This window comes from Tetrahymena thermophila, assembly GCF_000189635.1.
Source record: "Tetrahymena thermophila SB210 genomic scaffold scf_8254637, whole genome shotgun sequence".
NCBI classification, from domain to species: Eukaryota; Ciliophora; class Oligohymenophorea; order Hymenostomatida; family Tetrahymenidae; genus Tetrahymena; species Tetrahymena thermophila.
Genome location: NW_002476406.1, coordinates 1 through 226,025, shown reverse-complemented (window position 1 = coordinate 226,025; position 226,025 = coordinate 1). Strand labels below are relative to the sequence as shown.

The 226,025-nt window shown below is 22.3% G+C and overlaps 57 protein-coding genes across 57 annotated transcripts; 28 read left to right on the top strand and 29 right to left on the bottom strand. All coding sequences in view use genetic code 6, as the record gives it.

Moving 5' to 3' along the window:
• Positions 1–242: 242 nt before the first annotated feature.
• TTHERM_00827280 (hypothetical protein) lies at positions 243–3,276 on the bottom strand (the record flags this gene model as incomplete). Its single annotated transcript, XM_001031374.3, has 2 exons — positions 243–380; positions 505–3,276. The coding sequence occupies 2 exons, from the start codon at positions 3,274–3,276 to the stop codon at positions 243–245; spliced, it is 2,910 nt and encodes a 969-aa protein (XP_001031374.3).
• Positions 3,277–5,204: 1,928 nt separating this feature from the next.
• TTHERM_000827279 (WD domain, G-beta repeat protein) lies at positions 5,205–14,484 on the bottom strand (the record flags this gene model as incomplete). Its single annotated transcript, XM_012797797.1, has 5 exons — positions 5,205–5,443; positions 5,508–5,597; positions 5,661–6,944; positions 7,067–11,119; positions 11,184–14,484. The coding sequence occupies 5 exons, from the start codon at positions 14,482–14,484 to the stop codon at positions 5,205–5,207; spliced, it is 8,967 nt and encodes a 2,988-aa protein (XP_012653251.1).
• A 2,174-nt stretch (positions 14,485–16,658) lies between these two features.
• TTHERM_00827240 (hypothetical protein) lies at positions 16,659–17,203 on the top strand (the record flags this gene model as incomplete). The annotated part of the gene is made up of 3 exons (XM_001031370.1): positions 16,659–16,799; positions 16,969–17,035; positions 17,133–17,203. The coding sequence occupies 3 exons, from the start codon at positions 16,659–16,661 to the stop codon at positions 17,201–17,203; spliced, it is 279 nt and encodes a 92-aa protein (XP_001031370.1).
• Positions 17,204–17,633: 430 nt separating this feature from the next.
• TTHERM_000827239 (transmembrane protein, putative) lies at positions 17,634–18,927 on the bottom strand (the record flags this gene model as incomplete). The annotated part of the gene is made up of 3 exons (XM_012797796.1): positions 17,634–17,872; positions 17,933–18,022; positions 18,087–18,927. 3 exons carry the CDS (start codon positions 18,925–18,927, stop codon positions 17,634–17,636), a joined length of 1,170 nt encoding a protein of 389 aa, XP_012653250.1.
• A 350-nt stretch (positions 18,928–19,277) lies between these two features.
• Positions 19,278–26,889, bottom strand: TTHERM_00827230 (WD domain, G-beta repeat protein; the record flags this gene model as incomplete). Its single annotated transcript, XM_001031369.2, has 5 exons — positions 19,278–19,312; positions 19,519–23,529; positions 23,589–24,021; positions 24,118–25,409; positions 26,511–26,889. 5 exons carry the CDS (start codon positions 26,887–26,889, stop codon positions 19,278–19,280), a joined length of 6,150 nt encoding a protein of 2,049 aa, XP_001031369.2.
• Positions 26,890–28,275: 1,386 nt separating this feature from the next.
• Positions 28,276–29,045, bottom strand: TTHERM_00827220 (hypothetical protein; the record flags this gene model as incomplete). The annotated part of the gene is made up of 3 exons (XM_001031368.1): positions 28,276–28,314; positions 28,624–28,691; positions 28,829–29,045. 3 exons carry the CDS (start codon positions 29,043–29,045, stop codon positions 28,276–28,278), a joined length of 324 nt encoding a protein of 107 aa, XP_001031368.1.
• A 3,927-nt stretch (positions 29,046–32,972) lies between these two features.
• Positions 32,973–40,758, top strand: TTHERM_00827200 (hypothetical protein; the record flags this gene model as incomplete). The annotated part of the gene is made up of 15 exons (XM_001031366.3): positions 32,973–33,009; positions 33,069–33,179; positions 33,231–33,288; positions 33,335–33,549; positions 33,605–34,435; positions 34,535–34,740; positions 34,796–35,513; positions 35,565–35,881; positions 36,014–36,165; positions 36,220–37,860; positions 37,996–38,224; positions 38,277–39,341; positions 39,424–39,648; positions 39,844–40,329; positions 40,459–40,758. 15 exons carry the CDS (start codon positions 32,973–32,975, stop codon positions 40,756–40,758), a joined length of 6,591 nt encoding a protein of 2,196 aa, XP_001031366.3.
• A 2,226-nt stretch (positions 40,759–42,984) lies between these two features.
• On the top strand, positions 42,985–47,193 carry TTHERM_00827190 (hypothetical protein; the record flags this gene model as incomplete). The annotated part of the gene is made up of 10 exons (XM_001031365.2): positions 42,985–43,051; positions 43,103–43,160; positions 43,207–43,421; positions 43,477–44,307; positions 44,412–44,617; positions 44,679–45,396; positions 45,447–45,763; positions 45,972–46,123; positions 46,178–47,101; positions 47,154–47,193. The coding sequence occupies 10 exons, from the start codon at positions 42,985–42,987 to the stop codon at positions 47,191–47,193; spliced, it is 3,528 nt and encodes a 1,175-aa protein (XP_001031365.2).
• A 473-nt stretch (positions 47,194–47,666) lies between these two features.
• Positions 47,667–50,675, top strand: TTHERM_000827189 (hypothetical protein; the record flags this gene model as incomplete). Its single annotated transcript, XM_012797795.1, has 4 exons — positions 47,667–47,809; positions 47,930–48,158; positions 48,210–49,280; positions 49,365–50,675. The coding sequence occupies 4 exons, from the start codon at positions 47,667–47,669 to the stop codon at positions 50,673–50,675; spliced, it is 2,754 nt and encodes a 917-aa protein (XP_012653249.1).
• A 1,595-nt stretch (positions 50,676–52,270) lies between these two features.
• TTHERM_00827180 (hypothetical protein) lies at positions 52,271–59,894 on the top strand (the record flags this gene model as incomplete). The annotated part of the gene is made up of 12 exons (XM_001031364.2): positions 52,271–52,442; positions 52,494–53,306; positions 53,787–53,992; positions 54,045–54,753; positions 54,806–55,047; positions 55,103–55,251; positions 55,303–57,108; positions 57,175–57,400; positions 57,457–57,951; positions 58,017–58,134; positions 58,191–58,657; positions 58,716–59,894. The coding sequence occupies 12 exons, from the start codon at positions 52,271–52,273 to the stop codon at positions 59,892–59,894; spliced, it is 6,582 nt and encodes a 2,193-aa protein (XP_001031364.2).
• A 173-nt stretch (positions 59,895–60,067) lies between these two features.
• On the bottom strand, positions 60,068–64,015 carry TTHERM_00827170 (hypothetical protein; the record flags this gene model as incomplete). Its single annotated transcript, XM_001031363.3, has 4 exons — positions 60,068–60,539; positions 60,626–61,802; positions 61,855–62,311; positions 62,570–64,015. 4 exons carry the CDS (start codon positions 64,013–64,015, stop codon positions 60,068–60,070), a joined length of 3,552 nt encoding a protein of 1,183 aa, XP_001031363.2.
• Positions 64,016–64,713: 698 nt separating this feature from the next.
• On the bottom strand, positions 64,714–67,523 carry TTHERM_00827160 (hypothetical protein; the record flags this gene model as incomplete). The annotated part of the gene is made up of 6 exons (XM_001031362.2): positions 64,714–65,578; positions 65,711–66,819; positions 66,881–66,955; positions 67,032–67,145; positions 67,256–67,360; positions 67,410–67,523. 6 exons carry the CDS (start codon positions 67,521–67,523, stop codon positions 64,714–64,716), a joined length of 2,382 nt encoding a protein of 793 aa, XP_001031362.2.
• A 1,582-nt stretch (positions 67,524–69,105) lies between these two features.
• Positions 69,106–73,336, bottom strand: TTHERM_00827150 (hypothetical protein; the record flags this gene model as incomplete). Its single annotated transcript, XM_001031361.1, has 5 exons — positions 69,106–71,614; positions 71,787–72,511; positions 72,712–72,806; positions 72,945–73,142; positions 73,210–73,336. The coding sequence occupies 5 exons, from the start codon at positions 73,334–73,336 to the stop codon at positions 69,106–69,108; spliced, it is 3,654 nt and encodes a 1,217-aa protein (XP_001031361.1).
• An 853-nt stretch (positions 73,337–74,189) lies between these two features.
• TTHERM_00827140 (hypothetical protein) lies at positions 74,190–77,377 on the bottom strand (the record flags this gene model as incomplete). The annotated part of the gene is made up of 8 exons (XM_001031360.2): positions 74,190–74,334; positions 74,418–74,506; positions 74,583–74,818; positions 75,024–75,083; positions 75,145–75,229; positions 75,529–75,996; positions 76,134–76,963; positions 77,065–77,377. The coding sequence occupies 8 exons, from the start codon at positions 77,375–77,377 to the stop codon at positions 74,190–74,192; spliced, it is 2,226 nt and encodes a 741-aa protein (XP_001031360.2).
• Positions 77,378–78,418: 1,041 nt separating this feature from the next.
• TTHERM_00827130 (VTA1-like protein) lies at positions 78,419–79,492 on the bottom strand (the record flags this gene model as incomplete). The annotated part of the gene is made up of 3 exons (XM_001031359.3): positions 78,419–78,861; positions 78,918–79,025; positions 79,084–79,492. 3 exons carry the CDS (start codon positions 79,490–79,492, stop codon positions 78,419–78,421), a joined length of 960 nt encoding a protein of 319 aa, XP_001031359.2.
• A 1,418-nt stretch (positions 79,493–80,910) lies between these two features.
• TTHERM_000827129 (C2 domain protein) lies at positions 80,911–83,107 on the bottom strand (the record flags this gene model as incomplete). The annotated part of the gene is made up of 7 exons (XM_012797794.1): positions 80,911–81,207; positions 81,267–81,368; positions 81,424–81,555; positions 81,616–81,894; positions 81,948–82,158; positions 82,323–82,735; positions 82,889–83,107. 7 exons carry the CDS (start codon positions 83,105–83,107, stop codon positions 80,911–80,913), a joined length of 1,653 nt encoding a protein of 550 aa, XP_012653248.1.
• A 1,418-nt stretch (positions 83,108–84,525) lies between these two features.
• TTHERM_00827120 (C2 domain protein) lies at positions 84,526–88,710 on the bottom strand (the record flags this gene model as incomplete). Its single annotated transcript, XM_001031358.2, has 3 exons — positions 84,526–86,482; positions 86,831–86,919; positions 87,787–88,710. The coding sequence occupies 3 exons, from the start codon at positions 88,708–88,710 to the stop codon at positions 84,526–84,528; spliced, it is 2,970 nt and encodes a 989-aa protein (XP_001031358.2).
• Positions 88,711–91,173: 2,463 nt separating this feature from the next.
• TTHERM_00827110 (hypothetical protein) lies at positions 91,174–92,505 on the top strand (the record flags this gene model as incomplete). The annotated part of the gene is made up of 4 exons (XM_001031357.2): positions 91,174–91,291; positions 91,356–91,593; positions 91,675–92,395; positions 92,449–92,505. 4 exons carry the CDS (start codon positions 91,174–91,176, stop codon positions 92,503–92,505), a joined length of 1,134 nt encoding a protein of 377 aa, XP_001031357.2.
• A 712-nt stretch (positions 92,506–93,217) lies between these two features.
• TTHERM_00827100 (hypothetical protein) lies at positions 93,218–97,175 on the bottom strand (the record flags this gene model as incomplete). Its single annotated transcript, XM_001031356.1, has 2 exons — positions 93,218–94,326; positions 94,784–97,175. 2 exons carry the CDS (start codon positions 97,173–97,175, stop codon positions 93,218–93,220), a joined length of 3,501 nt encoding a protein of 1,166 aa, XP_001031356.1.
• A 2,451-nt stretch (positions 97,176–99,626) lies between these two features.
• Positions 99,627–100,190, top strand: TTHERM_00827090 (lipocalin/cytosolic fatty-acid-binding family protein; the record flags this gene model as incomplete). The annotated part of the gene is made up of 1 exon (XM_001031355.1): positions 99,627–100,190. One exon carries the CDS (start codon positions 99,627–99,629, stop codon positions 100,188–100,190), a length of 564 nt encoding a protein of 187 aa, XP_001031355.1.
• Positions 100,191–102,011: 1,821 nt separating this feature from the next.
• Positions 102,012–105,274, top strand: TTHERM_00827080 (amine-terminal domain cyclin; the record flags this gene model as incomplete). The annotated part of the gene is made up of 4 exons (XM_001031354.1): positions 102,012–102,038; positions 102,098–102,316; positions 102,444–103,100; positions 103,778–105,274. The coding sequence occupies 4 exons, from the start codon at positions 102,012–102,014 to the stop codon at positions 105,272–105,274; spliced, it is 2,400 nt and encodes a 799-aa protein (XP_001031354.1).
• A 762-nt stretch (positions 105,275–106,036) lies between these two features.
• Positions 106,037–107,716, bottom strand: TTHERM_00827070 (hypothetical protein; the record flags this gene model as incomplete). Its single annotated transcript, XM_001031353.1, has 1 exon — positions 106,037–107,716. One exon carries the CDS (start codon positions 107,714–107,716, stop codon positions 106,037–106,039), a length of 1,680 nt encoding a protein of 559 aa, XP_001031353.1.
• Positions 107,717–108,207: 491 nt separating this feature from the next.
• Positions 108,208–110,930, bottom strand: TTHERM_00827060 (hypothetical protein; the record flags this gene model as incomplete). The annotated part of the gene is made up of 3 exons (XM_001031352.1): positions 108,208–109,356; positions 109,402–109,695; positions 109,770–110,930. The coding sequence occupies 3 exons, from the start codon at positions 110,928–110,930 to the stop codon at positions 108,208–108,210; spliced, it is 2,604 nt and encodes an 867-aa protein (XP_001031352.1).
• A 454-nt stretch (positions 110,931–111,384) lies between these two features.
• On the bottom strand, positions 111,385–114,678 carry TTHERM_00827050 (hypothetical protein; the record flags this gene model as incomplete). The annotated part of the gene is made up of 8 exons (XM_001031351.2): positions 111,385–111,881; positions 111,938–112,475; positions 112,529–113,149; positions 113,217–113,309; positions 113,366–113,525; positions 113,582–113,908; positions 114,050–114,389; positions 114,492–114,678. The coding sequence occupies 8 exons, from the start codon at positions 114,676–114,678 to the stop codon at positions 111,385–111,387; spliced, it is 2,763 nt and encodes a 920-aa protein (XP_001031351.2).
• A 721-nt stretch (positions 114,679–115,399) lies between these two features.
• On the top strand, positions 115,400–115,943 carry TTHERM_00827040 (hypothetical protein; the record flags this gene model as incomplete). Its single annotated transcript, XM_001031350.1, has 2 exons — positions 115,400–115,771; positions 115,824–115,943. 2 exons carry the CDS (start codon positions 115,400–115,402, stop codon positions 115,941–115,943), a joined length of 492 nt encoding a protein of 163 aa, XP_001031350.1.
• A 229-nt stretch (positions 115,944–116,172) lies between these two features.
• TTHERM_000827039 (transmembrane protein, putative) lies at positions 116,173–116,742 on the bottom strand (the record flags this gene model as incomplete). The annotated part of the gene is made up of 2 exons (XM_012797793.1): positions 116,173–116,558; positions 116,616–116,742. The coding sequence occupies 2 exons, from the start codon at positions 116,740–116,742 to the stop codon at positions 116,173–116,175; spliced, it is 513 nt and encodes a 170-aa protein (XP_012653247.1).
• Positions 116,743–118,464: 1,722 nt separating this feature from the next.
• TTHERM_00827020 (phospholipase d1) lies at positions 118,465–123,549 on the bottom strand (the record flags this gene model as incomplete). The annotated part of the gene is made up of 8 exons (XM_001031348.1): positions 118,465–118,698; positions 118,749–118,928; positions 118,981–119,292; positions 119,352–121,210; positions 121,352–121,790; positions 122,073–122,353; positions 122,567–122,915; positions 123,076–123,549. 8 exons carry the CDS (start codon positions 123,547–123,549, stop codon positions 118,465–118,467), a joined length of 4,128 nt encoding a protein of 1,375 aa, XP_001031348.1.
• Positions 123,550–125,013: 1,464 nt separating this feature from the next.
• On the bottom strand, positions 125,014–125,493 carry TTHERM_000827019 (hypothetical protein; the record flags this gene model as incomplete). The annotated part of the gene is made up of 1 exon (XM_012797792.1): positions 125,014–125,493. The coding sequence occupies one exon, from the start codon at positions 125,491–125,493 to the stop codon at positions 125,014–125,016; it is 480 nt and encodes a 159-aa protein (XP_012653246.1).
• Positions 125,494–126,457: 964 nt separating this feature from the next.
• TTHERM_00827000 (oxidoreductase htatip protein, putative) lies at positions 126,458–127,132 on the bottom strand (the record flags this gene model as incomplete). The annotated part of the gene is made up of 1 exon (XM_001031346.1): positions 126,458–127,132. One exon carries the CDS (start codon positions 127,130–127,132, stop codon positions 126,458–126,460), a length of 675 nt encoding a protein of 224 aa, XP_001031346.1.
• Positions 127,133–127,234: 102 nt separating this feature from the next.
• TTHERM_00826990 (hypothetical protein) lies at positions 127,235–127,732 on the top strand (the record flags this gene model as incomplete). Its single annotated transcript, XM_001031345.1, has 2 exons — positions 127,235–127,308; positions 127,633–127,732. 2 exons carry the CDS (start codon positions 127,235–127,237, stop codon positions 127,730–127,732), a joined length of 174 nt encoding a protein of 57 aa, XP_001031345.1.
• A 595-nt stretch (positions 127,733–128,327) lies between these two features.
• On the bottom strand, positions 128,328–130,043 carry TTHERM_00826980 (MFS transporter; the record flags this gene model as incomplete). Its single annotated transcript, XM_001031344.3, has 1 exon — positions 128,328–130,043. One exon carries the CDS (start codon positions 130,041–130,043, stop codon positions 128,328–128,330), a length of 1,716 nt encoding a protein of 571 aa, XP_001031344.1.
• A 1,231-nt stretch (positions 130,044–131,274) lies between these two features.
• Positions 131,275–134,059, top strand: TTHERM_00826970 (hypothetical protein; the record flags this gene model as incomplete). Its single annotated transcript, XM_001031343.1, has 2 exons — positions 131,275–133,400; positions 133,486–134,059. 2 exons carry the CDS (start codon positions 131,275–131,277, stop codon positions 134,057–134,059), a joined length of 2,700 nt encoding a protein of 899 aa, XP_001031343.1.
• Positions 134,060–134,910: 851 nt separating this feature from the next.
• Positions 134,911–136,657, top strand: TTHERM_00826960 (transmembrane protein, putative; the record flags this gene model as incomplete). The annotated part of the gene is made up of 7 exons (XM_001031342.2): positions 134,911–134,963; positions 135,009–135,191; positions 135,250–135,339; positions 135,399–135,488; positions 135,548–135,631; positions 135,854–135,918; positions 135,969–136,657. 7 exons carry the CDS (start codon positions 134,911–134,913, stop codon positions 136,655–136,657), a joined length of 1,254 nt encoding a protein of 417 aa, XP_001031342.2.
• An 899-nt stretch (positions 136,658–137,556) lies between these two features.
• Positions 137,557–141,058, top strand: TTHERM_00826950 (hypothetical protein). Its single transcript, XM_001031341.3, has 6 exons — positions 137,557–137,990; positions 138,125–138,249; positions 138,425–138,579; positions 138,797–138,844; positions 138,925–139,006; positions 139,102–141,058. Exons 1-6 carry the CDS (start codon positions 137,563–137,565, stop codon positions 140,484–140,486), a joined length of 2,223 nt encoding a protein of 740 aa, XP_001031341.2. The 5' UTR covers positions 137,557–137,562; the 3' UTR covers positions 140,487–141,058.
• Positions 141,059–142,487: 1,429 nt separating this feature from the next.
• Positions 142,488–143,753, top strand: TTHERM_00826940 (melanocyte proliferating protein, putative; the record flags this gene model as incomplete). Its single annotated transcript, XM_001031340.1, has 4 exons — positions 142,488–142,655; positions 142,752–143,209; positions 143,274–143,497; positions 143,548–143,753. The coding sequence occupies 4 exons, from the start codon at positions 142,488–142,490 to the stop codon at positions 143,751–143,753; spliced, it is 1,056 nt and encodes a 351-aa protein (XP_001031340.1).
• Positions 143,754–144,346: 593 nt separating this feature from the next.
• On the bottom strand, positions 144,347–144,731 carry TTHERM_00826920 (hypothetical protein; the record flags this gene model as incomplete). The annotated part of the gene is made up of 2 exons (XM_001031339.1): positions 144,347–144,439; positions 144,513–144,731. 2 exons carry the CDS (start codon positions 144,729–144,731, stop codon positions 144,347–144,349), a joined length of 312 nt encoding a protein of 103 aa, XP_001031339.1.
• A 441-nt stretch (positions 144,732–145,172) lies between these two features.
• On the bottom strand, positions 145,173–146,164 carry TTHERM_00826910 (BSD domain protein; the record flags this gene model as incomplete). The annotated part of the gene is made up of 4 exons (XM_001031338.3): positions 145,173–145,572; positions 145,642–145,784; positions 145,856–145,962; positions 146,020–146,164. The coding sequence occupies 4 exons, from the start codon at positions 146,162–146,164 to the stop codon at positions 145,173–145,175; spliced, it is 795 nt and encodes a 264-aa protein (XP_001031338.2).
• A 544-nt stretch (positions 146,165–146,708) lies between these two features.
• TTHERM_00826900 (WD domain, G-beta repeat protein) lies at positions 146,709–149,299 on the bottom strand (the record flags this gene model as incomplete). The annotated part of the gene is made up of 9 exons (XM_001031337.2): positions 146,709–146,936; positions 146,995–147,144; positions 147,201–147,548; positions 147,803–148,365; positions 148,484–148,562; positions 148,618–148,783; positions 148,914–148,999; positions 149,077–149,212; positions 149,274–149,299. 9 exons carry the CDS (start codon positions 149,297–149,299, stop codon positions 146,709–146,711), a joined length of 1,782 nt encoding a protein of 593 aa, XP_001031337.2.
• Positions 149,300–150,502: 1,203 nt separating this feature from the next.
• On the bottom strand, positions 150,503–151,640 carry TTHERM_00826890 (hypothetical protein; the record flags this gene model as incomplete). The annotated part of the gene is made up of 2 exons (XM_001031336.2): positions 150,503–150,700; positions 150,783–151,640. The coding sequence occupies 2 exons, from the start codon at positions 151,638–151,640 to the stop codon at positions 150,503–150,505; spliced, it is 1,056 nt and encodes a 351-aa protein (XP_001031336.2).
• Positions 151,641–152,033: 393 nt separating this feature from the next.
• On the bottom strand, positions 152,034–152,732 carry TTHERM_000826889 (transmembrane protein, putative; the record flags this gene model as incomplete). The annotated part of the gene is made up of 1 exon (XM_012797791.1): positions 152,034–152,732. One exon carries the CDS (start codon positions 152,730–152,732, stop codon positions 152,034–152,036), a length of 699 nt encoding a protein of 232 aa, XP_012653245.1.
• Positions 152,733–152,735: 3 nt separating this feature from the next.
• TTHERM_00826880 (secreted protein) lies at positions 152,736–154,061 on the bottom strand (the record flags this gene model as incomplete). The annotated part of the gene is made up of 2 exons (XM_001031335.1): positions 152,736–153,256; positions 153,404–154,061. The coding sequence occupies 2 exons, from the start codon at positions 154,059–154,061 to the stop codon at positions 152,736–152,738; spliced, it is 1,179 nt and encodes a 392-aa protein (XP_001031335.1).
• Positions 154,062–156,053: 1,992 nt separating this feature from the next.
• On the top strand, positions 156,054–156,713 carry TTHERM_00826870 (SelT/selW/selH selenoprotein domain protein; the record flags this gene model as incomplete). The annotated part of the gene is made up of 1 exon (XM_001031334.3): positions 156,054–156,713. The coding sequence occupies one exon, from the start codon at positions 156,054–156,056 to the stop codon at positions 156,711–156,713; it is 660 nt and encodes a 219-aa protein (XP_001031334.1).
• Positions 156,714–160,783: 4,070 nt separating this feature from the next.
• Positions 160,784–165,985, top strand: TTHERM_00826860 (transmembrane protein, putative; the record flags this gene model as incomplete). The annotated part of the gene is made up of 3 exons (XM_001031333.2): positions 160,784–161,295; positions 161,731–162,074; positions 162,342–165,985. The coding sequence occupies 3 exons, from the start codon at positions 160,784–160,786 to the stop codon at positions 165,983–165,985; spliced, it is 4,500 nt and encodes a 1,499-aa protein (XP_001031333.2).
• Positions 165,986–168,504: 2,519 nt separating this feature from the next.
• TTHERM_00826850 (cyclic nucleotide-binding domain protein) lies at positions 168,505–172,329 on the top strand (the record flags this gene model as incomplete). Its single annotated transcript, XM_001031332.3, has 5 exons — positions 168,505–168,844; positions 168,917–169,317; positions 169,375–170,325; positions 170,545–170,887; positions 171,023–172,329. 5 exons carry the CDS (start codon positions 168,505–168,507, stop codon positions 172,327–172,329), a joined length of 3,342 nt encoding a protein of 1,113 aa, XP_001031332.3.
• A 691-nt stretch (positions 172,330–173,020) lies between these two features.
• On the top strand, positions 173,021–176,768 carry TTHERM_00826840 (peptidase M16 inactive domain protein; the record flags this gene model as incomplete). Its single annotated transcript, XM_001031331.2, has 10 exons — positions 173,021–173,366; positions 173,444–174,283; positions 174,343–174,426; positions 174,522–175,328; positions 175,437–175,594; positions 175,648–176,029; positions 176,095–176,275; positions 176,328–176,422; positions 176,484–176,542; positions 176,586–176,768. The coding sequence occupies 10 exons, from the start codon at positions 173,021–173,023 to the stop codon at positions 176,766–176,768; spliced, it is 3,135 nt and encodes a 1,044-aa protein (XP_001031331.2).
• Positions 176,769–177,715: 947 nt separating this feature from the next.
• Positions 177,716–178,069, bottom strand: TTHERM_00826830 (hypothetical protein; the record flags this gene model as incomplete). The annotated part of the gene is made up of 1 exon (XM_001031330.2): positions 177,716–178,069. The coding sequence occupies one exon, from the start codon at positions 178,067–178,069 to the stop codon at positions 177,716–177,718; it is 354 nt and encodes a 117-aa protein (XP_001031330.2).
• Positions 178,070–178,229: 160 nt separating this feature from the next.
• On the top strand, positions 178,230–183,511 carry TTHERM_00826820 (transmembrane protein, putative; the record flags this gene model as incomplete). The annotated part of the gene is made up of 6 exons (XM_001031329.2): positions 178,230–178,528; positions 178,592–179,296; positions 179,579–179,922; positions 179,975–180,716; positions 180,777–180,935; positions 181,255–183,511. The coding sequence occupies 6 exons, from the start codon at positions 178,230–178,232 to the stop codon at positions 183,509–183,511; spliced, it is 4,506 nt and encodes a 1,501-aa protein (XP_001031329.2).
• Positions 183,512–184,153: 642 nt separating this feature from the next.
• TTHERM_00826810 (cyclic nucleotide-binding domain protein) lies at positions 184,154–187,637 on the top strand. Its single transcript, XM_001031328.2, has 3 exons — positions 184,154–185,698; positions 185,865–186,204; positions 186,258–187,637. The coding sequence occupies exons 1-3, from the start codon at positions 184,256–184,258 to the stop codon at positions 187,619–187,621; spliced, it is 3,147 nt and encodes a 1,048-aa protein (XP_001031328.2). The 5' UTR covers positions 184,154–184,255; the 3' UTR covers positions 187,622–187,637.
• Positions 187,638–187,998: 361 nt separating this feature from the next.
• On the bottom strand, positions 187,999–196,019 carry TTHERM_00826790 (leishmanolysin family protein; the record flags this gene model as incomplete). Its single annotated transcript, XM_001031326.2, has 5 exons — positions 187,999–189,749; positions 189,806–193,934; positions 194,159–194,290; positions 194,344–195,428; positions 195,563–196,019. The coding sequence occupies 5 exons, from the start codon at positions 196,017–196,019 to the stop codon at positions 187,999–188,001; spliced, it is 7,554 nt and encodes a 2,517-aa protein (XP_001031326.2).
• Positions 196,020–196,721: 702 nt separating this feature from the next.
• Positions 196,722–199,571, top strand: TTHERM_00826780 (WD domain, G-beta repeat protein; the record flags this gene model as incomplete). Its single annotated transcript, XM_001031325.2, has 6 exons — positions 196,722–197,378; positions 197,444–197,984; positions 198,073–198,293; positions 198,350–198,743; positions 198,794–199,039; positions 199,099–199,571. The coding sequence occupies 6 exons, from the start codon at positions 196,722–196,724 to the stop codon at positions 199,569–199,571; spliced, it is 2,532 nt and encodes an 843-aa protein (XP_001031325.2).
• An 823-nt stretch (positions 199,572–200,394) lies between these two features.
• TTHERM_000826775 (hypothetical protein) lies at positions 200,395–201,009 on the top strand (the record flags this gene model as incomplete). The annotated part of the gene is made up of 1 exon (XM_012797790.1): positions 200,395–201,009. One exon carries the CDS (start codon positions 200,395–200,397, stop codon positions 201,007–201,009), a length of 615 nt encoding a protein of 204 aa, XP_012653244.1.
• Positions 201,010–201,138: 129 nt separating this feature from the next.
• TTHERM_000826773 (hypothetical protein) lies at positions 201,139–202,070 on the top strand (the record flags this gene model as incomplete). Its single annotated transcript, XM_012797789.1, has 4 exons — positions 201,139–201,159; positions 201,249–201,254; positions 201,319–201,902; positions 201,968–202,070. The coding sequence occupies 4 exons, from the start codon at positions 201,139–201,141 to the stop codon at positions 202,068–202,070; spliced, it is 714 nt and encodes a 237-aa protein (XP_012653243.1).
• A 2,079-nt stretch (positions 202,071–204,149) lies between these two features.
• On the top strand, positions 204,150–206,176 carry TTHERM_000826771 (hypothetical protein; the record flags this gene model as incomplete). The annotated part of the gene is made up of 2 exons (XM_012797788.1): positions 204,150–206,104; positions 206,152–206,176. 2 exons carry the CDS (start codon positions 204,150–204,152, stop codon positions 206,174–206,176), a joined length of 1,980 nt encoding a protein of 659 aa, XP_012653242.1.
• Positions 206,177–206,761: 585 nt separating this feature from the next.
• Positions 206,762–210,692, top strand: TTHERM_00826770 (transmembrane protein, putative; the record flags this gene model as incomplete). Its single annotated transcript, XM_001031324.2, has 4 exons — positions 206,762–208,550; positions 208,755–209,028; positions 209,092–209,795; positions 209,874–210,692. Exons 1-4 carry the CDS (start codon positions 207,123–207,125, stop codon positions 210,690–210,692), a joined length of 3,225 nt encoding a protein of 1,074 aa, XP_001031324.2. The 5' UTR covers positions 206,762–207,122.
• Positions 210,693–211,525: 833 nt separating this feature from the next.
• Positions 211,526–213,088, top strand: TTHERM_00826750 (zinc finger protein; the record flags this gene model as incomplete). The annotated part of the gene is made up of 3 exons (XM_001031322.1): positions 211,526–212,001; positions 212,056–212,527; positions 213,029–213,088. 3 exons carry the CDS (start codon positions 211,526–211,528, stop codon positions 213,086–213,088), a joined length of 1,008 nt encoding a protein of 335 aa, XP_001031322.1.
• Positions 213,089–216,443: 3,355 nt separating this feature from the next.
• Positions 216,444–222,068, top strand: TTHERM_00826740 (transmembrane protein, putative; the record flags this gene model as incomplete). The annotated part of the gene is made up of 6 exons (XM_001031321.2): positions 216,444–218,378; positions 218,439–219,842; positions 220,129–220,402; positions 220,464–221,167; positions 221,244–221,889; positions 221,947–222,068. The coding sequence occupies 6 exons, from the start codon at positions 216,444–216,446 to the stop codon at positions 222,066–222,068; spliced, it is 5,085 nt and encodes a 1,694-aa protein (XP_001031321.2).
• Positions 222,069–223,089: 1,021 nt separating this feature from the next.
• On the top strand, positions 223,090–225,945 carry TTHERM_00826730 (zinc finger, C3HC4 type (RING finger) protein; the record flags this gene model as incomplete). The annotated part of the gene is made up of 9 exons (XM_001031320.2): positions 223,090–223,431; positions 223,492–223,669; positions 223,721–223,790; positions 223,842–223,915; positions 223,961–224,407; positions 224,541–224,630; positions 224,676–224,731; positions 224,781–225,014; positions 225,064–225,945. Coding segments are annotated over 9 exons (2,373 nt in total), but the record flags the coding sequence as incomplete, so codon positions are not given.
• Positions 225,946–226,025: the final 80 nt, after the last annotated feature.

Below are 226,025 nucleotides of genomic sequence, written 5' to 3'. Positions count from 1 at the left end.
ATTTCCCCAAAATTACAAATCAATTATATTATAATTAATCGATTATATTTGACTAATTTGATTGCCTATAAAGTTAAATATTTGCACAAATGTTGTACATAAAAATATTAAACTATTTGCTTCATCAACAAATATTTTAAAAGAAACATCTTAATTTATTATTAATATGTTAGCTATTTATGAGTATGTTTTTTTATTGTAAATAGACAGACTGTTAAAGTTACTTTTACAAATAATCAAATTCATTGTAATTATGCACTGCTAATAACTTTTGGAGCCTTCCTTTGTAACCTCTACTATTTAAGATAAATCAAAATTGTAAATTCTTAGAGTACTTCCATAGAGATAGAAGATTTTATCATTCTCATCAATATAGACTCCTGAAATTTGTTAAATTTAATTCAAACTCTATGATTATTTAGTTTGTAAATTCTTTAATATCAATTGTTTGCTTTTATAGGCTATAACTATTTTATTTTTGTCTGAATAAAGTAACTAGATTACCTTTTCTGTGTCATATTAGCTACTAAATTTTATTTGACTTTCATACTAATAGGTATAAATACTGTGAAGATCTACTTGATAATGAACAACAAATATTAATTCTAATGAAGGACTGGACTAAACTGAGCTAACAGATCCGGGAATAACCGATGGATTGAATTTCAATTAGTTATAAATTTTATAGTCAACTGAGTCATAGCTTAGGTTCCCATCTTAGTTACCATAATATTGAATATTCCCATTATCTTTAGTTTAATAGCTTGAAATAGGTTTTCCAAATGCATAAGTAAAATAATAATAGCTTAAAGATAAAGATTAAGGGAGAAACATACCTCTTATAATTATTGTAAGTGTTGAAACTGGTAAAGTACATAGATATTGAACATTTGTATTTTTTTAATAATCAATAAATTCGTGAAGCCCTAGATTAAAAAGCAGATTAAAACTCGCACCATACAAAATACCTTTATTTGAGGATCTAAAAACTGCGTAGTGAAAATATTTAGAAGCTCCATTAACATTAAATCCAAATATTATATATATGTTATTGTCAGAAAATTTTTTTATTTCAAAAGGATAACCATTTTACATTATATGAATTAGTTATGGCTAAAATTAACTATTAAGTATAATGAATGCGCTGTTTAAACAACCAACTATTATTTCAAAATCATTAGTTGATATCATATCTATTTAAACATATGTGAAGCTACCATATGTACTCTAGAAATACATATTTTAAACTTATTAAAATAGGTATTATTAACTTTCATCAAATTGGTATAATTAAAGCTGGTTATTAATATTTTGAATTATTAATTTTGTGTCAGAAACTGAAAAAATTTAAACTATTTAACTGTCTAAATAATTTGCAATAGTAATTTGATTAATATTATTCCCATCTATTAATACAAATTTGCTATCGTAAAATAAAAAAATATAAATAGAAGATTGAGTAATAAATTGAGATAAGTCTGTGGATGGATTATTAAACGGGTAAGTGTAGCGGATATATTAATTTTTAATTTAGAAAATGATAATAGAACGAGAGAATAGAGCAACTACCCAATTATTCTAATGGATTAAGATTTTTCTGCAGTATTCATTATTTTATTTCATCATATAGAGGAAGGTTGGATTTAAACTTGTTAATGTGTACCATGCCATTATATAGCCATCTTCAGAACAAGTTAAAAGGTAAAGAGAGTCTTCAGAATAAGCCATACTGCTCATTTTATTTGTATGAGATATATTTTTCTAATTAAATGGGATGACAATATATTAAATTTCATCTATCTCAATATTTATAGCTTATAGGTTATTGTTTACCAAAAATAATGAACTTTTATCTAAAATAGTATTTGTTTCATCAGAAAATAAAGTTTTGCTTTGTTAGGTCAAAAATTAGCTAGCTTATCCTACAAGAATGGGAAGTGTTTAGATTGATCCAGTAAACTAAGTTGCTAAGTTTATCTTATAAATTTACACTTATTAAATTAAATCTAGTATTACATATAATTTGTAATAAGTCATAAATTAACTGTTTTAGTCCTTAGTAAACGCTATATCAGTAACTTAATTTAAAGGAAAACTAATAGCGTGTATTTATTTCATGTTTTAATCAAAGAAGATTAATTATGAATTCAAATTAATAGCCAAAATATAATTTTTATTTTGTAAATCAACTAATCTAATTTTATTAGGTTGATCAATCAAGTTAGTAAATTTACAATCGAACGATTAGCTTATCTTGTTATAAGAAAGTTGAATCAGCTATTAAACTTGTTACTATATGATTATTATTTCAGAAGATTCAGTGAAATCTAAAAAGATAGATTGAAGTATTGTGTTTTATACAAAAATAAAGTTTTTACAGTTAACATTCTAAGGAATGTCTTATATTGCTAATTATTATTAAATAACAGTTAATCTTTTAGTAATTAATTTATTTTCTTATCCAAAACATAAAATTAAAGAATTCACCAATTTTAAAGAGCAATTCGTATATGTAAAAGCGGTGAATGATTAATCTGATCCAATCAATTAATTTACCAAAGAAATTTTAGTAAAATAAATAATTTTAGAAATATCATCATAGCTTGAAATTGCAAAAACATCATTGCTCAAATCAAATAGCTATGATTTTTTAGATAGATTTCCTTATTAAATTTAAGCAATCGTTGTCTTGAAATTAAAGTCAAAATCCCATCTTATTACTTTATTAGAATTTGAAAGTATGAAAAGAAGATTCTGAAAGTAAAGAGCATTAATGGTAGAAGCTTCTTATATATCAGATAAATATTATCCAGAAATTGCATTTATTAACCTTAAAAAATTAGGGTAAACAATCATAGTTAACTTTTCATTTATTTGATAGATTGATTGAATATTACCTAGACTTATGATACTTTAATTACTTAAGTATGAAACAGAGCATTTTTGTAGTTAATCGCAAGTATTTTATGCTGTATTTTCATTATATGAAAAATCGCAAATCGCTTAGCAAAAATCTAAATTCTAGTATTGGCCATTTTACTGTAAAGAATACCTTTATAAATATGTATTAGAAGGACAGTTCTAAAATTAGCATTTGTTATTATTTATAGTGAATCCATCATCACATAAAGTACATTATGGCTATAGAGGCGTAATAGGAGAAGTTTAACACTAAATACAACCAAATGAGCAGCTATTAGATTACTATGCTATTGAGGTATTCAATAAAATAGATATTAAATTAATTTAAGTAATGATTAGAAGTAAATTTGGCATTTTTATTTTCTTTTGGATTTTATTTTTAATAATTTATTATTTAAATATTAACCATAATTTTGCTAATTTAAACATGTACTAAAGTTTTTGCTTTGATTTTTCTTTTATTGATGCGCAAAAGTGCACTGAAATTTATGAATACAATACAAATAGAAATGAGTCTTTATTAATTACAATAAACATAAATTTTATTCATAAACTATTAACAGTAATAAAAAAGTTAGTTTTGAAAAATAAAATAAAAATAAGTAAGTACATTTAAATAAGATTAACTAGTTTAATTAATTTATTTTTGTTAATTTAATCTCCACAAATAATAATAAGTGTGATTTGAGCGTATTATTTATTATTATTTTAAAATTGATATTATTAGACCTTATTTGTTTATTAAATACAATTATTTTGATGATTTATAATTCTTAGTATTCTCCTGCATCACTGATCGTTTTTGGAGGAAATACTGTAAATTTAGCACACTTAATAATTAAACTGTTAAAGAAACTTTATAAATCTTATTAAATAAGATGTATAAAACATAATATGGAATCTTAAAATAAAAATATTTTTGCATTTTAATTTTATTAAATTTACTAAAATAATATTTTATTTTAATTCATCTTAATATATTTCTTTTCTATGCAATATTTAATTTAAAAAATAAATTATTTTGAAGTAGTTTTTAAATATTCTCAGATTAAATTTATCAACTAAAATATCAAATTTTATACATTTATTTTAATTAACTATTCTAAATTGAAATATATTTTCTTATATAATAAAGCAGGAAATCTTTTTAAAAAATAAAATTTTATTTGTTTCTCAGTTTTATTATTTGATTGTTATGATTGTAAACTAAAATTCATCTCATTTTTTGTGATTGTTAATTTAATTAGAGTTTATCAATAAAATCATAAAAATTAATTAGTTATTAAAATGTAAAATAATTTAATTCAAAAAAGTACTGTATCAGTATAAGAAGTTAAGTAACAAGTTTATTGAAACATTTTTATAGCTTATCTTGATAATATTTATAAATATTTAGCATGTATAACTTATTAAAATTAAAATTAAAATTCATCAATTAAAAAGATATTATAAAAATACTATTAATAGTAAGAGAGCTTCTTTAGATAGATAATTTTGTAACTTGACGAAATAGAATATAATAATAAAAAATACATAAATACCACATATATAGTTACCTCTAAATTTATTTCATACTAAGTTTAATAAATTTTTTGAAAGATGATAAAAAATGTTAATAGTCCATAACTAGAGTCCTTTGGTTTTAGTTATGTTAAATTAATTTTAATAAAATTCTAAAATATGTTTTAATTGAGCTACTTTATATAATAAATTTCATAATATAGTACCGCTATCAAATATAACTTCAATGTGAATGACTATGAAATTAATTTATGTTTATTCATATAGCATAACTTGTTCTTTTTTGAATGGTAAATCATTCTTAAAATAAGATGAGACCTTCAAATAATATTCCTAAAAATATTGATATTTTTAAAAGGGCTTATTAATTTTTTAAGTCAAATAAAACACAATCTTCAATTATTTAAATATAATTTTTAAAATATCTTCTATTTATTAGATTTTAAATCTGTCTAATTTTTTATATAATTCTTAACGTTTATGATTAGATATTTTAGTTTATCTAAAATTTTAAAATTTGCTTTACACCTTAATTTATTTTTTCTTTTCTTTTAACATGATAAAATACTTAAATTTATTTATTAATAAAGGAAATAATAATTTACTTTCAAATAAGAATTAAAAATATTTAGTTTTATTTATAAAAAATAATTTAAAGAAAGAAAGTTATTGTTTCATAAAAAATCAGGAATTCAATACAGTTAATTGTTTTCAATAAATCACAAATAAAGTCCAAAATAAAAATAATAATTATTATGAAATCATTTTTTGATAAAGTTATTTTATTTCATACCATCCATATTTATTATTTAATTTTTTTATTTTTAGTCCTTTGGCTATTCATTATATTACCAGCTATTTTAAATATCTTAACTGCTCAGTTAAGATTATAAATCCTAATCATATTATTTATTGTTTTATTATTCAGACTCTTTTTTCTCTATATTCAAGTTAAAAAACTTGCTTCTGTTAGTGTTTGAAATATAAGAAGCTCTAGGACCTATTTTAAAATTAAAAAATAGTTGACTTAATTTATTTATTATTTATAAAAGGAATTTATTTACTTGAAAATTAAATTAGCTAGAGTTAATTTAAAGAAGTAAAATCTTCAGTCTATTGCTTATTAAAAATCTGCTTCATATCCGATGGACTTTCTATTTATAAGTAAATAAATAAATAAATAAATAATTTATAGTTAAGTAATTTTTTATTTTTACTTTATATTTTAGATACTTATTTACTAATTATAAGATCACAGTTATATTTAATTGATTCAGCTTTTTATTTTGTTAAAAAAGTGATATTCTTTTTTAAATTAATCCATCTTTTTAAGGCTCTTTAATGGTCTTATTCTTTGATAAATATAATGTTAAATATTCCTTTTGGTAAATACTTTTAAAAGAAATTTTTTATTTATACTATTTTTTTTGAGCGTTAATTATTAATTTTTAGACGAACAATAATTAGTATAACAAAAAAAATAAAAAAGAAATGTATCATCTGTGTAAAGACTAATATCTCATAAGCATTGCTTATTGATCTCATTTGTTAAAGAATAATGTTAATTATTAGTATTAGAATTGAAGTACAGTCTAATTTAAGAACTTTCTTTTAAAGATAAGGCTAATAAATATAATTCAGTATTAATTATAATGACAAAATAAAACTAACTATTAAATATGTCAAGCTATTGCTATACTATATAGTTAAGATGAAGAAAATGGCTATGAAAGTTTTAAAGTAAATACGTATAAATTCCCAAAAGTAGAAATTAGGTTTATAATCTAGATAGAAATACCCAAATTTATATTTAGCAGTACAATAATCTAAGTTTCTTCTATGATTATAAAGTTTCTTCATAGCAAAAAGAGGAAGTAATAATATCATTAGTAAGTACGGTATGATATAAACGTAAGTAAATAATTTATATTAAGTATCAGAGCAGTTTAATAATAAATTAATAGACACATATTCAATCTGACCTATTTTACGACAAGATAAAGAGCTTGCTAATACAGTTATCAATTCAGGCTAAAACAAAAAGAAAATTACTGTAAGAATAGCATAATTGTGATGTAACTTTATCTAAAATTTCTTTAGTTTTCTTAAAACATAAAAAATTAAAATAATGAAAGCTAGTAAAATTATTGGATATATAGATTTTATTAGAATTTTTATCTAAGTCACTCCATATTTGCTAAAATAATAGTCAGGATATAGGCAGTGAATTTCAGAAAATATTTGAGTTGAGGGAATTCCAAAATAACTCAATACATTTGTTAAAGTAGTAAAATTTGAAGATTCTTCACTTTAAAATATTATAGATGATATTTAAATATAGTTTGTTAAGGATTTTATATAGTAGGTTGATTGATCATTTACACAACTCGCAGAAAGTGGTAGAAATTTCATGTAACGCAAATAAGTACTAGTAGAGTGAAAACTAAAATTTTACACAAACATTGTAATGCTGATTACTAAATACATTATTAACAATATTGCTATTTTTTATAAAATAAAATATCAATTAAAATTGAAGTTATTATTTACCATAAAAAATAATTATTTTTAATTTGGAAAAAATTTTAAATTAATTAAAACTAATGCTAATAAAAAAAATTACTGAATAAGATCAATAAAAAGTAGATAAGCTAGGCTTTAGCACATTCTTAGCAAGATTAATTTAATGAAGATTAACTATATCTAGTATTCCATATTTTACCTTCATAATCACATTCTTAGCATAAAGGACCTATATACCCTTTAATGCAACCTTATTTACTATAAGCGTTATTTTCTCTGCAAGTTACAGTTGAAGTAAATTCATCACATTGCAATATTTCATCAGAGTTATCGTTCAATCTCCAATAACCATCTTTAAGAACTATTTTATCAGCTAAACAAGAAGTAGCTTGAGCTGGGCATTTTATACAAGAAAACATTTAGTTTTAAGTTTACTAAGGGTCTATTAAAGAATAAAATCCACTTTGACATACTTCACATATTTAAATATTTTAATTTATTTCTTTAAAAATCTCACCTTTCTAACATTAACGGAATTGGATATTTAGTTTTAAATTAATTTAAGCTGATTGGAAAAACGAATTAGTTATAGCCTTAATTAAAAATGATTAAATAGATAAAGGATGTGCATTTATTTAGAGAGAAGTAAATTTAAATATTTTTTAGTCTTCATTATACTAATTGTAATTGACAAAAGTTTAACCGATAGCCTGTGAATGAATTAAATCATCGGCTGTAATTTCAATCTGAAAAGAATTTAATTCCTGTTATACACTAGAAGGATAAAGCTCATCTTTTAACTTTTAAACAGAAAATTAAACTAACTAATCATATTAGTCAACGAATTGTATATTTAATGGTAAAAAGTTGCCACTTCTGAATGACTCAATAAATAGATTTTCTTAACCTAAAATTCTATTTGAAATATTTTTTTAAAAGTATTTATTGCTAAATACGAAGTTTTTTCTTTCAATTCCATTTTCATCTTTTTTTAATTATCTCAATTTCTGATGTTATGAATTTAAAGTAATTTTATATGGGAATATTCCTATATCCTTTCCATAAATGAGAGCAGTATTTTAAATAACTCTATCTTCATTTATAATGGTTTATTTAGGGTCAAATTATTAGGATAAGACTCTTACTCCTCCACCTATTTCAGCAAAATTTAAAGAAACATTTGATTTATTATCAAAAATCAGTTTTTTAGCTTCTTTTAAGAATATAGCTCCACCTGAACCTTTTGCTATATTGTAATTGAAAGAGCAATTACTAATTGCTATTTAATTTGCATTATTAAATTAAAGAGCTCCTCCATCAAGAGATGTATTATTTTAAAAGACTGAATTTTATATATTGATTTCATCTGAATTTTATATTAGGATATTTCCTTAATTATATTTATAATTTAAATTAGTAAAACTAATTTATGTAGATTAAATACTAATTAAAGCTTGGTTTATTTATTTTGAAGTGGTTATTGAATTATCCAAAGAAGTATTAGTTTACAACATAATAAAATTTTAAATTTAAATTGTATCATCAAATAATGTAATTTATTCTCTTTCACTTTTGAAGCTATTAGTATATTTCAGAAATAGAATATTTTAATTTTATATGAATTTTATTCCTTAAAGCAGAGTACTTTAGTATCCAACAATACTAAGAGCAAATTTTTCACTTCCATCCTATAAATAATCATAGCTTTTTTGAGCTTCAGCTCCATAAGGTAATCTTTGAGAATTTGTATTATTTATCATGTTAATTGAATTAATTTTAATATTTTATCCATTTAAAAATGCCATGATTTAATAGAAATTGCTATTTATGATTGTCAAATTATTTATTTATATTTAGTTTACTCTCAAAAATCCAAATAAGAGAGATCTCTACCATAATTGTGTATTTTAAATTGTTAAGTTATTAAGATAGATATTATTACAGTCAGTAAATAGAAGTAATGTTTCATTCCAATTACTTAACTAATCACTCTCATTATGATTTTAGTTAATTAAAACATTTTCTACTCTTAAATTAGTTATAGATACATCAGAAAGATTTCTAAATAAAATCTGATTATTTTAAAGGTTTTAGTCTTTTATTACAATATTTTACCATTTTACTGATTTTGTAGAATTTGAAAAAAGATATTGCTAATTGTTACTATTAAAGATAAAAGAGAAATTTTGGATATAAACTTAAGCTCTTTGAATAGTTTAAAAAGTATTTTAGTAAAGTTTTAAAGTTTAATTTAAATTTTAAATATCTGGAGCAACTACAACTTTTATTTTTGGATCTTAGATAAATTCTATTTATTTAATCTCATCCCCAAAAGTAGTAATTATCCGGTAGTCCACATTTTAAGTATTTTGATTATAAGATAAATAAAACTATTTTAAGCCATCAATTCTATTAATCATACTAATTTATGAATAACAAGAGTACCTTTGTTAGTTAGATGCAGTAGTATATGAATTTTATTAGCTTATAACCATGATGTTTATTCTCTTTTCAAAAATTCCATTTTTGGAAACTCCAATAATTTTTAAAATATTACTCTCTTTTGGCTACATGTAAGCACTCATTATTTCAGAATTTAGATAAAGGGATGAGTCTATTATATTGATGTCACTTTACTTGTCTATTAAATAAATTTCTATTTAAGTATTCATAGGTAATATTATTTTATTTTCATCTACTATTAAAAAATTCAGAATCTAGTTAAGTTGGTTATTTTTTTTAATAAAATTTATATACTGTAAGCTTACTCTTTCGTGAATATTAACTTGAGAATTTGAATAGAGAAAAATTAAGTTATTATTGTTAGCGATCCTATTGTATTAATTATTAGGGAAATTTAAGTATTTTAAGAAAGACAGCGATTATAGATCCAGCACATATATTAACTTTTAATACATGTAAGAAGCAAATACTCTATTGTTTTATTCATCTACATATAAAACGCTCAATTCACTTAGAATTTATTAGGTTAAAGCACTAACATCTTACTGCTTAATGATAGAAAAGTCTGATCGAGAAATTATTGTTATAAAATTTTTTTAATATCCTAAGACAATAGAATTGCTGGTTAATGAAAAGTATTTCACATAATTTGTTTCAACATTTTGTTAAGACTACCAAGCTGGTAAAGCTTATTTTAAGGTTTAAGTAGACTCATCATATAACATTAATCTTCCTGAACCTAAGGAGTATATTGTTTTTTATTAAGTGATTAAACCATAAGTAATATAGTTTCTAAAATATTCTTAATTTTAACTATAATCTGTTGCGTATTTTATCCAATTATTAGTTCCGTCTAAGTAAAATAGATAATTTATATGTATTATTCGATAATCGTAAGTAAGTATGAGGGAATTAGTTAAAAATCTTCTAATTTTATGATCATTTATGACTGCAATGTAGTTTGAAGAAGAGATCTATTGCTTTGAAATTTATTCTTATGAATAAATTAATATTTTTTGGTCAAAAATTAGAGCAACTATTTGATACTCATTTATCTACTTAACATCCCTTACCGGTTCAGTAAAATATGTTAGATAGACTTGATTAAAATCTTTGTATAAGTATAGAATGTTGTTGCTATCGAAAACGTAATACAAAATTAGAGACGAATCGTTTTAAGAAGGAGCTTAGTATTTAAAGAAAAACTAAACTGATTTTGCGCTTTGAGAAACAGTTGATTTTTAATTATCATTGAAATTAAAGTAAAGAATTACATTCGAATTGTAGATAAATAAATTATTATTAGCATGTTCAATTACAATTTTTGCAGGAACCCCTAAAGATGAAAATTCTAAAAACTTCATTACATTATTATACCTTCTTTGACCTACGAAAGTAACACTATAAAACAAACCCACACTATCTAAATAATTTAAACGGGAGTTATAGCTATCATAAAACAAATCCACAACATAACCCAAACCTAGCTCAGTGTAAGAGCTGATACTAAAGCCATCATCTTAGTAGGTGTTTAAATTATAATAAAATAGTTGACCATATCTTATTTCATCTGTATAAAAAACAGCTGTATTAAAATCAGATATGTAATAATATCCAAGTATATTTCCTCCTCCAAAGGGCCTAACAGTCGACATTAGTGAGAGAGTCTACCTTTGATAAAAGAAGATAACTATTTGTAAAATAAATTTAGAATTATTAATATTAAATTAAATTTAATTTAAATAAAAACTTACGATATTATGTTAAGATTGCAATATTATTTCCCCAAAATTACAAATCAATAATATTATAATTAATCGATTATATTTGACTAATTTGATTGCCTATAAAGTTAAATATTTACACAAATGTTGTGCATAAAAATATTAAACTATTTGCTTCATCAACAAATATTTTGAATGTAAGATCTTAATTTATTATTAATATGTTTGCTATTTATGAGTATGTTTTTTTATTGTAAATAGACAGACTGTTAAAGTTACTTTTACAAATAATCAAATTCATTGTAATTATGCACTGCTAATAACTTTTGGAGCCTTCCTTTGTAACCTCTACTATTTAAGATAAATCAAAATTGTAAATTCTTAGAGTACTTCCATATAGATAGAAGATTTTATCATTCTCATCAATATAGACTCCTGAAATTTGTTAAATTTAATTCAAACTCTATGATTATTTAGTTTGTAAATTCTTTAATATCAATTGTTTGCTTTTATAGGCTATAACTATTTTATTTTTGTCTGAATAAAGTAACTAGATTACCTTTTCTGTGCTATATTAGCTATTGAACGTTATTTGACTTTCATACTAATAGGTATAAATACTGTGAAGATCTACTTGATAGTGAACAACAAATATTAATTCTAATGAAGGACTGGACTAAACTGAGCTAACAGATCCTGGAATAACCGATGGATTGAATTTCAATTAGTTATATATTTTATAGTTAACTGAGTCATAGCTTAGGTTTCCATCTTGATTACCATAATATTGAATATTACCATTATCTTTAATTTAATAGCTTGAAATAGGTTTTCCAAATGCATAAGTAAAATAATAATAGCTTAAAGATAAAGATTAAGGGAGAAACATACCTCTTATTATTATTGTAAGTGTTGAAACTGGTAAAGTACATAGATATTGAATATTTGTGTTTTTTTAATAATCAATAAATTCGTGAAGCCCTAGATTATAAAGTAGATTAAAACTTGCACCATACAAAATACCTTTGTTTGAGGATCTAAAAACTGCGTAGTGAAAATATTTAGAAGCTGCAATAGCATTAAATCCAAATATTATATATATGTTATTGTCAGTAAATTTTTTTATTTCAAAAGGATAACCATTTTACATTATATGAATTAGTTATGGCTAAAATTAACTATTAAGTATAATGAATGCGCTGTTTAAACAACCAATCATTATTTCAAAATCATTAGCAGATATCATATCTATTTAAATATATGTGAAGCTACCATATGTACTCTAGTAATACATATTTTAAACTTATTAAAATAGGTATTATTAACTTTCATCAAATTGGTATAATTAAAGCTGGTTATTAATATTTTAAATTATTAATTTTGTGTCAGAAACTGGAAAAATTTGAACTATTTAACTGTCTAAATAACTTGCGATAGTAATTTAACTAATAGTATTCCCATCTATTAGTACAAATTTGCTGTTATAAAATAAAAAAATATGATTAGAAGATTGAGCAATAAATTGAGATAAGTCTGTGGGTGGATTAGTAAATGGGTAAGTGTAGCGGATATTATAATTTCTAATTTAGAAAATGATAATAGAACGAGAGAATAGAGCAACTGCCCAATTATTCTAATGGATTAAGATTTTTCTGCAGTATTCATTATTTTATTTAATCATATAGAGGAAGGAAGGATTTAAACTTGTTAATGTGTACCATGCCATTATATAGCCATCTTCAGAACAAGTTAATAGGTAAAGAGAGTCTTCAGAATAGGCCATACTACTTATTTTATTTGTATGAGATATATTTTTTTAGTTAAATGGGATAACAGTATATTAAATTTCATCTATGTTAATATTTATAGTTTAAAGGTTACTATTTATTACAAATAATTAACTTTGATCTAAAATAGTATTTATTTCATCAGAAAATAAAGTTTTGCTTTATTAGGTCAAAAATTAAGTAGTTTATCCTATTAGTATAGGAAGTGTTTTGATTGATCCAGTATATTAGGTGGAAATGTTTATCTAATAAATTTATACTTATTAAATTAAATCTTGTATTACATATAATTTGTAATTTTTCATAAATTGACTGTTTTAGTCCTTAGTAAACGCTATATCAGTAACTTAATTTAAAGGAAAACTAATAGCGTGAATTTATTTCATGTTTTAATTTAAGAAGATTAATTATGAATCTAAATTAATAGCCAAAATATAATTTTAATTTTGTAAATCTACTAATCTAATTTTATTAGGTTGATCAATCAAGCTATTAAATTTACAATAGAACGATTAGCTTATCTTGTTATAAGAAAGTTGAATCAGCTATTAAACTTGTTACTATATGATTATTATTTCAGAAGATTCTGTAAAATCTAAAAAGATAGATTGAAGAATTGTGTTTTATACAAAAATAAAGCTTTTACAGTTATCATTCTAAGGAATGTCTTATATTACTAGTTATTATTAAATAGCAGTTAATCTTTTAGTAATTAATTTATTTTCCTATCCAAAACACAAAATTAAAGAACTCACCAATTTTAAAGAGCAATTAGTATACGTAAAAGCGGGGATTGAATCATCTGATGCAATCATTTAATTTACCAATGAAATTTTGGTAAAGTAAATAATTTTAGAAATATCATCATAACTTGAAATTGCAAATAATCCATTACTTAAATCAAATAGCTATGATTTTTTAGATAGATTTCCTTATTAAATTTAAGCAATCGTTGTTTTGAAATTAAAGTCAAAATCCCATCTTATTACTTGATTAGAATTTGAAAGTATGAAAAGAAGATTCTGAAAGTAAAGAGCATTAATGATAGAAGTTTCTTATATATCCGATAAATATTATCCAGAATTAGCATTTATTAGCCTTAAAAAATTAGGGTAAACAATCATAGTTAACTTTTCATTTATCTGATAGATCGATTGAATATTACCTAGACTTATGATACTTTAATTACTTAAGTATGAAACAGAGCATTTTTGTAATTAGTCGCAAGTATTTTATGCTATATTTTCATTATATGAAAAATCGCAAATCGCTTAGCAAGAATCTAAATTCTATTATTGACCATTTTACTGTACAGAATACCTTTATAAATATGTATTAGAAGAACATTTCTAAAACTAGCATTGGTTATTATTTATAATGAATCCATCGTCACATAAAGTACATTATGGCTATTGAGGTGTAAAAGGAGAATTTTAACACTAAATACAACCAAATGAACAGCTATTAGATTACTATGCTATTGATGAATTCAATAGAAGTGATATTAAATAAATTTAAGTAATCACAAGAAGCAGTTTTGACATTTTTATTTTCTTTAAATTTGATTTTTATTAATTTATTATAAAAGCAGGTACCTTAATTTTGCTAATTTAAGTATATAAATGAGTAGAGAGTATTAATTCTTTAGAATATTTAGTAAATTCATCTAATAATTCCTAAGAATTGTTATATTAACGATAATTGAAATTATAAGGTAATTAAATTGGGGATATTATGAGCATTTTAAGTTTCATTCTGTAAATAAGCTGACACTAATTTAATAAACATTGCTAATTTAAAAAGATACTTATTGGTTAGTACTTAATTAAAGCCATATCTTCATTCATGAAAAGTTTAATCATAGTTTTTAAATTGCCACTAACAAATTATTAAAATATTTTATATTGAGATAAAATTATTTAAATTTTTACATTTTTTTCAAATATCATATTTATTAGTAATTTAAACTTTATATCTTTGATTGTCATTTTTATATTAAAATGTTAGTGTATCATTTTAAATATCTTGATTTATAAAAGTAAATGAAAAAAACTTTAGGGAAGTATTAATAGCTAAATCTTAGTTCGCAGCTGCTCTAATCAAAAAATAAATAAATAAGTTTATATTTTTATAATTTTCATAAGAATTTAATGAATCTTAATTAGTAAAAACTTATTTTGTCACAATATCTTAGCATGGGAATAGAATTAATTTATGTAATAGTTATATTTTTATTTAAAAGAAAGGAGGTGCTATTCTAAATAAATAATAAAGACTTATTAAAGTATCTAAGAGCTAGTTAAAAAGTTATTTATCTATTAGTATTGGTATAGTTTTAATAAAAGATAATATACTTGCTTTTCAAGCTTTTATTAAGAAAACTAGTGGCAATATCTTTTTTGTTTTTTTAATTATGATAATCATAAATTTTATCCATACGTTATTTATTTATAGCATTTAAAAAGCTTATTTTGAAAAATGTAATCAAAAGCAGTAAATAAATTTAAATTACATTAATTATGTTTATTAACTTAATCGCCACAAATAATCATTAAGAAAAGTGGTGATAAGAATGTATTATTATAACTAATTTCTTCTTAAAGATGATATATTAGACTTATTTAGCTATTCTAAAATTTATTTTTTATAAATTCTTATTTTGAGAGAGAAAACGTTTTTAATACCAACAAATAAATTAAATTAACAAAATATATTAAAAATAATACTCTATTACAAAATTTGGCATTAATATATATTTTTTATATTTTACAAACTCTACTTTCATTTTGAGTGATTGGCATTTTACTAAAAAATAAAATTATTTTTCAACTTTTCTATTTATGATTATGATTTTTTTAAAAATATTTTAATTTGTCATTTTACTTTAAAAATAGGGTTTCAACATAAAGTATAGTTAATCCTGAAATTAAAATATTGTCAAATGTGTAGATAAAGATGACTATATTTCATTTAATTTTTATGTCATTAATCTAATTTTGTTCACTCTATATTTTCATTGTTTTTACCATTCAATTTTTAATAAATTTTTGATAATATTTAATACCTTTTTGGAAAAAATAATAATCTAAGAAATTATATCATTATACTTAGAGATTCAAAAATTTACATTAATTTAATATAATTTATGAGTTAATCAATTCTTATTATAATAATATTAAAATAATTATAAAATTTATTTCAATAAATCAAAAATGAGAAGGATTATATCAATTAATTTAGATAAAAAATAATAAAGAATTTTAGATAAAGAAAAGTAAAATATTTAAGAATTCCAATTATTAAAGTAACATTAGAAATAATATCTATTCTACTATTGTATAAATATTGGCGTTGAAGTTAAATTAAAAAATATATCTTCTTAAGCAAATAGGATAAAAGGTATGAAGAGTGAGGAAAATATTATAGCTAAGATTAGTTTGTAGGAATAATCTTAAAAATATCAAAAACATTCTAATTTATCAAAATAAATATAATTTTAAAAAGAATCTATCTAATTTTGTATAAATTTAGCTAAAAAATAAATTAGTAACTATCAGCAGTAACAAAGAAAAAGAATTTTTTCTGATTATAATACTACTAAATCAAATATCAGAAAATAGAAGAAAAATTACATCTAATGAGCATTTAAAATCTAAAAGTAAATCTTAGAATGATGAGAAAAATGTAAAATATTATGCTTAAGAACTTTAAATAAAAAATGTTGAAAAAATAGATAGAAGAAGGATAGTTTATTAACGCTTTCATTAATAGAAATAATAAATTATTCTTCTTTGTTTGTTTGATGAATTCAAAACATTTTATGTATTATCACAGAGGTAACTAAAAAAGGGAAGAATATGTAAGTAGAAAATATAAAATGCTCTAAAGGGATAAATCACATTTATGAGTTAGTTAGAATAGAGAAAAGATATTCCATAATATTTTTTTTTAAATAAATAGAAGCATGTTAAAATTTGTTTGAAAGTAAAAAATATTACTGTTTTTTAAAGAATAAATATCTACTATAGTAATAGGTTAATTTTTTATAAGAACAAATTAAAATAGTAGGATAAACAAATCTTTAGTAGAATAATGGTTATAAAAAATTATTGAATTTATTTTCAGATATGCATATTCAAATTTAAAAATTTTTTTAAGTTTACTAATTTATAAATTTAGTTTTTTCATTAAGAGTGGTGGTGGAAATCTATTTAAATTTCATCTTTTCAAGTTAATTTTGGTGATCAATTTCAAATGTTTTGATGATTAAAGTAAAAAAAAATGTTAGAATCCTTTTTTTAATAATTTTTATAGAAAAATAGTAAAATTGTGTAAAGAAAGTATTTGATGCGAAGGTTTTAAAAATAATCATTTTTTTCATCAAAGTCTTCTAATCTAATCTAATCTAATCTAATCTAATCTAATTCAAATTACTTTTCTTTAGATTTTCCAACTACAATTAAGACTATCTTAAACAAATACCCAAAATATTTAAAAAATAAGTGTAATGTAATTTATACTATATTTTTGTGAAAAATTATTTTTGAAAAAGAGTATTGATTAAATAAAAACATTATATTCAAAAACAAAATTTTTTAAATAAAGAAGGTTATTGTTTCATAAAAAAGCTGGTATTCAACAAAATTAATAGTTTTTAAATAAATTACATATTAAATTAATAATTATAACGAAATCATTTTTTGATACAGTTATTTTATTTAATGTCATCCATACTTATTATTTAATTTTTTTATATTTAGTCATTTGGCTATTCTTTATATTACTAACTATTTTAAATATCTTAACTGCTTAATTAAGATTATAAATCATTATCCTATTATTCATTGTTTTATTATTCAGACTCTTTTTTCTCTATATTTAAGTTAAAAAACTTGTTTCTGTAAGTATTTGAAATATAAGAAGCTCTAGGACCTATTTTAAAATTAAAAATAGTTGGTTTAATTTATTTTTTTATAAAGGTAATTTATTTACTTGAAAATTAAATTAGCTAGAGTTAATTTAAAGGAGTAAAATCTTCAGTCTATTGTTTATTAAAAATTTGCTTCATATCAGATGGACTTTCTATTTATAAATAAAATAATAAATAAATAATTTAATATATATTTATGGAATTTTTTATTTTTACTTTATATTTTAGATACTTATTTGCTAATTATAAGGTCGCAATTAAGTTAAATTTATTTAGCTTATTATTTTATTAAAAAAGTTATGTTCTTTTTTATATTAATCCATCGTTTTAAGGCTCTTTAATGGTCTTATTCTTTGATAAATATAATGTCAAATACTCTTTTTGGTAAATACTTTTAAAAGAAATTTTTTACTATTATTATTTTTTTTGAGCGCTAATTATTTATTTTTAGACGAACAATAATAATTATAACAAAAAAAGTAAAAAAGAAATGTATCATTTGTGTAAGGACTAATATCCCTTAAGCATCATTTATATATCTGATTTGTTAAAGAACAATATTAATTATTAGTATTAGAATTGATATGCAATCTAATTTAAGAACTTTCTTTTGAATATAAGGCTAATAAATATAATTCAGTATTAATTATAATGACAAAATTAGACAAACTATTAAATATGTCAAGCTATTACTATACTATATAGTTAAGATGAAGAAAATGGCTATGAAAGTTTTAAAGTAAATACGTATAAATTCCCAAAAGTAGAAATTAGGTTTATAGTCTAGATAGAAATACCCAAATTTATATTTAGTAGTGCAATATTCTAAGTTAGTTCTATGGTTGTAAAGTTTCTTCATAGCAAAAAGAGGAAGTAATAATATCATTAGTAAGTACGGTATGATATAAACGTAAGTAAATAATTTATATTAAGTATCAGAGCACTGTAATAATAAATTGATAGATACATATTCAATCTGACCTATTTTACGACAAGATAAAGAGCTTGATAATACAGTTATCAGTTCAGGCTAAAACAAAAAGAAAATTACTGTCATAATAGCATAATTGTGATGTAACTTTATCTGAAATTTGTTTAGTTTTCTTAAAACATAAAAAATTAAAATAAAGAAAGCTAGTAAAATTATTGGATATATAGATTTTATCAGAATTTTTATCTAAGTTACTCCGAATTTACTAAAATAATAGTCAGGATATAGGCAGTGAATTTCAGAAAATATTTGAGTTGAGGGAATTCCAAAATAATTCAATACATTGGTTAAAGTAGTAAAATTTGAAGATTCTTCACTTTAAAAAATTATAGATGATATTTAAATATAGTTTGTTATGGATTTTATATAGTAGGTTGATTGATCATTTACACAGCTCGCAGAAAGTGGTAGAAATTTCATGTAACGCAAATAAGTACTAGTAGAGTGAAAGCTAAAATTTTACACAAACATTGTAATGCTGATTACTAAATACATTATTAACAATATTGCTATTTTTTATAAAATAAAATATCAATTAAAATTGAAGTTATTATTTACCATAAAAAATAATTATTTTTAATTTGGAAAAAATTTAATAATAAAAAAAAAAATTACTGAATAAGATTAATAAAAAGTAGATAAGTTAGACTTTAGTACATTCTTTGCAAGACTAATTTAATGAAGATTAACTATATCTAGTATTCCATACTTTACCTTCATAATCACATTCTTAGCATAAAGGACCTATATACCCTTTAATACAACCTTAAATACTCTCAGAGTTATTTTCTCTACATGTTATAGTTGAAGTAAAATCATCACATTCCAATATTTCATCAGAGTTATCGTTCAATCTCCAATAACCATCTTTAAGAATTATTGCATCAGCTTAACAAGAAGTAGCTTAAGATGGACATTTTATACAAGAAAAAGTTTAATTTTAACTTTACTAAGGATCTATTAAAGAATAAAATCCACTTTAACATACTTCACATATTTAAATATTTTCATTTATTACTTTAAAAATCTCACCTCTCTAACATTAACGAAATTTGATGTTTAGCTTTAAATTAATTTAAGCTGATTGTAAAAACGAATTAGTTATAACCTTAATTAAAAATGATTAAGTAGATAAAGGATGTGCATTTAATTATAGAGAAGTAAATTTAAATATTTTTTCGTCTTCATTATACTAATTGTAATTGACAAAAGTTTAACCAATAGCCTGTGAATGAATTAAATCATCGGCAGTAATTTCAATCTGAAAAGAGTTTAATTCCTGTTATACACTAGAAGGATAAAGCTCATCTTTTAACTTTTAAACAGAAAATTAAACTAATTAGTCATATTAGTCTACGAATTGAATACTTAATGGTAAAAAATTACCACTTCTGAATGACTCAATAAATAGATTTTCTTAACCTAAAATTCTATCTGAAAATTTTTTTTCAAAATATTTATTGTTAAACACGAAGTTTTTTCTTTCTTTTTGATTTTCTTCTTATTGCAATTATCTCAATTTCTGATATTATGAATTTAAAGTAATTTTAAATGGGAATAATCCTATATCCTTTCCATAAATGAGTGCAGTATTTTAGCTAACTCTAGATTAATTTATAATGGTTTATTTTGGGTCAAATTATTAGGATATGACTCTTATTCCTCCACCTATTTCAGCAAAATTTAAAGAAACATTTGATTTATTATCGAAATTCAGTTTTTTGACTTCTCTTAAGAATATAGCTCCGCCTGAACCTTTCGCAATATTGTAATTAAATAAGCAATTATTAATTGCTATTTAATTTGCATAATTAAATTATAGAGCTCCTCCGTCAAGAGATGTATTATTTTAAAAGACAGAATTTTATATATTTATTACATCTGAATTTTATATAAGGATGTTTCCTTAATTTTAGCTATAGTTTAAATTAGTAAAGCTAATTTATGTAGATTAAATACTAATTAAAGCTTGGTTTATTTATTTTGAGGTGGTTATTGAATTATCCAAAGAAGTATTAGTTTACAACATTACAAAATTTTAGATTTAAATTTAATCATCAAACAAAGTAATTTATTCTCTTTCGCTTTTGAAGGTATTAGTATATTTTAGAAATAGAATATTTTAATTTTATATGAATTTTATTCCTTATAGTAGCGTACTTTAGTATCCAACAATACTTACAGCAAAATGTTCACTTCCATCCTATATTTAGTCATAGCTATTTTGAGCTTCAGCTCCATAAGGTAATCTTTGAGAATTTGTATTATTTACCATTTTAATTGAATTAATTTTAATGTTTTATCCATTTAAAAATGCCATGATTTAATAGAAATTGCTATTTATGATTGTCAAATTATTTATTTATATTTAGTTTACTCTCAAAAATCCAAATAAGAGAGATCTCTGCCATAAATTTATATTTTAAATTGTTAAATTATTAAGATAGATATTATTACAGTCAGAAAATAGAAGTAATGTTTCATTCCATGTACTCAACTAATCACTTTCATTATAATTTTAGTTAAATATTACATTTTCTACTGTTAAATTAGTTATAGATACATCAGAAAGATTTCTAAATAAAATCTGATTATTTTAAAGGTTTTAGTCTTTTATTACAATATTTTACCATTTTACTGATTTTGTAGAATTTGAAAACAGATATTGCTAATTGTTACTATTAAAGATAAAAGAGAAATTTTGGATATAAACTTAAGCTCTTTGAATAGTTTAAAAAGTGTTTAAGTTAAGGTTTAAAGTTTAATTTAAATTTTAAATATCTGGAGCAATTACCACTTCAATGTTGGGATCTTAGATAAATTCTATTTATTTAATATCATTCCCAAAAGTTGTAATTATTCTGTAATCCATATTTTAAATATTTTGATTATAAGATAAATAAAACTATTTTAAGCCATCAATTCTATTAATCATACTAATTTATGAATAGCAAGAGTACCTTTGTTAGTTAGATGTAGTGGAATATGAACTTTACTAGCTTGTAATCATGATATTAATTCTCTTTTCGAAAATTCCATTTTTCGAAACTCCAATAATTTTTAAAATATTACTTTCATTTGGCTACATATAAGCACTCATTATTTCAGAATTTAAATAAAGAGAAGAGTCTATTATACTAGTACTACTTTATTTGTCTATTAAATATATTTCAATTTAAGTATTCATAGGTAATATTATTTTGTTTTCATCAACTATTAAAAAATTCAAAATCTAGTTAAGTTGGTTATTTTTTTTAATAAAATTTAAATACTGTAGACTTACTCTTTCGTGAATATTAACTTGAGAATTTGAATAGAGAAAAATTAAGTTATTATTGTTAGCGATCCTATTGTATTAATTATTAGGGAAATTTAAGTATTTTAAGAAAGACAGCGATTATAGATCCAGCACATATATTAACTTTTAATACATGTAAGAAGCAAATACTCTATTGTTTTATTCATCTACAAATAAAACGCTCAATTCGCTTAGAATTTATTAGGTTAAAGCACTAACATCTTACTGCTTAATGATAGAAAAGCCTGATCTAGAAATTATTGTTATAAAATTTTTTTAATATCCTAAGACAATATAATTGCTGGTTAATGAAAAGTATTTCACATAATTTGTTTCAACATTTTGTTAAGACTACCAAGCAGGTAAAGCTTATTTTAAGGTTTAATTAGACTCATCATATATCATTAATCTTCCTGAACCTAAGGAGTATATTGTTTTTTATTAAGTGATTAAACCATAAGTAATATAGTTTCTAAAATATTCTTAATTTTAACTATACTCTGTTGCGTATTTTATCCAATTGTTAGTTCCATCTAAGTAGAATAGATAATTTATATGTATTATTCGATAATCGTAAGTAAGTATGAGGGAATTAGTTAAAAATCTCCTAATTTTATGATCATTTATGACTGCAATGTAGTTTGAAGAAGAGATCTATTACTTTGAAATTTATTCTTGAGAATAAATTAATATTTTTTGATCAAAAATTAAAGTAACTATCTGATACTCGTCTATCTACTTAACATCTCTTACTGGTTCAGTAAAATATGTTATATAGACTTGATTATAATCTTTATATAAGTATAGAATGTTGTTGCTATCGAAAACATAATACAACATTTGAGACAAATCGTTTGAGGAAGGAGTTTAGTATTTAAAGAAGAACTAAACTGATTTTGCTCTTTAAGAAATTGTTGATTTTTAATTATCATTGAAATTAAAGTAAAGAATTACATTCGAATTGTAGATAAATAAATTATTATTAGCATGTACAATTAATATTTTTGAAGGAACCCCTAAAGATGAAAATTCTAAAAATTTCATTGCATTATAATACCTTCTTTGACCTATTAAAAGAATACTATAAAACAAACCCACACTATCTAAATAATTTAAACGGGAGTTATAGCTATCGTAAAACAAATCTACTACATAACCCAAACCTAGCTCAGTGTAAGAGCTGATACTAAAACCATCATCTTAGTATGTGTTTAAATTATAATAAAATAATTGGCCATACCTTATTTCATCTGCATAATAAACAACTGTATTAAAGTCAGGTATGTAATAATATCCAAGTATATTCCCTCCTCCAATAGGTTAAGCAGTAGAAATTAAGGAGAGAGTCTACCTTTGATAAAAGAATATAACTATTTTTAAAATATATTTAGAATTATTAATATTAAAATTAATTTAATTAAAAACTTACTCTATTTAGTTAAGATCGCAATAGTATTTCCCCAAAATTATAAATCAATAATATTATAGTTAATCGATTATATTTGACTAATTTGATTGCCTATAAAGTTAAACACTTGCACAAATGTTGTACATAAAAATATTAAACTATTTGTTTCATCTACAAATACTTTGAAAGTTTAATCTTAATTGATTATTAATGTGTTAGCTATTTATGAGTATGTCTTTTTATTGTAAATAGACAGACTGTTAAAGTTGCTTTTACAAATAATCAAATTAATTGTAATTATGCACTGCTAATAACTTTTGGAGCCTTCCTTTGTAACCTCTACTATTTAAGATAAATCAAAATTGTAAATTCTTAGAGTACTTCCATAGAGATAGAAGATTTTATCATTCTCATCAATGTAGACTCCTGAAATTTGTTAAATTTAATTCAAGCTCTATGATTATTTGGTTTGTAAATTTTTTAATATCAATTGTTTGCTTTTATAGGCAATAACTATTTTATTTTTGTCTGAGTAAAGTAGCTAGATTACCTTTTCTTTGTCATATTAACTACTAAATGTTATTTGACTTTCGTACTAATAGGTATAAATACTGTGAAGATCGACTTGATAATGAACAACAAATATTAATTCTAATGAAGGACTGGACTAAACAGAGCTAACAGATCCTAGAATAACTTATGGATTAAGTTTCAATTAGTTATAAACAAGATAATTAACTGAGTCATAGCTTAGGTTTCCATCTTGGCTACCATAATATTGAATATTCCCATTATCTTTAATTTAATAGCTTGAAATAGGTTTTCCAAATGCATAAGTAAAATAATAATAGCTTAAAGATAAAGATTAAGGGAGAAACATACCTCTTATAATTATTGTAAATGTTGAAACTGGTAGAGTACATAGATATTGAATATTTGTGTTTTTTTAATAATCAATAAATTCGTGAAGTCCTAGATTATAAAGCAGATTAAAACTCGTACTATACAAAATACCTTTATTTGAGGATCTAAAAACAGCGTAGTGAAAATATTTAGTAGTTGCAATAGCATTAAATCCAAATATTATATATATGTTATTGTCAGAAAATTTTTTTATTTCAAAAGGATATCCATTTTATAATATGTGAATTAGTTATGGCTAAAATTAACTATTGAGTATAATAAATGCATTGTTGAAACAACCAACCATTATTTCAAAGTCATTATTAGATATCATATCTATTTCAACATAAGTGAAGCTACCATATGTACTCTAATAATACATATTTTAAACTTACTAAAATAAGTATTATTAACTTTCATCAAATTGGTATAATTAAAGCTGGTTATTAATATTTTAAATTATTAATTTTGTGTCAGAAACTGGAAAAATTTGAACTATTTAACTGTCTAAATAATTTGCGATAGTAATTTAACTAATATCATTTGCATTTATTAATACAAATTTGCTGTCATAAAATAAAAAAATATGATTATAGGATTGAGCAATAAATTGAGATAAGTCTGTGGGTGGATTAGTAAATGGGTAAGTGTAGCGGATATTATAATTTCTAATTTAGAAAATGATAATAGAACGAGAGAATAGAGCAACTGCCCAATTATTCTAATGGATTAAGATTTTTCTGCAGTATTCATTATTTTATTTAATCATATAGAGGAAGGAAGGATTTAAACTTGTTAATGTGTACCATGCCATTATATAGCCATCTTAAGAACAAGTTAATAGGTAAAGAGAGTCTTCAGAATAGGCCATACTGCTTATTTTATTTGTATGAGATATATTTTTCTAGTTAAATGGGATAACAGTATATTAAATTTCATCTATGTTAATATTTATAGTTTAAAGGTTACTATTTATTACAAATAATTAACTTTGATCTAAAATAGTATTTATTTCATCAGAAAATATAGTTTTGCTTTATTAGGTCAAAAATTAAGTAGTTTATCCTATTAGTATAGGAAGTGTTTTGATTGATCCAGTATATTAGGTGGAAATGTTTATCTAATAAATTTACACTTATTAAATTAAATCTTGTATTACATATAATTTGTAATATGTCATAAATTGATTGTTTTAGTCCTTAGTAAAAGCTATATCAGTAACTAAATTTAAAGGAAAAATAATAGAGTGTATTTGATTCATGTTTTAATCAAAAAAAATTAATTAAGAACTCAAATTAATAGCCAAAATATAATTTTAATTTTGTAAATCAACTAATCTAATTTTATTAGGTTGGTCAATCAAGCTAGTAAATTTACAATTAAATGATTAGCTTATCTTATTATAAGAAAGTTGAATCAGCTATTAAGTCTGTTACTATATGATTATTATTTCAGAAGATTCTGTAAAATCTAAAAAGATAGATTGAAGAATTGTGTTTTATACAAAAATAAAGCTTTTACAGTTATCATTCTAAGGAATGTCTTATATTACTATTTATTATTAAATAGCAGTTAATCTTTTAGTAATTAATTTATTTTCTTATCCAAAACATAAAATTAAAGAATTCACCAATTTTAAAGAACAATTAGTATACATAAAAGCGGGGATTGAATCATCTGATGCAATCAATTAATTTACCAAAGAGATTTTGGTAAAGTAAATAATTTTGGAAATATCATCATAGCTTGAAATTGCAAAGATGTGATTGCCCAAATCAAATAGCTATGATTTTTTAGATAGATTTCCTTATTAAATTTAAGCAATCGTTGTTTTGAAATTAAAGTCAAAATCCCATCTTATTACTTGATTAGAATTTGAAAGTATCAAAAGAAGATTCTGAAAGTAAAGGGCATTAAGAATAGAAATATCTTATATATCCGATAAATATTATCCTGATATTGCATTTATTAACCTTAAAAAATTAGGGTAAACAATCATAGTTAACTTTTCATTTATTTGATAGATTGATTGAATATTACCTAGACTTATGACACTTTAATTACTTTAGTATGAAACAGTACATTTTTGTAATTAATCACAAGTATTTTATGCTGTATTTTCATTATATGAAAAATCGCAAATAGCTTAGCAAGAATCTAAATTTTAGTATTGGCCATTTTTCTGTACAGAATACCTTTACAAATATGTATTGGAAGGGCATTTCTAAAACTAGCATTGATTATTATTTTGAGTGAATCCATCATCACATAAAGTACATTATGACTATAAAGGTGTAAAAGGAGAAGCTTAGCACTAAATACAGCCAAGTGAGCAGTTATTAGATTACTATGCTATTGATGAATTCAATAAAAGAGATATTAAATAAAATTAAGTAATGATAAGAAGTAATTTTGACATTTTTATCTTCTTTTAAATTTGATTTTTAATAATTTATTATAAAAGCAGGTACCATAATTTTGTTAATTTAAGATATCAATGATCTGAGAGTAAAAATTCTCTGGAATATTTAATATATTCGCCAAAAGATTAATTAGAAATGTTATATTAACCATTATTGAGATAATAAGGTATTTTAAATTTCATTCAGTTAAATTAATAAATCAACAGTAATTAATTAAATATTATAAATTTAAAAGGTTTTTTAATGGTAAGAGCCTAATTAAAGCCGCATCTTAATTCATGAAAATTGTAAGTATAATTTTTAAATTATACTAAAATATTATTGAAATATTTTATTTTGAGATAAAATTATTAATTTATTTTTACATTTATTTTGGTCAAATAAATATCATATTTAATAGTAATTTAAGCTTTATATCATCGCCATTTTTTATATTCTTTTCAATATATTTCTTTTATAAAGTAAATGAAAGGGATTTTGAGGGAAATTATAGTAAACTAAATATTACTTCCCTGCTGTTTTAATCAAAAAAATAAATAACAAAGCATATATATTTTTAATAATGTTCATAAGAATTTAAAGAATTTTAATTAGTAAAAAGTTATTTTGTTTAAATATCTTAGTACGAAAATAGAATTAATTTATTTGTTATTTATATTTTTATTTAAAAGAAAAGAAGTGTTATTCTAAATAAATAATAAAGATTTATTATATTATCAAAGAGCTAATTAAAAAGTTGTTTTTGTTCTTTTGATTTAGTTTTTATAAAAGGGAATATACTTGCTTTTCAAGCTTTAATTAAGATAACTAATAGTAATATCTTTTTTGTATTTTTTGATTATGATAATCATAAATTTTATCCTTACATTATTTAGTAAGCTAATCTTGAAAAATAAATTATGTTGATTAATTTTATTAATTTAGATTTGTTTATTTAATATCCACAAATTACCATAATAAAAACAGTGGTAAGAATGAATTATTAACTTTTTTTCTTCTTAAAAATGATAATTGATAGAGCTTATTTAGTTATTCTAAATATCATATTGATTTTTATAAAATCTTATTTTTAAAAAGAAAACAAACATTTTGAATACCAACCAATAAATTAAATTAACAAAATATATTAAAGATAATATTTTTTTACAAAATTTGATATTAAAGAATTTTTTTATATTTTACATACTTTTCTTTTACTTTGAATTATTCATTTACGCATTTTACTAAAAAAGAAAGTTATTTTACAGCTTTTATATTTACTAGTATGATTTTAAAATTATATTTTAATTTGTCAATTTAATTAAAGATAGGGTTTCAACATAGAGTATAGCTAATCCTAAAATTAAAATATTATTAACTGAGTAAGTTCAGATGTTGATATTTCATTCAATTTTGATGTTATTTATCTAATTTTGTTCAGTCTATATTTTAATTATTTCTTTCATTCTGTTTTTAATATGTTTTTGATAATATTTAATACTTTTTCTCGAATTTTGAACCTAAAAAAATTTATTTTACACATTTTGGATAATATTCTAGAAAAAAATATAAGAAAAAAATGCCTTAATTAAAATATGCCTAAATTAACGAGCATTTATAGTATATAAAATAAAAGAGCGTATGTTCAATTCATATTAATTACTAAAGAAATAATCTTTCTCATTTAATATCTTTTAGTTATTTAATTTTTTCATTTTTAGTAGAAAAATTTTTTTTATGATTTTTATTACTTTTTCGCTGAAGAAAAACTCTGGTGGAGATTTCAAATTTCTTCCTTAGTTGTTTAATAGGTACCTCTCTTATAGTAAAGTATATTCTTTATTTATACCTAAATCTTCTTGACTAAGTTGAGGTCAGCTCCTTTGGTTGGTCAACCAATTAAAGTGACTTTATTTTCCACTAAAAATATTTAGGTAGATTTGCAATTATGTATACTTGCATAACCTTGTATCAACCTATCTTCTTAGTTGTTAAAATTGGTATTTTTGATATATATAATTGCTTAATCTATAAAAGATTAATATTTTTCTGCATTTAAAAGTTGTTCATACCACTCAATTTATCCAAGGACGATGAAGTGAAATTGCTCCAAATACCTATACTTCTAATCCATTAATCCATTTAAATTCTTCTTTAAGATATTTTTTTTCATTTTTCTTAGAATGTTTATGAATCCAACCAAATAGTATCTTTTCCTTTACTCTTTACGCGAAATTTAATTTCATCTCTTAACCATACAGTTTCAAAATTTTATATTTTTAGTTCTCTCTTTAGCATATATAGTGATATCTTTTTTGAATTTACTCTTCAGTGACTTTAAATGTTCTAAGTTTAGGCTTATTTTCAATTTCTTCTCTTTTCAATAAGTTGTCTATAGTAGTAATATGGAGATTATGTGGATTGAATCTTTATTTTCAGAAATCATCCTTAAGGAAACCTCATGATTTAATTCTACATATTTCATTATTTATCTATCTATCTATTCCTCTGTGTAATATAAAGGTTTTTCTCACAAATGAACTAAGAAAGTTCTTTAAAATGATATAGGTTAATTTAAAAAATAAACACAAAAATAAAAAAAATGGATATCTTTTCTAATTTTCTAAAATCTTTACTTTGATAGATTAAGCTATTATTAAATAGAATTTATTTGCGAAAAATTAGAAGTTTAAAATTAAAAATTTTATTTATTAAATAATGGAAATTATAAAAATTATAAGAAGAAAAAATTGCTCAGAAATATTTTGTGAAAAAGATAAAATTTAAAACAAGCGACATACGTTTTAATATATTTTTAAAAAATAAATAAAAAGATCAAAAATTTGACGAAAAATATGAAAAATATTTTGTTAATTAAAAAATATTTGTAAAAAAATAATAATCTAAGAAATTACATCACTATACTTATTGATTCAAAAATCTACTCTAATTTTAAATAATTTATGAGTTAGTTTCTATTCTTATAAAATGAATGTTAAAATGATAACACAATTTACTTCAATAAATCAAAAATGGAAGGATTATATCAATTAATTTAGAAAAAAAATAAGAAAGAGTATTAGATTAAGAAAAGAAAAATATTTAAGAATTCTAATTATTAAAGTAACATTAGAAATAATATCTATTCTACTATTTGTGTGTAAATATTGATGTTGAAGTTAAATTAAAAAATATGTCTTCTTAAGTAAATAGGATAGAAATTATGAAGAGTGAAGAAAATTTTAGTTTAGGTTAGTTTGTTGGAATAATTTTAAAATTAAGAAAATCATTCTAATTTATCCAAAATAAATATAATTTTTAAAAAAAATCTATTTAATATTGTATAAATTTAGATAAAAAGTAAATTTGTAACTATTAAGCAGTAAAAGAGAAAAAGAATATATATTCTGATTATAATATTACTAAAACATCAGATAATAGAAGAAAAATTACATCTAATGAATATTTAAAATCTAAAAGTAAACCTGAGAATATTGAGAAAAATGTAAAATATTATGCTTAAGGACTATAAAAATATGTTGATAAAATAGATTGAAGAAGGACAGCTTATTAATATTAATACTTTCGATTAATAGAAATAATAAAAATAAATTATTCTTCCTTTTTATTTGCTGAATTCAAAACAAATCTTGTGTATTATCTATCACAAAGGTTACTAAAAAATGGAAGAATATATAATAAGAAAATTTAAATTAAAATGTTAATGATTTAGAAGAAAAAATAAGTAAATAAAAAATAGATAAACAGTCTATAATTCAAATCAAATTCGTTTTTATTCTCAAATGTACTATATTGTAATACTTAAATTTTTAAATTAGAAAAAAAGAATTTAATAAAATGCTCTAATGGGGTAAAACACATTTATGAGATAGTAAGAATAGAGAAAAGATATTCCATAATCTATTTTTTTTAAAAGAAATAGAAGCAAGTTAAAAATTTATTTCAAGGTAAAAAATATTACTCTTTTTTAAAGATAAATATCTACTGTAATAATAGGTTAACTTTTTATAAGAACTAATAAAATAGTAGGATAAACATACCGATTAAAAGTAGAAAGTTTTGGAAATACTTGTTTTGTGGGTTATTAATTAAGGAGAAAATAGATGACTTATTTTTCGAATTTTCTCTCTTTAATTATCATATTAAAAATATTTTAATTAAATAAGAGTGACATAATAATTATAAATTTGTTAATTATTAATTTTTACTTCAATATTAATCACTATTTTAATTTTGAGTTTTATGATTAATCAACTTTTAATTTTCACTTAAAAATCAATTATAAATAATACTATTAAAATAATCAATTTTTAATTAAATTTACTTCATAAATCTTGTATATTAAATTTACGTATTATTGTTTTGGTACATCTATACATAAATATTATTAAAAGAATATAATTTTATTTTTATATTATTTGTCTTGTTTATGATCTGTTAGTTGGTTAGTTAACTTACTTACCTTAATAGTGTAAATACATACTAATTTTAATTTTTTTATCTTAAATGTGATTGATTAATTTTTTATTACTTTCCAAAATACAATTGATAAATCTTTTATAGTAAGTACAAAATGTAAAAATGAAGAGTTATTTTTTAACAAATTATCAACAAAAATGCTACAAATAAAATATATTTATTAAAATTTAAAATAAATTTAATCATCTAAATATTTAACTAAAAGTAGTAAAATAGAAAGTAAATGTAATTCAGACAGCATTTTAATAATCTATTATTTGGATATAAATCATAGCTTTCTGATGTTTTTAAAAATCTAATCTGAACATAATATTTGCAGTATTATTTATATCTCATTATGGATTGATTAAATATCAAATACAAATTAAAAATTTGATAAAAAAAGTGAAAAATATTTATTTATTTATTAAAAAATATTTGTAAAAAATTAATGATCTAATAAATTATATCATTATATTAATTGGTTCAAAAATTTACCTTAATTTTATATAATTTATGAGATTATAATGGGGTAAAACATATAGCTATTATCGGATAATTATTGTGAAAAATATTTTTTCAAAAAGAGTTTTAATTAAATAAAAATGTAAATATAAATGAATATATATAAAATAATAGATTGTCTCTGAACTAATATTATTAAAGATTATACCTTAATAATCAATATCATATTCATTATTATGTTAAGAAAACTAATTTAGTTGTTTGTACTTAAAATTCAAAATATTTTTATTTAAATGCATATATTATAATTTATAAAATAAATAAAAAATTTACAATTTATTGTTGTATTTCTTTTATATTAATATTAATACTCAAACATTTTTTAAAATATTTGAGTCAAATTAATAATAAAAAGTGGAAAAATTTGTTAGGTGGGTTATTAATTAAGGAGAAATAAGATTATTTATTTTTCTAATTTTCTCTCTTTGCTTTTGACTAAACTAATTTTTTCAAAAGATTACTATTACCTGTGTAAACAGCTCTTAACAATTCTACTTTGTGATTAGTTAATTATTAAATTTTACCCAAATATGAAATTTAATGTTTTATATTTACTATAAATTTGTTGTCTTCTTTATGATTTATTAATTAACACTTTACCTAAATAGTGACCATAAATACTAATCGAAATTTTATTGTCTGATAGGTGATCAATTAATTTTTTTCTTATTTACATAAATAAGATTCATAAATCTTTTATACTAAAAAAATGTAAAAATGAAGAATGATTTTTTAACAATACATTAACAAAAATACTACAAATAAAATATAGTTACTAAGATTTCAAAGATATTTTATTTTTAAAATATTTAACTTAAAGTAGAAAAAATAAGTAGTTTATGAAATTCAGACAGTATTTTAATAAAACTTTTTTTGGGATATAAATGTGTAGCTTTCTGATTTAGTTAGCTAGATAATCTAATCTGAAGATAATATTTACAGTATTATTTATATCACATCATGGATTGATTATATATTGAAATACAAATATAGCTCATAGATACTCGAAATCATTTTATAAGCACAGTAGTTAATATTTTTAAATAAAATAAATTTTGTTGATATCTTTTATCTTTATATTTTAAGGAAAAGAAATATGACGTAATTCATAAATAAAATACTTTTATTTTGTAGTATTTGTTGATTTTATTTAATTATCAGAAATTAATCAACTTTTTATTTAAGAATACAGACATAATAAGGAAAGATATAATTAATTTAATTAAAAAAGCAATTTATAAAATGGAAAATACAATGTAAAATTAAAGAAAGGTTTAATAACAAAGTAAATCATAAAAAGAAAGTAGATTTATTTTTATCTTATTAAATTTTATAAATTTCGAATTATTATTAGAAAAGCGAGATTAGTAGCAAGACAAAAGCACAACAATTAAATTTGAAAACCTCTAAGAGTAAAATTTTAAACTCTTGATGATATTAAAAATATTTTATTAAAAGATATATTATCAACTCTGGAAAAAGATATGAAAATGAAGAATTTAAGCAAAATATTTAAGAAAATATGATGTTTGGTCAAGATGACTAGAACCACTTACAGGAAGAAACTTTAAAATATTTAATGTATGCAAAAATATAAGAAGATAGACAGAAAAAAAAGGATTGCAATAAGAAATATGTTATTGAGTAAAAAGTTATACTTTCTAAAAAAATTGGTAAAATATTTTATAATTTAATGCTTTTGTAAAGTATTAATTAATTTACTTTTAGGAAAAAAGCTAGAAGCCAATCAAGAAGTAAAAAAACAATAAAAATAATAAATTACTGAGAAATAGAGGTTTTTTGAAAAGAGAAAAGAATAATTTCAAAAAAATGAAAGTCTATTATCAAAATTAGAAGATTCTTTTTAGAATAATAAAAGTAACTTTAATACTCTCTGGGAAAATTCTGAAAATAATTTAAAGGCTCAAGTAGATATGATATCTGAAAACATTTTGAAGCCAATTTAAGTAAACTTGAGTTAAAAAGAAATTAGTATTACCTTGTGTAACTAAAATCAGCTTATCATCGGGCGTTCAGGTACTGGTAAAACAACAACAGCAGTTGTAAAGCTAACTTCTATGCAAATGGGCTATGACAAGGCATAGTAAAGTAATAAAAATTCATAAAAATCAGAAGAGCTCAGAATTTGCTTTACAACAATATCTAATTTCCTAACTCTAGATGTAGAAAATTTTTTTCTAAGGATAATGAACAAATCTAAGCTCATAAGCTTCTCAAAACCAAATACGCTTTCTCAAATTAAGAAATGGCCTCATTTTACAAACTTAAAAGAACTAATTCTATAAATAGATGGAAATTTAGCAGTACCATTTATATAGAGAGACGATATTGGAAAAATAATTTAAGCATAAAATATGGAGATTAATTTAGAAAATCGTTTAATTGTAAAATTGAAAGATGAGATAGATAATAATTTATATTCAGAAATTGGTGTTAGATAGTTTGTTGATGAGTTTTGGTAATCAAATAAAAAAAGTTTTGATTAAGGAAAAGTAGATCCTTATGTAGCTTTTTCATAAATCAACTCATATATAACTGGTAATTTATTGATTTAATAATTTTATATTTACTTAAGAATAAGATGAATTGTTTATTAGTTCAAATATTGAAATTTATTTTAATTTTTATTTAAAAAAGGAAATTAGGCAAGCCATTAAAATGAGGACAACATGATATCTGAAGAGAAGTACTTAAACTTAGTAGGAAAAAGCAAAACCGATTTAGAATAAGAATAAAAAATGATCATATATCAGATCTGCAAAGAATATTAATAATGGAAGTATTCAAAAAAATATTTCGATTTTAATGATGTGATAAATTACATTATCAAAAATATTATTGGAGTAAATTTTAACTTGATAAAATATTCATCTTTTATTTTAATGTATTTTATAATAGGGTAATTATGATTCAGTAAACGGATATTTCCATTATTTGTTTGTTGATGAAGTTCAAGATCTCAACTGCGCCAGCTTGTATTTGCTCTGTTTATTGACTGAATAAAACGTTTATCTTGGCGGCGATACAGCATAAACTATTAGTTAAGAAAATTGTTTTAAATTTGCAGATTTAAAGGCCATATTTTCTGAGAATAATAAGGATGATCATTATTAAGCAAACTAAGTTTTAACTTCAGAATTAAATGAAACTTAATTAATACAAAATTTTAGATCACATGGATAGATAATAGAGTTAAACAATGCGATTGTGGAGCTTTTGAGGATATTTTTCCCTACATCTTTGGATATTCTTAACCCCGAAATTTCATTTAATAAGGGCCCAAAGCCAATTTTACTAAATAAAAGAGAGCATCTATATAATTTTTTATCATAAGATTCTGATATAAATGAAAATGTTGATTATTTTGGTAGACTATAAGTTTATATAGTGAAGAACTAAGAAGAAAAAGCTAGTTTAAAGTAATTATTGCAAAAAGAAGGTAAAAAAGGATAGATATTCACTGTGCTTGAATCGAAGGGATTAGAATTTTAGGATGTAATAGCTTATAAACTATTATCTTCTTCCTTCTACTTTTGCAAATGTTGGAATGTCTTAAATTTACTGAAAATAAGTGAAGAAGAAATACCTATTGAAGATTTTAAATTGAAATATCATTGTAAATTACATTGATTTTCTATTAAATTTAAACAATTTCCATAATAAAAAGGCTAAATGTAAGAGGAATTTGAAGGTTCAACTTTTAGTAGAACTAAAGGATCTAATTTTGTCAAGATGAAAATTATTTCTAAATAAGAAAATACTGAAGCCTAAATCAAGAAAAAATATGCCTAAGATTTTAGCAAACTAATAAATGAGCTAAAAAATATCTATGTCACATTTAGTAGAGCAAGATCCAGAATATTTATATATGAAGAAAATATTTTTGTTGGAAAGTAAATCAAAAATCCTATAATTAAATTCTTAGAAGATCTAAGCGTTATAAAAGTAGAAGAATTAAATGAACAATTAATAGAAAAAATTATGGTAATTAACTTATTCAATTTTAAATAAAAGTTTAACTATTTATTTGATTTTTGATCAGAAATATAAAATTTAAATTTTAGAAACTAAAAACTACTGATCACTATCTAACTGAATTTTAATTATAAAAAATAGAAAGACCATTTAGATTACATAAAAAAACATGAGCCAATAAAAAACAATAAATAATAATTTATTTCTATGGCTGAGATGCTTATAGAAAGAAAACAATTCTTAGATGCTGCTTATTATTATGATACAGTAGGAGACGAATTAAATAAAAGAATGTAAATTGATAAAATATTTTTTTTATTTTAAAAAAATTTATTTTTAAATTACAGCTGTATTGGAAAGAATAAAATTTTTGAAGTTTAAAAAAAAATTGAAGACAAAAAGGATTAATTTGAAAAGGAAAAAAAACTAATGCTTCAAGGATAAGCAGATATCAAAAACTCAGTGTTTTATCAAAGCATAAAAAATGATCTTCTTGAAGCTATTGAAAATTTAAAGGGGTTATAAGAATTCGAACTAAAAGCTTAAGTTTATTTTAAACTTGGAATGTATAATGAAGCGCTTTAAAATTATAAAGAGTTTAAAATTTTGTTGTTGGAGTCTTCTAATTAGAATTAAGATCATAGCAAAATTAAAGAAGTTGATGATAACATTAAGCACATTTATTTCCTAAAGGCAGATCTTCTAGAAGCTTACATTAATAATTAAAATGCTTTAGAATAGAATTATAAAGAACTAGAGAATTTTTTAGAAAAAGATGGTATTTAAGATACTAAAGTTCAACTCTATTTATCATTTAGACTAAATGATTACGAAAAGCTATTTAATAACTTAATTAAATTCAAAGAAAATAATCTTATAGAAAAGGAAGACCTAATTCACATATTGCACTATTATTACCCTAAAATATTAGATATTAAGCTGCTGTAGATTATGCAAATAGATACAGACGGAAAATAAAAAAAGGATATATATAACTCTAAAACAATTTTAGGAAAAGTATTAATTAAATTAATTCAGTAATTAATTATTCCTTTTAAAGAAGAGTTTGTTAGAATAGCTAAAAGCAGATAAAACATGGAATTCTTTTAGGAATAATTGAAGCTTTTTAATTAGTTGTCTTAAACTGAATAACTCATAAATTTAGATAAAGATAAGTTTTACATCAATGGTGAGAATCTTATGTTATTCTACATAATGCTAATTTAATTCGATTGCTTAGAGTAATAGAAGAAATTTAATGACATATTGTAGTAATAAGAACTTTCACATTAAATTTTTGTTGATTAAATTCTTCAAAATAAGGATTAATAAAAAATAATATAAAATAAATTCGATGAAATGAAATAATTAACCTGGCTTTTATCTGGAAAATAAAAAGAAATTAGTATATCTTACTAATATTATTATGCATATCTAGGTTTGTATGACGAATTAAAAAATAGAAATCTAGTTACCTGCTCCTCAAACTTTCATTAATATTAAAACTTTACGTTCTAACTAATTTAACTAAGAAGGTAGGATTAGTATAAAAAATTCAATAACTTATATGATTAAATTTTCTATGTTTAGTCAGAAATTTCTAAAGGATAGTTGTTTAAGAAGAAAAATAAATAACATACTATTAATATGACTAACTATAAAAATGTTAATAGAGTTTTATAAAATCCAGAATTAAATAAGATTCTAAAAAATATTTTCAAAGATATATTTGATTTGATTAAAAAAAAAAATATAATTTCAAACAATCCAATAGAAAAGTTTATTAAATGTTAAGATTTATTCTTAAGTTTCTTTTTTTGCCTTAAAAAGTTGAAAAATTCAAAAATGTAACTATTAGAAAATGATTTTATCATAGAATTCACAAATCTGATTAGATTTTTCTTTAACTTTAATTATTTATTATTTGAAAGTTCTTTATTTGGTGAACTTAATGGCATATTTTAGGACGCATTCTGCTCATGCTTTGGGTAAATATTTTTATCACAAATAAAATAATAAACTCTAATTATTATAATAAATAATTCATAGTTTTTAAGAAATTAATTCAAACAAACTATTTCTTCAGTTAAATTTAAAAAAAAAATTTATTTCAAATTATTTAGGTTTATTAGTCCCTATTTACCTGGATAAGTAATATCCAATGAAGATTTTAAACATTTATGGTAGCTCATAGGATATAATGATTATTATTTAGTAAATGAAGATAATCCTTATTTAGATGAATCAATAGTTGAAAAAGATAGACTTATTTCACCAATTATATCACCAATATTCTCTAAATTAAAAATTATAGAAAAAAAAACTGCTGTTATGCTGTCTAAAAAATACTTTGTAAGATTTTATAAAATATTTAAAGAAATAAATAATTTTTTTTTATCAAAAGGGTTAATATTGCACTGAATTCTTGAAAAGATACTCTGATTTCTTAATGAAGTAAACATATGAAAAATATTATTAGTAGCTTAATCCTAAGAACAAAATCAAATATCCATTCTAAATACTTTATTTAAATGATTGTTTACAATAATTTATAGAAAAAATTAATCAACAAATTAGTATTCTTGAATAAAATATTCCAAAAAAACATGCTAGAGAGCATGAAATACAATCTATTAAAAACTTAATAGATTAAATTGAAAAAAGTAATTAAATAAACCAAAATGAATAAAAACTGTTAAACTTAAAAAGATTATTTAACAATAAAATAGAGAGTTAATATAGAGATAACTAAAAAAATAAAATGATTTTAAAAAAGATAAGATTGTTAGAGGATTCTCAAATATATTAATGCAAAAATAATATCATTTAATAAGGTTTAGTAATTAACAGCTTTTTATATAACAAAAACTTTTAAGTGAAAAGAGATGAAATTTAACAATATTTATTAAATGAGGCATCAAATACCCTTGCTTCTATCTTAAATAAAATTGAAAAATAAGATAATTAAAATGAAATAGATTAATTATTCGAAAATTTGAAAAAGTAAATAGCGGATTAGAATTAAAAATATAAAGAGTAGTTTGATAAATAATTTTTAATTGAAAAAAAAGAGAATATCAAAGAAAAATAAGATGATAAAGACATTTAATCTAAAAATTTGGAAAATAATTTTGATGATAAAGAAATTAAATTGTAGTAACAATAAAGTAAAGAAGAAGGAGAGTATTAAGGTTTAAATGAAACATAGGAAGAAATTTAAAATGAATCAGAAAGTATTCTCAAATCATGCGATGATATATTATATGCAATCACTATACTTAATATGTGTAATTAGAGATCAGTTTTAAGAGATCTTTTCAAGGGTTATGAAAATAATTAGTTAAGCTAATTTACTTAAATGTGCTTATAATTTTTTCAATCAAGAAATGTCTATGATAGAATTAATATTGGATTATTATCTAATTAATTACTCTTAATGTTTAAATAAAATATTAATACCTTAACTTAAGTAAATATTTTTTATGATTTTTATCTTTTTGCAAAAAATACCAATTTTTAATTTATTTAAAATACTTATTTTTAAAATATAGATTAATATTTTTAAGATTGGACTAGCTGAAGTATATTTGTTATTAAATATAACTGAAATTCCAGGTAAAATAAATGTTTCTATCCCCTATGGATTCGAAAACTGTTTTAGTTATCATAGTTAAACTCAAGAATAATTTAAAAATTAACAAGAAAAACATGATAAAAATAAAAATATAATTTATATAAAAGTGAAAACTTATAGCACTGATATTGATTATAAATTGGTATATTCATATATTAATGCCATTTTAGACTTGGTAGGTACTTTAAAACTAACAATAAATGATTAAATTTCATTTTTTAATATGATTTTACAAATTTTGATTTTCTTTTTAAAAAAAAAAACTGAGATAATTTACTAAAAAGAGTTTGCTAAAAAAATTTACACATTCTTAAATTATTTCTCTTAAAATATTAAGTTATTAAAAAATAACGATTAGTAACCATTTGAAAATTCGGAATAATATTCACAGCATTCTAATTAAGCTTACAAAGAAGAAAATTAATTAAAAAAACAACATTCATATTTCCTTTTTAGCTAGAAATTCCATAAAACATTTTTATATCTAGCTGAGCAAGCTGCTAATCCTTAAACTAAAAATGATTAAAATAATAAAAAGCCATATGACTTAATTGGCTTCATTAATTCAATTAGATATAGTGAAATATAATTCATTTTGATTATCTTTGAAAATTATTAAAGTATCTAATGTGAGTTGTAAATAGAAATATTAGAAAAATAAGAGGAAGTAATAAGCAGTAATCTAATAGATGAAGAAAATGAAATAAGATCACACATTATTAGAATTAGAAATGATTTAAACTCAAGCAATAACGAGGATTTAACAGAATAGGATTACATAAATATATTTTATAAACAAGATTTTGTTATTTTTATAAGCCAAGTAATCTTTTATAATAAAAAAACTTAACATCTATTTAAATAGGAATTTTAATAATAGTTACAACTATTTGAAGAAATATACTTAAAAGCAATAATTTAAGTTTAAAAAGTCCGTAAAATATTTTTATAGGAGCTAAGTTTAAATAAATTCAGCTCAAGCGAAAAATATATCTACATTATTTAAAAATTGAATAATTTAATGATAAAAGAGCAGGAATTTTATAGGTAAATGATTTTAGCTGAGGAAAAAATAGACAAAAGTTAAGAATTTAAGAATTATGTATAGAAACTTTCAATAGACTACATTAATTAAATGGAAAAAGTATATTCTAATTATTTGGATTACATAACAGAACCATTTGAAAAAATAGAAAAAGAAAGATTGGATATACACAAATTTATATAAGAATAAATCAATTCTATTTATTGATTTTATTATTTAAATACAAAATAAAAAGCCTTATTCGTATATTATTCAACATTACATATTTTTATCTTAAATATTTATTTTTTTTCAACCTTTTTAACAATGAAATATATATTTAATAGTACAATAAATATTTTGAAATATGTTTCGGACCTACATGAATAAACAAAAAAAATTAAAATTTTTTAATAATCGAAAGTTTTGGAAAAACTTGTTTTGTGGGTTATTAATTAAGGAGAAAATAGATTACTTATTTTTCTAATTTTCTCTCATTAATTATCATATTAAAAATATATTTATTAAATAAAAGTGACATAATAATTAAAATTTTGTTAATTATTAATTTTTACTTCAACATGAATCACAATTTTAATTTTGTGTTTTATGATAAATCAACTTTAATTTTCACATAAAAATCAATAAAAATTAATACAATTAAAAAAATCAGTCTTTAATTAAATATACGTCATAAATCTTTTATATTAAATTTATGTATTATTATTTTGGTACAACTATTTACATAAATAAAAGAATATAATTTTATTTTAATATGATTAGTTAATTATTAAATTTTACTTAAATATGATCTTTAATGTTTTATATTGATTATAAATTTGTTGTCTTCTTTATGATCTGTTAGTTATCATTATTACCTTAATAGCGTACATGCATACTAATTTTAATTTTTTTATCTAAAATGTGACTGATTAATTTATCTAATTTACTGAAAAATGATTGATAAATCTTTTATAGTAAGTACAAAATGTAAAAATGAAGAGTGATTTTTTAACAAATTATCAACAAAAATGCTACAAATAAAATATATTTATTAAAATTTAAAATAAATTTAATCATCAAAATATTTAACTAAAAGTTGTAAAATATATATTTAAGGAAATTCAGATAGCATTTTAATAATCTATTCTTTCGATATAAATAAATGCATAGCTTTCTGTTTTTAAATAATCTAATCTGAACATAATATTTGCAGTATTATTTATATCTCATTATCGATAGATTAAATATGAAAAACAAATATAGTTCATAAATACTTAAATTATTTTTTCGGCCTATTACTAGTATTTTTAGAAAAAAAATCTAATCGAAAGTTTTAGAAAAAATTGTTAGGGTGGGTTATTAATTAAGAAGAAAAAGGATGATTTATTTTCTAATTTTCTCTTTAATTATAGTTTTAAAAATATTTTTATTTAATAAGAGACGCAATAATTATAATTTTGTTAATTATTAATTTTTACTTCCATACGAATCTTGATTTTAATTTTGTGTTTTATAAATAAATGATTAATCAACTATTAATTTTTACATAAAAATGAATTATAAATAATACACTTTAAAAATCAATCTTTAATTAAATATACGTCATATATCTTTTATTTTAATTTTACGTATTATTATTTAGGTACTATTTTTTACCTAAATATGAATAAAAGAGTTTTCTTTTATTTTATATGATTAGTTAAATAGCAAATTTTACCTAAATATGAATTAAATGTTTTATATTGATAAAAAATGTGTTCTCTTCTTTATGATTTGTTAATTGTCACTATCGGCTGAATAGCGTCCATGAATACTAAATGTAATTTTTTTATCTTAAATGTTATTGATTAATTTTTTCTTATTTACCTAAATACGATTAATAAATCTTTTAAATGTAAAAAGGAAGAGTGATTTTTAACAAATCATCAACAAAAATGCTACAAATAAAATATATTTATTAAGATTTAAAATAAATTTAATCTTTAAAATATTTAACTAAATGTAGTAAAATAGATAGTGTTCGAAATTCAGACAGCATTTTAAAAATATATACTTTGGAAATAAATGCGCAGCTTTCTAATTTAGTTTTTAGATAACCTAATCTGAACATAATATTTGCACTATTATTTATATATCATTATGGATTGATTAAATATGATAAACAAATTTTGTTCATAGATACTCGAAATTATTTTATAAGCACAATAGCTAATATTTTTAAATAAAATGAATTTTGTTGACATCTTTTATCTTTATATTTTTTTATATTTTAAGGGGGAAAAGAAATGATATCATTAAAAAATAAAATACTTTTATTTTATCATATGTGTGGATTCTATTTCATTATCAGAAATTAATCAACTTTTTTGTTTATAAATTGAAGCATAGTAATGAAAGATATAATTAATTTAATAATGATAACAATTTATCAAATATAAAATAAAAGATACCATGTTTAATTCAAAAAATTAAGTCTAAAACGGAAAGGTTTAATACCAGAATAAATCATAAAAATAAAGTAGATTTATATTTATCTTATTAAATTCTTTAAATTTCGAATTATTATTAGAAAAGCGAGATTAGTAGCAAGACAAAAGCACAACAATCAAATTTGAAAACCTCTAAGAGTAAAATTTTAAACTCTTGATGATATTAAAAATATTTTATTAAAAGATGTATTAGCAACTATGAAAAAGTGTAAGAAGAGTAGGAATTAAAGTAAGACATTGTAGGAAATATGATATTTGATCAAGATGACTAGAGCTACTATCATGAAGAGAGTTTAAAATATTTAAGGCTAGCAAAAGAATAAGAAGATAGATAGAAAAAAAGGGATTATAATAAGAAATATGTTATTGAGAAAAAAAATATACCTTCTCAAAAAATTGGTAAAATATTTTATAATTTAATTCTTTTGCTAAATATTTGTTAATTTACTTTTAGGATAAAAGCTAGAAGCCAACTAAGAAATGAAAAAACATTAAAAAGAACAAATTACTGAGAAATAGTAGTTTTTTGAAAATAGAAAAGAATAATTTCAAAAAAATGAAAGGCTATTATCAAAATTAGAAGAATCTTTTTACAATAATAATAGTAATTTTAATACTCTATGGGAAGATTCTGAAAATAATTTAAAGGCTCAAGTAGACATGATATCTGAAAAAATTTTGAAGCCAATTTAAGTAAACTTGAGTGAAAAAGAAATTAGCATCACCTTGTGCAACTAAAATCAACTTATAATTGGGCGTTCAGGTACTGGTAAAACAACAACAGCAGTTGTAAAGCTAACTTCTATGCAAATGGGCTATGAGAAGGCATAGTAAAGTAATTAAGATTCATAAGAATCAGAAGAGCTTAGAATTTGCTTTACAACAATATCTAATTTCCTAACTCTAGATGTAGAAAACTTTTTTCTAAGGATAATGAACTAACCTTAGCGCAGAGCCTTCTCAAAGCCAAATATGCTTTGTTAAATTAGGAAATGGCCTCATTTTACAAATTTAAAAGAATTAATTCTATAAATAGACGGAAATTTAGCGGTACCATTTATATAGAGAGACGACACTGGAAAAATAATTTAGGCATAAAACATGGAGATTAATTTAGAAAATCGTTTAATTGTGAAATTGAAAGATGAGATAAATAATAATTTATATTCAGAAATTGGTATTAGATAGTTTGTTGAAGAGTTTTGGTAATCTAATAAAAAAAGTTTTGATTAACGAAAAATAGATCCTTATGTAGCTTTTTCTTAAATCAACTCTTACATTACAGGTAATTTATTAATTTAATAATTTTATAATTACTTAAGAATAAAATAAATTAATTATTGGTTTGTTTTACAATTTTGAAATTTATTTTAATTTTTATTTAAAAAGGAAATTAGGCAAGCTATTAAAATGAGGACAACATGATACCTGAAGAGAAGTACTTAAACTTAGTAGGAAAAAACAAAACCGACTTAGACTAAGAATAAAAAATGGGCATATATCAAATCTGCAAAGAGTATTAAAAATGGAAGTATTCAAAAAAATATTTCGATTTAAATGATGTCATAAATTACATTATTAAAAATATTCTTGAAGTAAATTTTAATTTTAATATAATAAAATATACATCTTTTATATTAATTTATTTGATAATAGGGTAATTATAATTCAGAAAATGGATATTTTCATTACTTGTTCGTTGATGAAGTTCAAGATCTCAATTGCGCCTGCTTGTATTTGCTCTGTTTATTGACTGAATAAAACGTTTACCTTGGCGGAGATACAGCATAAACTATAAGTTAAGAGAATTCCTTTAAATTTGCTGATTTAAAGGCCATATTTTCTGAGAATAATAAGGATGATCATTATTAAGCAAACTAAGTTTTAACTTCAGAATTAAATGAAACTTAATTAATACAAAATTTTAGATCACATGGATAGATAATAGAGTTAAACAATGCGATTGTGGAGCTTTTGAGGATATTTTTCCCTACATCTTTGGATATTCTTAACCCCGAAATTTCATTTAATAAGGGCCCAAAACCAATTTTACTAGATAAAAGAGAGCATCTATATAATTTTTTATCATAAGATTCTGATATAAATGAAAATGTTGATTATTTTGGTAGACTATAAGTTTATATAGTGAAGAACTAAGAAGAAAAAGCTAGCTTAAAGTAATTATTGCAAAAAGAAGGTAAAAAAGGATAGATATTCACTGTTCTTGAATCGAAAGGGTTAGAATTTTAGGATGTAATAGTTTATAAACTATTATCTTCTTCCTTCAATTCTACCAAATGTTGGAATGCCTTAAATTTATTGAAAATAAGTGATGATAAAATACCTATTGAAGATTTTAAATTGAAATATCATTGTAAATAATATTGATTTTATATTAAATTTAATGATTTTAATATTAAAAAGGCTAAATGAAAGAGGAATTTGAAGGTTCAACATTTAGTAGAACTAAAGGATCTAATTTTGTCAATATGAAAATCATTTCTAAATAAGAGAATACTGATGCCTAAATCAAGAAAGAATACGCTTAAGATTTTAGCAAACTAATAAATGAGTTAAAAAATATCTATGTCACATTTAGTAGAGCAAGATCCAGAATATTTATATATGAAGAAAATATTTTTGTTGGAAAGTAAATCAAAAATCCAATAATTAAATTCTTAGAAGATCTAAGAATTATAGAAGTAGAAGAATTAAATGAAGAATTAATAGAAAAAATAATGGTAATTAATTAATTTATTGAATTTTTAATTAAGCTTTTTTCTAAACAAAATAAATATTCTTGTTTTTTGAAAATTGATCTATCTTTATTTTAAATACAAATTAAATTATTTATTTGATTTTTGATTAGAAATATAAGATTTTAAATTTTAGAAACAGTAAATAACTTACTCACAAACTCTAAATTTGAAATTTAATTTTTAAAAATAGAAAAAACATTTGGATTACATAAAAAAACACGAGCCAATAAAAAACAATAAATAATAATTCATTTCTATGGCTGAGATGCTTAAAGAAAGAAAACAATTCTTAGATGCTGCTTATTATTATGATACAGTAGGAGACGAATTAAATAAAAGAATGTAAATTTATAAAATATTTTTTTATTTTAAAATACTTTATTTTTTAAATTATAGCTGCATTGGAAAGAATAAAATTTTTGAAGTTTAAAAAAAAATTGAAGATAAAAAGGAATAATTTGAAAAGGAAAAAAAACAAATGCTTGAAGGATAAGTAGAAATCAAAAACTTAGTTTTTTATTAAAGCATAAAAAATGATCTTCTTGAAGCTATTGAAAATTTAAAGGGGTCATAAGAATTCGAACTAAAAGCTTAAGTTTATTTTAAACTCGGAATGTACAATGAAGCGCTCTAAAATTACAAAGAGTTTAAAAATGTGTTATTGGATCCTTCTAATTTGAATTAAGATCACAGCAAAATCAAAGAAGTCGATCGTAATATCAAACACATTTATTTCCTAAAGGCAAACCTTCTAGAATAATACATCAATAATTAAAATGCTTTGGAATAGAATTACAAAGAGCTTGAGAACTTTTTAGAAAAAGATGGAATTTAAGATACAAAAGTTCAACTTTATTTATCATTTAGACTAAATGATTACGAAAAGCTATTTAATAACTTAATTAAATTCAAAGAAAATAATCTTATAGAAAAGGAAGACCTAATTCACATATTGCATTATTATTACCCTAAAATATTAGATATTAAGCTGCAGTAGATTATGCAAATAGATACAGATGGAAAATAACAAAAGGTGTTAAATAACTCTAAAACAATTTTAGGAAAAGTATTAATTGAATTAATTCAGTAATTAATTATTCCTTTTAAGTAAGAGTTTATCAGAATAGCTAAAAGTAGATAAAACATGGAATTCTTTTAGGAATAATTGAAGTTTTTTAATTAGTTGTCAAATACTTATTAACTCAAATAATTAGATGAATAATAATAATACATCAATGGTGAGAATCTTATGTTATTCTATTTAATGTTAATTTAATTCGATTGCTTAGAGTAATAGAAGAAATTTAATGACATATTGTAGTAATAAGAACTTTCACATTAAATTTTTGTTGATTAAATACTTCAAAATAAGGATTATCCATAAAAAATTTAAAATAAATTCGATGAAATGAAATAATTAACCTGGCTGTAATCTGGAAAAGAAAAATAAATTAGTTAAGTCTACTAATATTATTATGCATATCTTGGTTTGTATGACGAATTAAAAAATAGAAATCTAGTTGCCTGCTCCTCAAACTTTCATTAATATTAAAACTTTACATTTTAACTTAGAAATTATGGTTAGTATAAAAAATTCGATAAATTTTATGATTAAATTTTCTACGTTTAATCAGCAATAGCTAAAAATTAGCTGTTTAAGAAGAAAAATAAATACCATATAAAGAATATTACTTACTATAGATAAGTTACTAATGTTTTATAAAATACATAATTAAATGAGATTTTAAAAAATATTATTAATGACATTATTGATTTGATTAATAAAAAATAAATAATTTCAGACAATCCGATAGAAAAGTTTATTAAATGTTAAGATTTATTATTAAGTTTCTTTTTTTGCCTTAAAAAGTTGAAAACTTACAATATGGAGCTATTAGAAAATGATTTAATCATAGAATTCACAAATCTAATTAGATTTTTCTTTAACTTTAATTATTTATTATTTGAAAGTTCTTTATTTGGTGAACTTAATGGCATATTTTAGGACGCATTCTGCTCATGCTTTGGGTAAATATTTTTTTCATATGATAAACAATATTATTGTATTAAATAGCTTTTACTGAATTTATTTAAATTATTATTTCAGTAAATTTAAAAATAAAAATAAATTTATTTAAAAATATTTAGGTTTATTAGTCCTTATTTACCTGGATAAGAAATATTCGATTATAATTTCAAAAATTTGTGGTAGCTCATAGGATACAATGATTATTACTTAGTAAATGAAGATAATCCTTATTTAAATGAATCAATAGTTGAAAAAAGTAGACTTATCTCACCAATTATCTCATCAGCCTACTCTAAAATAAAAATTATAGAAAAAAAAACTGCTGTTATGCTTTCTAAAAAATAATTTGTAAGATTTTATAAAATATTTAAAGTAACATATATTTTTATTTATCAAAAGGGTTAATATTGCACTGATTTCTTGAATAGATACTCTATTTTCTTAATCAGTTAAACGAAGGAAATATATTATAAGTAGCTTGATCCTTAGAGCAAAATCAAATATCCATTCTAAATACTTTATTTAAATGACTGCTTACAATAATTTATAGAAAAAACTAATCTGCAAATTAGTATTCTTGAATAAAATATTCCAAAAAAGCATACAAGAGAGCATGAAATATAATCTATTAAAAATTTAATAGATTAAATTGAAAATAGCGATTAAATAAATCAAAATAAATAAAAACTAGAAAATTTAAAATAATTATTTAACAGAAAAATAAATAATTAAAAGAGAGATTACTAAAAAAATAAAATGATTTTAAAAAAGATAAGGTTGTTAGAGGATTCTCAAATATATTAATGCAAAAATAATATCATTTAATAAGGTTTAGTAATTAACAGCTTTTTATATAACAAAAACTATTAAGTGGAAAGAGATGAAATTTAACAATATTTATTAAATGAGGCATCAAATACCCTTGCTTCTATCTTAAATAAAATTGAAAAATAAGATAATTAAAATGAAATAGATTAATCTTTTGAAAATTTGAAAAAGTAATTAGAGGATTAAAATTAAAAATATAAAGAGTAGTTTGAAAAATAATTTTCAACTTTAAGAAAATAGAATAGCCAAAAAAATTAAGTATATTTTGAAAAAAAATCTCAAAATTAGAATGAGTAAAGTGATTTAGATGATATGGAGCCTAAATTGTAATAACAATAAAGTAAAGAAGATGGAGAGTATTAAGAAGTAGATGAAAAAGAGGATGAAGTTTAAAATGAAGCAGAAAGCATTCTCAAATCATGCGACGATATATTATATGCAATCACAATTCTGAATATGAATAATTAGAGATCAGTTTTAAGAGATCTTTTCAAGGGCTATGAAAATAATCAATTAAATTAGTTTACTTAAATGTGCTTACAATTTTTCGAATCAAGAAATGTCTTTGATAGAATTAATATAGGCTTATTATCAAATTAATTAATCTTAATGTTTAGATAAAATATCAATACCTTAACTTAAGTAAATTTTTTTATTGATTTTTACCTTTTTTTTAAGACCATTTATTTATTTTAATTTTTAAAAATGTTTATTTTTAAAAAATAGATGAATATTTTTAAAATTGGACTAGCTGAAGTATATTTGTTATTAAACTCACTTGAAAATGTAGATAAAATAAAAGTTTCTATCCCTTTTGGATTCGAAAATTGTTTTAGCTTCGATTTTTAAACTAAACAGCAAAAAGATTCATTATCATAAATGTATATAAAGGTGAAAACTTATAGTACTGACATTGATTATAGATTGATATATTTATATATTAATGGAATTTTAGACTTGGTAGGTACTTTTTAACTAGCAATAAATCGTTAAATTTCAATTTTTAATATGATTTTACAAATTTTGATTCTGTTTTTAAAAAAACAAACTGAGATACTTTACTAAAAAGATTTTGTTAAAAAAATTCACTCATTCTTAAATTATTTCACATAAAGATTTGGATAGTTAAAAAATAACAAGTATAGACCATTTAAAAATGCCGAAGAATATTCAGATTTTTCTTACAACGCTTATAAAGAAGATGATTTAAATTAAAAATAATATTTATATAAACTTTTTAGCTTGAAATTCCATAAGACATTTTTACATCTGGCTGAGCAAGCTGCTAATTCTTAAACGAAAGACAATTAAAATAATACAATACAATATGATATTATTGAATTCATTTAATCAATTAGATATGCTGAAATATAACATGTTTTGATAAACTTTAAGAATATTTAAAATATCTCTTGTGAGTTGTAAATATAAAAATTAGAAAAATAACAAGAAGTGATAAGCAGTAGTCTTATAGAAGAAGAAAACCAAATAAAATCTCAAATTATTAGAATTAGAAATAATTTAAACGCAAACAATAATGAGGATTTAACAGAATAGAATTACATAAATATCTTTTATAAACAAGATTTTGTTATGTTTATAAGCTAGGTAATTTATTACAATCAACCAACTATATGTCTATTTAAATAGGAAACTTAATAATAATTGGAATTATTTGAAGAAAAATTCTTAAAAGCAATAATTTAAGTTTAAAAAGTCCGTAAAATATTTTTATAGGAGCTAACCAATAATAAAAAAAGATCAAGCGAAAAATATATCTACATTATTTAAAAGTTGAATAGTTTAATGATAGATGAGAAGCAATTTTATAGGAACATGATTTAAGCTCAGCAAAATATAGAGAATATTTAAGAATTTTAGAATGATGTAGAGAAACATTCAATAAACTACATTGATTAAATGGAAAAAGTATATACTAATTATTTAGATTACACATCAGAACCATTGGATATTATAGAAAAAGAAAAATTGGATATACAGAAATTTATATCAGAATAAATCAATTCTCTTTATTGATTTTATTATTTAAATATAAAATAAAAAACCTTATTCGTATGTGTGTTATTATATATTATATATTTGTAACTTAAAAATTTATTTTTTTTCAACCTTTTTAACTTAAAGCTATTCTAAAAATTTAATTTCTAATTTATTTATTACAACCTTAATTTTATAAATCTTATGTTTACTTTTTAATTTACAAAAGACCAGATAGATATCTTTACTTTTGTTTGAGCAATATTTGTTATATTTTTTTTATTAAATTAAAAAATTTTGTTGAAAAATTTTATGAATATAAGTTAAAATCATTAAGCGTTATATCATTTTATTCTTATTAAATATTAGTAAAAGGAATATTCCTGTTTCTTTGCCATTTAATGACTTTTTTTTTCTTATTTTTTATGTGCTTTGGCTAAATTATTTTATACATAAATGTGGTATTTTTAAAATAAATTTTTATTGATAATTAATTATTTAGTTAAACCCTTAAGCATTTTCTTTTATTTTATAATTCTAAAAATGTTTTTAAATAATCTTAGTTAAAACTAAATTAATTACCACACTTAAAATCAAAGCTTTGAGCCAAATAAAAGGTTTTATTTTTATTAGAATATTAAGTTATTATTTTTTATTAAATTAAGTCAAAGCCATAATTTTAATCATAATTATAATATTAAGAAAATTAAAGCCAATTTAAGTAATATAATAATAAAAAAATTTTTACCTAAATATGAGACTACTTTCGAATCTACAATTCTTCTATATTTTCAAAAGCAAAAAAAAATATTTTTTAAATGGATGTATAAATGATGCTGAATTCTGTGTGCTTGTATATTTATTCTTAGACAGAGTACTATACCTGATTATTTTAAATATTTATTATTTCAAAAAAAATCAAATTCATATCAATAAAATCACTGTATAAATGCTAATAAACATTATAATTATCTTTCTAACTTTATCATATTACTTTTTTCTATCTCAATTACTTTATAAATAAGATAAAATATAGTTATTTTGGTTTTAAATGTTGAAAAATTTATAAAAGAAAACATTTAACATAAAATAGATATTATTAGTACTGCTATATTAATCCTTTTTATTTTCTATATATTACTATGATATTTTTAAATATACATAATTATCATATATATTTTTTCTTATAAAATATCTCTAGCAGTAAAACTTATTATTATCCTTTTAGCAAGCTGTAGGTTAAAAAATACTTTAATAAGCCAATAATAATGAAAAAAGACTTTAGATTTTTTTATTTTTAATAATGTTTTTTATAATTAAATAAAATTGGTCAAAATTTAGGTGTAAAAAATGTTGGTTCTTTTAAAAGTAATTAATTGTGATTTCACAAATACTTAGTAAAAATGATGCTTTCTTTAATTTTTATGGTATTTTCATGAAAAAATTTCTTCATGTTTACTATTTTAACTAACTACTACAATAAATATGAAATATTAAGAAGTAGATTATAAACAATTATCTGATGTCATAGTCATAATTATAATACTTTATTTTATGATTTAAATATTAGAGTAGTTTTTTGTTATCAATAAATATTTCTATAATAATTTATTAAAAAAAAATATATTTAAGAAATGGATGATAATAGGAGATAGAGAGCTTTACATAGTTTAAGGTATTATGATACAAACATTAATTTACAAGAAGAAGAAGATGTGGATGATGATGAAGGCTTTGTAAATCTTTTTTAATTTAAAAAGAAGAAGAAGACACAAAGATTACCTCAACAATTTAACTAGAGAATAGGTAATTTTATGTCTAATTCGTTTGATATTGAATAAATTTTTTAATATTAAGCTGAAAAGCTGAGGCAAAATGAAGAGCAAAAAATACTTGAGGCATACGAGAAGCACCTAGAAGAAGAATAGAATGCTCTTAAGCTAATGGATTTGGAAAATTAAGAGGATTTATTCAGCTCATTTGATAACAATTTCTATAGCAACAAATCTTTATTTGAGCAAATATGGTTTTAGCAAGACCATAATCTAAAGGTGTGTCTTAACTATATTTACAAAAAATTCCTCTAGCCTAAGGGGATCAATTTAAGTGAAACTGAAAAAAAAATTCTACTCTCAAAATTGAATACGCTTGTTATAGGAAGATCAGGAACTGGGAAAACTACATCCACTTTGCTAAAAATATCAGCTATGGATATGAGTTTTAAAAAATTCTAAGAAAAAGATGTACAGCCAATCAAAAATTTAAGGATATGCTTCACCACTATTTCTGACTACTTAAAACAAGATGTGCATACAACTTTTAGATCAATAACAAATTCAAATTCAAATGTTTAAAATTATGAAGCACATTCTCTTTCGCATGTTAAAACATGGCCATTATTTACAACTGTCAGAAATCTAATAAATATGATAGACGGAAATCTAGCCATACCTTTTTTAAAAAGAGATACAAATGGAAGAATCCTTAATGACTTAGGCTACTAGAATAATAACTTTATCAGATCAAAAATTAAAGGAGGTGATGAGTTTTATCAAGAAATAGGAATTTAATAGTTCATACATGAGTTTTGGCAAGAGCACAAATAATAGTTAGAAACACTGAATGTTGATTACTTCACTGCTTATTCTTAAATTAATTCTTATATTACAGGTAAACTTCATAGTTTTTCATTAATTATTTGCTATTAGTTATTTTACGTTAAAATTTTAAAAACTGTTAAAAATTTGAAAATGTTTTTTAAAAAATAATTTTTTTTCATTAACCTCAAAATTTAAAAATTAAAAAAACTTGTCTTTTAAAAAAATTATTTTAAAAGAATTTCAGATTCATCCACCCATCTTTTATTTTATTAAATTTGAGATTTTTTATGAAACAAAAAATAATTAAAATTTAAAATAAATCAATTCTAAGTTTAAATTAAAATGAATTAAATATTTGCCTAATATTATTCATAAATTTATTTATTAAATTTAAGTAGCTTATTTTTATTTGTTTAATTTAATATTTTAATTAAGTATGAATAATGAATATTTTTTTAAATTAAAGCTATCACTTAATAGAATTTTAATTTCAATTTTTAATTATTATATTCTAAAATTAATAAATTAATCAAAATAAATTCATAATTAGGGCATTTAAAGAGCTTTTTATCACATGATGGTATGATATCTCTCCAATAATATATTAATATAGTTGGAAGGACAAAAAATTACTTAGATAATCAATAAAAAGTCAATATTTATAAGATTTGTCAGATGTACTAAAAATGGAAGATAAGCAAAAAGTACTTTGATCTAAATGATTAGGTTATTTACATTCTCAAACAAATCTTTTAAGTAAGCTAAAAAAATAATATTAATACACTCTTATAAAATATTTTTTATTTAGAAAAGATACTTTTCAAACGATGGATTCTTTCATTATATATTTATTGATGAGGTTCAAGATCTGAACTGCTTGATAATTTACCTGCTTACAATTATAACTGAATAAAATATATTTATGGGAGGAGATACTGCATAAACTATAAGCTAAGAAATAGCTTTTAGATTCACAGAGCTTAAAGCTTTCTTTCAGAAAAGATTTATGATAGAAGATTTTCCTTCTACTTTAGTACTATAACAGTAGCTTGTTGAAGAGTAGTTATTAAAAAATTTTAGATGCCATCAGTAGATAACAGCAATAAATAACACTTTAATAAGGCTATTAGAGCTTCTATTTCCAACTTCTATTGATATCTTATAACAAGAGATTTCAGAAAAATAGGGACCTAAACCTTTGCTTATCCATGATGTTAATCATCTCAAAAAATTTTTATTTCAAGACATTAAATTGAGTGAAAATGATTAAAAAGGTGATCTAGATAAACATTTTGGAATTTGTGATCGCTTATAAGCATTTTTAGTTTAAAATGATACAGAAAAAGAGAAAATATAAAAAATATTAGATTAAGATGTGCAGCTGTCAATTTTTTAAGTATATACTATCTTTGAGTCAAAAGGACTAGAGTTTTAAGATGTTATTACCTATAATTTACTCAGTAGTTCATTTAAAGCGACAGGCTGTTGGGCTGTACTTAATTATATCTCTGAAAATTGTAATTTAATTAAAATTAATATTTTGTTTTTAAAAATTTTAAATGAATATAGTTGAGAAAACCTAATAATTAGAATTTCATATTTAGAAAGTCTATGGTAAAGAGTTTCCTAAACTTATACCAGAAATTAAAAATTTGTATGTAGCTTTTAGTAGAGCTCGCTCAAGAGTTTTTATTTTTGAAGATTTGGATGGGCAGTAAAAAATCTTTAAGAACCCAATTTCTATATTTTTCGAAAAGCACCATTTGATTGAAGAAAAATTATTAACTGAAGAATAGCAGAAGCTGATTATGGTGATAAAAAATTTTTTCTCTTTATTCATTTTTAAATATTTTTCATTTCAATTAGGAATGTCATAAATCTTATATTGTTTATAATGAACCTAAAATAAATCCTGATTAATTTTTACAGCAAGCTCAGATTTTATTTGAAAAGAAGCAGTATAAATATGCAGGAGATTTCTTTAAAAGAATTGGAGATTAGAGCAATTATCATCTGTAATTAATTTTGAATCAAACTATTATTTTTTATTATCACAAAATAATTAGATGTTAGGCAAAGCTAATAGCTGACGATGCTAGTAAGCTCATAGTACAAAATAAATAAAAGTTTGAGAGTGAAAAATAACTTTATCTCATGAATAGAATTGTTTGTGAAAACTAAATTCAAATTTACAAGCAAGTAAAAAAAATGTTTTAGGATAGCTTATATTTTTTAGAAAAAATAGAAGATTTTAAAACAATTTCTTAAATATAATATACACTTGGAGAGTATGAGCTAGCAATCGAAGCAAGTAAAAATAGGATTCAATAAATAAAATAAAATAAAGATATTTAACTTGAGGAAAAAGAAATTATGATCAGAGAAATTAGCAGAGAAATTAAAATATTTTATCTCAATTTACTTTTAATTCTAGAAGAAAAATTTAAATCAGCTCAAAATGAGATTTAATAACAAAAAAAGAAAGCTGTTTACATAGAATTCGATATAACTTTGGAAAGTTTCCCATTGATTGATATTGAACTTGTTTTATTTGTATAAAATAATGCTTAAGATTTCAATAAACTCTATAATTCTCTGGTTGAAACTTCCTTTGCTTTTGATGACAAGGAATTAAAAAAAAATATCAACTATTATTATCCTTCTCTCCTTAACAATGAATTAAGTGTTTATTAAAAATTTTATTAACTTTAAAGAGTTATTGAAAAGCAAGAAAATTCATAATTTTTCTCAAACTAACATAAAAAATTCATAGAACCATTTTAAGATATATTTTAACAAATAATTATTGCAAGAATGAGCAAAAAATAAATAGAAAATTTATCCATAGAATTTGAATAGTTAATCAATAATTATAGCTTAAATATATCATCTTAATAATTTTTAATGCAATTTATAATTTATGGCCATTTTAATTAGTATGAAATTTAGTTAATGCTAAGTAGGTATTTTAATAACTAAAAGTTACAATTGCTTAGCATAGCCAATTTTGCCTTTCAAAACTATAAAAACAGTGGAAAAATCAATAATTTTTTAGATAAAATCATTACTGATTATTAAATTTTTTAATAGAATTCATATCATTCATAAAATTTAAACTTAAAGCATTTAACATTTTTAGGTTTATATGATAAGCTTATTGAAAGAAAAATTGAACCCTATTCTGATCGTTTCTTATTTAGTTTGAACTACTTTAAATAGAGCAAATCAAGTTTTAAGAATATAATTTATCAACATTTAATCAATTTTTAAATATTTTCCAAGTCAAAGTTTAAAAATTTTGAAATATTAAAATCTTCATATGAAATAATTGAAGATTGTGAATAAAATTCGGAAAATATGAGTTATAAAGAAATCTATGATTATGTTTTAATGTAACAAAATCTGATGAAAATTAGACAAAATTCAGATAAAAAAGTTCAAAAAATTCCTTAATACTAATTTAATTTTAATTATGGTTTGTAATAATTTAAATAAATTAAAGAACAACGTTATATTGCCAAATTAAGAATAAAAGAAATCAAGTATAAATGTTTCTAAAAATATGAATAAAAAAATTTCATTGATGTTTTTTTGAGTTCAGTACAAGAATTAATGAAAATAATAGATGACAAATATCCACGCAAATAAATATTTATGAGATTTTTTGAATATTAAAAATTATTATTTAAATTTTACTATGGAATGAAAATAATATCTCTTACAACTTGCTTCATTGATTTTGAAACCTAGCAAATAGAGTAGATAACTAGATTAGCTTCATTAATAATTAACTACAATAATTCAGTCTGCAGCTAAAAAATCTTTGGGGAAGATAATAAATTATTTATAGATGCTCTTTGTTCAATATTTGGGTAAAATATTTGTTTCCTTTATTTTAAAACATATTTCAAAATTAGTATTTACTTACTTATTTACAGGTATGTTTGCCCTAATAGTTCGAGATTTGAAAATCAAGTTGAAAGTTAAATAAATATTTGGGATGACTACAATGTATCTGATTTCTACTTTGTCGATTCAAAATCTTAGTTTTATGAATAAGATCAATAGGTTATTAACCTCTTTGCGTTTTTCCCAATCATTTCCAATTATAATATTTAAGCTGTTTACAGATAAAAAGCTATACTCCTTTCAAAAAAAAGAATTGTAAAATTTTACTTAATTTAAATAAAACCCAAAGTAAATTATTTTTATTTAAAAAGGCATAAGTACTGAAAGATTTTATTATCGGGTATTCTTAATATCTAATTTATAAAATTAAGGAGAGTTACAAAACAAAAAACTATGAAGAAAATTAAACTCAATTAAATTAGTCAATTTAAATTTTGTACTTGTAAAATGAACTAAAGGTTATTATGAAATCCTAATTTTCTTACATAATTAGCAAGCAGATTGAACTAATTAAAAAATAAAATTAGTTGAATGATGAATAAGCTGAGGAAGCTTTTGAAATATATTTTAAAAAGTTATTCTAAATTGATAGTTATGAATTAACTAGATTAAAATATATCATAATTAAAAATGGCCTATTTATTTAATTCAATAAAAATTTGTAATCAAAAATTCATGATGGAGAATAAAATTAATTTGTTACATTTTTTGTTCAAGAATTTATAGTAATCTCTAAAAAAATGTAGGATTTAAATTAAAAAGAGAAAGAAGAGACTGAATAGCAACAAGAAGTTAATATAAATAAGGTAAAAAAATTATAATAATTAACACACAATTTTCCTTATAATTAAATAATTATTAATAATAATAGAATAATTTAGGATTATAAAGTAATAATCAATAAATTTCTATATAAGTCATTTAAGAAGAGAATTAGGAATAAAAATTAATAAGTTAAAATCAAGGAAATTTAATTGAATGTGAAAATGGTAAATTTTATTAAAAAAAATTAATATACTAAATATTTTGTTTAACTAAAAATAAGAGCTGTAAAATATAGGATAAGAATTAATGTCTGACAATATCTCAGAAATATAGTAGTAATAGAATTTAAAAGATAAAGAGAACTTGGTGGGTTAATAGAATCTTGGTAGTTAAAATTTTGGTGATGACGATAATGATAATATTGAGGTTCTTGAAGAAGATTTATAAAATGAAGATGAAGATGAAGATGAAGATTTATAAGATTAAATTATAATTAATTAAAAATTGTAAGAAAAGGAGTAAAAAGATCTATTTGTTGAATGCTTAGAAGGGTATATGTACATTTTTTCGATGATGCATATAAGGTAGTTAACTCATTTTATTCCATAGTAAATGAAATTAAATTGTGATTTGGCTAAAGCAATCTTTTAATTTTTTAATTCAAAACAATAAAATTAATTGATTTATAATAGCAAAAATGCTTTAGAAATAATTCATCATATAAAAGGTAGAGACTAGAAAATAACAGTAAGATTTTTAAATAATTTAATTACCTAAATTAATTCACTTTTAAATAAAAATAAAGAATCTTTTATTACTTACCAGCTTAAGTGAGTTTATAAAACATATTACCATAGAAGATTTTGAATATCTTGATATTTTAGAGGAATAGGTAGAATATTTTGATATTCAATAACAAATAATTATTATAAATAAAAATAAAAATTCTGAAAAGCTTAACTATTTTAATAAAATGCTTTGCTAGAATTATCTTGTTAATGTTTTTAATTGTGTTTAAATTATAGAAATTCATTCATTTAATAAGTTTAAAATTAATAATATAATAGTTTATGCAACACTCTTAGCCTTTTCAAATTATAACTTTTCTTTTACATATGAATTCTTGGAAGGTTTTTCATAATTCCTAAAATAGATGATAAATTATGATAAAAAAAGAAACAAATCACGTTTCTATTTTTATGATTAAATAGAAACACAATTTTAAAATTATCAAGAAAGACTATATATTTTTAGGAGTCGATATTTTAATACACTAATCTACTTATTAGACAATAAATATTTAAGAAGTCTTCAAATACTCTTAAAAAATACTAAGTAACACCATTTATAGAGTTTATATTTTTTGAGGAGTAAAAGATATTAAATAAAAGTAAACTATTTAGAAAAAGACACATAAAATGAGAATAATTTTTATCAAAAAAAAAGAGAAGAAAAATAAATAGTTACATAAGAACTAAAAAATCTAAATATTTATTCAAATCAAAACAATCAATTGAATTATAACCATTAAAAAATTTATTAGAGATATGATTTTATTGGTTACATTCATTAAAAGCTAGATAAAGAAACTCAAATATAAAAACTCTGTGATTTAATTTGTAAAGAAAATACTTTAAAGGATTTGATTACAAAAGCTATAAAAATCTTCTAAAAATCAAGAAAGTAAATTTTAAACTAAATAAGTTAAAATGAAATCGTTTCAAGCGAACAATTCATGCTCTCATTAGAAAAGCTTGAAGCTCTAGGAAATTAAGAAAAAAAATTAGTTTTAAAGCTAGAAGAATTCAAAAACTTTTAAGAAAATTTAATAGCTTAATAACAACTAAAATCTTAATTATAAGAGTAAATTAGCAAACTCTAATAAATATTTGATTAATTTAAAATTGATAAAACATTAAAAATAGAATTTGATGTTTTGGACAATTTGATGTTCATCAAACAATAATTAGTTAATTTGAATTGATATATATTATTATAAGTATAATATAACATTTTTTTGTTAAATATATGTTTTATGTGTTGTTAATTATTCATTAATATTTTTTTTAATTTAGAAATTTAATTCTATATAAATAAATAAAATAATTAAATATTATTTTATATAATTGTAAATAGTAATGTAAATAATTAATAATATCAAAAGTCTGTTATGTCATAAGATGTTTCACTATTTTTATGTTTTTATTTGTAATTTGTTTTACTAAACAGGTCTTCTCTTGGTGAAATATTTTCACTATGGGAAAATTATTTTTTATTACTTAGGCTGAAAGATGCTTAATTTTTATTTCGTCTAGATATACTTGTACTTAAATCAATTGATTGTTGAGTGAGATTTTAAGAATATGTTTGATTTAGGTCTGAATTTGAGTTATTTAGCATATATTAACCTTGAGTTACTTAGGTTTAATTTAATTTACTCACATTTTATTTTTATTTTTACTTTTTATAGGCATCTCTTTTTTTAATGTTTTATGTAATGACATTGTTATTCAGTAACCTTTATTCTTGAACCTTTTAATTCTAACTTGCTAATAAATCTAAATATTGTATTGATTCCTAGCTATCATTAGTGGCAAATTAGTTTGTACAAGCTGTCTTTTTAAGTGCTCTATTGAAATAAAATTTAAAGTTTAAAAAAAAATAGTCAACTTTGAATAAAAATCAATTGAAAATAAATATAATCAATCAATCAACCTTGTTGTTGAAACAGTTGATGCTTTTTTAGAAATAAAAGTAGAAGAGGACTTCAGATATTTAGAATCTTTTTTTATTTATTCAGCCTCTTCTGGTGAAATAAATATTTTAGTGTAACCATCTTTAGTAATTAAGGTATTCAAAGAATCCTTTAGAAGTTGCGTGTCTTTTTGAATAGATTGTAAAAATAAATTATCTTCGTCTTCTTATTAATTTGTGTGCTAAGTAATATGAATTGATTTATTTGTTTTATCTTTTTTATCTGAAGCATCGATTCTTAGCTTGCTTTTATTATTTTTAAAGGTAAATGATGAACCTTCTAATTGCTAAGATTTTGTAAAATCACTGTTATTAGTTGGAATGATAGATATTTGTTTGCTCAATTATTTTTATAAGACCTAATTAGGTTCAGTCATCCCATAATTTTAATTTTCATTCAATAATTATGATTATTACTAGCTTGTCCCTAACACCATGCCATATTTTTCTTTGAAGATTTTATTTGATTTGATATGCTATGATTACATCGTTTCAGCCACAAAGTCATTTTAATCGAACTCAATTTATTCTACTTCTAATTGATTATCTTCTCTATATATATCGTCAAACTATAATTATCTATTAGGAATTATATCCCTAACAAAGTTATCTAACAGCTTAATTTCTTCTTGAGTATATTTTATGTTTGGCTATTTTACATATAACTTATGTAATTGTTGGTATCTTGAAAATACTTCTTCTACCATTTGCTCCATCATATTGAAATCTACTGTAATTGCATTTTTTTCCTTTAACTTCTTAACAAATTATTAATCCTGCCCTAAATCTTAAGAAGAAATCCATACTAAGAGTTTTGTATTTTATCTAAGTAAACTTTATAATTCTATTTCTCTCTTATGACGATTTTCTTCCTTTGTTCCTTGCGATTATCCAGCTTATTCGCTTGTGTTACTTATAGTTTTTATTAATTAATTCTATCCAACAACAAGATAAACAAGCTGCTTCTTCATATTATTAACAATATCCATTAATTTACCCACAACCATTTTATTTGCTTTCTTGTCAAAAAGTTCCTACACTTACGAGTGATTAGCCTTTGTGTACAAAACATCATAAACTGAATAAGTGTCAAAGATACCATTTCTGATTTAGTCAACCCAAGGAAATATATATCTCCCTATTTTTACAATAATATATAAATTTGTTATTATTATCATAATAGAATAAACCTGTTTCTTGCTCTTCTAACTAAAGTGCTGATTCACGCTCACTAGACTATTTTGAATTATTTTTGCTATTTTTTTATTATTAATTAATTATAGATGTTTTTCTGTTTTATTATGCCTATAGTTGTGTCCTTAATGGTTAAGGATTAATTTATTTTTATGTTTAATTATTAGATAAATTTGGTGAATAAGAATTCCTATTATTAGATGAAAAGTTATTATAGCTTACTTTTTATTTTTGCTTTTCTTAATAAGTTTCTAATTCTCCTTCTTCAAAGATACTAAAATTAAGCATTTTTATTATCTCTGCACGAAAATCAATAATTTCTTTTTAGAATTCTTTGACTTCATCTTTAATTTAAGTAACATCTTTTTCGCATTACATAACTATAAAATCAGGCTCTTTCTTTTTAATCACTTCAATTTCATCTTCTAATCTCTTTAAATCAATTTTGTTTGCCTAAAAAATTAAATTTTAAAATCAATTTAAATTTAACATTTTGTAAAAATAATTTCTTTTAATATCTATTTATCTGATCTTATTTGGGAAGTTTAATGAAGCTTTAGTGATCTTTTGTATTATTTAATCATTTTATTTTTTTGAAAAATTTTAATTTTTGGTTTTTTAAATCAAATTTTTTTTACTTTATTAAGATTAAAATCTGTCAATTTTTTTATTAAATATAATATTCATTCAACATTTTTATAATAAATTTACCTTTAATAAGAAAAATTCGTCATGCTCTTTTAGCAAATCTAAAATTTTTTAAATATCCATTTTGATTTATATATTATCGGTTGATACAGCTTAGACAAATTCAAGCCTTTCGATAAGTTCTTCTCTGGTTGGAATCAATCTTAATCTAATTGCTAAGTCTCCTAATGAATCAGTAGCTCTATTTGATATTTAAGTCAGTTTCTCTATTGTTTCTTGATACCCTTTATCAAAATTATCAATTTTATCATTGATTTTTTTTTAGAATTAGCTTATGTAATCTTTTGTTAACATATTATCAAGGACATATTGCTCAACTTCTCTGCCTCTTTTTACAGCTTCGCTTGCAGATGTTTAAGCAGATTACACTAAACCTTAAGAAATCTTAAATTTTGTATCGAAGTTTGATTTTATATTCATAATTTAACTTTAATAGTCTATGATTTATGTACTAAAGTCCTCTGCATGCTTATTCATAGCAACTTGTAGTTATTCTATTTTTTTTTCTAAACCATTTACTATTTCTGTGTTTATAACAGGAACCTCTTTTATAATTTGCTGCATCTAAATTTCTTACTTAACAATTTGAGGTACTCTTTCTTATTCCTCTTCTTTTTCAACCTTTTACTTTGAGTTTTAAACTACCTTGACAACAGTTGATGGTTATTAATTTTTCGGTTAGCTTCTTAAAGTATTTTTAATGTACTCTAATTTAGCTTCTATTTAGTAAACATGTTAATCAAATTAAGATTAGTCAGTTTTTCTTTTTATTTCATTGTAAAGTTATTGTTTAACGTTTTCAAGCTAAGTGGTAAATAATTTATTTGAGACAAATCCATCTTTAATTTACTCAGTAAGCTTTCCTACATCATTTATATCAACCTTGCGTACCATCTAGGTTTCAAGTAGTTCACATCTATTTTTAACCTCGCCTTATATAAGTTCATTTTTTTACAACAAGTTCATTAAAGAATCGTATTTTTGCAAAAAATCTTTGCTAATATTCTTGTTTTTTTCGAAATCATTAACAACCTCTACAGTTTCTTAAACTTTAGCCATATTTTTATTACAAAAAACTTCTACATTGCATAAATCTGTCTAAATTTGAGAGATCCTTTGATTTATATTAAAATTCATTTCTTACATTTTTTGTTCTAATTTTGCAATGCTCTGCTAAAAGCAAATTTCCTCAACTAAATTTTACATGATTTCATTTTTTAAATTAGCTTTGACACTGTATTATATTTTTTTTCCTTTTTAATCTGTAGTCAATTCTTCAAACATATCTAATTGCCTCTATAATTTCTCTTAGTTTTAAGATATTCTTTCATTCTACTTTGTAAGATTAACTAAAGTCTCTTCTTTTTTTTTCAAACTAGTCTGAAACTCTTTAATTTGTATCTACTACTATGAGAGCTATTCCTTCAAAGCATGGATTTCATTTTCCATTTAGAGAAATATTTATCACCTCAATATAAAATGCTAATAATATCTTAAAATTCAATAAATATAGTTTGTTAGTTAATTTGTTATGAATTCAATTTATCAAAATTATATATATAAGAAATTTAATTACTTTTAATTCTAACAAAAAAATTTTTAATTTGTTTACTTTTTGATCACAAATAATAAAGCTTTAATATTATATGGTATTATCATCATATTACATATTAGCAACTATTTCTAAGATTAATTGTATTTCAAAACTATGGTAAGGTTTACAATTAAAAATGTTAGTAGTTAACATTATAACTATTAAAATTAAGAAATTAATTTCAAACACATTTTAGAATATAAATATTTTTATTAATTTAACGACATATGTTAAAAGGCTAAAATAAAAACTATTATATCATCTATTAGCTTTTTCAATAATTGAAAGTTTATTATTAAAATTTTTAAAGTATAAAGTTACCTTCTAAAATATGCAAGTTACACAAATTATCATTATATAAAATACAAATTTACTCACTTTAAGTTTATAATCAATCTTTTTGTTAATATATTATTTCGTATTTATATTTGCATAAAAATACTTCTTAGTTGGGATTTTTACTTTATTCATTAATACTTGTATATATCTCAAATATAAATTTATTATATATGTAAATATGGATTCAATTTGTCTAAAAACATTAGAAAATAAATCAATATTAATTATAATACTACTCTTGGTTTTAGAAAATTTATCTTACTTTTGGTTATTCTTTTTTAACAAAATCATCATTATCTATAGTTAATTTCATCATTTCTATCTTGGCTTTAATAGATTTAAGATATGCATCATCAAGAATTTAGCGATCTTCTACTTCTTTTAATGATAATTCTTATGGACGATGAGAACGAACAACCTACTCCTTAAGCATGATCTCTTTATCATATTTATAATATGCCTCTTCTAATAGCTTTTTTTTCTCAAGGATAGGAACAGATTTTTTAGATTCCATAATTTATTCCCATTTTTCCTTTCTTTAATCTAAATTATATTTTTCTCTAATTTCATTCATATAGTTGTATTTTTTAAATATTTTTTTCTCATTTTATTCTGAATTTGATTTTGTGTCTTGATTTATGTTAGAATATTTATCAGAGCTTTAACCTCTAGCTATATTCTCACTTTAAGAATTTATATTTTACTAACTAAAACTGCTACCTAACTCTTTATTCTTTAATTATTTATTACTAATAATTGGTAGCTTGGAATTTTAGGTAGATTTAAGAGTATACTAATGAGATGAGCTTGTATTTATAGGAGAAAATGGTCCTTTTATTTCTTTTTGATAGGAATCGTTAACAATATCAATCATTAACTTTTCATTAGCACTACTTTCTGTTAGCTACTTTCTTTGGTTTAGATACTCTTAATACTTTCTGCTAGATTCTCTAATTGATTTTAAATAAAGATTTCCTAGTTCTCTTTCTTTACCTGGCTCTTATTTTACAAATCCAACCTTTTATTGCTATTTAAATATCATTTCATCGTCCTATGAAACTAAAGCATTTTTTGAAGCCCTACATAAATTAAAGATATAAATATAAAAATTCAATAATTTAATTTATATAATATAAAAATCAAACTTGTTTTAATAGAAATAATTGCATTCTATTTTATTTATTTTTTTAATAAATAAATGAAAAATTTACATTTGAGGTGTTTAAAATGATCTTGCATTTAGAAGAGACATGGTAGATGTAGATTTACGAACTGAGAAATCAGCAGATTTTTTTCTCACAAGTTTACCTCTTTCTAAATATTCTTAGTATCTATCATTTTCATTCTTTTTTTTTACTTGAGTTATATATTTATGAGGGTTTGCAGATTTATCAATTATTATCTCCATCTCTAGCTACTTTTGTTTAGAAGGACTAACTTGTTGGTGCTGTTTCAAGGCATTGCTAAACTTATTTCTAGCTTCTACAATTTTTAAAGCATTTTCTCTTTAAATACTCTCAGTTTCTAATTTTTTATGAAACTAATTGTCGACTATTTCATTTTTAAGTAGCTTAGAAGAATCATAAATTAAGTTTGGCTCAGGTTACTTTTACTACAATAATTAAAGTTGCTTTTCGCGATTTTCTTTTTTGATTTATTCTAATTTCTGAAGATTTTCAAAATAATTTTTTTCATGTTGTTTAAAGTCTATTTTAGCCAACTAAAGGTATTGCTTTCTCTTTTCCTATTTTTCTTTCAGCGTTATTTCTTTAAAGAATTATTCTTTCATATTAAACTTTTTAATTAACCTGATGTATAAAGGTCTTTTAGATTAATCTTTTTTTATTTTTTTTTTATATAATTCTTCGAACTCATTCAGTTATTTAATTCTTAAATCTTTCCTCTCCTTAATTAGCTTAATCTATCGTTTCAGACGTTCTTCTCTTTCTTTTTCGCTATTTTACTTTTATTAAATAATCTACCTCTGCACTTAGGCTTCTTCTAGTTTTTTTTTATAGTCCAACTCTTCGACTTTCTACTTTAATTACTCAGCAAAATGAGCCTATTACGATTTTATTTTTTTGACAAAACGTGAAGCTTACTACTACTTCCTTTCTTCATCCGTTTCAAGATATTATTTCAAAACTGGATGACTATATATACTTTTTGGATTATCGATTCTTTAAGTTGAGAGGTTCTCGAGCCTTTAGTCTATATGACTTAACTAATTTCTAAGCTATTCTTTTAATTTATATGCATCCATTATCTTCTTTTCAATAATATCATCTTCAACAATATTTAATTTCCTATGGTTCTGCCCCTAATATATAAGTACAAGATAATAATAAACAAATAAATTTTTTAAAATTAAATTATGCTACAATTAAGTTTATTCTTCCATACTATAACAGAGTATAAATCTTATTAGTCTTCTTATCTACTTTTTTTTCGGATAGCTATATAGCAATTATAATTAATTATTTTATATTTGTCTCTATCTCAATCTATATTTTAAAAGAAATGTAATCTTACTTGAATAGATTTATGATCCTCTATCTACTATAATAAATTCTCTAAATATTAATCCTATTTTAACTTGAGATTCTCTTTTTTATCTTCGTTCTTTGGTATTTTCTGCTTTGCTTGCTTTTTAAGATTTGTTAAAAGGATTAAAACAATTAAAATGCATTAAATTACTTTAATTGCAAAAAGTAATATATAAATTTGATTAATGAAATAAATTGAAAATATCATACCATTTCATTTATTTGCTTTTAACCTTTCTAATTTTTTAGGCTTTCCTATAAGTTAGGCTTAATCTACTATATACCTTTATTAGGAAGATTCTACTATTAAGTTTCCTAAATCATAATATAAATTATGAGGGATCTATTTTTAAAATCAAATTACTTTTATTTAAGTCTACTTAATTTGCTAAAGAATTTAAGTTTTAGAAGTAGAATCCACTTATCCTTACTTGCTAACATTATTTTTATTACTCTAGGGATTTATATTATTTGACATTTGCTAATATATCTCTTATCAAGAGAGTAAATATATTATTTTTTAAATTAATTAAAAAGCTAATTCTTGGCAAACAAAATTTTGGTTTTAAATTTGTTATTTAACAAAAAATTTACTTCATACAAAAACCCTTTGTTGATAGAAAATACTAATTCTAAAATTTTATTAATAAATTTGTAAGCAGACAGCAGTTATTTTGTGGAAAGTAGTCTCTATTTGATGATTAATATTGTCTAATAAAACTATAGAAACTAAGTAGAATATAAATTTATTTACTTTTTTTTTCATAAAATAAAATATTGAAAAATAATTAAAATAAAATGAAAATAAATAAATTTAGTTAACCTTAAAATATTTTAATATTTTTAAAGTAAAAAGGAAAGTTAGAAAAAAAGTATTCAATAAAATAATCTAAATAAATAAAACAAAATTTTTGTGGGAAATAGTTAATTTAAATTAATAAAAAACATAAGTTGATATATTACATGGTAAGAAATATCAGAGTATTAATAAAATCAAAAATATTTTAAATTAGTTAATTAATTAAAAGAAAGAAAGACGCATTTTCAACAAATGAGTTAGTCATTTTATCAAAAAAAATGTAATTATTTTTCAAGAAATTAATTACAGTTTTAGTTATTTTATTAATAAGTATGTTGAATATATTTATTTAAATTTTTTAACATTTCTTTGGCATTTTAGTTAAATTATTGAGAAAAATCAAAAAAATTAAAATATTTCATTAATAATAAAATAAACAAATGGGTGAGTTGATAAAAAATTGCATTTATAAAAAGAAGTTAATTACAGTAGTTATATTTTAATAAAATATAAATAAATTTAATTAACATTGTGTTTTTTATTTATTAATATTTATTTCAATATTTACTTAAATTTATGAATTTAAAAAAATATAAAAAATATTAAAATTAAAAGACACATTTTCCACAAATGAGTAAATATATAAAAAAGAATGTATTAATTTATTTATAAAGAAATTAATTAAAGTAGGTATATTTAAATAAAATTTATTTAAGTTTAATTAATGTGTTTTTTTAAAAAATTAATGCGAATTTATTAATATTTATTTAATTTTTTTGTTAAATTTATGGATTAAAAGTTAGAAAGAAACATTTTCAATAAATGAGTGAGGTGAGTGAGTTTAGAAATAAGAATGTATTAATTTATTTATAAAGAAATTAATTAAAGTAGGTATATTTAAATAAAATTTATTTAAGTTTAATTAAAGTGTTTTTTTTAAAAATTAATGCGAATTTATTAATATTTATTTTATTTTTTTGTTAAATTTATGGATTAAAAGTTAGAAAGAAACATTTTCAATAAATGAGTGAGGTGAGTGAGTTTAGAAATAAGAATATATTATTTTATTTACAAAGAAGTTAATTACAGTAGTTATATTTAAATAAAATTAATATAAATTTAATTAATGTGTTAATTTTAATATATTTATTTATGTGCATTTTTAATAATTATATTTAATGTTTTAGTTAAATTAATTTAAAACTGATTTTTCGTTGAAAATAAGATTTCTCTTTAATTATCATTTAGATTTTTTTATTATTCAAGCAGTTATCTCTTTTGATTTAGAAATGAATTTTTCAAAATACTTTTCTACTTTATCAACTGATTTTTGAGATCTTGTGTATAAATCTTTTCTTGTCATATCCATAAAAGTTTTTCTATTTTCTTTTGCTTTATATTCAAAAATGCTAGATGACTTGTTTAGTAACTTAGATTCAGATTAAACTTCTTTCAATATTGTGTTATTTCTGAGGGGAGTTTAAAATGCTGCGTTTTAGTTAGTACTTACTACTCTTCCTACAGGTGAAAAATTATTTACTAAAGGCTTTTTAGCTGATAAAAATGGCTTTGAATGCTATTTTCTCTAATCCAAACTCGACACAGACTTTATTTCTTTTTAATATGAAAGATCCTTTCTGCTGCTTGAGTTATTCCTTGAAGAATTTAATGTATCGGTTATAATTTATTCATGGTTTTATATTACTTGTAAGACTTTTTATTTCTTATTTTATAAATTAATCTCATTTTTGTCTTAGGATTCTTACTACTGCTACTGCTTTAATTTTTGCTCTTTTATTAGCTACTACCAAGTAAAAGTTACATTTTTCTTTTTTTCAGGATTATTGTTTTATTAACTAGCCTCTAAATTTTTTAGAATGTTGGCTTTTGCTTAGTTCCACAAATTCTTTTTTGGTGAATTGGGTTATTTTTGTTAAATTTATACAGTAACTTCTGATTATTTTGCATTTAAATCAAGTTCATGTATTTGCTCTAAATCAGGTTTTAAAAATGGACTGTCTTGATTTAAAGGTAAAGGAGATAGAGTAGAAATTTATGAAAAATTAGAGGGAGATTTAGCTAAAGATGTAAAGGACTTTACTTTTAGTAAAGAAAACGTTTTAGATGCAGTAGAGTTACTTTTATGAGTATTTGCTCCAGTATTGAGAGAAGCTAAACTACTGGTAGCTTCTAATCCTATTTTTACTCTTGGAGCTGTACACTAATTAATATATTTTTCAAAAGAAAAATTCATATTATCCTTAGCGGTTTAATCAGTTTTATTATTTACTTATTCTTTTTTAGATTCAACTTTTTTATTTTTAAGTACTTTTTTAGAGTTATCCTTTGTGAGGTTGTTAACAGATGATAATTAAGATGAAGAGGAGGATGAAGAAATCGAGGAATTATTTAATGTTTTTTTCTTCTTATAATTGTAGAAACTAATTTTTGAGAAGTCGAGAAGCTTATTTTAGCTTTCTATCTTACTTCTCTCTGACTAAGTCATGTTTTTTTTATTTTAATACTTGTCCAAGGCTTCCTAAATTTTTTTAAATTGGTAGTCAGGATCATTATTCTGTTTTTATATTGAGTTAATATCAAATTTATTATCTTCTAAAGATATTCTAAACTAATTCAAAAGAGAGAAAATAATCTTCAACTTAGCCTAGTCTATTGTATTTTCTTTTTTATTGATTTTATTTAAGCTTTACATTAAATTTTCTAAACCTTACTCAAAACTAACGGACTAATCGTCAAAAAGTACAGTAATTACTTCTTTCAACTTTGAGCAGATCTATGAATTTAACTCTTTTGTCAGTTAAATTGCCTCATTAATATCTTATGAATTTAGAATATACTTTTTTAGAACTCTTAGATCTTTAATTTCTTTCAAAATTGGATTTATTTTAGGAGAAATTTAAACTGAAATAATAGCTTTGAGCAATTAGTTATGCTCAGTCTCAATAGCATCTAATTCACTAATCATTTTGTTGTACTCTTCATTTTATTAAGCATTTTCATCAGTATCCTCTTACTATTCTTTTATTTCAGAGTCTAAAGATTAAACAGAAGCTAACTCTTCTCTTTCGAATTTTTAAGCTTGAGAATCCTTTCTAATTTGAGTTTAGTTCTAGAAACTTTAAGAATTAGATAACTAACTTGAGCTTTTTCTATTATTAAAGCCAGGAGAAATCGAAGATCTATTTGTGATAGAATTTCTTGGGTTAAGTCCTTGAACTATAGATTTTCTAATAGATTCAGCCTTTTTTATAGGCGTTAAAGAAGCTGACTATTTTCTACTGTTAAAACCAACTATACTTACTCTTGTGCTCGAACTAGGAGTACAACCACCTTTCTAATTTTTATCTTGGCTCCTCTAAGACTTATTTAAATAAGAGCAAACTGATACATTATCACTATCAGGATCACTCTTATCCTTCTAAATTTAAATGGTTTTTTCTTCTTTGTTGAAAAAACAGGCTTATGAATCTTTATCTTCTTTTCCTTTCTTAATGAATTTGGCTCTTATTTAATTGAGCATTTTTTCTGTTTCTATTTTAGCATTTTCGTTCACTTCGATTAACTTATATTTAGATGATTTACTTTAATATTATTCAAACTATTACACCAACTATAAGAGTCCCTATTAATCTACCCTACCGCTAACAATATTAAAAATATCTTCATCTCTTATTTCTTCTAAATTAATTTAATTTTCAAAATCTTTTATCATTTCTATTTAATCTTAATTTTCTATTCTCGCATTTTGCCTATTAAAATTAATAAGATGAATATCATTTAAATAATTAACAATTTTGTAAGATAATTTATGAATTCAAAACAAATTTAATTAAAAGGCTAAGAAAAACTTCAATTAAAGTAAATTATTATCTATTTGAAATAAATTAACATAAATAAAAATAAATTTATCTTAAAAAATACTCTAATAAGATAATCTGTCTGGAGATAGGAGAAATCTCTTTTTAACAGTTGGAAAGACTAATTTAAATTTTGTTTTCTCTTTCAAAGACAGTAGAAAAGGTTTCGATGTAATCTTTGTAAATAGCATTTACAAACTCAATATTAAAATATTGTGTGTTATTTTAAATATCACATAATCCTAAAGGTGATTTTATTTCTTCTTTTAATTCCACTAAATTTTAAGGTTATCTATTTGCTTCACCAGTTAAATCAATATACTCAACTAAATACTAATGTATAGTATCAATGTCTTAAGGCAATTTACTAAAAATGTCTTCTTAATACTTTTCTTGGTTAGTTTCATTATTTTTTTTTTATTGATATATTTAATCTCTCCCAAAATCAAATGTTTTGTTTAATCTAAATTTTTCTTCTATCTCCATCTATTCCTCATCTTTTTTACTTAGTTTTTAGTACATATCATTTATAACTGTTTAATTCAAAAGGTTTATTTCTTTTTACCAAGGTAATAAACTCTTTTTCTTATGTACTTTTTAAACTTTTTCACCATCAGAATTCAAAACGTAACCATCCTCTAAATCTTCTTTTGGTTCGTACTTTTTGCTCAATTCTTTAAAATCAAAATTTTTTACTTATTTGACTTCATTTAAATGATTCAAGATTTAATTGTACTTGCTCCAATTAACAAAAGAGTCTTTTTCTACTTAGTAAGAATCTGATTAATCCTATAATTAAATTATATTAATATAATTTATTTTTTTAAATGAATGGAAATGATTGGTTAAATAGAAATCAATTGTGGCCATAAGTAAGTAGTTTGTTTTTTTTCTAAAATTATTAATTTTCTTTTCATTGCTTGTTCTAGAAATTTAAAACAGCCATATAAAGTAACATTTATAATAAATATTATGTATAATTATTTTACTTTAAAATGTTTAGCAATTATTGTTCTTTTATTCATATTGTAGAAGTAGCTATCAAGAGAGTCCTTTGTTATAGCGGTTCCAAGATAACTTTGATCTATTTATTATAATTTTAAATAATTAATTGTATTTACAATAATTTAAGAAGAGTTAAATGCAAGAATATCCAAATCTCCTATTGATTGTACTTGCAGAGAAAACATTTTTTTTGCTTATATAAAGCTTATTTTTTTACCTTTTACGTTAAACCGGTTCATTAAAAATTGTGTTTTAATTGTAGTTTATGTTAAGTCTTGAAGCTCATTTTCTTCTTTACTTGAAAAGCTGTCATCATTTTTTTTGTCTTAAGGTGCTAAAGTTTTAATGAGGCAAATATTAGGATCTAATTCAAATTATCTTTTTAAGTTTTAGACGGTTTTTGGATTAACTGTGCCTGTTAGTTATTTATTATAAAAATTTATTAAAATGTTGATGCAGAATGATGATATCTTAATTCGTACCTTAATACCTACTAAAATCCATATAGAAATCAGGTACCTATGTTGCGTTTATATTAACTTATTTATTTTCGTTTGAATCATCGTCATCTAATTGCATAGCATTCTGCGCTTTAGCTTGACCACTCATATTACTCAGTATGAAAAAAAGAAAGAGATGATTTCTTTAATTTTCAATAATCTTTATTACTCTAACTTTTTATATGACTAATTATACTTTATAAATATAGCAGTAATAATTAGAAATTTGTTTAAATATTATTTTCTAAGGCAAAATCTATTTACTTATTTCAAAAAATGACTTGTAGATCTTACTTTTTTTTCAAGCAGGGAACTTCAATAGATTAATTTTAAAATGTAAATAAGTACATTGATTTCCCTATAAGTATTTATGATGGGTAAATTTCATTTCCTAATTTATTTTTATTTAGTAACTAAATCCTCAATATTTTATTTAATTTACTCTTTAGATTTTGTATTTTTTACCAAACAAAATTTTTGAATTTTTTAAAAAAAATGATATCAAAACATGTTTTCAAAAAAAAAATAGAGAAATCTATGACAATAATTTATTTACAATAAATTAGATGTTATATTAAAAAAGACTAGTTTACATTTAATCTTGGATTTTTTTTGTTTGATTTGATTAAATTAATTAAAAAAAAATTGAAGTTATTGTTTATTTTCTCAAATATAAACCATTAATTGATTTATTTTCTCCATGCTGGTAAATCTTATTTCAACCATTAAAATAGTACTATAAATAATTAAATAGACTTTGTAAATATTACAAACAAAATAAAGTAACAAAATTATTTTCCTCTGAAAATAATTTAAAATCCAATAAAGTAAAATGTAATTGTAAATGAGAAAAATAATTTTTTAAAGAATATAAATAAATTAATACTTTTTAATTAACTCTAATTATTTAATACATTATATTATTGTTGACAAATTAATTTTTTATTTTATTTTATGGTTATTCATTTTTTCAAAAACTCTTCTAAGGCATTAGCTGCGTCGTCTACACATTTTTTAGCATATTTCATACCTCCGGGAGCATCATAATTCAAATACCCATGAGGCATATCTAAATAAACTATCATCTTTACATCTTTTCCATTATTTCTTTTATTAAATTTATAATTATTAATAAATAGTACCTCACAAATACAAATGTGCAATTGTGTAATTAAAAATATAAAAATTACATTAATTTATGCAAAAATCTATAGCTTTCGTCGTGAAGAGGATCTTTGTTTCCAATTTACAATCTCACTGGTGGGAATTTTTTAATTATCTAAAAATTAAATTCAGTTAATAGAATTTTTATCAATTCAAATAAGAAAAAACAATTATATCAAAAAATTGTGTACTTCGTCAGAAACACAAGTAGGAGATAGAAAAGGATCAGTAGATGCATCAAATCCATCATCTTTATTGACATAAGCTTGTAAACACATTTTAAGGAACATATGAGGAAGAATTTGATCATCCAAAGAAATCAAATAGCTTGGAGTGAACTTCTTTAAATTTAAGCTGAGTGCTGGATAAATTGGAACAATTCCATCTGGAATTCTTACATTATACTTAATACATAGTTAAGTGAGTGCTTCAATTTATTAAAATAAATGTAAATAAATTTATATTTTATTAGGCTAAATAATTAATCAATTTAATTAAAAACCAATTTTTTTATTTTTCAAAATTTTGTAATAAATTTAGGACTTTCTTTTTAAATTTATTTTTAAAATAAGCTACAAAAAAACATATTGTTATTTATAAATTATTATAAAAATAATTTGATATTAATTTACCTATTGTCAGATTACCACCAGCTGAGTCTCCAACAACAATTATTTTGTTTGGAATGATGTCTATTAATATTTTATTATATTTTAAGAAAACTTATTTTTTGAAAAATAATTTTAAATTTACTGAAATATTTAGAGACGTTATTTACTATCCATTAATAAGCTTAAAAGCAGTCATCTAAGCCTTCAGGATAAGGGTGTTCAGGAGCCTTAATATTAAAAAAAAATACTCAAATAAAAATTATAATCATTTAAATTGTTATTTTTAATTCAATTTGATTTTTAATTGTATCCATTGAAATGTAATCTTAAATTTCAAATTAAGTTAAGCATAAATTATTATTAATACTTTAAATGATGGCCATATAGAAAGAAAAATTTTAGATAAAATTCATTTATGGATTGATAATTATTTTTTAGATTAAATTTTAAATTTGTAAGGATTTATTGGAAATTAATTAATTATTTTTAAAAGTATTTATAAAATTTTTAAAAAACAATAAATTACTTTGGAATAATCAATAGAAAAAATAGGAACACCTAAAAAATTTACCCATTTTCTTGAATAAATCTAATGAGAACGAGTTCCCATAGCCACAAAACCACCTCCGTGAATGTGAATAACTAGTTTCTCGTGCCACTTTATATCTTTATATTTTTTATCTTCTTTTGGTGGAGGTCTAACTAGCTTTTTGGAGGATAGAATTCTAACTTTGACTTTATTAACTAAATCTTTTTTAAATAACTAGTCATAATAGGAGTCCTAATTTTATTGGCATGAACTATCTACAATTTTTTTGTCAGCAAAGGGATTAAAAAGGGAATTTAAAGTTTGATTCTTCATTTCTTCTAAAATGAGTTCTTTTGTGTATCTTAGGTTATCTCTTTCAATGTATATTTTTTTATTGTATTTTATTGAAGGGAGGACGATTTTTAAAGCTTAGTAAACTACACTCTTTTCCATCATATTCCAAACCTTTTAAAAGATACAAATAAAACATATATAAATGATTTATAAAAATTGTTTGTATAAATTACAATATAAGTTGTATTAATTTTTTTTTTCTATATTTAATTAATGAAAATTCAATTAAATAAATAAAAATGATTTACACTAATTGCTGTTTACTAATCAGGATTTGAGAAGAAGATGTGTGCCTTTCTCTAAGAAGTTTAAGGACAACAAAGATAATAAACAGCACTTAGATTTCTTTAAAACCATTAACCTAGTTTAGATTTTCTCTCTGCACCCTTGGCTGCCATAGCATTTCCTAATAGTACTGCTTTCACAATTGCTTTGAATTGTTTTTGTAATTCCTCCTATGGAGCAAGTTACACATATTCAATGTGCTACTTTAATATTTTCCATATGTAGTGATTCTCTTAATCGAGAGCAAAAATATCATTTTTATCAAAAATAACTGCATACGGAAGGAATTCTGTAATTGTGTTTAGTTTGGCTTAAACTATCTTATGGTCATTAATATAGCTTTGCAATTTTTTTTTGAGTTTAGGAGCTTAAATAGAGATGCAAATATTTTTTATCTCTTCAAAATATGTGTTTAAAACCTTTGCCCCTACTTATAAAGTTATAATATTTATTTAATCTCTATTTTTAATATTGACTAAAAACTAATCATCAATTGTTTTATCTTCTTATTTTTCAGTTATATTTATTTCTTTTTACTCTTCTTTATTTTCTTCATTTGGCTTATTTACATTTTCAACTAGATTCTGCTTTTCCCCTAATCTTTCAACAGGAACTTATTATTCTAATATATTTGGTCTTTGCAAATAAGCAGAAATTATTGATCTTAGCTAATACAAAAGAACATTTCCTGTTTGCAAACTCTTTCTTAGCTAAGACACCACATTTTCTTACATTCCATATTTAATTATCGCATTATGTAACTCAATCATCATATCATCTAGATTCTTAACAGCTTTTGAGTATATTTTAAAATAATGAATGATATAGAAAATATAAAAAACCTTTTCTAAAAACAGAATTTATAAAGAACTCTATCCAAAAAAAAAGACATACTTTAAATCAAATAATCCTATTGTTCTTGATTTAAACAATCAATGCTTTAAATAGCTTTCGCAGGGTTTTTATAAATATCTTCATTTTCTATGACACTATTCATTTTAGTAATTACCTCATAAGCCTTTTCTATTTTTTATTGGCTTTCATTCTCAACATCCTCAATTTGTTATTCTTCATAATTAAAATCATTATTATCTTCGCCCTAACACTGAGGCAAATTATGAATTTTTTTGTTTGGTATTTCCTATAATTCTGGATCTTTCTTGTAATGATTTAATTGAATATCCATATTTTAATTGACTTAATTCATTTATAATTCGAACTAAATTAGTTATTAATTTTTGCAATCTTATCAAAAAATTAAATTATTAAGTGATTAATTAATCGGTATTGATTGAATTTATAAATTAAAATATTGTACGATTAAATGTAAATCTAAGTAAATTATTTGAATGATAAAACTTTAGTAACTTTAATGTATAAAATTTTTGGTTATATTCAATTAAAATTTTAATAGCTTTCATCAACACCATGAAATCCACTATATCTTTAAATCTTATTAAATATAACAGTATCCCTATTTAAATTTTTGAGTTGCTCTCTAGTACTAAAAATAGCGATTAATAGTACCATAAATAAGTCAGATAAAAAAACTCTTTTCAGTTCGAGCTATTAAGGTCAAAATTAACACTTTTAAATTTAATAACATCTAAAAATTATTTCCAGCTATGATAAGATAAATAAGTAAAGTTATAATAACTTCTAAATGATATTATTTGATAAAATATCTGTAATCTAATTAAAAAATTTTGAAAAAAACCTTAAGATCTTCATTAAATATGCTAAAAAATTAGGTTTTGTTTAAAAATTATTATAGTAAGAATATTAATTGGAACATATCTAACACAATTTTACATATGAATCATTTTATATAAATAAACAGATGAATAATATTTTTCAAAATTATTTTAGCTAGTGAATTATAGTATAATTTTAAGTTGACTGATGATTCTTATTTTTAACTCTTTTAATAATTTAAATTATTCGTATTTATAAATAATCATTTAATTAATTTCAACATTAATCTTTCCAATTTTCAATTTTGATTAAAAATTATATTTATAAAATAATATTTTTTAAACTTATTCAAATAAACTATGAAAATTTTAATGAAAATAACTATCAACTACATAAAATTCTAACTAAAGATGAAATTTTTAAAATGATAGTTTTTAAGAAATTGGTTATTTATTTTTATTAAGAATTTAAAATTTAATTTAAAGAAAAATATTTATTTGATTATTAAAGTTATAAATTTATATTTAACAACAATTAAAATCAAAATTTAATTTCAATTTTTAATATTCTATGCTGTAGTAAGTGCTAGCTTGAGAGCTTCTTTAGCATTACTAAATTAATTAAAATCGAGTTCAGAGATTGCTTTTTAGCAAAGGTCTATGATTTTAGCTGATCCTTCTTGCATAGGAATATTAAAACCTACACTCTAATTCAAATATGGATTAGCAAATTATACGTATTTTGTGGGAGCAGTAAACATACCATTTCCTTTATTTTAATTATTACTGCTTTATGGAGGAGCTTAAGGTTATGCTGCAATATTAATATCATTAAAATTATTTGCTGTCTGCTTCAAGTTGTTCATGTTAATAATTTAAGGAATATTATTAAAAACACTTTGTCTCACCATATTGTTATTCTAATTATTATCTTAGTTTCCTGTATTTCCAAAGTAATTATTATTATTATTATTGCTGCTGCTATTGTTTGGTTAATCTATTTTAATTAAATTAAAAATAAGATTTCTTTAAATAAATAAACAAATTAAATACATTATTAAGGTGCTTGACTTTAATTATTTTATTAGTTGCTTGCAGGATATTATTAAGGATTGTCTAATTTTTTCTTGATTTCTACTGCTTTGGATTTTGCATAAATTCCTAGTGATTTTTCATAATAACAATATTGTTTCTTTTAACTAATTGTAAAAAATTTTACTTTTCTAATTTAAGTCATTATCTAATGGACCAAAAACTGCTAACATTTCAAGATATCTGCTAATCATAGTAAAATCTTACTAAGTTTATTTAGTGAATTATCCATTTCTTTCATCATGATCACACTTTGCAAATATTCTTAATGTGTAATCGACTATTTATTACTTATTTTATTGAGTATTTTAGAGAGTAGAACCTAATTATTATTTCATCTATTCTAAGTCAGTATTCCATTCGTTCATCATATCTTAAACATATGAAGTATCAGCTTATCCCTAATACTTAGCGCATATAGTACCTGCTTTCTTATAAGCGTAGAACTTGAGGTAATAAGCTAAAACTAAATTGGTTTGCTAAACTTCTTAAGAATAGATTAAAAAGGGTTTGATAAATAGTACTTCTTTATCCATTTGCTATATAAATTAAATGCTCTTGAAAATATTATTTCTAATTTAATATAATTTTTGTTTCTTTTTTCCTTTTCTAATAATATCAATAATAAATAAATAATTGATTTCTCACTAAAAAAAATAAGGTATATTATATACAAATAAAAGTCAATATAAAGCAAATATCCTAATAATTTAATCATACAAATTCACATTAGATCTATAATCAGAAAAAAAATACCAAATATATTCAAATATTCATTCTATTCCTTTTAAGATCAATTTGATAGAATATGATATTTAATTTAAAAATTAAAAATTTATCTATTTCTACGAACTTAAATTATTTTCTGTATTGTATAGCAATTATTATTTATTTTCAAAAATTAACAACAATCATTCATTTAAATAGGCCTTTTGGATTTAAAATTTATTATAAAAAACAATTTTTTCAAAATATTTGACTAAGATTACAAATACTTCAAAATAGTTTTCTTTTAACTTTATCAAAATATGCAAAGAATTTTCATTAATATTTTTTATTTTTAATTACTCTTTCTTTGTTTTTATTAGTAGAAATAGTATAAATCTAAGAAATAAATAAATAATTTAGCTAAATAACTTAATGAATGAAGTTTTTAATTAAAATATTTACTTTCATCATTTACTTTTTATTTATCTTTATTTCTGTTTTGATTCTTTTAATAATTAAAAGATTTAATTTTATAACATTAGAAATAACTCTTTTTCATTTATTTATTTATCTCTCAAACTTAAGCAAAATATAATTTATGACAAGTTTGGCTTTCAAAAACAAATTACTGAATTACTTGTTAAAAGATTTTATTTCATGAAATAACTATTTTTAATTATTCATTTTTTTACTTGAAAACTACATAATCATTATTTTATAATAATAGTATATATAAATGCATAAATTCATGTTTCTCATTAATAAATGATTATATTTGTTTGTTTTTTTATCTGCAATTTAGCAGTTAAATAATTTTTAATTTTAAAATTAGTAATAAGCAACTTATGCTCAATTTATGCTATGAAATTAGTGTCAAATTATACATTCATTTTTTTTATTTTAAATGTATTAATAGAAATTTAAATTAATAAGGAAAAATTTAGATATTTTATGTTTAAAAAAAGATATTTAAAATTAGTAATATATTCTAAGTTGTAGTAACAAAGTAAGACTTAATATAAATATAAACAATTTTACAAAATTTACACCACAAAAATTAATTTATCTTTGTTATAAAATTCATTTTATTTTAGATTATAAGAAATAAATAAAAATAACTATTAAAGGATACTAAATTCTAAACGAATTGGTTAATTTATAATTCGTTTGTAATATATTGTTAAAAATTAGTTAGCACATTTACTAAATATTATTGATATCCTTTCATTCAGGTCTATTAAAAGTTTCAAAATTTACCAGGTTGAGTTTAGTAGTTTGCCTATGAGTTTACAAGTTAATTGTTTACTCTTGTTTCAGTTATGTTCTTTTAAGTTGTGCTCAACCTTCCTTTTAAGTATGTAGTATTTTATTTCATGCCTATAGTGTTAATGTGATCGAAGAATGGGTTCTCGTTAGGAGCACTTTTAACTGTTTCTAGTTGCCCACGTATTACAAATTGATACTCTCCAAATGAAAAAATAAAGTGTTAATTCATATGCAAGAATAAGTCTAGAGTTTGATATAAATAAATTCCAAGAGCAATCTTAATTTTTTTAAATTAAAATTAATTAAATTTTATTTTTCTATTAAATGAATATTTACCTTGACTCCAAGAGTAAAAATAATGAATATTAAAGCAAATCTTAGTACAACATGAGCAGATTCAGAATAAACATCTTACTGTCCTTAATTACTCCACCAACTCTAATTAAGATAAATTTTAAATAAATAAAATAATTATTTTAAAAATAATCCATACTTCGAAGTTGTATCCAAGCCACACAACATCAGATAAGAATGAGAAGAGTAAGATGGCTAAGACGACTTAAAAGTAAACTCTTTCGAAGAAATTGATAAAGAATCCAATTAGAATAAATAAGCCAATCATAATCTTTAAAATATTAATTAAGACATTTTTTTAAAAGTAATATTTTATTTATTAATTAATTACATCGACAAAGGGAGGTCTATTCAAAGACTGTAAAGTAGCACAGAACAATAAAACAAATGAAAGTATGAGAGTTTATTTAAGATATGATGGAGTAGAAGCATTTGCTACCATATTTTATACAGTTTCTCTCCTTTAAAATGTTTGGCCACTATAAACTATAGGATTTCCATTTAAATATGATTATATAACCTTTGTATCATACTCATAATCTATGATTTCAGCTTACACTTGATCTATGTGTGATTATAGACTTTAAGCCATATTCTCTAAATATAATTGCTAATAAATAAAAATAATAAGCTAATTATATTTAATTGTTGCAGTAACATTACTTTATTATGAATCCAATGTAAGGTTAGCCTTATTCTTCCTCTTGTGAGGATATTATTTACATCGTAAATTGGATGCCATTTATCAGATTTTAGTTAATCTCTTAAACCATTAACCGGGATAACTACTTAACCTATCAAATAATTTATGTTTTACACTGTATCAAAGCTTAAGATTTCAACATAAAGCTCCTCACTTCCCATAAAAATTGGACTATTTAATTCCATTATTAATAAATAAATAAGTAAATCATTTAATTTTCCAAACAAACACTAAAAATTTAAAGTCAGTATAATTAATTAATTTATGAGTGCATTCATTCGTTATTAAAAATTAATAAAATTTGGAGTTAATAATTAACTTAAGAAAGATATTACAAATCAAATTATTGATTCCACTTTGGATTAACTTAATCTTTTATGAAAGGCACTGTAGTTTTATGGTTTTTTCCTCCACACTTTAACATTACATAAGGCAGCTCATTAGGATTGCCTTAGTGATAAAGATCGCAGGCTTCAATAACATCTATCTTCAAATGACTATTGTTATCTATTCCAAATTAATTCAAATTTTATTAATCATCATTTTGCAATATTAGATTTTCTATTTGCTTGAGTTCTTTATTTCTTTCTGCAACTTCCTATTTAGATTTAAAAATTCTCTCTTGTAAAATTTTAAGAGCATCAAAACTAGCTCTAATGAAGTCTTCTATTTGAATACGATTTCTATAGTCAGGATTACATTGTTCAAATAATTGTCTGGCTACTTCTCTGTCAAATTAATCACCTACCTTTTGTATTAATTTATTATATTTTAATAATAAAGTAGAAATTTATTTTGTGTATTCTGAAATTTTTAAAATGGCTTAAAAATCTTCTAAAATTTATTTATTTAATCGAACTGAGCTAGCTATTCAGAATTTTTTTATGAAATATAACCTTACCATTTTATCTAAGGCACTTAATAAAGTATCTTCTTCTACTTTTGTATAGGGATAGATATTAAAATTCTAAAACTTGTATAAAACTTGTAAGGCTATCTAGTTATCTGACTGCATGTGAGTATATCCTTTCATCACACCAAGTCTCTAAGTGTCTGTAATTACATCCTCTGGTATTACATAACTCTGCTTTGAAGTATTCAAATTCAAACTTTATGCCATTTCTAGCAATCCTTTAATAACTTTTTAATTTTATTGTATGATATTCTTATTCTTCTTAACTCTAAATAAAGTCAATTTATCTCAATTTGATTTGCATTATAACTGGTATTTGAGCTGATTTTTTTTTTGTTATCTCCAAAAGTCTTAAATTTCTAAGCATGTATAATGAACTATTGGTTTCTTTAGTTGAAATAATTTATAAGCATATTTTTTATTTATTTTTATTTAGATCCAAATAATCTTTTGTCCATTAAAAAATAAAAAAGAAATTCATTCATAGAAACCTATTCAAAAAACAAAATCACTGATTAATAAATAATTATACATGAAAATAAATTAGTCTATTAACAATAATCATAATTTTTATTTGTTTCTTACAAGTTATTATTTAAAAGGATATTTAGTCTATTAACTTTAGCAATAGTATGAACTAAATATAATTGCTATTTATTAAAAAAATTTATCATTTTTTAAATTTTTTTAATTCTTTACAATATTTAAATAAGCTGATAAATACTTTTTTAAACTAGAGCTTTTAATTATGCTTTTAAAAAACACTAGAAAGAACTAGGATTTAATTAAAATAAACTAATAATTAATTATCAAAATATTTACATGACCTTATAAACTAATTAAAAATACTAACTTTAAACAAAAAAATGATAACCTATTCTTAAGTAGCCAATTTATTTTAAAATTGATATTATTAATTTATTAATTTGCTTCTTCTTTGCCATTTCTAAAAAATATCAAATAAAAAATATGAAATAAACTAGTATGGGATTTTACTTAGTCATTTTCCCTCGTATTGGGTCTGCCATAATTTAAAGTCTTACAAAAGCTTGAATCAAATACTAAAAATTAATTAGCTCTTTTAAAGCAGCATTATAATATAATTAATTTTAAGTTGAAATATTTAAACTTTTTTAATTGTTATATTTTTGGTAAAACTATTGAAAAAAAGTTTTATATTTTTGAAAATAGTATATTTTCTTTCATTGATATTAGTAAAGGTGAGTAAGAAAAATAAATATATTAAACAAATATAAAAACCAATTAATTATGAAAAATAGAAATACAATTTATTTCAAATATAAAAATATAATTTATTTAAATTTATTGAGCATATATTAATAATAAAGAAATCTTAAAAATAAGCTAAATAAATTTATCAAAAGTAATTTGTTTGTTTGTTTGTTTTATTAATTTTTTATGTTAGTTAATTTGATTTTATTTATTTATTTTAGCTTAAAATAAATTGCTTTCAGGTTTTATTTCTTATAGTTTATTTTTATTTATTTTTTCAAGAATAGTTTTTAAATAGTTTCAAGCAAATAATATATTTATTTAATTATTTATCTTCTCAATTCAAAATTTCATAGCAATAAATACTATTTTTTATTTCAATAAATTTAGATTCAGCAAGAAAACAGTTTTTTCAAAGAATCATCATTTCTTATCAACTAATTAAGCTTTACAGTTTTTAAAGATTTTAATCCGCTATCACCGAATAATTTATTAAATATCAGCTTACTATCTTCATAAAATTTGGTTTAGAAATCTTTATTTTTTTAATGTTATTTTTAAATAAGCTGCTTAGAATTTGAGCAAGGTTCATAATATCTTTTTAAATTATGAATATAATTATAATTAGATTAATCAGCAACAGGAGTTATAGTTTAAATTTAGACACTTTCTTCCTACATAGAATTATTAAGATCAAGCCTATTTTTTGTTTATTAATTATTTTTCTTTTACAAATCTTAATTCTTATTTTGATAGTTAGATTCATATACAATTTATTTACTTACTTTTAACTTTTTTCTGAGGACTTCATAACACTCAGCGTTTAAATTGTCCTCGCTAGGAAAATGGAGAAATTAATCTTCTATAAAATCAATTTATTTTTAAAAATTCTAATTAGCTTCTAAAAAATTAGTACATTTTTTAATTTAAGAAGCTGTAGCATTTTGGACTTCTAAAAAAGGGTTTTGCTACTGTTTAAAGCAGTGAGCGTATAAGTAGGTTTTTAAATGATGAATAATATCTTCAAATTCCTATAAGTGTATGCTATATCTTTCATTCAACTACTTTAACTAATAGTGATATTATTTTAATTTATCTTACATATCTTAATAATCAGACTTTATAATAATGCCTTTTTCTTGGCTATGTTGATCATTGTTAAATTTGGATTTTGACTCATTAATTAAATTGTTTGTTAAATTTAATAATCTTTCTTGCTGAAATATATTTTTTAGATTATTATTAAATTCAAAGGGATATTTCGAATTATCGATAATTGAATTTTTTGATGACTGGTTAAAAGGAATTTATTTCATATCTCCTTTGATAGCATTCTTCAAACTATCTTATGAAGAGTTGGCTTTTATTTTTTAATTATATTGAGATTTTGCGTTCTGATAGGGGTCTGGCACTATCGTTTATGCAAGAGTAGAGTTATTTAAAAGAGCGCTCTTGTTTTTTTCTAGCTCTTAACTATGTTTGGATTTTAGAATTTAAGAATTTGACTCTATTTTTGTAGAATTAATTAGATTGCTTTCATTGACATCAAGCGTAGAGTTAGTTTTTATTTACTTAGATTTGTTGCGAGTCATCATAATTTCAGTTGGATTTAAGTTATGAGTGCTTCCACTTGCTTACTTACTTTTATTAGATTAGGAGGCCAAATCATGAAGATAACTCATTTCTTTCGTTTCTTCTAATGAAATTCCTGTCTCATTTTCATCTACACTCTCTTAAACCAGCTCAACATTAGTAATCTTTTAGCTTTAATAATCAACTGTTACAGGCGTAGAGTCAGAATGATATGTTACTTGTAATCTGTTAGAAAAGCACTAATCATAATGGTTAACATATTATTATACTTATTTCAAATATTATTCTAATTTTTCTAGAAGAAAGGGGAATGAAATTTCTAACTTTTTGCATTATTCTAAATATGACTTTTAATTTTTTTGTTTGTGCTAAGATATAGTATGAGGATGCGAATTATATATCTCATAAAGTTGAGTTTGCATATTTCTTATCATGGTCATATTTCTACTTATTTCTTCTATCTTCTTGTTGATATTTTTCCTCCATTCATAGAAGACTTGTAAATATGCTTCTTTCTTCGATTAATCCATAAAATCAACTACTTTGGTAGGTATAGTTATATTTAGATGATGCATGTAGTGGACTTTTATTAAGATGGATACTTCTTGCTCAATATCATTGTTAATATTTTGCATTTCTTTGAGGTAATTTTATCTTACTTCTTTCTAGCTATCATAATTAGAAAATTATTGTTAAACTCTGCTGCTCGCTTCCATAGGCGTCGATTCAACCATCAAATCCATTTACATAGAGCTTCTAATTTATGAAATGATGAGAAGTTATTTGTTGTTATTAAAATAATTATCAAACAAATATATTAATTTAAATTTATTGCTAGAAATATAAAAGTCGCATATATATTTCTAAATTTAATTTTTGCTTTTTTTTATTAATTATTAGTCAAATGATCTATCTTAATTATAAATAAATTATGGTTTTTTATTTAAACTGCTAATTTATATTTGTTACAATCTGTAGATTTAAGCTTTCTCAGAAAATTTAATTTTTTAATAACATGCTAATTTTTATTTCTAGCAGCATTAATTAAATTATTCTCAATATATATTTTTTAAAAAAATTATTTTAAAATGAAAATCATTTTACTTTAAAGGAATCTGAGATTTATTCTGTCCAACGATACTTGATTATATTAATTTATTTTCTATAAGTTCCTACTGACCTTATGAATTGCTCTATATTAATAAAATTAGAAGTCTATAAAATTTTGTAATTTACTTTATTAAGAAAATCAGATAAACCTTTTTTTATATTTTAAGAAAAAAATGTATTCATAAATTCTTTTATTCCAAGAATTTAATTACTAATCTTTCTATGCTACTAAATTATATGATGGGAATAATATGCAATAGTTTGAAAAAAGTTAATGAGGAAGAAGCTCTAAAGTTGTTTAGTTCATATGAGAGAAATGTATTCTTAAACTAATCTCTTAAGATTAAAAATTATTATTTTTTTCAACTTATTTTTGCATTAGATGTGAAAAAATAAGAATAAAAAAAGAGGAAAAAATTAAAATCACACTTTCCTAAAAATTAGAGTTAGCTTTTAATTACATTAACATAATTATAAAACTAATTAATTATTCATCTTTCTTTAAAAATTACATTTAAGAAATAAAAATCATTAGCAAGTCTTAAAATCAAAGAGTAAATAAAAATTGCTTCCTTGTTTCAGGCTTGATAAATTTAGTAAAAATATTGTTTATATGGGGCTTTTCATTCGGTTTTAAGCCTATTCTAGAATTTATACTTTGCGTTTGATTTATTCATTCATAATTATTTTATTTATTTTTGAATTTGCATCCATTTATTTTAGGAAAAATAATTAGAGGAAAATTTATGATCAGAAGAGATTATTTTTATTATGTGTAGTCAGTCATATAATTAAGTAAATAAATAAATTTATGTCGATTTGAATTATTCACAAGCATTTTTAAGATTAAAGATTTAAATAAAAATAAGTAGAAATTAATTTGTTTCTTCGAATAAGAAATAATTAAATATATTTAAAATTTCAACTAAAAAAATAGGAAAGTCGCATACCTTCACGATCATCTAGAGAGATTAATTTGGAGATAACTTTTATTCAGATGAGTCTTATAGGTTTATTTTTAGCCCAGTTGGTTTAAGATGCATTTTGTAAGAGATCGAGTGATTATTTTGAGATTCCTCAAACTATTTTTATTCTTCAATATATTATTTTATTACACTCTCACAACGTTTAACCACTGATGTCTGCTCAGCAAAATTAATCTTTTACTATTAGTGCTTTCTATTAAATTCTACAATCTTAGAGTACAGGCTATTCCATACGTTGTTGAAATCGTATAGGTTTATGTTTCCATTTTTGTATTTTAAATAATGCTCAAGCATTATAATGCCAGTTAAACGCATTCTATACATGAGAGTCACAGCATTCACTTTGGTGTAATCTGGTCTCTTATTGATGAAATTCATGAGAAAATCGATATACTCTCTACCCAAATTGTATTATTATAGTAGTTTGTAAATAACAGATAGAGTTTACATGTACTTAGTTTTCTCAGTTTTAGCATCGTTAATCTAATATATTTCTTTTTCGTAGCGTTCTTTCTCCATCTTTACTTTAGAATGAAAGAATTCATAAAGATCCCTTGGAATAACTTTATTCATCAAAGTCCCTTAGAATTACTTGTTGATTTAGCTGATATCTTTCTATTACTAAACTGAGGTCAGATAAACCATTATTTCTCCAGTTTCTTGGATTTGTTCTTGCATCTCAATTACCTCATTCAAGGATTATTAATTTTATATCATTTTTTCCTTGATTTATTTTTCTAACTTTTATTTGATAGAACTTATTTTATTAATTGTTTTTTCTTTCTTTCTTTCTTAATTTGTTTTTTGATTTTTTTTCTTTTAATATTTTTTATAATACTCGTAATACAAATAAATATAAATTACTTTTTTTTATAAACTAAATTGCATTTCAAGCAGGATGATTAACAAAGAAAAAATACCTTCCTCAGAGAAAAAATTTAAAGAGTATATTCATTTTCATTTATTAACTCATCCATTCTGGTTGTATTTATTTAATCACAGCTTCTCAGCTTTGATTTCTGCTATTTTTTCAAAAAAATAAAAATAAATTTTCTCTTTCTTAATTCAATTTATGCAGCTGTAACAAAACAAATATTTTTAACGCTGTTATTAAAATAAATAAAAAATAAGATAGAAACCACAAAAATTCATTTTACTACTTTTCTAAACCAAATTATAGAAGTACTTTTAGTTATTTATTTTTTAATTTTAAATGCTTTATAATTTTACTCATTCTAATTAAAGATTTGAAACATATGAGTATTTACTTAGTATTTTAATTCATATCAGTTAATTTATATATAATTAACTTCAATTTAAATATTTCTCATTTCCTAAGGTTAATTAATTATAATTTTATTTCATTTAAAATATTCTTAGAATAAAAGCTATCAGAAATTTTATGAAAATAATACTCTAAATTATTTATTATTTTTATGAGAGAAAAAATTAATAATTTTTAATTTAAATAAATTAAATTATATTTATTAATTAATTAAATGTTTTAAAAAGACAATAAAAATGAATATTATTTAGCTATATTATTGTTTGAGTGTTAAATTTACTAAAGTAAAAATTTCAAACTTAATTTTATAACAATCAGCATAAAATAAAATTTAATAGAGACTGGAAGGAAGTAAATTATTAGAAATATGTTTAAAGATTAATTAGAAAAAAGTTTATTTTTTATGATAAAACTAATAAATAAGAGATGAAAATATATATTTTTAAAAATTTATATTTTATTTAATATTGTTAGAAATTTTCTAGAGAAAATAAAAATATTTATTTATTTATTAATCTTTTAAAGTTATCTATTGAATACACATTTTATTTCTTCCAATTCATTTTTTTAAAATTAGTTTATTTATGAATCAATCATCAACTTAAATTGAGTGTATTTGTTTTAAAAAAATATTATTATTTTCATTAAACAAAATTTAAGAAGATTAATAATGTTAATAAAACCAAAGACATTTCAAGCTTAAAATTTAATTGCTTAAAAAAACAAAATTGTATTCAAATCTAATTAAGTGTAAATTAAAAAAAATCTAAATACAAGCAAATAAAATGAAAGTAGAAGTAGAAATAAATTTCAGTTTAAATGGCTATATTTTTGTATTATTAATTTTCTATTGCTTTGCATATGTTATCTTAGGTTTGTTTAAGGGTAAAACACTCTCGCTATTTACTTAAAGAGTGACTCAACTTTAAATTAATGACCTTTATTTGCAGATTACTAAAAATTAAAATGATAAATATCAAGATTAGTCTTATTAAAATCTAGAAACAAACATACAAATAAGAAAAGCAAATTAAGAACTATTTAAATATATTGATTAATTAAGAGAAAAAATAATTTAAAGTTTAGGAAAAACATGGAATAATAGTGACACAGGAGATGCTCTTGGGATATTTTTGCAATAAAATAACTTCTTTAAAAAATTTTATTCTGTTAGAGTTTTTTACAAAGAGTATTTAGATTTTTTAATGTAGAAGTATCACTTTCTTTCAAGGGTTATTAAAAACAAAGATGTTGAATGGTTTGTAGAGCTGCACTAACTCACTTCATACTTGATCATTTAACTTTCTTTTTTACTGCTTATTAATTATATAATATATCAGTAATATGGCTAAGATGCTATTAATTAGCTAGACTCTAACATCTTTTTTATATGCTTTGTTGCTAATTAAATAATTATTTCTCCCATTTCTATTTTTTTTTCAAGCTGTGAATATCTTGTTTACAGTAAATCTACTTTGTTTTACAAGAGCCTCTATGTTAACCATCAAAATAAAAAAGAGAAAAATTCAAATTAATAGTTTAAGCCTCTACTTTCTTACGAATTTGCTTAAAAATGTTCTACATTGTTTTAAATTTTAAATATAATGATGATCTCAGTTTCCTTTTTTTAACTTGGAATTAAATATGTTTATGATTAAAATTAGATTGATTAGTTTATTTAAATACTAATACTCCATTTAATTATTGTAGTTTATGAGATACTGATTGGAAGATATGCAAGCTGCTTATTTATAGGTTTTATTAATATTTCATTTAGAGATAAATAATAAATTATTTAGAGTTTCATAGCTAATTATTTATAAAAATTTTTTGAAACAAAGTTCAAAAACTAAGATAACTATAACAAATACTACACAAAAGTTATAGAAGAGTACTAGCTTATAGTAGCTAGTGAATTCAACTTCCTTTAATCTCTTAAAAATTATTAATAATAAGCCTCCTTAGCTATGGCGAATTAGCATCCTAATATCGAAATAATTAATACCATTAATCCAACAAAATAGTTTGATACATTTCCAACTTAATAAATTAGTTTTCAAACGATAATGCCATCGAAGTAGAGCAGACTAGTGAACTCTGTATCGAAAAACATCCCATCAAGCTTTTAATTAAAGCAATTAACTGCAAACAGAACATAAACAGACTATGAAAACACATTTCCAAGTATATTAAATATTAAAAATTGTATGTCAAATTATCTAAATGAATAAAATTAAATTTAATTAAGTTATAGGATCAATGATTAGATAAGAATCATAGCTACCTCCTGAGAATAAGGAAAAAATTCATAACAATTCTACTTCTCAAATTGAAGAATCTTATATAAAAGAGGAGGACATTTATAATTGTAAATAAATAAAAAACTTTCAAAATTAATGCTGTGACTTGCTTAACAAAAACTTTCAAACAAATACTTCATCTTATTCGGATAAAACTATTGGCAAAATAAATTCAGTTTCTTACAAGTAAATTTATTATTTTGATTGAGCTATAGTCTTAAATGTACTTATTAATAATTATCATATTAATATAAAAAATATTTTAAGCTAAAGAGTAAGCATTGAAAACCAAATGTCAATCAATTTACTCCCTCTTCATGATTTAGAATTCCCAGGATTGCCTAAAAAGTCTTAAAATTTTCTACCTCTTATCCAAAGCTATTCAATCGACGGCACGCAAGTTAACATTTAAAAGGAATGCAAAAATAGTCAATTTTCGTTTCTAAATCAAACACAACTATCGAATTCAAGCATTTCTAACCATGTAAATAAGTAATAGTAGCAGTAAATTTAAAGAAGCTCTGTAAATTATTATTTAAAATTGTATTTTTATATTACTGAACATAACCTAAACAAAAAGCTATCTAAAGTGAGAAAGAATTCAAATTATTCACCACAAAGAAGCTCGATTAGCTTTACAAAGGTAAATTAGAACAACAATTTATTTGGAAACGAAATAGAATTGAGAGATGTGTAAATGAAACGAAATTCTTCTGAAGAAAATTCCAAAAAAACAAGATCATTAGAATAATAGCATTAATAAGTTGTATGTGATAATAAAATGTTTTGTGAAAAAGAGCAATAATTAATAGATTTTGTAGAAGCTAAAAAGAAATAATTTTTAGAAGAAAATTAAAAAATACCAACAAATTTAGATTTATTTTTTCATTCTTAGAAGACAATAGACCATGCTAAAAGAAAATCATCAAACATGTCAAATTTTATTGATTACTGTGATTACAAAGAAATGTTTTAGTCTTATAAAAACGTAATACATTTATTTGATTATATTTTTTAAAACAAAATTAATTTTATATGAAGAATTTTAACAGCCAAGAAGAATCTTAAAAATTTGAATCAAGTGTTTTTACAAATTGAGAAACCACTCACCAAAATATCTAAAAAAATACTTATTTTTATTTATATATCAGTTAAAATTCAAAGTTTTTGTTTTTAAATACAGTGGAGATTTTACTTCTTTTTATGTATTATAACTCTTTATTAAAAAAATACAAAGTAAAGTTAATAATATTATCTTTTTTATTTAGATGAAATTTAACATATCAAAACAAAATATACACTTTCAATCACATTTTGCTCTTATTTTTTTTAACGGAATTATTTGAAAATTAAAAAAATTAATTATCTAGATTTTTAAACAATTTATTTTCTTTTTTAATAGTATTATTAAATATGTTTAGTCTGTTAGTTATTTTTTTAAATTAATTGTTAAATGAATATTAAATTATTAATTTATCAAACTAAATATGCAGAAAATTTATTATAGGTGCAGGTTTTATATTAAGAAATTTACTAATAGAATTTTTTTGAAAATTTTAATAAATAAAAATAATAACAATAAACTTTGATTGTATAAAAATTAATAATTTAATTTAATCAATAAACAATATAAAATATAATGTATTTATATCTTATTGAATTATAAATTGATGAAAGAAAATAAATATTAGTTTTTTTTCTTTAATAATTCTAAATTAAATAATATTTAATTGAAAATTTTATTTGACATTTATCAGATAATATGGTAGAAATAATTAAATAAAACAAATAATACTAACTATTTTTTGGCTCATACTTCTTCATATATTGGTATTGAAGCTAATATTTCTTGCTTTTAAGGTAGAGGTTTCCATATTCTGACGAATTGTTATTCGAATCCAAGATAAAATCCAGCACCATAAAAAAATATATTTTTAATTTCATCAAAAGATTACAATTCTTCAATGACCCTAAGATTTTCAAGATCAAAGACATACAAAGTAGTATTTGTCTTTTTAAAAAAATATAAAAAGCGTTTATTTTCTGGAAAATCACAATCTTAATCATAAACAATAGCATCTTCAAGCGTAATGTGCTTCTGTGCTAAATCTCTAACACTTTTTTCTTGCAGAATATTAAGCTTCTCATTTAAACAATATACATCACCAGATTCTGAAATAGCTAAAAAATTTTTTTAGGTCAGTCTTGACTACTAATAAGATCTTACACAACATAAGGTATCCTTTTTGATAATGTTTATAAATTTTTAATTTCCTTATTTGAGAATAGAAGAATAGTCGTTTGTTAGAGAATATAAATAAATAGTATCCTTAGTATATGCTATCATTTCATCTTCTTTTATTGAAACCACCAAAGTATTTATTGGTAATTCAACGCTAGATATATTAAACATCTTTGCACCTTCAAATTTTTTACCTGCAAATTCTAGTTTCCAAATTCCAAGTTTATTGATAGTGTAAAATTATTACTATGATTAATTATTATTAGTATATTTATTATTTTCGCTTTTTGCTGTTTCTACAATTTATTATGTCCAAATAGCAAAACATAGTTTGTTTAAACGTGAAGCATATTCTTCTTTGATAAAATAAATTTTTTTAATATTTGAATCTGCCATTTTAAGTTCAACCAGCTCACTAAATCTCTAATGGCTATGAAAAATCCACAATTTTATTGAAGAATTTTTCTGTTATTCACCAACAGTAAAAAACATTCCACCTGTCCTTCCAATAGCTAAGCTATTTAATTTCGTGTGAGTTCTTTCTTTAAATATCTAATTTATATTTCTTCCCTGTACATTATATAAGCAAACAAATCCATCTGGTTAAGCAATCAAAAAATTACTTGAGTCATCTAATTTATTATAGCTTCCAATACCTTACGATGAAGCCATATTATCTTTAAAATAATTTATGAATTTAATTGATTATTTATATAAAGCTAAAAATTGAAATAAAAATGAAATATTTGAAATAAATCTAGAATATTTATTTAAAAAAAATTTTTTCTTAATATTTTATGCGAGTAACACATCAATGCAGCTAATCAAAACGCATCTGAAAATTTACAATAAAAAGTAAATTTAATTTTGTATTTATTTATGAAATATTTTATTTAAATACTTTTTAGTTTTCAAAGTTACTTTAATTTTATAAATATTTAAATGTTTATTAACAAATAAATATTCATTTTAAAATGTCTTATTTTTATTAAATTAAATGGAGTAGCTAAGGATCGATGGATACTCAAGATTTTAAGAAATTTTTTTTCATTAAAACAATTATGTCATTTGAATGTATTAATTTGTTTTTTTAAATAATTTTTATTTGGATAAAAAATGATTTAATATATTTACTTTCTTTTTAATCTTTTGGTGGTGAGTTAGAATTGCTTCTCTTTCCATTTTCTGCTTATTGATCTGGGCTTATTTTTCTTGCACGAGGAGCATTTAGATTTGATTATGAGTTACTCATGTCATGGAAGTTTATGCCTACGTTAGCTTGATAAGGGATTCTAACTATTTGGAGAATGTTGTACTTAAAAGCTTTTTCTTGAATTATTTCTTTGGAGTGCTTGAGTACTTCTTAGTTAATTTATTTAGTTGAATTAGTGATTAAAACGTTTTTAATTATGTTGCTTTTCATTCTAGAGCCGCTAGAGCTACTTGGTTTATTTACTGTAGGCGTTTATGGAGTATAAACTGGGGCAATACCATTTTTAATTTGATTTTATAAAGTTTACTGGTTGTTAGCCATTTTATTTTATAGAAAATATTCAGATTCTAATTCAGTGTTATCTCTAATTTGAGAGTGAGAATTATTATTCATGCTATTATTTCTTTCACTCACATTTAAATAAGTTGTCAATTATTATGTTGATTACTCTTTAGGGACAGGGGATAAATAAATTCCAGTTTTAGGGGTTTTGTTTCTCTAAATATTTATTTAATCATTTTTATTTTAGCTTTTTAATACATAATATTTATTTTCTCTATCACCGGCTATTATCTCTTATTATTCTTAAAAATTAAAACCTGAAATGCTTTCTGAAGGAAAAGCTATAGAAGAGTTATTTTTTTATATTTATGTTTTTTTTTTTTAATTTTCTTAGACAAGTAATTAGTTTTAAGTATTTTCTATTGGCTGGATAACTGTCGATGATTTTGTTTTTAAGGTAGATGAAAAAGATTAAAATAACGACGAGCTAGTAGCTTATTTATTATTGTTATTAATGCTATTTATATTATTAAAATTGACTTATAGGAAATTGCCATCTTTATTTAAGTTTGTGCTTTAAGATTGCAAAAGATTATTGTCTCTGAAAATATTTTCTTGCTGCCCATTTTAATTCTTCTGAGAGCTGAAAGCAGCAAATTGAGCAGATTGTGGAGTAGAATGCTACTATAAAATTTGATTTATCTATTTTGTATCAAATTTAAAAGGTGTCTAATTATTAATTAAATAGCCATTTTTAGGCGAGATAATATCATTTAAACCCACTGTCTCTGTTTTTAAGTTAATTTGTAAAGTGTAATTTTCATCAGATTGCTTATTTGTTTTTTATTAAACTGAAGATTCTTTTCTTGAACTAATACTTGCTTAATGTATTGGTTTAATAATAAAAGTATTTGAACCAGATTTTTTTATGCTTGTATCAATAGAGTTGCTCTAACTGTGTAGATTTTATATGGCTATATTTCGCTTTGAATCCATTTTAGCATTTTCTGAAGTAGATGTTAGCGACTCCCTCTTCTTTTTAATCAAATCTGTTTAGGGTTGATTTGTTTGCAATTAATTTAGATTGGCAATTTTATTTTCTTAAGTAGAGGTAAGTGATTACCTCTTTGATTTTATTAAATCATTTTAAGGTGAATTTGTGTACAAATAATTGAAATTGATAGTTTTGTTACCATTTTAATTTCCTTTCTTCCAAGGAGTAAATAAATACTAAGATTATATTTCAGGAACTTATTTGTTAAAGTTCTTCTGTATCACTTCAAGAGATTCATTAGTTATTTTCTTTTCAAATTCCTATAATAAAGACTTAAATACCTTTAGACTATGTTCTTTAGCATAAGATAATTCCACCTTACCAGCATGCATTCTATTTATGGATTACTACAAATTTTCAAATGAAACTATCTCTTCTTAAATAGACGTGCTAGCTCCTGCAGATTTTGCTGCTGATAATATCATTTTACATCCACGCTCTTTAAATTATTTAATAGCTAAAGTTTCTCTAGAAAAAAGTAAGTCTATTTACTCTTCAAAGAAAGTGAGAAAAGTCTACTTAACTTTTTCAACTTGCAAAACAATTTCTTTTTAAAACTCTTCTATCTTCGAAATAAAATCCCTAGTAAATTCCTTTTTAAGATCATTCTTAATTTAACTAACTGATTACATGTATAGTTTGAGCTTCTCTTGCTGTTTAGCGCCATCTAAGCACTAAGTATATTCAGAACTAAATCTATCAGGATCATTATCTTCAAGTGTGCAATAAGTATAAAGATTTTTTAAAAATGTCTTAAATTCAATTAGCTGATTTTATTTCTTAAAGCTGTCTTAATTGCTCACATCAAAGTCTTTTTCTTTACCAAAGCAGGAATTACAAAATAGTTTTGCCTCCTTATCGTTCTCTAAACTTACCCAATTTACAAATTAGTCAGGATGAGATCTACATTTCAAAGCTCCAAATCTTTAAGGATTCAAGTTATATGAAGTCTGCACATCCTTAATATCATTTATCATTTCTCAACTCAAAAATATCCTTTTTTTTACTTTAATAACTAAAATAAATTTATTTTATTTTTAATCTATTTCTGGTAATAATAAATGCTAAGTCTAATTCTTTAAGTTTTCTATCTTTTAATATATTTAAAAAAACAACTTAAGAATAATTTTTAAATTAATGAATCAAAATAATCAATTAGTAGTTAGTTAATTGATTTGAGTTATTTTTTCTTTTCCGTTTATACTAATTTACTAGCAGCCTCAAAATTCATTAATTCATATCAAAAATTTAAAATCAAGAAAATAAAGACATTCATATTGTTTTTAAATAATCTAAAAGGTTTTATTAACATTAATATGTCCATTCTTCTACTTAGCATCATAGAAAAAAAAATTTTGCACGAGTACCAGAAAGCTAAATTAATAGCTCTCCTCACTCATATAGCCAATTAAATAAAAGCTATAATTGTTAAAAGATAAATATAAATTTATTTTATTCAACAAAAATTAAATTTTTTATAAAATAAATCAATTTTTAAAATAAAAAAATTTTTTGTTTTGATATTTTATAATTCAAAAAAAATTATTAAATTAAATTTAAAATAAACTGTTATCTATAACTTAATAAAATAAAAAAAACTTTTAATCTAAATTGGTTAAACAATTATTTTATTCTAATAAACTGTGTTAAAATTTAAATTATGTTAAGAGTAGAATAAATAATATTTCGAAGATTGGTATAATTTTTTATCAATCAGCTTGAAAATATTTTTCAAAAATTATTTTAGTTTTCTAATAAAATTTAGAATTATATTTTACAATATAATTATGAATTTTATCACTCACAAACCATAAAATATTAAATATGGTTTGAATCAATAATGCAATAAAATGTTATTTTTTGTTTGCTTTAAATTTAATTAAATTAAAATATCTTTTATATATAAAAATATATGGTGAATAAAACTAACTTCTAATAAACCTTAGTATTTTATGATCTATATGAATGAATAATATATTAAAGAGTAGATAAAATTTGAAATTTTTTTAGAGTAAAATTTACTTATATTTTTATAACAAATAAATATTAAAATACAATTAAATTTCAAAGTCAATTTTAAAGTTTTTAGAGGTAAGTTATTTTTTGTGGATAAGTAATAGAATATTTGTTCTTTAGTTAGTTTTTATTTAAAAAAAGCTAATATTTTTATTCTTTTTAAAATTTATTTGTAAATTTCAAATAAATACTAACTAAAAAAGAAAATTTCTTTTATTAATCGGATACATTTATTTATTAATATTTTGATTTGGAATCAGCTTTTAATAATATTTTTTAATATGAAAATTACAAAGACTTTTATTTTGATTTTAAATTGATATAATAGTATTTTAATATATTTTCAATCATTTCTTACATATGAATAAAAATTGCTATTTATTTCTATAATTATTAAGGATATAAATTTTATTCCTTTCAACTAATATCTTTAAAATTGATCTTTTAATAAGATAGAAGCTTTTTATTTATTCAGAAAAAATATTAAATGAACTTGTATTTTAAAGAATAACTAACATTATAAACAGTAAATACCTTAAAATATTTTAAAGATCAATATTGATTAATTTAGTTTCATACTTTTTCATTGTTAAAATAACTTAAAAGGTATAGTTCTACGCATCAAAAGAAACTAGTTATTCAATTTTTTTAATTGGTTACTGAGTTTTTTTATAGTCGTAATTAATCACTTAATTACAAATACTGCCTGCCTTAAAATCTTTAAAGATAAATTAAAAATATTTGATAAATTGATGTAGAGAAAAAGGATAAAAGAATTATTTTTCTCCATCTAATTCATGCGTAGGCTAGTATAGTTTTTATATGTAAATTTGCTCCATTTTTAAATTTATTTACTTAGTTAGTATTTTATATTTTAGCTATTTTGATTTGTTGTAAAAATTGAAGCTTGAGTTTGTAAGCAATAAGTTGCTTAGAAAGAAGTGCATAAAATAAAATATGATTGAAAAAGTGCTTTTTTGCAAAAATATTAAACTAAAGCTAGAACTGAATTTAATAATATCCAGTTTTTGAGAGTAATATGGAAGAATATTGAATTAAGTATCATGGAATATTAATTATATTGGCATATTTTGTGGTTTATATTTAAAACTTTATAAGTAAAACAGAAAAATCTCGAAAAATTAGCTATTTATTATTAAAGCATATATTAAATTTAATTGATGTAATTAACATTCACCAGTAGAGCAGCCAAATTACTTGGTATTTGATTATTAAATTAACAAGTTACGGTCACAACTTAAATTAAGTAAGATTATACAAAGAGATTCTTTCTATTAGACAAAATTTTATGTGCAATTTATTATTTAAATTCCCTCAACTCAACAAAGTAATTATTTATAAAAATTTAAATCACAAAACATAAAAATACAGAAAAATAAAAATTATAAAAAATGTCAAAGATTTTAATCTTGCTTTTAGCTTATTTAGCCTGCACTTTAGCTGTTTATGGCAACAAGGGAGCTTGCAAAACTGGAAACTACACTGATGTTAATGTTGACTGGAACAGATACTTAGGTAAATGGTACAATGTTGCTGTCAGCAAATCTTTCTTATTCTCTGAACCTTCTGACTAATGCACCATTGCCAACTACTCTTTGAACACTGATGGAACTGTTAAGGTTGATAATGAAGCTATCAAGAAGACTGGAAAGCTTTCTAAGGCTATTGGAACCGCTAAGATTGTTGGTCCTGGATAACTCAAGGTCTCTTTCTCTAAATTATAACCTTTTGGTGGTAACTACGAAGTTATTTATGTTGATAACGACTACTCTATCGCCACTGTTGTTGGTTGCAATGGTCTTGGTTTCCTTGGTTTCAGCGACGTTTGGATCCTTGCCAGAGACTACAACGTTTCTCAAGAATAAATTAATTCTGCTTTACAAGCTGCTTCTAACTAAGGTTTTGATATCTCTGATGTCAACTTAGCTGGTATCGCTGCTTGTGATCGTTTATGAAAAAATTAATATATTTCAAAAATTATAAAAGTAGTTAATAAAATAAATTGAATGAATATATATTTGTTTGTAATAAATTGTTTTGAGTTTTTTTAAAAACACAAAAATAAAGTCATAAATTCTAAAAAATTCACATTAAGCAATAATTAAGTTTGTTATTCCGTATATCAAATAATAAAAGTAAAAATATTAATAAAAAGATTTATATTTACGACTAATTATTATTTTGATACAGAGTAATAGACATAACTCAATTTATAAATTCTAAAGTAAAATGTAAGATAAATATATAAATAAATACATAGCTTATTTACAGAATTTTAAAAGATTAAATAAAAAAGTTTATGCAAGTTTATTCTAAAAAAACGAATATAAAATGTAAATGGATTTTAAAAATTCAAATAACTAAACAAATGAATAAGAAATAAATCAAATTATTTCATTATCAATTTTTAAGTATTTTTTCTTGATTAAATTTAAATATGTTGTTGTAAAACTTTCAGCTTTTTAAATAAAATAAATGCAATTACTAAATATTATTTTAGAAAAAAAAAATTTTAATTTTTTTATTAAATTTAATAATTTAAAATCATAAAAATAAAATAGAACATTTTTATTTTGAAGTTTTTTAATTTTTTTAAAGAGAAAATTAATAAAAATAAATATTTAAATTAAAAAAAGGTTTTAATTTTATTTTAATAAAAATATTTTGTAATTCTAAAAAAATTATTTTTTTATTATTTATTTCTTTAGGTTTGTTATATATTATTGATCACTATTTATAATGATAAAATATTAAAGCATTCTTTCTAAATTATCATAATTTTTAAATTATTTTAAACTTTTCTTTTTTAAAATTTGTTTGTTTTTTTTTTGCAAATTATATAAAAAAAAGTAATTAAATATTTTATAATTCAAAATAATAAAGATAAAATAAGAGTTATAATTTAGAATATATTTATAAATTCATTAATATTGGTGCTAAATATAAGTCACTGATTATTTAGACTTTAATTTTTTGGTCAATTATTTAAATCTTATATTTCTTCTAACTAAAAAATTCAAAAATCAATCATTAAATTTTCTTAATTTTGTTCATAATGAATTTATTTTTATAAAATACTCTTTAAATATATTAGAGCAAACTAATTCAGCTAACAGCATTAATCGTTTTAGGTGTTCAAAAAATTTTTACTATAATTCAAAATATTGGTCATTGTTATTTTAATACTACAATATACTTTGAAATTTGTTTTTTGAAAAAAGTAGAACATCATAATTTAAATAAAAAGAGATATGTTCGTTAATTTTGACAAAAAGCGCATTTGATTGATAAATTAATTTATTGAAGATTTAATATATATAGATTATTGCATATAAATAGTTGAATTATCAAACAATTAAATAATCCGTTGATTGATTGATTTAGATAGATATATAAAAATCAATACTTATTTAGTATATTAATTAATTATTGATAACAAAAATTTGACATAATGCAAACAAATCTAAAGAAATTAACTATTCATAATATGATCTTTTTTCTTAATATAAGAAATTATATATGAATAAATTAAGGCTTATTGGATTCATTCTAATTTGTTAGAAAAATTGTTAAAAATTTGATAAATTAGTTAAAAGAAAAAAAAATTATTAAAACAAGAAAAAGAAAAACACGCTAATTGCAAATTATTTCAATAAACAAATAAGTAGCATTTTAATATCAGATTGGTTTCTAATTTGACTATAACAAATAAATTAAAATATTAAAGCAAAGAAATTGTTTGATAAAAAATTAGATAGTGAGAAACAATAAATAAAATGGTAGACAACTTTCGCTTCTACACAGTAAATAAATAACATTCGTAGTTCTATTATTAATTTATAATTATCTTTTACATTTCTAGGATATGGGTAATCAAGATAATTAATTTGACATTGACAGTTCTAAAGAAAATAATGATTTATTTGGCATGAGTGGTTTGCTTGTTAGTCTTTGTAAATAAAATAACAACTTGGTACCTAATTAGCAGGAAAGAATGGACATACAAAGCAGAGTAGGCAAGGATATTACAAATGTGCTACAAAATCAAATGCACAACAACTTACCCATCAAAAAGGCAATTGTAAATAATTTATTTTATACAAATGAAAGAACTTTTTTATGCTAACTGAAGAAATATTTTTGCATAATTGCAAAGTAGAGTTAGCAAATAATAAGCAAGACAAGCAAATTATTATTTTATTAAATAGAGCAGCAACTTTTAGGATGAAAAAAATTAAATAAATATGCAAAAGAGCTTGTAATAAATTCGTGCTCACAACAGAACTACCTCTAGCATTCTATTTGTAGGAAATAAAGGCAAAAAAGATGGTATATAAGCTAATACAACTCAAGAATAATAACAATTTTAATTTAACGACTAAGCAAGAGCTTTTTCTAATAAACCAGTCTATAATAACAATGTAAAAGTGAATAAAAGTGGTAATTTTGCACAAATAACTAGCAATTATCACTAGATGAATAGAATCCCAGAATAATTTTCTTGTGAAAAAGAAAACACTAATTCTTATGCAGCTTAATTTCATCTTTAGTAACAATCTAATTAAATTTAAAACATGCAATGCTAGACCAACTTTTTGGCTCACAGTACCAACAATCTTCAATACAACAACTTCAATAACAAATCAAATCCTCATTTAAATATTTTCGCTTCTTAAGCAGTTAGCACTTCGTTAAACTAGCCCTTATCAACAATCACAGATTTACCTCTAGTCCAGCCAATTTAAAATGAAGAAGAAAATGAAAAATGCGTATCTGGAACAGATAGCTAATAGCTCAACTCTTCTAATAAGTTAGCTCATTTAGAATATATCCGCGAAATCATTTCTCACTTAAGAGCAACAGAGGTATGATATTTGTTCATTTTGAGATTTTAGAATAAAATTCATAAAAGACAGTATTTAACTGATAATAAAATTCTATAAACAAATACATAAAATAAAATAAAAAACAAGGCTTAAGTTTCTTTAGATTAATTTTTTAGTTTAAGGAAATATTCTTAAAGAGCTGTTAAATTTTGCAAAGAAATCAATCCCCATAAAATTAAAGAATCAAACTAAATGACGAATTGAATTGATGAATGAATAAATTAAAAACTTTATTAACGACTACTTTTCAAGCAATTAATTAATCAAACAATACATAAAAAATAATATTGAAGTATTTATTAACTTGCAATTTTTAAAAATAATCCCCACCCACACACAAACAAAAATAGATACAAAATTTCGAAGTCTTAATTAAAGCTTGACTAAATATTTAAATTCCATTCTAATGCAAATAAATATTTATTTGATAATAATAAATCAAATTTTTAAATCTATTCTCTGCAATATGCATTTTTTAAAACAAACAAAAAAGTTAACAATAATTCTAATTTATTGAAATTTTTTGAAGATAAATTTAAGGATGATTTTTTTAAATAAAAAATTAAGAAAATTGTTGATTTTTAATAAAAATAAAATGCTTAATTTTATTAAAAAAATTATTTTACATAAAATTAATTTATTTTAAATATGAATAGAACAATTTCAGTGCTAAAGGAGGATACATGGGTGTTGTTTAGAAAGAGATAAATGAAAGAATGAGATCAATTTTATTAGATTGGTTAGTTGATGTTCATTTCAAATTCAAACTTCGTACTGAAACCTTATTTATTACCATTAATCTTATTGATAGATATTTGGAATAAGTACCATTAGAAAGTAGTAGACTCTAATTGCTTGGTATAACTTCTTTATTTATTGCAGCTAAGTACGAAGAAGTATACTCTGTTCCTCATATTAGTGACTTAGTCTATGTTTGTGATAATGCTTATAAGAAGGAAGAAATTTTTGACATGGAAGGATCAATATTAAAAGTTCTTAACTTTAATATTTTATGTGTTACTTCGTTCCGTTTCTTAGATTATTTTATTTAGTTTGATGAATTGGGAGAGAAAAATTACTACCTTGCTCGCTATTTAATAGAAATTGCACTGCTTGAGTATAAAATGATCAGTAATGCTCCAAGTCTTCTTGCCTCTGCTGCCATATATTTAGTCAATAAAATAAGAAAGAGAGATGTTGCATGGAAAGAAAGCATGATCGAAATCACTGGTTATTTGGAATAAGATATCCGTCCATGTGCTAAATTAATTTGCCATATTGTTTAAACAATTGATTAACGTAAGTACTTGGTTTCCCTTCGCAAAAAATTCTAAAAGCCCTAATTCCTTGAAGTTGCTAAAATCAAAATTGAGCAACGCAAAGAAAATAATGCTTTTTGCAAAAACTAAATTAAAAATAACAACAACGGAAATTGCATTTAGGCTTCATAAAATCTAACTAGTTCGGTATGTGCTCCCTTCCAAGAATGTGCCTCTAAAGACTAAGAAATAATTCCTGAAATATAAAACGATAATAGCAGCAATAATTTCAACAATCCTAATAACTATTAGCAATAAAATCAACCAGCTTACAGTTACAATAATTTTTAGAATTACCATTCTAATAGCAATAATAATATTTAAAATGACTAATGCAACATAAATTTATAAGAGTAGTAATTGCAATAAGTACAATCTGTAGATATTACTGTACCACTTTAAGCAGCCTGTGTTTTGATTGAAAAGAGGTTTGCTGAAATAAAGCCAAGTAACTATGTCTAATGTCTAATTAATAAAGCTCTTTAAGGAACCTAGCCAATTGAGCTTAAAGTACCTTCATAAATGTTACTCTTTATGATTGAAAAAAAAATTAAAAATATTTAAAATAAAACTTTGCTTTGGCAACTTCCTATCAGATTAGTTAAAATAGTAACAAACTCAATGTTCAACCCTGAAAATATTGAAGATCTTGGTTTGATTCCAACTGAATTTGTTAACTTTATGATTGAAACTATTTATAATGAATAATAAATACTGTAATAAAATTCTCAAAGATAATATTTCAGCAACCATCACCACAATACTACAACCAGTAATAGCAACAATGTGGCTAATTCAAATACAGTCGTTTTCTAAAATTTCTTTAACAATTGAAAAAAAGAAAGCAATCTGCTCAGTTTCCTTTTCTTGCACAAAAAATTAAGAACTAAATAATATTATGCATACATTTATAAATAAAATTAAATGATATAAAATTATATTAAAATAAGAGAATAAAATAAATGAAAAATAAAAAACCTTGCATTAATTAAAATTAAAATAAATTAATTTCCACCAAAAAATATAAAATCAACTAATTAAAATATAAAATAAATAGTGTTTAAACCAAATCAAATTTAATTAATTTAATATTTTTATTTAGTAACTTGTATACAAATCTAATATAATTCAAATAATTAATTCAAAATAATTTACTAAATTTTCTTTATTTCTAAACTCTTCATTAAACTAAATAAAAACAAATAATTTGCTAAATTATTTACACAATTATTTAATATTTTTATTTATTAATTTGTATACAAATCTAATATAATTCAAATAATAAACTAAACTTTCTTAATTTCTAAACTCTTCATTAAACTAAACAAAAACAAACAATTTGCTAAAATATTTACACAATTATTAATATTTTTAAATTAATCGTAGTAATTAGTTAATAAATTATTTTGATATAGTTTGCTGGGTCTTATTATAATTTTTTTTGTACAAATGATTTTGATAATTAATTTAATTTTAATAGAAATTTATTTTTAAAATATTTGTGATAAATTTTATTTTAAAATTTTGCAAAGTTATTTTTTAATTAAAATTTTTAATAGAAATCATTATTTTTATCTTTTAAAATGTATTTACATATCACTTATTGGTGAAAGTTACCAATCTAAGTAGTTTCATTAATACTTTACTTATCTATTTTTTTTGTTAAAGATCAAATAAATTTATTTATCTTAGTGCACAGTAGTACTGCAAATCTACATACCTCATTTGCTTATGATTCTTAATCTGTAATATGATCTTTAAAAGCATGCTTAAGGATAGCTTAGGATTATCCTTTAAATTTAAATACAAATGCTATAATTTAACGAGCTTAGGTAAAAGATATATTAAAGGAGATATCTCATTATCAAAAAGACCAACTTTTTCAAAAGATAGCGAAAGGCTCTTTGTATTTACACAATTCAACAATACCTAGCATAATTAATTAATACCTTAATAGCCTATGTAGTTGTGACTAAAGTCAAATTTTAAAACTTACAAATATAAGAAGTCCATCTTTAATGATAAACATATGTCCACCATTGCCTTGTTTCCAATATGAGTTTCGCATAAATTTAAAGTGAATGATTTTAACTTTTAAATCGGTGGTAATGCAACTTTTAATAGGGCAGATCCATTTTCTCCAAATTCACTATGAGTAAAATTTAGATTTAAAGTTTCATTCTACACTAATTTTGATAAAGTGATTTAATCACTAAAAGCTGTTAGATTATTTGGATCGATTGTATTATTTTTAAAAATAGAGTAAAGTACAATAAAAGTATAGTATTATGTGTTATTTTTAAATATCAAATCTATGTTCTTAAGAGTTTTACACTCAGATAATGCATAAGCAAACTGATAAATTCTATCTGGAGAGAAGCTATTATCATTCATTTACAACGAAATAGTATGAATTTTCTTCAAATAAGAGGTAATATATTACTAGAGCTTTTTTAGAATATCGTCTTGCAAATGAATGTGGTTGAGATTTATTTTAAAACATTCCAAATTTTAGGAACTGCTAAATATCTATCCTATTGATACTACTTCTAGATTATCAATTAGCAGATTAAATGAGATATCTATTTCAATGTGAGTGAGGTTTGTGCAATAATAAAGTGCTTTTGTTAGTAAATTAGCGCTTTTAGCATTTAATGAATTTCTAGCTGCTATTAGTTAAAACAGTCTTAACTTAGAGCACTACTTGACAAATTAACCAATTAATTTTGCTCCTTCTTAGTTAACTTAATTGCTTGAAATATCTAATGAAATAGACTCCAATTAATTCTGTAAAGGAACTAAGTAATTTAATAAATCTTTCTGTAGTTAAGACGTTATATTGCTTTCACAATAGTGAAGGGTTAAGTATTTTGCATAGGCCTACTTTGCAATAAGTTATCCTAATGCATTAATGATGGAAGAATTTAACTAGACTTTATTCAAGCTAATAATTATTTCCTCAAGGTTTTTAAATATCTAAAGCACAGAAAAAAGATTGCTAATAATTTACTCATCTTCCTACAAGTTGCTCATACCATCAAAGCATATAACAAGAGATTAAAGATTTCTAAAGAATTTAGCATTGCTTTTGATTGTTTCTATTAATTCTACATTAACTTGATCATGGTTTATCAAATGTAACTAAAGAATTCTACTAAATACCTTCTCTTATCCATCAATATTACATATTTTATTTTATTCTTACTAAAATATCCATTTATGTTAGTCAGATACTAACCAAATTTTTTCATTTTCTTCAAATTGTTTATTAAACATTTTTATTTATTTTTAATTATTTTTTTTTATATTTATTTATGTGTTTTTATCTTTATCAAAAAAACCTTTAAATAATAACTTCAATTTAAAATATTGTTAATTTTCCTAATAATTGAAACTAAAATCTAATCTAATAGATCTTTGATAGAAAAAATGTATGTATCCTTAGGTTTTATCAATCTTTCAAATTAAAATTCATATTATTACAAATAGTAAATATACTGAATTGTCTTTTCTAAATTTTTGTAATTTAGTATTTATAGAAAACATAAAAGACTAACTAACTAGCACATGCATTAAAAATGTTTTATTTAAATTATTAAAATTTTAAAAAATAAAAATTAATTTAAAATAAAATAATATTTTGAAATAGTTGATCATAAATGTTTGGTTTATAATATATATGATAATGTAAAAAATAGCTATTTATTTATAAAATAAACATAGAAATATAATAAACTTAGATATTTTGAATAAAATTAATTTTTTTTTCATACTTATTACCATATTGATAATTCTTGATAATCTTCTATCGTTAAAAATGTATCTTAATTTATTAATTAAAATTTAGTGACTTTGTCCTTAAAATAGCCTTGTTATTGTTTTAGAGTTTTATTAAGAATATTTAATTCAAAAACATGCTAGCATTAATCATCGTTGTTGTTGATTAGGAGCAAACAGTTACCATCTCTACCTGGGATAACCTTTTTAACTTGGGATGAATAACTATAATTTTTATCAAGAGAACTTAAATCTAATTCGCTTTTTGTAATAGAAAGATTGCTAGAATTAATAATTTTGAGTATACCTTCGTGTGTGAAAAGTAATAGATAATTAAATAGTTTTTATAAAGAATTACTTTGTAACTAATTTAAAAATAAAATCTAATCATCTTAATTTTTTACACATTTATTTAAAGGAATAATCGCTTTTATGTTATCTACTTTATTTTAAACCATTATTTTGTTCAGTTTTTTACTTAATTTCATTTCATCATCTAAGATATACTAAACTAGCTGCTTATTACTGTAGGCATAAAGTTTATTTTCTTCAGCATCAAAGAAAGAAAGCTTCTTTATTTGGTTTACTAGCTCCTCAACAATTTCAGTAATAACTTCTACTTTGCAGCTTGTTGTTTCTTACTAAACAACTTAAATTTATGGCTCATTTTCGGTTATGTCTTTTTCAGAGCGAGTTTTTCTTTTTATTGAACTAAAGTCTATTTGGGCAAAACACAATTTAATAACTTATTTCTTATTACTTGTGGAAAGTGTTGCAAAATATATTTTCTTTTACTCACCTTCTTATCCTTTTTCAAGTTTTAAGAATAGCACTTGGTCAATTTCGTTTTTTCCATGCAAATCTTGCAAAACTAATAATTATCTAATATCAGAAACACCTTTTTTCATTTGCCAAAGCTTGATACTATTCTGGCCTTGCTCGTCTATGCCATTACTAAAAAATAATATTTCTCCATTTTCTTCCCAGCATTTTTTTAGCTTAGAAAGTTTTTAGTGAGCCACATAACTTTCAACTTCATAAATGCATTTTTCATTATTATTTATTTCCATTATTTTCATGAAACCATCAACAGTTCCAAAAACAAAAGTTTCTTCATTAATTTAAACTACAGATTTTACCTAAAAAGAAAAAATTTAAATAAGATAAATTAAAAATTATTTTACTTATCTCTCAAAATTTTAATTAAAAATAGGTGTTTTTATATTTTAAAGAGATTGACTTTAATAGTGTTGTGTAGAAACAGAGAAATTCAAGTTAGATGTTTGTGGCAATAAAGAAAAACTAGATGGCTATTAGCTTATTTTTGATTCAAAAGGATTGATTGAGCTGTGCTATTTAATTCTTTCTTTATTTTTAGAAATTTAAGAAGAATATTTATCAACCAAAAGATAATTTCCATCATCTTCTAGTTAAAAAGAATTCTTTTGTCTTGTTTCTCTGTTATATGTGGAATTTGTCTAAATTAATATATTTAAAATTATTTAATAAGAATTATTAGTAAGGAAAGATCATGTAATTTTAAATATTTCACTTTTATTGTTTTAGAAGATTATGACTAATAGTTCTTTGTTTTAAAAGGAGCTTCAACCTCCTTGTAGTATTCTGATTTAGTATCTAAATTACCTATTGATTTAATTTGGTAGATATTTGAGAGATTATTATTGTCGGGAGACAGTGTAGATGGCAATACAAATGAATTCGAAGGGGCATTATTTTTGACTTCAGGTAAGGATGACCTGATCCCTGATAAATTAATATTTGAAGATTTATTTTATTAAATTATAGGCATTAGTGCAGTTTTGTTTAAGTTGGTTAGTTCTGAGGAGTGAAATTTATTTTATGGACCAAAAAAACTTACTTCGCTTTTAGGCTTAAATAAATTTAAAGGTGAGTTACTTACTTTGTATGAATCGAGGTTTTATTTGTTTTAAGATTTAATAAGCATACCACTTTTTGATAATTATGTAGTCCTGCTATTCTGTTGATGCTAAGCATTTTCTATTTATAACTAAAATAGAGCCTAAAACTACCCACAAAAGTTATTTATCATTTCATTTTGTATTTTTACAAAAGTTGCTATTTTTTACTGAATGTCAAAGAAAATTTGCTTATTTAGTTATTTTGCGTACATAAGCTCATATTTACCAGAATGAAGCCTCATAACACTATCATTTAATTCTGCATACTCACTATACTTGAACTAATTTTAAAGTTAAAGCAATGCTTTATGCTTAAAAGTTTAGTTCCTCAACTACTCCAGCGAGATTATTTCATCTACTTTTCTGCTGTAACATTTCTTAAGACTCTCTTACAAGTTATACAAAGATCTTTAGTTATCTTTCATTATCTACTCGATACTTTGTTAAATCTCATTTAGGCAGTTTTTTCTGATTTCCTCTCTCTCTTAAAGCATACTTTTAATATACTATTCTTACTTCTCTTTTATGTCATTTCCTTCAACAAAATGAACTAAATCTTAATCTGCAAGTTCGAAGTTCCTTGAAGTCACAATTTTATCATTTAGAGATAATCTTAAAAGAGATTACTGAACTCTTTTGATGTCCATCAAAACATGATCTTTACCAAAAAATTTAACACACTTATTGCAATGAAGCTTTTGTCTACACTTATTGTCCAAACATACATACTCAACGAATTAGTTATCGTGTTAAAGACACAAACAAGAAGACATATTTTAAATTTATGAGATTATTTATTGAAAATTATTAATTCTTTTAAAACTGATTAGTTTTGCAGATATTTTTATAATTTTGTGATTTATATTGCTAAAATAAATAACTTTGGAAGAAAATATACCATAAAGTTAATTAATAATATAAGGAAATAAAAAGATCCAGTTAATTATTGACTTAACATATATTAAATATATTTATCTAAATAAAATAAGAGAAGGAAGGATAGATAGATAGATATACTTTGAAAATAATTGATTAATAAAAAAATGTTTATTTAGATTAATTTTTATTAATTTTTTTAAAAAAAGAAAGAAAAAAAGTTTTAATTTTATCATTTTTGTAAAGAATTTTTGAATGAACTGATAAATAAATAAATTGGATGAGTTAATTTTGCTTAATTAATTTCTGCATTTATTTAGAAAATGTATTTTAAAGTTGAAGTTCAGTCATTCAATAAGGTGGCTATCTATATAATTATGATTTAGAAAATAATTCTGTGTTATTGAATTTTCCTAAATATGCACTGTTTGTTATTGATCTCAGCTATTCTTAGAAGTTGTTATAGTCATTAACCTTGGCTAAAAGTAGCTGTTTATTTTCTTATTGAAGTTATTGAACTCTAATTCTAAGTTGATGCATATCATCTGAAGTATTAAATTGCTATCCTTCTTATGTGATATTACCATTTCCAAAGCTTTAATACACTTAAGAATTACTAGGATTTATAGGATATTAATGAGGAGGAGGTGGCACAATTTGTGTGACCTGTGAATGATGTAATTAGGCTCTGTTATTTTGCTCATTTGGATCAAATACTTGATAGCTATATTGATGAGAGAATGGTACCTAGTATTAAGATCTCTAGCCTTCTTCATTTGCTCTTTATCTTAAAGTTTACTGATTTTCAAACAAAACAAACTAATTAGGTTCAGCGAGCTTCTCTCCAGCTATTAATTAAATTTTGAAACTTTTTTAAATGCAAAGAAATGAAATTAATTTTTACTTTAATTAAACTAACCGCCTTCTATTGGTTCCTCTTATTTTTATGATTATTTTTACTTTTCTTAATATTCTTCCTATTATTTGTATGCTTGGAGCTATCTTTTAAGTTCTTAATTTTCTAAGTTCTAATTGTAAATTTCCTCTTTAAGCTTATCTATCTCTAAATCACTGCTTTCTTTTTATTCCTTTTAAATAAGTACATGCTTTTATTATAACTCTAAGATACACTGCTGAAGATGAGTAACTTACTCATTGAGCTCAGTATTCTTCTCTCTAACTTTTTCTACTTTATCCCTACACTCCTTTCTTATTTAAGTTTCACTTTCTGCTTTTTCAAGCTAAAATTGATTAAGCTGCTCTTCTAACTTTGACATCTAGTTATTTATCAAAACCATCTACTAGTCTTATTTTTCCTTTCCTCTTCTTAATTCATCTTCAGTTTATTTGTGAATCTCTTAAATTTATTTTTAGTATTTTTCATTGAGTCTTTGATTTTCCTCTTAAGCCTTCTCGAACCTTTGCATCCATATATTAACTTCCTAAAAATAAAAGTTAATTTTCAAACTTTTTTAGATAATATATTTATTTTTACGTTAATTCTTGAACCCAAATTTTAGTTGAGAATTTTATTGTTTTCCAAAAGCTGAGTAAGTTTTAATTCAAGATCTGTATTTCTTTCAACCAAGACTTACAATTCTTCTTCTAACTGAGCCTTTTCAGCTACTATGACTAAAAGTTTTTCTTTATCTTCCTCTAGAATGGTAATTTATTGTTATAAGCCAGGAATAACGCTAGATTAAGCTATATGGGCAGAAATTTCTTCAATCAATTTAATTTTTTCCTGATTTAACTTTTCAATTTAGATTTAGTGTAATTCTTTTTCTTTTTTTAGAATATCTTCCCATTCAGCTTGGACTTTTTATGCTATATTTTCTTTTTGAATTCTTTCGTTTTCAGTTTCTTATTTGCTGATTAGAGCTTGGTGGTCTTTAGATAATGCAATTTCTTGCAATTTTTTATTTTCTTCAATCACATCATTAGCGTGCTTTTCAATTTGATTTAATTTATTAATCTATTCATTGAGTTAATTATTGATAGATTGTAACTCAACTACTTTTCTCTCTACTAAAGTAACATGGCTTTAAATATTATAAAGTTACTTCTCTCTTTCAAACAGCTCTTTTCTTTAACGCTCAATAGTACTTTGATAATCCTACAAAATATATTTTAAGCAATAACAAAAAATATTTATCAGTTTTAATTCTTAAATTATTATTTACCTTAAGCTAAGTGTCCATATTTTTAGCAAGGATTAACTAAGTATCTATTTGTGATTGCATTTAGCTTTTTTCTACCAAAAATCCTGAATTTACCTTATTATTTTACAAAAAAATATTTATCCAATTTTTATTTATTGATTTATTTTTACTCTCAATTATTGTTATAATTGAACATTCAATTGGTTTTTCATATCTATTTGTTTGAGGAGTTCAGTTTTCTCCTTTTCAAATCTCTAATGCATTTCTTGTTGAGACTTTTAAAAATGGTCTTTCCAAAAAATTCTTATTTCCTCTGTTTTTTCTTACTGCCTATTTATATAAGATTAATTAAGTGTTATACAAAAAGAAATTATTCACTTTCATACTTAAATTGTAGTTTTCTGTTATTTTCCTCTAGTTGCTAATTGATTAAGTTTAGCTTTTCTATTTCCTAAAATAAACTCTCATTTTCTTAGAGAGCTTTATCAACTTAGCCTTGGTATTTAGAAATTTGTTCATTAATCATACTCTCAAAATCTTCTTGTCTTGCTTAGCTGTACATAGAAATGATTTTATTTTTTTCATTAATCACAGAGTTTAATCTCTCATTTTCTAACTGTATTTTAACTAGCTGCTCCTCCATACCAGAAATCTTGCTATCAAACTCAATGAGGTTTTAATGGAAATCTTATGTTTATGTCTATCCTGTATTTCTATTGAAACAAAAAAAATTAAATTACTGACTTTTTATCAAATTTTAAGAAAATTAGTTATCAATTTAATAAGAAAGATTTAAAAGCATAATTATTATCTCAATTAAAATTTATTTTTAAATTTATATGAATTCAAGTTACATCATCTAAAGCTGAAGATTTTATCTATTAATGATATCTTCCTTTTGCTAAAGCTGCAACTTTAAGCTTTCTACTTAATAAATTGCATCATCATTTTATATACTGGAACCAGCTATTGCTTGAGGGTTTCCTCCTCTTTTTTCTACTTCTTTTCTTAACATTTGATTGTTTGCTCTTTCTTTAATTAAATCAGACTCTAATTGTGATATTCTCATTGTTAAATCTTAAACTACTTTCTGTTATTAATATTCGAATGTACTACCTTCATCTTCCATTCCTCTAAAACTCTAACCCTAAAATTCTCCTTTAACCGAATCTTTTAGAATTTATCTTCTTTCATCTATCAAAATAAATTAAAAATAGATTAAAATTGTTTTCAAAATAAAATTTATATTTCATCACAAAATCTATGAAAAAAAAAAAAATTTTGTTATTTATTTACTGAATTCGAGATGCTGATTATTATCAAGGCTACTTCTCTCACTTTCTTAAATAACTTCTAAACCAGAGTGCCCATAATTATTTTATTTATAGCTTAAAGATTTAATTTGCTATTCTAAAGTACCAGTAGATAAATGCTCATTCATATCTACAGAATTTGTATTTTAATTTATATAATTCTACTACATGAACTACTTACTTTCAAACAAAATATTTTATATAATAGTTTTATTTTTCTATTCCTTAAGCTTAACTGCTATTTATTTGTTTGCTTATTTAGTTAGTTATTTATATCACCTTTCCTTAAATAAATTAGGATTTTATTCAGATCTTTTTCAAAATTTGTTTGTTTAAATCTGGGGGTTATTTAGGAATTTATTGTTAAATAATTATTTTTATTTTCAATGTTTTTTCTAAATATTGATAATCGTAACTTTTTTGATTGAATTCTCTATAATCAATTCTAATTTTTAACACACGTACAAACTTTAGGTAGAATTCTTTATAAATAAAATATATATTATTAGTATAATATTAAAAAATTAAAATGACTAAATAATTAACTGATACTAAAAGAAATTCAAACCAACAAATTTAGTCAGTCTTTTATACAAAAACCCAAAATATTTTATATCTCAACAAGATATGAGTAGATTTTGGTTTAATTAACATTGTAATAATCAACAAATTAATGATAAAAATATATCAAACTTACTAATAATTTACTTATTATTATTTTATTAATAAAAATAATTAATTTTAAACATTTTTAAAAGATAAAAGTGATTGTTAAAATGTTATTTTTATTTGTAATAAATAAAAGCTTTAATTTAATAAAGTAAGAAAGATCAGTATTATTTTGATAATTTAATCAAAAAAAAAAATTTACAAAATATAAGCTTTAATAAAATGAAGAATTTTAGAGATTTTGCTAAGTAAATAGTAAAAAATTATACTTCAACTTTTAATAGCCAGAATAATTAAAATATCAAAGATAACTTACAGAAAAGAGTAAATAATTTCGCTGATTTTTTGGAAAAAGATAAAGTAGATGAATAGGAATAAAAGTAGTCATAAGAAGATTTATATAAATAAAATATAAGACAATAATATCAAAAAATGGATACAGAAGAAGATCTTATGGATTAAAAAAGACTTTTTGAATAAATGACTGGGAAAAAAATAAATTTAAATGAATAATAGCAGTAGTAAAAAGAAGCTTAGGCCAATAAAAAAGAAGGCTAGCCAAATTTGGAATCATCATAAAATATTCCATTTATGGTAATTTTTTTAGTTAATAGAATATAAAAGTTTATTTGTATTATCAAATTAGGTAACAAGAGCTATGAAAATTGAACTTTACAACTTAGGATATGAACTTGAGTAAATAAATGAAATGACTCCTAAAGAAGCGAATGAAATAATTAAAAAAAAAAAAATCAATCAGGATTGATTTATTTATATAGTAAAAGATTGCTCTGTATGTTTCTAGAAAGTTTATTTGATAAATAAATATATACTTCTCGCACTTATCATATAATATATAATATCACTAATTAAAACATATTATTAAAATTTATTCCTCAATCGAATAGCTTTTAGTTATGCTAACTAGTGCATAATAATTTTTAATTAAATAAAATAACTAAAATCAATTTAAATTGCATTATTTTAAAATAAGTTCAATAGTTTTTACAGTGACTTTAATATTTATTTAGGCGTTTATAAATTTGTTTTAAATTTTAATATTTTAATGAAATGTTATGGCTTTTAAAAATATGCATAAATACAAATGATTTTATATACAGAATAAAATAATTAAATTCTTCTTGATTTTTTAAAAATTCTACAAATGAAAATAAATTCAAAATATCAGTTAGAATGTAAATGTCCGTCGTGTGGGATAAAATAATGAGAGTAAAAGGCAGCAATAAATATTAAGCCAAATAGTACAGAGCCAATTCCATTTGATGGAAGAAATGCTGAAGTATTTAAATATCCTAAAAACATTACAAATACCATGACAGGAGAATACCAGCCAAAAGCAGGCCAGATAGCTATTACAAGACTAATATTATTTTAAATTTTAATTCTAAATTTGCAAAATTCATTAAAACAAATTTACGTTATAAACCCTATAAATCCAGATGCTGCTCCAATATATACTATTTTAGGTTAATATTCGTCAATAGGCTTATCTATTTTAAGGATATAAGGCATAAAAAAAGCTGCATATAAACCAAAAACAACATTCAAGGCTACACAAAAGAGGAAAATATTAGAGAAAAGTCTTATTATTTTAAAAAATAAACTAAGAATAACTTTCCTTTGAAATAAAATTACATATTTATCTTTTCATGATAGAAAAAAACGTGGAAGAAATTAGAATAATAAATGATTCCTGCTGCTCCACCCACCCATAATGCAGACTCAACCTAAATTATAATAATGTTATTAGCATATCTTTTAATTATCGTTCAAACAAGCTAAATTTTTAGAATTTTAGTTATACTTTATTCTTTATATAGTCAAGCCAGTTTTTAGCAGCTTCTACTTTTTCTTCAAATTCTTTTTAAGGAGTCTTTTGCCTAATATTTTAGATTTGATTTATATCTCATTTTTATTGATGGATATATTTTTAAATTATGTAAATTTTAATAAATCCTCACTTTTCTTTTGAAAATTTAATAAACTAGCTATTTTCATGATCTTGCTCTTCTGTAAAATTATTTTATCTCTAAGTTAACTCAATACTGCTCATTTATCTTTTGATTGCTTATAATTTTTATCCTTATTTATAATTATTTACGACTTTTTCCAAACAATTTTTGCAAATAAATTATCTAATAAATTCTTTTTATAAATTAAAATCTTATTAACTATCAAAATTTGCAAAGATAAAAAATATCATTTGTACTATACCTCGAATTTAAGCAGATAAGAATAAGACTACAAAAGTTATATTATAACTGTAATTAGAATAGATTTTAATCAACTTAAATTATACCTGAATTGGAACTATTCATGGAATTAACGTGCTTTTATTCTATTATTTAATATAGCACAAAAGAATATATATTTTTCTAAAATCTAAATAGTTTTGATTTTTGAATATAAAAATATTAACAATACAAGCTTCTTAATTCAAAATTTAATATTTAAACATTTCTTTTAATAAAGGATAATATTTACTAGTTTAGGTTGTTTTATTTAGTTTTTTATTATTAAAACTTAATATTTTACTACCGTTTAGATTTTTTTTAACTATTTGAAGCTTGGTTAATTAAAATAATATAAAAATAATTGAATTTAGCAGTTTGTAATTAAAATGATTAACTAAAAAATTATTGATTCTTGATAATTTTGAGCATATTTGTTTGTTAGAGTTTTTGATGACTAAAAATCAATTATTAACATTTTTTTTTAAGAATTGAGTATTCTTTAAAATGAAATAGCTGATCAGATAAATTTTCTAAATATTTATTACATCTATTTATCCAAAATTAAAACTAATATTTTGTATACCTTTTAAATAATATTCATAAGATAATTTAAAATTAAATTATTAAAAAATAGTGATCATTATTGATTGATATTATTAAAATAAATTGATTGTTAGCGAATTATAAATGAAAAAAGTTTTATTTTAATATTAATTATATTAATTCTTCCAATTATATTTAGATTCAATACAAGAAAGAACTCTTAACATAAAATTTGTAAAACGATTTGGTATGTATGTATATTTTTGTTATTATAAATTTGAAATTTATTAATTTTTTATAAAATAAATAGATTAGACTTTATTTACTCATTTAATTAATTAAATTAATTGTATCTTATTTGTTATATTTTAGAGCATATTTTAAGAATTTAATAGCTCAGAAATAATTTAATGGCTAGTTTTATTAAATTTAAATTTAAATTAATAAAAATTCGTCTTAAATTTTAGAAGAAGCTTTAATAAAATATTTTCATGTAAAATTTTCATCAGGAACGAAATACTCTTTTTGGGAAATGTTAAAATTAAGGTTTTCTTTTTTGAGGAAATCTAAAGGTAGCTCAACTGCATTTCCTATAATACTATCTTTGTATTAATAATAAAAATCTGGGTTTTTAGATTTCTGGAAATCATCTAGCTAATTCAAGGTTTCTACTTTGTCATCTGGATAGCAGGCAAAGACTTGTCTGTAAATGAGAGTATTTTACTTTTAAAAAATAAAGTTATATGTTTTTAATTTTTAGCTATTTTGATTACTTTAGATCTAGATATTATAAGATTGTCAGTTGTTTCGCAGAGTGGATCACTTGCTTCATCATAACTTAGTCCAAAATGCTCTTGATATAGAGCTACTCTGAGGCTATGACTAAATTTACCAACTTTTTTAACAGTTTTATTCCATTTTGACATCACTTTATCTGTGTCTTCTACGATCATCTAATTTTTAAAATATTCTTTATTAAAAAATACTGACTGAAAATTCATTTACAGCTATTTCAGAGTCACGTGTTCCAAGCATACTCCTATCATTTATATTCGCAGATCCCATAATTACATAATTATCATCAACAATCATTAGCTTACTATGGACATATATAATTTCTGTTACAGGCTTGCCATCTATAATATCATGCTGGCGGAGTCCATAAAATTAAATATATTTAGAAGGATCATCTATTTTAGGATGTGACCTTAGTTCTTCTAAAATAGATTAACCCCCTCTACTTATAGTAGCATATTCCCAGTGGAGTTAGCATTTCATAACTGCAGATCCTGAATCATTTACTTCACCTTCAAATCCCTAAAAATTAAAAATAATTTATACTTATACACAAAATATTTTTTTTAAATTATAAATACTGGAAGCAGAGGCATAACTACAACAACCTTAAAGTTTTCTCCTTTTTCTGCTGCTTTTTTTATTCTCTCTATAAGAGCTTGAGCTATCAAATTCTTTACTTTAGGGCCTGCAGAACAAGAAATAAAGAATTAATTTTCTATGTAAATGAAGTTTGAAGAAGAAGTAATTAAATCAATATAAGCTAATTAAATTGACATTTCATGATTTTTTTACTGCAAACCTAACGACCAGCTGCTGCTTGATCTAAGCATTTAACAGATGCATGTTCCATTTTGTTTAAATTTATTGTTTTCAAGCTTGAGTCGATCAAAATTTTTCTTTCTATTAAAAAGCCCAAAGCTGTTATCTAAAGAATCATCTTCTTCCTTGGAATAATTGGCAGCAGAAGCATTAAAAGAATAATCCGACTACTCTGAAAAGGTTCTTTTAACATTCTCGTTATTATTTTAAGGTACAACTTTTGACTTTGTTTTGAAAATATTAAAAAAGTTGGCTCCAATTCCACTATTCTTTTAAGTACTTTATTCATGGTTTTAAATCTAACTTTTATAAATAATGTAGTAATTTTAATCTTATTCATCTGCTTCTTCGTAGTTTTTCTTCAGTTTTTCTACAATTGGGACATATAAATTGTATTTATTTAGCTCGTGCATATCTTCATATTCTAAACTGAATGGTTTATATGTTTATCTATTATTTATAGTTACAGGTATTATTACAGAAGTTGATCTTGTCTATCTATTTTTAATTTCACTTTTTCTTAAGCGTCTGCTTTAAATAAGCTATTCTTAAATATTTTAATCAATATTATTTTATTCTCCACCTCCTTCTTTGTTGGAGGTAAAAACATTGTTTAAAATTATAGAAGTATTATTGTTGTTATGACTTGTGTTTAATTAATTAGCATGAGAGTGATTATGTATAGAATTGTTAGTCTTATCGTTACCCAAATTAAATTAATAAGTTTAGCCTAGCAACTTTGGAAGTATCATGCTTTCATTTGGATTCTAATTAACTGTTGTATCTAAGGCTTTATCCTATTTTGTTTATGCTGTTGCATTAATCAAGCTCATTTCGATATTTGAATTATTTTTAGGTCTTATATTTTTTACATCTGTTTCTCTTTAACTAATTAAACAAGTTGGTTTTTATACAATACTTGAAACATCACCGAATATATTTTTAAAATCTTCTGGGATAGTTTTTTCTTCAAAGCCTTATTTAGTCAGATTAAATTCGTCTTTTTTTAAAGCTAGATTTTACTTTTTCATATCAAAAGTTTAATTTAAGCTTGTGTTATTTTTCGAGTAAGATGATTTATCGTCATCATCCTCTATGATTGTTTAATTTTATTGATTTTCTTCTTGCTCTTCTTTGATTTTATCAAGATAAGCAGAAAATCTATTCACCTAAACCTTTCTATTTATATTGATAGTCTTTGAACGCTTCATTCCGTTAACTGAATCTACAATTTAGTTTATTGAGCTCCCTGCTCTATCAAAATCAATACTCTTTGATTGACTTTCTCCATCATTTCTTTTATTTTTTTTAAATCTAGAGAGAATCTTATGCCAATAGTTGCTAATAACATTACTCATCTTATTTGTATTCTCAGTGTCTTCAATTCCTGGCACTAGATGGTCAATTTATTGGTTGTTATTTTTGCTGTAAATATCCATTTTTGCGAAGTTCCAGTATTAAATAAAATGTCTTACCATATCTTTCACAGGTTCACCAGCTACCATCATAGCGATATCATGCCAAGGCATTCTAGGCTAAGTCTCTCTACTTATCTCTGATTTGTCTATTTCCTTAACATCCCTAAAGTCTCTAATACGAGCATTAGAATAATCAATACCTATAATTTTATATATAAAAAATATTTCAATAAAAATTAAAAGCTTATTTGATCAATAAATTTAAACTTAGAAAATTTTATATTATTCAACTTGAGTTAAGTTAATATTTTTGAAATGTTAGTGAATTGTGTTAAAATTACCTGGAAAGTAAATTTTGGCTTAGTTTTAATCAACTAATGGGTGAGATTAAGAATCCCATCTACCATAACATAAATCCAAGCCTCCTAAAAAACCATAAATTTAATCTATCACTACCATTTTCTCATGATGAGACCAAAGTAAAGGTATAAGTGTGCTGGGATGTCTCATAACTCTTATATTTTTATGAAGAGAGCATAAAGCTGACTTAGTGTAATTTGAATTTAAATTTAAAGCAATAGTCGGTTCTCTATAAACAATAATATAAATTTTAACACCTCGTTCAGCTATTTTTTTTAAAACTCTGTCCAGACGAGTTTCTTAATTCGTGTATTAATTTACAGGTCTTTAGAGGTACATTTCAGGAGATAGCCACCAATCAGTTATGAAAACCTCATGACTAGCTTTAGATAATTTTTCATACAGTTAGGAGAAATATCCCTAAAATTAAAAAAAATAATTAAAATTAAATGTTATGGTACTAGCACGCTTAATTAATTCTAAGTAATACTTTTTGTTACATTTTATTGTATTTGAATAAATTTTTTAATAATTCTAAAAAATCAATCGAACGAATTAATATGTAAAAATATTTGAATAACTTCAGCTGCTTTTTCAGATAATACTTTTATAATCTCAAATTTTATAAATAGATTATTTTTATTTAAGGATCATTTTTATTGTAATACTTAACTCAATTAATGCAATAAATAAAAGAATTACTTCTCCATCTATAAACCATTAACAAAATGATTTCTATCTAATAGGAGCAAAAGAATCGTACCTATGCAACTCAATATAGGGTGAAAGTCTCATTGCATCTTTTATACCTGCAATAACATCAACAAAATGAAATAAATCATCTGCCTCTAATTGTAAGCGACGGGTTGTAGTTGTTAATATAATTCCTAGATCTCTTTGAGTATATGCTTTACCATACTTTAGACTAAAGTTGTGGTCAAACAAAAGCATTTCTCTGGTTTGACAGTTAGGCTCTCTATTTCCTTTAATTAATAGGTAAATTTTATATATCTAATTAAATTGATAAGCATTTTTTCATGATTTTAGAGAACTTAACTTACTCAGTAGTGTTTAAGATAAAGTATTATTTTTGATACTTTTAAGGTTTACACAAAATAATTGAGTAAATTTAATGCTAAATCAAGTAATAAATTTTGTTTAACTAATTATAAAATTATATATGCCAGTAATTTTACCTATTGAATACATAATTGCTTCAGAGGTAATAACTATATATCTTTTTTTCCATAATTTAAATGGATTTATACAGCTATCTAAGCAGTTCCTTTTTTTAAAGTGGCCACCTGCACGCTTTTTAATGAATGATTCTTTTACTTTAACAATACCATCATAGGTATAATCAGATAATTCTATGAATTCCCAAAGTGCTACAGTCTTACAAACATGTTCTAATTAAATCATAGCCTTCAAATAACACTCTAAAAAAATCAGTATGTCTTTTGCTTTATAATTTTAGGGTTCCTTCTTAAATGGCAAATCAGGCATTTGCTTCTTAAGTTTATTTTTTTTTAACTCCTTTCTTACCTATTAATAGTTCATATAATAAATGTTTACAATATTGGTACTACTAACTATTTTTAACCCATTATATTCATAAGATTATAAATCAATAAACATGTATATATGCATGAAAGAGTGCAAGCATGAACTAAAATTTTGTTAAATCCAAACAAATAATATTTACTTTATAGTCAAATTATACTAAATCCTGATATCTCCTTCTAATCAACCACTAGCGCTCATTTCCTTTATCGTAATATCTCTTTGATGTTATATTAAAAAAATAAATATTCTGGTCAGCTAGCTTAAAATATTCTTTGGTATTCTCTAATTCTATTTCAAGAGAATCTGCAAGTTCAGAAAATTTCATATATTTAAGCTTTTAAATTTCAATTCTATCCTAGAGAGTTTATAATTTATTTAATTGAAACCTGTGGGAGGCAGGTGTCGATGAAGCTTAATTTTCATATGAGTTTCTTGAATTATTTAAATCATTTAGCATATTCACTGGAGGCTTATAATCTGCCTCATTATCTATCCCAGTTATTCTCATATCTGCGCTAGTTTGAAAAGAAGTAGCTAGTCCTGCATTATTAGAATTTTAGTAACTAGTATCTAAATCTGATGGCTTTAATCCTTTCGTTAGCTACGTTTACATCAAAAATATTCTTGACTGATTACCTTACTTTAAGTCTATAATATATATAATATTTATAAATAATAAAGAATCTATTGTTTTTGTTAATTTTTTTGATTATTTTTTGTTTTTGTTTAGCATTTGATTAAGATTTCTTTCTACTATCAAAAATATAGAGAAACTAGTTAAAACTTAAGCATTGTACTAAATACGCTACCCATTTATAATTCAACCATTACATTATCTCAAAAATGTAAAATGCAATTTCTGTAAAAACCTGTAATATTTTTATTTTACAATGTAAAAGATATTTACAAAAACAGCTAAATATATATATTTATAAACCATAAAATAAATCTAAACTCATTCCAATAATTAAGTAACCAAATACTCAATAAAAATATTTTTTATAGTTTTGGTAATTAATATTTATTTATTGAAATCATGCAAATTTTGAAATGACTTAATATTTCTGATTCCTTACTCTTTAAATTTTTTGAACTTTTCAAATCTATATTTTTAATCATTAAGTAAGTATTCTTAGCATTCCTTATTTTATAAAAACCATTTGTTATTTTTCTTCTCACTTTTTATTTTACAACTTAAAACTTTAATTCATTAAATTCGATTTTTTTTTATAATTTTTAAAAAAATATAATAAAAAATATATTCGCTTTTCTTTCTATCTTTTTAATAATTAGATTTAAATTTTTATTTTTGAATCTTTTACTTAAATACTAAGATTATTTATTTTTATTGTTTTAACCTTTTTCTTTTATAAATTTGTAAATAATCAAAAATAAATATAGATAAATCTGTAATGTAAATTCTTTAGAATATTTGTAGAAAGACAGAAATATTTAACAAATTTAGAAACAACAACAAATTGGAATTTTAAAGTGCTTAAATAAAAATTTATTATTAAAATCAATTATTTAGATATGGAAATTTAGAAATAATAAAATAAATTTTTGAAGCCAATAAATAAATTATTATAATCAAAATTAGTTACTTACAATTTTTTATGTTTTAATAATTCTTTATTAAGATATATATTTTTTCTTTACAAAAAATTAATTAATAATTTTTTCATCTTAATAAAGATAAAATTTATTGATTAAAAATGTTAAGAAAATTAGATTTACTCAAGATTGATTTTTAAATATTTTTTTAAGCTTTAAATATTTGATACTTGTTATTTTATTTTTAATTATTAAGATAACTATTATAAATTATAGATAGTGTTAAAATATTAAAAAATAGATATTCAAAATCGTTTGGCTGTTCAACAACTATAAATAATAAATATTTATTACAGCAATAAATTATATTGAAATCTAAGAGATTTTTTTCACTAATATAATTCAATTAATTCTTAAATAATTCACTTTTTAGTTGCAGAAATATTAATTATATCATTGTTCTCAAATATTTCAGTTTTATTAATACTCTATTGCAAGCTATAGTTTTTTTCAGCCTATATTATCATAGCAGTAGCAACATCTCTAACATCAATCTTTTTAATGAAAGGAATGTAAGAACATACTTTTTCAACAAATCTCTATCCAGCACGATTTAAAAGCAATCCTGGTCTATAGATACCTAAATAATTTAATTTTTTCTATTAAAGCAAGTATTCGACTTCTCCTTTTATTCTAAAATAAAAGAACATTGAATGCCTGTCAGATTTCTATGAAGTAACAATATGGTATTAAGGAATTTTATTTTTTAATGCGATATCTGCTACATATTGTGGATAAAATTGATCTACTTTTATGAAATTTTCCTTCCCATTCTTTTAAACTGCTCCTAGACAGCAAAATACGCTGTTGATATTTTGAAAATTATTGAACTGAGATGCGTCTTGTAAGTTATCAAAGTTTTCAACCTTTACTATTTTTAGCTTCTATCTTTATTCTTATGAAAATTGATTCCATGATTCATGCTCCTTTCTTGCAATTACATGAACTTCACTCCAGTTTTAGGATACAACTAACTCCCTAACTAACTCTTATCCAATAGCTCCTGTTGATCCTACAACTAAAGCCTTTAAATTTTAAGCGCTGTTATTCATTTTTATAAAATTTTAAAAAATATTGTTTTAATTTTGTTGCTTTGGTTTTATTTATAATATTTAAAGCTATGATTTGATAACGCCAAACAATTCTTAAATGTAAAATAGCTAAATAAAAGATAAAAAAATACTTCTATCAAGTTTCTAGAAATTTTTAAGATCTTTTATCTTTAGATTGTTATTTTTGATATGAAATTTCAATGAATCAAACAAAAAAAATCAAGTTAAAACCTTTTTACAGTTTATAAGCTATTTTAATATAATAAAAGATTTTTAAATTGCTATTTTTTTACTGAAAAAATTATGTTTTAGATTTTGATTTAATAAGAAAAAGGATAAGCACATAATAACTATTATATTTTCTTCAGGTATAAATAACAAAATCATATTATTTGAGAATTTTTTTCATTTTATCTATTAATTAATATTATTTCTCTAATTGCATTTGATTTAACTCCAGTTTTGTGAAATTTATTAAATTTTAATAAAATCATCTATCTTACTTATTTAATTAAGTTTTAACCTATTTTTTAAATAATTTAAATACTTTTTGAGAATGTTATCAATAATATATTTTTTCATTTGATATAAATAATTTATATCATAGGAATTTACAATTTCTTACCAGAAATTATAAAACACAAAATTGAAATAAATTTTTTTAAATTTTATCCAAAATTATTTTGTTTTTTTATATTCTAAATTTAATACAAAAAATTTTAAAAATATAAAATAAAAGATACAATTTTGAAATTAAGTAGATTTTCATTTAACAAAACTTAAGTCATAATGAAAAATTATCACTAGATTAATAACAAGATCACAAATATTTTGTTTAGTTATTATTACTATTTATCAATTTTTATTCTATGAAATGTTTATTATTTCATTATTTTCAAAATATTCTGTTTTATTTTAAGTAAATTATATATTTTTTTCAGCTTATTTTCTCATAGTTACAGCTATATTTTGAACATCTACTTTTTTAATAAATGGAATATATGAGCATAATCTTTCTATTAAGCGTGGTTACTCACGCTACAATAAAAGCCCAGGTCTATAAATACCTAAATATTAGAAACCTTTTTAAGAAAGTTCATACTCAACTTCTCCTTTTATTTTAAGATAAAGGAACATAGAGGATTTATCGGACATTTAAGAAGTAACAATATGATATTGAGGAATATTATTTTATATTGCCAGATCAGCTGAAAGTAAAGGGAACTCCTTATCGACTTTGATAAAATTCTCTTTGCCATCTTTTTATTCTGCACCTAATGTACAAAAAATAGCATTAAGACCCTAAAATTTTGGTAACTTTGTTTGATCTCTTAGAATTTCTAAGCCATCAACTTTATGAATAACCAACTTATTTTTTTATTCATAGCTTAGTTTACTCCATGCCTCTAGTTCTCTACGAACTATTACATGAACTTCACTCCATTAATTAGATTTAAGAAGTTCTTTAACCAATTCTCTACCAATTCCACCTGTAGATCCTATTATAAGAGCCTTTAAATTTCTATCCATTTTTTTTTTCTATTATTGTTTTTTTTATTATTATATTTTATTTAATTTGTAAATTGAAATTTTTTTCAAATTTTTTAAGGCAAAAATAAAAAGAATAATAGAATGTGTGTAACAAATTTATCTATTTTATTATTTTACAGATAAATTAAATTAAACTGCAATAGACAACTAGTACTGTAAACATTTATAGATACAAACTTTTATCTAAAAATCTAGAAGCATTAAAATAAATAAAAAAGAATATCAATCAAATAACAAAAAATTTAATCAAAGCCATATTCACAAATTTAAATTCTTACTCCTAAAAATATTATAAAATTCTATGCTTTAATTTAACCTGTAAAATTGTAATAAGATGAAAGAAAATTAAAATTTTTTAATTTTTAAATAGTAAACATCTCTCAAATATTAAATTTAAAATATTAAAACATTATTTTTAATTTTATTAATTTTTTATTAAGATAATAGTTTATTAATAAAAGTTATTTTAAATAATATAGTTAGAAATTTAGTCTCTTGAATCTCATTTAGCATAAATAATAGTGGGTGAGAGAAAATGTCAATAATTTGAAGACTTTGGAAGCTTTTGCAAGAATTTGATGACTAAAAAACGGAAGCATGTAGATAATAATATAAAAATTTATATTTTGTGGGAGAATCGCAGCACTATCAAAAAAAAAGTTTTATGGTAAAATTCTTAAAATCTTTTCTATTAATCTAACATTAAACAAAAATAAATTCAATTCTCAATCTCAAGACATTTAAAAATTAAAAAAATAAATTTAAAAATTAATTAGTTTTTTTATATTTATTTTGTTTTAAAAAAAAAGTATTTAATGCATTTTAAAGTTATTATACAAAATAATATTAAAAAACGATCTTTTAATATAATCTTTTAAATCAATATTTGAAGAAAACAAATTAATATTTTAAATATTTTATAGATATTTATTTATTGTAAAAGTTTGAAGCATTTATTCTTATACTTCAAATAATTTTAAATTAAAAATTATTTATTTATTAACTTATGATTATGGAATAACTTACTAAGCATTCAATGAATAAATGCATTAAACAAACATGTTTTTGTTTTATAAATTTTACAGTGAATTTGCAAATAATAATAATTAAAAAAATGTTTAGATTATTAGTGAAAAACTATTTAAATTTATTTCAATAAATAATAAATAAATTTTCAATTTCTTTTTTAATTTAAAACTTTTTATTCTTGAATTTTTTCTGGGAGTTCATTTATAACATCGTCTTATGAATTACCTTCAGCATCTTAATCTGGAGAAGAAGGTTAATTAAATTTAAAATTATTCTAGTTGCTAATGTTGTTAGGATTGTTTTTATCATTGTTAGTATAATTTTATTATAACTCCTCTGGAATATCTAAAGGTGCTTAAATATTCAGAGTTTCCTTAGAAAATAAGGTTATAAAGTTACCAACAAACGAAACAAATCCTATGAAAACAATTGGTGTGAAACCATTTTCTTTTGCCCAGTCTATAGAGGAAGGAGCTAAAAATGTTCCAAAATAGCCTACTGCTAAATTCATACCATACCCTAAGGACTTCAGAGTAGAAGGATAGAGTTCACCACATAAAAGTAATTCTAAACCAAAAGTCAAAGAAGTTATAGCTCTAGCTAGAGAAACCATAAAACCTTGTAGGTATTTCTACCAGCAAGTTGCTTGATCAGATTCACAATACTAAGGGATGGGATAAAAATAAAAAGACATGCATATAATACAAGTAGCTCCTAGAGTATAAAAAATACCCATTCGACGAGGTATACGATGAGAAATTAAATCTGAAAAAGCAAATCCAAAAAGCTCACCTATTCCTACATATAATGAGTTTTCACCAAACGAGGATCCAACTGTATTTAAAACTACTTAAGTACCTTAATATAAGAAATTAACAAAGAGGAAGACTATTGAAATAACAATAGTGCTGCTCCTCTAAGAAGGATAGCTAAATAAATCCAAATAATTATATTGCTTGCTCATTTTTCCTTTGTAAACCTGTAATTATTTATCACTAATCTGTTCTTTTTAATTTACAGTTGCAATCAAGTTTAAATTTTATAAGCAACGAGAGCGATTTTTTTAATAGAGATATCTTGGAGAATCGTGTATCCATTTGAAAGCAAAAATTATGCAGCAAGAAAAAGGAATTGTATAAAAAGCTAACATATTCCATCTCCAATTAGGTAAAACTTTCATCATCCAAATATATTGCATTTCACTTATAGACCAAAAAATGTACATTCCTAATAAAGCCATAACACGAAATTGTCCTACAGATAGCTCGTTCATATGAATGATAAATAGATTTTACAAAATCAAAGCTGAGAACCCAACTCCAAAAGATCCTACTAGCAAACAAATAGAATTAGTTGAAAAATTAAAAAAGGTGCTACTTAAAATTCCCAAAATCCAACATGTTTTAATAGCTAATTTAATGCCATATCTATCAGTAAAAAATCCAAAGAAGAACGTCCCTATAACTCCTGCGAAGAGGGGCATACTTTAGATAATAACTCTAATTTATCTATTATCACAATATAATTCAAAATCAGCTGCTATTGTACTAGATTTTTCAGTTAAAATATTCACTTTAATATTGTGATCGCATGCGCCAGTATCCTCCGTGCATTTGCTCCATTTTCCATCAACAAAGCATTCAAAATCAGGAGCACTCATAAAATATGGGAGAACCATATATCCATAAGTAGTTATCAACCAAGTTAAAAATGAAAGTGCAGTGACAATAATTTGATACCTATTTTTTTATCCTACTTTTTCCATTGCTTCCTCAATTGTTAACTAATTTGCTAATTCCTAATCTTGTAATTAAGGCTCATAGCTAACTTCTTTTTAACTATGTAATTCTATTTCTTGCATTTAAACAAATTTTAAATATTCTTTTGTGCAAATTTCCTATTATAATTAACAACTAATCTTATGAATACTTAATAATCAAATTTCAATTATGCTTAATATTTTTTAGTTAACACCTCTTTTATATATAAATTAAATTAAGTTGTTTTGCCAATAAAAATCTTTTAAAAATAAGTTTTTTTATTAAATATTTTCAATAGAACAAACGATATTCAATAAAATAATTAAAATAAGTAAAGTTAGAAACTTAATTGAACATTTTTTTTAAAATTATAAATTATATTTATCTAATAAAAACAAAATAAAGTTTTAAAAATTTATTTTATTTTTCTAAATTTTAAAAAATAGATTCTGAAGTAAAAAATAATTTTAACAACTATTTTAATAGGCTTACTTATTAAAACAAACAAAATGTTATAAATAAAAAATATTCTAACTATCAAATTTTGATGAGCTATCCTAAATTTTTCAGATTTATAAAAAAAAAATCATTAGAACATTTTTACAAAAATTGAATTTTTTCAAATTAAATTTTTATAATTACAATTTAAAATTAAATTTATTTAATTTATGTAAATTTTAATATTTCTTAAAGTTTATTAATTGATAAATAAATTTATAGCTTCAATATTTTATAATCAAATTAAAAATTTAATTGGAATTAATTGGTCCTATTTAAAATATTTTTAATATTTAGATTATTATTAAAAATTTATTAAACTAATTTTTTTATTATTAAAATATGTTTTGATTCCAATTAAGTTTTACAAAATTCATTTTAAGAGGTTTTTCTTTTTTAAAGCTTTTAATTTTATGCTATGATAATTTATTTAGCATTTCAAAATAGTAAATAATATTTAGTTTAACTCATGGTAAATTATTATAGTTTATAAAATGAAAACACTCTGTTTGAAATAATAGTGAATAAATGAATGGAATAGGCAGAACTATTAAATTTATAAGAAATATTTACAGATATAAGGTGTAAGTAAGTATAAAGAATTCATTTTAAGTATAATAAAAATAATCATTAATTTTATTAAAAACAAACACAAACAGATATATATAAAATAAGAATAAATTCAATCAAATACATACATACATACATATTATAAAAATAAATAAACAATCAAAAATACCTACATTAATTCAATCATACATAAATCGATAATAACTTATTTAAAATAAAGCAAAATAGATCATTTATTCTTAGTTTTGTTGAGTAGGCATTATCATGAAATTTAATGCTGAGACTAGTGTGCTGCTTGGTAATGTTCTTGGAATATAAGAGGATAATAAAGATTCAAATAGTACCAAGCATTGCTATAATGATTGGAGCGAGAGGTAAAAAAGATTTGCATCATAATATAACAGCTCTGCTTAATTAAATCTATAAACTTCTCAATAAAATATCAATAGCTCATTTATACCAAATCATAATAATAAAATACTATTAAAGAAAGATTTCTCAAAAGGTCCCTCTTTATCCCTTCATAATCAATAACTCTCTAGCGGATAGATTTTAGATTAAAACATACTCTTAAATAGAGTTGATAATTATTACTAAATACCAACAGCTAATCCTTAAGAATGTAAAATATGCTAGATAAATAATTCAATTTGTTCAGTGTGTTTGTAAAGACAGTCTAAAGTGAAGAAAAAATTTTTAAATCCTAAAGGGTCTGAATCGTTTAGTACCAATATCCCTTTGTATAAATATTAGCGTTTATCAGATTAAGAGAGATTGAATAACTCATATTCATACGGAGAAAGTAGTAAGTAATCAATGATAAGAAAAAAAATTATGCCAAATAAAAAGGAATAAAATAGCAGAGAATCGCTCAGTAACAGTTAATAATTAAACTCTCTCTAGGAAAAATACTAAGATATGTTGAAGATTAAATTTAAACCTCTAAGTAACTCAAATTAAAACCTTTCGCTGATTTCATCTATAGATAATAAATAGAATATTTCCATAAGTCTAGATATATTGACTTAAAAGGAAAGTTAAACTTCTAAATAAATTAAATAGCCAGAAAATAAAGATGAAAAAATACTCAGCGATAATTATATGAACTATATTTTAAGGATAAGATAGGAAGAATTAGAAAATCCATCAGCAAATTATTTATAAACAGAATATAATTCATCTATCTAATACGAAAATAATGATATTCATGATAAAATTAAATTAAAAAACCAATTGCCTACAGTTTAAGAACTGTAAAATAATCAGACAAAAAAAACTAATGAAATTAGTTAGCAAAACCCAACAAACTTAAGTTTATAGAATTAACTGAAGATATTAGATTTAAATAACCTTCTAAGTAAACAGAAGAATTGCAGTAATTATGTTAATTCCTAATATATTTTTGATTCAACTACCACAAACAAAAAAAATAACCTCATGAATATTACATAATTAAATTTCATAGAGAGAAATAACTTTGTTTCTAAAAAAAAATACGAAAGTAGCATATATAAAAAGGTTTCTTAAGATAAAAGAGCAAATTAAGACAATATTTAAGCTTAAAATCCTATTGTTGCTGCTACTTAGACTATTTAAGAATATTAAAAAGGTTTAAAGAAGCCAAAAAAAAATATAATTTATAGTAAGGTAAAACCTCATAACTAGTAAAATAATAATGAAAAAGAAAATGAGAACATTTACAAAGATAATGATGATTCTATTGTGAAAAGAAATAAATCATAAGAAGAAATTGTCAGGCCAAATAAACAGCAATTTCCAGATTAAAATTAACAAAACTTAATACATACAGGAAATAATAGCTTAAATAAAAGCTATTCAAAGTTTTAAAATGAAAAGTTTAATTATTTTGACTTAGATGAAAAGTCAGAAATCATAGATTATGTAGAGGAAAGCTACAACGATGATCAGATTTTTAGTGGTAAAAATAAAAATATTGCTGACTAATTACAAAAGTATGTTAGAAACCTAAAGATAAAAATTTAGCAATAAAATTCATAACCTAAAAATATTTAATACAAAAATATTAACTAAAGCGAAAAAGAAAATAAAAAATTAGTTGCTTTAGAGCCTTCAGAAATAAAATTATCGTCTTTAACATAAAAGTCTTCTGATAAAAACATTTTTAACTTTAAATATAGAAAAACACTTTTAAAAGCTTCTACAAATTTTAATACAAATCCTAATAATCAGTCAATTGAAATGGTAGAGTAAGACTCTATAAAATACTTAACAATTGACCCTAAAGACTAACAAAAATAGGATAGTAAGATGTTAAATTAAGATTCTACTGCTAGTTTAGATGCTTTGCCTATCTCCTTTCCAAAATTGCATAAATCTTAGATAAAAAAGAATATATCCATCAATTAAAGGTAATAAATAGTTTAATTATTTAAATTTATTAATATAAATTTCACAATATCATTTCAAATTTTTTTTTTTAATTTATTGTATTAGAAGTGATCTTTAGCTAAATGCTTAGAAATTAAATGTTGGAAATAGATTGGATAAATAGATTAGTTAAAATGCAAAAGATTTATTTTATGATAGTAAGACTAATAAAAAGCAAGTTGAAAAATAAATAATATATAGCTAAAGCTTTTCTAAATAAAATAAATTAATTTAGAATTAACACAATCTTTCATCAAATAAGCAAATTAAAACAGATCCTGATATGAACGAAACAGAGCTAACGTTTAAAAATGGAATTTAAATGAATACTTTTTTAAATAAAAATAGAATTAGTTTAAAAGAAATATAATGTAGTAACTAAATTGATGTAAACCAAACTCACAATAATCATGAATAAATCGAAAGATAAAATTTAAAATAATTAGAAAACTTATAGGATATTGATCTATGTGAATGGAAACATAGTCCTTATAGTTTTGTCTCTAATATCGATGAATAGTTCTTATTGGAAAAATAAGAAAATATTGTTTATGAAAGTATAAGCATAAATAAAGCAAAAAAAAGGAAATACAAATTAACAAACAAAAGAAACATAAACCAACAATCTAAAGAGTAATGAATGACTATAAATTGTATCAAAATAGCACTATAAATCCATTTCAATTAATAAATTAACAATTTTATATAATTAATTTATATAATAATATATAATTATCAATTTTCTTTTCCTTCTCAAAAATAATTTATTTGCAAAAATATCAAATTATTTGCTATTTTAGAATTAAAAACCTTTTAATATTACAATAAATAGCTAAATGAAAGATAATTCAATAAAAGAATAGTTAATTTTTTTAATTGTAATTTAAATATCTTTATATAAAAATTAACCTTTTTATTGATTAATATAACTTATTTGAATTAATATAAAGTTTATATAAATATTTTTGGATTTTTAAATAAAATCAAAGTGAATAACCACTTTTATTGCATACTTTAACTTTTAAAAGAGTTAGGTTTCAGTTTTTATAAATCTTAAATCTAAAATATTATTTTTTATTAATATTCTAAATTATTTATTTTTTATAGCTGAAAATAAAAAATTCTATTTTCTTAAACAAGAGCTAACTTATCAACTAGATTTTTTAATTGATACATTGATAATAAATACATTAATCTGAATAAGTTAATGATAATTTAATCATTGGTTTGTTAACAATAACAAAATTAATCTTGACAAGTACTTATTTGTCTTTATATCTTAAGAAGAGAATAGAATTTGAATAATTATTATCATAAGTATAATGTAGTTTTTAAATAATCTTTCTATTTTATTACAATTAAATAGAAAAATAATTGCTGATAAAATCTTTTTTCTAGATATCAGTAAGATAAGCTAGCTAATTAAGTTTAAATAGTTATTTTTAACAAAATTGATTTTAGATAATAAAAAATTATCAAAATCAAACTGAAATGGCATAAAATATAAAAAATACACAATTCGATTTACAAAAGCAGAATATTATGTAATTATTATTTAAAAATTCAGATAAAAACAATATTTCTAATAGGAATTATAGTTAAGTTATTTCAAATGATCTTTAAAGCTATAAATTAGCTAAGTTTGTATCTCAAAATAATAAGATCAGATGTTTAAATTTGGATATAATTGAGATATCTGAAAAATCAAAATTAATATTATAGTAAGCATTTAGTTTAGTCTTGAGCGTAGAAAACCTTTAGACATAAATTAGGTATATAAAACATAAATTACTTACACTTTTTGAGCTGAGATATTATTTAAATATTTAGGAAAAATGAAGATTTGAAAATCTTTATCGATTTATTTTAAAACCAAAGTTTAGATATTGAATCAATCAAAATATTAAAATTAACTTTGAAGTAATTATAATATGAATTAAATTTTCATAAATCTTAAAAAATAATTATTTAATATAAAGCTCTTTTGTAATAAGTTAAGATCTTTCAAATAAACTATGTAATTTTATTGATAGTTTAAGAAGATTATCTAGTTTAACATTAATAGTTGAGTAAATTGTTTATTATTTTTAGATTTTCAAAGTAAGAAGAATATTTTTTAATAACAAAGGCTCCAAACACCTTGTTAATTTTTGTAGAGTCTTGAAAACTCCTTACAAAGCAAGAGACTAAAATAGTTAAAATTATTTTTAAGGTAAATAAAAGCATAATAAATAAAAAAATAAAATAATAATAACTTTTGAAATTAAAAAGGAATAATTTACTCAAAAAAGAAGGAGCAAGCCATCTTATTAGCACACTGAAAAATTAATCTGAACTTAAATCTTTGACTTTATTTTTACAGTAAATATATACAATTTTGTTAGATTTTATTAAAATTTAATAAAATTTAGAAATACTTAGGTTTAATTTTTAGCAGTTTGAATATATAGTTGACTCCATAAAAAATAAGAAAATAAACTATCTTCATATGCCATTAAAGTAATAATTTTAATGAAAAATAAAATTAATTTCTTTTTAAATTATTGTAGATACTCATGGCTATCTAATATATAGAAGACTAAAACAAAACAATCAATTTAAAAAAATTGTAAACATTTAGTTGTTGCTAGATGGAATTAATGATTTAAAATATAAATATGAAAAGCAAATTATTTATTTATTTATTTATATTTAATGTAACCTTAATTAATTATTTGAATATGTTAATTATAGTACTCCACATATCAAAATATTATGCATTATTTATTTTGAAAGGTATTATGGAATGAATTACAAAACTTATAAAAAATATTTTAATTTTTATTTCTCTAACAAGAATTAATAAATTTATTTCTAATTTCTAAAAAACTAATTTCTATTTTATTTTTTGATAATATTTTTTACAAATATTTGTGGTAATTAATATAAAATAAATGAAAAAAAAAAATAAATATTTGATATATTTTAATAATAATATTTAAAATTTAATTAATATAATACCTGGTAATTTTTTTAAAGGATATAACAAGTATTTTAAGCAATTATTTTCATTTTTTATGATACATTTTTATAAATTACAATTTAGCTTCAAAAAAGAGAAAAGAGTCCTTTTAAATTATTAGTTTAAAGTCATTCAATAATATACTTGTTAAAAAATATCAAATATGGAAAATTAATTGAAAATCAGCAATTTTGCTTAAAATAAGTTAAATAATTTTTATTTTTTGAATTATTATGAATTATTTTTTTAATTAATAACAATTAATATTTAAAACAATTTTTTTAATGTTTTTACAAATTTTTTATTTTATTGTTCAAAATAAAAGTTTTTATGTTAAATTTTTTACTTTAATTTAAGCTATGCAGAAAAGTAAAATAAATAAATAAACTTTATTATTTCTAAAAATTTAATTAAAATTTATTATTTTGATATCGTTTTATTTTAAATAGAATATTTTTATTATTAGAATATTTGTTTAATTGATAGTTTAAATGTACTTCTAGTTTATTGATCAATTTTTTAACACCTCTCCAATAGATAAATATTTAAATTTCAAATATTAGTTCTACAAAGATTTGAATAATTTAATCAACAAAAGTTTCTAGTAAAAATAAGAGTAAGCTAAATAATTTGAGTCAGGATATAACAGAAATTTAATATATTCATAGAGTAATTAAGAATTTGATAACCAAATTAAAAAAAGTCTTTTGAACTTAAATTATTACATTTAAAAGCAAATTTAAGGCATTTATAGAGCATAGCAACTAACATTTTTATGAGATTAAATAAATTATAATTATTTATATAACTTTAGGTATGAATTAGTTGGTTATAATTTCAATCGCATTTATTAAGAATTTTTATAAAGATTTATAATGTAAAAATAAATTTGTATTTTAGTAAAAAAGAGTATAAATTTCTAATTTAAAGCGAGTTTATTTATTAATTTAGAAAAGACTGCTTTAATTTGATATAAGAAAAGATGGAATGCGTGTTGTGTTTTGTTAAAATTTAAAATAATTAGACATTTTTTTCTAGCCAGAAGGATAGAATAGGATAATAATTGGGAAGAGAAGAAATGAATGAGAGGAGATATTATATTGTATATAAAAATGGTTATAAGATTATTAGATAGATAATAAATGAATTTGTTAATTAAATAATAAATGAAAGAAGATAGATAGATAGCATAGGATTTGTTATTAATTATATAATAAATAAGTATAAATACTGTAAAATTAAATTTTTTGTTTGTAAATAAAAGAGAAAGAAGGATAAATTAGAAAAAAAACAAAATTAAAAGGAAATATATATAATATATATTGTAAGATTAGTACAAAAAGGTTTACATTTTAAAAAGGACAACAAGCGGATTTTCAAAGATTTAAATTAGCATTGCCAATTAATTTTATAAAATGAGTTCAGATTCATAAAATAAAAAGATTAACACTCTTTTCATAGGTTTGGGAGTCCATCCTTATGATAAGCTTCTCTCAGTTATTGATAATCCTCTTACTTATGAAACGCTGATAAAGCATAAATTTGATAGAATAATCTTTCAATGCCCACAGTAAAAAAGATTTTCAATTAATAAAAAATCAAATCTAATATTTTATTTTAATTTGAGAAGGTGGCTGAGACCAGCTACACTTATATCAAAGCATTTTTCAAATATTTTAACCTTTTTTTTATTTAAAATATAAGCAAGGATTATTTTAAACCTTTGTTCCATAAGCCTTATGAAAATCAAATAAAAGTAGAAATTTATGGCAGTGAATTTCCCTCTGATCTTTACTTATACAAGAGTGATGTAGCTATAACCAGTTGTGGTAATAAAAAATTTAATTTTTGTTCTTTTGAAAGTGTTGGCAAGTATTTTAAATTTTGCTTGGTCTTTAAGAGGCGCGAAGAGCATGCCTTTATAAAGACAAGCTAAATAAATATTGTCTCAAGAAAAAAAAATAAAGAATAAAAATTTGAATAAATTTTTTTTAACTTAAAAAGATGTTGGAGTTCTGTTGGAAAGTCATTTAGTAAAAATAAATTTGATAGTAGTTATTGAAGATACAAACTCGATTAGTTATGAAATATTTACAAATTTAAAGGAAAAGCCTAATGTTTTGGGCATCAAGGGAGCAGAAATAATTACAAGCGAATTAGTAAATATTGTTAAATTTTCCTCTTTTATAATAGATAATCATTAGAAATTAACTTTTTCGAAATTATTTGAATTCTAACATTTAAATTGAATCAGTTTATATTGAATTATATGAATAATTTTACATGTAAATATACTTTTGCAATTTGCCCATTTCAGCCAAAAAGTATATCTAAGTAGACAGTATTTAATATTTTTGTTGAATTATTATTAATCAGTTGGACTAATACCTCACAATCAAGAGAGATATCTAAGAAGTCTTAAAAGTAATTTTCATTTTATATTAGATATTTATTTATACTTCTTTCTTACAATTTAAAAATACACAATTCATAAAAAAATTAAGGGAGGACATAAAATTCCAGGAGAAGAATACAAGCCCAAAAGGTCAGATGAAAAATTCTAAAGATAGTTGATGTTGCTCAAACGTAAATATTTACTTACAAGCACTAAAATCAAATTATTTGAACAATAATAAGGAATCTATCTATATATTAAAAATATGTTTTGTAAATGTAAATAGAAAGTTTGAATGAGTAGAATGAAAGATACAAAAATTAAGAAAGACATTTTGCAACAGAACATGAAATATTTAAAAATAATTTTTAGCTACATTTGGAATATTTAACTTTTGCATTTGATAGCAAAAAGTTGAATCTTAATTTAGTTAGACATCCTCAATTCTAGCATTTAGAACCACTATTAAAGAAATCTGATATTTTTGCATTTTAAAGAGAGATATTTAACGATATTAAAATAGAAGACGAAGGTTTAGATTTTGTAGATGATGATGACTCTATCAACAATCAATGCAACGGACACGTAAATGGAATTTAAAAAAAATAAAAGTCTAGACCTTTTAGAAGTGATGGGGAAGGTAATGAAAACGGTGAAGAAGATAATGATGATGCAAAAAGCAATAATTCCTTCGATTCATTCAATTCTAATTAAGTTGATAATAAAAGAAAAGCTTAGAGAAAGAAAAGCGGGTCTAATAAAAATGAAGCCAATGAATACACTTAGCCTAAGGCTGATGAAAATGAAGAAGACTATTTTTCAAGAATTAAGAAAAATTACAATCCTTACTTCTACTTAGAAAATTAAAATCTATTTGATGAAGAAGATTTAGAAGAAGAACTTAAAGAATCTGAAGGAAGTGGAAACTAAACATCAGAAAATGATGCAATTAAAAAAAATGTAAATAAACTTAGCAAAACAATCAAGAAGTAGAAGTAGAGCTATTTATAAAAAGTTTCTAAGAATAAAAAGCTCTTTAACTTAGACTATTCTCAAATAGATCCCTAGGTAATCTTGAGAAGCTAAGACCCTCAAAGAGCGTAGGAAGTTCACATTAAGAAAATAGAAAGAACTAACAATGAGCTTGATGAATTAATGAGCTCTATTGAGAAAAAGGAGGTAGTCTAAATGATAAAAGATGAATATGAAACTAAGATTATCAAAGGTAGCTATCGCATTTGTAATTGCCCATATTGCAAACGTTTAATGGTGCCCTTCCTTGTTAGAAAAGACTTTGAAGATTGCCATTAAGAAATAAATGATATGGTGCTTTAAAAGCACAAAGTTTACTTTGAAAAAGTAAAGCAGCGCTATTAAATAAACGATATTAATATTGAATAAATAAACAATATTTTCTTCAGAGAATATAAGACTAACTATATTTCAGTAAAAATCTTTCCCGAAAAGTAAGATTAGCAAGAAGACTCTTCTAGTGAAGATAACAATGATAGTCCAATTAAAAGCAGAACTAATATAAGCGTTCGCTCAAGAAAAGGAATAAAGAACTCATCTAACAATTTACGTAAAATTGAAGCAGAAGAAGCAAACGATATAGATGAAGAAGATGGAGAAGAAGATTATGAAATGAATGGATAAATGATTGTAGAGTGATTAAACTGAGAATAAATAAATAAATGGACTACAGATAAAAAAATATATCAAAATATAAATAAATTCATCAACTAATCAATATAAGTTCTCATCAAGCAAGCAAGAATTCCACCTTTTTTTAAAAAATAAATATATAAATGTGAATCTTTTTCTTAGATAAAACTACTAAGGTCTTTTGTAAATACTCTATTAAACTAGAGCAAACTAATTAGTTATTCTCACTCAGCTTAAAAAGAGAAAAAGATTATTATTATTATTTAATTATGAAGCTATCAAACTATTTAGAAATTAATAGCTATAAATATTCTCTTACATCTTTTTAACAAACACATTTTCTATAATCATACATAAATAATACATAAATTTATTGATATATACATACATACCGAAGCTTAATACAAAGCAAACAACAAAACACCATACAAAACAATAACACATAAAACAAAAATAAATAGCCATTAATTTATCATTTATCTTTTAAGTCTATAATATTTCTTCATATCATATTCTTTAGTATTTATTAATTTATCTTTAAGTCACTTATATTTTAAAGCTCTTTATATACTTACTTACTTACTTTTAATTTATGATCAATTTTTTTATAAAAATCTAGTCAATTCATCAATAATATAATTTACTATTTATATTCCTATAAAGCTACACATTTGACAAACTGAAAAATTGTTAAAAGTGATTCAAACATATAAATGATACTCTTTTTATCTTTTAAATTAATTCATAAGAAATAATATTTTATTTTTATTTACTGTAGGAATACTCTGAAATAATTAAATGAATGATTAAATAATATAAAGAAAGAGATGCAATATTAAATAAATGAATGAAGCTATTTATTAATGAATTCAATTGATAAATGGTATTTTTGATTTAACGAGATAGTAGGTATCATCAAATAGTGATAGAATAATTTCTACAGTTTCTATTAGAGTGGCCAGCATTAAGAATATTCTACCTCTCCTATTTTAAGCGCTTAACTTATAAAAAATAATTACTAATTATCTGTAAAACCATTTAATAAACTTTAGTAATAATATCAATAAGCCTACTTTCGCAAATCTAAAAATCCACTTTAAAATTTTATAAAACTACTCTCTTTTAATTTAATTAATTGAGTTTCTTAAACTAACAGATTTCTCTAAAGGCTAAAAAAGATTATCTATAGTTTATTATATTTTATTGCTTAGGTTAAAGTTTCTCATCAAAAATATAAGAAGGTCGTAGCTCTGTAATTATAAAATTCTTTTTTAGAATTTACCAAATTATCAAATGATATAAAAATCTAAAAAATTAACTTATTTAAACACTTAATTTTGATTATTTTAATTCTCATAGACAATAGTAAATACAATAAATCCTAATAAAGTATTTTTGATAAATTTTAATATTAGATAGCTATAAATTAATAAATAAATTATTTTTTATATAAGTAATATTATATAATTTATGTTAAAAAATATTTAATGTTAAATTATAAAATTTTTTTCTTTTAAAAAACCAACAAATAGTATTTTGAAAGTTAAGAGATAGACAATAATTTATATATATGTAATTAACTAAATTAGAGATTATATCATATCATACTCAAATGTGGTAGTTTCAATATTAATACATACAATATAAAAATAATTTATTTAGTTTGTTGAATACCTCTATTTTAAATTTTAGTTTTATGTTTTAGAATATTCCTGAATTAAATAAGATTTTTTTTTTTTGATGTTTTTATTTATTTATAATATAAAATGAAATAAGAAACTTTAAGGAAAAGTCAGTCTTTTTATCAATAATTTATAATTTAAAAAATAAAGATCAAAGGTATTTATTTAAGAAAATAGGATGATTAACTTAAAAAATTTTGGCAAAAGTGCTATCAAATAAATCTAAATTTAATATTAAAGTTATAAACAAATCTAATTATAAAAATATCATTAAAAAAATTTTTATTTGGTTTTTAAATAAACTTATTAGAATAATAGTTACAAAATGGCTGAAGTAGCTCTTAAAAAAATAGGTACACACAGTGGCGTTTTCCATTGTGATGAAGTTCTCGCTTGTGTTATGCTTTCTAAATATACTAGTGAATTTAAGGATGGCATTATTACCCGTACTCGTGAATAAGAAATTCTTGATTAGCAAAATATTATTGTTGATGTAAATTACTTACATAATAATAATAATATATTTTATCAAATCAACAGACAAAATAGATTTAATTGCTGACTTAAATTTAATTTTATTTCAAAAAAGGTTGGTGGTATTTATGATCCTAGCAAACATAGATATGATCACCATTAAAGATCTTTTGTGGACACTTTCAGCAGTCAACATAATATTCGTTTGAGCAGTGCAGGTTTAGTTTACAAACATTTTGGCCAAGAAATTATCAAGAATGTTGCATAATCTCTTATAGATGAAAATAAAGATAACTTAAATATTGAAATAACATTAAATCAAGAAACTCTTGATAGTTTATATTAAAGAATATATGATGGTTTCATTTAAGGAGTTGATGGTTCTGACAATGGAGTTGAACAATATCCTGTAGAAGTCAAGTCAGCTTACTCTAATCCAACTCAGCTTTAGTAGAGAATTGGTAGACTCAATCCTTTGTGGACTGAGAAGAATACTGATGAAAATGTGAGATTTAGAAGTGCCATGGAAATCGCTGACATGGAATTGAGATGGTAGGTTAAAATTCAACTCTTGTAAATAAATAGATATTTTTTAATTAAATATATAATTGTAACAAATTGTTAATAATAAAAATAGATCTGTTTTACCTGCTTATGATATAGTCAAGTAGAGTGTTTTGAATAGATTTAACGTTCATCCTTCTGGTGAAATTGTTATACTCGAAACAGTTGTTCCTTGGAAGTCCCATCTTGAAGACTTAGAAAAGTCATTAAATTTAGGAAAGCAAATAAAATTTGTTCTTTTCCCTGAATCTTCTGCAAAAAAAGCCTGGAGAGTTTCAACAGTCCCTGAAAATTGGGGTAATAAATTACATAAATTTTAGAGTTATTTATAAATATTATAAAAATAGGTACTTATGATTTAAGAATTGGTCTTAAAGAAGAGTGGAGAGGTATTAAAGATATGACAGAACTAAAAAATGTAACCAAAATCGATGATATTGTATTTGTCCATAATAGTGGCTTCATTGGCGGAGCAAAGTCTTATGAAAGTGTTTTAAGAATGGCACTTGAAAGCATTGAAGCACATAATGCCAAATTAAATAACAAATAATGAATAAAAAGCTGTTAATTTATTTACCTAATTTTTTTATTTCTTTTTGTATGTATTCTTTTATCAAGTTTAATTTGATATAAAAAATTCTCCCTCACCGGGATTTGAACCCGGGTCTCAAGGGTGAGAACCTTGTATCATAACCAACTAGACTATGAGGGATTAGTAACAAATATTAATTTTTCCATAAGATTTTTAAACAAAATAGTTTTGAAAAAAAAAAAAACATACTCAAATAAACAAACTAACTAACACATTTTGTTTTATTTTACATTAAATAGCTAAAAATTGATTTAATTTGCATTTATGCTTAAATTATATTTTTATTTTTTGAAATATTTTAAAATAAAGAAAATTAATACAAAAAAACATGATAATTATATACACTAGTTAATTTATATTTTCGGTATTTTCCCTAATAAAGTTATATGCAAACTCACTAATTATTAAATGATAATTATTAATTAAGTGACGCGAATTTATTAAACTAAAATGAGATCAATTTATTATTCTTTAAGCTGAATGTATAAAAACTATAAAGTAATTATTATTTGTTCAATATTTTTCTTATGAGTATCTACTATTTTAAATTCTGATCAATTGTCTGTAGGAATAGGCTTGACATGTTCACCCATTGCATGCTCAGGTCTTGCTTTAAATCTGTAATTTCCATTTTATTATAATTTACCCTAGTAATAAAAAATTTAGTTATTTTAATTTGAATATGAAGGTATAACTTCTTGTAATAGATGATAAAATTACTTGCATTAAATTATTTTCTAACATATCTCTAATTTCTTCTCCAAAGAATATGTGGTCTTAAATTTTTATAGGATCTGTTTCATTTTTATTTTCTAAAATTTTTTTGCGACATTCGATTCTGCAACTATGGAACATGTTATAGTCTCCAGGGAATGCTTTCATCATAGTGTGAAGCATTCTTCTGTAGAAGAGTAAGGTGAACTTGTTTGGTACTGACATTTTTTATATTTTGCTTTATACTATTTCTAAAAACTTATCTAATTTGAGATTTTTACTAACTCCCTTTTTAAAGACCTATCTATCAATAAGAAAAAAAATTAAATTTTTAACTAATATTTATTTGGTTTGAATCTTTGATGGATAGAAATATATCAAACTTTTTACTTTTATATTTTTCATTCATTAATTTAAATTAGCAGATAATCCTGACAGATATTCTAGAAAAAACAAAAAATCTTTCAAAAAAAATAGCACAAAGGTTTTTTTATTTAGCTTTTACCCATATTAAAAAATTATTTTCATTTGTTTTGCTTTTAACCATTTTAAAATATTATTTTAATTTCTTAAAATAAATAAATGAATAATTATAATTGCAAAATATCAACAAAATGTAACTAAAAAATAATATTTAAAAATTTATTTATTTATTTAAAGTGTTTTTCATTTATTTATGTTTTGCATTTCAACTGCTCCTTTGTTGTTATTATCACTAAGATTTAAAGCAAGACTATCAAAATCATCACCACTTTCTTTTTTATTTTATATTTCATCAAATCTATTCTTTTTAGGTTTTACAGTGCTATTGAAATCATCTTCATCATCATGGATAACTTGATGATCTTCTTCATCATGTTAATGGTCATCATGTACCTATTCTTATTTGTTCTCTAATAATTGCTGCTTTTATTCTTCAGCCTACTCAGCTGAATTATTATTTTCCAATTAAATTGCAACTTATTCCAATCTCTCTGTTTAATTTATTTTGTTTGCCATGTTGTATTTCATTTTAATAATCTCAACGTTGTAGAAATAATTTTTCCAAAACTTTTCATCTTTGATTCTTATTTGTTTTTGTTAACAAATTAAAATATAAGCATAAATTTATTTAATATGGAATTTTTTATTTTACTTTTTAGGGACTAACTTAGATCTCATAAATTCTAAATTGGGATCAACTGAAAGAATTTTAATAGCTTGGTATTTATAATCTTCTATATTAAATTCAAAAGGATACATGTAATTTTCATCATCAATCAGGAAATAATCTTCTTGCTTTAATTATAATTAATTAATTGATAAAATAACTAATGAATAAATGTCTAATATCTGTAATTATAATTTACTAAAGATAAATCTAATATTTCTTCTTTTATCGAATCAATCATGTTTCCATTTTAATTTGATTTAATTGCTTTTAAACCTTCCCAAGGAAGGAGTGCATTTTTTTCCTCTAAATTATAGAAAAAGTAAAATCATATTGAATACTTTTAATTGGTATCTATTTTACTAAAAGATTCGCTTTCTTAATTTTCAATTAACTGGTTCTGCTACTGAATAACTTCTTGTATATCTTTAGATAAATTGCTAATCAAGTTCTTAGATTTTTCAGCTACATTAGCACCTAATGATTTAACTTTATTAAAAAAATTCATGATATTCTACAAATGTATTTAAAGCTAATAAAAATTTAATAAATATTAATTTGATTTTCTTCTAAACAAGTTGATAAATTTCAAACAAATGCTGATTTATAATTAATTTAAAAAACCAGGTAAAATATTTAATTATCTAATTTATAAAAATTTAACTCAAGAGTAAATAAAATACTAACATGAAATTCAATCCAAATAAAAACACAATATGAAAATTGAATAAATTATTTTAATTTGATGTATTTATTTAGTTAGATTGGTTGGTTTGAAGTAATTAGATTTTCAAATTTTTATCATTATTTTTAATTATATTTTCTTCAGTTAAATTTTTTATAAGATTCAATGCTTGCTTGCTTACTATCTATCAACTATTATGGTGTGGTTAGTTAGTATAGAATGTTTGTTACTAATGATTTAGTTTTAAAATTTTATGTATATTTTTATATTAATTATTTTACTTATTTTCTAAAATTACTTTTATTTATTTTTTAACTATTTCATAAATAATATTTATTCATTTTTAATTAATTTTTTATATGTTATTTCATTATTCTAATTAGACTTCAAATAATTTGATTGAGCCATCGTCAAAGGATGCCAACAATCTATTGGATTTATGAAGAGCTAAGTCGTGAATCATACCATCAGTACCACTGGTTATTCTATTGATTTTACCTTTAACTCTATGGTCAAAGTAGTAAATATCTCCAAGACAATTAGCTACAGCGAAGAGATTTTTATCTTTAATTTAAATCATTTTAGTAATAGATGCCTTTTAATAAAAAGTGTTTTATTTAAAATAATTTAAAATTATTTTAATTTTATTTTACATTGACAGTAATCTTATCTTTAAGTGTGAGTCTGTTTAAGTCAAATATTCTGACAAAACCATCTAAAGAACCAGTAAGGAAAATATCAAGCTTTTAATCAAATAAAACTGCTTCAACACCATCATCATGGGCAGGAGTTCTTCCAAGAATCTTCATATTAGAATTAAAGTTAAATTACAAAAAAAACAAATAAATTAATTAGTTACCTTTCCATTACTATAGTTGCTAATACAAGCAGTCTTATCTGTTGAACCAGTAATTATAATTTATTAGGTTTAATGGAAAGCCATGCATGTAATCATTTCTTCGTGGAATCCATATCCTTAAAGTTTTTTATGGAGTTCACCAGATTTTGGTTTCCAGATACGTACAGTAGCATCTTCAGAACCAGTTATAACCATATTTCCATCAGGGGTGAATCCACCACATGTGACTGGTTACTCATGACCATTAAATGAAGCCATATACTAACCATTAGCTGCATTCCACATCCAAGCTGAGTTATCTGCGCTACCTGCTAAGATAACATTACCTTTGCTATGCCATTCAAGGAACTATTAATAAAAGTTATTTTATTTAAGTAATTAAGTATAAATATTAATGAAAGAATTTAAACTATTTCTTTAAATTTTTCTTTTATGAAAGATTTTTTTTAATTAATAATTTGGATAAAATTTTTGATGATTTTTTTTTTTTATGTTTGAATTTCTCATTACAAGAAAACTTAAACAATATTTTTTTTTATTTCATATTAAAATTTTTAATTTGTGCTACAAGTGAAAAAAATTTAATATTTTAATAAATTTACTCTAATTTCATCAGAAGGACCTTCTAAAGCTCTCTTAAATTCACCAGTTGTACCATCCCAAATTTTAACAACACCATCTAAACAACCAGTAGCAAAATATTTACCATCAAAACTGAACTTAGCGAAATCAACAGTTTCGTTTTGTTTAGGAGTTTCTATTTCAGGCTTATCATTATTGGTAATATTCCATACTCTTGCGACATCGTCACCACCTCCAGAGATAAAAACGTCAGGATTAATGGGGTGGAAGCTCAAACAACTAACGAAATCAGTGTGCTTCAAGAAAGTTTTTATGCTCATATCAACAGTTTTTTCTCTGGAAATATTTTAAGTATCATCACTTTCCTAATTATCTTCTTTTTTCTCTTCCTCTTCTTCCTCTTCTCCTTCATGCTTTTCTTCATATGTAATTTCATTACCTTCTTCATCATAACTTTTATCCATTTCATTTAACAAATCATCATCTACTTCGATAATATCATCTCCTGCTACACTGCTTGAGTTCTCCCAGTTAGATTCACGATCTTCCTCATCGTTATTTTATTCTTCATCTCCGTTTGTTTCTTTTTTTAAATTTTAAAAAGTTAAGCTAAATATTTTAACCTTAATTTTTTATTTGCTATTTGTGCCAATTTCAATCATTTTTCTTTAAATGCTAAATTTAAAATCGTTATTATTTACTCACTCCAAACTTCTTTTGGTATCTCTTTAAAAAATCGGCTACATCTTTAGGTTCAATTTTTTCATCAGCATCGAATTTCTTTTGAAAAATTAAAAAAATTAGTTAAACTCTACTTTGATTTTTATTAACTTACATCTTTAATAGCTTTTTTAACTATGGGATCTATATTGGTGTTCATTCCATACTTTTAAATTATATTTTTAAATGTAGTGTTGTTGCTATCTTCCATTTCTTCTAAGATCATGCCTCCGTAAATAAAATCTTCTTCAACAGGCTCAGTGATCTTTTTGTCTTTAGAGCTTTTTAAAAGAAAAGTATGAGATTTAATTTGAATATTTAGCATAAAAAGGTAAAAATAGCATTTGTAGAAACATTGAATGTATTTCATGTAAATGCTTAAAGTAGAATTAATTTAAAAAAGGATTTTACACTAAAGATTCCAAAATTTGATCAGAGCAAGCGATTAAGAGATCGTAGTATTTTAAGAACCTCTCTATTTTAATAAGGTTTTAAACCTATTATACAAAATAAAATTAAATTAGGATTGAATTTTTATTGCAATTTTGAAAGAGGAGTAAGATAAATTAATTACCTTCTTAAGTTCTTCCTCGTCATTTCTTGTCTCTTTGTTAATGTCATTCCATAGCTCTTTTTCAAGTTACTCTTGTTTTTTTAAGTATTCATTGCCTTTTTTGTCAAAATAGTTCTTAATTTCCTATTCAAAGCTACTATTTATATAAATATTAAATGAGCTAAGTTTGTTTTTAAATAATGAATATATTTATGTACGTGTGTACTTCTTGTTCGATATCCATTTCTATAATATTTATTTTTATTTAATAGTTGTCTTTTTTAAGCTTATTTATAATATTGTATATAATTTTTAATGAATTAAAGATTTGTCAAGTTTTTTGTTAATAATTTCTTCTGACAAATTTTAAGCACTTTAATTGATAGGTTCTACTCCTTACCTATTTTAATTTTGTATAATTTTTGTGATAATCTTGAAGCATAATTAATTTTATACTTATATCTTAATTTGATAGTATTTAATAGAAAGCTTCCAGAAGAATATGTAGCTAATTTGATCAATATTTAGAATAAAGAATTTATTATAGAACATTTATCATATTTGATCAAATCAAAAGAATTTTAATACAAATTATTATATTTATAATATTTATTTTTTAAATTAATTCCTCTATTCTAAATTATAGAATAAATTCTAGAAAATCACTATATTTTAAATGATGAGTTACTTATAAATAAATAAATATTTAAAATGCTACAAGTATTCTTTTAATTTTACAAACCATAATTTTTATAATTTTTGTATAAAAAAGACACTAAGTCTTAATTAAATAAATTCATCAAAGATTTACTTTAAAAAATCCTTAAAAATAATTTGCTTAATAATTGATTTAATTATTATGCAATTATGCATACACAAATAATATTTATTAAGATTTAACTTAATAATCAATTGAGATATAAGTTTATTTTTTTTACTAACAATAGAGAGAAGTTTACATGTTTTGTATTTTGCTTTTGGTTTATGTTATTAAAGTTTTATATTTAATATGTAGGATTTCTGGAAAAAAATTATTAAATAACAGGTAAAGTAAATAAATAAACAAACAATCAAAAAGAATATAAATCATACATAATTTATGGTAAATAGACAGGAAGAAATTCATTTAAATACTTTTACATAAAAATGGTCTATAGTTTAAAAACTTTGAAATCTTAAAGGATTTTAAAAGGTGTTTATTGATTGTCAATTAAATCACTGAGCTAAGTAATTACATTTTTTAATAAGATTGTTTAGAGACACGGTAGGGTTATAATATTGCTAAGAAATAAAAAGTCTAAATTATCAATTGGGGGCAAGATGATAACAGTGTTAATTTTATTAAATCTTTTGATAGTTTTTTCAAATAATTATTGGTACTCTTCAGACTCTAATTTTAAAGTTGCTCTTTTAGAAGAATGGCTAAATGTGAAGTCTTTACCTTTAATCACCGTGCAAGTAGGATGATCGCATAGGCTTTTTAGAGATTTGAAGTAGAGTTACTTTCCTAAAGGAGGTATATATTATACATAAAAGAACTTGATTTTATGCAACTCATTTTTGTGATATAAAGGAGAGAAGTCTATTTCTTTTTCTTCAGTAAAATTGCAAATAAATTTCGTGCAAGTGATATTTGGAAATTATACTAATATGTTTATAGCAAATTAAATAAAATTAACATCACCATACAAGCAGATTTTATTAGCATTCCTATACAATTTAAATACTTCTTATAATTCACTTTAAGATACTGAATTAGTTTCAGTGCTATGAATTTTAAGATACTTCGATGAAGGGATATATTGTAGAAAGGAATTACTTTTTTAATAAGTCACTTTAAAATTTTAATGCTTTTCTAAAAGTATTCTAATCAACAAATTGTGTCTTTCTATAAACAAAGATTTATCTAGCACCTCAAAGTGCTTTAGTTAATTAATTTATTCAGACATTTATCTGAATCCCTCTAATTTTTCTAATAAATTTTTTTCTTCTATTTAGCCATCAAATTATACAAATAACGTGTTTATCTTTTTAAATTTTTCTAATAAAGTCTTTGTCCCTTTGAAAAAGGAGGGGTTACCAAAGAGTCTAATGACTCTTGGCTTATCCAGCAGTTCAACATTTGAAGTGCATTATTTAAGTAATTCTTTATTCACATTATTTTTGTTTGTAAGATCAATAACTCTATTAATTGATTAAACCACCTTTAACCCATTTTTTTTTTCTATATCCTCTACTTTCTATTTCTGTGTTGATATAATTTATTGAATAAAAATTTCCTATTTTTTTTTGCAAATATTAAATTTGTATTGCATAATTTAGATATCTTCAATCTTTTCCAAAGGCTTCAATAATTCTACAGCATCTTCATAATCTAATAAATTAGAGTTATATTTCAAATGAGTTAAATCTATTATTAGCTACTTAATGTTAGGGAAAGATAACAAATATTATATAATATCTTTTAGTGAGAAAATGGATCCAGATTTTCTTAAGACTATTTTAGCTTTTTCTATTTCAAGAATGTCAACTTCTGTTTTTTTAAATGTTCCATTATACAAACTGAAATTTATGCTCAATTTCATGCATTTTTTAGTTTTATCATATTCAAACACATTAAATAATTTTAGACAATCACAAGGAATTGAAAATTATAAAATATATTAAACGAAATTTCTTAGAATCTAACTCAACGAATAATTTTAAGTTTCAAATTTAACTTTCTTAAACTTCAAATTACTAAACTATTTATAGACATAAGGATCTAACTAATTTGTTATCCCCTTTATTGTGAGAATATCACCACTTTGACTTTCAATAAAATCAAAAACATTTTGTATCTCTTAATTTAAATTTAATATACTCATTTTTAGTTATTTTGTTTCAATTGTTTTCTAAATATTATCAGAAAAATTAAAAATCTTGATGATTAATTTATCATACAATTTTTAATTGCGTCTAGTGATTTCATAGAATTATCATAAATTAAAAAAATCTTTTATTACATTTAAAAGTGTCATTTAAAAACAATCTTAAAAAATAACAACCATTAATTCATAAACTTAAAAATAAAAAAATAAATTTATTTAAATTTTACTAAAAATTTAATTTTTTAAATTAACAAATATGAAACAATAAATAAATAAATAAATAAATTGAAATTTTATTATATTTTTGGATTAGAGTATATTCAAAAATAAATATTTAATTTAATTAGTCTCATAAATAGTATAAATAGTGTAAATATCTAAAAGTATCAGACTTATTTAAAAGGTAGTATTTATTAAGTCAACTATAATAATATTGAAACAAAGAATAATATTTAGTTTCTAAGTACTTTTGTGCTAATAAATCCTACAGAAGAACACAGCAAGGCAATATATTAGCACATTTTAACTGAAATTAATTATTTTTTATTAGTTTTTTTTATCCAATAAATAAAAAGAATCTGCAACAAAGTAAATGCTGCTACTTTCTTTTTGTTAGCATACTTAATAAAAGTTTTGAAATCGAAACCACTATCCAATTAATCTATATTATAAAAATATTTGCTTACAAAAATTGTTTGTTTATACAATTAAAAATAATATATTTAAAAGTGTTATGTAGTATTATATATAATTTATATATGAATGAATAAGTATAAGTGATGGAAATTTTAATGTAGAAGCATTCATTTTTCACTATGAAAAGGTAATGCTCTTTGTATTGTATTTGTTGTCGTTTTCATTTTTTTTATTTCTGATTTTAGGAAGTTTTAGATTATCTTATACATTTTACTCTCCTTTCTTAAAAACAGCAAAAGTGCTTGCTGTAGACTACAAACTGGATTAAAATGATTAATTTGTTTTAGGTTTTTAAAGTCCAACAAAATTTAATTCTTATTTATATTAGGATTATTAAATTTAAAGTAATCCAGAAAAAGAAGTAGGCTGTAATGGTAGATTTCTAGCAGCAAATTCTAGTTTGTTAATACTTTATTAGGAAAACTCGCTTTTTCTAATTTTGTTTAGCACTCTTTGAGTATTCTAAAACTACAAATTATTGCTACTAGTAACTTTAATGGGTTTTTATTGAGAATTTTAAAAGATAATATTTTTATCATTATTCAAATTGACAGCTTTAATTACACCATAATTATATTTTTATGTGGTTTATTCCTTCTAATTGTTATTAAATTTCTAAATTTAATTTGATTTACCTAATTTATTTAAAATAATTTATAAATTTAAAACTTTTGAGAATAACTTTAAAATGCAAATTTTATTAAATAAAGTTTTAAATCACATTTAGTGTCAATTTAAATTTTAAAAATTGTTGAATTTAAGTATTTAAAATGTAATTTTACCTTATATTTGACCAAGTAAAATTTTAGAGTCAGGGACTGATTCAATTTAGAAGTGCTATTTGTAAAATAGCAGTTTTTAAATTAATTTAATATTCCATTCTTTCTGCTTTTATTCATTCAAATAGTGACATGTTTCTTCATCATATAGCTTTTCCATAGCACAAAATTCCTTCATTGTGGCATTGAATATTTAAGTTATCTCTTTTGCGTGAGAGGAAGTATAAAAAGAAGCATTTTTTTCCATCACTCTTTTTTTGAATTCTAAAGTGCAAAGGCATGCAATTATATAGTGACCAGTCTCATGATGAAGCAAATCCTTTGTTTTATAACGACACCATGAGTTAGGTTTTATTTTTGGCTAAGCTGTGATGCTTGTAACGATAAATTTCATTACCTTTTCTTGTTCACAAAATTTTTTTGTTGTATCATAAAAGTAATTTATAACCCAATAAATATAAGCAAGAAAGTATTCGTTTTTAGGATCAGGAGAGCCTTTAAAGTCGTTCCAGCATGGTCTTTCGCATTAAACTCCTCCTATGTTAATCGGTAAAATAGCATGAAAAGGAAATTCTACGTCTTTTAATTTATCTTCAGCATTTTCTGAAGTTAAAGAGTCTTATAACTTTTTAAATTCATTTAAATTTATTTCAATCTCCATTTATAATTATTATTTTAAAGTTTATCTTTTTGGGTTTCTCTCTTTTACTTACTTATTAACTTTTTAAATTTCTAGTTTAGTGAAATTTATTTTTAAATTATTTATATATAACTTAAAAATTAACTCTCAATCTACATAATACTTTTAAAACCCAATCTGTATCTAAATGTTTATTATATAAAAAAACATAATATATGTATTTTATATGTTTATACTTCTTTTGAATATTTTTAATTTTCTAATATAGACAGAAAGTATAGACTAATAAACCCAGTAACTTAATTCAAGATTTTCTTTTTTTATTCTTTATTTGCCAAGCATTCAATTTTTCTATGATATATAGAAAGATAAATTAATAATAGAAAGATGACTGCTTTAAGAAAATTGTTATTTCATCTTACTATTCAGAATTATATAGAAAAGAACTATAAAGAATTACCAATTTAAATATATAAGTAAATTAAGTTCTTATCTTTTATTTCTTCTATGGAGCAGCATCTACATAAATAGAGTGTAATTATTTAATAATTGATTAAGTAAAAGGATAAAATTATTTTCTAAAATTTAGATAAATTCTTTTCCATTTTATATTTTATATTTTCTCTTTTAAGTATAAAAATCAAAAGAGAATATTATAATTAAGTCTTCCTAATAAATATGAGAATCTATATCTTAAATCTCTTAATACTAATTTATCTAAAAATAGAAATAAGAAAACAATAATATGGATACATATTTCTATACAAAATTTTCGAAATTTCAGTTCATATCAAATAAATAAGTACCTAAAATTTAAAAAGAGATTAAAGATTTTAAAGGAACATTAATCAATTTTTTATTTAATTTACACAAAAAAGGATAAATTTTAGCTTTTTAAAATATTTGTATTAAAATCTAAATCAATTAAATATATTAAAATTTAGTCAATAATAAGACTTGCTCACAACAATATTCTTTAATGATATATTTAGATATACAATCAATAAATAGACATGCTTGATTATCTAACTATTATCTATAAATTTATAAAATTTTATTTATCTTGAATATATAAAAGTATATTGCATCATACTTAATACTAAATATCATTTTATTTATGTAATTTATTATTATCTTAAATATTTATTTCCTTCCACATTTTATTAATTTGATATATTAAAATTAACTTTATTTTGAATTAATTAGGATAAAATAAAAATTAGTATTCATTCATACTTATTAAAATAGATTTTTATAATAAATATTCATTTACTTATTTAATTTTAAAAATGGTAAAATAATTTGTAATTTTATTTTGTAATATCTATTATTTTTATTTAAATTATCATGAAAAATAAACTTGGTAAGTTTATTTGTTTACTTATTTATATTTACTTTATAATTTTAAATAAAGTTAAAATTATTATTGTTTTTATCTTTAAATAAATAAATCATAAATGTTTTATCAAAATTTTAATACATTTTTTATATTAAATTTTTTATTTGTTTATGTTATTGATATATGTGTTTTAATTTGTAGCATGTTTTTTATTTACATTTTTTCATTTCATAGAATCATAAAATGTATTCTTGCTTTATTATTTAATTCCTCCCTCAGCTAATAAGCAAATTATTTATATGCTCTAATTTACCAAAAAAATAAAACCTAAGTATAAACCAAATACATACTTAATATTAAAAAATAAATGATTTATGAGATTTTTGATTAATAATATGTAATAAATTATTGATTAAAATGCTAGTTAGTTAGAATGAATAAATTTTGGATTTCGAAATAAATTTTTAAAAGCATATTTTACTAATATTTAACAATAATTTAATTTAGGTAAAAACGTGGATTTTTTTCGATAGAAAAATAGAATGTTGAAATTTTCAAATCTAAATTTAAGTGAATATTCTTTTTGATTAGTTTTATTATTTATTAATTTTAAAGAAAAAAGAAATTTAAATTTTTAAGCAATTATAGATTTTTAAAAATTAAAAAGCAAGAAAATGTCTAAATCAATAGTCGACAGCATAGTTTTAAAGGTTTTCATAGGTTTATTAATTTTAGATGCAGTTACTGTAGTTTATTTAACTCCTAAAACTTAAACTTTGACTGCTCCAAATGAATAACCAAAAACAACAGCTAACGAATAAGGATAGGAAACTAAAACTCAAGCTGAAACTAACTTCGATGAATCAGGTACCGATGATGATAGTTTTAGAGGGTCAAAGAGTGATCAAGTAACTGGAACATTAGTTATATAGCATTGTAGCTCTCACTAAGCAGCTTTAGACAATATTAAAACTTATATTTAAGGTGCTTACCCTGATATTGTTTTTGAAAGTAGTATCTACCCTCTTCCTCCTGTTTAAGCAATTCTAAGCAAATTCCTTTAATACGTTCATTGGATTATGTTAGCTTTAAATTTATTTGGAGATAAAATATTTGGTTACTTACAAATGCCTTATCCCTCATGGTATCTTTTTATGAAAGAAAAGAAAATGATGGTTTTATTAGTAGTTTTAGGAGGATCTATGCTCTTAGGTAATATTGTCAACAAAACTGATGCCTTCGAAGTATATTTAAATGGTGATCTAATTTATAGCAAATTCCAAACAGGAAATATTATTACTACTGACTAGCTTGATACCATACTTACTCGTTGATTTTTAAATTAAATTTTAATAACATTTTATTTGGTTTAATAAAAAATTTATAATTGTCACCTTTTTCTATGTTCGTTCATTTAAATTGTAATTAATTTTAAATACAAAATGAGATTATTCAGATTAGCGAAAATAGATAAACAATAATAAAATTTATATTCATTTTTTAATTATTTATTGCTCCAAACCATTTGTAGAAATAATTTATTTATTTTTATGTTTCTTTATCTATCCATTTATCAAATTTTAATAAATAAAATATTTTTTTACTATTTAAAAAAATTATCTTAGATATTAAAAGAAAAGCATGAGTATTATTGTTTACAAGAAAAGTGTATTAATCAATTTATACATAATTTATCTTACCAATTATTATTCCTAATATCAAAGAATTTATTGATTATGAGAAGTGGTTATTTTAAATTTACCAAATTTTCAAATTTTATGTAATGTTTTTTCAATTAAAGATGTTTAAAAAAATAATATTAAAAACTGTAAAATTATTTGTTTTAAACCCTTAAGAAATAATTAATAAAATAAAATATCATTTCACTAAAGAATTTAACTCATTTTGATTAAAAATTATTGCAAAAATAAATTTAATTTACTAAGCATTTTATATTGATTTAGAAGAAGAATTGAATAATAATTAAAGAATCACCAAACAAATAAAGGAATGAGTTTGCAATTGATATATTTATTTTTTCTCCAATTCTTTTTATTTAAATCAAATTACAAATTATTTCAAAAAATGTATGTTTACAATCTTGAATATATATTTTTTAGTAGCCAAAACTTATTTGTGTTTTGAAAATCTTATTATTATATTTACTTGAGAAATATGGTAAATAAAATTAAGATAAACATTATTTAAAAAAAAGATCTTTAAAATGAATATGTTTCATTTTTTAAGTATTTTAGATCATTTTATAATTATTTTTTTTAGCAAAAAGCTAATTTTATACAATTCTTCAGTTATATAAACTAAAATAACTATCAGATCTATCATATCCTTCTGAATTTTTGTCTTATTTGAGAATGTACAATAAATAATAATATGAAAGTTATTATCAATAAAGATAATCGTTAGAAAAAACAAAGATTGTTAAGGTTAAAAGAAATAATTTAATCCTCTATTATCAATTAATTTAAATTTACAAATTTACATTTTATTATTACAAATATTATTTGGTAATAGGAGCTATTTCAAAAATGTCTATAATATATAAATTAAGTAAAGCTTCTTCTTGATTTTTTTGCATCAAAATATTATTATTATATTTTTTGATTCGTGAATTTTCTGCTTTCTTTTACTCAGTAAAATGATGTAATTCTATGTAATTTTTAGAATAGAAGGTGCTTTACTTACAGAAAAATAATAAAAAATTAGTTTATTTAAGTATTTAAATATTTTTTTTACTTAACCTGTACTCAATAATAAGAATAAAAAATTCGTTATTGAAGAAAAATTAATTGATTATATCTAAAGGAAAATGAGTATTTATTATAAATTTTATCAATAAGTATTTAATCTGAGTTTTCATTTTGTATAAAAATATTTAATATAATAATTAGCAAATAATTATATATTTTGATTTAGTAAAAATCCATATTTTAGAATTATTTTTGCATATAAAAAAATAAATTGAATTTTAATCATTTTGTTGATTTGATTGTTTTAAAAATGTATGATCTTATTAATTTCAAATAACTTATTTATAGAATATCCTTTTATTTGTTAATAAATAAAATATCTTAAAAATCAAGATACAGCCTAAATTATTAAGTAAATAAATCAATAAATAAAAATTAATAAAATAAATAATTAAAATGTTAACTGGTTCGACTTAGTCTAATCAAAATTTTCTATTTAACAATTATTTAATAAAAGAATTATTAAAAAGTTAAGATGTTTACAGATTTTAAAAATTTGAATAAAAGTTGTCTATCATTATGAATTACTGGTAAATAAAAAGTTTCTAATACTGATTAACTTCTGTTCTTTCTTTAATATTTCTAACGCATTTGTTATTTCAAAGAGATATTCATTAAAAAAATTAAATCTTAAAAAATGTAAACTTAGCTAAGAAAATCTAATTTCTAAATTGCTGAAATCAATAAAAATATTAATTAAATTTTGGTATTTGCTTAATTTAGGTTTTAAATCTTGTTAAGGGATTAATTTATTATCTAAAAATGCTTAGGAATTGTAATATTAGTTATGATTGCAATTTTCATGGAGAATTACACAGTTTCTAGATCGAATATAATAAATTATACAAAAGATGATATTTTTTTTTTAAAAGACATAATTTCTTCTAATAAAATTTATCAGATTTATCCTAATAATTTGTAATTGAATAACCTTTTCATGTGGTCCGCAATTTCCAATTTATATTTTATTTATATTACTTTGTTGGTTAGGTTTATCTATTAATATTGATTCTTACATTCATCAATCATTTAATAAATAAATAAATAAATTAAGAAAAACAAAAAGTTATCAAAATATAAATTAGCAAATAGCATAAATAATTATCAAAACAATGAATTAAAATAATAACTCGTAGAATAAACGAAGCGTTTTTACTAACCAGAATAGGGAGAGGATTTTAAGGTAGGGAGAGAACTAAGTAAGCTTGAAATAATACTGCTAACAATTTTATTTAAATGATTTTTATAAGATTGTTGGGCCTGCTACTAGGTCTTTTGCATTTAGCGTTCTTCTGTTGCTTATATATAATTTTTAGATTGTAAGTTTATTGTTCTCAGACGACACAGTCCATGATATTTAAGAAAAAGACTAGTTAATGTATGGAATTTAATAAATATTTACTTAATTCAAAGGCTGGAATATTTTAAAAACCATATTCAACTCTTAAAAGCCTTGGGAATACATCATAATTTTTTAAGCTATCCTCAATTTTTCGATCTTTATGATAACATTTATTAGTTTATTATGGAATAATTACTAGAGAAAAATTACCAATAATAGTTAAGAATAACAATTAATTCATCAAAGTAAATCTGAATTCTTCATCCAAACAATCGAGACTTATGCTTCTTTTGTGATTTCTACTTATATCTTTATCTTTCATATGCCTTTCTAACACAGTAACTTCAAAGTTATTTTTGATAAAGGAGCATACAGCTAATTCTATGTATCTTTAGCAATAATAAATATTCCTTGCACAGTTGTGATAGGTATGATTGCCTCATATCATGACTTTTCTTACAGCTATAACTCAAAGGACTATTTAGCAAAAGAAGAAAGCTTAATAGAATTAGCTAATTTTGCTTTAGAAGTTATTATTTGTCTTCTTACTTAAGCAGGAGTTTCTTGGGATATTTATGTTCTATTTATAGTTATACACTTGAAATTAGTCTATTACATCATTTATTTACCTTATTACAATCCATATATTTCAAAAATCCATTTTTCGCTTATACTATTAAACTCATTGCTTTGGTTTTTGAATGTAATCTTTTAAATTAAATCAGTTAAGGAAACTTTTAATTTAGGTATAATTTTTATTTGTTGTTTCCCCTTGTCCTATAAAATCGCGTAATATTTTTATGATTAAAAAGTAAAATAAGCTTTAACTAATTTAAACACATAAGACGTAAATTAAAAAAACATTGAGTTATATTGCAGAAATCTAGCTTCTTTAGTTGATTTAGATCAATATTAGTATATGAAAGATGCTCAAGGAATGAATTTTGAAACAATTTATGTTTTTCATATTCAAAATTGCGAACAAAAATAATGCTTCTGCAATGATTACAAACATTCCATAGACAAATAAAGCTTTTCAAGCTCTATTTAATTTAGTGATCAAAAAAAAAGATACGAATTTATCTGCTTTGTAATTATATAAACATATACTAGTTTCTTTAAAAAGCATTCAAGAAATATGAAATAGTTACAGAAATTACAATATAGTTACTTGCATTTTATCATTGAAGTTATGCATATACCTACAAAATCATTTGTTGAAATAATAACAATAAGAAATTTACTTAGAATAAATAATGCTTCCCTTAAATAATAATATATTATTGAGTCTCTAATGAGATTAGCTAGTATTGAATTTTCGGCTTTTTGGGAAAAATCTGAAATACAAAATTAGCGTTTGGATATGATGTCTGTTATTGAATTTTCTGATTTAAATACACTCATAGCGAAAAATTTAAAGCTTTTACTTTACGCAAAGAAAGATTTACTTTAATTTCTCAACTCTGATTTTGTAGAACTAAATGATCTTCTAATCAAAGGGTAATAATACGTTTAATAGAGAGATTTACTAGAAAAATAAATTTCTGAAATATTTGATATCAATCCACAATCTAGACAATCTTATTTTTATGCTGAAATATATTGTGAAAGTTTTGATGTTAGACAAAGAAAGGTTCGTCACTTTGTAAAAAATTCAAAATTAAAATTGCTTAAGTAACTTAAAAAAGAGGATTTAGGAATTAATATATTTAGACAAAAATCATGTATGGTCTATATTACATTATTGAATCCGATTGGGTACATTAAAAGAGTTTCTAATACATTCGAATAGCTATTTGGTGTAAAGTAAAATTTTTAACATTACACTTTATATTAGTTTTTTAATTAAGTTTTTCATATTTACTGAACTCAAAAATGATACTGTTAATCAATGTTGCTTATTAAATCTAATAATTCTTTATTAGATTACAATTTTTAATAAACAAATAAATAAGCATAAACCATTTATTTTTTATTTTCTAGCATATAATAAGAGGGTTTATATTATTTTTCATTTTTAAGCAACAAAAATAATTTAGTCTCTAAAGTAATCTAAAAGCTAATTTTAATAAAAATGCTAAATGATATTTACACAAATTATTTTAGCTTACTTACATTACTCTTTGTTAAGTAATATGCATATAAAATCTGTTAATATAAAGGAATTTAATTAGAAATTTAAATACAGCTGAAAAAACCAAAGCTAGAACAGAATATTTTAATTGTTATTTTATTTTATAGGGGTGATGATGCTGTTGGAAAAAGCTGCAATTTTATGATGCCAGATGTTATAGCAGGAATCCATGATGATTTTTTGAAATATTTTGTAGAAAGAGGCAATCTTCACAATTTAAAAAAGGGAATCATATTTGGATTTGGTAAAAGACTGAATGGATTCATGTTTGCACTTCACGCCAGAACTAAGCTTGTTATCGATAAGCAAAATGATTTTGGAGTTGCAGGCTATTTTGAAGAAGTTAACCCTGATTATGATTATTTTTTATGTGATCCAGATGGAGGTATATTAGATGTCACTGAAAGGATTTTTGCTTATTGCTTCTACGATCTTTGGAAATTAGATAAGAGTAATTATATTTTATAATTAAAAAGATTACAGTTTAAATAATTCACATTTAATGTGTTACTTATTTTTTTTAATTTGATAATTGTATCGAGATAAATGCTGTTAGTTAGAAATGTTAATTAAAACAAAATAAATTAATAATTTAGACTGATTATTATTTATACTTCGATCTTATTTTATTTTTGATCAGTTTTAAGCTCAAAAATACAAAAAATTATATTTTTGTTATTTTCTTTTTAATTCTTATCAAAATTTTAATTAACAATAGAAAAAATAGAAAATTTAGATGTATGCAAGTTGATCCCTCTTCTGTCTTACTAAATCCACTAAGAGCACAAGCATATTCAAGCAACACATTATTAGACTTTGATGTGCATTCCTATTACCAATGAAATGATGACTCATTTTAGAAAAATAAAAAAAATAGAGCCTACAAATGATGTTGGGAATCTGCTTAGCAAATTCAAAAACTTCAATCAATTTATTTTTTTAGAAGTGAATTTGCGCTACGAATAAATAGATACAGCAATAGGAGCTTCTGTGAAATTTGTAGAAATTACTCATTTTAGAAGAATAAGAAAAGAACCAGAAATAATTGAAAGCCTGAACTCTTTAAAATAAGAACTTTCAAAGTTGTTGGACATTTGTTTTGCAGTTAAATACAAATCATCAAATTAGAATAAAAAAACAATTGTTGAAGTAGAATAAGAAGTTGTTAAACAGTCTAAGAATATAAATAACAAGTAAGAATCACCTATTAGTTAAGAAATAGAAACAGATTTGATAAAGTAGGTTTAATGTTTTAAAAAGTCTAGTTTTAATTTTAATGTTAGCAATAATTTAGAATGCAATCAATCTCCAAATAAATTAGAAATAAGTGACTTCATTAAAATTTCAAATCAAAATTTGATGAAGTCTCCTAGAGTTGAGGAAAATCAACAATTTTACAAGATAGAAAATACAGATGGTTTATAAATTACTTAATGTATTCAGTCTCCAAAATATGAATAAATAACAGAAAGATCCTAAATTAGAGATATTACTTCTACAAACAGGGATTAGCAATACGGATTCGTTTATGATGAAGATAATTTTCAAAGTGATAAAAATTTATTTAGTGTCAACAGAGATGAAAATTGTATTTTGAGGGCATTAAAAGAAACTGAAAGAAATTATCAATAAAATTAAGAAAATTTACTAATATTAAATAGAAAGCCAAATGATGCTGAAATAAATCAAAAAGTTTATTCAAATGATGATTCAAAAATTTTTTCAAATAACTTTTAGAGTTTTGATGTGAATTTCAATTAAACTAAAGATATAATTTAACTTTAAAATGAAGGAAAATAAGTTTATGGTGAAATTTATTAGTACTTAAACCATAATAATGAGTAATTAAACTTATAAACTAAAGAAAATAAGCAATAATAAAAGCTTAATGAAGAGAACAATTAATAAAATCTAAATTAATGTGACAGCAATTAATAAAATTCATAACTTTAAAAATAAAATTCAGATTAAACACAACCATAAGATTAGATTTATTCACAAAGTTCAGGACTCCATCAGACAAATACAACTTAAAAAAATTAAAAATAAACAAATTCAACTATGCTAACTTCTTAAATTCAACCTTTCACGAGCTCTCTTGATAATAAATAAGTTATTTAAACAGGTTTTGTTGTTGTGGAAAAAAATAAATCTCACTTAAATATTTAATAAATTAAATAATCTGAATAGCAAGTTTACTTAAGAGAAAAAGTGATTTAGAACGATGAAGATTCAAGCATAAGTTAATCCTCTTAAAGAAAACAAAACATTTATAGACTGATTAGTAGTAAAAGATAAAAAGATTACTTAAATGGCTAAGGAGATTAAAATAATTTGTTTGAAGATATTTTTAATAATTCTGAAAAAGAAAAAGAAGCTAAGAAATTTAATGGATCAAGCTCAATAAGAAGCACTAGTAGTGAATTACACTCTAAAAAATTAGCAATTATTGAAGAGATTATGCATAAAAAGCCTCCTAAATTTGCTGATATTTTCATAAAGATAGGAAAAATTAGTGGATTAATCCTACTGACAATGTGCATAATATAATTTTTTTTAGCAAACAATAAAATCAAAACTTTAGAATAAAATAATGACAATGAATAAAGCATTGCAGCTTTTACAAATAACTTTTTGAAGATTGTAAGTAATGTTGAGCTGATAAGAAACATAAAAGGTTTTAATTTAAATGAACTTAGTCTGTAAACTTTCAACGTTTCCTAAATTTAGAGCTAAAGCATGTTTTATCTGTAATAATTTAAAAAATCAATGAATAAATACTACAATTAGGATGAAGAAATAAGTGGAATTGAATTTTTCAACACCAAATAAATTTAGACAACCTTTATAGGAGAGTTTAGTGAATTTACAAGCTAGGACAGCAGTTAACCTATTATTTAAAGTTTGAATTTCTTTATTTATTATGCCTTTAATTATATCCTAAATTTAGAAGACAACTCAAAAATTTAGGGCCCAATCTATACAAATTTTGTTACTTGGATAAATAGCTTAATAGAATTTTAATCATTATCTTAAAGTGAAATGACTGACTCACTAAATACCTTGACAAATAGCTTAGAAGTTTTGTTTACTATCACATGCCTAATATCTTTTTTTTCTATTGTAATAATTCTTCCTGTAAATATTTCAGTAGAATCAAAAAAAGAAGATCTTCTGAAACTAATGTGCACTTTTCCTCCTGAAAAAATGATTCAATATATAAATCTAACTGAAGATTCTATTGTTAAGGCTAATTAAAATTATCTAATTAGAATGCTAGATAATAAACTAAACAACGGCAGATACAATAAAATAGTAAAGTATGCATAAAACACCAAAAAAAATGGAGATTCTCCTCAAATAAATTCTTAAAATTTAAATGTAAACTTTAAATCTAAAAAAAAAACAATCAGTTAAACTTCAAGTCTTAAAAAAACGAATTTTTCGTCTATAATTTTGGCTACTTTCATATTTTGTTTACTGATAATATAACCTGCAATTATGTTTATTGTAACAAAAAATTACATAAACTAAATTTAAGATAATTATTTAATACTAAATACTTTGAACAAAGATAGTCTCTTAATGAATTAATTACTCTCTTCATTATTTATTCAAACAAATTATATCAGAGTTAAACAAAATGCTTAAACTTCTTAAATTTACCCATCAACAACTCTTCCTAATTTGTAAAACTATACAAATAATTTAATTTTATCAGCATAAGAGTAAAACAACTAGATGTATACACTTTAATAAAAAATTTAAAATTGTTAATCAATTAGTTAGGTAGACAGAACAAATTTCATTTAGTTACTAAATAGCAATTTATGTATTATTTTGCCAACATATATAGCTAATTAAAACATGAATTTGCCAGACTAAAACTATATTCCTTGCAATACTGAAATCTATAAGCCTATTTTATAGCAAGGAGTAATAATCACATAAACTAAATTGCAAAGTTTATTCAAAAGCCTTATATCGAGCTTTTCTTTGCAAGACTATTCTCAGTATACTTAATCAATATATTAATTTGATAGTTTAAACAACTTTAATTAAATGACTAAAGCTCAAGAAGACATAGATTTATCAATAATTTCTATAACAACGGTCATTTATGAATAAGTATCCAATGACATTTCTTACCTTTAAATACTAGGAATCTGTTTATTCTGCTTTTAACTCATTATAGTTATTATTTTATATTACTTTTTATGGCAGAGAATTCTAGCTAAAATTAAGCTTAGCTTTTTTTCTATAAAATATATTTTGACATTATTTACAATTGACTAGCTTCTAGAAAATTCCTATCTATCTAACTATTTCTAAAAAACTAGAAAAGCGACAATAAATAAATGAATTTGAAGTTTTCCAATCTAAGTTAATTACTTAATTATATCATTTTATATATCAATAATAATATTAAAAAATTTTTAAAATGTCCTTCTACATTAGTCATTAAAATTGTTGCTATTAAAAATGAATATTAAAATTTGCTAAAATAATTTAAACTTTATTTTCAGTTCATATTTTATTCAATTTTTAGAAAATCGATTTAAGAAAAAAAATACAAAAGTTTAAATGTGAAATTAAATAATATTTCTCAAATAAATTATCATTTTTAATTTTTAAATTTTTTCTTTGTATATTATATTTTTCTGATTAAGCAAAAAACAATAAAAATACCTTTAATTTATTAAAAATATTTTCTTTTTCTTGATAAAAATAAAAATAATCCTAAATTTTTTTTATTTTAAATATAATAATTACTTTTATGTTTAAATATAAATAAGATTAATTTACCAATGCTATTAAAGCAAAATTAAATAACGATATTATAGATTTTAAATTAATTTAATCTTTATTTTGATATATTTATGATAGAAATAATTAAATATCAAACACATTTTTATTTTAAAAATTAAAATTTTAGGCAATCTCTTAAATTTTTTCATTAAATTAAAATATTATGAAATTAAATTTTAAATTTACTTAAAGAATTTGCTTTAAAAAATAAAATTAATTAATTAAATTTATACTTAAATATTTAATGGAACAAATTACTAAATATTATTAATTAGAGAATATGATTGAAATTAATTTAATTAATAATATTCAGTATTTTCTTATATTCACATCTTAGTAATATCAAACATTTTATTAATATTTTAATTTTTTAGTTCTATTATGTATGGAAATATATTTAATAAAATTACTCATAAAAACATTAGTTTGAGTTTTTTAATAAATATCAAGATGATCAATTGCCTAATTTTATTTATTTGTAATTAATATATAAATTACTTTTTTTTCTTAGTAATATCTAATTATTTTATAAATTTCATTTTAGTTCTATAAAGTATGGATAAATATTTTTAATAAAATTACTCATAAAATGCACTAATTTGAATTTTCAAATAGCAATAGGATTCGTCTAATTTTATTTATTTGTAATTAATATATACCATAAATCCTCATTAATTAAGGACACATTATATAAAGGTCCAATTTTTGAAAATTTTTGTTAAGGCAGCAAAGTGAAAAAAAATAGATTTTTTTGACCTTAATTAATGAGGATTTACACTATATTAATTAAGGTTTTGATATTTTCTTGAGATTCTTAGTAATATTTAATTATTTTTTTCATTTTTAATTTTATAGTTCTATAGGTATGGGTATATATTTAATAAAATTACTCATAAAAAGCAATAGTTTGAATATTTTATATAAATATCAATAGAATTCAATTGCCTAATTTTATTAATAATTTTGATATTTTCTAGTATTCTTAGTAATATCTAATTATTTTATAAATTTTATTATAGTTCTATAAGATACAAATATATATTTGATAAAATCTGATAAAAAAAATCTTAGACTTTTAAAAACAATTTTATGATAAATTTTTTGTATTTATTTCTTATTTCTTTAAGCAAACATTTTTGATTAGATTTTATTTTATAATTTTAAGTCATTGTTTAAAAAAGTATTTTAAATAAAAATTGAAATAATAATTTGTTAACAGTGTTCACACATTTACAAATATAATTTAAAGTTCTTTTAATTTTGTTTAAAAGCTAATAAAATATTTAGTATTGCTTTGAAACATTTTAATTTATAATGTTATTTTTAATATAGCTTAATAATCATATTCATATTTATATTTATTTTCTTACTTTAAAATTAATAATTCATTCAAATTTATAAAAAGTATTATTTTTTCAAAACATTCACACCTAATTTTAATATCTTAAAAAATTGAGTTATTTAGTCTTTTTTAAATAATTTTACAATTCAGTTAATATTTTTTGAAAATGTATTTAATAATTTTTTAATTTAATCTTTCTAAGTTGAATTACTTGTCCAACATTTTTATATATTACCTAACATTTATTTATTAATTTAAAGGCTTTAACATTATTAATTTATATCATATATGTGTATTGAATTATTATTAGTTATTATTTGTTTATTTTTTTTTAAAAAAATAGTTAGTTAGATGTAGTAATAAAATGTAAAATATCCTAAAATGTATGGTTTAAATAAAGATCTTACATTGTACAATACCACAATAAATTGATATATTATTGTTTATTTTCGTTAAAATATGTTAAATCTTTTCATTTACATATTTTAAAAGGATTTATTTTGCATCTTATTAAGATTCACTTATACCCTTACATTTTATTAAATAACTGCATGAAGAAACTTTGATTAGAGTATATTACATTAATAAAAAATAAGATCAAAGACTGAAGCTTTTGTAAATATTATCTTGCAATTAACAAAAGTAAAATAAAGTAAAAGTGTTTAATATTTATATTAATAATTTAATCATACTGGTTTGTTAAATTAATTACTTTCAAACATAAATTTATATGTAAGAACCTAGTATTTCAAATTAAATTGCACAATCTATGTTTGACAGCTATCTTCCTGATAATTCAAAATATGGGAGTGTCATGGATTAGAATAGTAAATTTGAAGAAAACTCATAGAATTTTTATAATAGAGGCGCAAATAAAAGGAAATAATTATTTTTAGAAGAAAATAATGCTGAGATTGATTGCATCAAATACAAAAAAGATGATGAATAAATTGATTTTTTGTCAAACAATTAGCTTGACGTATTTAGCACTCGTAACAACTTAAATCACAATGATATAAACATCTAATAGAGTGAATAATATGTTATTAATTCGCCAAAATAAAATCAAAGTATTTGTTTTTTTTCATTTAAATTTATAAATTCTACTTAATCATTTTTTTTTAATTTTTTTTTTTTTACAGCACATGTCCACTCTAAAGGAATGTAATAGTACATCGATTAATTTCCTTAATAGGCCAAATAATCTATGGAATACAACTTGCATAAAAGGTTATTTCAAGATTTAAAATAGGAATAGAGGAAATCATTTCGCATATAATAAACAAGAAATGGATCGTTTCGTATTGGAGCTGACAGTGCCAGAATAAGAGACGATTAGTCTCAACAATCAAATAATTTGAGCATAAATCCTAACTTTTCTAATGCTCTAGGACCTTTTAGCAACAATTAAAGTATGTTTTTTATAAATAATTAACTTAACTTGAATACTAACTTGAACGGTATTAATGTTAGCTCAAATTTTCAAATGAATACTTAGTCTGGATCTATTGATGTTTATAAATAACTAAAAAAGATGAATCTAGTGAAATAATTTTTTCAGAAGTTATTTTAGCTTTCTTTAACTTACAATACAAAATAGTTAACAAACAAACATTATTAAGTGGTTAATGATCTTTCTTACTCTTCATCTGAGTATAACTAAGAAAAGTTATTATCTTCTTTTAATTAAATGTCTATATACTCAAAATTACTGATGCTAAAAAAACTACAATGTTGCATACCAGTTCTTAATCCTGAGACTTTTGGATGCGCTTTGTGGGATATTTTTTATGGACTAAGTATATTGACATACTTTTTTTTTATTCCAATTAACATAAGCTTTAACGTAGATTTGTTACCTCTCACCTATACCATATTATTATTTTAAATAGTTAATATAATTATATCCTTTATAAAGGGTTACTATTAGTAAGGAATACTAATACTAGACAGAAAATAAATTATTGTTAATTATGCAAAGACCTATTTATTTTTTGATTTGCTCATCATATTTATTTTTAATAAATATCATAATATTTTATGCTGGCTATTTTATGGTTACATTGTAAAACTAAAAAGAATAATTGAAAGAACAGACAATTACTTTTAGATAATCCGCAAATATCCTACTTTATATGAACTTTCTCTGCTATTTATAACATTACTTCTTATAGGTTAAATAACAGGATGCGGCTTTCATTACATAGCGTATAAAGAGCTTTAATTAAATCCTGATTCTAAAACTTGGCTATAACTACCTAATTTATCACAAGATAATAACTGGGTATCTATTTATATAGCCAGCCAATACTTTGCATTTATTACTATGATGACAGTTGGTTATGGTGATATATATCCTACTTCCTCAAACGAAAGAATATATGTTATATTTATGACTCTTTGCTCCTCTGCTATATTTGGTTATGTTATGAATACAATTGGTCATATTTTGCAAGAAAGATCAACTAAACACTCCAACATCTAAAAGAGAAAGCAAGACATAGTGTCTTACTTAAATGATAGAAACATTGATAAATCACTATAAATAGAAGTAAAAAATATTTCCACAAAAAAAAACAGCTCTAATATTTATTTTTATCATTTTAAATTTTACCTTTTTCAAAAGATTATTTTCTTAAATCAAAAACCTTTTCTTAGCATATTAAGAATCTATAAAAAATATTCTTTTAAATATATTTTAATTAAGTGAATTTAATATTTTTGGTTTTGAAAATTTTATTTAATTTCAATTATTAATTAATATAAAAAGGTTTTAGAATACTTAGATTTCTCATATAATCTTGATTAAAAAAATAAGCAAACAATAGATATTTTGTTTGAACAAATCCCAAAAAATTTAACAGATTAAATTTATATTGAATATTTTGGAAAAATTATTCAGTAAAATAAAATTCTTAGCATTAACTTTAGCAAAGAAAGTTTGGACGAATTGTCCTTAAAAATAAAGGAAAAACATCTCTATCCAAACGAATATTTAATTTAAAAAGGAACTCAAGAAGAAAGAGTGTATTTCTTGCTTTACGGATAACTAGAAATAATTATAGAGACACCAAATAGATCTCCAGTAGTCTTTTAGGAAATAAAAAAATAAGGTAAATGAATTCTAAATTACAATTTAAAAACTTTTGAGATTAAGTTACTCAAAATTTATTAATCTGCAATTCTCTTAATAAAATCTTTTATGATTAAATTAATTTAATATTTAATAAAATTAACTTTAAAAATAGGAGAATGCATTGGTTTAAGAAATGCATTTAACGAAAGTGAATACACTTACCATATAAAATCAAGTGAAAAAACAGCTACCTCATTATTTTATTTTGAAATGAAGGATTTTAAAGAAATTTTAAGCAAAAACTAGAAAGATTATGAGAAGTTTTGTGAATTAAAAGATGAAATTACTTTCGGATAGTAATATTTAGATCAAAAGTGTTATTCTTGCCAAAAATATAGTCATTCTATAGAAAATTGTCCATTAATTACAAATAATATTTCGAAAGCCAACACTATACTTAGATATAACCACATTGAGATACAAGAAAACAGAAAAACATTTGTTAGAAAAAAGAAAGAAAAATTTAGTTGTTCTTATTTGAATGATGTTAAAGAAAATATTAGAAACTTTAGATTTATTTTATCTGCTTAATACTATCCAGAGTATTAACAATTTAAAAGTTAAATCATGGCCTACGAAGATGAAAAATTTGTATAAGAATTGCCAGAATTAATTGCTTAAGATGGTATTATCATACCAAAATAAGATTAATATGAAGATGAAAATCCTTTGATTCCAATAGAGTTAAATCAGCTGCTTAATAATGTTAATTTATATTAGAATGAGTTAGAAAAGTAACATAGCAATGAGATTTCTTAATCTATGAACTCATATTTAGATGCAATAGCATAATAAAACAACATGCCTTTGGCGTATTCTAATATTAATTCTATGGAAAATAACATTAATTAAATAATTTAGTAAAGCAGCAACCACTTTATTCAATAGCAAAATTTTTAAAATTATTCGTAAATAAAAGTTCCATCTTTTTAAAATATCTTGCAATAAAATGAGAACCCTATTATAGATTCTAATCTAAAAGATAGTGTTAAAGAGCTAACAAATAAATCTAGTAGAAGAGATAGAGGAGATTCTTCTAACTTAAAAAGACCAATACAATCTTTTGGTAAAATAGTTTAGATCCAAGCTGAGAGTCAGCATTCGAGGATGAAAGCTCCAAGAAAATAAACTCAAAAAATTGGTGGCATTTATACATATGATTAATTTTAGCAGGAAGTTCAGCTGAATAATGTTGACCATAGACTTTATTTTTACTAGAATTTTGAAACACTAAAAAATTTCACAAAATACTTTCCTAAATATAATTCTGAGACAATTATTAAAAAATACAATACACATTAAAACATTAAAAAAATTCAACAATAAAAAAGCTTTAAAAACCATAGCCCTTTTTCTAGAAAAAAAAAATTTCTACGGGGGTCTATAATCCCTTCACATTTTAAACCAATGATAAATTGAGAAATTAAAGAATATTTTTATTTATTCACATAATGGTTAGTTAATATTTTAAAAAAATATAATCAAATAAGCTTTAAAAAATAAATATATAAATGAACTAAAATAAAATTATTTGTCAAATAAAACAAAACAAATTTAAGTTTTAGTTTTATTATAATTAATCAAAAACATTAATTTGTTTTATATATTTCCTTAATAAATTTAATAAATACTATTTATTTAACAATTTAACTTAAAATTATTAAAAACAAGTTAAAATATCTAAAAATTAATATTTAAATATTATAAATTTCAAATTAAAAATGAAGTTTTATTAAATTTCACTTATTAAATTATCTTAATTTAAATAAATATCTTAATTGCTTTATTAATATCAAAGCACTTTAAATTATTTCAAATTTATCTCAATAAAAATAATTTCTTTCTAAAAAAAAATCGATTTATTTACAAACAATCTTTTAAAAATTAGTATTAAAAAATTCTTTTAATCAATTTTTATTTAATCTACAACATAAAATTATTTAAAGATACAGATTATTTATTCCTTACATTTATGGTTTTTAATTTTGCAAGAAAATTCTATAGAAAGTCCTAGTTTTGATATTTGCTCATATTAGACATATAAGATTAATAAACATTCAATTTTTATTTGATATTATCAAAAAATATTATTTACAAAAAGCATAGCGAGATGATTAGAATTTTACAAAAGAGTTTAAATTACCAATAAAACTAGAAATAAACTAAGTTAGCTTAGCAAATATTCAACTAATTTAGCAGCTCCTTGAAAGAGAGAACAAAAGCTGAATATAATCTTAAAGAGGGTGACTAAATTCATGGATTTTAAGTACAGAAAATAGAAAATATTAATGATTTCAATATTACTGCATATTACCTAACCCATTTACAAACAGATGCAAAATTCATCCATTTCGATACTAAAGATAAGAATAACTGCTTAGCTGTTATATTTAGAACAACTCCTCATGATGATAAAGGTACTCCTCATATTCTTGAGCATCTCACATGCTGCGGAAGTAAGCATTTTTCTTATTTTTGATTGTCCTTTAAAATATGTGTGTATAATATTCAACAAAATGTATTAATTAATAAGGTGAGAAATACCCTGTACGCGATCCCTTTTTTAAAATGATTAAGAGATCATTAAATACTTATATGAATGCATGGACAGGTCCTGACTTTACTTGCTATCCTTTTAGTTCATAAAACTCTAAAGATTTCAAAAATTTGATGGAGGTTTATCTTGCTAACACTTTTAGTCCTCTTCTTAAAAAAAGTGATTTCTAATAGGAAGGTTGGCGCTATGACTTTGATGAAGAAACTGGTGATTTATAATACAAAGGTGTTGTTTTTAATGAAATGAAGGGTGTCTATTAATCTTCAGAAAATATTTTCTCTGAATCTTTAGCAAAGCACAGCATTAAAGATTCAGTTTATAATCACAATTATGGTGGAGATCCAAAGAGTATTACTGATCTCAGTTATTAAGAAATAAAAGACTTCTACAATAAGTTCTATCATCCTACTAATTCTAAGATTTTTTCATATGGTGATCTTGACTTCACTGAAAACCTTAAATACATCAATGAAAACTATTTTAATAAATTCTAAAAGCTTAACAACTTTGACAGCTCTGTCAAACCTTCCAAAAGATTAGAAAAGAGAGAAGAATATGTTTTAAAAGGTCCTGAAGATCCAGTAGCATTAGATAAAGATAAATAAGTAAAAATGAGTATTTCTTTTTTATGTAACGATTTAACCTAAGATTAAATTGAAGGAAATGCTTTAAATCTTTTAAGTTATCTCTTATGCGATACTGCTAATTCTCCTTTATACAAAGCACTTTTAGAATCAGGAGTTGCACCCAGCTACTCTCCTGGAAATGGATTTGAAATGCATTACAGAGAAGGCTTATTTAATCTTGGTGTTTAGGGTATGTAAATTGTTCTACAAAAATAAAATTATTAAATGTATTTTATATTTTAAATAAAGGTATTAGTGAATAAGATACTGAGACAGTAGAAAAAATTATTTTTGATACTCTCAAGCAAATTTCAGAAGAAGGTTTTGATGAAGGTATAATTAAAATTAGTTATTTACTTTAGCATTTTTTAAAATGTTATGAAAATTAAAAATATTTAAAAATTAATGAAATTCTTTTTCAAAAACAGAAATGATAGAAGGAGCTCTTCATTAAATTGAAATTGGTGCTAAAATACCTAAAGATAACTTTGGAATTATGTTAATTTAGATGTTAATGACTTAGATTATTCACGATGGAGATGTTTCTAAGGCTTTAAAAGTCACTGAAAATATTTAAACTTTAAGAAAGAAAATATTTGAAGAGAAGTATTTGTAAAAACTTATTGATAAGTATTTTTTGAATAATAAACATCAAGTAAAAATTGTCATGAAGGCTGACTCAAATTACCATCAAGAATAAGCCTAAATTGAATCTTAAAAGTTAAAAAATATCCAAGCTTAGCTCACATAAGAATAAATTTAACAAATTAAGGAAGACAATAAAACTCTTGAAAAAGAACAATCTAATAAAAATGAAGATTATTCTTGTTTACCAACTTTGGAAGTTTCTGATATTGATAGGGAAGTAGAATCTACTGAGTTTAAATAAACTACTTACAAAGATATCCCCATTTACTTTACCAATTAAAACACTAATGGCTTGACATTTTTAAGAATCTAATTCGATTTAGAAAGAGTGCCTTTATTCATTAGATAATACCTTGATTTATTCTGCACATTTATTACTAGGATAGGTACCAAATAAATGAAACACGACGAGTTCCATAAATAAATGAGTCTTTACACTACTAATTTTTCATTTGATTTCTAATCTAGCAATCGTATTAACAATAATGATGACCCTAACGGTCCTTTCAATTATGCTCTTTTGAATGTTGCTTGTATTGACAGAAATATTGAACACATGTTCGAACTTCTTTAAGAACTCCTCACTTGTAAATTATTTATTCATTTTATGATAATAAAATTAAATTTTCTACTAAAATTTTAATTAAATATTATATAGTAATATTTATGAAATTTTCTTTAAAAAAATAATTTAGCTCCTGATTTCAATGATATGACAAATATAAGCACAATTTTAAGAAACACAAGTAATGAAGTTGCTAATTCTATCATTGACCAATCTATGCAATATGCATTTAGTGTTGGTAGTGCATCACTTAGAGAAAACTTCTTTATGAAGGAAAAGCTTAAAAACGTATAATAGATTTTTTAAATATTTTTAAAAATTAAAAAATTTTATAAAAATAGACAAGATTTTTGTGCAATTACTCATCCAACTTTTTCAAATCTTAAAGCAAGTTATATTTGGATGATCTTTGTTTCTAGATGCACTGCATTATCGATTATATGATTAAAAAGCACAAAATAAAGTTTATTGTGCACGGTGATCAAAAGAATTTTGATTAAATTTATAACAATATAACTCGTATGGTTGACAACTTCTCATTTGCTTATCCTGCTTTTAAAACAAAAAATGAACCTCTTTACTTTGATGAGGATTATCCCAATCCTTTCTAAAGAAAGTATATCAACAAGTTTTTCACTTTACCTATGCAAGTTAACTATTGTATTCAATCTTTAGAAGTTCCTCACTATACTCACCCTGATACACCTGTATTAAATCTCTTTGGTAATATAATTAAAAATTTTTAATACTAACAAATTTATAAATATTTTTAAAATATATAAATAAAGCTGAATTAGTTGCAACTTCAGTTCTTCATACTGAAATAAGAGAAAAAGGTGGAGCTTATGGTAGCGGATGTAAACTTTAAGATGGTGTGATGAATTTCTTTAGCTACAGAGATCCTAATATTCTTTAAACAATTGAAGCATATGCTAAGGGTGTAAAAATGATTGCTGATGGACAATTTAAGTAAATTGAATATTTTATACAAGCAAAAATATTAATTTTTTTTCAATTTAAGTGAAGAGAATTTAAAAGAAAGCAAACTAAGTTTATTCAGCAAGTATGACAAGATCATAAATCCACAAGATAAGGGCCTTTCTTATGCTTTAGAAGGTATTTATTTAAAATTTCCAACTAAAAATAAAATTAATTTTATATTTATATTTAATTATAGGAGTTTCTGATATAGAAAGAGCAAAGTATAGATAAGGAATAATAGATGCTAACAGAGAGGTAAAATTAAAAATCATTTTCTTTTGTTTAAAATTTTTAAAAGAATATAATTAGGGTTGCAAGAGAACATGTACAAAGGAAGATAGAGAAAAATGAATGCTCTAAAGTTATTTTTGGTAGTGAATTAGCAGATTTAGACGAAATAGAAAAATCAGGTTATAGTGTTGAAGAACCTGTCCCAGGTTTTACTCCTTAAAAAGATGAATAAGAAAATGAAGAAAATTGAAAAAATAATTAAAATGGCTTTTATATCGTAAAAATAAAAAGATTATTGTTTTTTATTATTTAATTATAGTGATTAATAAATAAAAATCATATTTATAATTATCTGTTATTTATAAACTGCATTTGATTAACTGAATAAAAATTTAAATAATTCAGTTTTTTTATATCAAAAAATACAAACTCATTTATAAATAATAAATTAAATAAATTTTTCACCTAAAAAAATACTTTAATATTTTTTCATTAATGCTTTATTGATGAGGTATTATTAACAATATTGTCATAATTTTTGAGCCTAACAACTAAAATAAAATTTGAAGATTATTTTTTTTATTGTTTAAAAAAATTTTTTAATTGATAAATAAAAAATTGACTATTTTTGTTTTGGAATTGAAATAAAAAGGATAGTAAAAATTATACACAAATGAATTAGCAAGCAAATGCAAAATAAAATAAAAAACTTTAAAATGAATTTAATAAACAAGCAGATTAGAGAAAGGAGAGTAGGGATAAATAAAATAGGTGTTTTTCTTAGATAAAAAATTTATATCTGTTCTAAATTAATGAAATATTTAACTCCTTTTAAAGGTCAAAGCCCTTTTCAATTATTTTAATAACTGTATATTATCTTCAGTTTTTATGTCTACTTTATGATTACAACAATGAACAAAAAATAATTTCAGGCGACATTATTATGAAATATATTTTTGAATTCATTGATAAATTCAGAGGTTCAAATGTCATAAAAAACTAAAACTTTGATTAATTGAAGCAAACCTCAGGCATAAAACCTTATGAGTATGTAGTTGTAATTTCACTTGGATTCCAAATACTAACAATAATTCTTCTACTTCTATTATCTTATCTAAAAAGTAATTTGCTTGCTCAAATAAAAATATTAGCTACAAAATATGTATCAATATTTTTAAAATGCTACCTGTATTTGTTTCATTTTATAGTGACACTTAGCATTGTGTACACAATCAAATCTGAGAACACAACTAATTCTTTTCTTTATTTGGCTTTAATTAACTTTTTTTGTTCTACTTTAACTTCTATTTTTATAGTTCTACATGATTTCAGCTACACCTTTAAATACTAAGATTATTTAGCCAGGGAAGATAGCTTTTACTATCTGATAAACTTTATAGAAGAAACACTAATCTGTTTCCTTGAAGGTTTAGAAGTGGACATAGTTTAATGGTTTATAGGAGCACTGATAGTCTAAAAAATAATTTACTCAGTTATGTTTGTCTCTTATAGAGATGATCTTTTATCTAGACTGAATATCATTTATTCCATCATTTGTTTTTTATTTTGGTTTTGTACCACTTTTGTTGAAGATACAAGACTAAATTAATCTTTAGATTCAAGTATTTTGATTTTATGTATACTACCTTTAATATGGAAGCTTTCTGAATATGTTCAAGAAAAAAAAGTTCAAAAAATAATTAAGTATGGAATGGATCATTTTATAAATTAATAACCCAAAGGCTAACAAAAAAAAAATAATAGAGAAGATTATTTCAATCTAGATTATTTCTGTAGACATATTTCAAATCTAATTGACATGGATTTACTAGATTATTTGTAGGAGGCTAAAGGAATGATGTTTGACCGGATATATACAGATCATGTCAATAACTGTATCAATAAAAAATGCTTTTGCAATGATTTCAAAGATTAAGATTAATCTAATTTTCAATCTCTCTTTGATCAGCAAACTCGTAATTAGTTTTTGTGTCTCCTTATTTCTTAATTGTAAATAAAAAAATTAAATTATTAGAAATTATTTTATTCATTTATAAATTTTCTCATTAATAGGTATAATAATTTTTTGGCGAAGAACTTCCAAGATAAAAACAGAAACTATGAGAAGCTCAAATTTAGCTATTTTTACTTTTTGATAGAAATTTAATAAATTCCAACAAAATCCTTTGTTGAATTAATTTAAGAGCTTAATAAATCTAATAAATCTGCCACTATTTATAAAAATTAGTATACTCTGCAAGAGATTTATCATGCCTGCTTACAATCTTTTAGTTTTTTTTGGAAAAAATCCTCAATTTAAAACCAAAGGCTAAATATGATGTCTGTAATTGATTTCTCTGACTTAACAGAAGAAGTATCTATTTTAATTCGTGACTGTTTAATTGAAAAGAGGGACTTATTCATTTATTTGAACTAAGATCTTATAGATTTAAATTTTCTTGTTCATAAATTTTGGAACTTCTTAGAAAACTAAAAAAAACTATCATTAAAGATAACTAGTTTATTTGACATATATCCTAATTCAAAGTATGTGATTAGTTTAGCTTAAATATTTACACAAAATTTTGACATCTAAAGAAGAAAATTTTCAAAGTTTATCAAAGAATCTAAATAAGTTATGAAAACTTTTTTAAAAGAAGAAGATTATGGTATTGATCTATTTAATCACAAATCTTGTATGGTATTCATCACTTTGATTGAAAATTTAGGATTTATTAAGAGGGCATCTAAATCTTTTGAAATTCTTTTTGGAGTTAAGTATATAAATCAATAATTTTTCTCTCATATTTTATTTATTTTTAAATAATTAATGATTATTTTCTATTAATTTAAATATTTTAAGATTAACTTTTTCTAGGGTTTTCAAATCAAAAAATATTTTTATATTTTTAATAATTTATCAACCTTAAATTTTTAAATTATTTTTATACTTATAATTTTTATTAGCTTATGTCCCCCTTCATTTTTCTATGCTTTGTTTTTGAATTATTGATATAAAATATTATTTGCTTTTACAATTACAATTATTAAAAAAATTAGAGCTTAAGATGTAATTGGAAAGAGCTGTAATATGATGATGCCTGATTGCATAGCAGGAATTCATGATGATTCTTTAAGACACTTTGTTGAAAGAGGTAATATGGTAAATTTAAAAAAAGGTATCATTTTTGGTTTTGGAAAGAGGAAGAATGGATTTATGTTTCCAGTTCATGCAAGAACAAAATTAGAGATATATCAAGGAGTAGATTTTGGTGTCAATGGATATTTTTAAGAAGTCAATAAAGATTTTGATTACTTTTTATGTGAAACTGAAGGAGGAATTTTAGATGTTACAGAAAGAATTTTTAAACTAGGATTTTAACATATTTTTCAGCAAAACAAAAGTAAATCATTTTTAAAATAATTAATTTTTAATCTATTTTTTAGAAAAAATAGAAAACATAGATACTTGTAGAATCATTCCATTAGTTGGCTTAATGGTTCAACAAAATTCTTATGCAAAATAGCCTGGTTATGTTGATACAATTATGTGTGTTCCTGTAGAGAACGATTTGGTTTCTAAATTTAGAAAAACAAAGCTGATAGATTTAAAATCTGAATCTGAAGAGCTGTTCATGCTCTTAATAAAATTAGATTAGTTTAAGTTTTATAACGTATCTTTAAGAGTAGAGAGAATAGATACATCGATAGGTGTATCAGTAATTTTTGTTGAATTTAGAAAAGTCAATAAAATTAGAGAGTATTCAGAAATATTAGAAAAACTAAATGACCTTAAAAAAGAAATTTAAAATTAGTTGAACATAAAACTGGATTTGAATATAAATTAATCTCTCTCTTACTTAAGTTAGCAAAGTCCAGAATCAAAATTTACAAAATAGTATTCTTTATGTTAAGTCTAAAATAATTAATTTAATTTAGACGAAACAAAACCCGCTTCATAAGTATTTAGTCCAATTATCAGTTAAAATAGAAGAGATTTTTACTAATCTTAATTTAATACAGCCAACTCTCCTTAAAGAAAATAAAATTCACCTAATTTAAATAGAAATAGTATTAATTATAACTTTACACTTGAAAATTAGTTTGTTGATTTTAAGTTAACTGATAGAATATCTATTACATCACGAGATATTGAAACACCAAAGAATAGCAAAACTCCAGAAGTATATTCACAAAAGTAAATAAAATAAATTTGAAATTGAGCAAAATTTAACTTTTATTATTTTCTATATTTTAGATACTCTAAGACATAATTGGATTAAATTGTTGAGGAGCAATTACTTTCTTAGGATAATTATAGAAGTCCTATGCTTTCAACTCTTTCATCTAACCAAATAGACAATTTTACTCTTCTAAGTAACAGACAAAATCCAAATATCCCAAATTCATCTAATCAGTAAAGAATTTATATTTTTTTTATTTAATCAAAATTCATTCACTTTTTATTTAATATTCATTGAATTTTAAATAATTTTATAATATTATTTAATCTAACTTATAAATTATGTTTTTAGATTTTTATAAAACAAAAAATTTTAAATATTTGTTTAATTAATTAAAATATAGTTTTTAATTTCGTATGAATATTTATAAATAAAAATATTTAATAAAATAAAACATATTTTTTATTTTAAATTAAAATTCTTAATAGCTTAAGTTTAAAAATAGTAGATTTGATTGGCTATTATTAATTTATATTTATATTATTTTAATAGGATGGAGTAGTTTAGAGAATAAATGAAGGATTATTTATAATACTCTAACAGCAATATTTATAAAAATCTTCAATTTAAAATTAAACTAAAATCTTTTAATGATTAAGAATTAACAAATGCTGAATCTAATCTCTAACTTAATGACGTTTTTGTTAAAGAATTTGCTAATAAAGACTTGAATAATAATTACTTTAATCCATCAACACAGTCTAATGATGGAAATGATGATGCAGATGAAAAGAATTACATGAAATAAATGGATGGAGATATATTTTTAATAGATTAACAGTCATAAATTTCTTCAGTTAAAGATCTTAACCATGAAAAATAATAACTAAAGAAATAGATTCTTGATAGCAGAGCTCCTAAAATTGCTAGGTACTTCATACAGATAGGTTAAAGCTGCTCGTTTGTTTCTCTCATCATCCCAATTTTATTTTTAGGTTTCTTTGTTAATTTTATGCTCAATTAAAATTTAAAATTTGAAAACTGTATGCTATTTTATGATATCATTAACAGTACCAATTAAGTCACTCATAAAGTTGAATAGACTCGCTTTTATTAGTCAGGTATTACAAGTATACATATTTTGAATTTAAAATCAGAATTCTCAAATTATTAATAAATCGAATTATATAATTTGTAATAATTTAAATAAAATATTGCTTTATTAATGGGTCTAAAACAGGATGAAAATGGAGCTAATTTTATTGACAATTTCAAATCTTAGTTTAAAAATTATGATAACATTTTGACTGATGTGTCATTCTTTATATGGATATAATCAATCCTTGTCTTTGGATATTAATATATACTAAGCCCAAGTGAGCCAGATGCTCAAGTCCCTGTCTATAGCAACTTTATTTAATTCATATAAATTTTGTAACAAGCTTTTGAAAATAGTTTAGAAGATTCTAGGAACAGTTTAAATTAACTTGTAAATTTGATTTATTATAATTTAATTTTTAATATCATAGTAATTACATTGGCTATTTTAATTGTCATACCCATTGTATTAATCGTAGAGAAGAAAAAAAAAGACTTTGTTAAGCTAATTTGCACCTATCCTAGAGACAAGCTTGATGAATACTTAGAAGAAACATGTTTTGCTCTTAAAGAGCATTATATAGAAAATGGTCATTTATTTTCCAAAACTAAAGATGATTATTAAATAATGAGATAAGCTACTACTCATTTCGGAACTGGTAAGCAATTCGTTGATTTGATTATTTTTACATCAGCCTAAAATGGAAACCAACAGCTATCAAAAGTAGTAGATGACTAAAGTAAAAAGAAAAAAAGAGCTATAAGCTAGACTATTTCCCTAAATACTTAAAAGATACAAATCATTGTTCTAACTACAATTTGCTATGTTGCCTTGATTGTTTTGCCTTTAATATAATACTTCTTTGGGAACTATCAAATAAATAAAATATTTTTTTAAATAAATTTAGCTGAAAATCTTAGTTAGATAAATTTCTAGATTAACAGAAGCTATTCTGAAATGTACCTTAACCTCAATATGAAAATCTTTAAAAATAATCCTCCTTTTAATTAATATAATTTATCATCATAATATTTTGACGATTTTTTCTCTATTTTGTAGAAAAATTAGGATTTAAATAACTAATTTTAACAACTTTAACAACAATTGACAAATTATGCTAGCGATGATTAAAATGAAGCCAAAATAATTTCAAATATTCTCTCAAACGACAGTTGCTAAGTATTAAACGACAATTTAAATCTCATAGATAACTTTACATTATAATCGCATGGGAATATAACATAATATTGTACTGGAAAAGAAAATGAATTTTTAATCAAAAGGGGATTAGTTTTGTCTTCTCAGTATTTATTTTAAACATGCCAACAACTGAGTACTTTCTTGAAATAAGATTCTAGTGATATTCTATAATTAGCATAAAATTTTGATGACTAAAATAATCTTCATTCACTAAGTCAAATTAATCCAGAATTAGATGCTTCTGTATCTATTTGCTTAACCCTTGTTAAGCAAAACATTCAAAACTAAACAACAGTTTTATATTCAATTTTTTACATACTATTTAGTTTTTAACTGTTGATATTAGTTATTATTTATTACTACCTCTGGAGTAAGGTTCATTAAGAGATTAGTCTTAATTTCCATAAGATAAAGAATCTATTTACCTTCTTTTCTATTGATTAAATACTATAAAATTCTTATATTAAAAATTACCTCACTGGAGAAATAAGAAGTGATGTAGTTCAGTGATATATATTTCTACTCATTTTATATCAATTCTAAATATTAAATTACTAGATATTTAAATTACCAGTTTTTTTATCCATTATTCTTTTGAATTTAAAGATTTTTGATTGTTAAAAATATTCTTCTCTTTAAAGAAAAGAAATACAAGTTAACAATAAAAATAATCATAATTTAGTACCATTAAGCTGCTATAATTATAAAAATATATTATCAGCAAATTTTTGAAAATTATGATAAAAATTTCAAACCATTTAATTAACAACTAAATAATTAGATTTTTTATTAAATAAATATTAATAAATAAAAATAAATATATTATAAAAATTAAAAAAAAATTTATTCATTGCATTTTATTTAAAAATCTAATTAATATCCAAATAAAAAATTAATTTTAAAATCTAACTTTTAAAATTATTGAAATTTTATTTTTTGAACATTTATTTTTTAGAGTTAAATAATTGTGTTTATTAATTTTAGACTAAGAAAATATATTTTAATTAAAAGAAAGAAGATTTATTTCACTTCAATAATTCAAAGTATTTGTGAAGTTAAATTTTAGCTCATTTAATAAAAACACATTTTAATTAGTAAATTTATAATTTATCTTTTAATTTTGGTTGAAAATGATTAAACATTAAAAAAAAACTTAATTTAATAATTAGAAAAACAGCATTAAAAGGTACTACTAATTTTTTTTAATCAAAGTTTATTAATCTAAATAATAACCTATTGCTTTCAAATTTGTTAATGAATTCCTTAATCACAGAAAGTAATATAGATCTAACTGAACTTCAAAGTTAGTAAAATACAGAATAAGATCTTTCAATTTTACAATCTTAATCGAAGCCCCCAAGTACAGTTTTTACTAACTAGCCTCGTAAATACCATGAGAAAAAGCATAAAAAACTTAAAACAGAGGATGATGATGAACCTTCATACATTTCGTTTTATAGATATCCAATTAAGTCATATGATGAATAAAAGAAAAGAAAACAATTGATCATCTTAGATAGTCCGTTAGATAAAATATCTCCTACAATAAATAATAAATACAACCATAAAAAAAAAAAGTTTAACAATAGTTTGAGAAGGAGTTTTACTCCACAAAGATCAGATACTCCATCCAAATCTATTGATCAATAAGATGAATAAAAAAATATTTTTTAAAGACTGTAAATTTCGAAGATAAGTAAGTTATTTGTGCTTAAAATAAGGTAACTCTCTCAAAAGTATAATTATCGTCATTTGAGAAAAGTTCAATTTGATTTAATTGGTGATGTAGCTACTTCAAAATTATATGAATCTTAGTAGGATATTAACATAGAATCATTTTCTTATAAAAGATAAATAGTAAGAAATTTTTATAAAATTGTATTCTTTTTGAACAAAAAGATTCCAAGTAATCCAGAATCTAAGCTTTTTTTTATTTGGAATATTATATTCTGTTTAAGTACTTTGATATATTTATTTTATCTTCCAATTTATTACAGCTTTAATTAGGAAATTGTATGGTTTAATCAAGTTATTATGATAATTTTTATCATAAAAATTATACTTAGTTTTATAAAAGGATACTATGAAAAAGGAGAGCTTGTTTAAGATACTGAAAAAATAGTAAGAAAATATATAAAGCTTTAATTTATGATAGATTTTGCAATAGTTATTTGCACTTTATCTAATTTTTTGCTTATCATATGCTATTTAAGATTACCTTATGTTCTAAAGATTATTAAGTAAATATTCTATTAGTTTTAGTTTATGCGTAAAAATGAATTTGTACAATAAATATTTTGTCTATTGCTTATTCTCTTTCTTTAGATATAAATTGGTGGCTCCTTATTCCACTATGTTGGGTAATCTCAAATTAGTATCAACCCTACTAACAATTGGCTATAAGCCTCAGATATAATAAATAATGAGTGGTATGAGAGATATTATATCAGTATTTATTTTGCTTTCACTACATTAATGAATGTAATATATGGTGATATTCATGCTTATAACTATGCAGAAAGATTTACTGTAATGATGATATGTCTTTGCTCATATATTTCTTTTGGCTATTTTATAACAGTAGTTGGTCTTTTACTTTAAGAATATGCAGCTTCTTTAGAAGAGTTTTACTAAAAAAGATAAAAAATAATGAATTATATGATATAAAGATCCATATCAAAGAAGAACTAAATAAAGGTAAAAAAAATTACAATTATTTTTTTTAATTTGTAAGAAAGTAAATTTGAAGGTGTGTGTATTAAACATTTTTTAATATATTTCTATTTTAAATGGTTTTACAAAAATTTAAATTAAATTTTTTTAAATTTCAAAATAATTTCCTTATTTTAATATTTTTTTTTAGATGATGCACTATTTAGAATATTTACTTAGAAAATCATAAAAAAATGATGAAGGATCAGTTAAATTATTAGAAGATGCCCCTTTAAGCTTGAGGAGATCTTTGTTTTAAGATTTTTTTGGAAAAATCCTCACTTCTAATAAATATATTCCAAACCATCTTAGCCATAGCTTCATAAATGAACTATCATAATCTATGGAAGAAGTTATTATTCAACCTGGAAAGCAATTTGTTTAAGAAGGTGAAATGCAATCAAAAGTTTACTTTTTAATTAAAGGATAAGTTGATATATTTATTACATCTAGAAAATAAGAGTGTGTGCTCTAAAAATATACTACAAAAGGTAAATTTTAATGGTCTCTACTAATTTAATTTTAAATATAATTTATTAATTAGGTGTAGATATTTGCTTAAAGAGTGCTTTTACAAATTAACCTATATCGTATTCAGTAAAAAGTAGCTCAGAATAGCTAACACTAGCTTATTTTGAGATGGAGAAATTCCTTGAATTAATAAAGTAATATCCTGAAGATTATGAGTCATTTTGCTAATGGAGAGATGAATTAATACTTAAAGAGCATTAACTAACTTTTAAATGCAAATCATGCAAAAACATAGACCATGAGCTTGATGAGTGCCCTCTAATCAATCTTAGATTACCGAAACAAAAAATAATTAACTAGAATTTTTTTGAAGAGACTTAAGAAAGATTTTATATTGAAAGAAAAAAACGTATTTTCAAAGCAAGACCATAAAAAGGTTAGGTTAACTTAAAACTAAAACAATATCGAATTTTCTTAACAAAGGCAGTAATTCCATAGATGAGTTAAGACGTGGAAAATTTATTGCAAATGAGCGATGAGAATTTTTATAAGATTATGCCACCAATAAAAATAGTTAATTGTGATGAAAATATGATGTATGAATTCTCCTCTGATTAAGTAAGTAAAGGGATTGATGGAATTTAATAAGATTTAATAGTTGAAACTTAAATTTAAAAAAGGGTTTCACTAGAAAAAATTGATGAAAATAGTTAAAGTTCTTCATCTTCTTCAGAAACCACTTCATCATCAGATGAATCAATAGATGAATCATTAGATGATAAACCAAGAAATTATACTCCCTAAAGAAGCAAATAGTTAATCAAAGATAGTCATCCTGAGAGAGTTAAATCTTCGAGATTGCATTAAAATAAGCAAAATAGAATTAGAGAAAGACTTGGAATATAGAAAAATGTAGGACTGTTAACGAAATAAAAGCAGCATCTAATCAATATGAATTCTTTAATCGAATAAAAGAAGAAAATCAATAATGATCCTCTAAAATAAAATGTACCAATTTAAGGATTGAAAAAGAGAACCGATAAAATCAGCAGCCTTTACACTAAGATACTCTTTAGAGAATAGTAAAAATAGAAAAGGTTAAAGTATTTGTAGTTCTTGTGGGCATAAAAATAAAATTAGAAGCCTTCATATTTAGACAGGAGAAATAGTTAATCTTAAATATCAACAATTAAAATTGATAAATATGCCTATGATATAGAATTTAATTAACTAAAATAAAGAAACATTAACTAAAATTTATTTTAATTTGATTTTGAAAAAATTGAGACTTTTAAAAGATATAATCCTTACTATAATTATGATAAAGTTATAGGTAGATATAATCTAATTTAAAAGTAAATTAACTTTTTTAATAATAAAAAGAAATCTCCATAGCAAAAAAACTATAAAAAATTACACTTATTTTTTGAGAATTGATTGAATAGAAATCATTGGAGTTTAATTTATTATTTCTAAAATAATTTGTTACAAATTGTATTCCCTCAATCAAATGTCATCAAATTGAAAAAAAATAAAAAATTTTTAATTTAATTTTGAAAAAATAAATTTTCTTACTCAATAATTAATTAAAATTATTCCACTTAAATAGTTGTATGATATATATTTAAAGATAAAATGATGTATATTATATTTAAAGTAATATTAATATAATTATTTGTTTTAAAAAAAAAATTATAATTAATTTAAATTATTTCATAAAATTGCAATATTTTTTAAGCTAATTTATTAGAAGAGTTAGTTAAATTAAAAAATATATAAATTTTATCAATATAAATATATTAATTAAAAATAAATCAATTTTTAAGCAATTCATCGATCACAGGTTTAATTTAATATCTTTATCTTTGTGGAATAAAATGAAAAAGGTTAGAATTATCATCAAGTAAAACTGTTCTTTCAACATTTTAGTTATTATTTTAATTGTTAAAAATAAAGTTATTTCTAAGCTTTGCCATATCTTACTTTTTACTGATGAATTTTTTAAGATCTAAATGAGAACTAAACTCAGGCTTTTAATTAACAATTTAAAAATCTTCTTCTACTTATAAAATGGAGTCATTATGATTTTAAGTATACTTTGTTTAACTCATAATTGAATCATTAGCTACGTTTTTATATTACTGATTATTGTAAATCTGTTACTTTTATTCGAATTGTGATTATGTATTTTCGAGATTTCTAAAATTTGATAATACTATTTGTGATCTTTTATATGTTAAATTTGTGCTATTACTAATACTAGATTACTTAAGTTTTGTATTTGCTAAAATTTTATCATTTTTTACGCAGTACAAATGTATGGTTTTAATAAGAGTTATTATGGAAATTAAAAAATAGAAACACAATAAGATTATTGTAAATGAGAGGATTGCCAAGCAAATATTTGTTTATGAGGTAGCATTTTAATCAGATGTATTTACTAGTATTAATACTAAGATATTAATTAATAATATAATACTTTCACAAATTAAATAGCAAATCAAATGATATCTGCTTTTAAAAGGTTTTGATATAATCAAGTAAACAATAAAGAGGAAATTAAAAGCAAATATCAGTGAAGATTGTAAAACAGGATCATCGTAAGAAGTTACTTGGATAATTGAATTTATGGTTTTATTTAGGATAAGAACAAAAATAAAAATTCTTTTTAAAAATGTCTCATGAGATAAGTATTCTTCTAAGATCCAATACGATTTTTTAATTTCTTAAATATTTTAATTTAGCACTTCTTCGTATTCAGGTACTATTTGCAGTGGTATAACACTCTATTCTTTTAAATTAAGTTTCTAGACTTTACTTTTTATTACATTTTGGCTTACTTCTTAAGACTTAATAGTATTAGATGAAGGGAAAGCATTCGTTTGAGCTTAACTAATTATTTTGGTTGCAAAAGTATTTTTAAATATTCCTTTAATTTCTAAAAGATAAAGAAGATAAGCTAAAAACCCAATTTAATATAAAAAGACAAAGATAGAATAGATTGAGCTAAACCCATCTAAGCTTGTCTCAAAGTTAAAAATTTCAAACTAAAAGAAGATAAGAAGTGATAACTCTTAATAAGTTATTATAAAAAATACTGTAGGAAGTGATTTATAGAGCAAATTTTTTAACTTAGATTTCCAAACTTAGTCTTAATTTGCTTTGATAAAAGAAGCCAAAAAACTTAAAATCCAAAGTAGAGCAGTAATAACAATTATAGGGATAGAGTTTATAGCAAAATATGGAGTTTTTTAATTTTAATAGAACTTACTGTTTCCATTAATTTGCAACTATGATTTAGAAACTCCAGTATCATATTCTGATAGCATGATATCTCTTTAACTATTTTAAAGGTTTCTTAAGTTATTTTTTGTAAGAGGCGTGTTTTTCTGAGTTGGGCCAATACTATTTAATGAAAATATATTGCTTATGTGAGATAAATATAAAATATGCATGTTTTCATCTAAACCCATTTTAGACTAATAGTTAACATAAGTTATATAGCTTAATTATTAGGTTATTTCTAAATATCCAAAGAATGTAATTGGATTACTTGCTAAAGTAGCTATTAATAAAATTAAACAATAAATCTAAAGTATCAAATTAAATAATAATTATTACATAAAATCACAGTAGTTGCTATTGAAGAAGCATATAATGCTGTATTGGATCCTTTGATTGAAGACTGAGCAGATGATAAATCGCAAAATGCCTATCCATTATCTGAATATGATGGAGGACAAATACATGCTCCAATAGAGGTAAAATAAAAATTAGAGAGTTATCTGTTGGCTGCACATGTAACACAAGAAGTGTATTTCTAATCAACACATGTAGCACAAGAATAATTGCAGTCAGTTGTAACTACTATTGTTTAAACACCATTATATAAACAAGATTAGTTATTAGAACTTAGAGAGTATCCTGCTCTACATTTATTGCATGTTGTTGAATTAATGCACTCTACGCAGTTATCCAAACAATCAATACATTCATTATAATTAGAATAAGTTCCTTTCTGACAAGGCAAACATTGGTTACTTTTTAAGTAATATCCTGGCCAACATTGAGTACATGAGTTTGGAGAGTAAGATTAGCTGCACATAAAACAGGAAGGATCACATACTATTTTGCATAATTTTAGTCTAGAGTCATAAACATATCCATTTATGCATGAAAGACAATATGAAGAGACTCCCAAGCAAGAGGAACATCCTGTGCTACAGATAATTTAGCATGTTTTATAATTTGGATTATTTGGATTAATAGGTTATAATTAATATCCTGCTATGCAAGATTAGCAGTTATCTATAGTGTCACTGCATGAAATACATTAAGGCAGACAGCTCACACATTAATTGCTAGAGTTTAGAACATATCTTGGTGTTCTACAAGTCAAACAGGCGTTAGGATTTAATGGCTATGAGCAAGTTAGGCAAGAAGGATCGCAGTTTGGTTTGCATAAGTTTGTCCCGTCTGATTGAGGAACAAGAGAGTAGTTTTGTAAACATGAAGAACAGTTAGTAGATGAGCCATTACATGTTTTGCAAGGGAAACTACAAAATATACATTTTTTTGAAGAAGAATCAAACCATGAATCAGAGTAACAGGAGGTACAAGCATTTTCATTATAAGGGATTGAACAAGTTTAGCATGTTCTACTGCAATTACTAGGGAGACATTGAGAAGAGATAGCATCAAATTAGTAGTTGGGCTAACATGAGGTACATTATGTTGGATTAGTGCATTAAAAACATTCACTTTTGCAAGGAAAACATTTACCACTGTTAGAATCTAAAAGCTACAAATATAGACCATCAATGCATGTTTAACAATACTGATTATTTTTAGGTAATTTACAGGTCAGGCAAGTTGAATCACACTAAGGGAGACATTAGTTTTAAAGTGTCGGTGTTACTACTGGTCTTGGGCTTAAATAATAATCAGTGTTACAAGAAAGGCAATTTGTAGGATCACTCACACAAGTAGAGCATGGTGATTAGCATGGTAAGCAAGAACCTGTTGTGCCTGTACCTGAGAGGAAAAAACCAGGATTGCAAGATAAGCAAGAGTTACTATTTAAAGGTGATTAGCATGTCTTACAAGAAGAATGACAATTAGGGATACAAACATTTCCATAAAGGGAGTAATTTGCAACACAAGAAGTGCAAATAGTTGTACTACCTTAACAATTGCTGCAAGGAAAAAGACAAGCAATACACTGTTTAACTAAGCTAGTTGGAGTCATAGTAATAGAAAGATAATAACCTTGATTACATTAAGTGCAAGTATTTGAATCAGAAGGGTCGATACAAGTTTAGCAATTATTTCCACAGTTCGGTACACAAGTATTAGCTTGCAAAACATAGTTAGTAACACAAGAAGTGCAAAAAGTAGCTGAACCAGTACAATTTTAGCATGGAGATGAGCATTAAATACATTTTTAAATATTAGTTCCAGGAGAACTTGGATTAGATGTTACTTACAAGAAATAATTAGGATTACAAGCTGTGCAAGCAATTTAAGATTGAGGTACTGAGCATTAATTTGGAGCACAAGAGACATCACAAATAGGAAGGCATTAGTTAGTAGCTGGATTTAGTTAATAGTTTGGTATACAACTCAAGCAAGTATTTGCAGAAGAACATAAATTACAAGGAGAAGGACACTATACACATACTTATAAAAGTGTATCTAAGTAATACCCATTGTAGCAACTTAAACATTTAAATTAATATTAATCCACACATGTTCTACAATTTGCACTGCAATTAAAAACACAAACGCCATTAACGGTATTATAATTAGGCTAGCATGTAATGCAATTTTCAGGCATATCTTGACATTTTATACAGTTTGCTCCACATTATTAACAAGAAGTTGTATTAATAGGTTAGAAGTAATTTGGTTAACATTGTTAACAAGCATTACTATTATTTGGCTAGGTGCATTTAGAGCAGCTTGGATCACAAGCCAAAACGCACTAAGTTCCTTGTAAAGTATATTAATTAATACAAGATTTGCATATGGTACCAGAGGTTTAATCACAAGTTTTGCAAGGTGACTAGCATGGAGTGCAATTACCAGAATTTAAGAAGTATCCATCTTAGCAAGCTGTGCAAGATGCCATATTTAAAGGCAATGTACATGTTGCACAGTTTAAAGCGCAAATAGGTTTACATGTACTTCCTATTAATTAATAATTTGCAATACATGAAGTACAGTATGAGGATAAAGATACACATGTCTAACAAAATGAGGTTGTGGAATCACAAGGTTTGCATTATTAAAAACTATTGAGATAAAATCCATTTTTGCAGCTTGTGCAATTATTAGGATTTTAAGGGATAGAACATGTTAAGCAAGTAGAATCACAGTTAGTAGGAAAGCATTAAGATCCTATTAGATTGTAATTTGTGATACATGAATTACAATTTGTGCTCGAAGCTTAGCAAGTGCTGCAAGGAGCAGAGCAAGGCTAGCATTAAGACTAACTGTTTAAATAATATCCTGGAGGACAGCTTAAGCATGCATTCGAATTGTATGGCTAAGAGCATGTGAGACAAGATCTATCACAAATTGGATTACAAACAGTTCCACTGAGCTGATAATTAAGTACACAATCTAAGCATTACTATGTTGTATTTATAATTACACACCTTTTGCAGTTATTTAAGCAAGGTGTACACGAATTAGGAGCTTAACCAGTTAAGGCATATCCTATTTGGCATGTAATACATTTTGTTGGATCTAAGCCAGCGGAACATGTCTAGCATATTGGATGGCATTAAAACTAACATTAATTTGTTAAAGTGTTTAGGTAGCTTCCGTTTGGACAAGAAGTGCAATAATTGCTTTAACCAGAGCATGAAAAGCAATTAGAATTACATTTTTAGCAAATTAAATTATTAAGGAAATAACCTGTGGAGCATGTTAAACATTATTTAGTTGGATTCAATTAAGAAGTTAAGCAATTATAGAGAGGATCTGGAGCAGGGCTTAATGCAACACATGAGTTACTACTATTTAAGGTATATGAAAAAACACAATCAGTGCATACAGTAGCACTAGTGCAGCTAGTACAATTAGTAGGACATTAAGAGCATTTAGGTGTTGCTGTAGAAGTATCATAATAATAACCTGTAAAACATTGGTTACATGTAGTAGTATCAGAGCAAGTAGAGCACTTGGAAATACATATAGGATAGCAATACCCATTAACTAAATTATAAGAAGGTATGCATGATGTACAATTAGTAGAGGTTCCGCTGCATGAGCTACAAGGACTTTAGCATCTTAAACATTATCCTAAATTTAAGTAAGAATTAGATTAGCAAGTTAAACACTGAGAAGGATCTGCAGGTGATGAACATGTTAAGCATGAGGAATGACAATTAGGACTACATGTTTAGCTAACACTATTGTAAGTATAATTACTAATACAATTTAAGCAAGTAACTTAACTTGAGCATTTTAAACAAGGTGCTTGGCATTATAGGCAAGAATATCCTTAAAGGTAGTAACCATCAATACATTAAAAACATTAATTTACACTATTTCCAAAGCATTTTAAGCAAGCACTGTTGCAAATTAATTAGCATTTAGATCCTGAAACATCTAAAACATAAGGATAATTACATGTTAGGCAGACATTAGAGCTTGAGCAAGTTCTACAAGACTGATCACATTATTTACAAGTTTTGGAAATTGAATCTATATAATATCCATCAGGACAACTTTATAAACAGGTCTTTAAAAATTTTTAAAATTAAATATTTTCGTTTGATAAAATAAAATTTATTTTAAAAAAATAATTATTTATTAGGAATAAAATGAATATCAAATTTTTATAATTGGATCATATTAGTTAGTATTATTATATAAAAAATTTATAAATGATTTTTTAGGTAATTTAATTTAATAATGATATTTTGTTTACAGAAATAAAAAAAATATATTTATGTTTAATTTTACATTATTCGGGTTAGCATATAAATTGGTGGGGCAACTAGCTACACATTAAGTACCATTCCAGTAAGGTGTTGATGAAGAACAAGAACGTGAACAATCAACATCAGCGTAGTAGTCTGAACAAACACAGTTATTCTTTATCAAAAAATTATAAAGTAAAATAATTTTAATTTAAATAAAAAATATACCCTTATACAAAACCCATTCATACTACAATTATTCGGACAACGCGATGGTTAAAGACAGAAATTTTTATAGTTATTAGGACAAGCAAGAGATCCGCCTGTTTGATCTGGGAGATTAGATGTAAAATCATGTAAATTTACAGTCTAACCTTATGTGTTTAAAGTACAGATAGGTATTAGTTATTAGTTTGGTAAAAGTCTTATAAAAATTGTTTTAAAATCTGATGAGCATGCCATTTCATGACACCTTGCATTAGGAAGAGTAGATGTTTATAAATATTGTACAGCACTAGAACTAAAGCATTTAGAGGTATTGCCTCCAATTTGTCTAGTAGAAGTATCAGTAGAAGCATTTTCACATAGATTAGATTTATTTACTTGTGTTATTACACATCCAGGATCTACAAAGCTATCTGCAGTATTTTACCCTATCCCTTAACCATAAAAATCACATTGCTGGCCTCCACCATAATTAAATTCAGGATATGAAGATGGGGGTTAACAAACTTTGCTCAAAAAATTACAGCCTTCATTCTATCCAAAAATAATATCATCCAAAAAATTAAAATCTATAAGACTAAAGTAACCCATATCCTTCAAAAGAGAACCCGTAAATATGCTAAAAACAGAATTTCCATCTAGGATATTAGCAGTTAAAGCTTCGTTATAAAGTATTGTTCTCTCGAAATCTAACCTTGCATTAGGAATAGATAGGTTTTCTTGATTTTCTAACTGCATGCCTTATGCTGTATTGCAATTATAGTAATCCTGAGCAGTTTTAGTAATGAAAGGAGTTTATAAAAACAAAGTATTTGTAAAACCTCTAAGAATAACAGAATAGATAACACTTTGCTAAACACCTACTGTTCCATAACTGCTTTAAGGGGTAGATGTAGATATCGGGTTTATCCAGTACTATAATTAATCTAAGCGAAAACCAAAAATACGAATAATTTCCTATGTTGACATTTTAAAATGCTATTTGAAATCATAGCTATTATTTAAAGGCAGAGGTATAAGTATTGCTATGTTAAATGTCAAAAGTCCTAATATAGGTCTTTACGTAGTAGAATCTCTTTAGCAAGTATCTATTGTTTTGAAAATTAAAGAGTTTGTTAAAAATCTTATAAAATTTAAACCTAAAATTTGTAAGCTAATTTTTTTTACTCACATGAATTATTTAACTTAATAATGAAGCTAGGTACTTAAAAAAGATTTTTACCTGAAGATGTAAGAAAAGCACTTGTAGGCAAATTTACAAAATTGACCATAACTACAATGTTGATGTTATTAAATGTTTAAGTGGGAGAAGGTGTATAAGTTCCGCAACTAGCTGTTGTTATACTACTAATAGTAGAATCACTGTAAATTAGTTTAGATAGATAAAATGAGCTCATTTTTGTTACACTTTACAAGTATGTACTTATATTACTCGTTAATCCATTTGTACCTATGTTAGAACCTAATATCCCAGTATAGTCAAATTATATTTTGTAAGGATAATTTGTGCCTTATAAATTTCTTTTGCCAAATTATTCTCTTTTGATGTAGTCATCTAATTTGGAATCATATTATTTTAAATAATTTTAATAGTGTTGAGCTCTATCGCCCTATATTTCTTAACCTTGAACAACCCAAACAAAACCTATAAATATTAAAGCCTCCGCTAACAACTTCATTAAAATTTATGAGCTCTTTGTTTTTAAATTAAAGAAAATGATCTATTTATTTTTAACTAAACAATATTGATAAGAGTTTATATAAAAATTGAAATCTATCTAATTTTTTTACCAATTAAATAATTTTTAATTAATAAATAGTACTATACAGTTATTGGATTTTCGTATGTATAATAATAATCTTTTTAATATATAAAAGCAAAGCAAATTTTAAAAATGAATATCAACTAATTGTAAAAAGTTCTGAACTTTAAATGTGTTAATCATATTGTTTATATAGGTTAAGGGCTTGTTCTTATTAAAGGAAATTTAAATAAATAATTTTCTAAAGATAAAATTACCTTTTAAAAAGTTATTGATCGAAATTAGATTTTGTAATGAGCATAATACAAAAATACTTTTTAACAAAAAATTAAATTTTTACCAGAAATAGCTTTAATTAATTGACATTATCCTTTGGATATTTAGATTACTCTCTATATTTATAATAATTATTTTTGGAATACTAACAAAATTAAAATTCAATAGAATTAGTTATATTGATAATGATTTATTTCTTTTGATTCTTCTTATGTTGTTGATTAATCTGCTTTAATTAAAAAATCTTTGTCATTTGATTATTTTGTTATAAATTTATATCTGTATTTATTTTTTTTGGTAAACTAGAATTATTCTAACTATTTATTATCAAGAAAAGTTAAAATGATTTTAAGTGAAATTAAAGATTAAATAAAAATTACTTAGCAAAATGTAAAATCTCATCCTAAGTGTTTAAAGTCCATAACATAATTCTCAAGTGTTAAAGTAATTGTATAATCCCAGTAAAACTTTGATATCTAAATTGAAAAGGTAAGAGAAGTTCTCCCTAATTAGAATGTGAAACATCTTATTTAATACAGATTTAATAGAAAAAATATGAAAGTAGATACTTTTATTAATATGCTTAATTGCTTAGAGGTACTTTCAGAGAATAAGCATTTTTTAAAAATGCAGTTTTACCACTTTTCTAAAGATAGTGATTATATTTTAATTTTATTCGAAGATTTCGGATAAAATATGTAGGATTTGATCTCTAGAAGCAATTTTTCAATAGGAGAAAAGCATGCAAAGACATCTTTTAGGGATATTGCGAAATCTTTATTTTTAGTGGATTCAGTATATAATGGAACTCATAACTTAAACCTTGATTTCATTCTACTTCCAATGAATATCTACATTGACATAGATAGCGATTCACAAAGAGCTCGTGCTAAAGTTATTCCTTTTGACTTTTTAGGTTAAAAAAATGAGCTAGATGTAAACGAAATGCCTAAAAATATAATTCTTTCACCAGAAATGTTAAATGTACTTCACTCACAAGTAAGCAATACTTATTATTATAAATTATTTTAGAGAAATAATGATATTCTATTCAATTTAAATAGACTTCAGAATAGCCACTTGAGTTATAAATGAAAAAAAGTAATTCATATGTTTTAGGTTTAGCTTATTTACAATTGCTTAGAGGTAAAAAGGTGCTAGGGTAATCAGAAAGAGAAAAAGAATTGGGAAATTTACCTTCTGTTTAGAAAGAAGGTCCAAATGATGAAATTATAAAAGATAATTTAGAAAAACTTATTGTAAAAGGTAAAAAAAATGGATTAATATTGATACTAGAACAGTGTCTACACTATAATTTAGGAGAAAGAATAGGATATGCAGATCTTTATACAATGTGTAAAAATCCTATTCTCTTCCTGAAGCATAAATAAATAATAGGGCAATTAAAATCTAGCTAAAGATTGTTTGCTTAATAAACAAAATCATATCAAGAAGCATTTAAAAATGCCCTTGATGAAATTTAAAGTATCTTATAAGAATCAAATGGAGATATTTAGTTCATTAATTAACAATTCAGCACTATTAAATAAGAGTTTGAAAGCATAGAAGTTCCTTCATTTTCAGATGGAGATGAAATCTCTTCATGTAGTTAGTTATTGAATTATTTTAATTATTTATATAAATTATTGTTTTAAAACTTCAATATATAATTTTAAATGATTTTATTTAAAAGATCAAAAGCAATTTGAGCCAAATATGAATGACGGTTTCAGCTCAAATAATATATCAGATAAAAGTAAGGGGTTAGATATTGATAAGAAAACTTAAGTTGAAAGTGTTTTAGAAAAAGATTTATCTATTTCTTACAACACTTATAAATAAAATGATGAAATAAATAAAACAAAAAGAATTGATTCATCTTAATATGATAATTAGAGATTAGGAACTTCAATAGTATATTTTTAATTTAATATATTAAAATAAATATGAAGTTTTTTTTTATTTTTAAGATTAAGGTAAGAAGAATTAAGGATCAAGATTTTTATAATCCTTACGGAATAGGTACTAACAATCATAAAATAATAGACTATGCGAAGCCTAAAGAAAAATAGCTATTAAACTAGTATTAATCTATTGTTGATGGAGAAGTAGTTGGTATATATTCAGTTCTGGCAGTAAACGACTATCTTATAGCTACAGGAGGAGATGATTCTTCAATCAGAATATGGAATATGGATGACAATAAAAAAGAATGTATTTAAGTATTAATTGGGCATAGTAACTCAATACATTCCTTATGTTTACTGATACCAAGCAAAGTGATTGCATCTGGAAGTTCTGGAGAAAATGCCTCTATAAAAATATGGAATATTTCTGATGGAGCATGCATAAAAACTCTAAAAGGTAACTTAATAAAATGAGAAATAAAATTGAAAAATATTATAAATAATTAGGTCACACTGATACAATAAGCTCTATATGTAAAACTTCAAATGAATTAATAGTAAGTGGAAGCTATGATAGCACTATAAAAGTATGGAGATGGAGCACAGGTAAATGTGAAAAAACATTAAAATAACATCATTTCGCAATTTTAACTGTTTGTGTTATTGACGAGAATACAATAGCTTCTGGATCAGATGATTGCACTATAATGATTTGGGACATAAGAAAAGGGACTATGCTTTTAGACATTTAAGGTAATTTATTTCATAAGTTATTATTCAATATTAAAATAATCATTTCTTTAAAATTTAAGGTCATAACTCTTGGGTCTAAAATTTGACTTATATAAAAAAATATAATTAACTTGTAAGCTGTAGTGGAGATGGCACAGTCAGGTTATGGAACAGAAATGGTTAATAAGAATATATTTTTTCAGATCATAATGGATAAGTTAATAGTGTTGTCTATATAGAAGGAAAAGATTTATTAGTATCAGTTGGTGCAGATCAAAAGATAAATATTTATAAATTGTCATCAAGGCAACTAAAATAGAGTGTAGAAAAGGCTCATAAAGATAGTATACTAAACGCAACTTATTTAAATAACAGTATTGTTACTACTGGAATAGACAGTATGATTACTATTTGGTAAATTGCTTAGAATTAATAAGAAAGAGATCAAAGCTCACACAACAATTAATTAAATGAACCTTAGAAATTAATTGCTCCTCTTTCTATAGATAAGCCCAATATTTAAAGTATTTCAAATAATGAAGATTCTGTATGACTATTTTTTATAATTAGAAATAAAATAATCAAAAATAAAATGGATTAAAATTTCACAATTAATTTTTTGTAAGCAATTAAATGGAAGTATTTTTATAAATAAATAATAATAAAATGGTGTCTTCTATTTTATGTTTCAAAATTTTTTTTAGATTTTATAATTTAAATCTTAAAATGTGGGTTTTTTCATACAAAAATAGTTAAGTATACTTTATTTTTAGCTAATTAGCTAATTGATTTTTAATACATTTAAATTTTATCAATGAGTAATTAAATATTACTGATAAAGATTAAACAAACAAATATATAAGTAAGCAAACAAGTAAACAAAATAATTTTTAAGTTAAAAATGAAATGTTTATTTACACCTAATAATATTGACTTAAAAATAAAGTTATCATTTCTTTTTGGTTAATAAATATTAACATTTTTTAGATTATATAATTTAAATCTGAAAATGTGAGCTATTTCCTACAAAAATCATTCAGTTTCCTTTTTTTTGAATTAATTAACTAATTAATTTTTAATACATTTAAATTACATCAGTTAGTGAAAGTTTTTTTAAAAAAATTAAATATTATTGATAGAGATAAACCAAACAAACTAGCTAATAAACAGTAAAAAAAAAAACTAACAAACAAAAAAAAACAAAAATAATAGTCACAATACAAAAAAATTAACTATGAAAATAGATTATAATATCATTATATGCTATGTTATATTTTCAAAGATATCATGCTAGTGCTTGAATGGGGAAATTTATAATATATTGTCTTAATAGTGCTTGAAATGTTCTAGCAATTGCTAACAATGCTTTAATACTAATGAAGATAACTGTATAAAATGTCAAACTGGCACCTTTAATAGTATGTAAAATAACATTTAATGTACTTAAACTTGTGTATAAGGTTATATAAATACACAAAACTAATAATGCGTTTAATGCTTAGTCGAAGGATGTATCTAATGTGATGCTAGTTAAAATTGCTTAAAATGTGATGTTAATTTATAACTTAGTTAAGAAAATAATAAGTGTATTCTATAATAAAACTTTTGTGAATCAAATGCGGAGTTTATTGAGTCCCCTTTTACACAAAGTTAATGCTAAAAAATATGCTCCTCTTTCGCTTATTAAAATTTTGAAACTCATCAATGCGAGTAAATACAATAGTGCCCATATTTTGAAAGTAGTTTTAATAATTTCAATTAAAGAATATTGTAAGTTAACTCATTTTTAGGTAATTAATACTTTATTAGAGGTAATTAATGCTAATTTGCACTAGCCAACTAAAATTTAGAGATAATCAATTCAAATATTCTACAAAATTTAATTAATTTTGAAGAATTATACATGCAACATGGGGTAGAAGTTAATTAAAAAAGTTTTATAATAGGGAATTATGGTGGGTGCTTAGCAAATAAGAGCTTAGTTATTGTGAATTTCGCTACATTCTAAACTGTTTATTCAGAGACAGGGTTTTAGAATGATCTTAATGTAGGATATATTGACATTAATAACTAAATTATAATTTTAACAAGCACTAATTACAACCAAATAATTGTTTTTGATGGAATTAGTTCACAAGTAAGTAAGCTGCCAATAGATTAATCTCCACCAAATATACTATTTTAAATTTAAAATGAATAAAATATTACCTATTATATTATAGATACTTAGTTGAAGGTAATAAGAGAATTATTTTTTTTTAGACATATTTTAAATAAATTTTGTTAAAAATAAATAATAGGAAATATTGTTAAATGAAGATAGATCCTTAATAATAAAAAATAGTATTTTAGATCTCACTTTATCATCTTTTTTTGTCTATTAAAGATAAAAAAAGGATTTTTTAATAACTATTTCTGGATCTGTTTACACTGAATAATATATTATTCAAAAAATTGTTTTTGAAAATAATTAAGCATCATTTTATTAAATAAAGCAAGTTCCTCTTTATAATTATGCTGTATTTTATAGCTTGAATATAAATTCGATTATAGAATACAATTAAATAGATTGCATCTTAAAAATTTCAATTTTAGACTCAAATTCAGAATAAATTATTAAACAGTTCAACATAACTTCACAGGAATTAAATTAGATTAATATCTTTGAAAACTAATGGGATAATAGCACATATATTTTTTATATTTAAAATAAACTAATATAATTCATTAATATGACAGATTATTTAAGAATAATAGCATAAGATGGAGAAATATAAATCAAAATTGAACAATTAGCGAAAACAGTTGATACTCCTTTTATTACTGAGTTATCAACTTTGACAACTGTAATATTTTACTAGAACAATATATTAGACATATTCATGTCTCAAATTTTATAAACTAATTCCTATAATTATGAATAGATTAGAGTGCAATACAATTTATCAGATAGTACATTTTAAATAAAATATTTTTATAATAATTAATACCAAAAATTATATTATGTAAATAATTTGATGGTTAATTAAAACTAATTAATGTTTAGCATTGATAATAGTCAATAAAATAATTAATTTTATATATTTGATGGTAACCAAGTCTATGCTTCGTAATCTTTAAGATTTTTTAAAGTTCAATTTTATTTGCAAAGTATATAAAAAATTCCAAGATTTAACACCAGGTAAATTTAATATTAAGTCTAATAAGATTTCTAAAATTATGACAACCTTTAATTAGTAGGCAATAAATATCTTATTTTAAGTAAAGAAATAAACTCAACAGTTTATGAATACGTTTTCAGCATATCTAACAATCAATTACTTGTTAACTATACCTATAGCAAAACTTATTTTTTTAGTTCAATCTACTATCTCTAAAAGTGGGACATACTTTTAGTCTAAAATGTTCCTCAAATTTATAATCTGAAAACACAGTTAGAATTCATAAATAATCAAAATAATTATTATTTTTCTTTAGATAATTTTATTATTTTAAATGAGGACTAAATAATCTACTTAACTACAAACGATTAAAATATAAATGTGCTCTTCATGGTAGACTTTTAGTTAAACTAAATCTAGAGTTTATACACATTTGGTTAATAGTAAAACCCAAGCTTTTGGTTAATTTATGGATCTGTTTATCCTTATCCATTAATTGCATAAAGCGATATTATTTATATTTATTTTTCAAGAACTAACTGCTAACCATTCTCTATTAAAAACAAATAATTTATTTATTAACCAGCTTATTTATAGGATTCATTTTACATATATCCCTCAATAAATTACTAACAAACTGGAGAAATATTTATATTTTATGAGTCTCTAATATATGTATATTCTCTTGATTTATAATAAAGCACTCTACTTAATATAGGACTAACCTATCCAAGTCCTTATAACGGCTACTAACCATTAATTTTTAATCAACAATTTGTGTTTTACTATGATCAAAACCACTTTTATTCATTTGATATGTAAAAAAAATAATATACTCAAATAACAGCGATTACTAGCTTTACTCTTTACAAAAATAGTTATATTGACTTTTACCCAATAGACAATTAAAATTAGTATATAAAAAAATCTGAAAGTATTTTAGATGTAAATAATTAGATAACCGTTAAGAATAAACTTGAAAATAGTAATTACTTGGGAAATATTTCTACTGATGATAATACATTAATCCACTTTTTTTAATCTCAAAATGGAATATTTTGGCATCTTAATTTATTTAATTATCCATTTAATATTTACAACATCACATAAAATCAAATAATATAAGATATTTAACTATAACATAACCGAATAGCAATTTATGATAATTCAAATAAAATGTTAATATTATACAATACAGTTAAAATTAATGGAATAAAAAGCTTTAAATTTGACTAAAAATTTGATTTTAAAATTTTTATTTTAAACTGGGAATCATTAACTTTTGTTTTTATAAGTAATAACACTATTTATTAAATTAATGAATAAATCAGTCAATAAATATAAACTATTTGTCAGATAGAATCTAACATAATAATGTATGAATACTGCTCATAATAACAAATAATAGTAGTGCAAACAGTTGATTATTAATTATATTCTATTAATGTAATATTTTTTTAATTTCACAATATTTAAATCATTTTTATTATGAAATACTAGTTTAATAATAAGAAAAAAGTTCATATAAGCCCATAAAATGATTCACCAAAAAAATAGATATCATTTAATGTAAAATGTGAACAGAGCTTGATTATAATATATTATACTTATCTTTAAATATTTGATTTAAATACTGGAGAGATAATTAATAAGTTTAAGAAGGTAAATTTATTCATTTTATTTTTCTTATTACATAATTTCAGATTCAATATTAGAGTGAAATGACTATTTAATTTACAAAAGGCGAAATGTAATATATTTTAATAACATAATAAATAAAGCTAAGTAAGCTTAAAAAAGCTTTATTTTTGAGTTTTTACAAAGCTTTAAATTTGCAAAATATAAAATTTGAAATAATATATACTGTGTATTCTAATAACACGTCATTTTTTTGAAAAAAATAAATTTTGAAAAATCTTTCTAATAATTTTTAAACCCTTTTTTAAATTTTTTTAATAATAAAGCACCATATGAAGAATTTAGGATAGATTATACCATTAATAGATATTTAAGGCCCATTATAAGTTATTTTTTATAAAATTTTAAATAATGCATTCTAATATGGAGATTTTTCAAGTTATAATTACTTGTTTGATTACAAATAAAATGTAACTAATCTGCTTTATGATTTTGATAATAATATATTAATTGGAGTTACTGGAACACTCAAATAAATTAATTCTATTAATATACCTGGAGATAATTAGTTATTTACTTATTAGACAGGAAGCTAATTTTCTAAAAATGCTTTTTTTTTTTATCAAGAGAAAAATATTTTACTTCTAGTTGATTAAACTCCAATTATGTATTTTTATAACTATTTAACAAAAAATATAACTCTTTATCAAATTGAAGTATAAAATACTTAAGGAATTTTAATAGACAAATATAAAAATATAATTTTCTTATATTCAGATTTTTATATTTCAGCTTTTGAATATTCTTCTATGCAATTTATTGAAACATTTACACAGCCATACGAATTAACGCCTATTTAAAGTGTGTTTTTGGACACAAATCTATCTCTATTAACAGCTTTAACTTTAAATAAAGTTTTAACTTTTGATTTAACTGAAGTTCTTTATGCGAGTGAGGTAAATCTCCCTTAGTATCAAAATATCTAAACTTTAAATTTAAATAGAGAATATTAAGTTTATTATAACATAGTTAATCTCTCTTTAAATTTGTATATAAACGCAAAATTAATTGATACCTTATTATTTGAGCCATCTATCTATAACGTTTACCCTTATTTAACATAACTTATTAAAATAAATGATAACAGCTTTATCTATATTTAATTCGAAAATTTAAATTTAATTTAATTTGATTAAGAAAAATAAAAATTAATATTAGTTAAAAAAATTTAATTAAGCAATTTACCTGATAACTTCTTTTATGATAAAATACAAAATTAAGTTCTAATTTTGTATGAGAATAGCTATCAACTAACCAGTTTGAGTTTAGAAATATTAAATTGTGCAGAGGTTAATCTAGCTAACTTTAATGGCGGAGATGTTTCCCAATCTTTCATATATTATTAATATATTATAATTCCTTCAACCTATAGGATTTATACATTTGATTTTATTCAACAAAAATAAGAGTAAATTGTTTTTTAGAATTCACTTAAAATTTAATTTGTTTTCAAGCTTCAAGTTAAATTATTTTAGAATTATTCTAATTAATGGTGGAATATCACTTATGAATACGAAGATAGGTATAACACAAATGACTCCTAACAATAGCTTCTTATCTGTGTTATAGCTAAAGAAAATAATATATTTAAAGTATTTATAGCCCAATTAGATACCTAAGAAATAAAATACAACTATTCAATTTAAGATAGTAAAATAACAAATGCTGTCAATGATCCTTTCCGCTAATTAATATTTTTAGTAAACAACTAAGGATAGACTCTAATATTTAATTACAGCTTAAAATTAATTATAATAAAATAAAACTCTTGCTTAAAGTAAACTAAAATTTCTTTTGATTCCTATTTTATTTATTCTATATGTCCAAATGATATAGTAATTTATAACGGTTTAAGCTTCTAGTAGTAGTACCCTACAATTAAATCAGGTTTAAAAGAAGTGACAAATATAGTTAATATCTAATATGATAACTTATTTATTATAACATAAAAACTCAATTCTTTACTTGTAAAATTGAGTTTTGATTCTTAGTATGAGCTAATTTAAATTATAGATTAAGAAGGTATGCAACTTTCCAAAGTAGAATTAAACAAAGGTTCAGATAATAACATCTTTCTCGAAATACTATTTTCTTCTTATCGAAATATAGTCTATTAGATAATACCTTTGTCTAAAAAACAATCTTGTAATCTAGAAATTATATAGTAAAATAGACCTTTAGAAAACCTTTATTTTTAAGTTGAACTAAGCAAAAGTCTTAATACTTTGTAAAGTAGTTAGCAAAAACTTTCAGTTTTTAAAATAAATTATTTAGATCAATAATATATTTAAAATATTGATTTAGAAAGTATCTAAGAAAAAAATATAGATTCTAATAAACCTCTTTCTTTAATTATCTAATCTAGCTTAATTCTTAATAACATTTATTGGTCGAAAAATCAAACCTACTCACAAAAAATTAGAAATGTATTAATAAATAATATGAGCTTAAATATAATTGACAGCATTACCTTAAACTAAAATGTTGAAATGAAAAATTTCTAGATGATTGACATAATATTAAATATTGAGAATTATCTTAACATTTCCAATTTTGATTAGGTTTATCTTTAAAATATAAAATTTAATAGCACAAAGCTTGGAAATAATCAAATAATTATTTCCAACAATAAATTAGTAATCATTGAAAACATTACAATTGATAGCGTTTAAACTGAATAACTTACATTTTATTTATTAAATAATGTAAATTTGGTCATTAAACAAATATTCATTAACAAGATAAGAAAAAACAACATTTTTTAGATCTAAAACAATTAAAATATTAATATATAAGACATCTAAGTATCTGATACTAGCTTGATTTCAGTTTTCTAAATTTCTCTTTGCTTAAAATTAAGTATAACAAACATTTATTTAAAAGAAGTAAATTCTACTTCAGTATTGAATCTATAAGGGATAGCTGATATTTAAGTTTAGTAAATTGTTGTAAATAGTAGCAATTAAATTAAAATATTAACAATAGAACCCTTTATATAAAAAAATATTTAGTATACTTGTCTATCTGATGTAATATAATACATCAGTGTTTTAAATTCTAAAGAAGTTTCATTTTATATTTAAGCCTCTCATACTTTTATATCGGATATTCATATTTATTAATCATCAATATCAAAAGTTTGCTTTTAAGTATTATCGACAAATTTAGTAATTACAAATTTCAAAATCTAAGAAGTACAACCATAATTAGATGGCACCTTAGTATAGAGTTAATATATTAATAACATGAAATATGTATTTCTATAGATTTTTGACTTCTAAAATTGCACCATAAATAACTTAACATCCTTAAATAATTAAATAACAGTATTATCAATAAATTAGCAACCTGATACTGTTAGTAATTTTATTATGAATTTTTCAAAACTTTCTAGTTAAGAGATTAATGAGCCGTTAATTGAATTGAATTTCGTAGATACGATTCTTTTTAATGAAGTTTTAATGAATAATAATGTGTTAAAGTAAAATTCCTAAACATCAATAGTATATGTAAGCTAATGTAATCGTATAACAATAAATAATAGCTAATTTTAAAATAACACTAATTTTAATGGACTAGGAGGTTCTTTGTATGTTTTTAACTGTTTGCATATTTTAATATAGGATTCAATATTTATAAAAAATAAATGCTTGAGATTAAATGGTGGAGCTATTAGTATTTAGAATGTTGTTAACATTGCTTAAGTATATATATATAAGTGTTAATTTATATTTAATTCAGCTATATTTTCAACTGGTGGAGCAATTAACTTATCATATGCAAACTTGATAATTGAAAATTCTAATGTTACTTCTAATACTGCGATTATAGGAGGCGGGATCTACTATGAATAAGTTATACCAGATTTTGTATTAGAAAAATCTAATAATAATATTGATAATAATAAAAATAAAATCCTAAATAATAATGCTAAAATTTTTGGTGATAATATTGGCTCAACTATTAGGAAAATTGATATAGACTTATAGAATATTAAAATACCAAGAGATAGTGTAAAAATTATGGGTGAAAGATAAATAGAAATAAGAGAGTTTAAAAGTGGAAATTAAATCACTTTTGAAGGTATATAATTACTTGATGAAGAAAATAATCCAATAAAGATATCAAATATAAATATAACTGAATTTTAATTTTACAGCAGTGATATCCAAAACTTTGTTTATTCATTATCTGTATCATTGAATTGGGATTAGTCAAATAAAAAAATACAGGTGATAGGATAAGTATAATCTAGACAAGTAATTAACAACGGAATTAATTTACAATCTCAGATTATGTATATGCCTTAAAGTAGAATGAGTTTATAAATAGTTTTAGATACTTTACCTAAATTAATTGACTCTAAAGGGAATATTTTTTTCCTTTAAAATTAGTTTTAAAAAAATTTTACAATTGATTTCACATCTTGTTCAATAGGAGAAATCACGACACAATAAATTGAATCTATAATTTGCCAAGAGTGTCCAGAAGGAAAGTATTCTTTAGATTAATATAGCACTGATTGTAAATAGTGTCCAGATTCTGCTAAAAAATGCTATGGTTCTACAATAAACTTAATGAATGGATATTGGAGAGAAAATAATACAACTGATATAATAGTATATTGTAATTAAAATCCAGAATTTTGTTAAGCCGAGTCATCAGATTCAAAAGTAATTTTTTTTTCCTTTTTGATGATATTTATTTTTGCAATTTTATGACCTTAATGATAGAAAATTGAAAAAAAATTTTTTCTTTATTCATTTTTCACTTTTATAAGAGCCTCTCTTTAATTTTTAAAACATTAATATTAATAAAAATATTTCATTTAGCTTTCTTAAATTCATTTCTTTGAATTTTTTATTTTTGTATGATAGTTTATATGTTTGCGTGGACACATAGGCCCACTTTGCTAATAGTGTGATTCATATGGAGTAATATGGGGCAATAGATACTCTTAAATTTTAAGTTCAGATATATGCTATGATTGTAATGAAAGTGTTTTACTTATCGCTTTTGAGAATTCTCTAACATTTTTACTTGTCTTTTTATATATTTTTATTATTTTAATTAAAATCATCTAAAAAATGTAAGTAAAGGTTATTGGTTATTTTGTAAACAAGTCAGAAATCTTATTTTTAGGATCAACATGTAACTAATTATCAAATGTATCATTATATATATTCATAAATTTTTTAAATTTTTATTGAATAGTAAGACAATCAGATAAATCTTAAATAGTTGCTAAAATATTAACTGATCATTTTTAAATACTTTCTTTACTGAGCTCATTTTAAATAAATATACCTACTTTTTTTAAATTTCCTGTTCTATTATATGGAAATTCACTTAGTATTACAAGCAAATCTTTTGATTGCATTATATCCAAATATTTAATTCTACAACCTTTATGGTTCTATTAAACCTTATTCTCACTAGCTCTACCTCTTTTAGTCCTTACTTTTTATATTTTATTTGGATTGATTTTTAAACTGATAAAAAAAGATAACTTTTTACTGAATTATTTAAGAACAGCTTTAATTTTTACATATCTTTACTATTTCCCTATGGTAGTTACTCTTTTAAGCAGATCTATAAATTGCATACAAATAGGTGATAAGTAATATTTAGATCTTGACTATAATATTCATTGTATGGATTCTAAATATCATAAACCCTATATAATTTATTTCTCTCTACCTTTACTAATAATTTGGACTTTAGCTATACCTTTATTCCTATTCAGAAAAGTTAGAAATGGAAAAAAATAAAAATGGTCTATTTTCAAAGAGATTAAATATTCATTTGTATTTGCTGGATTCAAAGATAAATTTTATTATTGGGAATTTGGTAAACTATTTTATAAGTCACTATTAATATCAATTTCCATATTACTTCAATAAAATGAATAATTAAAGGTAAATTTAATTTACAATTTTGATATAAAATTTAAATAATTTTTTTTCTCTAATTTTTTTTCTTTTTTTTTAATTTAGACATCATTGTTGAATGGCATTATTTTATTGTGGATTTGTATAGTCTTTAAATTAAAACCTTATATTGTTAAAGACTTTAACAATTTATTATAGTAATCAGCCATTTTAAGCTAGGTTTCATTGAATATAATATTTATCTTAGGCAATAAGTTAACTAATTAGCTATTATAAAGAACCTTCCTCACTTTAATTTTGTTCTTTATTAACTTATTGTTCATTTTGTAATTTGCTAAAGGTTAATTTTAAACAAGCATTCCATTTGACTAAAGTAAAAGAAATATAATTCATAATATTCTCTACTATCTAAAAGTTAAATATCCACGACTTTTAAAAAACATTTAAATTGAGAATAGACTGAAATTTTAATCTCTAATTAAATTAAAAAATGTAAAAAAAAAAATTAAAATGCTTGTACAATATTTTAAAAATTATGATTTTTATAATCAAGAAAGTTTTCAATAGCATTTCGGTCTATTAAAAGCTTCAATAGATAATACCACGCAATTACAAATTTCAAAATTTACTTATTAAAACTTCAACCAAGTTATTAGTAAAAATAGTTAAAGTAATCAAAATTCAATAATCACCTTGTAGAAAAAATTATCATTTTATACAAGAAAAATGAAGTAAAGCCCTTTAAGTAAATTAAATTAAGTATATTAAAATTCAAATTAATTTTTTAAAATTTAATAATAAGTGAAATATAAATTATAAAATGTAATGAATGATAAATCTTAAGAATATTCTCTTAATGCTAGCTAATTTGAAAAATTTGAGACAATGAACATTAAAGATGAAATTGACTCTATTAATTTGTGAATGTATTTATTGGTCAATTTGTGATCAGTAAATTAGAATCAATTACATAGAAATACATTATTAACTACAAATACATTATTAGTTATATATTCAGAAGTTTTTCTAAAAATATATTATTGAAATAAAATCTATTTAAAATAAAATTTCTAATTATTTTTATAAATTTTTATAAATTTAATAAAATAAAATTAAAATTAAAATTATTTATTTTAAATTAAAAAGTAAACAAATAAATATATTAATATAAAATAACATAAAATTTGAAAAGTAATTAATTATTATATTTTTTAATTAATTTTAACATGTAGCATTTCAGCTACAGAAAAAATTTGCTGCAAATAGCAATATAAAAATATTTCACTATACTTTATTATTAGCTAATTAGCTAATTGATTTTTAATACATTTAAATTTTATCAGTTAGTAATTAAAAATTACTGATAAAGATTAAATAAATAAACAAATATATAAGCAAGCAAAAAGTAAACAAAATAATTTTTAAGTTAAAAATGAAATGTTTATCTACACCCAATAATATTGACTTAAAAATAAAGTTATCCTTTCTTTTTGATTAATAAATATTAACATTTTTTATATAATTTAAATCTGAAAATATGAGCCATTTCCTACAAAAATCATTCAGTTTCCTTTATTTTGAATTTATTAATTAATTAATTTTTTATACATTTAAATTACATCAGTTAGTGAAAGTTTTTTTTAAGAAATTTAATATTATTGGTAGAGATAAACCAAACAAACTAGCTAATAAACAGTAAAAAAACAAACTAACAAACAAAAAAAAACAAAAATAACAGTCGTAATACAAAATTAACTATGAAAATATATTATGATATCATTATATGCTCTGTTGTATTTTCAATGATATTATGCTAGTGCTTGAATGGGGAAATTTATAATATATTGTCTTAATAGTGCTTGAAATGTTCTAGCAATTGCTAACAATGCTTTAATACTAATGAGGACAACTGTATAAAATGTCAAACTGGCACCTTTAATAGTATATAAAATAACATTTAATGTACTTAAACTTGTCTATAAGGCTATATAAATACACAAAACTAATAATGCGTTTAATGCTTAGTCGAAGGATGTATATAATGTGATGCTAGCTAAAATTGCTTAAAATGTGAAGTTAATTTATAACTCAGTTAAGAAAATAATAAATGCATTTTAAAATAAAACTTTTGTGAATCAAATGTTGAATTTATTGAACTCTCTTTTACACAAAATCAATGTTAAAAAATATGCCCCTCTTTCACTTATTAAAATTTTGAAACTCATCAATGCGAGTAAACACAACAGTGCCCATATTTTGAAAATAGTTTTAATAATTTCAATTAAAGAATAGTGTAAGTAAACTCATTTTTAGGCAATTAGTACTTTATTAGAGGTAATTAATGCTAATTCGCGCTGGTCAACTAAAATTTAGAGATAATCAATTCAAATATTCTACAAAATTTAAATAATTTTGAAGAAATTTACATGTAATATGGGGTAGAAGTTTAATAAAAAAGCTTTATAGTAGGGAATTATGGTGGATGCTTAGCATTTAACAGCTTAGTTATTGTGAATTTCTTTACATTCTAAACTGTTTATTCAGAGACAGGGTTTTAGAATGATCTTAATGTAAATTATATTGATAATGATAACTAAATTGTATTTTTAACATGTACTAATTGCAACCAAATAATTGTTTTTGATGGAATTAGTTCACAAGTAAGTAAGCTGCTAATAGATTAATCTCCATCATATATACTATTTTAAATTTAAACTAAATAATATATGACTTATTACACAAGAGATACTTAATTGAAGGTAATAATAGAATTATTTTTTTAAACATGTTTTAAATAAATTTTGTTAAAAATAAATAATAGGAAATATTGTTAAATGGAAATAGATCCTTTATAATATAAAATAGTACATTAAATCTCTCTGTTTCATTTAATTTTTTCTATTTCAGATAAAAAAAAGATTTTTTAATAACTGTTTCTAAATCTGTTTAATCGAGCTTATTTATTATTCAAAAAATGGTTTTTGAAAATAATTAAATATAATTTTATTAAATAAAGCAAGTTCCCCTTTAAAATTATAATGTACTTTATAGCTTGAATTTAAATTCAATCATAGAATACAATTAAACAGATTACAGCATAAAAATTTCAATTTTAGATGCAAATTCAGAATAAATTATTAAGAATTTCAACATAACTTCGCAGAAATTAAATTAGATTAGCATCTTTGAAAACTAATGGGATAATAGCACATATATTTTTTACATTTAAAATAAACTAGTATAATTCATTAATATGACAGATTATTTAAGGATAATAACATAAGATGGATAAGCATAAATAAAATTCGAATAACTAGTGAAAACAGTAGATACTCCTTTTATTACTTAGTTATCAACTTTGACAACTGTAATATTTTACGAGGACAATATTTTAGACATATTCTTATCTCAAATTTTATAAACTAATTCCTATAATTATGAATAGATTAGAGTGTAATACAATCTTTCAGATAATACTTTTTAAATAAAGTATTTTTACAATAATTAATACCAAAAATTATACTATGTAAGTAATTTTGTGGTTAATTAAAACTAATTAATGTTTAGCATTAATAATAGTCAATAAAATAATTAATTTTATTTATTTGATGGTAACCAAGTCTATGCTTAGTAATCTTTAAGATTTTCTAAACTTCAATTTTACTTGCAAAGTTTATAAAAAATGCCAAGATTTAACAATCGATAAATTTAATATTAAGTCTAAAAAGATTTCTAAAATTATGACAATCTTTAATTAGTAAGCAATAAATATCTTATTTTAACTAAAGTAATAAACTCAACAGCTTATGAATATGTTTTCAGCATATCTAACAAACAGTTACTTGTTAACTATACTTATACAAAAACTAATTTATTATATAGTTCAATCTACTATCTCTAAAAGTGGGACATGCTTTTAGTCTAAAATGTTCCTCAAATTTATAATCTGAAAACACAATTAAAATTCATAAATAATCAATAAAATTATTTTTTTTCTTTAAAAAATTTTATTATTTTAAATGAGGACTAAATAATCTATTTAACTACAAATGATAAAAATATAAATGTGCTATACATGGTAGACTTTTAATTAAACTAAATCTAGAGTATATATACATTTAGTTAAAAACAAAGCCCAAGCTTTTGGTTAATTTATGGATCTGTTTATCCTTATCCATTAATTGCATAAAGCGATATTATTTATATTTATTTTACCAGAACTAACTGCTAACCATTCTCTATTAAAAAAAAATAATTTATTTACTAACCAGTAAATTTATATGATTCATTTTAACTATATCCCTCTATAAATTATTAACAAACTGGAGAAATATTTATATTTTATGAGTCGCTGATTTATGTATATTCTCTTGATTTATAATAAAGCACTCTACTTAATATAGGACTAACCTATCCAAGTCCTTAGACCAGCTACTAACCATTAATTTTTAATCAACAATTTGTGTTTTATTATGATTAAAATTACTTTTATGCGTTTGATATGTAAAAAAAATAATATACTCAAATAACAACAATTACTAGCTTTACTCATTACAAAAATGGTTATATTGACTTTTACGCAATAGACAATTAAAAATAGTATATTAAAAAATCTGAAAGTATTTTAGATGTAAATAATTAGATAACCATTAAGAATAAACTTCAAAATAGTAATTACTTGGGAAATATTTCTACTGATGATAATACATTAATTCACATTTTTTAATCTCAAAATGGAATATTTTGGCATCTAAATTTATTTAATTATCCATTTAATATTTACAACATCACATAAAATCAAATAATATAAGATATTTAACTCTAACAAAACCGAATAGCAATTTATGATAATTCAACTAAAATGTTAATACTATTAAATACAGTTAAAATTAATGGAATAAGAAGCTTTAAATTTGACTAAAAATTTGATTTTAAAATTTTTATTTTAAACTGGGAACCTCTATCTTTTGCTTTTATAAGTAATAACACTATTTATTAATTTAATGAATTAGCCAGTCAATAAATATAAACTATTTCTCAGATATAATCTAACATAATAATGTATTAATACTGCTCATAATAACAAATATTAGTAGTACAAACAGCTGATTACAAATTATATTCTATTAATGTAATTTTTTTTTTAATTTGACAATATTAAAATCATTTTAATTATGGAATACTAGTTTAATAATAAGACAACAGTTCCTATAAGCCCAAAAAATGATGTACCAAAAAAACAGTTACTTTTTAATCTAAAATGTGAGCAGAGTTTAGCTATAATATATTATACTTATATTTAAATATATGATTTAAATACTGGAAATCTATCTGCTAAGTTTACTTAGGTAAATTTATTTATTTATTTTTTTCTTATTACATAATTTCAAACTAAATATTATTTTTTTTTGTTTAAAAATAACTAAATAATTAATAAAAATATTCTTCAAGCTTTTTAAATATTTTTTTTTTCTGATAAAGCTTTTAAATTAAATAAAAATAGATAATTTTAATTTTATATTTTAAAAAAACTATATCAATAACTTACATGAAAGATAAATAAATTACCTTAACCTCTCATTTTTATTTTTGTGTATCAAGTTTTATTCTATATTTCTTTAAAAAATTTATAATTTTTAAACCCTTCCTTAAATTTTTTTAATAATAAAGCAACTTATGAAGAATATACAATAGATAGTACCATTAGTAGATACTTAAGGTCCATTATTAGCTATTTTTTACAAATTTAATAATAATTAATTTTATTATGGAAATTTTTCAAGTGTTAATTATTTGTTTAATTACAGATAAAATATAACAAATTTGCTTTATGATTTTGATAATAATATATTAATTGGAGTTACTGGAACACTCAAATAAATTAATTCTATAAATATACCTGGAGATAATTAATTATTTACTTATTAGACAGTAAGCTAATTTTCTAAAAATGCTTTTTTCTTTTACAAAGAGAAAAATATTTTACTGCTAGTTGATTAAACTCCAATTATGTATTTTTATAATTATTTAACAAAAAATATAACTCTTTATCAAATTGAAGTATAAAATACTTAAGGAATTTTAATAGACAAATATAAAAATATAGTTTTTTTATATTCAGATTTTTATATTTCAGCTTTTGAATATTCTTCAATGCGATTGATTGAAACATTTACACAGCTATAAGATTTAACTCCTATTTAAAGTGTGTTTCTGGATACAAATCTATCTATATTAACTGCTTTAACCTTAAATAAAGTTTTAACTTTCGATTTAACAGAAGTTCTTTATGCGAGTGAGGTAAATCTCCTTTAGTATCAAAACATATAAACTTTAAATATAAATAGAGAATATTAAATTTATTATAACATAGTTAATCTCTCTTTAAATTTGTATAAAAATGCAAAATTAATTGATACCTTATTATTTGAGCCATCTATCTATAACGTTTACCCATATTTAACATAGCTAATTAAGATAAATGATAGCAGTTTTATCTATATTTAATTCGAGAATTTAAATTAAATCTAATTTGATTAAGAAAAATAAAAATTAACTTTAGTTAATAAAATCAAATTAAAAAATTTACCTGATAACTTTTTTTATGATAAGATACAAAATTAAGTTCTAATTTTGTATGAGAATAGTTATCAACTAACCAGTTTGAGTTTAGAAATGTAAAATTCTACTGAAATTAATCTAGCTAACTTTAATGACGGAGATGTTTCACAATCTTTCGTATATTATTAATATATTATAATTCCTTCAACCTATATGATTTACACATTTGATTTTATTCAACAAAAGTAAAAGTAAATTGTTTTTTAAAATTCACTTAAAATTTAATTTGTTTTCAAACTTCAAGTTAAATAATTTTAGAATTAATCTAATCAATGGTGGAATATTCCTTATGAATACGAAGATAGGTATAACACAAATGACTCATAACAACTGCTTATTATCTGTGTTATAGCTATAGAAAATAATATATTTAAAATCTTTATAGCCCAATTAGATACCTAAGAAATAAAATACAGCTATTCAGTTTAAGATAGTAAAATAACAAATGCTGTCAATGATCCTTTCCGCTAATTAATATTTTTAGTAAATAACTAAGGATAGACACTAGTATTTAATTATAGCTTAAAATTAATTAAAATAATATAAAACTCTTGCTTAAAGTAAGCTAAGATTTCTTTTGATTCCTATTTTATTTACTCAATATGTCCAAACGATATCATAATTTATAACGGTTTAAGCTTCTAGTAGTAGTACCCTAAAATTCAATCAGGTTTAAAAGAAGTGACAAATATAGTTAATATTTAATATGATAACTTATTTATTATCACATAAAAACTTAATTCTTTACTTGTAAAATTGAGTTTTGATTCTTAGTATGAGCTTATTTAAATTATAGATTAAGAAGGTTTGCAACTTTCTAAAGTTGAATTAAACAAAGATTCAAATAATAACATCTTTCTGGAAATGTTATTTTCTTCTTATCGAAATATAGTCTACTAGATAATACCTTTGTCTAAAAAACAATCTTGTAATCTAGAAATTTTATAGCAAAATAGACCTTTAGAAAACATTTATTTTCAAATTGAACTCAGTAATATTCTTAACTCTTTATAAAATAGTTAAGAAAAACTTTCAGTTTTAAAAATAAATTACTTAGATCAATAATATATTTAAAGCATTGATTTAGACAGTATCTAAGAAAAAAATATAGATCCTAATAAACTTCTTTCTTTAGTTATCTATTCTAGCTCAATTCTTAATAACATTTATTGGTCAAAAAATCAAATTAACTCACAAAACATTAGAAATGTGCTTATAAACAATATGAGTTTAAATATAATTGACAGTGTTGCCTTAAACTAAAATGTTTAAATGAAAAATTTCTAGATGATAGACATAATATTAAATGTTGAGAATTCTCTTAATATTTCCAATTTTGATTAGGTTTATCTTTAAAATATAAAATTCAATAGCAAAAAGCTTGGAAATAATCAAATAATTATTTCTAACAATAAATTAGTAATAATTGAAAACATTACAATTGATAGCATTCAGACTGAATAACTTACATTTTATTTATCAAATAACGTCAATTTAGTCATAAAGCAAATATTCATTAATAAGTTAAGTAAAAACAACATTTTTTAGATCTAAAACAATTAATACATTGATATATAAGATATCTAAGTATCTGATGCTATCTTGATTTCAGTTTTCTAAATTTCTCTTTGCTTAAAATTAAATATCACAAATATTTATTTAAAATAAGTAAATTCTACTTAATTATTGTATCTTTAAGGGATTGCTGAAATTTAAGTTTCGTAAATTACTGTAAATAGTAGTAATTAAGTTAAAATATTAACAATAGAGCCCTATTACGAAAAAAATGTTTAGTATACTTGTCTATCTGATGTAATATAATACATCAGTGTTTTAAATTCTAAAGAAGTTTCATTTGATATTTAGGCCTCTAATACTTCTATATCTGATTTTTATATTTATTAATCATCAATATCAAAAACTTGCTTTTAAGTATAATCTACAAATTTAGTAATTACAAATTTTAAAATCGAAGAAGTACAACCACAAGTAAACAGCACCTCAATACATAGTTAATATATTAATAATAATAAATATGTATTTCTATAGATTGTTGGCTTCTAAAATTGCACCTTAAATAGCTTGACATCTTTGAATAATTAAATAACAGTATTATCAATAAATTAGCAGCCTGATTAAGGTGGTTATTTTATTATGAGTTTTTCAAGACTTTCTAGTTAAGAGATTAATGAACCGCTAATTGAATTGAATTTTGTAGATACGATTCTTTTTAATGAAGTTTTAATAGAAAATAATGTGTTAAAGGAAAATTCCTATACATCAATAATATATGTTAGCTCATGTAATAATATAACAATAAATAATAGTCAATTTTAAAATAACATTAATTTTAATGGACTAGGAGGTTCATTGTATGTTTTTAATTGTTTGAATATTTTGATATAGAATTCCATATTTAAATAAAATAAATGCTTGAGATTAAATGGTGGAGCTATTAGCATTTAGAATTTTGTTAACATTGCTTAAGTATATATATAAAAGTGTTAATTTATACTTAATTCAGCTGCATTTTCAACTGGTGGAGCAATTAACTTGTCATATGCAAACTTGATAATAGAAAATTCTAATGTTACTTCTAATACTGCGATTATAGGAGGCGGAATCTACTATGAATAAGTTATACCAGATTTTGTATTAGAAAAATCTAATAATATTGACAAAAATAAAAATTAAATCATAAACAATAATGCTAAAATATTTGGTCATAATATAGGCTCAACTATTAGGTAAATTGATATAGACTTATAGAATATTAAAATACCAAAAGGAAGCGTAAAAGTTTTGGGTAAAAGATAAATAGAAATAAGAGAATTTAAAAGTGGAAATTAAATCACTTTTGAGGGAATATAATTACTTGATGAAGAAAATAATCCAATATAGATTTCAAATATAAATATAACTGAATTTTAATTTTACAGTAGTGATATCCAAAGCTTTGTTCAGTCATTATCTGTATCTTTGAATTGGGATTAGTCAAATAAGAAAATACAGGTGATAGGATAAGTATAATCTAGACAAGTAATTAACAACGGAATTGACTTACAATCTCAGATTATGTATATGCCTTAAAATAGAATGAGTTTGTAAATAGTTTTAGATACTTTACCTAAATTAATTGACTCTAAAGGGAATATTTTCTTCCTTTAAGACTAGTTTTAAAAAAATTTTACAATTGATTTCACTTCTTGTTCTATTGGAGAAATTACGACGCAATAAATTGAGTCTATAATTTGCTAAGAGTGTCCAGAAGGAAAATATTCTTTAGATTAATACAGCACCTCTTGTAAATAGTGTCCAGATTCTGCTAAAGAATGCTATGGTTCTACAATAAAATTAATGAATGGATATTGGAGAGAAAATAATAAAACTGATATAATAGTATAATGTAATAAAAATCCAGAATTTTGTTAAGCCGAGTCACCAGATTCAAAAGTAAATTTTTTTCCTTTAAAAACAGGGCTTTTTTAATAGAGCATGAAATAATTAAGATCTTTTGATTATAAATTTTGAAGATATTTATTTTTGCATTTTTAGACCTAGATGATAGAAAAGCGAAAAAAAAAAATTTTCTCTATTCATTTTTCACTTTTTATACTTTTTATGAGTGCCTTTAGTTAATTTTTAAAATCTAATTATAATCAAAGTTTATAAATAAAAATTTTTCATATAGCTTTCTTTAATTTATTTCTTTTAATAATTTTTTATTTTTGTATCATAGTTCCTGTGTTTACGTGGATACATAGGCCCACTTTGTTAATAGTGTGATTCATATGGAATAATATGGGGAAATAGATACTCGTAAATTTTTAGTTCTGATGTATGCTATGATTGTAATGAGAGTAGTTTTCTTATCGCTTTTGAGAATTCTCTAATATTTTTACTTATCTTTTTATATATTTTTATTATTTTAATTAAAATCATCTAAAAAATGCAAGCAAAGATTATTGGTTATTTTGTGAACAAGTCAGAAATTTTATTTTTAGGATCAACATGTAACAAATTATAAAATATATCATTATATAATCATTAATTTAAAAAATTTTTATTGAATAGTGAGACAATCTGATAAACCTTAAATAATTACTAAAATATTAACTGATCATTTTTAAATGCTTTCATTACTGAATTCATTTTAAATAAATATACCTATATTTTTTAAATTTCCGGTTCTATTATATGGAAATTCACTTAGTATTACAAGCAAATCTTTTGATTGCCTTATATCTAAATATTTAATTCTACAGCCTTTATGGTTCTATTAAACCTTATTCTCATTAGCTCTACCTTTATTAGTCCTTATTTTTTATATTTTATTGGCACTAATTTTTAAACTGATAAAAAAAGATAACTTTTTCCTGAATTATTTAAGAACAGCTTTAATTTTTACATATCTTTACTTCTTCCCTATGGTAGTTACTCTTTTAAGCAGATCTATAAATTGCATACAAATAGGTGATAAGTAATATTTAGATCTTGACTATAATATTAACTGTATGGATTCTAAATATCATAAACCATATATAATTTATTTCTCTCTGCCTTTGCTAATAATTTGGATTTTAATAATACCAATATTCCTATTCAGAAATGTTAGAAATGGAATTAAATAAAAATGGTCTATTTTCAAAGAGGTTAAATATTCGTTTGTATTTGCTGGATTCAAAGATAAATTTTATTATTGGGAATTTGGTAAACTATTTTATAAGTCATTATTAATATCAATTTCCATATTACTGCAATAAAATTAATAATTAAAGGTAAATTATTTACAGTTTAAATATATAATCTATAATAATTTTTTTTCTTTAAAATATTTTCTTTTTTTAATTTTAGACCTCATTGATGAACGGTATTATTTTACTGTGGATTTGTATAATCTTTAAATTAAAACCGTATATTGTTAAAGACTTTAACAATTTATTATAGTAATCAGCCATTTTAAGCGCGATTTCATTGAATATAATATCTATCTTAGAAAGTAAGTTAACTGATTAGCTATTTTAAAGAACACTTTTCACTTTGGCTTTATTCATAGTTAATTTAATGTTTGTTTTGCAATTAGTTTAAGGTTTATTTATAAAAATCATTCCATTTGACTAAAAAGACAGAAATGTAATTCATAATATTCTCTACTACCTAAAAGTTAAATATCCTCGATTTTTTAAGAACATTTAAATTGAAAGTAAGCTAAAAATTTAATCCCTCATTAAATTAAAAAATGTAAAAAGAAAAATTAATATGCTTGCACAATATTTTAAAAATAATGATTTTTACAATCAACAAAGTGTTCAATAACATTTTGGTCTATCAAAAGCTTTAGTAGATAATAGTAGTTCTCATCGACTATAAACTTCGAAATTTGCACTTTAAAATTTCAACCAATTTTTTAGTAAAAATACTTAAAGAAAACTAAATGAAATGTCCACCTTAAAGAAAAAATGGTCATTTTATACAAGAACAACGAATTAAAGCCCTTTATGTAAATAAATTTAAACATATTATAATTCAAATTAATTCTTTAAAATTTAATAATAAGTTAAAGATAGATTATAAAGTACTAGGAATGATAAATCTTAAGAAAATATTCTTAATTCATGCTAATCTGAAAAATGTGAGACAATCAACTTTAAAGATGAAATAGATACTAATAACTTTTGAATATATTTATTGTTAAAATAGAATCAATTACTTTGAAACTTTTTATTAACTGCAGTTTCGTTATTAATTATATATTCATAAATTATTCTAAAAAATTGTATTCAAATAAAATCTATTTAAAATAAATATTCTCATTATTTTTTCAAATTTTTTTTAAAGTTTAAATTTCATTAAATAAAATTTAATAAAATGTATTTAAATTTTTTTATTGACATAATTATTCACACAAAATATCTTTAATAATATTAATTTTGGTTTGGAAATCGTTTAAAAATATCAAAATATCTTTAGATATTAAAATTAAGGAATTTAAAAAAAATAAATATTATTAATAAATGCTTTAAATCTCTGTGATGTAAATTTTCGACAGTTGTTTCAATTGTTTTAAAAATAAACAATTTTATAGAATAAAAATTTTATCTAATATCTAATTACTTCTCAAAGTATGTGATCATAATTTTTTAACTTAGCTAATATATTTATTCATTTAAAAGATAATTACTTGAAATTTTTACTTTTTTAGAAATAAAAATTAAAATATTATAAATTTAATAGATTTATTTTTTTTAAGTTTATATTGTTAAAAATATTTCAATCAATTTAAAAATAATTACAATAAATAAAATTTATTTATTACTATTTTTTAACTCAAAAAATCAAATAATTTCTATAATTTGTAAAAGTCTAGAAAGTATTACTGTAAAATTGATTCTAGTTAAGCAAAATATTTAAGTTGATAATTAAAGTACAATATTACAAATCCAAAATTAAGAATATTTAAAAATTAATTATATTGACTCAATATTTGTTCATTAAAAATACTAATTCAATTAAAAAAGAAAGTTTTAATCTCAAAATATTATTAATTTTTAAGTAGATAAGTTTATTTTAAAGATCTAAATCCAAAAAAGGCTTTTGATGATTATGATGTAGATAACACTAATCAATAAAAGATAATTATTATAATAAGTGTAGGAATTGAGGTAGAAAGTGTTAATATTATTATTTTTAATTAAAAAATATGCAAACTTCTCAATGCTAATTCTTTTTTTTTAATATAAATAAGAAGTTATTAGTAGCATCAAAACTATTACTAAAAAGCTATTTTGTATACTTTCCTTTATATATTTACTTATTTATCTAAGGAGTTAGTGGAAAACTTGAGATATTAAATAATTATTAATTTATTACTAAGTAAATTGATTATAAATCAAAAGTAAAAAAGTGTAATATAAATATTATATTAAGAATAATTACAATAATGAATAAGATAGTCAAATAAATATGTTAGAATTATTTATTAATTTTCTCATTTTTTAGAATAGTTGAATTAGTGTATGCATAATAACTTCCTGCTTATAAAGTAATTTTATTTATATATAGTTTGCATCAATCAAAATTTCTTTTTAACTATATACAATAGTATATTTAGGCAAAGACGATAACATTAAGCAATGAATAGTAATATTTATTAGTAACCCTATAATTGGATGCTTAGACAATAGGAAGGAATATAATTTTTGGATATACAGTAAATAAAAATTAGCTACCTGCTAGCTTCAACGATTTGTTATCAGCAGGCTCCGCTTTCGATATGAATTGTAGATTAATAAAAAATTAAATTTTCAAATTTAATGATTTTTATAAAAAAGCTTATTTAGCTTAGTTATCAACCTAGCAATTATACATTGATAAATAACAGCTCACAAACATTTCTCAGATGTAAGCGATTTTATCTTTAAATATCATAAAACAAACTCTATTTTAATAAAGATACATTTATGTAATATTGACAGACCCAAATGATGGCTACATCTATTCTTATACAGTTTCTAAATCTTCTTCTGGTATTAATATTAATTCAATATGATTTACTAATCTATTATTTACAGTTAATTACAGTTGTCCTTGCTTAAGCAATTGTAGTTGCTATTCTCATGGGATTTCTAAATGTGCTTAAGGTTATATAGGATAAAGATGTGAACAGTAAGCACAAGAATTGTCTTAAAGCTAAACTCAATATTTAATTTAAGGATATTCATTTTTTTATTTTGATGCTACTGATTAAAGCAAGTCTTATCAACTAGGAATATCTGGCTTTAATAATTAATAAAATTTTGATTTGTATGTAAAATATTACAATACGAATTCTTCTGTTATTCCTTATCCACAAAATAGCTAGTCCATTTTAGGAATTAACCAAACTCAATTAAATATTTTAGCAAATAGTGCTTTGAAAAGTCCTCCTTTGTATTATAACAGAGTCTTGATTAAAATAGGAAATAGTAATATGCAATCTTTTAACGTTTAAATAAGTTTAGATAGCACTGATTAAGGCAGTAATATTAATTTTTTTACTGATTCTATTATTTTAGATTATTAAAATTGACAATAAATAAAATTAATAAATTAGTAATATTACATTTAATAATTATCCTAATCAATTATTTTTAAACCATTAAAAAAAAAAAGGCAGCAGTAATAATTAACTAATTGTAATTATTTTGATTTCAGTGTGTGGTTTTGTTTTCATTCTTCTTGTCTTTACTTTAATATACATTGGTAAATACCTTTAACATAAATGCATTTTACTTAAATTTTTTTTAGCTAAACTAAATAAAAGGGATCGAATCCTCTAACAGTAAAATAGAGCTCAAAGACAGGTAAATAAATTACTAATAAAATCGATTTAATAGCATAAATTATAAAAAGAGAAACACCTAAAGGTTAAATACTACTATGGGAGAGGATGATTTAAAAAAGTACATGCCTGCAGTTTTATACAAAGAAATAAAATCTTAGCTCTTAAAGGTATCAAAATAGTAAGATGTAGGAAATTGTGTAGTCTGTCTATGTGATTTTGAAGATGATGAAAATGTTCGCTCTACTTATTGCAAGCATGTGTTTCATTCTGAGTGTCTAACTGACTGGATGAAAAAAAATGAAGTATTTATTTTAATATTTGATTGTTTTATAAATTATATATATTTAAAAGAGCTGTCCTTATTGTCGTACTCCTTTAAATAAGGATAATATAGAAGAAATATATGATAAATATAAATATAACTCTCTTGTATGGCTTTAGTAAGAAAGTGATGATGAAATTAAAGAAAATTCAAAAATGATAGGAATGGAAAACAGTAAAGAAATGGCTAAGAGCGATATTTAGGTACCCTCTAATTAAATATTCATTCAAAGTAAATCTAGAGGTTCATAAAACTTTTAAAATTAAGTTGGCTCACCGAAAAATATCAATGCAGAACTATCTAATAGCTAGATCTAAAATAAAAGTTTAAATGACAATTAAGATATTAAATAAAATAATAATAGAAGAATTTCGTAATTAAGTAATCATAGACCTTAACCGATTTAAATAAACAGCTCATAAAATTAAAATAAATTATAAAATAGCATAACTATAGAAAATAATAAATTACCTAAGAAAGATGATAACGATTTTGTATTAGAATAACAACACTAATAAGAATTAAACTCAAAAAGGAGTAATGAAGAAATCAATTTTCAGTCTTCTGAAAACGTTTAAACTATTAATAAATTCAATTATGAGGGGCTTGATACTCCGGTTTAATAGATTTCTATGAGTAATACACCAGGCAGAGAAAACAGCATTGTTTAGCTTAGAAAGAGTACATTTTCAAAAAATGATTCCTTTTCTGATGAAAATAAGTCGAAGAACCAAAAAGTCTTTAAGAAAAAGCTTATAAAAAACTCAAACTTTAAAAATTAGACCCCTTTAAAAAATTTGCTTGATAATACTTAGACTAATGCTGATAGTTCATTTAACAATGATATTAAATCGTTTGGAATAATTAATTAAGTTGTATCAATAGATCAAGATAGTATATATGATGACTAAGTTGAGAAAATTAATAGTGAATACATAAAATAATAATAATAATTAAAAGATTTTAACATGCTTAGATAAAGTGAAGATAT